At 38.6% G+C, this 216,149-nt stretch overlaps 3 protein-coding genes across 5 annotated transcripts; 1 reads left to right on the plus strand and 2 right to left on the minus strand.

Annotated features, from left to right (window-relative positions):
• Positions 1 to 1,192: 1,192 nt before the first annotated feature.
• On the minus strand, positions 1,193 to 53,488 carry FRK (fyn related Src family tyrosine kinase). 2 transcript variants are annotated; one of them, XM_086743525.1, is made up of 9 exons: positions 53,416 to 53,488; positions 53,058 to 53,331; positions 30,002 to 30,123; positions 22,462 to 22,625; positions 21,687 to 21,855; positions 11,354 to 11,512; positions 6,157 to 6,338; positions 3,805 to 3,970; positions 1,193 to 1,945 (listed from the first exon to the last, which is right to left on the minus strand). In XM_086743525.1, exons 1-9 carry the CDS (start codon positions 53,486 to 53,488, stop codon positions 1,731 to 1,733), a joined length of 1,524 nt encoding a protein of 507 aa, XP_086599651.1. In that variant the 3' UTR covers positions 1,193 to 1,730. The 2 variants fall into 2 exon arrangements, with proteins under 2 accessions (XP_086599651.1, XP_010125529.1); XM_010127227.2 differs by having other exon boundaries at positions 53,058 to 53,488.
• A 15,362-nt stretch (positions 53,489 to 68,850) lies between these two features.
• On the plus strand, positions 68,851 to 212,067 carry NT5DC1 (5'-nucleotidase domain containing 1). Of its 2 annotated transcripts, XM_086745499.1 has the most exons (13): positions 68,851 to 68,973; positions 71,103 to 71,194; positions 72,718 to 72,789; positions 74,333 to 74,439; positions 75,824 to 75,903; positions 80,704 to 80,785; positions 163,663 to 163,837; positions 168,402 to 168,499; positions 191,294 to 191,412; positions 192,255 to 192,413; positions 198,671 to 198,839; positions 205,857 to 205,893; positions 211,834 to 212,067. In XM_086745499.1, exons 1-13 carry the CDS (start codon positions 68,881 to 68,883, stop codon positions 211,850 to 211,852), a joined length of 1,302 nt encoding a protein of 433 aa, XP_086601625.1. In that variant the 5' UTR covers positions 68,851 to 68,880; the 3' UTR covers positions 211,853 to 212,067. The 2 variants fall into 2 exon arrangements, with proteins under 2 accessions (XP_086601625.1, XP_086601624.1); XM_086745498.1 differs by lacking the exon at positions 205,857 to 205,893.
• On the minus strand, positions 86,942 to 93,688 carry COL10A1 (collagen type X alpha 1 chain). The gene is made up of 2 exons (XM_010120487.2): positions 93,550 to 93,688; positions 86,942 to 88,833 (listed from the first exon to the last, which is right to left on the minus strand). Exons 1-2 carry the CDS (start codon positions 93,686 to 93,688, stop codon positions 86,942 to 86,944), a joined length of 2,031 nt encoding a protein of 676 aa, XP_010118789.1.
• Positions 212,068 to 216,149: the final 4,082 nt, after the last annotated feature.

Consider the following 216,149-nt stretch of genomic DNA (forward strand, 5'->3'; position numbering starts at 1 on the left):
CGGCAAAGCTGTTTAACCTCTTTTTCTTTCAGAGTGGATGTTTACTTTCCAAAATCACATGGATGCTATGACAGCTAATTAATTATTGCTGCAATGTGCTTTACAAGTGTAATTAGTATAAAGAGGGTTAGTAGGGAGCAACACTGCACAGAAAATGAAGGTGAACAGAGACAGAACACTAGAAAGGCTCTAAGTGTAGTAACATAGAAAGAGGAGAAAAACAATAAATAAGGAAATGAGTTTTGAATAGTGAGCACATAAGAGATATGTATGAAAGAAAGAAAAGGTGTACCGCCTTCCAAAAGTAGAGGAGGTGAAGAGGAAATTAAAAATTAGAAGTAAGGCACTGAGATGAATGGATCTGAATTACAAAGAGAATAAAAGAAAATGCAAAAGATGTAATAAAAGCCACGCAGCCTTTATAGTAATGAATCTTTTCATTTATTTATACCTTTTTTTTTTATATTAGAGGAAAATGGTAGTACACTTACACTGAGCTCACAGTATGTTAACACAGCCCTTAATTCCTGATTACGTTGTTAAATAATTAACTGATGAATCATAAGTAAATAATTGAAACTTGGTTCTCTAAGCCTCACAATTGAGAACATAAAACTGTCACAGTAATATCAAGTTTTAGCAGAATCGATATTGTAGTTAATTAGAAAAACTGGGAAAAAAATTCTAAAATCTGTTGCTGCAAAGACTGCTAGCAGAAGCTCCTGGGCCCCATTTCCCCATAGAACAAAATAAAATGGATTATCTATTATTGAAATCTCCTATATTAAAATTACATCTGGAGAAGATGGAAACACAGATTACCAGTTCCTCTGCAAAATATCTGGGCCTGCCCCCGTCCTTGTCCTGTTGCAGAGGGTCCGTGATCTGGGCAGCATGACAGGAGGAGGCGTCACTCTAAAAGGCTAAAGTAGTCTTGAGTTCATGTTAAGATATCTTTTCCTCCAATATTCCTAAAATGAAGAACTATAAAACAAATCCTTACACTTCAATGGACAGTAACTCGTCAATTCTATCGCACTATTTAGCAGCACTAAGAACAAACAGCTTCAAGAATCTAATAATCATTGTGTTTATTCTTGTAAAAATGGAACAGTAAACACACTAAAAAAGATCGCTCTTTGTATCCTAAAAAACCAAAATAATTCCTTTTCTCCCATTAACATCTATTTTATTTTCCGATACAGCAAAAGCACATATACTTCAAGTCTCAGCAAGGCAATTGATCTGGATTCTGCCATCATCACAGTCATAGGATTACTTTTTATTTTTTTTTTACAATGAGAGGACTCTGGAAGCACAGATCCTGCTGTGCAGAGCAATCACATTCCTTCATGAGTACAAACTGGTAGGAATCAAAAGTCTAAGGAACAGCAAAAATTATTCCAATAAAGAAATTACAAAATGCTACAATGTTTTAATAACACTTATTTCATTTGTTCATTCTTGTGATCTGTTATTTAAAAAATAAATAGAAGACATTTTATTTTTTAGAAGCCCCCACTCCTGCAGTTTCCTGATGCTTAGTCTTGCAAAACACTTGCCATCAGTAAAAACTGTAGGTGTCCTTGAGTATCAGTGCGGGCATGAAAACATACCAGAATTCCTCAGCACCCTGTAATAACCTCCACATCTGAGGTTAGGCTGATTTCACAGCCCCCCATTTCAGCCATGTTGGCGGGCGTCTGTCCCTTAGCCCCGGCTGGGGGGGTTCATTTCACCACGGCCTGGGCGTCGGCATAGGAAGAGGAGTCAGTCTCAAAGTAGCACTCCAGCTGGCCACAGAGGGCCTCAAAGGTGGGCCGCTTGCTCGCCTCTGCATTCCAGCACTGCAGCATCAGCTGGTAGAGCGGCGTCGGGCAGGTCTCCGGCTGAGGTAGTCTGTACCCCTTGTCCAGCATCTGGATCACCTGGTGTCCTGGCATACCTGCAAGCCAGAAGGAGTTTGTTAGATGACTCGGGGTCTACTTAGTGATGTCCTTATCTCTTAGCATGTCTCTATCTCTTACCAAGACATGACAACGGGATTCCCTTCTATGAGGCACATGCGCATGCTGAAGGCAGAGCTGGCCTCAGCAAGACACCTTAAATGGCAACAGCCCACAAAAGTCATTGGGAAATTCCAAACCAGCAGTAAAAAACCACCTCCAGCACTCCCCAGCCTCCTCACCTTGACCATGCCACCTGAGAGGCACAGCAAATGGGTTTGTCTGGGTGCGAGGCTTTTCTTTCACCACCCAGGAGAAGGAAAATTATTGCCGAAATTATTCTGACACCTATTTTGCTTCAATTGTTCCTAAATCCCTCTAGTCTCAGTGACTTCAAAATCTCCCAAGAAAATCTGCCCCACTGCTGCATTTTTCCCACATTTAGAAAGTTTTCCCTAACGTCAGCCCTGAATTTCCTCTGGTGCAGCTCTCCAACAGCATCCTGCCTGCTCTGCCACTGCAGGTCATGGAGAAGACACCATTCCCCTACCTTTGCTATACCTTTATATATTATGACTATTGTCCCTTTCCCTTTCAATTTTCTACTCTTTAAATTAAATCCTGAATTGCATAATCTTTACTTCTTTTCCCTGGATCTCTGAATGGTGTTTCCTCTCTGCCACCATGGATCAATACAACCTCTTCTCCTAACTGATCACTGAGGACAAGCTCCTGAAAGTAATACCAAGTAAGCAAATAGCCATGGCAAAAGGACATTTTCTACTGTAAAGTTACAGGTAAACTATGCCTTTGTCAAGTGATAATGCTGAACATATTTTCAGAAAATATTGAGAATCATGGTTTTACATATCATTTATACGTGAATAGTTTATTTACATCTATGTCTGCATATGCACACACCTATGGTTTATTCAAAAAAGAGCTGAGGATTTTTGTCTTTGTCTTTTCTTTTCTTTTCTTTTCTTTTCTTTTCTTTTTTTTTCCTTTTCTTTTCTTTTCAGAATAGTCTTACAGGAGGTGAGGGTGGGAATCAAAAAGCGAAATAATTTTTTCCTTTTACAGGAAATACCAGTTTGGGACCCTGTGAAATGTAGTTTATGGCAAACGTACCAACCCTCAGGCCTGTACGGATGCAGCATAACTTTTTTTTTTGCTTTAGTCCTTCCTTTGTGTACTCCTACCAGCACAAAATGAGTCAGTCAATCATTTTACTGATATCTTGTGTTATTGGAGCCATGGTTCCTCAAGCATTCTCACAGTGCTGGGAATAATAGCTGCTCTCATACAATTTAAAGCACTTTTGAGGTTGGTGACATTTTATTCCTAATTCTTGTGATACTTCTCTTTATGAAGACTCTCCACTGCAATAGCCAAATACAAGGGAAGAGGGCAAAACCACCCTGATTCTCTTTTCAGACACCTCCTTCCTAAAGTGTCTGTACAACACTTCACACATAATAATCTGTTCTTCCATGAGATATCCTAAGAAAAGGGTGGAATAGGGAACGGAAAAGCCTTCCCTTTTTCCATATTCCAAGAACTGGCACCTTTGATCTGATGCTGGAGGGAAATAGCCAGTTGGCTTAGGTGCCTGTGCAAAGCAGTTGACTCCAGTGAGAGGAAGCTTGAACGGCTGCTAATCACAGCCTTTGGAAAGCTTCCAGGGAGCCTGGGGCAGCCAGAAGGTCTGACCCACTAAATGAGCCTCATCTGAACAACCTTCTTTCTGTATTTACCGTTTTAACCCTTTAACATGTACAGGTATTCAATTTTTTGTTTTGTTTTGTTCTTAAAGCAAGAAAACATTAGACATCATTCTTTAGGTAAACGCACTTACCAGCATAAGGCATCTTCCCGTAGGTGATTATTTCAAACATAAGTATTCCAAATGACCAGACATCCGACTTAACGCTGAATTTGCTGTAGCGAATTGCCTCCGGGGCTGTCCATTTCACTGGGAGTTTAGTTTCAGCCCTAGCTTCATATACATTTTCATTTTCTACCTGTCATGGGTAAAACAAAGCAAGTCTGATTTCAGATCTGCTTCAGCAAAGCACTTAAGCACCTGACTAAGCTAAGCATGCGCTTAATCTTATCCTCTTCTAGCTGAGCACTTGCTTTTCATGGTATTAAAGCACACACTTACTGAAGTCTATTGTTGAATTGGGTTTCACAGTTGAAAAATGCTACCGCTCATCGGAGGCTTTTCTAAAGCATTTATCATTTCAAGCAAGCATGCAGCGTTGGAGTGGCTTGTGATTAATTATGACCTGCTACTGTGAATTCTGGACCTGGCACACAACATTTTAAAAGTCTGTCAGGAGTGGCAGTGTAAGCATCCTGCTGACACTAGAAACCAAATGGCTGCACGTCTGGTCTTCAGCAAACAGAGAAGGCAAGAGCGAGAGCTAATGAATTTCGGAACCTTTCTTCTGTGATTTATTGCAACGTTGAAGGGCCATTGACTTTGATAACAATCACTTAAGCAGGTTTCAGGGACCAAAGAACAAACTCCAAGTAATTCAAATTAACATATTACCTTACAGTGGGTCCAATTAATGTGTGTGAAGATGAAAGATACATAGAAAAAGGAAAATTGGCTGCTTGCAAATTTGTAGAATCATGTCCTTGAAGTTCTATAGCACAGAAATCTAAATTTTGTGAACATTTATTCTCTCTTTCACTCCTAAACATAATTTAGTGTACATCAGTTACATCCAAGACTTGGTCAGGTTTTTTGCATGCAAATCCAGGCAAACGTGTACAAGATTTGGTTTGTTTGATTGTTTTTAATACAGAATGTATGTTTCCCAGCTGTAATGTCCTATAGTTCTGAAAAGACTGGTTGTTAGTGTTGTATCAGTATCTACATATTGGTAGAGTTGGCATCTTGACTGTAACACTCATCTCTAGAAACAAGAAATTATTTAATTCTGCTAATTAATGCATACAGAAATACAGATTTCATTTCTCACACCTGCTTCTTTGGGATCTTTGCATGTGACCATGTTAGTGCTTTGGCTTAGGAGGCAGAATATTCCTAAGAAAGTCTGCCAAGATGGCTTTATGACAGATTATTTTAGTAAAGTTCAATCTTAACCAGAAATGTCAACAGTTGTAAATTATTACCCCCTCTAGTGAGGACAGAGGAGAAATATCCATTGTAAGCATAGTTCATTTAAAAATATATATTTTTCATGTTAAAAAATGTGCAATCTAAACTTATGCATAACTAGAAGAATCAAAATTAAGCAAAAAGCACTTTCAAAGTCCCTTGATGCCATTGTCAAGCCATTATTCTATTCTATACTTCTATAGTACGTAATAAATCCAACTATGTTATAAACTTCAATTTCTGCTGCTTGAATGAAAAAAAACCAAATGAGAAGCAAAGGGCTTTTTTCTGTTTTTCCTTCTCAGTGCAAGAACATAAATCAATAAAAACAATAACAGAGCTCAGAAATTATGGATTACATATTGAAATCCATAAAATATGGCAAATCACATCTTTTGAACTCTGATCAAATTATTTTCAGAGGTAGGAAATCTCATTTCTAAACCACAGCTCTTTCCTAGGGTGATCTTGGTCAGCATTACTTGGCACTCCACATCCTCAAGGGCTAGAGAAATAAAACAGTGCAATGGCAAAGAACTTGAAGCTGCATCAGATTTAAATCTCTGAGAGCTCACTTTATGAACTCCGCTGTTAGCTGTGGAGAGGAATAAGAGCCTTTTATGATTACTACCTGCACTCGCAAGCATCATGGAGCCAGCGGGGACGCGAACAAGGAGAGAACAGCTGTCAATACATTTTCATATGCCTTCCCTTACAGGCTCAGGAATATAATTTTGCCATCATTCCTGTGATGTCTCACCATGTGGCAGACACTAGTGTTGTGGATAAAGGTGGTGCAGCAAAGAGTGTTGCTTGCCAGGCTCCTTCCTTAGTGGCTGAGGAGGAAGCAGGCACTGGGATTCCATCTTCAGACTGACACAAGGGCACAGGCCAGCTTCTAAGCTTGCATAGGATATGGCAGCTAAAGGATACAGCTGAGTACGTTCTTTTCTCCCTGGGCATGCCTCTTCCCTGAACCCAGCAATTCAGAGGCTACAGTTCATCCTTTAGTTAACCTCTTTCACCTTGTTCCCCAGAGTTAAATTAGAGCCAGCTCGCCTTCTCACAACCCACCTTAAAAACTCTTGCAAGTCCAAAGTCTGCCACTTTGTAAACACGGTGTTCACCAACAAGAACATTCCTGGCTGCCAGATCCCGATGGATATAGTTCTGAGATTCAAGGTAAGCCATCCCGGAAGCCACCTGAGCAGCCATGTCTACTTGATCTGGTAGGAAGATTTGGGAGCCTGCATCTTCTGTTTAAAAAGAAGATGACAAAGATAACATAATATTTATGATATTCAGATATAAATAATGTAACAGGTGAGTGGTTCAAATAGCCAGCACAAATCAATAAAACCATGCAATACAATAAAGTAACAGCTTGGCCAAATGACTGAGGTTAGTGAATGATACTTCTTAAAGTCATGCTGCTAATGTCACTATAACTGAGTAACAATGCCTGTCCCATCTTCTTTAAAAGATTAGATACTAAATGCAGCAGTTGACCTAGGCCTGGAAGGAGCTGCTGACAGAATAAAAAAAAAAAAAGATGTTTATTTACCAGTAATGCAGATGTTTGGTTTTCTGACAACTGCATAACCCATTACAAACTGTAAGAGTTAATGTCAGTACTCACTGAATGTAGACAAAGCTGACTAAAATTGGAAAAGCACAATATTATCCTTGTTCCCTGTGCTCCAATGACTCTTACTACAAAATATACCATCTGCTGTTAAGTGTAACTCTCATTTTCACTTTTCAGTCCACTTGACTGCTTCACACTGTTATTCCTGTCGCTGTTACTCAACAGCAGGACTCCTTGAGCTGCTTTCAAGCTGCCTGCTTCTCTTGTAGAACTTTCTGAAGCAATGTGCATGCCATTCCCACCACTGTAAGATCAGCAAGTCCCAGAAATAGAGATTTGGCAATAAAAGGTGAGCTGTTCAAACACAGTAGAAGAATTTTGAAGAGAGTAACTTGCTTCCCCAAATGAAGGAAAGAGCCCCAGGCCATGAAAAACTGCAGCCCAAATTAGTTAGAAATGTACCCCCCCCCCCAAAAAAAAAAAAAAAGCCATTGGGATATAACACATGAGAACTCAAATTCAGGGCCTTTGTGAGATTTTAGGGACAGCTGACTTCCTCATAGCAAAGAATTTATATCCCAAGGTAATCTAGGTAAGCCAAATCAGTGTTAATGCTCAAGCATCAGTCACCCAAACGCAAACACTGCAGCACTGAAGCATGAGTGCCTACCTCTGTAGCCTCTAATATTCAAAACAGTTTCAACTTTCTGTTTCAGAACTTTAACAGTATCAAAAAGCTGAGTGTTTGCTGCTATGTTTGTTGGAAGTTCTCCTTTCTCACTGAGGATGGTGGCTTTTCCTTACTGCCCCTGTGTTAAAGACATAAAACTGTCGTAGCTGGCAGTTTTCTGTTGCTTATTTTGCATTGATTCATAGTGAAAGTGTGTCTTAGCATTGTTTCACATAGCCTGCTCCAGCTCTGGCATTTTAGCTGACCTAATTTTGCAATCACTCCTTATGAAGAGTGTAAAATTCCATTGTTTACTAATCCATTTTGCAATCTCCAGGCCTTGAATTTAGTGCTCATCTGGATGTTATGAGACAAATAGGTAAAATAAATGAATTTTTAATTATTAAATTTGCCCTGTTTGTATATTGTCCTACTTCATTTTTGAGGCTAAACTCATTGTCATGATAATCCAGCACTAAGATTATTTACTTCTGTTGCTGACTCAGAAAGTCTTTTCCTCTCCCATACACATGTTTAGTAGCTGCCTTGACCTTTAAAAGACAGAGGGAGAAAAATCAAGCTATGTGAAAAATCTGTGGCTGATCCATCAAGAAAATCCATCATCAGGCTAGAGAATAATATAATACTCTGAAGTTTTGCAGATCTGATAGATGGCAGAATAATATTTAATAAATAATAATATTTATTATTCAGCTTGCTGGACAAAGATATAAATCCACAAATTATGCTTATGTTGTATTTAACCAGAAAATAACTAAATATATACAAGTACATTGCATGAGTACCTGGGTTTTGGAGACTAGCTTATGTGACTCAGTCTAAAATCTCTCCCTCCATGTTCCTTGTCACACTGCTCCTTCATCTGCACAGGCAGTGAACTACCTCCTGGTGAAAGCAGACAAGGATGCAGACAGACTCGAGCACAGGTTTGTCACTCCTCTGCTGATGCTCCAGGCTGGCCTGAAACAAGCTTGCTCCAAGAGGCAGAACATGGCAATGTCACAGCAAAACAGAATGACTCATAAGCCTCATGTTTAATAAGCTGCTTCAGTGCAGAATAGTAGTTAGAGCTGCTAAACCCTCCTTGTCTTGTTCCCTGCAGGACACACTGGTGCACCATGTTAACAAACAAGGGCGAGATCCACTTCTAATAGTGGAATTGTGGCTGAAAGACTATTTATTCCATTGGGATCCCAGACCAGGCTGAGCTACTGCCTTTAGCATGTGGGCTGAGGTAGGGAAGAGGTCGCCGTTGCCCTGGCTGCTGCAATATTTGTTGGGGGGTTTCTCTGAGAGCTCGTTCTGTGCTGCTTCTGTTCTGGAGCTAAAGAAGGGAAAGCTGTAAGGAGGAGCCTCAGCTGATCAGGAGCTGCAAACTGTGCACAAATATAGAGGATGAAAGTACAGGTCTCTCTGGGATCTGAAGTGCACATCATGTATATTTGTTTCATAAAGATTTCTGACTATACCTCCAAAATCCCAGGTTGGGCCAGACAAAGTACACAAGTTCAAGTACAGCACTGCATTAGTATAACCACAGAGGTCTCCAGACCCCATCTGGCTGGTTCAGAGCAGGCTGGAAGAGTTTACAGCTGTATTCCTATGGGTATACATGTGCTTTAGTTTGTTTTAAAGGAGAAACAACTATAACAAAAAACTAAAGTTAATATAACTTCCACACTCAAAACCAGGCATTACTGGTGAATTTATAAAACCTTTCCATGGCTTATTCTTTATCTTATAAAGAAAATGTAGTGCCTCCATGTCCTTTTTTACAAATATTTTTTTGACAAAACTATTGCCCTTATATGAAAAATTTATTAGAGAAAATATTAAAGAAGGCTTAGGGTCTGCACCCTGTTCTAGTCAATCAATCACAGTATCTCATATAGGAAAGACAGGAAAATATTCTCATTGACATATACCTGACAATAAATAAATAAATAAGCAGCACTTTCCCCAGTTGAGAGCATTTCCTCTGTAATAATTCACTGAACTTCAAGACTGGGTCCCCCTACATCTATCAGAATTGATAAAAAAACTCACACATTTATGACAATTTCATTCACATCCAATAACAAAGAAAAGTTTTCAGTTGCATCTTTCTCATACTGGTGGCAGCTCAATAACTCTGCATAGCCATGTCCATCAAGAAGTATCCCAAAGTACACTCACAAGGTGCACAGGGAATTCACATGGCCGTCATTATTAAGTAGCTGTCGTTATGGTGGAATACGATAGTCACTATGCATGAAATATTAGATTTCAAAGCTGGAAAAACATACCATGCATTTCTAGGAGGGGAATTTTAACCAAAGAATGATCTCTGGACTTTCCCTCTGTTCCAGTTTGCCATATTGACCCACAGTGCACACAGAGACAGCAGCCTTTCGGAAATGTTTTCCTGCTTCCTGAAGTGGCTGAGCCTCAAGAATGCTTATCAGGAGCTGTGCACTGACTGCCAGCCAATACATATCACTTCCAGTCAGAAAGCTTTACGCAAGCTTCAAATCTCTTTCCTTATTACTCTCGCTGATGGCAATGACTTTTCTCTGACCAGCACCTATCAAAGCACCTGGATCTCTGCCTCCACCTCTTAATTCTGTCTATCCCGCTGTCCCTAGGCCATCAGACAAGGAGAGATATCACTAGGCTGGGTTTCAACTGGCCATTTTTACAGTTATCTTGACGGCTGCCTGGAAACCAACTGATTTTCCACGGTCTCTCTGATGCAGGGCTACAGGAACGAGCGCTTAGGCAAAGCTCCGGCTGCGTACATGCGCTGCCTACAGCAAGGGCAGCTGCTGTGTGTATTCTGGCAACTGATCTACACGCAGGCTGCAGCACTGATGTGTCCTGGACATGTTGTACCCCGTGCACAAACAGGCCCATTTTCACCTCTGCAATACCTGTGACTCATCCTGGCTTTCTCTGAGCTATTTCTCCAGTGCAATGTATGTTTTCATGCACAGCAATCATTTCCTGACAGGCCCTTTCAATCAGATAAGCAGCAATCTGCACACAAAGGCACTAAAGATGAGAATTTAAAAGAAATCTGTGCCTTGCTGCCTCTGCCCACTAAATGCTACAAACCTTTAGATGATCTGGCCCACGCTTCTTGCAGGGCCTCTCTGCGCAGCTCCTGCTGGGGCTGTCCCTTTACCAGAGATTTCTTTGGCTGTAATCGTCCCTGGACTGAGCATCACTTTAAAAATGGTTCCACAGAGAAGATAGGGGAAGGCGAGTGTTAGGGTGAATACTGCCTGTGGTATTTCACAGGGCTTTGCCTTATGGGCTAGAGACAGAAAAGAAATTTAGCAAGACAACCTCAGCGAACATTTTGTCTTCAAGAGATCATTACAGCCTTAGAGATATTTAGCATCTCAGAGACATCCGCTAAACTGAAAATGGATAAGAACACTAGAATGAAGCATTTCTCAATAGCAGGGGTGAACTTAAAGTGCGATCATTATGCTAGTCTGTTCCAGGCTGTACAACTTTATTTTTAATTATTATTTGCCTTCAAAAGAGCACTTTGAAGTGCTGCTGAGATAAAAGCCCCGATGTGACAGGCAAGGGACAAATTCACAGTGAAAGGCTATCCCTGCCTAGTAATAGATTTCAAAGCCGTTAAGTACATTTTGCGGAAGTGCCTCTATTTCATGTCAAATATGATGACCTAACCTTCTGTATGCTTACATTTTTATTCTGTCAGTGTATATTCCCATCGACTCATAGAACTGGGTGGAAAAATATGAGTCATTATAAGGCAAGAATCAAACTGTGAATGTGATTCTCTCCTACTTCTCAAGTACTTTTGGCATCTCAAAAATTCATAAACCTCTTTCTCTCCTCTTTTCTCATCCCCACAAGCGACAAATAACGTAGCTTTTATATTAAATCATAGTGTTGTACTTCTATCTTTTACGTTAGTTATTACTAAACTGACAGCTGTGGCACCCCTTGAAATGAGTTTACAGTTATTTGCTTACTTTGAAGGTATTCTAGAAGACTTCCGTATCTCATCAGCTCAGTAATAATATAAATTGGGTCCTCCAAAGTACAAACAGCATAAAGCTGTATAAGCTTTGGATGTCTTAAGTTCTTCATTATTTGTGCTTCCCTCAGAAAGTCCTGTGGATCCATTGAACCTGAAACGATAGCATATAATAAAACATACACTGAGGTTATTAAAGGCCTTCCTACCAGCCTGGCAGTCTTAAGGGAATAACTTAGATATTGTTTTCTGTCTTTCAAAGTACATTAGCATCCCAAATCTTCACAGTTCCCACAGAAAACAGACAGTGCAGCTGAAATAAACAGTTAATGAGTGAAACATGCCAGTTGCACAGGGACAGAGAACATATGTGTTCCAGCCACTAGAAATACAAAAGCTAAAATTAACCTCCCCCACGCATAAAAAGAGTAAGTCTAGAATGTTAACTGATATTATTTAAGCAAACACTTATGTTACAACTTGTTAATAAAACATTCAGAAACTGAGGTAAGAGTGTATAGGTAATGAATATAAAATTTCTGACAGAATTATAGTGCTGCAATAAGAATTTGTTGCACTATTTTTTCTGCTTCAGCAACCAAAGCCTGAAAGCATTGAAATCACTTTAGCAGATAAGGCGTGGATGTGTGCATTTTATATACATAAATACAAATAACTATCTATAATGTTCACATAAGATACATACATACAAATATTCTCATAGTGATTTCGAACAGCCTTATTAGAAATACCAATGTATGCACATATATAACAGTAATTTTACACTCCCTTAAATGTGGAAATATCTTAACAGCTAATGGTCCCAACTTTTTAAGTGTTACATTAAGGTCATAATATCCCTAATTCTATTCACATACACAGCAAGTCAATGCATAAGCTATGCCAAAGAAACAATACGGAAATGAGTCTGGGAGCTAAAGCCAGTGGCAAATCTAGCATTAGAGCTCATATGTCCTGAATAAGGGACCAATTAGAAAAAAATATGAAAAAATAAGGAAGAAGAGCTTTCTGTATCGATGATTCAGTAGTGATCAGATATTCTCACGTTTGAGAAAGATGGTAAATAACATCTACTTCACAATACCTGTTACAAACAAACAGGAAATTATCCAGCTACTCAAATGTTTCCTTTCTCCCAAATCAAAATAGTTTCATTAAGAAAAGATTACAGTGAAGGTTTAGGAAAAAAAATCTACCTGAGTCTAGTCTGCTCAATGCCATGTTTAAAAACAAGCTCTTTTGTTAGTGTAAGCAGACAGAGTCATTTGAGAAGCCAAGGCTGCAAGAGTAAGAGTCTTTATTTTATGGTTTTTTAACATTAGATAAGTGACAAAGTTCATTTGGGAGTTTGGCTCTGTTCCAAACATGGATGTTTAAATTAAGTGAAATGCTGGGAGGATGCTAAATGGCTCAACAATAAAACTCCACCAGAAAATCTGTTCCGCAGAAGGAACTGGCAAATCAGCTTGGGCCACCTTCACCCAACATCTGCCTTGACTGCTGACTCCTGAAAAGTGCTCCAACCTATTTCCCAAAACACAGCAATGATGTACATCAGTGCAAGAGGAATGACTCAGAAATGCTTCTGACATAGACTTTATGAAAAAACAGCCACTTGACATTGCAAGTTGTGAGAGCAAACGTTATTGAAAGGGACAGGTGCTCCTTCCCCTGTCTCCTCATACTTTCCTTGGCAATCCCACGGGGTCCAATTTGACAATACTTTATAGGATGTCATTAGAAGTGATGGTGAAAGGCAGTGGATTTCCATGCTATCAATAAATGGATAGCAGCCAGTAACACATCTCCTCAACAGGTACAGGCTATACCCATTTCCTCTTGTCACTGTCAGAGGAAAGTGGGGGCCTGCATGAAAAGTAAATGACTCATACTTGGTCAGGATAAAGCAGTGAGGCGGAAAAAAAACCCCAAATATCTGTAATACTAATGCTTTGTCCTTTTCCTATGTAAAGCAGCACAATCTTTGGAGCTTTATTTGAACTTTCCACCAATCCTAGATTTTTTTTTTTAAAAAAAAAAGCCTAGGATTGCCTTTAAAGGGTTTGGACTCACTTTGATACTGATTTAATATTGTGATCCATTTACTTACTCTTTTCTAGATATATGCATTTGTCATTGAAATCATCCTAAAGTCTAGAGAGAAGCTGCATGGTGTGAGGTATTGTGCCTCTGAAGGTAAATGCATAAGCATGACTAGTGATTTAGCATCAGTGCCAAAATATGACACATTGATCCTAAAAAGGATAAAGTATTTGCTAACTTGGGGTCTTACCAAATCACCTGCTCTCTGTGGATCATTATACAGGATTTCTTCACACCATAGAAAATGACAGTCTGATTTGTTCCCATCATCAAAGTTTGCCTACAAGGAATCTCTCAGTTTAATCATGCTGTAAACTTCTTCCAATAAACTGAAAGCACACAACATGTTTTTCACATATGACAACTTCCAATAAGTTGATCAGGAGGGAAATGCTCTTTTAGCTGAATAGCAGCAAATCCTTCTTTACACTGTCAAAGTAATTAATAATGGTAAAAAAAAAAAAGTTACAAAGATCAATAAGAATTTCCTTCATATTTTACAGAGCATACGTGACCTTCAGCTTTACTTAGTTTATCTCTTTAAATGGCACAAGTAGCAGGTAGTAACCAAAACCCTCTGGAGTCTTGTAGCTCTTATACTGTAGTTTATAAGTAGATTGGATGCAAGTTAAAAAAAATGAAAAATGTCTTTATCAGTGTTTTGTCCAAGATTAGGTTTTAGCAACTAGAAAGGCAAAGTAAAAATTGCCTCTAAAAACAAGCAAACATGCTTGTTACAAATTAGTTAGATAAAGCCTGTCACAACACTGGCAAAAAAAGTTACAATATATTTATTTGAGGAAGTTTATATAAATGAATAATATAAAATATATGCCACATGATGTTTCAAATAACTGGGATTTTTTAGTTTGTAGTTGAATTACGTGTGTTCTTAATGAAGTATACATTTTCAGATGTAAGTGGTAAACACAGTATGAAGAGGAGATTACTGTAAGTAGAAACCACTCAATCAAAAACCAACTAGTTAACAGAAGCCTTTGCTGAAACAAGTATCCCTCATGTAAGACACCAGTTTTGGAATATGTTGATCAGTATATGAAGAAAATATGGGTTTGATAATTTATTTTCTGAATGAAAAATGTTTTTGTAAATGTCAAAGTCCTTCTTAAGAACAAAGTGTTGGAATGTGTTTCTTTGATGTGTTCTATGATGTGCTGCTTTGCCAGAAATAATCTCTAATTTAAGCCTACGTAAAGCAGGCATATCAGTTCTGATTACTTTCTTTCTGAAAATATTTTATTCTAGAATTGAGGAAGCTTCATACTATAAGATGAACACTGATAATTTGGAAACAAGTTAGAGAGAAAGGTCGGTTATTTTTATGTAGCTTCCACTGGCCTAAATGTAAGTGGCACTTAAATATTTGATAAGTCCCTCCAAAGACTCTTTGTTTGCAACTTTCAATAAACCTTCCCAAATGACTTCAAAGTAACCTTGTACTTCAGAGCAACCTTGTCTTCTGAATAATTTTATACAAAATGAACTTACGTACAGAGCACATTGAGCATATACTGTAATAGTCTGAATAAGCTTACGCATAATAAAGAAATAACATTAAGAAGTACAAGTTCTTGGTAACACAAAAGACTGATTGTAATCTACTCCTGTTAACAGGAGAATGAGATAGACATTTGACAATTCTCATGCAGCTTTCTCACCATACAGAAGTGAACTTACAAGTTAGTGTAAGGTTATATACTGAACTAAATGGAATAAAATAATTTCTTTGTTTAGGGAAATTGCCAGACTTTCCTGAGTGCAAAGCTTTTTACACTCCATATGCACTAAAGACACAACATATTGAAGAACTGAAAATGTTATTAAAACCTCTACTGACAGTCCAACCCAGAAACTATTTTGAGAAAGCTTCCTAAAAAAAAAATATGCTTGAGCAGCTTCCATACAAAGAGAGAAGCTTGGGAGATGTTTTACAATATGATAATGACAAATGCATCTGTCAACTTGAACAGGAATAAGGAACTTTCTCAGATACAATTAATTGGTGATGATAGATGTCTGCTTTACACATTGACAGTTGGAGAAGCATGCTAGCCGAGACAATAGGTTCTAGAGAATCCATCACACTCAGCACAGGAAAAAAAGTGCAAATCCCTACTGCAATGACTTCCACTTAAATAGAAAAAATAATGTCTCAGTGAGGAAATAAAAAAAGAAATGTGAAATGACACGTTCGGCAAGACAGTGCTGTACAAAGCCAAGAAGAGAAATAGCAATTGCTGCCTTCCAGACCATTTTCCTATCTGCTGATGCCTACACCTTTTTGATGACTGTGGGTCAACAACTCAAAAGTCAGAGAAGTTCCTTAAAGCAAAGATGTTCTTGTGTTCTGGGTTTTTTTATTCACATATCCATCACTATTTTTTTGGCTGATAAAATCTCACAGATGTCTCCAAAGCAGAGTCAAATACCAGTGAACAGATAAGAGAACCATCTGAATGAAGGCATCACATTACTGCTGCTTTTAGTTTATAGTCACAGTGATCAACAGATTGTTTCAATAATATCTATAGGTCTGTGATACTCCATAATCATAAAGGCAGAGGGTGAAATGACACCCCACCAGATTCATCAGAAGATGGACAGTTCCCATGGCCTCCTTAGGAACCTCAATCTGTCTGCAGTTCTTGGTCAGAGGGCTCCCAGGCCTCTGACCAGTTCAAGGTCTCAGAGGCTCCACCAGCTTGACATTATCCTCAGTTTTCCTACTGTTTTAAATTCTGTGGAATTACAGAACACTATTGGTAGCTGGATTCACTTCCTCCAACTGTAGGTGATTATTCAGACACCTAGATCTGAGTTAATTGTCCAGACTTTACAATCAACGGAAAGAAACATGCTTTAACATTGTAACATACATTTCTAATCTATAGTGTGATTTATCTGATATCTAAGTGCCTATTTCTTACCACTGATTATTAAAAAAGCCTGATACATCACAGATGTTAGATGCCTAAAAATAGGAAAAATGTAGGTAGTATGATACATATCAATGTTTCTGAAAGAAACACTTGTGAGATTTCTAGTTTGTGTACAATATCTGAAAAATTGGCTCTTGCTTCAAATTGGAATGGAAACAAATTTCTCAATACCCTAATTACTCACAAGCCAGGAATCACATATTTCTACCACGTGAGAAATGGCTCCTTTAAAAGTCCATCACTGGCATTTCACCAGAACTCGGAGAGTTTAATTGTTCCTACAGGTTGGAAGGTCATCTACCTAACCACAGTCATTTTAAGCCTTTTAGCAGCAATAGCTAGAAATTAGTGTAAGTCCAGAAAAACTGTTTGAGAAATTAGGTGAGTATCACATAACAAAAAAAAGAAAAAAACATATTTAGCCTTTTTAGAGATCATTGAAAATTTATTTAACTCACTCTGTATGTACCCCCAGAATAGGAAGAAAAAATAATGCATACGAGGAGGCTTTTATTTTATTACAAGAAGATATAACAAGAGTTAAAGAGAAGATATCAGGTAAATCCAGATGATAAATTAGGCCCACATTCTTACAGGCATAGTGATATACCATAGATAAAAACTGTCAAAGACATAGAGGCAATCTCTCTGTGCCTCCATCTCAGGACTAGAAGACTTCTAGTTATTATCTAGTCAAGAACAAGCTGTGTTTTGATTAAATATAAATACTCTATCTCAACAGAGAAGTGAAATGTAACAGCATATAACAGCAAAGTATTCAGACTACATGTAATCTAGGACAGATATACTCTGCAAAATAACACTCAACAGAAAAACTCAACCTAGCAGAAATCCCTTCTGGCCTTCAGGCCTATAACTCTATAATGTACTGATTGCAGGATGTTCTTCTCTACTGTTTGCTATGTGATTACCTTACTTGCTTAACTTGCTCCTGCTTGGAAATGAGAGCATGGTTCTATGTCACAATTTTTCTGGTCACAAAACCATTTTAATAGAACCCTCTCTATCTCAATTCCTTATATTTGCCAGATCACTTACAGTTGATCACACTCCTTTGTTGTTCTGATGCCTTTCTTTTCCAGTGGGTCTACACTGTAAAGCAGCTTAGCAAAAATACTTTGATTTAAAACAGATGCCCTCCTCCCGCAATGTAAAGACAATTAATTTAGATCTTTGAGCCAAGCAATGGAAGAGGATCATTTTACAGTACGATACACTTAAAGCCTGAAATATTGCCTATGTGAATATTGGAAGTTTCAATCATCGAGATATAACATGATGCATTTCTTGATTACTCATGAACTATTATGTTTTCCATTCACTTATCATCTATATATTATTATTAATTAAATCACCAGACTTAGCCTTTGCTGTAATTTTATTAGTACCAAGCTAAGCATTTATTACTCAGATTAGGGTGAGGGTATTGGGGTTTTTCTTTAATCATTGAAATGTTATTCCTCATGAGTAACGATGAGAACAAGCTATGGAAAACCAATGTGCTAATTTATTACAGTGAAGCACTCCAAATGGTGAAAAACATTGTGTAGAAGAGCATAATTCCCTAGAGAAGGATACCGTAAGGTTAAAAGCTTCCATTTGAGACTGTTCGAACTGTTTTTGTAGAATGATACAGTTCACAAAGTACAGTGATAAGAGATTCAGTATTACTTATGTAATGTATCAAGATGGCTTTGAGAATCAAAGTCTTCATCCTGAGCATCACTAAGTGCAATGCACGACTTCCCTATCACTGTATTAGATCACAAATTCTCTGCTATGCAAGCATCACATCCAGGTGGGGCTTGTGTCAGCCCTAACTCAATATAACCCACTGTGAAATGAGTGAGATAGCTACTGTTGATGAGGCAGACTAGAGTGAAAAAAAATGAGATGGAAAAAGTGCTTTTTCCCAGCTGAACTATTATACTACAAAAAGTATCAGTGTTGAAAGGGCTTCATCCTCTGTACTGTGCTAGTCTGTACATAATAACAAATTTGCAGTGAACATTATGTTTATTCCAGTGTAAAATTTAATTTTTAGCTAACAAACCTATTCAAGAAGTTTATGTAACCATTATTTATTGTTTTATAGTCTTCTGTAAGTGCATTCTTAGGACATTCTATTATTATTTGAAGATGTCCCTGCTTCTTGCAGGAGGCTTGGACTAGATCACCTTCAAAGGTCCCTTCCAACCCTAACTATTCTACGATTCTATGATTCTATTATAGAAACAAAAAAAAAGAAACCCTTCTTCTTTTCATGCTCATGTCGCTCTAGAAGTACTGTGTTCTTTGTCAGCAAGACATTAAAAGGATAATGAATTGAACAACAGTCAAAGAACATATCTCCACAAATCATCTGGGCCTTAAACACATTAAAATCTGTTTCAGATATAAAATTAACTAACTCTTCCTTTTCTTCAGGTAGAGTATTAGTAGCAGTCATTCAGCTGATCAGCACCAAAAAGAAAAATAAAGAAAGGGAAAAAAAAGAAGGTAAATTGCAGCTGGAACTTGCCACTAGTATTTCATATGTTTCTCAGTAGTCTTGTCAGTTTTAACTGAATCCATTATTAAAGTAGAAGTCTGTTTTACAGAGAACTGATAATATGTACTATCCTCATTATACAGAAGGAAAAGCTGAATTCGTTTTGAAATGAGATATTAAGAGAAGAAGATGAAATATTATTAAGATAGCTTCCCATTTTTGCATATATAATACGAGAAAAATGTCAGCTTCACTTTCCTGGTGAAGAAAATAAGTAGAAATGCATGCACTGCAATTTGTTCAAAATCTAATTATTTTGTTTGATGAGAAACAAATCTTTTCCTAGAGTGCTAATTGCCACATATTTTCTTAAAGAGGAACAAAAGACAATTTCTAAAAAGAAAATTTAATGCCACAGAAATTTAAGATAGTTTAGTCGTCATCTTCATTTCAGCTTCATTACTTTCCTTCTTTAAATATTGTTCAAGAGATTTCACAGTTTAGGAAGAACCCTTCAGTCTTCTGCAATAAAACATATTTGTCCAGATGTTGCATTAAATCACAAAAGGAAAGTAAACTTAGATGGAAATACAAGGTTCTTGTTGTATGCAGAAGAGAGGCAAGCATCATACTAGACTGTTTAAACAAAGGTTTAGCATGACAGAAACGTGAAGGAAATCCCTCTCTTTATGCATCTAGACTTGTTCTTCCTTGTAGCATCATACTTGGAAAAAGATATGGTTACCACCTCAAATAAGCCTAGTAAAGATCTGAAAACAATGACATTTAAAACATCTGAGATACACAAAGAATCTGGTTGAGCTGTTTAACCTAAAGAAGACAAGACCAAAGAGGAATTTGATAACAGTTTTCTAGTATGTACAAGACTGCTGTAAAGAGGAAGAGAATAATAGGCACCCTTTAGTCATGGTGTACAAGTGTCCTGATTTCAGCTGGGATGGAGTTAATTTTCCTCTCAGTAGCCAACCTGTTTTGGATTTCATATGTGAAGAATGTTGATAAACACACTGATCTTATGAGCTGTTGCTAATGAGACCAAGGACACTGCCCAGCTTTCCAGGTTTCACTAACGGGCAGGGGCAAGAAGCTTGGAGGGACAGAGCCAGAACAGTTGACCCAAACTGGCCAAAGAGAGTATTCCATGCCGTAAACATCATGCTCAGTATATAAGTGGGGTTGGCCAGGGAGGCATTTGTCTCTCTCACTCCTTTGCTTGCTGCTTGGTTTCGTTTCCGTGATAACTATTCAGGATGGGCTGTCTCAGACATTGGGAAGCCAGGTGGTGAGAAATCATGCATTGTTCATTTTGTGTATTTTAGTATCCCTATATTTTGTTATTACTGTCATTTTCCTTTGCTATTCTAGTAAATTGTCTTTATCTCAACCCATGAGTTTTCCTTTCTTCCCAATTCTCTTCCCAGTCCTGCTGGGGAAGGGGAGGAAGAGCAAGCAACTGTGTCATGATAGAGCCAAACCACAACAATAAGGCAAGAGATAATAGGCTTGTCCTTAGAACGAAATATTCAGGTCAGACACAAGGAGAAAAAGACTGGTTTCAGACTTGTAGTTTCGGAAGTCAATAAAAATAAGCATATGGATCCCCGTCACAAAAGGTATAGGCTTAGTGGATACTGTCTTAGGAAAGAGAAATGAACAAAGATTTCAAGATGGATTCTGCATTTACTACGTCACTAGGGAGATGCATCGGTTCACTGAAAAAAGCATGCTGTCTTGCATATGAATTATAGAAGGCCTTTAATCTGAGCAGTTTTGCTCATTTCAGTTAAGTAGAGAAAAAAAAAGGTTCTTATTTGCTTTCAGTTTGCAAGTCCCAAAACAGAAACGATATCCTGATACAAGATAGCCCTTAAAACACATGGTTAAAATCCTTCCTGTTCAGGAGACCATTCAAGCAGGGCTCAAGCATATTTAGTCATTCTTCTGAATCAAAGATCCGAATCTGTTCTGCTTTCTGAAACATGATCATTAATGTTCAACACATACTGTTTAAATTAACAACAACTCATTATATTGTTGTCTCTTTCTAAAAACATTTACATCATCCAGGCTACCTTTCTTATCTATGTGGCTCTTGCTATCTGCTGGCAGCTATTTTATCTTGTCAATTTAAAATGCACAAATTACTTGACGTTAATGAAAAAAAATTAAGAAAAACAATAAAAGCTGTATTGGCAACATATATAATATGTAAACATTGAGTATTAATTTTATGTACCAAAAACTTTGAAAAATTTTATTCAATTAAGATTGAAGCACTTCTTCAATACAAATTCAACATAGTATATATTTTGTATTACCAAAGGAATCGTTATAACATAGCATCTAATCACTAGAAGAAATTATACAGATGATAAATCCATAGTAAATAAATTATTTCACCTACAGATGAAATGTAGTCATTCAATTCCATACAAGCAATATTGTACAAACAAGATGGCCCTGCTGGAGTTGCCTTTTTATGTAACATAGATGAGTTCAGCTCATATGGAAACAGAAAATTGTATAAAATTGTAATTCAAAATACCAAAGAATATCTGGACCTTAAGCTTTACTAACCATCATGTTTAAGTGCATGGATTTTAGGAATGGTTGCATATGTGTATAGGCTCTCTTTTCAGTAGCACTGAAAAACTAAAGGAGCACCCTCGCTAACATTTCACATTAGTAGCATTCAAGAGTAATTCACATACCTGGTTTTAATGTTTTGATTGCCACGGGGGTGGTATTATTCCACAGTCCTTCCCATACTTCACCAAACTGACCAGATCCTAATTTTTTCAACAATTTCAGAGATTTTCGGTCAATCTCCCACTGATCAACAGTTTTATAAGACAAATCAAAAGTAGGAGGAATTTGTACCTGGTAAAAGAAAATAAATAATACAACAGTTGAGACTTCTAATATATTTTCAACAGCATACACAAGTCATTGTTAATTATATCATTTAAAGTCGCAACTGATACAAATAATGTTTCCTCAAAGTACACACACGTGATGAAGTAAGCTGAGAACATAAAATACAGCTCATATCCTGGGTGCTTCTTGTTAGAAATAAGAAATATTCTAAAGAAAATATCATGCCATTAAAAGTAAAAATTAGAAATCATCCCTCTAGCAAGCTTTTTGAACAGTGACGAATTGCTTGCCTGAACCTTGTGGTTTTGTCTCAGTAATTATTTACGGATAGCTAGAGTAATGAAGTTAGATATTTCCTCTCCATATACATTTATTAAAAGGTATTAATAAATCATTATTCGACATATTTTCTCCTGTCAACAATGAGTCATTCAAAATGGCATAGTATTTTATTAGTAACATGTCAGCTTCAAGAACAAAACTGTAGCACTACCTAGAACTTCCTGAAAATATGAAGATCATCACCATTTTGAAATGCTAGAAGCAGATACAGGATTAACACCTTATGACTAATATCTAATGAGTTAGCTTACAAAAAAATACTCTTACCTTTAGGCATGGCTTTCCGAGCGCCACGCAGAGGCCATCACTGTTCTTACTGTAGTAGTCAACAAACTCACTCAGAGTTTTAAAAGTTTTCCGTCTGCTTAGGAAAAAGCCTCCTTCATCCAGCTTTCTGATCCTGTAGTGCTTCACAGATACACCATCAAAAACTAGGAAGATTTAAATATATTAAGTTTCCAGGAATTATAGCAGTAGTACAATATAGCTTATGGCCAAACCATCATAATGTTCCTAAATGTATCTGTGAGGAACTTAAAATAAATAGTGTTCATTTCAAAGATAACAACAACAAAAAAAAGTCTTTCAAATCAAAGCCCACTGTTTAGATAGCTTAACATATCTAGTCTATTGGTCTTCAACCATTCAGGTTCAGAGATTCTTGCTCGCACCATAAGAACGGACACAAAAATATATAAATACATCTTCTGTGAGGCAGCTCATATTTTCTATCTTTTAGGACATCAAAACCAGCCAGGAACATCTAATTCACAGTAATCATTTGATCAGTTTTTAATGTTTCATTTATCAGTGTTAACATTCCAAACAGCAGCTGTGAGGTTGGCAGGCATTTTAGAGAAAACAGAAATACCCTCCACACAGCCATGATTCTCTGAAAAGCGCTCACATCTTCCATGGGTTTTATTGAGTTTTGTATGTGTTTGCAATATGTAAAAACCAGACCAGTTATGCTCCAGTAGCTGATGACTCCTTTTCCATTAAAATATGTTTTATTCTAACCTGTTCTTTCCTAATCAACAAGACTTTTCTCTCCTTATCTCCTGTAGGCTATTTACTTGCATTTTAGCAGGGCTTGTTGTGATAGGACAACGAGTAATGGTTTTAAAACAGAGGGAGGTAGATTTAGACTAGATATAAGGAAGAAATTTTTTACAATGAGGGTGGTGGAACACTGGCACATATTGCCCAGAGAGGTGGTTGATGACCCATCCCTGGAAACATTTAAGGCCAGGTTGGATGGAGCTCTGAGCAACCTGAACTGGTTGGAGATGTCCCTGCTCCTTGCAGGGGAATTGGGCTAGATGACCTTTAAGGGTCCCTTCCAACTCAAACTACTCTATGATTCTATGATTCGATGTCATGACACCCAAAGTGTCCTTCCCTGTGACCATCAGAGCACTTGTTAGAGGTATCAGAAAGAAGGCTGAGCTACTGCATGCTGGAGCTAGACCTGGACAAGCAGCAGGCCAGAGATGGACAAAAAAAAATACACTGTCACTCACCTCATAGGTTATTTAAGGAATATTAAGCTTGTAATTGCTACTTGTGATGGCACTGTCATATATGACTTAGAGTAGTGGTCTCCAAAGCAGAGTGCATGGAACCCAGGGAGTGTGCAACACAAGTCGTCGGGGTGTGGGAAAAAATAATTTTTTGTACCATCAATGAATAAAATAAAATAAATATTTTTAAAATACAGATTGTTTCATCTTTATCTCATGTTTTTTGATTTCTTTTTTTTTGTATGTTCTATAATGTACAGTAGTACATGTACATAATCTACAAATATATAAATAAGCAAACATATATTGGGGTGAACGCTCAAAAATCTTTTACTGATAGGGGTGTACAATCAAAAAAGTTTGGAGACCACTGCTTTAGAGATCTCCTTTATAAAGAAATATCAGTAGTAGCAATGGCAGGCTAGACATCAGCAGAAAAAGCAGTTCTGAAGAGCTGGAAAGGGACTTAGTGTCTCATGTGGGATGTTATCTAGCATGACATTGCATAACTGAGACATCATTGACCATTTCCAATGGGCAACGGAGAGCCTATGTTACATACTGAAGGGTAACTTCATCTTCTATCAGAGGGGTATCCCACTCTGCATTTAATGAAACAACATGGAGCTTTTCCATGATGAGTGAGGAGACAGCTCTCAAGGGCAAGTGGATGCTCCAGTTGCTATCCTGGTCCTCATCACCCAACATTACACCTTTCCGATAGACCAAGTGGCTCCTTCCACAGCCATTGATTTTGGATATTACCACTACTGTCCCCTTCTCAGGGCCCTCACACAAGGGCTTTTCAAGTCTGAAAAGCAAAAGAAAGGCATGGAGGGAAGGCCTTCTGCTGTTTACCTCTAGTATATCTTTTAGTAGCCTAACAGCTACTAACAGCTACTCTTAGTTAAATATTTTGATGGGAAATATTTTTCAATTCCAGAAGCAGCCTCAGTGTGTTACATTTGAAAATCTAATTATCTAAAAAATTATTATTGCTCTCCCCTGGAGATACTATAGCTGATATTGTAACACTGCGTGAATTTTGGCTATCACTTTGGTTATACTAACAGAAGAATACACAGCTGCATATTGTATGTAGAAACAATTACCAAAAATATGGGTTGCATGCAATTAAAAAGGTGATACAAAGTATAATTTCTCTCACTATTTAAGTTATTAAGTTCAAAACAAAAATTGCTCCTTCCTTAAGTACTCTCATGTATGACCAAGCAATTTTCTACTTTATTGTGCGATTGTCATCCTAGACCACGAGAGGGCATAGAGGAGCTATTGAAAATATTAGGAGATTTTCTGCCACAGGTAATATTCTGAGAGTTGATTTACCAACTTACAATTCTGCATGAGGACCAGAATTAAGAACATTTGTAACTATAAGTCCACAGTATAGAGACAATTGCATCACACTTTTCAAATGCCATTTTTTTTTAATTTAACACCTCATAATTATTATTTTTTAATTCTAAAATGTATGTATGTTTTTGTGATGTATCATTTGGAAATGAGGTTGAAGCAAAATGAAGGAAAAAGTAATTCAGTAACAACAGACTGGAAATGTAATGAATTTTCCAAAGCTTACAGTCAAGTGCATCTGCCCAAATGAATTGCTATTTATGATTAATAAAAGGCCAACAGGATGACTGTACAGTTGTATATCGCAAGTGATAGTACTTTGATTACGTACTTTATTTATGAGCAGCATTAGAATTATTACTTGTGAAGCAGCTAATGTTAATGCAAGAGTTGTTTTGAAGGATGTGCTATAATTTCTTAAATGAGCCTTGTATGAAGCCTTGTATTGGCGGTATACAGGTCAGGCAGTGATGTGTGTGGAGAATGTGGAGAAAATTTACGTGCTGATACCATCTTTGCTTGTAACAAGCAGCTGAGAATTGCACAGTATTTGGCAGGGAGCTGTTTACTTGCATCCCAGGGCTGAGTCCGGCTGTACGAGTCCTCTCGCAGAGCTGCAGCATGGTGTGGTTCCTCTGCCCAACATGACAGGGAGCTTGTGTCACTCAGGGAAGAGCTAGCCGTAACCCCCTCGGTGCTTCCAGTCATCCCAACATCCACACTAGACTGTACAACAGGACAGGATCACAACTTCAGCTTCACACAGTTTGACAGCAACTGGGTTTGAAGACTGCAGTGGTTTTCTCCTCGACTTGCCCTTGCCAAAAGAATCACCACTCCTCACTAGATTTCTTCATGCATTTGCTTTAACAGAAGCATTCCCCTTTCTCTTCTTCTCATCTTCCTAAGGCTGGGCTATGCAGAAGTATATTTTGCTACCCCAAGGATGAGAATAAAAGAATTTACTACTGCTTTCCCAGGGTGGCAAAATTCAGTTTTATGGTGGCATCAACAGGCACCATTACCACCAGTGTCCCCAACATCTCTCCTGTCAGCAGTCCAGCCTGGCAGTGGCAGAAGCTGTGCTCTGTCTCTATGCCCAGGGTGGATGTCAGAGGAGGGTGGCTTTGAAATCACCCTCACCAGTACAGAGTGGGTGCAGGGGCTGCTCCAAAATCGTTCTCCTGCTATAGCCATGATATTACCACGCCTTTCAGTCTGCTGCCTTAAACTATTACTTATTTTTTCCTATGCTGAAAGCCAATCTGGCCTAGAGGAAAACACACTATCTTTTTTAGAAGCCGGGAAAAAAAAAAGGAAAGAAAATACAAACCATTTACATTGTCATTTAACGCAATCAGTCTTTCATATACCATTATTCAGTGAGGGGGGAAGTAGAGAGCCTCCTGCTAACATTGGCAATGACACTCAATTAAGCTGAGCACATCTAAATTATGGCTTTTAATTAAAAAGAGGCAATGTCTAAGATGGCACCAACATGTTTAAAATTTAATACATTTCACACCAGATGCTGGAGTCATCAACATAAAAATCTGTCTACAACATGTGCATTTTTAAAATGGGAAAACCTATTTTTAAAACGTCAAACACTTCAAAATTATAGCAACATATCTCAGTGGCCTATCTGGTTTGATGTGCTTTCCATTTAACTATTCATAGCTGAGAAAAACCTTTCCGAACATGACTTTTTGTTTTTAATTTAAATAGTCATTTATAATCTAAATCTCACAAAGCAAGCTAGAAGTGAAAAGTGTCATTTTAATAAAAAGTAGGGTTTATTTCTTTTTCTTTTTTTTTTCCTAAGGAGATCCATTTGTCTCCCTCATTAACATTAAGTCTCTTATACATTGCCCATATGAGCATGAAATAAAGTATAAAAGTCATAAAATCAGTTTATTGATACTTGGCTAAAATTCTCTCTTCCTTTTCTATTTCTTTTCCTTTTTAGCTTTGTTACACTTAAACATTAGGCTGGACAGAGAGTTACAATATTTTGTTAAAGCTCTTAATTCTGAAAGCCAGGTTGTCACTCTTCTAGTCATTATAATCTACTCTGGAGTGAAACCAAACCAGCAATAGCAGGTAGCACAAACTCAACCAGTCCTACAGAAGATGGGAGTTTGGGGGTCTGTTCTTTCTGCACGGGAAAAAAAACTGGAAACAGAAATTAGAGATATATTCCGAAATACCAGGTTGTGACTTCTCCTGTCAGTATACCAGCTATCACAGAGAAAGAAGCCATCCAAGATCTCTTAAAAGAAATACTCCTGGACCACTGTCCCTCAAAAAAAACACTGCTTTTTTTTTTGCTTCAGCTTTGAGTGTCTCATAACTCCTCCTGATGTAACAAAGAGGAGAGAAAAACTGCCTTTTCCATAGCATCTGGTGGACTAAACAACCTTCCTTCCAATTAATTCTTCCCACAATACAATCCACTTCATCATTTGCTTTAGAACGCACTAGCTCTCCCAAAAGTAGACATAAGTAATGAGATTATGGACATGCAATGTCTGGACCATTATGTATACTATTAGGTTGGAAGCAAAAAAGCTTGCACAACACAAACACACACCATTCAGTCAAGCCTATTCAGTAAGCAGCAAATGATATTTAGCTCTTCAGGATGAAGTAGCATGTCGAGGCTGAATTATGTTCAAGTCTGGGAAGCTGCTTAAAGATCTAGCAGCACTGGTAAAACATGTCCTACTGTCTACAGACTGCTTCAGAGTTTATTCTCTTTCTTTGCCTAAAAGAGCACAGATGTTTAATAAATCTGGGATGAAACATATATACATGCATACATGCTGAGAGGACAACCTATGTTTGTGCATGAAAGAGGGCTGTCTCCTGAAGTCTTGCCTCCACATACATTATGTTCTTCAGCGCCGCTCTTCCTTTCCTTCATCACACAAACCAGCACGGAAGAAATCCACACTGATGGTTTCATATCTTGCTGTTATCATCCATTATCAAAACCCCCGTTCCCAAAAAACCTTGCACAGAAACCTGAAAAACATCTGCCACAAGCTTTTATAATTGAATTACATATACTAAATAAGATAGAATATAGTTTCTATCTATGATTTGTAAGGAAAGAACCTAAATAATAGCATCAAATAATGATCTTATCCTACCACAAGTGCTGGCCTAATACTTATTTTCATTCTCTTGGATATTTCTCTGTGATACTCCCAGTGAGGTACCGCTGCCTTCCTGTTAGAAAAGGAGTCAGGATGCAGAGTAATGAATTAAGATTTTGAATCTTTCCTAGAAGGCTACAGTTGGAGAATAACAAAAAGAAATTGCATCTCCATCCCTAGGTGCCCAAGCACAAGATTTTTCATTGATTTTTAGTAAAGTGTCATGTATTCAAGTGTCAGCATTAAGCAGATAATCCAGGTCTATCTATCCCTCCCTGCATAACAGCACGCTGTTATCAGTCTAGCCCAGTCCTTGGGTGAAAACAGTTCACTGATGGGAAGCTTTTCATTTCACTTGAAGGAAGCTGAAAAAGTGTAAGACAGAGATAAGTTGGCATATTGACGGAAAGCATTTTGAAACGTCTGTGGCTATAGTACAATCTCGGGCTAAAAGGGTGCACACACAGGGGTCAGTTCAGTCAGTTTGGGAGCAGCCTGATTCCTTGCTGATGCTAGTTTTCATATCAGTGCTTCTTGACAAGAACAACTTCCTTGAGAGGAAACTGAAGACTACGGAATGAACTCTCCCAGAACTGTAAATATCATATTTATTTCATAATCTTCCCCGTATTTCACTCCACAGGCAATATATATTTCTTTGTCTTGGCAACAAAAAACAACCCTCCCATTACCGCAAGACGTTGTAGGTATATATCCTTTCCTTATGATTCAGAAAGATAAACCAAGAACGTGTCAAAAATCCATTAAGCTGCTTAAGGTGTTTCTGTGTAATGCTTAGACACATAAACATTCAGGCAGAAGAGGAGTCAATATGGAAGAATCTGGTTATGCGCAAGGTGCCTCTCATTTTACCGACAGCTCTGCACGTGACAATTTAAGGTTTATTTACAAACACCAAGAGTCTTTACTGGTGTATGGAACTACATAGGCAGAGCACATTAGGAAGTTTGGGTGTAGAGTCCTGCTGTCTCAGGGTCAATATTATATTCTTGACTCACATTTGTATGACAAGTTTGATAGAAAATGTTCACGGAAAACCACCAGTGAACAATCGTGTTCACTATGTAATATGGCAAATATCTACAGCATGAAAAAGATGACATGTACCTATATGTAAGTAAAATTATTAACAAATAAGTGTTCCTATTTGATAGTCTTTTGGATTCAAATAAAGGACTTCAAATACATTTCAAAAATCAAGATAATAAATCTAACTTTTTACTCATGTTTACAACTAACTTTTCAATGAAATATGACTGATTCTAAAAGATAGCTTTGAGGATCTTCCTATGATTTTGCCCCTGAAAACAAACAAGTATCAGCCTAAAGCTGCGCCCTAGCAGAAATATCATTTTCTTAAACTGAAGATATCTGCCAACATGGTTTAATTTTTATTTTGTGTACTAATCAGAACACTAGAGTAAAATGCTAGTGTATATTTGGCATTTTAATCATGAAAATAGCTTTGATTTTAAGGCATCTGGAAGTACTAAGTATAAGAAAGTTAATTTATGTTCTGAGCATATCAATAAACAAAGACTATAAAATAAATGTTAGTAAAAACCCAAATAACTCTTGCCAAGTTTTCTTTTTATATCTTCTGGAAAAGAAATACTATTATGAACTTAATTTCATTTTCATGCCCACATGAAATTCTCAAAAATGAAAAAGTCCAGATCACCTGAGAAATTTTTAAAACATTGCTTAAGATGAAAAACTAGAATATACCTGAAAGTGAATATTCGCCTTTTAGACTTTCGCTTTCTCGGATAAGGAAGGCTCCCGCCTGGTTTCCAGGGTATGACAGTTGTCTCTCGGCATCTGCTCGCTTGATTGGGCCAAAAAACCATCTGAACAAATAAAAAACATTAATTTTACCAGTCAGTAAAACATACCAGGAAGACAATTTAGCTTTTATAAACATGCTGCATATTTACTAAAAGATAATCTGTGCTATGCTAATAAAATTCCAACAGCATGGGGAAAAAGAGCCAACAAGAACTACACAACAAATTTATTGCTAGAAAATATTGCTTACACATTTGAGTGAAATCTGGATTTTACTGCTGATGGAAAGTCCTACTGATTTCAAGGGAACAAGAATTCAAAAGTGACAGACTGGCCTCGTCCCAGGAAAAACTCACCAAGAAATTTTGCCAAGGCTACTGTGGCAGAAATTGATCAAAGTCCATTGATGCCACTTGAACAACGTAGAGGTGCAGTTACGTGCTAACATCCCAGCATCTAAAAAGTCAAAGATCCCCGAAACTGCAGAAGGGCTCTCATGTTCCAAGAGGTAAAGCACCCTGCAGGCTTCCCCATTCCACTGCCACATCGATATCTCATATGAGTTACTGGCAATTTTTCAGCTCTGCTGCCATTAGGCAAACAAAACCAGTATGTTCCTCATGTAACAATCTACTCCTATCTTTGCCTTTTAAAACATATTTTTCCTCTCTCGATAAACTCTCTACTTTACAAGGACTTGTTCAAGCAATAATTATAGTTTGCTCCTCTGAAGTCACTATTTCGCGCTTTTGCTGCTTTGTGCTGAGTGTAAATTAAATGGAAATAAGACCAAGATGAGTCAGCATTTTCAACTAGGGCGTCATTCAGCTTCCGTCCAACAAACACACAAAGATCTTTCCAAGATCAGCTCCACCTCTTATTTGAAGTAAATGGTGATAAATAGCTATCAGAAATGTGCCATATACTCATAGCAGAACTCCTTTTAAATTAATCCTAGCTAAACCTATTATGAAAACTTGTAAGATAAATCACTGTATCGCACCACAAGTAAGTTGCCTATTCAGCTAACCACTTGATTTGTCAATTACTAGTGAAAAGTACAGAAGGAGTCATCAACAACGTACTTTAGTATCTGTAAGGCTTGTAATCACCACAAGGAATTGAGGAAATAAATGAGAACATTGGGTGACACCTTGGCTGAGCAAGCACGAGGAATGAAAAATGGGTTTGCATGAATAAAGAGGAAATTAAAAAAGGCAAATACAAACGCTGCTAACCTACACTGACTATGCTTTGTTAACAAAAAAAAGAAAATGAAATCCAGATATTCCAGACTGCATTCCTGTCCTCTGACTTGAAGATTATTTAGATACATATTTGATACATATTTGGCAAGAAAAGGAATCTCATTAGAAAGCTGAAATGTGTTAGTAATAATTTTAATTAGTTAAACATGTTAATTAATTCAACTAATTCATTAAATTAATTCATTAATTAGACTGTAGAATACCAAGTAATCAATAAATGTTCAAATCCTTGACTGAAGTTCTCATCAAAGGAATGAGAGGGGACAGTACAAGTTCAACTCTATTCAAGTCCCAAAGAATATTTATCTACCCTAAAAACTGAATTAGAACCTTTCTGAAATTTCTAAATACAACTGCTCTGAGAATAACATCTGAAAAATAATAAACTATATGATCTGAAAAAAAAATAATTTATATTTTTCTCAGTGAATTATAGGATATAATTTAGTAATGTCCAAAGTGACTGATTCTCATAACAGTGCATAAGAAAAGGTGTTTAATTTTGTGTCTCCTTTCTTCATGGGTTAAGAAGATAGCACCCTCTCAAAATGATTCCATTTTGTACCAAAGCCAAAAGAGCTTCCAATTAGCAAGGTTGGATTTTATGTTCTGGATAGTCAAAAGTATAGTCTTTACATTACCCAGTATTTGTACATACACTGCTAGTAGCTTATATTGCTAAAGCTGAAAACATGAGCAGTAATACAGTGAACAGAACAAGGTGATATTGTTGGTTTATTTGGGAAATCCAATTTAAAACAGTATTACACTTGTATATGTAAGATCAATACAGAATATGATTTTGGAAAAAAAAAACAACATAGAGTGCATCTTGTATTTAGGCATATGTATCTGTTCCTTTGACTTCAAAATATTTCAAATTATATGTTTATTTTTCTTAGATTGGAAAAACTTCATTTAAATCAATGTGACTTTGTCATTAAAGATTATATGAAGGACATGTCATATATAGATTCTGACTCCAGATAAACTTAACAGTTAAAAAGATCCTGACTTGCAAAATAAGAAGCAATTATTACGGAGAGTGAAAAGTGGACACATATTTTACATTACCTCATTTGCCTGACTTTATATGATCTGACTAAAATGTTTCAGAAAAATATAATGAAAATTACTTTTAATAGCATTTTAATACAGGATTCTTAGTTCAAAGTCATTTGATTTGCAGCAATAATCATACAGTACCAAAAGCAATACTGGTTGTGAAAAAATAACCCCTTAACCTCAAAGCAAATAACTTAATTTGTTTTTCACTTTTTTTTTAACAACAGCACATCCAAATATAAAGTACTATCTCAATTATAAATGGAAGTTTAAATTCCTTTTATAAAGCGTGAAGTGCTTATTTCAATTTCTAGCTATTGAATTTATGCTTCAGAACGTTTAATATTTTACTTCATCCAAAAGCATGTATTTTAGAGGAAAAAGTACTTTAAAGAGTAATAATGAATCAAAATAATTGCTCACCGTGAGATATTTTTTCTGTGGGATGGAAAGGCCAGACCAAAACAACACCAATCCTCAGTAAATCTATTTGGTTTTTATAGCTCAAAGTTAGATGGAGGTTTTGAAATAGAACACTTGGGGAAAAAAAAAGACTAAAACATCAAGCACCATTCATTGCACAAGTTACTTAACTAGCACTTTCTCTGACGTCAGTCTGCTATACTGGCACTAGACAGCTCAGAAGAAGGTTGAAATGGCAGTTCATACACAGTTTCACTCTGAACTTCAGCTCGCAGCCCGATTACTTTGGTTCATGGTACCAAGGCAGGATCAGCAGATTAGCAGGTACGGCACAAATGAGTGCATTCAGACTCAGGCATAAGTTTCCATCTTCAGCAGGAGGTGTCTGGTTAGCACAGCAGTAGTGCCCTTCTTTCAGAGAGACCCAGGAACATGGCTTTTTCAGCCAGCATTGTGTCCAGCACCCCATTCCTTCTCCCTTTTCAGTGCAGGATGCCCGATCTGCTTTTTGGGGACTGTTTCTAGCAGCTTCCCCAAAATCTCTTGTTTTCACCATCATTCATAGCTCTCAGCTACCTCTTCATTAAAAATTTCAGGCTACTTCCAGGTCACTTCTGGCCACCATTGCAATGGTTTAGCCCGAATTACCACACAGTTTCTCGCTCACTCTCCCCCTCCCCAGGGGGATGGGGGAGAGAATTGGGAAGGAAGGAGAACTCGTGAGTTGAGATGAAGACAATTTACTAAAATAACAAGGGAAAACTACAATAATAACAGAATATAAGGATATTAAAACATACAAAGTGAACAATATGTGTTTTCTCACCACCCGATGTCCCAATGACCGATACAGCCCGTCCCGAGCAGCGATCACGGAAACAAAACCAAGCAGCAAGCAAAGGAGCAAAAGGGAGCCAGCAAGGTAGGGGGAACGATGCCAGCAAAACAAGGAAGAAAGATGGGTGCCAGGAAGGCAGATACCCACCCTGGCCAGTGCCACTTATATACTGAGCATGACGTTTATGGCATGGACTACTCTCTTTGGCCAGTTTGGGTCAATTATTCTGTCTTTCTCCCAGCTTCCTGCATCTGCAAATTAGTGAGACTTGGAAAGCAGGACGGTGTCCTTGGTCTCATTCATAACAACTCCTATCATCAGGGTGTTTATCAACATTCTTCACACACGAAATCCAAAACACACCAGCTACTGAGAGGAAAATTAATTCCATCCCTGCCAAAACCAGGACAACCATATACAGAAGCACTTTGGGGACAGAAAAGATGACCATCATGTAGGTCTATAACACAGTTCTTACTTGGTGCAGATGACACCCAATACTAGAGTACCAGTGAGGCTTGTTGTGGTCACTCAAAGTGTAGTGATCCCACCTCTATTCCTCATCAATTCCACTGGCAGGTTTTTGACTACAGGATCAACAGCTGATGGACAGGCTTTGTCATGAGATGTTCCCTAACTGTGACAATATCATTGTGGAGACCCACACTCCTATCCTATCACCCTTTTTTTTACAGCAAAGGAACGCGTATGTCTCCATCAAGGTGAATGCTGGTGGTTATTCTTGAATTTTTTAAAGAAACAGAGATGATGTCACCTATGCTCACCTCTGCCTCCCCATTCAGCCCAGCTTGAATAAAAATGGAGTCGTGAGTCCAACAGAAGTTGATGATGTTACTTGGCTCTATCACTGTCTTTGCTCAGAAGCCCTCTGTCCTCCAGGTTGCAATGCACTGCTGACCTCTGTCTAAATGTTAACGCTCCGTTCACTTGGCTCTGCTTTGTGTCTCCCTGTGCCTTGCTATGTAAAAATCAGCTAAAATAAAGATACTTTGTTTTACTTCTGCACTTTTTTTTCCCTTACAGCAGGAATATACAGCAGGAACTTTTAATGTGTAAGGTGGAAGAGAGGAAGAGTAACATGGGCCAAGCCGTACTGGATGCCGCATAGCCACTGATAGAATCACTAAAGCAAAGAAAGACAGAGAGGCAAAGTTCTGCAATGCTATACCACTGGCAAAGTTTCCAGTGCCTGGCAACATGCCTAAAAGAAGATAAAACCCCAGTGGAGAAACAAAAAATCCCAAATATCTCCATTCAAAACAGAGTATGCAAAACGAGTTTTCTTCCCTTCCATTCTGTTCCTTTCCACTAATGTAATTATTATACATTTCCCTTCTAGTCATGTCACTGTTATGAGTGCAATGCACTCATTAGAGGTAGAGATTGAAGATTTAACAGACGATCTCAACTAATCTGGGAGCTACAGGATCCTTTCCTCTCCTGAAATTAACTCTACCAAACACCCAGAGTTAAACTCTAACAAAAGGATTCCCAGTCATGGTCCAGATGAAAAAGTTCATAAGGGAAACATTTTTTTTTGTCAGCCTGCCATTTCTTGGGCAGCCCTTTTACAGCCCCTGCTTGCCTCTTACACTGGAGCTTTATGCTTGGTCTCTCCTAAATCTCAAAAACATTAACTCCTAGCTCTAATGAAAGGTGTGTGCTGAGCCTTAACCAAAGCCCCCCAGTCATGGGTCAGACAAAACACTTCTTGGGAGACACATCTGTCTTAGATTCAACTTTTCCTGGGCAGACCCTTGCAGCTTTATTGAAACTGGAGCTCTAGGGTTTGTCACCTGCTTAACTCTAAAACTAATCCAAGCCTTAATGTAACCGTAGACCTGGTTTAAGCCTTAGCCAAAGACCCCTCAGCCATAGGCCATGTGAAAAACTTCTCAAAGGACAAGTCTTTCTGCAGTTTTGATCTTCCTTGGGCAGTCCCTCAGCAGCCGTAGTCACATTGAAGCTTTAGGATTCATCCCTCTCTTAATCCTAATCCTAGGCATGGGCTGACCTCTGCCAAAGATTCTCAGTTGTGTCAAACGAACAAGCAACAAGGCATGGGCTAAGTCCCATGGAGGGAGACCCTTTCGCATGGGCTAGACACAAAAGTGGACAAATGTCTCTGCAGCCTCAACCTTCCTTGTGTGGCAACTGTGCCACCCTCCTCCAGCAGGAGTTCTAGTATATGCCTTTCTCCTAACCCAGCCTCTTGCTTTTGCGTTGGAGGAACCACAGCCAAAGACCCTCAAACATGGTCCAAGTGAAAAATCTCTTGCTGGATAAATTTTCTGGCAGTATATCCTTTCCTTGGGCAGCCCCTTTGAAGCTCTACTCCAACAGAAACTCTAAACTCATGATTAAGGACCCTATGTGTATCCCCTTTTGAAATGTAGGTAAAATTTTCATCACTAAGCCAAACACCAGCTCCAAATTAACAGCTACAATCTTTGGCTTTCTTGGAATTTACAGCAGATCCCTCACTGCTCTTTTGTTATCCACACTGAAGACTAGCACAGAAAATGATGTGTAAGTTCTGACTGTGTCACCCATTTCCATTAGGGCTCACCAGAGCACAGCTTCCCACCTTTATCCTCTGCCTTTACTTAGATTTAATATATACAGGAACAAAGTCAGAAATAGCTTCACAATGCCATATCTGAAGTGACTGAATTTGCTTTAATAACTAGCTGTAGCTGGGATGAGGGGGCATTATTTCAGTTTCTCATTCAAGTTGCAGGACAGTGGAGGTAAGATAAGGCTAAAGGCAGAGGTCTGTGACATACTCTGAAATTTATGAACGCCCAACTGAAAGGGAAAAGCCTGAGGGTTGAGTCAGCAGTAAGGTAAACCACATATAGAAACTGTGATCATAACAACAGGAATGAGGAGGGAAGAAAAGGGAGAAAAAATGCTGAGAAGGACTACATGAGAGTGTGGAAGCATAACAGAAGAAATAGCAGGAAATCAGTCACATGAAATTTATTTTCAAAAACACTGAAGATGTTAAAATGGACATCATGATCCTATCCTGGATTGGCACTTCATGGCATGAGGGCGTCTCACTGTCTCACTTCTCATTTTTCATAAGTGCTTGCAACTGGGATTTACCCTCTCATGTTAGGGTAAATCTCACAAGACCACTAAATCTCAGCAGCTGGGAGGGTTTGTTGCAATTCCTGTGGTTCCCAACCAGAACTTTCCATTACAGAAGAAATGATGCTGCCAAACAGGTTAGCTGGCCCTCCAGTAGATTAACTGGATTGTGTTAACTGCATCATGGGGCTATGGGGAGAATAAAAGATTTCCTGGACTAAGAAGAGCAAAGAATTACTGCAATTAGGGCAAAAGTCTTTGGTGAGGACAAAGAAAAATAGATACTGTCTATATTGAAACCAAATTCCCAGTTTCTTCTGGAATGCAGAAAGCTTGTGCAATAACTGAAGCAAATAAAGAAAAGCTTCAATAGTATATAAATTTTACATTTTAAATGCCTCAAAATCTACAGTCCTAGAAAGCTGTAACTGCAAAGTCAAGAAGCCTGAAGTTAGGAGATGGCAACATTAATATTGCTTTCATGGTATCCACGCAGCCATTTTCAGGAAAATCCAGTGTGATACCATCTTTAATTACATGGCCACATCTACTGCCTCCTACAGTGTTAATACAAATGCTGCTTGCTGAATAGTTACCCTCTACTTTGTTTTGTCATTGTGTAGATAGTTTATTCACAGAACATTGTTCAGTCTCTGCTCTGAATATAAGTTATAAAAATACATGAATGGCTAATTTCCTAGCAGCCCCTATTGGAGTGTTCACGACTATAATATTCAAATGCTTTACAAGCATCCATTAATTTCTTTTTGTGGCACTTCTTCTTGTAAAATATTTTTTACAGTGGGGAAACATCACAGAAAGGGACTAAGGCAACAATACATTATTATAAGCATTTTCTACTAATTTTAGATGTCCAATTTGAAATGCCTAGGGCCTACCTTCCAGAGCATATAGCATCATACAGTATGTAGCAGTTTATTCAAAAAGCAATAGGTGCTAACTTCTGTGTCACAGAAGACAAAGAGAGATGCATGGAAAGCTAAAGAGACAGAGAAAGAGAGAGGAGAGCTCCTCCAGAGTCTTATTCAACTACTTTCATCATATGACCATCCTGTGATCACTGCCCTTACTCAGCACATGGAAACCTGAACAGGCTTGCGTGTGCCACTCTTCACTGCCGTCATCCACGCAGGACAAAGAGGGCTGCTGAGCCAGCTTTTAATCCATGCCAGGTTTGCAGTCTGCTGCTGGTAAACATTAGTGCAGAGGCAGGGACAGAAGTTTACCAAGGGCGCCACCAACGTGGCCTCTCTGCTCTGAGAGGAAAGCTCCAAGCACTTGCTGGGTTTCCCCAAAATAGCGAAAATATAGAATGCAGCTGTAAAATTCTAATGAATCTGTTTGGTTACCACATATAAAGTGCAATTTTATTGTCAAAGGCTTGGTTCGTTTGAAGCAAAGTTTTCTTAGATATCAAAAAAGCACACATTTAATATCACAATCTCCCCTACCAAAGAGCAAGCCTTTCCTCCAAAAGGATTTCTTGTATTGCTCTGAACCACATTTTTTGCTTTCAGGGAGAGAAAGAGGCAGCCTGTCACTGATATCAACCCTAGAAAATTCACATCCAATCAGATTAAGTCTGGAAAAATTAGAAGCAACCAAACAAGCTCTTCTGACAGAAAATATTAAGCTCTCTTAATTATAAGACTAATGAAGTAATATCATTTCTCCAAGAGCTGACATTTCAAGAAATTAGGAAATATCACTGCAAAGATAAAAGCCTTCCAGATATAACAGAGTTAAGAAACAGATGTGCTTTAAAAATGATGAACTGCATGCGTGAAGGAGAGTGTGGGAGATGTGCACTGGCTGCTTCAATTTTCCCTTTATAGTCTACAGTCAGCCCGATGACAGCGCTGGAGAAAAATAGAAAAATCTGTAGTCAGGCTAAACCATGAAAATGAAAACTTGCAAAAGATTCCTTTCTTGTGCATGTTTAAAAACATGAGCCTTCCCAGCTATTGCATACATACTATGCCATATCTACGTACTGAAAGGTCCAGGATTACTCTAGGGCTTGCAGACTTTCACTGTGTAGAGGCTGGAAAACCTAAGACTGGGTGTCAGCTCAGAGCGCATCCTCCTTGCTTCCTTCTTACAAGCTTGCCTGGGATTGTTTTTAACGCTGCCTATCCCTCATAGTCATTTATTATCAGATACTGAAGGATGCATGGGACAAGGACAAAATTTAAGAGGAAGGAATTTAAAGCTAATAATAAAGGAATGCATAGGACATTGCAGGAGGGAGGGAGGAAACAGGATAGTAAAAATTCAAAGCAGAAGTGATGGTAGAATATTATCAAGGGGATAGAGGAAGAGAAGGAGAAAGTTTGAGATAACAGGGAAGGATGAAGAGAAAATAAAGACAAGACAAAAACCAGGACTGCATTTATTGCCCGAAGGCTATAACCTGCTGCTGCCTGCGCTGCTGCACCTGCTCAACAAATGCTGGTTTGCATCTGATCCTGCTCTCGCAGGGCGTGTGTCTTTGCCAGCAATGCCAGCCCTACTTGGGGAACCAATTTCACAGACTAACTCTCGCCGTAAGGATTGCTTGCTACAGACCTTTTCCCTTTCCCTTTCTTACTTCATCACATCGCTCATGTTAGTACTGGCCAAGAGAACACTTTAACATTAATTCTCATCGTGTATTTATTGACTAGAGGTCACCGCTAATTGTACTGGTTTAAACCTTACTCACCAAAACACTATCAGCAACAACTGAGTCAGACAGTGTCTTTTAAAAATGTTTGGGTAACAAGAGCCTTCTCTATCTACGTAAGCAGATCAGTTAAAATCTTAACACACCGCAGAAAGTACCTGACTTGGAAAATACTTGAAATAAAAAATAATTTAAAATGTATGTATACAGTGACACAGCTCAGTTCTGATTACTTATTTACAACAATCAGAAACTAGTTTCCTCTAAGTGAAACTAGAAATTCAGGTTTTCAGGGATGGCTACGTAGGGCAGCACGCTTAACCTTTCACAACCACGATGAATTTGCTTCATACGTAAAGATCTGAGTCACATATATTGCTCAGATCCTTGTTGTTGAATAACTTATCACAAACTAAAAGGAAGACTACCCGTACGCATTGTGTGTGGGGCCTGGAGCTTCTGAGTCTTTTCACAATGACAATGGGTGGAATACGTCTGTTTTTCTTTCCATGGGGGAAAACATAGAACACACGAATAGTTGTGAAAAAGTGAAGGCTTATTTCTACACTGTCAGCAGCAGAAATCTACCAAAACAACAGAGTCGCATTAGTTTATGTTATGTAGGTACGTAGAAGCCTGTATATTCGAAAATGACAGTCTGTCTGTAGCAAAACACTGGAGGTTCCACTGTATTTTCCATATTTCAAGTTCAACATTTTTCTTTAAATAACAATTACAATGAGAAATAAACAGTTTTGGAAAATAACTGGTCCTGTTTTGATCCTGGCTTTTGGAAAACATTTTGCCAATGTTCTTGTGAACATATAGCTGACTGGTTGGCATTTTTCCATAAATACTAAATTTATGTTAAAGTTGAGAGAGATTTATTGGTGAGATGGCAGAATATAAGAGATGATAACTGAAGAGACATAGAAGAAAAAAAAAGGGGGAGAGAAAATTATCCTTCTCTATACACTTTCTAAACAAAATATTAGAGCTTAACTTGTGAAGGTACTCAATTTGAAAAATTTTCAAATGTAAAGGTTTTTTTATTTCTGTTTTCAAATGTATTTTCCACCAAAATATAAGCATTTTTTCTACTTCTAAACTCAAGGACCAGATTTGCCACACTTATATTGTGTAGCACCTTTAAAAAAAATTGTTTTAATTTTACTACCTGCCGAAAATTTGACTCTAATGCTGAATAGAATCTTACTCCACACAATCTAATGACTGCAATGCAACAAGAGGAAACATGAAACACTCACCTACCCTGGCAGACTGACCTTGTGTTTACCTGAGACCCAAAAGGAGCCCAGGTTGCACTAGCAAATCAGTGAGGGAACTCAGGTGACAAAACTGCAGGAGATTATTAGCTCATGAGAAGAGGGCAGTAGATGTGACAAAAAGGACACTGAGCCTCTAAAGCCTGTTTTGGTCTAAGAAAGACCTTTGTTGTGTGTTACTCCATTGTTTTTGTTAGAAATAATAAGCTGTGACCTAAAGAAAGGGCCTGCCAGGGCTATAGGGACTTTTACAGTAACTCGGTGGGATTGTCTGGATAAGGTAACGCTCGACAGCAAGCGTTGCAAAACCTACCACAGAGGTAAGCACGTCCCCTTACAATCTAGAACAACTTTACTGTCTTGTAAATACAAACACAAAGATTACTTGGGCATTAGTCTAAAAAATCCATGACATGTTGTGTATAAGAGTTTTCAGTAAGTACTTCAGTAGGCCATAACTGTACTGTCGTGTGATTTTGTTCTAAGGGATTGTGCATAATACTGCATTAATTTTTCAATAGCTGATAATAGTAGTTGACTGTGCTGCAAACATGGAAAGGAATTTGCTCTGAGTCTGCTTCAGCATGACAAACCATTGCACCTTTGGCTACTCTTGCACTCTGTAATGACTGGGAAGTGACTATTTCTCCTGTAGGGATGGTGTTACAAGGTCAAGTGCATGAGTCCTGTAAATCAGCATAGCTCATCCAATACTAGTTTCACTGCACATTAGGAACAAAAGTTAATAAACAAGCAACCAAATCACAGTCTGATAGAGTTAATTTACAGAAATCTCCACAAATAAATCTCATCCTCTAAGCACCCACTTCACTATTGCATAATTAGTTTCAACATTTCCACTCATTCTCCACAATACTGGTCATCTACATGCTGTATTATTCAATCTGCTCTGAAGTTCTTCTATATGAGAAAATAAATGGTAGATGAAAACTATATCATATTACTTTTTCTGCAGTGTTTTAATTATATAAGTCCCTGGTATTTCTCCAGTTTAAGAGACTAAAGTCATCAAAGTTTGTTTCCAGTAGTGGTTTTGTGTCCAGATAAGGGCTTCATTGCACTTAAAACTTGTTCTAAAACAACTTGTCTTTGGAGTCAGTTAAAGGCTACCATTAACTTTAATGGACATTGATTTGGGACATTGGGTGTGAAATATAGCCATCATCTCATATAATCATCACTTCTAAAAAAAACTTAAAATGTGTTCCTCAGATTACTTTCTGCTACAGAGTCCTCCAAACAGCGTTGTAAAATCTTGCATCAATGTTAGTAGTACGTGTCTGCATTTGTTAACACATACATGAACAAAAGTATTGATATACCACCATAATATACTGTAGAAGTAGCAATAACTCTCCTATTCATAACAACTGAGGAACAAAGTTGAAACCTTGAGGTAGCCTTAATGTTAACACGGTACAGGGAACACTAATAACATCAATTGATTTAACATTAAGAGAAACTCAAAAGGACAAGAAATTGTTCAATCATACATTCACTTAAACCATTACAGCTTCCAAAAGCACTTGATTGATTTCTTGAGAAAATCATTCCTGAAAAATTATTTTCTTTTCTCACAGGGAAACTCACCTCAGTACAGAAGTAATACAAGGGTTGAGGGTTTCCTCAAAAACAAAAAGCCCCCCTTGCCTGCACAGGACACAGGTGGCAGAGCAGATCTCCCCATCTGTTTTTGGCAGAGCTCTCTCCCAGACATTCACTTAGACACACACTTCATCAGCCTATTGCCAGCAGTGTGAGCAGACTCATACCCTCTCTCAGGCCAACTTTCAGTGGAGAACAACCAAGTCACTCTGTCCCCAGCGGGACTCGGAAAGGAACTGTCTAGTCTGTCACCCCCAGGTTACCCCGAGTCAAAGGATGGAACGGTTCTTTCACATGGGGACAATTTTCTTGAAGTTTTCAGAGTAACCTTTTTTCAGGGTGACAGATGGGAAGGGTGGACACACTGAAGATACCTTTGACTTCCAGAAGTAAAGCTGGAGCACATCAAACTCCATGTCAGTGTGTATGTTATCACCCCAAGACCCACACACATGGTTTCTTTTGTTGGAGATCACAACACCGTGTCAGAAAGGTATGTCAGCATCAAAGGAAGTTTCTGGGTGATTCAAAATGTTTTCAAACATTTTAGCTCTGTAATAAGAACAAGATCTCATTTTCTCTTTTCTTTCCTTGCAGGTATTCCAAATACTAATAATTATCTTGCCAATGTAATCAAGTTGTCATTCTGGATCAGCAAAAAACATCAGGTGACTTTCTATGGATAAAAATGATATTGATCCATCCATGTCAGTGGCTGAGAATATATACACACTTCTAAACATTCATAAATTTGTAGGAGTTTAGGAAAAGTAAACAATAAAAGGAACAGAAAGCCAAGACTCTCTTTTTTGAAGTAGAGGTAAAGGACACCACTAAGGAGATTTAGGAGCAGCCGCCTCCTCCAGCCACTGTTGCCCAGGGGTCTCCCGCCGGGCTGCTGGAGCCTGGCCCAGGGGCACAGGCCCTCTGCCCACGCTGGGAGATGTGGCTGCCACTTTCCTGTTTGCAGGTTCAACCAGCGGTGAAGCTGAGCCCGTGTGTCAGAGACAGACAGACGCAGAGAGGACATTGACACGGCCGGTCACACAGACTGCCACAGACAAGGCGCTGCCTTCAACAGCATCCACGTACAGGACTCACATAAAACGCAAGTACAATCCCCTCCCCTGCTCATCGGTTGGCAGAGCCAGAAGGTCACTAGTGATGGTGCACGCATCCACACTCTTTAAATTCACAAGCACATGTACATTTGTGGAACCCCCCCTCAAATACCAGCACAGCCCATCTCTCCATCCACCAACCCTGCCCTGATCCCAGACCATCTCACTCACACTTGCCTCACACACACTGGTCCCCTCAGCAGCTGGTTTCGAGACAGACCCCAGTGGCTGGTGGCCAGGACGCCCACCCACTCCAGCATCTGGCACTGAAGACCCCACTCACTCCAGCAACTGAACCACAGCCCAGGGGTTCCTACACACCACCTCTGACTCCAGTTGCTGGTCCAGTCACACCAGTCCCTCCAGTAGCTGGCACTTAGCCCTTGCAGGACTTGCACATAGGACAGAGGATAAGGTTACACAGAGAGATAGCCAAGAAAGGATTTAATGAGAAGACAAGACAGCATGGGGTGACCAGGCACAAGGCTCAGCCAAACATGAAAGGGGTGTAAAAACGTCAACAAAGGTGCAAAAATGTCAACAAATGTGTAAAAACATTTTACAGCCCCTTTTATACCCCTTTCTGTCTACCCCCTCTTTGTTCCTCTTTGATCCCTTTTCCCTAAACCTTACTTCATCATGATATAACCCCACAGACCCCCTCCACCATCCTGGACCCCCAAACTCTGGGTTTGCTTGCTGTTTCTTGATAGCCCATCAATTAGTGCAACTGACCGGGTTTGTTTCCAGTTGTTGTCTTTGTTGACATCAGTCAGTCAGGTTTGGTGTTTCTGTGTGTTTGTCTCCCTCCCTTTCCTTATTGGCAAGGTTCTTGGTCAGATAATCTTACTGGAAACTAAACATTCTCGCACTTTACATACCCTTATCAGTGAGTGTAACTGACTAGGTTTGTCCTCATCACCACCTTCCTTCTGACGTTTCCCTCACATACGTCTTTGCATTTTCTTGTGTATGGCTCCTTCAACCAGATGCTCTTAGAGGAGCAGAGACTCCTTCCATATGCCCTTACAGAGACTTTCACTAACTGAAAATATCAATAGCTTCAAAAGGAAGACTGAGTTTCATGAGTTCTCATCTTTCCTTAAATTCATGGTATATATTCATTCCCACATGTGAGTCTCAGATATTTTTTCTCTTCTTTTGCACAGAGGTTTGAAAAGGCATGCTACAAAATTGTGTTATAAATACAGAAAAATGTTATTAATTTTTCAGGGAACTAGCAATGCATCTGCATTAGTGAGAGAAAGCTAAGGGAAAATGTTTACCAAAATTACTGCAGATAAATGTATAATGTAAAATGTTATAGATTATACAGTAGTCTGCCCAGAAGTAATGAAAACGTCCATTAGTGAAAATCCTTTCTGGAACCATCACTTATTATTTAATTCATTGCTTTGTTTTTCCAGTTTTCATTGCTTAAGATTAGTGTACCAGCATGGAAAAACTGTATGTATTTCTATCTGGTGTAAGGGATAAAGAAATTGAATGCATTTGTGATCAGTGTTTTGTTTGATCTTCTGAAAAGTTATTTCCAGATGAATTCTAGGCATGTCTGGAGAATGAAAAACTGCAAAGATATAGATTTCAATTCTAATTTCTTGTAACTCTTAAGGTTTTCTCAGGCAGTTAGGAGGTGCAAACCTAAATGTCACATTTAAGAAAACTCCTATGAAGAATAAGCTTCTTAGCTATGAAGTTTAGTCTCTTACTTCTAAAGTTCTAACTCAAGAAGGATCTTCAAATATGTCTCATATATTACTACTAAAAAAAATTTAAAATTGTTTTTCCTCTTATATGTAGCAGTAACTATGAAATAATACTTTGTTTTTAAATATAATCTAATAAATTATAATTTTTTTGCTATGCATACTTTGCTTGCATAACTTGAAAAGGAACAAAATGCTTTACTACAGAAAAACATCTGAATCCTGATTAACCATATTTTCTCTACTCATCCATTTTAAAATTAAAGGAGTTAAATTCTGTGTTGTCTAAACTAGACTACAAGAAGGGTACACCATTATTAGAATGTTTGCACAAGGCATCTCTGCTACAGCCCCCTGTTAGAAGATAATGCCTGTCAGATAACAACAGGACACATCCCAGGTTTAGTTCTGCATGTTTAGTAGGAAGCAAAATGAATTGACAGGTAGATCTGTGAGGGTAAAGTCGCTGAGGTTTGTCACCCAGCCTGACTCGGGCGCTTTAGGTTAGGTGAGGAAGACAGGTGTGGTCTGTACAGGACTGGGTGGGTGAATGTCACAGGGACCTGTGCAGTGCTACCATTTCCTTTTGTGCCTGTTTGTTCTGAGCGTGGGTGTTTTTGAGCCACTCATGACTAAGCAATCACCAATCCGGAAAAAAAAAAAAAAAAAAAAGCCAAATACTTGTTTAGGAATGGAAAACTTTCTGCAGAGATAAAAGGGGTTTTTGTGGCTTTGGGGTTTTTTTCCCAATAGCTTGGTCTTTGCCTACAGACAGGAATAAAGAATTGTGCAGTGTCAACACCTACGCTTTTGCTAAACAGACTTGACAATAGGTCTGTAATTAGACATGGCAGTGATGTACCCTCTGACATTGCTTATACAACAGTTCCAGCCTCTGGTGAAGTACAAAGGGAAGAGATCAAAGAAAGTGGACGGGCCTGTGCACTTTTCATAAAATCCTTTCTGAAACAGAATAGCAGGGCTAGAGGGGCCATTGGTTTGACCTCGTAGGATATCTCTTATGTTTTTATGACTTAATCTCTTCAGTACAGATACGATCCTACACAAAGAAAGCCCCAAAGTCTTCTATAACCAACAGTGCTTTTCACATGTTACAAAATAATTCTTCACAGATATACTTGACCTAGTTTGTTTAAAATCAGCCCAGTTTTAGGATTTCTTAGCCTGGCTGAACTGTTAGTTACTATTTTTTAGTTCTAAACCTGCTCAGAGATCACTCAGCTCTGCATTGTGCTGCACGGAGAGCCATCAAAGACAACTATTGAGGAAACAGTAACCATTGTACAATACTTGAATGTTTTTGCCAACAACACTGCTCAAATCCAATTAATCTAGGCTAGCATGCTTATTCTTACAAAGTCTGAAGGAAAAACATCAAACACGACTATTGAGTTATTCTGACCAGTATATGGTCTTTGTTTTTCTAAGAGGCACTGTAAAGGCCACCTGGCTTTCACAGTGCTGTAAGAAAAGCTAACCAGCTATGTTTGCAGGTTTGAAGGATATTGTTTCTGGCCTTCACATGGTTCATTGTCAAATCTTTCACAAGAGGGTAATGGAAACTAGTATATAATGATTATAATGTATAACGTACACACTAATTTCAAATAAAGACAAGGTAAGAAGAAACGTCTTTATTTCTCAAAGTTTGAATAGACAATGTTGTATATTTAGAAAACTACATTGCCAGAAAATATGTGACCTAAACTAGACAAGTTTGCATGAACTTGCATTGCTCATCTACAATGCCATAATCCTTCTATCTTTCTGAACAGAGACATACATTTTCTCGACATGGCTATACACATGGATGTGTACTGGCACTTGACAAAATCTGACACTTTATAGTCCTGTAAACCATCTCCTTTTGTGTTCAGTGTATCTTTGAACATTTAAGAAATGAGCAGAAATGAAGACAAAGTTTGAGATGGGCTTGAAAGCTCAGCCATGACTAAATAAGTTCAGTGATTAAATTCATGGTCTTTTTCTAGTATTCAATCATCTAAATTCAAGAGAGGCACTCCAGATCACACATAGCATTCCAAACTTGGGGTACTTCAGATGCTATGAACACAAGGTCTAAAAACATCAGAAGCACGATCTTCTGACTTTGCAAGACACATCCTGTCTCACAGAGCTGTTTAACATGGTCTTAAATGTATCAGCCTTCTAAACTTTCTCTATGCATGTGTATGAACATGTGCAGGCACACACAAAAGCACATACATAGAGTATATTAATGTACATACATAAAGTATATTCATTGAAAGAAAAGATGGATTTTTGTATGAGTTAATATACAGATATTTTACTGATTTATAGTAAACACAGATTTTTGTGATAAAGAAACCTTTTCTACAAAAAACTATGAGAATAGCTTTCGTATTTAACATAACAGGTTCCGAGAATGTGAGAACAACCCACTACTACTTTGTGTAGCCGTGTTAGCAATGAACAGTTCTCTCAAGTTCATTTTGGTACAGGCTTACTGCTGATTCTGGTGGTCTCCTCAGGAGTTTGTACTATAATAGAGAGAGGAATTATGAGAGGGAAAGAGAGAGCGCACAGAAACCACAGTGGATTACATTCAGTTTTCTGAGGCGTTCAGCAGAATCTAAGGTTTCACTTTAAAAAGCGCCTCTAGACATTTTGGCTCTAAATACCACTTTGAAAAATGACCCACATGAACCAAAGAAACCCCACAAGCCTGACTTTGCAGAAAGTCTGAAACAGGTCAGCCCAGGGAACACTTTATTTTTCATGTATTGTAACTCAGATTCAGTCAATGTATGAACTAGTTAAAGCTGAGTCAGGTCACAGAAGGTGAAGGAATTATGGAGATTGACAAAAATAACCTACAAGTCACTTCTGCTTTCAAAGGGTTGTTCAAAATGCTCATTGTGGAATTGACTGGTGAAGTTTCATTGATTAGGTCTGGGGCTCAGTTTCCACCAGCTGGGAAATAGCTACATAAGAAATCTTTCTGAAATAAGGAATGTTTCTGAAACTGGCAAAAGTTAAAAGTAATTGCTGTGAACTTCTTTGACCTAGTCTACTAGGAATTTGCATGGATTTACTTCCCTCAGCACATCAGTCTTGTGTCAATAAAGTCGGGATGAACATATGGAATTAAGTTGACTTTCAATAAACAGCCAACGGGTCCATCAGGATGGCAGGCGAGAGCCCCCTCTAAGTACACTCCACCTTTCCTCCAGAAAAAAAGAATTCATGTTACTCCAACAGTGGCTTTTTTTTAAATTTTTGCTTCATTAAAATTAACTGTACAGCTGGGCTGTATTTGTTGTCCATAACAATTTGCACTATGTCGCTTTCTTGTTTAGTTAAAACAACTGGTAGTAATAAAATAAGGGCAGGTGGATGTGTTACTATGGTTCCTGTTTATAGTGCAGAATAACAAGCACAGAAAGAGCACAGAGACAGGAAGGTCACACTCCTTGCCAAGGAAATTTATATATTTTAATCCACATTTTGGTGTTAGTCAGCTTTCTCTTTCTGATCATCCTTTGCTGGACATGCAAGGTAAATTATGAGACTGTCTCCACGTGACGGTGTCTCTCTTTTTCTAAATGTTAAATGACTAAACTCAGAAAGAAGAGCATTCCAAAGTCATGGGATGCGGCAGACACAACCTCACTCAAACTTGCTTAGAAACGAAAAATCTGTTTGGCTTGTGATTTTCATGGCTACCTGTGATGCAGAGAGAAGAAAAGAACCAAGTGTTCTTCCACTTGCTAATTTATCATTACTGTTGTCTGCTTTTGGTCAGATATTAAGCAACATAACGTTTTTGTAGTTACAGATTTCATTCCTCGTGCAGTGAAAGTTCATTGCACGAGTACAGTTTGCTAGACAAATGCTTCCACCCCCCAGCTGCCTTGTCCCACCAATCCTAGATAGGGCCAGAAGACAGCTGTCTCCAGAGACACTAGGCACAATCTCTTCACAATCCCTCCACCCTGACAGGTTGTTGTTAATATAAGGAGTACTGCAGGTGCTAGAAAAGCTCAGCAGTGAGAAGATGCTTTACTGGTAAATATAAAAATGAAGGGCCTTGTTTCCTCAGTCTGTCCAAAACAGCCTTCATGGTAACAGGTGTGCATTTCTTGGACATACGTAATCTTTTCCAGTACACATTTAGACTACAGTGCTGCAGCAGGCAGAACCCAAGCCATGGATTTACCTTTTTTTCCCTTTCTGCTATTGACACAGAATGTTACTGATTTCATCCAAGTCATTCACATTGGAAGAGATCACTCAAGCCAAAAGAAGGAAGCAAGAGAAACTTTTTTTGAGATATTATGTACAAATATGAAGTGTTTTATTTTTAGTATAAGTTAGTTACATTATATAATATAAATATATTAGCAAAATATAATATAAACAAAGTCTCCCTTCAATTTTAGCATACAAGTTCTACCAATAAACTTAGGTCTGAGGAAAGCAATACAGTAAAGAAAACTCATTCTTTCTCAGTTCTGCTTGAACATTCTGATAGCCAAGGATACATGAAAATTCCCTTTGCTATAAATAGTATTTAATTTTTGTTTTTCCTAGACTGGAGATACTGCAAATCCTTCCTGCCCTTTCATCCAGTTATTGATCCACCTTATCAGTGCTACCTCAGTCATACTGGACAGAATCAAAGAGACTTCCAGAAAGAAAAACTGTTATCTACACAAGCACAAAGAAGAAAAGTTTCTTGCTTTCCTTCTTACTTTACTTCATTCTCTTACCAAGGAAAAGTTCAAAAACGCCTTTCTCCATGAAAACATTCACAGACACTTCAGCGAGGAGACAAAATGGTCTGCTGCATCACTTGCAGAGAACAAGCAATTACCTAGCATTAATCTGCCACAATGGACAACACAGATCCAGATGGACTTACCAATCTCTAACTGGCTCTGCAATATAGATCATGTCAAATTGTTGATTAAAAAAGGCCCAGATACATTTTGCTTCTTATAATCTTGAAGGCTACAAGAAAAACTGAAATGATTAGCAAAAGAAATCTGACCACTCTGCATGCAGCTTTCAAGCACATACTGGCTAAACTTACACAGTGGCCCTGTCATCTCTAAGTCATTTCATGTATGGAGTATCCATGCACATATACGAATGTCAATTTCTTAAAAAAGTTTATATACAATCACATTGAAATCAGATGCCAGAGAAAATGGCCACATTCATACCACAAATCAAGTCTGTTTCCCAGAACAGTTTAGACAGTTTTTCTTGATCTAATAAGATAGAGACACAGTCCAGAAATAAGCTAAAATTTCCATTGTCTCTACAGACATACAGAAGCTATCTGGTGCTATGGAATGTGCCTTCAACTAGCTCAAAGACTGTTGATCAGCTTTGCCTGGCAAAGCATAAACAACACACTGCAAATATCACGGTATATATACATGTTGGCAGGTGAACATGTGATACAGATTATAAGTCTTCCATTCTTTGTCAGTTCTGTGCTAGGACCATAAAGGACTGGTATAAAGGATAGAAGGACACAATTAAAACTTCTCCTATTTCCACAAATCTCTATATCATGGCCATGAGCAATTGGCCAACACCAAAGGAGAAAGCTAATTAAAATCAAAATGGAAAGACAAAAGAAGTTAAATTTAAAGTTCAGGCAGATAATATGATTAAAGCATTGAATTTTAAGTAAAGAGACTTCTTTTTTTTTCAACCTCACTCTTTTACTTTAGGGAAAAAAAGGGTTAGTTCTTTAAAATACCACCCCTACTGTTGCTCTTATTGTTTTACTTTGATAACAGAGGTGTCAAATGTAGAGGATGGCTGAAAGTGAAGTCTTGGAAGAAATTGTAGCCAGGTATATTCCAATTGGACACAAGGGAAAAAAATCCTCACCATGCAGGTGAAAAGTTTAATGGGAAATGGCTCTAAGCAAATGGGTACAACTTTATTTTGGCCATGTTTGGGTTGCAATGACTTGTTCAAATGTCCTTCAGAGGTCATTTCCAACCCGAGTTAGTCTATGATTATACGAAAGGATATCTATGTGGCCTGACAGAAGGCAGTCTTGAATACTTGAATATTTTTGTTGAAGGTCAGTAAAGCCAACTGTCTTAAGAGGAAATGTGAGGAAAGACAAAATGCTTAGTCAGATTAGTTTTGGTACGAAACCAAACACTTGTCAAAAATTTTGGAGAAATGACTTCGTTTGATCTGTAAAAGCTCTCCATCTCCTCCTTTGTTAACAATCTATAAAGAAAAATCTTTTGTCAAAACTTAGTCTTTATTAATAAAGGGAGAAAGGTATATAAAAAGAGTAAAATAAAATAAAATTTAGTCTGTAACAAGAAAAAAAAACAGAGGTTACGCAACAATGCACTCTGGCAAAGTTAAGTCCATATTTGATGCTGTAAGTATAGAAAGATAAGAGGGACTGTAAAAGCTGAGACTTTGTTGTATAACTGAGCAAAATTACTTTCAAAGCATTAACAGCAAGTAGAAATCTTAGATGACTTGTAATAAAACTAGTTATTGAAAGAGGGCAAAGGCCAAGGTGAGTTGAATTAAAGCCTACCACCATTTCTCTAGTGGTTCAGAAAATGCCTTCCCTGTAGATTAATTTCAGTAATTGGAAGAATTCTTTTGAACATGACCATTGAAAGGGTTGTTTGCCGGAATGCAGAAATAGAAACAGCTGGTGAGACTCCGGAAATTAAGGTCTTCAGGTTAGAGAGGAATCTTATAGTTGCCGTAAAATGCCTCTAGCACAAATCCTACAGCTGATAAAAGACTGGAGTAATCATATCTGAGCCAATTTTCCTAGCACTAGGCAGTACAGTAGGCAGATCATCGGAGAGGATGTTTCAGGTCCAAATGAGATTAAACTGAAAAGCTGGAACATCATCCCTCTAAAGTCAAAATTAATTCTGAGACTAATAATGAATGCCATTCCTGCTGTCTCTTTCCACACTGATCATTTTTGCCAAAACATACCTCTAGCATTGCAGTCAGACCTATTTCAGGAAATGCTGTCTCTGATTGCAACACACATAAGTAACTCTGCATCCCAGGCTGACTCAGACCTTACTCATCCTCACCAGGGAGCCAAGTAACTGATTTTGTGCAATCTCTGCTCTAGTTCTGAGTATTAAATAAGATTGGACATGTTTTGAATGGGCAGGAAATCATGGGCTGCATAACTAAACTCTGTGAAAGTTTAACAAATTCCATTTGTACTCTGTTGATATATCCACTCTTTTGCCCTTTGCAGTACTTACTCCAACTATATTTGTCCTGAGAGCAGAGATTTGCCTCCAGAGAAGAAACAAATAATTTAGAAGAAACCATTAAAATCTATCTGTTAGAGACTCACCCATCATTTATAAGATGTAAAGGTAGCTTCCTGAAACTCTGTGTAATTGGTAACTCTGCAGTTGGTTAGGCTGAATGCTGTTTGGGGCAAGGGTCATATCTTTTCAGTCTCTGGGAAGCATCTGACACACACTTACTGTTATACAAATAAAAATCATGAACCGTCACAGTGGTAACCAACCTGATATTCCCAGATGCTTCTTAAACAGGTATATCAGAGAGGGAAATTATTTAAAACAAAACAAACCTCTCAACGTTGCCTTTGATTATTGATTTTCCTGTGACCACAGTGTCTTTTCCTTGCACACACCAACTAGTGCTGTCATCAGTAGGACCACTGGAGGTTGAGCGCGGCAGAGTACACAGCAAAAGAAAGGCTGTAACTTCCTGCCCCAAACCCATTTAACTAACAGGAAAGAGACCGTGGTGTGCGTTACGTGGGTTACTCACGGCTCAGCTTCGATGCTCTGGACAGCAGCTATGTAGTTGGCAGGGACGTAGCCCTGGAGCTTGCGGCCAGGACAGACTGACCCTGCTGGCAGGAGGAGTCTAGCGTACCACCAGCCCTCGTAGGACGCATCCAGCACTTCAAGCTTATCCCCAGCTCGGAAGCTCAAGTCCTCCTCAGTGCGAGCCTCGTAGTCGAAGAGTGCCACAAATCTACAAATATTCACCAGATGCTGGCCAGGCAGTGGAGGTAAAGGTTTCTCTTTTATCTTATTGTCTCTGTCTTTCTGTTGTGCTTGTAAATCATGCCTTACCACAGCAAGGTTGGCGAAGACTTGGCCGCCTTTCTCATCCTGCTCACCGTCTCTCCCCAAGAATAAGCAAGGGATGTAGGGCTCCAAACAGGTGCAGTGCTTCTGACAAAAGTTTCCCATCCTGTTTCCTCGTGCCTTCCTCTGCTTCTGCTCTTCTTTCACCTTTCCCAGTTGCGATACCCTTAGACCAATTTATGCACCATCAACATTTCAGCTTTTTGCAGGATTTCTTCTTCCCTTCCTCCTTTGGCACAAAATGAAACAACTCTTGGCACAGCTGGAAGCTCCTCTCTGAGCCCCACTGAGAGCTCATTACAGGCAGCTCCTGGATCAGTGAAACCCGAGTATCCAAGTGCCGGAGCACATGTGGAGGGAATTCCTCACTTCCTCTTCAGAACAGGAAAGCAACACAACAGCTGTGCTGGGCTGAGCTCCGGGAACAATGGGGGAGCATGGAGCCTCTTCTCCTACAGCAAAACAGGGAAGCCAGAACACCTAAGCAGAGCAGGCTTCTCAACTCTTACGGCTCGGGATGGGTGTTTTCTTATCTCAGATGGGGTCCTGTCATATGATCAGCAGTGAACGTCTGTAGACTCTGTCTTGGTAATGATTAACCAAGCTGACCTGCCTATTTCCTTAGCAGTCTCCGACGTGGACAGCTTGAATATTTCTTTTTGTTTCCTGGTTGGCACTGGTTTCAGTTCCTAGTGGGAAGCCTTTGCTCGCCTGAGGCCGGCAGACGCCCTCACCTGCAGCACACCTGTGGTTTCTGCTCTCCCTCACACCCGGGCACTTTTCCACGCTAAGCACCCGCCCTTCAAACCAGTCATCTGGTTTTTTTGGTTTTGTTTTGGTTTGGTTTTTTTTCAGCTGGGTTTGGCACTTCTTATAAGGAAAAAGAAATATATGGAGTGTAGAGTAATACAGCAATAGATTTTAATTCATTCCCTATTCTGCATTTTAAGGAAACAAAGGCACTAGCCAAAAAAACTGCTATAGGTGGTCAGCTAAGTATACCAATCACATATAAAAATAACAGTTGTCTTCCAGTCCCCAAGTAAGCCAATGAAACTAAGTTGACCAGTATATGCTCATTTCCAAAGCACCTATAAGCTGACATACAGACTGAGCATGGGTGTCTGGATACCACTGTGGCAAAGCAGCCTGGAGAGGCACCTGCCACAACCCAGCAGTGCAGCCCGAGCTTGGTAACAGCTGGAAATCACCGCAGCCTGGGGGACACACAATGCTCGGAGCGGGAACAGGATGCACGAGGGACAGCCTTCCTGCACCGTGCGGTGGCATTTCAGTAAGAGGCAAACTCTTACAGTTTTGGTCAACCAAAATCCACAGATGGATCTATAGATTTCTGCTCATAAAGAAAACTAGCTCCCTTTTTTTTTTTTTTTTTTGGTCAGGAATGACTGATGTTTTCCTAAACCATTCACACATGCCTTTCGGCTCCTTTTGGAGTTGCTGACTTCTGTTGCTTTACTTTACTACCAAAAAAAAAAACAATTAAACAACTTACTTAGAAAGAAAGTCACTTATTTTCATCATATCTCTCAGTCAGTCCTCTGAATGAGGAGAACAGTGGCACAGGCAGAAGCCTACTGATAGAATAGTGACTGTGGGATGACCAAAAGAAGTCTCTACTGAAAGTTTATCACTGTCAGGTGCATCTCCACTGAAGAGGCATGGGGAACTGCTTACTCACTCCTCTTCTGCAATGCTGCAAAAGAAACTGAATAAAGGACAATGTACCATACGCATTAAGTGACCACTAAACCTTATAATCTATAGTGAACCCTTTGGGTCTGATAAAAAAAAATGGCATGCTGATTTTGCAGATTATGAAAACTGCATTTAGTTTCTGGAGCACCACTGGAGATTATTCTTCCCCACAGCAGTTATTAATCACTACCCAGATCAATGAGAATACAGATATCCAAGAGATATTTATTTTTCTTAGGTCTGACTGACAATATCAAAAGTTGGGAAAGGCCTGCACTGAAAAAGAAACTATCTTCATTAGTCTTGTCTAAAGAATCTACATTTAGTGAAACCAGAGAATATTAGAAAAGATATATTAAACAATCTGGATTTTTTCAGTTTGTATATCTGATTTACTTTTCCTATAATATTGCATGGTTCTGGCAACTTGAGCATTAATCCCACAAAGATTTGCATCCACACTTACTGCATAGGATAGTTTCATCATGACAATGGAGCCACTTAAATCATACAGAATCAATCTCATGCCCAGCTTTTTTCAGGCTCAAGACCCATTGTTGCACTCAGGTACCAATATATATACACATTAGAAATCACACTGACACCACTCACATAAGTGGTAACTCATCTAGTTGGGGATGTCCCTGCTCCTTGCAGGGGGGTTGGACTAGATGACCTTTGAAGGTCCCTTCCAACCCTAACCATCCTATGGTTCTATGATTCTATGATAAATATTTATAACTTTAGCTAGAATGGGGCTTAAGCCTACAAACATTTGTGTATATGGATATCTTATCTCAAACTAACCCAGGCATTAAATTAATCTTCTCTCCCAATTTATGCCCCTGCTTGGCTTTACAAAATCAGAGAGACTTTTGCTGGAAGTGATCAATAACTATTATAAATTAGATTCCTTTTCTCCCAACCAACTCTTCAGGGTCAGTTCTGCTTCTGAAACAAGTAGACCTCAACAAACAGCCACGAATTAATTAGTCAGATTCAAAACTGTCCTCAAAAAGAGAGATGAGTGGGGCTGCTGAGAACTGCTGAGCAGATTCCCGAGGCCATGTTGGGCAGGACTGTGGCTGAGCTCTGGTGGCCACAGCAAGGGTCTTTGTTCCCATCCTGGTGACTTTAGTGAGGATTCTCTGCGTTTCTGAAAATAAAGCAGTACTCTTTATGTTTTAGAGACTGTGTAATTTTGTCAGAGGTAAGAAAAAAAAAGAACATGTAATAAAAATGTTCTCACTGGTTTTACTGAAAAAAAAAATAAAATCTGATAAATCCCATAATCCTAATTTTCATGCTCACAGTTTGGAACAAATGAAGATAATAATGTATATTCAGGGGCTTTTCAATATAAACTATTGTCTGAGTCCTCTGCACTGGTATTGCATAGAATCCAACAGGATAATCTTTGCAGCATCTATTCCTGGGTTTAGTTCTTTTGTCTTGCATCCCACTATATTTGCTTTTTGCAAAAGGAGGCCAAATAGATCTGCATTGCTTAATGGCCTTCTATATCTTTGCTTAATTTGTTTTGGAGGCTGAGCGTCAAACCAGAAATTGTCCAAATAAATAAGCTACTGGATGTAAAGTGACTGTGAAAGACTTAATCAGATACATTGATGAATTTTATTAGCAAAAATGCTTTGAAAAGGACACAAGAGTCTCACCTCATTCTTACAGTCAGCAACAGCTAGTGAGAAAGATTAATTTATTACGGCCAGAACGGCACATTTACGGTATGGATACTGAAATTTAGTATTCTGGTCCCTTTATTATTTAAAAAAAAAACCCCAACATTAATATTGTAAGTAGTTTCTTGAAATGTGCAACATCTTAAAATAAAAATGGATCATTTACAGTCTGCATCTGACAGGATCATATGAATTTAGGTTTTAAAAAAAGGAAACAAATCTATTCAATCCAGTAGTACCTTCCCCCTTCAAACTGTATAATTCCTCACTGTTTCTAAAGTAGATCCCCTTGTTCCATAAAGAAAAATTCCATGCTGATGCTACAGGCTTGAAGATGATAGATGTCCGAAGTTATTTTTTATATTACATATGTTGCTTACAAAGTCCTGTATAAGTAAGACTCTTGCAAGGAGCCTTACCCCTGCTTAAAGGATTAATTTGCAGTCCTCTAAATCCATTAAATCAAATTCTAATTAACTTAAAGTCAATATTCTTTAGGCCTTGCTTATTCTACAAAACAATCATTTTTAAACATGGTGGTGAAACATATTTCTCTTAGTCACCTGAATGGACAGAAAAATAATGTGTTAATATGATACATTTTAGTAAGCCTAGTGCAAACCTAATCTGCAACACTGATATTAATTGAAGTGCTGTTGGAATGAGGTACTGCTCTGCATGAATTAAGGTATCAGACTGAGTTATATTAAATAAGTACAGATAAGATTTGAATCCATAATATTTCAAAAGTCTTGTTTTGATTGAATTTTTATTTGTATTCTACACTTTCAAAAACAAATTTGTAGGAGTTTTTCATTACAGATATTTCCTATGTTTATTGATTTGTACGGGCTCTGTATGTAATTATCAATATAATTATATAAAAACTTAGAGTTTTTGAAAATATGAACACTCCTTCACCTCACAAATATGCAGTGCTATATTTCAGGGACAGGGAATGAACATCACTGAGCATCAGGCTTTTGTACTGATGATACATGATGTCTGAAACAATTCCCCTACACCATGCAGAGAAGAATTACATTCACAGTGGTACTCTGCTGGGGAAAAAAAAAAAAAAAAAGAATATTCCAAGGCAATATCCACCAACAGTTTTTTTCTTAATAATAAGATGAGATCACAACAGAAACAAACGTTTTCCATTGCAATTGTTTCAAATTTTGTAAACAGGAAAAAGCTCCATGTGAGAAAATGAGAAATTAAGATAAAAAAGACAAGAATCATAATTAAATAATGTATGAAACTTCTGCCTGTAGCACCACTTTCTATATTGTATAATCTTTTTCAAGTCAGTAGTTATACTGCTGCATTAATAAATGCTAATTTAAATATCTGACATAGTATACCTCACTTAGAAAAACTTCTTAATGCATTATGATAAAGCAAGTCAAATATCACAGCAAAGCAAAATATTTAGAAAATATGATCTTTAAAGAAATTATAATAAAAGCAAATGCATACTGCTCTGAATCTGTGTTTGGAAAATAATTTAAATTATTAAACATTTTAAAGTTGTGGGTTTTTTTAAGGTAAAAATCTGAAATAAAGCACAGTGATTTTTTTTATTACAGCTGTCTTTGCAGCTATATTTCTTTCCATTTGCATGGAACACATTACCATCACTTTGTAGCTTTTTTTATAATCCTTTAATCAGCACTTCATTTTTTTCTTTAATTTGCAAATTGCCATTCTTTTCAATGAAAATAAATCATGTGTGTAATTTTACTTGACAAAATTGTTTACTCCTATTGATTAATCATGTCCCTGGTTTTGTATATTATCTTAAACCATAAATCCACAAAGACATAGAGTTATATTTGATTCGGCATTTTCCAACCTTAAATCTTTTGCATTTGTGATGAGAAATCTCTGGCTATTTATTTTCATAAGGCTGATCCAGTAATTCATCTCTACTCTAGAAAGCATTAAAAGTACATTTTCAAGTGCTTTGCAGATGAGGGTTGCTTATTTATTAGCTGAATTTGGGCCTAAAACAGGCTACATCTGACAACAAATGAACACAGAGGAATAAGGCTCTGTCAAGGAGTGATAGAACGGAGACTTTCTCTATTTGTTCAAACAATCAGATCTCACTCTGCTTAAATTTAATGTGAGTTTTGCCATTATCTGCAATGGGACCAGACCTCAGCCATTATTTTTCATTTTATTGTACATTATTCTAAATGATATACAGCACACACTGTTAAAAATTGTAAGTTAATTTGCTTTCTGTGAAGCAGCCTTCCTGAATAAAACCACACTGCAGCTCTCTAAGGCATGAAAAATACTTCTAATCGAATCTGTCTCTGGGTGGGAAAAAATATGGTAAGTGGATGATAAAGAATTATCAGCAAACATGACTTTGCCATTCTTTTAAGAAAATGTATTCCAAAATTGACCCTGTTATGGATAGTTTTTAAATTTAGAAAGTGTATATGTTTAAGAAGATTTTATGATGCGTCAAGATCATTTCTCTCAGAATTCTATCAAAGTCTGCATGCTATGCCATAGATGACTTGTGAACATGATTTACCATCTTTATCTTCAGAAGTTGGAATTGTACCAAGAGAAGCACAGAAGTCCAAAGATGGATGGACGGAAAAGCATAGTGTATCAAAGTACTGTACTCATTGGTTCACCATGAATGAAAGTGGGGTTTTTCCCCCCAAAAAAATAAAATCAGCACTCTCTCCTCCCTTGTGCATGTAGGAAAAGCAGCATCTTACAAGGAGCTAAAGAAATTAGAATACATTGATATAGAATCATAGACTAGTTTGGGTTGGAAGGGACCTTTAAAGGTCATCCAGTCCAACTCCCCTGCAATGAGGAGAAGCATCTCCAACTAGATCAGGTTGCTCAGAGCCCCGACCAACCTGGCCTTAAATTTTTCCAGGGCTGGGGCATCCACCACCTCTCTGGGAAACCTGTCCAGTGTTTCACCACCCTTGTTATACCATATAAAGGAACACATCTTCTTAATTACTTTAAATTACTGAAATAAAACACGTAAAAATAATAGAAAAACACTGGCTATTAATTTTAAAATAGAATAAGAATAGAATAGAATAGGAATATAATAGAGTACAGTAGAGAAGAGTAGAGTAGAACTGAGTATTTCAGTTGGAACAGACCTACAATAATCATCTAGTCCAACTGCCTGACCACTTTGGGACTGACCAAAAGTTAAAGCATGTTATTAAGGGCATTGTCCAAATGTCTCTTGAACACTGACAGGCGTGGGGCATCAACCAGCTCTCTAGGAAGCATGTTTCAGTGTTTGGCCACCCTCTCGGTAAAGAAATGCCTCCTACTCTCAAGTCTAAACCTCCTCTGGTGCAGTTTTGAACCATTCCTTCATGTCCTATAACTGGATACCAGGGAGAAGTTATCAGCACCTCCCTCTCCACTTCATTTTACTTTTATTCTTCCTGATAGATAAACTGTATTTATACAAATTGCTCCAAAATACTGTGAATTTTGCACACATCAGGATTTTATACAGCTAAAATCTCTCTGTAGATAAAGGTCTGGGTCTGTGATCAATTCCTGTGATTACGTGAACCCTGTGCACTCTCCGTCCACCTTCCAGACCAGGTCTCCCTCTCTCCTTGTATATTTTCTATACAGTTTCCTACCTCCTGTTTTTCTTCTGCTCTATCTGTCTTTCATGCTGTTCTGGTTTTGTTAGTGAGGGGGGGGCCTAAGGCGGTATCTTCTGTAGGAAACTGGTAGAAGTCGCTCCCCTTTGTTCAGTGGACTCGGCCAGGCCTAGGGCGGACCCACTGCTGGCCAAGGCAGAGCCAATTGGTAGCAGAATGTCCCATGATAACACCTCTGTGATAACGTATTTAAGTAGGGGAAAACAGAAAAAAAAAAAAAGAGAGAAGATGTGAAGCAGCTGAGCGGGGGGCAGAGAGGGGGAGGCGCGAACCTCATGGGCCTTGCAGGCCTCACCCTCTGGCCTCCCGCGAGGCAGCCGACTGGGCCCAACTTGGCCCGGCCTGGCTGCAAGAAGTGGAGAGGAGATGAGAAGTGAATAAGATGTAAAAAGGATCCTGAGAGACGTCTGCCAGCCTGTTGTGAGGAACGGCTGCAGACACCAAGGTCAGTGAAGAAGGAGGGGGAGGAGTAACATGGCTCCTGGCCAAGATTCCTCTGCAACTCGTGGTGAAGACCACCAGGTTGTCCCCCTGCAGCCCATGGAGGTCCACGGAGGGGCAGAGATCCACCTGCAGCCCGTGGAGGACCCCATGCCGGAGCCGTGGAGGCCTGAAGGAGGCTGTGGCCCGTGGAGGGCCCGCTGGGACAGCTGTTCTAGAGGGACTGCACCCCGTGGAAGAGATGACTCACGCCGGAGCAGTTTCACGAAGGACTGTGGCCCGTGGGAGGGACCCCACGCTGGAGCAGAGGAGGAATGCGAGGAGTTCTTCCCCCGACGATGATACAGCAGCGTAAAACAATGCGTGATGAACTGACCGCGACCCCCATTCCCTTTTCCCCCCCGTGCCGCTCGGGAGGGGAAGGTAGTAGAGATAATGTTAAGTCCGGGAAGAGGGAGGGTGGGGGAAGCGAGAGAGAGACTGCGTAGTCTGGTCCCGATCGGGGCTGAACTACGACACATGCACATGCCGTGAGGTGCTGTACAAAGAATGTTACTCAACATGCAAGGTATAGTCTTTATAAATGTAAGGAAAAGGAATAGGACGTAAGCACCTTTAGTGACACTTTCAGCAAGTACATGTGATACAGATTTCTGTTGTTGTAGACAAAATATTTTACTCTCCTTTTCTGACAAAATTTTCCAAAATTCATATTCCTGTGTCTTTCTTTCCACAGGTTTAAACCTTTTCAGATTTCCCCCCTCCCTGAGAACAGCATGAGGCTCAACACAACGACATAGGTAAACACGAACATACTGTTTTCCTAAAAATAGAAGAGGTGGCTCTGACCTTCTTCACAGACCTAAGTAGAAAGAGAGTGCAGATCTTTAAAAAGTTACATCAGCATGATGGAATCTTCTTGAGGCTTAGTATATACTTAAGAGTTTTAGAATATTCTTCTAGATCACTTCCTTTTTATCAAAATCCAGCATACTTTATTTATCCTTTCATCAGCTCATTACTAGACACCCTCTAGAGGCAGAAGCAGAACAGTAAACATCAAATGCAATTTATATTCAAAATAAGGTCTTATAGTAGAGATTTATAAGCATTACTATTAGCATTTTAATATTCCAGCTCTAAGGAGCATCACTTTCAGTGTCCAGTACACTCAGGAATGAACACATACAGAAGAAAACATTTTTTAAATAGAAAATCAATCACTCCTTAAGAAAGATAACTGATTGTAAAAAGAAGAAAAAAAATTGATCTCTCTACTCATCAGAGTAATAGAATAGAATTTGATCTTGAAAACCCTAAATGATGGTGATAGTAATTAATTCAGTAACTTGCATGTTACTTTGAAAGCAGATTGCTGTGTTATACTACTGTGGGTTCATTATTTCTGTGCTCAGTCCTAGTAAGACCAAAATTGAAGCAATTTGTCCCATTTTTGGTCCTGTATTCCAGGGAAAAAAAAAATTGACAAATTTGATAATGAAGAAGTAATGAATGAATATCATACAGCTTGAGAATGAAAGCTAAGCAGGCTCAAAATCCCTCAGTCCTTTACCTTAAGAACTAGACAAAAAGAGAGTGTGGGAAAACATACAGTAACAGCGTTCAAATAGATAGAAGGCTGGTGTACAATGATGTGGTTCTGGTATGTGCTAGGAATAGGACAAGATGTAAGGAAAAAGGATGCATTAGAGTAACAGAGACTTTGTTTTGACATGGTGGGGGCAGAGAAAACTCAGAGTATTCTGCACGTAAAGACATTAAATACTGGAAGAAATTGCCACAGTGGCTCTTCAGTCCTTTTTAAGAAGTTAGATAATTGACTATTTGGGATGCTTGTAGTTGGACTGATCCTGCCTCAGGGCAAGAAGATGACTGTCTTTAGGTCTTTCCTAGTTCTGTTATCCTAAAGTCTGTAGTTCTATAGTTGTGGCATTTCCCACTGTCTGTTCAATAGCTCTGTTCTTTTGTGCAGACTGTGAATTGAAATACATCAGATTTGTCTTTCATGCAATCATTAGCAAGTCTCAAGCTTGAAATGCAGGCCTGTAATCTACTTGAAAAACTCCAAAATCCTCAGAATGTCTGAATTAGACATATTCCAATTTTAGTCATGAAGAAATTGAAGCCATAAGTGATTAAATTGTCTGCAATAAATACACCGTCAATGAATGGGAAATAAGGAGAACTCAGGAGTTCTACTCTGGATTTTATGCTTAAAGTTGCAAAAATAAAATAATGGTATGTTAAAAAAACCCAGAAGAAATAAGGCAGTGTCCCATAGATCATAGAAACTGCACGGTTCTTCTGACATAAAATACATACGGGTCTACTTTGGAAGCATAGCTTCCTAAAAAGTTCTATTTCCAGTACAATTTCTTTTGACATTTAGTCATGACATTTAGACATTTACTAGCATGAATCTAGTTCAGACAGAAAAATCTTTCAAAGTACCTTTAGACAACTATTCAGAGTTTTAAAATATATACTCACTAAGGGTCCAGTAATCAGTCTTGGCTATTAATCACTCTGACAAAATCATTGATTTTAATTTCCTTCTTCAATGTTGCATGGGAATAGTCTGAGGTAGATTACAAGATCTGAGAGAGGTGATAAGGACAATAAGCAGGCTTTTGAGAGATTCTGAGCACTTGGTAGATTACTGTCTGTTTAGCCTTTTAATGAACTGTTGGGTTTAATTTTGGGAATCTTGCCTTGTTAGCAGCATGAATGTCATTTCCATGCTGGTGAGATGGAGAATATAACTAGTATAGTACTGAGGTGCCAGATGTAATCGGATGTCCCACCCCCAGTAGGATGCTATAAATGGTATGTGCATGATTCTACTGAAAAAGTTAATGTGTCCATATTTTGTGCCATATAAAAAGGCTACTAAACAACCCAATAAACAGTAAAACTTCTGAAATTGCTAGAATTTAGTCAAATCTTAAATCCTGATCAATAGTCAAGTATGTTCACTGACTTTCTCTACCTACTAACAAGGCACTCCATGTGTCACAGAGCGATGCCTTGAAAATTACATAGTATTTTCCTAAACTTTTAAAGGTCTACTAAAGAAATAGTAAGTGCTAGTGACTGTTTTTCAAAGTAAATATATTCTTGACAGCTTTCATTCTCTCCTAGAGAACAAGGATATCCTTGAAATGAATTAGTGTTGTCAGATCTATAAAGCATCATCTACTAAAGCATCACTCTGTAGTAAGTCAGAGGCCTTCTTCTGTATATTCTTAGCTTATTCCTCTGACGGTTCCTAAACAAAAGTGCTTCCTTCTAAGTGTCCTGAACTTAAAAACATAGAACCAAATCCTGCAATCCTGTTATACTTTAAATGTGATGAATCCCATTGAAAGTACAATTTAATGCAAAATCCCTGAAACCTGTGTTGTACCTGTGTGACTACCACTGACTACTTTTTCTTTCAAGCTGTGATTGCAGGGTTGGGGATGAAGCTAGCTTTACGCACCCTAGGCCCTTTAAGTTAAATAGGTACAGCATCCTTATGCCAAAACAACCACATGGTGTTTGAATCGGATTATTGATCCATTCTTAAGAGAGGATGCAGAAGGGTAGTGGTCCATTGTCAGGAACCGCCTGTAGGATGGGAGCTGTGTGGTGGCTTTCTGGGAGTTGCTAACAGTGGTTGTGCACTGTGGCAGCACCAAAAGGGCTAATACATGGGTCTACCTGAGATGAGAGTGACATTAGAGCAGCAGCAGTGTGTGTCTGGGGGCTACCCCAGACTGTGGGGAGGATAAGGGGAGCTCTCAGGAGATGTGTATGCAGGACTCCCTGAGCTGGGCCAGTCAGGGTGGGTTCTGTTCTCCTGTCAGTCGCAGATTGAAGGAACAGTTTCCAGATGGGGAGTTTGTGCTGTGAAAAGTAGGGAGTTATCCCAGTGGGGAGACCGGGCACCATTCTTCCATGGGGATGGAGGTACAGTGTCAGTGCCGGATGCAGATGCTGGGCTGTGAGGCACACCTCTACCTGTGCATTGAATAACTTAATGGGTTAAAAGCTAAAACCATTGCAAATCTGAAGTTCTAGCTCTTACCAGTGTGCTAAAATAAAATATATTTTAAAAACCTCAACACTTGACTTGTTCTTTGACTTATTCTACTCCAAAAGAATTTTAACTTGTTTTTAAGAACAAACAGGGAAACATCTGGAGTGTTCTGAGCTTGCTTTTGTGTAAGAAGGTGTTACTTGTCCAAAATGAAAATGCTTCCTGTTTGTTCAAATTCTTCTTTTATTTTCTTATATCACTATCATATACTGTTCCATAGCAATATGAGGGGTCCTTTCCTTTTTTAAATTAAATTCTTACAGCCTTTGCCTAAATAGGCAAATGGCTGCAACTGCACAGTCAGGAAAAAATAAAACGGACAAAGTCAACTCACACAGCCTTAGGAAAATAAAACCGAAATTTGAGGAAAGTAGAATAGATCAAGGTGACGATGATTCAAAGTTAACTCGGAGGGATGCTCCATTGTATCGTAATGCTGCCCTCTTAAGGGCAAAGAAAGCGAGAAGCTGGAGTACCTGTCTTGCTCAGAGGCCTAAAACTCCTGTGTGACAGCTTACATTTACTTGAGGTATTTTGACATGGTTCTCATGCCTTTATATACATTACCAGACTCTTGTTACACTCCTTTTACACTCTGGGGCATGTCAGTACACTCCTGCGCTCTGAAACTACATGGTGATAGCAGCCCCTTCTGCACAGAAAGCAGGCGTGAGGCGGGATGAAAAACAGAATGCCCCTTTGCGTGGCTACAAAAGGCTTTGACACACCAGATCTTGCACTGCAGACGTGTTCCCTGCAGGTCACTAAACGCGAGGGCACCGAGCGCGGGCAGCAGCCACTGCCCTGCCCACTCCCATGGGACCTGATAGCCCAAAGGTCAGCCTCAGTTATGTGGACATCCCTGGGTAGCTCACGGTACCATTAGACTTCAAGAACAAAGCTGAAAAAGTAATCTGCAAGGTTGCTGTTAACACATTACGGTAGTTCAGCTGCTGTGGGGGATTTCGATTAAAGGCAGCTCTTCTCTGAGAAAGGCCCTAGAGCAGGATGCCAGTATGTTCAAAGGATTCTTCGGAAAAGAAGAAACTGAGAGACAGAGTAACATTTTTAAGACAAAAGAAAATAAAGAAATTTGGGGGTTGTATGCTGAGAGTAAACTGCCAAGACTTTCCTGTTACCAGGATTGTGCTGTGAATACTGAATATGGAGGTGTTAGTCTCTCATTTATCTTCTCTTTTCCCAGAACTGAAACCCAATTATTTTTGTCAACATTTTCTGTATTTCTTGTTATCATTGTTCTAATTTAATCTTCAGCTTCACGCACCTGAAATTTAACTTGCTGAATCTCTCCACTGGTAAGTATTGTTCCTCATACAAAGTGGTTTAAGATTAAATATGATTAATACTTTTGTATTGTAATTCTAAGATAGCTTGTCACTACTGCCAATGTAATTGTGCAGCACTCTCAAAATCTGGATGTTCAAGATTACATTCAGTTGACAGTGAATACAGTGACCAGGGAGTTGGATTAGATGATCTTTAAAGGTCACTTCCAACACAACCCATCCTATTATTCTATCAATTAATATATAACTTCCAATATCTGTCTAGATGTTTCAATATTGCAGTGTGTTATTTTTGTGGTGAATTTTTATATAAAATATATTACAGGTATAGCAAGCAAAGTTATAAATTTAAAATACCATAATCTAAACACAATGTTGGAAGCTTCATGAGTCCTTGTGGGGGGGGCGGGGAGGGGAAAGTAATTCTGGAATAAGAGAGTTGTACTGATATAATCTGCAAGTCAGACATACTTTAAGTTAATGTAAGGATAGCGTAAAACAGTAGCTGTGGGTGAACTCTCGGAGATACTGAAGTCAATCAAAATTGTGGTCATTGACTTCAGTGGGGCAGGAATTTGCTCTGCATTTCTGAAATTGAGGAGCTTTAGGAAGATAAAATGTCATGTGCTCAGAGTTCCCAGGCTGCTGCCTCATCTTTGGAGTTGTGATCCCCATTGCGTGCAAGACTTTGCATGAATCTCTTTCTGTATGCTCAGATTTCACAGTGGTTAATTTGGAAAATATATACATACATACGTGTGTATCTATTCAAGTATATATGCACGTAGACATATATATTTAATGTATACCTAAAACATAGGTATGTATCGTTATGTATTATCTAATTTATGGTGTATATATAGTGTATGGTGTATATGATACATACGGTGTGCACATACATACATACACAGCAGCATTAGAAAGTATATTAGTGCCTGTGGGAGATACTGAGAGCCTTTGAAAGAAGCTACTATACAATGCTCTGAGGTAAAATTATGCGATCTATTTTTTCTTGCTGTGACACCTTAAGTGCTCATCTTGTAGTACTACTAGCATTAGTGAATTTTATTCCTAATTTCCATGTATTTTCCTGTCTAGTCCATTTTCTAGTCTGATACCGATCTTCTCTGTAGAATTTTTAAACATATGTGATAGGTCATGTTATTTAAATTTCTCTACTCTGTGTCTACCTGAGCATAGCAAACCGAATTTAATATATAAGTACATTGTATCTCATTCAACCATTTGAGTGTATTTCCAAAAGCATTTCACTCTGGAATACTAAATCATCATTGAGCCATCCCGCAAAAATCAAATCATAATTTGATATAATCAAAACATAATTATTTTCACATCATCAAAACTGCTGCTGAGCACTGCTGCTATGGTTATGCACCCCAGCTTTCCCACCTGCAAAGCACATCACTTACAGCTGTGTGCAGGAAGGCAATGCTGGAAAACATGACTTGCATGTAATAGAATCAAAGAATGATTTGGGTTGGAAGGGACCTTTAAAGGTCATCTAGTCCAACCCCTCTACAAGAAGCAGGGACATCTCCAACCAGATCAGGTTGCCCAGAGCCCTGTCCAACCTGGCCTTGAATGTTTCCAGGGATGGGGCATCCACCACCTCTCTGGGCAACCTGTTCCAGTGTTCTACCACCCTCATTGTAAAAAAATTGTTTCCTAATATCCAGTCTGAATCTACCTCCTTCTATTTTAAAACCACTATCCCTTGTTTTATTACAACAAGCCCTACTGAAGAGTTTTTCCCCATCTTTCCTGTAGTCCCAATTTATGTAATGCTTCATAACAGTTGCTCTCAATTCAAATACTTTTTGTATTATTCTATTTATAGCCATACAATAATTTAAAAAAAAACGTAGTTATTTGCGGAGTAAATGAACTAGACTTTTTCATCTTTCGTGAATCAAAACAAAGCTTTGATGGTGACATTGGTCTACAGAGAGAAAAGGATCACAGAGTGGAATGAGGAGGTCCCGCCAACAAAGCCTTCCAGCCCGGCTACTTAAGCATCCCGACTCTGGCCTTAACTAGACGCACTTCTCAAGTTTGGCCACAGAGAACAGAGTTTAGTCAACACAACTCTCACCTGTTTACTTTTCTCCCAAACCAGCACTTCCTCTCAGCTGCACTTTCTTTCTAACTGCACTAGGGTGATACTCGTTGGGCAGGTACCTATCGAAATACCCATTGGGTTACGTTACCCGGCGGCCGACCGTTCTGTTTGCAGAGTTACTCTTTTTTTCGCTTACCAATGCTGTGATGAAATTAAAAACCCCTCTGGGGTTTCGGGTTTTTAGCAGCTGTGTGCGTACAGTGCTGCTTACGCTCTCCGGGGACCTCGCTATCGAGGCAGCGGCAGGCTCTGCCCGCCCGCATAACAACGTTCTCTCCAGGGGGGCCCTCAGGTGAGGGCGGGGCCAGGGCGGGGGCGGAGCTCAGCCCCGCGCGGCAGGAAGCTCCGCCCCCGCCCCTTCCTCCTCCTCCTCCTCCGCCTCCCCGCGGCGGCGGCGGCGGTTTGGCGATGCAGCGGGATTTCTCCCTGGCCGACTGCGAGGTGGTGGGCTTCGACCTGGACCACACGCTCTGCCGGTATCACCTCCCGCAGAGCTCACGGGTGAGTGCGGGCCGGCGCGGCGCGGCCTGCGAGCCGCGGGCCCCCCCGCCTCGCCTCGTCCCGCCCCGCCCCGCTCCGCTCCGCTCCGCTCGCCGCCTGCCCGAGTGAAAGGGAAAGTGCCGGGGAGCGTAGCCGAGGGGGTGCAGGGGTCGGGATCCCCGCTTCGGGGGACAGCGAGCCCCGAGCCCGCCGGCTCGGGTACCCCGGGGTAAACCGAGAAGGAGCAGGGACAGAGCAGCGCGTGTCTCGGGGGGCAGGTTCCTCAGCAGGCCTCTGCCCGAGGCGAGGGGACAGCCATGGCTTCCTCCTTGGGAGCGGGGCCGCTGGAGGAGAGCTTTCGAAATGCAGCGGCGCTGGGAGAGGGCTAGAGGCCTCCCCCTTTTCCCCCGCCAGATCTGGAGGTGCTGCAGGCGGAGTGAGGAGCCCGCAGCAGTTTCGGCAGGCGGCCTTGGCGAGCTTTCTGGTGCTTAAAATAAAACGCGGAGCTTAAGGGCACTCAGCATCTCTGACAGCCCGCGTCCCTTACTGCTGTCATGTGCTGTGCCTTCCTGCCCTTGGTGCTTCCCGTCCACCCCACTGGCACATTTTAATCTCCCTGATAGCCTTTCATTGACTCGTTCTTCTTTGTGGATGTCAGGACGCTGCCACGGAGCTATCTTGTGTCATGGATGTTTGTGGTGTCCCCCTCTCCCCTTTTACTTGCCGCCTCCATCACCTACAGTACGTTTTCCACTGCATGAGACTCCTCCGCTAGTTGCAAGATACTTCAGATTTTGCTATAGAAACAAATGTTTATGAGGTGTCCTATCTAGAAATAGATTTGGTTCAGTGCGTCATGTGTTGGAAAATTACCTTGCTGCCTTTAGCTGTGAGTGACTTTCTGTAGAGAGGCACCCTTCTTACAAAAGAGGGATCAGTAACAGCAAGTTACAAAATGTATGTGCTCTTAAGTTCCTGCTGGGAACTGTACAAGTCTAGGCTTACCTTCCATGCTCTTTCTGTTATGCCACACACATCGTATCTTGCATAGGCACATTCTTTCTGGCAAGAATTTTGTCTGATGGGGGCAGACATTAGACAATTGATAACTAGAAGAGTTTAAAAAAAAAACCTAACCAATGAACAAAAGAAAAAAAAATTAAAGCCAGCATTTGCTAACATTAGTTCTCTCTTCATCTTTTCACAGAACAAAAGACAAAAAATAAAACCAATATTTACTAACCTGAGCTTACTCTTCATCTTTTCACAGCATGCAGAGACGAACTGACACATGCCCATTGCATGCCTCGTTATCTATAGAAAATAAAAAGTACTTAAAAATCCTGATAGACAGAGCTGAAGATGCAGTTAGGTATTACTCTTTCAGTATTGGCCTTCATATTAGTCTTTCTAGGACGTTAGTCATATTTATTCCAAGAGCAGCTTTTGTAATTAAGAAAAAAAGGCCAAGGAACAACTTTAATGAAAGAATCATGAGAAAAAGGGAGCAATTACTATGCTTGTATGGTCATTAAGGACCAGGCAGCATCTACATAGAGGATCTTGTACAACTTCGCCGGCACATTACATTCAGAAATCACTGACTGTTGTACTAGGCTTTAACAAAGTTCTTTCTGAGCTTATAAGTAGTAACAGTTTACTTAGCAGTTGCCTGTTTCCTTCAAAATATGTTCCTTTGGTTAATTTTAAAATGTCTCCTAAGGGTAGTTGTGTATTGGTTTGGAAGCTGCTTGTTGAGTCTTGGTAACTGTGACATCTAAAATTTAAAAAGAAAGCAAAAAAAAAAAAAAAGATTGGGGAGGGGTAAGTAGTGACTAGTCTTAAGTACTTATGTCTTGGTTTCCCAACAGTCTTGAGGCAGAGGGGCAATAAGGTAGAATGCTGTAAGCTTGGTTATGCTGGAGACATTGCACCAGAACTATTGTGTGAGCATCTTGAGCTGTTTTCCAGCCATGACAGAAATAACCTTAGGTACTATTTCCCAGTAGTGGAGGCACTGGGGCAGGGCTCCTGGCTCCCTGGTTTCATTTTGCTTAGGAGGCACTAAAACTCACATCTCACCGCTTTCCAGGGAAGCAGTATCTTTGGTCTCACATAATATAATTAATGCATTTTTTTTTTCTTTGTAGCTAATATATGATAGTTTTGCCCAATATATGGTAGCAGAGAAGGGTTATGACAAAGACTTGCTGACTCTAGCTCCAGACAGCTTAGACTTCTGGTGAGTACGTTGAAAATACCATAAACTTTCTTTATAACGTCCTTTATACTGTAACTTTGACAAAGCTTGGAAAACAGCTGCTCTTCTTAGGCAGTTGTTGTTGTGATTGTCAAGCCCAATAGATAAATCCAAAATTACAGTTTAAATACTTGTTTGAATAAGTATTTATCATGAGATAATACTTCTAATGTCATATTTTGAAGAGAGAACTGAGTATCCAAGCTTGCTCTGTGCTTCTTGCTGTCTAGACACAAGGTTTTTAATCTGACTTGTTTTATATATCTCCTTTGTCTTCTGCCTTCAATTCAACTGATAAAACCAGTAACATCAGAATTTAGTCATTTTGCTTTCCACAGATGTATGTTTGTATGAGGCATAATAATCCCAACAGCCTTCTGAGGAACTGAGGAAAGGTGATGTGCTAGGAGGTAGCCCTTGGGTGGCACGTCAGTCACACAGCTGTGATGCAAAAGGCTAAAATGCAAGTTGCTGCTCTGAGCGTAGTGGTCTCGGAACAGGAGCTTGAACGTGAATCTCTGGATCTTCTAACTTCATAGGTTATTATGTAGGCCTGAAAGCTAGTTTAGTACTAATTTTTTAGGAGCTACACGGATGGCTCATATTTTGAGGCCTCTGAAGGATGAAATCCTTTGTTAAGATCTAGGTACCTTGGTTGTGGTCCCTTATTGAAGCTGGGGGTTCAGTAACGGAGACCTGCAAGCCCGCAGTGCTGGTAGCCACGTGTCAGCGTTACCCAGGTGTCATTTGTGAGGGCTGGGGTCTGCTTGCTGTGTTTGTGGCATATCTTCTTTCCTTTGGATACCTTATTGCAGAAGATCAAGGTAGCATTACTTTTTCAGTCTTGTTTATTCACTATTATTCTAGCTACTGAACTCTGAATTAATTTTTCAAACAACCTAAGCGAAAGTAGATTCAATTATCTTAAGGTACAGATTTACTAGGAGAGTTAGGAACTCTTGTTGTATGTCTGTCCTGTGCTGTCAACTCTTCTCCTTGTTAGGACTGGCTAGCATGGCAATGCTTCTGCTTCATACACTCCTTGGATATTCAGTTGCCTAATTTAGAATGATGTTCTGCCCCTCTCTCCCTTAATAATTGGTGTTATCAGTCTAGTGATAATAAGTAGGGGAGTTGCTGCCAAGAAAAAATGTATTTCTTTCTCAGAATTGGTTTTAAATATCACATTTCTTAGTTGTATATGTTTGGACCTTAATCCTCCAACCTTATATATATGAATAGTCACTGAACTTACTGAACAATGGAATTGGATTTATTTAGTAGGAATTTGCTATGTAAGTGAAATCCAGTTTTCATTGTAGTAATATGTATTTGCGTATATAGAGCATTGTTCAAACATGGAAGTGTTTGAAGGGTTGTGATTTTGCTGCTTTTGTGTGGCATAATTGTATGCTTCTGTAACTGCATTTCGCTGTTCTGATATATAACAAGGCATTCCTCTGAAAGCATTAATTATTTGTTTCTTCCTTAAAATTTATTCTTAGTTGTAAAGGCTTGGTGTTGGACATTGAAGAAGGAAACTTCCTGAAACTTGCAGAAGATGGGACAGTTTTAAGGTAATATAGACAATAAGTTTATATATATTAAACAAACACAAAAATTGTATCCTTTTTCTGAAAGCCATCTCTTAGTCTTATTAAATATTTAAAGTACTAATTTCAGCATACATTCATTTATTAAATGTAAAAGTTTAATTACTCTTTGGTAACGTGGTGTTCAGTTTCTCTTAATGTTACATGTGCAATTTTTTTCATTATATTTCCATGATAGTTGCTAGTAAAGAATATGTTATTTTTAATAAACATCTTGGGCTCTGAGGGCATAGTGATCTTAAAAGTAAGTTCATTTTCTCAGTGGCTACCAATGTACTCTTATCCAGTTCTATTAAGATCCAGTGTAAAGTTTTTCTTTGCGTTGTGACTAACCTGATTCAGGGTCAGTGCTAATGACTAATGCTAATGAGGAGAGCACTGTTATTTTTGTACTATACAGATTCAAAATTCTACAGGCTTACAACATATAATTTAAATAACCTGAAGTAAATTAAATGCAAAAACTGACACTTTCGCTTTCAAGATTCTTGGGGTTTTCCTCTAAAAGCTATGCTTTGCCTTCAGTCATCATTTCAGTACATTTTTAGTTCCTCTTTACCTCTTTCTTTTTCTCTTTTTAAACATAGAAGAGTTCTATTTTGAATCACAAATCTGAAAAGTAAATACATCTAAAGTATGTCAATCCCAGTCCCATATCCTCATTATTTTTTTCCAAAAAGAAAATCTATGTAATTTAGTACTCAAGATGGACTCTACTTTTTTTTCTGATAGCATGTGGGAGAAGGAGCTTTAAGATGTTAAGGAAAATCAGATCTCATTGAAAGAAAGGAAGAAATACCTGTGAATCTCTGCTGTATATCCCAAAATTAATTTCGTACCGTGAATTTCGAAGTCCTAAATGCAGAATTCAAGACTGGAGGATATACCACAGTAAAGGGAAGAGTGGTTCAGGATTGCTTCTCCTAGCATTGCCTGCCTTTGCTTCAAAACTGGAAGCTGTGCATTCTTTTGGAGTCTAATTTGATGGTCAAACTAGTTGATTTTTAATTCCTAAAAAGGCTTATGTGTACTTCTGTATTACACAGCTGCTTGCAGGGGTCAAGCTAGCACTTTTCCGTAGTTCTGCCCTGCACTCTGTGAAAGTTCCCAGGCTTCAGAATGATGTATAGGCTTTCTGCACTGTGTTTTATTGTGCAGTGTATATTGATAGTTCAAGTATAGAGAGTGTCCTCACACAATTGAGAACATTCGAGCAATATAGAATGATTGTGTTAGCAAGTGAGGCACAGCAGCCGTGCCCCCAGCCAACCAAACCTCTGCGTAGTAGGGCTTTTATCGAGGACTGTAATGTATATGATAAAAGCTTAGGTCCCGGGAAGCTTCTAAGTTGTAAAGAGAGTTAATTCTGATCAACTTGCATGCACCTCAGTATTCAGTTGCAGTGCATTACTTCGCACAAAGAGTAGTTTGGCTGTTTTCAACCTCTTTCTTTTTTTTTTTTTCTTTCTTTTTTTTTTTTTTGTAAACAACTTAATGCATCAAATAGGGCAAGCCATGGCACAAAAAGTATGACATCCGAAGAGATCCTGGAGACATATGGAAGGAAGGAGTGGAAGCATTTTAATACAGTCAGTGGAATGGTTTCCCGCTCAGGTAGCTGTACTTTAGCATGTCATCTTCTTTGAAATTGCTTTCGCCCCTTCAGTGCCTCATATTGTTAGTTCTTACCACACAGATTTTAAAATACCTCATCTGAGAATTACTGTAATAGGTAAAAGTTTTGGGAGAGTTGATTTTTTGTATTTTCAACTTCTAATACTAGAGTTCAACTTAAATTTAGGTCACTAGGGAGAAATGAATGAACTGACATTACAGGCATGTTTTGGTTATAGAGATGGGCACATTGTTCCTTGATGAAGTGGACTGAGATTACCAGCCTATCTCATTTAGGACATATTTGGCAGATCTTAAATTTTTCTTCATTGTTGACTCATTACCATCAGTGCTGTTACTGGAGCCCTAGGTGCAGGTGCAAAGAACAGAGCAGATCTGTAAACAAAACTTCTGCAATTGAAGTTTCTTGGTTTTAAGATGAGCATCACTTTGAAGGCACTGTGGCTAGGTTTGTGTTCTTGCTCTGTGCTTCCTCTCTGTTTTACTTTGATCTTGGCAACTGTAAGTAGTACACATAAAGTGCTTGGTTAAGTTGCATTGTCCTATGCAATGGAGAGATCTTTCTGATGTAAACTTATATGTGATGCTTATTCTAAATTGCAGGTAATCATTTGCAACAGGGTGGAACAGAAAGGTTTCCTTTGGTCATATAGCAGACGTGCCTTTCTTATTCATTGAAAAGTACTTTTGGTCTCTCTTGCGAATGTTAATCCTTGTTCTGCTGACTTGTCTCTTAGGTATATTAAAGAACAGCACAGACAAGATCATGAATACAAAAAAAGCCCAACTGGTTAAATCATTTCATTCGTAAGAAAGAGTTGCTGAACATGACCTTGACCTAGGGGAACATTTGGACACTTCTGATTTTTGCTCTGTTTTGCGGGGCTCATGTAATAATGTGGGTATGCTTCCCCTGGGACTAAGGTGCTCTCTGCAGCATGTTGTGTGCAAAGGACAGGACTATGTGTAAGACCTGTCCAAATGTTTCTGAAAAAAGTTCTTAAACCCTTTCTTTTTGTTTCCACTGCCAGGGAAACAGGTATTTTAGAACAGTTGAGTAATACTGTCTTGACTCTTAAATATCATGGTTCTTCTCCATCTCTTCCACCTTAACTTTTAGAACCTTAAAATGTATTTTTAAAATCTCACTGCCGTGATATAGGTAAACAACTTTCAGTTGCTAGTTACGAGAATCGGAGTGGGAAAAAGGATAACAAGGATTGGGAAGCAAATAATGCTTATTATCAGTAAAAGCCAAATAGGAGCTTATACTAATATTTAAATCGGGTTTTTTTTTGTTTGTGATTAAAGCATACTATAAATATTTTAAATAGTAGAAATTTTTTTTTATTATTTTTTCCAGCTAAATACTATTTGTATGATAATTATTTTGACCTGCCAGGAGCTCTCTTGTGTGCAAGGGTTGTGGACAGCTTAGATCAGGTAAGAACTGGATTGTTTGAAACTAAGTATTGCATTATTTTTCTCTTCCCCTGCAACACTTTTTCCATGCATTATTAAATGCATACAAATAGTGTATTAAGCAATATCAAGGGCTTTAGATTTAATTTTTTTTTTTAGAATTTTTCATGTCAGACTTACTGCATTAAAGTTGTCTCCAAAGCTAATTGTGAGCTACACGGCATGTTCAAAATAAATGTACTTCCACAAGAGGGCACAAATAACTAGGATAGGAATAGAAACACACTGTTTTCTCAAGTTTACTCTGTGATGTGCAGCATATAGTTCTTAAAATCTCCTTTAATTATACTTGATGATACTTGAATTAAATCTAACGTAAGACTTATGAACAAGGTTTGCTAATTTTCAAGGTGTTAATGAGTTGAAAGCTTAATTTCATCATTTTTTACACTTGTTTTTGTCTTAAATATATTGATCTGTGTACAGAGATGTAAATAAATCTCGAAAATAGTATCCTTTTTTTTTTTCTCTGCTAAATAAAGAGTTAAATTCTAAAGGTGGCATATACAATTGCTTGAACCTTTTTCAGTGCTTTTTAGATAGACAGAAAGTCCTAAATCCTACCGTTGAAGTTTGATGCAAATTGATTTGGTTGTTTTAAAGAAGCCTTGAATCTTTAACTTGTGTGCAGCTGGGGGTAGGAGAGGGTGGTTCTCCTACAGTAAGTATACTGGTGTCAAAAGAGTACTGATTTAGTTTTCTGGCTAAAGGTACCTGTCGTAGTTTAGCCCTGATCAGGACCAGACTACGCAGTCTCTCTCTCACTGCCCCCACCCTCTGAGAGAATAGGGAGAGACAATATAAGAAAAAAGGCTCAAGGACAGGGAGAGATCCGTAAAATTACCATTCCAGGCAAAACAGACTCAACTTGGAGAAAATTATTGGTTTATTACTAAAACCACAGCAGGATAATGAGAGAACAAAGTAACTTCCTCTCCCCTCCCTCTTCCAGGACTTAACATTATCTCTACCACCTTTCCACCCCCAAGCGGCACAGGTGGGAAGAGGGAATGGGGGTTATGGTCAGTTCCTCACTTGCCACTTTAAGTTGCTTCTTCCTTCTCGGGGGGAAGAACTCCTCACATTCCTCCCCTGTTCCAGTGTGGGGTCCCTCCCATGGGCTGCAGTCCTTTGTGAAACTGCTCTGGCATGGGTTGTTTTTCCATGGGGTGCAGGCCCTCCAGAATGGCTGCCGCAGCAGGCCCTCCATGGGCCACAGCCTACTTCAGGCATCCACCTCCCCTGGTGTGGGGTCCTCCACGGGCTGCAGGTGGATCTCTGCCCCTCCGTGGGCCTCCATGGGCTGCAGGGGGACAACCTGCCTCACCATGGGCTGCACCACAGGCTGCAGGGGAATCTCAGCCAGGAGCCGCATTACTCCTCCCCCTCCTTCCCTGACCTTGGCGTCTGCAGCCGTTCCTCTCACAAGAAATTCTTCACAACTGGCAGGCAGACACCTCTCAGGATCTCTTCACATCTCCTCTCCACTCCACTTCTTGCAGCCAGGCTGGGCCAAGTTGGGCCCAGTCGGCTGCATGGCGGGAGGCCAGAGGGTGAGGCCTGCAAGGCCCACAAGGCTCGCGCCTCCCCCTCTCTGCCCCTGCTCAGCTTCTTCACATCTTCTTTTTTTTCTGTTTTCCCATTCTTAAATATGTTATCCCAGAGGCATTATCAGGGCACATTCTGCTACCAGTTGGCTTGGCCCTGGCCAGCGGTGGGTCCGCCTAGGCCCAGCCGAGTCCACTGGACAAAAGGGGAAACTACTTCTAGAAGCTTCTTACAGAAGCTACCAGCATAGGCCCCCCTCCACTAAATAAAACCAGGACAGTACCAAAGTGCTGCAGCACTGAAAATTGTGAATACTAAACTTTGTCTGCAGAGTGAAATTCAGAGCTGTGAGATGGGTATCTGGGATCCTTTTGGTATCAGCTGACTTGATACTTTAGCCTCCACTCCAAAATAGCATACTGAGTAGATTGCTGCCTAAGTCCAAGTGCTGAATGAAGAGTTAGCTAAAGCTAGCTTATCAGGAAGCACTGGGGACAGGTGCACCGTAAGACTCTTAATTTTGTGCCTGATTAATCTCCTTCCTCTACTGTTTGCCACTTAGAAACCTCTCTCAGATGTGATATCTGTATTGTATTACTTCATTTTGTGTTTAATTTAAACTCGGCACAAGTCACCTACTTACTGAGAGAGAAAGAGTGTTAAAGCATGTAATAAGCTTGCACATTCCGTTACTAGTTTGCAAGCTGGAACACTGGCGCTGAATCAGTGCTGTCTTCAGCCAGCGAGAATCAAACCCATGTTGTTTCTGCAGAGAGCTACCAGAAGTGGGTCATGCTAGCAACTCTTGAATATTTCACTGGATGCTGGTCCAGTTTCAACAGGAGAGCCACAGTAATTCCCTGGGATCTTACCATCAACCAGATGAGAAAGATGTAAAACAGGAGGTGGTAGGACTTTCCAGCACTCAGGCCTGCAAGATGCTGCATCCTGAGGGTTAGAAACCATTACATTGTCTTCTTCCACGTTTCTGAAAAGAGGCTTCTGTTTCCCATTCTGGGAACCTGTTTAGTAAGGGCTGTTTTCTTAAAATTTTCAGAAAACATTCTAGGATCAAGAACACTTCCTACTGGAAACAAATGGGAGACCTGCTAGGTTTGGATTCAAAATGGGCTTAGACATGACGGGCTGCTCTACACTGTTAAGAATGACTCTAGTTTTGCTGTGTCCAGAGCCAGAACTCTTATGCATTTTCAGACAAAGGAGAGGAGCTTCTTAGTGTTTTGGATCTTTGTGTTGAAGCTCTACGCAGAATACTTCTTTGTCTGATACTTCAGCTAATGGAATCTCATTTGATAATTGGCTGCCAGAATCTTGGTGGACTGCGTGGGCGTGCACAGAGTTTTCTCTCTGCTTTCTGGGAATTGTTTTGTTTTCTTTTACATCTCATATGCAATAGCTGTAGATTTGCAAGGAATTAGTTTGACAGTTATTTTAGTCTTCTCTGAGGTAAAACGTTTTGAAGGAAGTGTCCCCACTTTTAAACTAGTATTCATCTATCCTCAAAACAGCTTTCTGAGGAACTGTTAGCTCATTGCACTGATTTTTATTTTTTTTCTAAAGAAACAAAAAAAAACCGGAACCCCAAACTCAGGAGCAAGTAAGCCATGCAGAGTATGAGGGGAGGGAGCAGGCAGTTGAATCCGTCTGTCCCAAGGTTACTGCTAGCGTAGGTTAGTGCTGTCGCTGCTAGACAGATGGGTGCCCCCCAGAATCTCCTGACCATGGCTTTGAATAATGACCTTTGTTAGCAGCTAACTGAAGTCTGGTATTTATGAAAGCTTTTCTCTCTGTCAGACCTTTTATGTATTTCTGCAGCAGTTTGCTATAGGAATGGATTAAAAAAAAAAAAAAAAAAAAAGTAAAAAGCCACAGCACTGTATCTTTCCTGCTCTTAACCTGTGGAGCCAGTGGATGGTAAGCAGACTGCCGTAGTGCTTGTCAGCTGTGCACAAAAAATCTTGTTCGGGTCACTTGCTGGTTGTGAAATTAAGGGCAGACTGTTCTTCTGGAAGCGTTGGCAGATTAGGTCTGGAAGATTACTTCAGTACATATAAACAACATGTTTTTGGTTGGTGATGTTAAGGGAGTTTTCAGTTTCTGAACGTTTCCCTCTCTAGAAAATGCTTTATGCTTACAAAATGGGTCATTATGCAGGTGTCAGTGCAGTGGTCAGGACACGGAGGGCAATGCCATGAAATCTTTTAACAGTTGCATTGAAATTTATCCTAGTGCAGGCGTGGAATGCCTGGAACAACACTACATTATACTTTCCACAGTGTACAAACTCAAAGAGACTATTCCACCTGCCTCGCTGCTGCCCGGTACCTTGTAACTGGGCACCTCTCACAGGCTCCGTAGCTAATCCCCTGCTCTGTAATGTTGGCTGGCTACATAACTGCATGTGTGTTTAGTTCAGCACTCCTAAAATTTGTGGAGTTTGAGAGTGCTGTGAGGCTCAGCTGGTTAAGAAGCTTTTCCTCTTCCTTGGTGAGATGCTGAAAGGGGAGTTGAGGTCGAGTGGAGCTCTTCCGTGCCTGGGCGACTTTCTAGGAACAGGGAGAGACTGTTCTTAAGTGCAGATCACCTTCCCCTGTCCTTCTGCCAGAGCTGAGGTTTGGCACTCTTCAGAGTACAATGTAATGCAGTGCTGCTCAGCCTGGCTTCTGGATGAGTATTTCATATGATGTTTGGGGTGGAGTTGTTGGCAGAAGGACATTACCTCTAAATTCTAGTGAAGGTTTTGCCAGTTCTGAGGGTGAAAGATGATACAAGTACCAGGCATAGATAATGTCAACCTGCTAATTAAGTATGGTATTTGCAGTTCTAGGCACTACTTTTTCCCAAATCTAAGTGGGATGGCTCATTCAGTAAGTTGCTGTTCTGTCTAATGCCCCCTTTTGCTGCAATGTTTTAGAGTTCCTCACAAATATGAATCCTTTCTCCTTTCCCCTTCTTCCCCCCCACCCCACCATATCCTTCTGAAGTAGAGAGATGACTTGTCTGTGGTTGCTCAAAGTTCACAGTCAAGCTGGATAACAAGTCCCAGTCTCCTGAATCCTACTGTCTAAGACTGTTTTACTCCATTTTCAAAATACTTTTGTTTATTAATGGCATTCCTGTCGCTGTTTCAATATGAAATCTTAAAACAGTTGATACTTGATGTAATGACTAGGTTCCTTTTGACACTTACAGCATAATCGTCAGAAAAAATATGACTTCTGGAAGGACATGGTCGCTGCTGTCCAGCACAATTATAAAATAACGGCTTTTAAAGGTAAGTGAGTTCACTGAAAACTTGTTATACTAGCTGAAAATATTACATGTGCTTGCCAGAACAAATACATTTGCAAGTAGACTAGATTACTCAACACAGCTTTTACTTTTCAAGCTTACAAATAGTTATATAGTAGACGTGCTTCTCCTGAAATAGAACATCTTTATCATTACAATTTCTGTTTAGTTAAGCTGTAACTGTTTTGCCATTTTTAACAACACTTGTGATGTGCTACTTCACTGAATATAGAGGAAAAATGGTTTCTTCCCATGATTGATAGGGTAATGTGGACATCCTTGAACTGTATTTTGATTCTATTCCTTGTGGTGTTGTACTCCTAAACAAAATGAGAAATGCATTGGGAAAAAAAAAATAGTGGTAACTAATATTTGACAATTTTCTTTATTGGTCTGTTTTTTATTAGAATTCTTCATATAGTGTTGACATAGTGGTAATGGGATTGTTTTCCTGGTTTTCTATACCTTTAAAAAATTCTGTTGTTTTTTTATAAATTTACTAGAAATTGCAGAGACTTTTTTTTTTTAATTAAATAATAGTAGCCTTCCTCCACCCAAAGCCAATCTTATAATACTCTAATATAAATTAGAGTTGGGAAACATCTTGGATAGCCTTCTGCTAGAAATGCTTTTCCTCCTTCACAGACTTAACTTCCAAGTTTCCATTAGGCGTATAAAATAATAAGTTGAGAACAAAGGTTAATCATCTTGCATGTGTGCACAATTAATTGAAATTATTTTAAACTGTGGCTTGGTTTGGGTTGTTTTGGTAAAAAGATGATACGCAGATCAGTTCAGAGTTCAGTATAATTTTGCTGATAGTATTTTCTGATAGAATTACCTCTGTCAATGCAACATTCATTGGGCACAGGTGTAGTTTGGACCTTTTTAAAACTTACCTTTTGTTCACTAGAGCCTTTCTGTATTCCTTTCAAACAAAATTGTCTCCGAGAGATTCCAAACAGAAGTAGAAGTTGATGTCAGGATGCATGTTGTAAAAGACAAGAAGATATTCCTAACATGTTTCTGTTTCTTGTTGCTACTGCGTTTCCGTTGGAGCTTAGAGTGTGACTGGTAGTTAAGAATTTCATACATTAAATTAATCCTTTGTTTTCTGCTGATATTAAAACAATCCTTACCAACTGTAACTATTCTTATTTAGGGTTTTTGTTAATTCTTTTTCAAATCATGAAAACTGTTTGTTTCAAAAGGTGTAGACCATGCAGTGTTTGGCACAAAGAGTAATTTTTAAAAGTGTTCTCTGGAAATTAATTTGGATCATATGGAAGTTAAAAGTCTGATCTTTGAAATCAGATATAATAGCTTTGTTCTATTTCTATGAGTGTCTGCTTGTGTGTACATGTGTACGTTTCTGAATCTACCTACCTATCTGGTACCTATTAGCGTATGTAAGCATGGAATCTGCATACCAGCAGATGTGTGATGTGAGTTAATTCTCTCTAACTGCTGTGAGAATTGGTATTTAATTAATACACCTGACTCTCTAGTTAGAAAAGTCATAAGGCACATGCACAACAGTGTGAAAAGTATAAGAAAACACAGTAAATGATAGGCACGAGTTATTTTGGATAAAGCTCTGTAAAATCAGAAGTAAAACAATGCAGACTCTATACGCTGCTTAAATATTTTAATAGATTAAAGTACTATGCTCTGTCATGTATCACTTTGAAAGGCTTGATAGTGGTCTTATTTTCCTTTTAATAATGTGGTCCAATGGATAAAGCACTGAACAGGGAGTCAGAAGAACCAGATGATATTCCTGTATCACTTACCTGTGATATTCCCATGGAATATCTCTTTTTGCTTCTGGTCCCTCTGTGAAATGAGACTAACAGTACTAATCTTCTATCACAAGTTTGTGCCAAAGAGGTTTTTTTTCTCCTCAGCTGCATGCTTAACATAACTTCCTGAGGAAACTCTTAAACCTGGCTCCAGCCCAACATCTACATACCAGGAAGCCCCGTCGTCTTTCTTAGCCCAGAGCCTGGCCTGAAAACCACAGCCTCTTGACTAAACTCTGTGCCCTGGATGTCTTGTAGGGGGTTTAACCCTTCAGAGAAAAGCAGTGCTCAATAAATTTTTAAAGCAAACTTACTAAGTGGTCGGTTGAGGAAACGCAAAGTTCCCAAGTTGAAATGCTGTCTTAGTAGTGCCATTGTCAGTGATGGAGCAGAACGACTGACTGTTTTATTTTTTGAAATCCATAAGTGTTTATAAGTCACTTTGGTTTGCTGTCAGTATGCCCTTGTTTCTCTATGTCCCTTCTCTTTTTCACATGCTTTCTTTGATCATAATCAGGTGTCTAGTGGATTTTGTTTTTCATTGTCTTAGCTATGGTAATTGCCTTAGATAATTGCCCCATGATATTTTCTTTGGATGGCTATTTCAAGTAGCTGTGATTGTCCTGGCTCACCTTAATGAAGGGTATTAACCTACTCTTCTACTTGTAAAGAACTGAAGAACTGAGGCTTGCAGAGAGAAAGAGGATTCCCGAATACTCTTGTGTTCTTCAGATCTTCCTTTCTGAAGAATAAGCCCCCAAAAATTGTGGGAATCTATTAAACAATACTATGAGAAAAGCACAATGTCAGAGAGCAATGAACATAGGTATTCGTATTTTGCAAATGGTCATTTCTTACCTAATAGTACCTGCAAGAATGCCCTCTGCAATTGATACCTAAGTTGAGCATTAAATGACCTGAATAATCCTTTTTGTAAATCTTTAACTTATTACTTGAATATTTTGCAGCCTTAAGGTGATTAACATTAGTCTGTATGTGTTTCACTTGGTTTATATTCTGTATAAATCAGTAAACAGCAATTTTAAAAGAAATGGCATGTGGCAATGCGTTTTACACTGTATAAATATGTGGGCAAAGGTCCGCAATACGTTCTGGAAACCAAGTTTGTTCTTTAGAGGAGTAATGAGGGCTTGAAGTACTTTATAATTATTTCCACATGAAAATTTTCAGATTTGGTGATTTTGGGACAGAAAAATCAATAGTTTTTGTCAGAGGAAGTTGACTGATATATCTTCTTAAAGCAGAATTTTGTAAAATGTCTTCTCTTAAGGCCTGCTTTCTTTCTATAATTTCCTTGACACTTCTGAAAACCATAGTATATGTGGTTATGTAGTTAAAATGAGATATTTGTAATATTTTCAGTCAGTTCATAAGATTATATTTCATTGTGGAAGTAAAAAGATCATGGTTAATATGGCAGCAGAGACTTCATAAATTGCCCTTAAAAAGGCTTGATAGGATCTGCTCTCAGGTTTCAAGGACGCATCTGAGAAATTTGTCACTGACAATCTTTTACAGAAAGGAAAATTATCAGAGAAAGTGCTAGACTTAAAACCTGTTTTTTGGTAACTTGCATTTTGTCTTCTATGTGATTGATCAGTATTCTGAAGTGGCATGGTGATGTATAGGAAGTGTTACCTTGGGGAGGAAATCTTTGCATCATTCTAAACTACTCCATTCTCTCCCGGTAAGTGTGCGTACACACACACAGACACAGAGGTTTTTGATTGCAAGTTTATGTTATTACCCTGTTGTCTTGGCAGAAGATAGTGGATCTAGATGTCTGTGATGTGATTATGTCCTTTATATACAACTTTAACAACTTCAAGTATGACAAACTTGAGAGATACTTGAGAGGAGCAGAGATGCTTTTCTGACCAAAAGGAAAGAATAATCCAAAAATTCTGCAAAGCATTAGAAATTCTAAACCTCAAGATTCCCTCTAAATTGATAATCCAAAGCTAAAATCAAGCTAGAAGTTGTGCTTGTGCCACAATTCAGTGTGTGATCTTTAGCTTTTCAGTGTTAAGAGATGCTTTCTTAATGATTTAATGTCTGAACAATTATGAAAAACTTTCAAAAAGATGGGCCAGAGGTACTAAGCTGTAGTCTTATTTCAAGTCTTCTGTGTTCATTTGAGGAACAAAAATGTTAAAGGACAAAACTTGATTTAAAGTGGATGGGCAATAAGAATTGGTGAACCGTTCTTTCAAGAATACTGTCTAGGCCCAGTTTCTTGTGCAGAGACTAGTTGTTGGAATCACAGGACAGTAATGTACTGCTGAGCACCAGGCATCTCCAACAATTTAAACGTGTGCTTTGGCACACATTTCAGATGTAAAGCAATTAACCAGAAACTTTACAACTACTGAGCAGTATTTTCCAGCTTCAGTACCCAGTCCTCCTATTTGTTTCTGAAACAAAAGTGCCAGATTGGTTGAATGTATTGGCAGCAGCACGTACTGTGTTTAAATACTGGAAAGTGCTGTTGAGGTAATGCAAGTGACTGCATAGGAAAACGTTTTTAGTGCAAAAGAGAGATAATTCTTAGGAGATCTGTAATTAATATTTGGCCTAAACCAGGAAGGTAGAAAAGCAGGGACAGGCAATTCAGACTCAGCGTATTGAGTTTTATTTTGGCTTGAGAGTAAAATTATCACAGGATTGCTACTTATTAATTGGGTTACTACCCACTGTATTACATCCATACAAACATTTGAATGCAATGTTTGTAATAGTAGTACCAATTTGCTTGCATAGGTCTACTTGTCTGGTAAAATAAGCAGATCTCACATTACACTCTCTGCTTAAGCACTTACGATTTTATCAAAGTACAGCCTAAGCCACAGGCTTCCTTACCCAGCAGCACTTAATAAGAGGAGAAAAAAACAGTTCTGCAAAGTACTACCAATTCTTGGTAGTTTCCAAAACGTTATCTAGTTTTGCTAACGATTAATCAACTTGAAGGTGTCCTCACTTTTTTTATGAATCCCAGTGTATTATCAAGTACTTGGGAAATTGCTGATTTCAAGTGTACACTATATAACAAGTCTCAGTTTCTGCTTTCATGAAGAAGTTGTGATATCACAAAACTTTTTTAAAAATTAAGCTAAAAATAATAGTTTATGTGTTGATCAGGTTTTGATGTATATGGTACTTTTAAAGCACATGAATGGTAACTGTAATTGCAAGAAATGTGTGGTCAAACTATTATGATTTGATAATTTGTAAGCACTAATTTTACTAAGCTAGCTTACTTTATACCATTAGCTTTTTGCAGTACTGTAACAGGTTAATGTAATGACTAATGTTTGAGAGACTTGAATATATATAGGTATGGTAAATATGATTATGTTTACTGACTGATTACTGTCATCATCTGATACATTTACCATTAAAATAAAATACAGTTGCAAGAATGGTGAGTTTTAAAGGCGTGAACTGTCTCCAATTGTGGGGTGGTAAAGCTGTCGTGATTTTGTGAGTGTCTGCATGCTTGTGAAGATAGGGTCTTCTGGATTTGGTGATAGGCGTTTTACTGTACACTGAATATTGTAGTTTTACAGAATGTTAGGAGCTTAAAAATACTGAACTAATTTGTTGCATATTACAAAATGTACATCAAAGAAAGGTGAGTGGATTTCTAGGCTTCAAATCTGGTTGGTTTTTTTATATTGTGAAAGTTTTAGATCTTCAGTAATAGGTAATAATTTGTAAATCTACCTTTCTGCAAGACAGTTATTCATTAGTAAGAAAGGTGGAGCTAAATTAAAACTGTGACATCGTATGCACTGTATTAGGGTTGTGTTTTCTTGACTCCTGTTTGATAGTTTAAAGATGAAGCTGACAGCAGAATAATGTTACTGAAGTATATCACCCAGCTGTTGTGGTGACCTTGCTGTATTTGAGACTCTTTACTTTGAATAATACCTTCAGTTAATTCAGGTATAGTGAAGTTTGATTAATGGTCCTAAAATGGCTCCTTTGTGTTATAAGAAGTGATAGAAATTCCGATTTTCCTTTTTTTTTTTTTTTTTAAAAAAAAAAAGAGAGAGAGACTAGTGCATTGTATTAATTCATAAAATTTTAATGTTTCATTCACTTGGACAATTGATCAGTATTTGAAACAAATTTCACATTTCTCTAAAAACATACAATATTATTCTACTAGGTTTGAACAAATCTCTTCCACTTTCCCATTCCCTCCTCCATTTCTGCTGCAAAATTGAAGCTGCATGACCTGCTAGTGATGAATCAGACCAGTGCCCCTTTAAAATGGTCTGAAGAAGAGTCAGGACAGTGTAAGTGGGATGTTGTTACATATGAGCAAATAGGAAACCTGAGAAAGAAGAGTGAACGTAGTCAGAGGAATAGAGACCATTAGATTCTGAATTGGGCAGTTGAAGCCATACTTGATCATTCTCCATGAGATCGACAACAGCACTGCCAGAAGCCTGGTCAAGGTATCCTTTCTTGTACTCATCGTAAGTGTACATGATTGGGGAACCATTTTTGTAGAGTGCAACCCAAACATTTGTTCCTTTTGCATGTACATGGTAGGAGAAATAGTACAGTCCAGGGGTCCTACAGGTGAAGATTCCTGTTCTGGGGTCATAGTGTTGCTGCCTATTGTACAATATTTTGTCAAATTTGATGGGGACTGTTGCCGCAGGGTAGGCTTTTGAGAGGATGACACTAAAAGCAGACACTGGCATCCCTGTAAGAGCTTGGTTTACTCCTTTCATGAAGGACATTCCTGATAGCTCCCGAGACTCTCCTGCTTTAACATAGCTTTCGGGCATTTGTGGGATTACGGCTTGGCCGGGGGGACCAGGAGGACCTGGGGGGCCTGGCAAGCCAGGCTCTCCATTGTTACCTTTAGGCCCAGGGGGTCCAGGTGGTCCCATGGGTCCACTTAAGCCTTTTGTAGAAATACCTGCTGGGCCTGGCAGTCCTGGTGCTCCTGGCTCACCTTTTGCACCAGGGGCTCCTGGCAGGCCAGGAGGGCCGATGGGGCCTCTGATCCCAGGTATTCCTGAAGGTCCTCTGGGGCCCGGCTCACCATTGATCCCTGGCACTCCCTTAACTCCCTGTGGACCCATTGGACCGGGCAAGCCAGGTAGCCCAGCATGGCCAGTGTCGCCTTTTGGACCTGGGAAACCTGGGTGTCCCTTAGGACCAGCAAGACCCTGCTCACCTGGGTATCCTGGTTTTCCCTCTAATCCTGGTAGACCTCGTTCGCCCTTGGCCCCTGGGAATCCTGGGGCGCCTGCAGGGCCCATGTCGCCTTTGGGCCCAGGTAGGCCATTCTCACCGGGCAAGCCTTTGAGTCCTTGAGGGCCCATGTTCCCTGGTGGGCCAGCAGGCCCTGGTTCTCCTCGCACGCCAGCTGGACCTTGGTCTCCTTTAGGTCCTGGAAGGCCAGGAGGACCTTCAGGCCCTCTGTGTCCCTTCATCCCTGGCAATCCTGGCTTTCCAAATCCTGGAAGACCTGGGGATCCAGGCAAGCCAGCAGGTCCGGGATGTCCTTTAGCTCCAGGGATGCCTGCTACTCCTGGTGGCCCCATTGGCCCGGGCTTGCCGATGCCGGCTTCTCCAGGTTCTCCTGGGGGACCCTGGGGACCTGGGATACCAGCTACTCCAGGTGCGCCTGGTAAACCTCTGTCACCTTTCATGCCTGGCTGACCTGGAAGACCGTTTTCACCAGGCTTCCCTACCCCAGCAGGACCAGGGAGGCCCTGGGGTCCCTGCGGGCCTGGAAGACCCCTGATACCTGGGCGACCTGGAACGCCGAATCCATTTTCTCCCTTTTGTCCGTTTATACCAGGGATACCTGGTTCTCCCTTCTCACCAGGAAGGCCCCTAGGGCCTTGAGCTCCTGGAGGGCCTTGTGGTCCTGGCTTGCCAGGAACAGACAGTCCCGCGGGGCCGGGAGTACCGGGTGGTCCTTGTGGCCCTCTTGCTCCCGGGAGCCCAACAGGTCCAGGTTCTCCTTTCTCACCATTTAGTCCTCTGTCTCCTGGCTTTCCTGGTAGACCTGGCATGCCTGGCTTTCCAACTGCAGAGAATCCAGGTGGTCCTGGGGGACCAGGAGGGCCTTGGGGACCAGGACTTCCAAACCCTGGCTTTCCTGCAGGACCTGGTTGTCCTCTTGGTCCAATAGGGCCCGGGGGACCAGGGGGTCCTTGTTCACCCCTTATCTGCACACCTGTGAGAGAGAGGAAATCAGGTCAGCCAGGGCAGCTACAACAGATTTGCAGACTTCTAGAGTGGTGGTGAAATGTGTGAAGGGTTAACTTTATTTGAACCTCATAGAACCTTCTGAAACTGCCTTTGGTCACCAAGAACCTGACGTTCAGAGCAGAAGTGTCTCAGAGCTCTTAATTGAGTAAGTAACAAGTGCAAATGTGTTGGAGTTGTGTGGTGAGCTACAAGGCTTCTAGAAATTTTTTCAATTTCATTATGGTTAGGGTCATCAGAGAGTTTAAAAGATGCTGTGCAAGTAGATGTAAACTATTAAGAAAAAGAAAAAAAAACCAGCTGATTGCAAGTCATCAGACTTGCATCTTGATATGATGAACAAAACTAGAGAAAGCTTCCTGTGCAGGTGTAGCTCCTTCTCTGAAACTATTTGGTGCTTCATTTAAGCAGCAAGATTCTTGGCCTTTCCCTCCCCCTGCTTCCAGAAGTGGGCCATGGCTCTGTTTTTTTGGTAAACCTATGAATGTTATGTTTTCAAATACTATCTTAAAGATTTTTTTTATCATAAAAATTTCACACAGTGGCAAGGTCGCAACTGATAATTCACCCTACTGCAGTCAGAATTTGGCATTGTTTTGTTTTTTTTTAATAATACTTCATTTTCTTAGTTATTAAAACACCAGGTGGAGCCACTTAACCAAATGTCACAAATAAAGGAGTAAACAAACAAGCTCACTGCTTAGTTTTCTCTCCACTTTAGGGGAGCTTGCAGCTTTCTGTTGGAATTAGGATGCTGATTTGTAGGACACTTCAGACAAGATTAACATGGATGTTGTGAGACTGCTTCAGTAGTTTGCAGCAAGTGACAGCAGCGTAGAATGAAGTACCGTAGCTATGATGAATGTTAATTTAAGAAGTCATATTAAAAATAAAATAAAAAAAAAAACCTGAGGGATGTAGAAAGAGCCTGGATTGTTTTTTTTTGTAATGGCAATATATTTTGTTTGATGCTTATTTAGAAAAGCTTGATAATCGATCAACAATTGGTTAAGCTAAAGTTTGGATTTCAGTCTTTTACAAAGAGAGCAGTATGTGTGTATATACATATATATATATAAAAGAAAGTTTATGACATGACTGTTTTGCTGTCTGTTAGATAATAAATTGCTTTTTCCAATCTATGGCTGGTCTTGAAGAACCAAATATGAGATGAAGGAGGAAGGAAACTATCCTTGCACATACTGTATTTTAAAAAATAAGAGATGTATATATGAAATATATTTTATTTTGGTTTGATATTGGATCCGCAAAGTTGCACTATTCCTTTATTGCCAGGGAAATTGTTCTTCTCTACCAAGTGTAGAGAGTGCATTTTCTTTTTTGCTGATGCATAAAATCAGCACAAATGCATATCACCTTAGTTCGCGCACCTTCCTTTCTCATCCTTCTTAAGGCAGTGAAAAGGAAGATAGTTGTTAAAAACCTACCCATAGACAGAAAGGAATGTCTGTCATTTACTGACAAATTGAAAATGCAAATACACATCCTTCTCAGCTGTAAAGGAGTTTGTGGAATCTGTGAATGCCAGTCATAAGTTTGGTACAGTCTTTGGTATCTTACTGATATTGTTGAATTTCTTACTACTGAACTCCCATGTTCAGTAGGGTGCAATTGCAAGCTGGTTTTCTTGTTATATAGGTGACATAAGATACAGCAAATTTTAAGAACTACATTGTATGAAAAAATATTTAGGAAAAGGCTTAAGCCTGTCAGAATTAACATGTACACTGCAGTAGAATTGGTGTGTAAATATTCTTTACACGTTACACATTTTCTCTTCGCCACAGATAGGACAGCTGCCATCAGAGAAAACAGCTTACTCAACTGGAGGACTCAGAATTTGTTCTGTAGGTTCTATCTATAGCTAGAACTTCAAAAACTGTCTGTTTACATCAGAGAACACAGATGAGTCAGATCAAAGCCTCAAGACAAATACCTGAACCAGTTCCTGATCTAATGCTGTTTCAGTTGTAAAGCATTAAGGGAAAAATACAAATAGGTTTTTACATCAACTGCATTGAATCAAAAAACAGGCATTTATGTGGGTACTTTGGCAGACGACAACAGTGACCCCAGCCAGATCTGCTCTTTCGTAACCATAACTCAAGGAACTGTGTCCAGGCCTACCAAATGCATTTTGTTCTTCAGCAGTCAGAGTGAATTTAATTTGTGCAGGTGAGCAACATTCATTTTATTCAGCTGCATTTAAGTAACATGCAGTTATTGCACTTGATCTCATTTTTTTTGTTGTTTTTGGTGGCAAATTGCATCAGACTTTAGCTTCAGACTGCTTCTCTTTCTTTGTTTATTATGTTTTTGATGCACCTTCATATCAGTCCTAGGTTCAAAGTGGTGGATGCTGCCTTTTTGCATAAGATGCTAATGGCTTTGTCAGCGTTCATGTTATTTAGAGATTTTCTTGAGAGCTATGTTGCTTCAAAGTTGTGCTGCTTTTAGATTAAAATGTGTAGTAACTGTGCTGTCCAGAGACAATGGTAAGTCCTCTGAGGAAAGGGCAGCTGAACACGTTAATGAAGTAGGATTTTTACCAGGAAAATTGATGTAGTGGTTGGCTACTTTTTTTTTTATATATCTTGATGCAAAATTGGTTTATGTTCTCTGAGTGCAGTCAAACCTTATTTATGTATTAAGTATGAAAAAACTTTAGCATAACCTGCAATGATGGCTTATTTAAGCATTACTGAACAATCAGATGTAATTCAGTGACTGTTCTTAACTAGAACCTTTCAAAGATTTCAAGCCAAAGAGCTACTAGTTTAGAAATTGTGTCCTAATATATTTTAAAAATGGTAACACTAAATGCATAAAAAAAAAGTCTATTCTGACTGGAGAGCTGTCAGGAACAAGATTTTTAAAACTGTTACAACTTTGCCAAATTAAGTGTAGATTTAATAGGGTTTAATTGCCAGCAGAAATTGTATGATCTATTACATGTTTTCCCAAGGCACCAGTTTGGGCCTAGATTGAAGTTTTAGTTCCAGGCTGCTTTTTGACAAAGCTATACAAAACAAAAAGATAATTTATTGGTAACAATATCTAGAAGCCAATGTTGGGTGAGCAAATAAGAAAAGTAAGCTATGATGAAAAGCTTGCCATACGCTACTTGAGCTACGTGCATATGTAAGAGCTCACTAGACAATACAGTCAGATGAATTTGGTTCTATAGTATCCTATTTTATTCTTTCATGATCATCTCAGACTAGAAATTATGATCTCTAACAGCCTGCCCTCTTTAAACTCTTCTAAAAATCCTCCTGTATGTTTTCCTGAGTGAAGAATAGCAGTGGTTTTCCAGTCCTCCAGTATTTTGGTACAGCCCAGAACAACATTTTGGGGAGTTAGTTTCCCAGCCATGCTGCTTACTGATTCTTACTGCAGAGCATTCTTTAAGTATGTGGGCTGGAGCTGGTTGGGGTGAGACCAGGGCTGCATCTTTGGACTCAATACGTTCTGCTCATGAGCAGCCATAAGATCATAGTCTGTAGGATCAGACTAGAGCTATTCAGAAACCTCCTTAATTAAGGTAATATGGATGCAATGTCCTGAGCAGCAACTATTCAGCTCTCCAGATCTGCTTCTGTTGTGCTACACTATTTTCTAATGCAGATACAGCCTAAAATGTCTTTTCTTTTTTTTTTTCCTGGTGAAGAGAAGTTTATTTGCAAATGCTGTTTTTTGAGTCCCTCATTCAATTTCCTCATTTCTGCCCAAGTATGATTGTTACAACTAAAAGCAGATGAGATACAGTAAAAGTGAAAGCTATTCTGGATAGCCTGTTGATATCTGAAAGAAAATAATGTTGTTCTTGAAGGAGAGAGCAGGTTGTTTACAAGGAAGATTCAGTTTTCTAAATTATAATGATGATAATTTTGAACAGAGACTACTGATCATACTTGGAGGGACAATTCATGAGATAAAACCAGGCTATCTAGGAAGTCAGGAGTGGTTTTTTTTAAGATTTTCGAAAAAGCTTTGGCCTAAGCATGGAAAAATAAAATGGAACTCAAATACTTTCAAACGCTAAGTATAGCCAGCCATTTGACTTAAAAGGACAGAGAGGATACCCAGAAATAAGATGTCACAATGTATAGCATTGCAATTATATATTGCCTATACAGTCTGCCATAAGACTGATATATGAAATTAAGATAAGTTTTTGTGATAAAGACAGAATTGTTATATTACTGTGAGATTAGTCTGATAATTAAAGTGTAACCGTGAATCACTAATGAAAAAAATCTATGTAGAGGTTTATGTCACATTTTTATGACTATATATCAATTTAGTCTGTTAGAAACCCCAGTGTTGAATCAATGAATTTGAGGATAATTAGCATGTACACAATCATGTTGTATTATTCCCACTACTGGAGATCAGATCTGTAGCTGTGATTTTGTTTCTGCATTATATGCCTTTAGTGATTATCATGTAAAATATTTGTCTGTGACAAGCGTGCATCTTTGTCAACAGGAGGCAACTGCCAGAGCCACTGTCAGTTCTTTCTCATGATGACATTATTTTAATAAACCTAAACTCTTAGTGAAAGTTTAATACCAATAGTATAAACAAAGAGCTTTTGTTTATGTGTTGACCCGCTAGGAATAATTGTGTTAGTTTATTATGAAAAAAATAGTAAACTTACCTTGACTCTTTACATTGAATGGTAGAAAATGTGGCCCCTTGACACTGGATTGTTTCTGATATCTCTCAGAAAAATATCCATCGCTACCATGGACAATGTTCAGACAAATGAGCAGCAGTAAGGATATTTGTAAATGCATATTTCCAAATCCGTTCTGTGTTAGAAAGGGGAGAAAAAGTTTGTTATAAAGAAAAGATATTCACTGCTTTCTTGTGCACAAATAAATTAAGGGTTTTTTTTTAATACCAATATTAAAAGTAACATTATTTTGTGCTTACTTCCTCCAGCTTTCACTAGTTGTGGAAAATCCTCTAAGAAAAGGATAATCAGTGTTGCTATCACTTTGAATGATAGAGCTCTTGTATAGATAGGTTAGAGGAAATAATGTCACTCTTAGGAGAAGAATAGTTTTAAATGGAAGCCAGCCTATTTAAAACCATTGTCTTCAGAAACAGTGATTACTTTCCTAGTTACACTAAGGGTCCAAAAGTAGATTCAGGAGTTGCATGTGTCAAAACTCTTCAAATGAAGGAAAGTTTTCAGTGGAAATACATAGACAGTCTACCGTGATCTTATTGCCTCTGTCTAATGCTGTAGCAAATGAAGCACGAAGTCCTGGCTCCTTCAGCATCAGTGGCAAAAATCTCATTGCCTTGCTTGAAACCAGGCTTTTATCTGTAGCCTTTCAAATAGCCCCAGTGACAGTAAGGAAGCTGTCAGAAGCCCTTAAATATCAACCCCCCTTCCCTCCCCAGCCAGAAAACATGTATCCTGCAGAAGTTACCATCAAAACCAAATAGAATGAAATCAAATCATAACATACCAAAATGTTGTGGAGCTCCAATGCAGAGTGGTACAGCAGTGAATCCTCCTCTGTTGAGGAGTTCTTCTGCCACTGGTGAGTGAGCAGAAGCTGATGATTTCCAGTGTCACCCTTGAGTATTTATACGATTTTCCCCCTAGTTGGGTGACTGCTGGGCATAAGCTCCTCCCCAAAAATCAGTAAGCAGTAATTATCTGTGTGTATATGTGTGTTTTTTAGGGGTGGGGGAAGCTATTTTGGGCAGCCATCCTAGATCCTGTTTTTTGGGGTTTTTTTTCTTCTTCTTCCCTTGGTTTTCTTATTGTTGATGAAATAATGTTGCTCATAGCTTGTATTTTCTAAAATTTTACAGCCTCTCTGTTTTTAGAACTGAGGAAGGTAACATTGGAAAAAATCATGAACTTGTAAGTAAGGCTGGTAATTCTAAGTGCTTCATTTGGATTTCTCTAAATGTTTTAAGGAAAGAACTATGCATTTTGAACTTTGGTGAGCTGTTACTTGCAGGAGTAACCCAAAGTCTAAAGTCTATAGAGGCTACTTATGTGAGTAATTGTTCATTGGGATACGAGTGGAGAATTTACAGTCAGTTATGATGTTAATAAGGGAATTATGTGAGAACCTGAAGATTACCTTTAAGCAGTTATTATTTTAGGAGGTTATCTTCACACTGTATTTCTAGACTTGTGTTTTGACGCTGGAGGCACAGTACTGCATATGTGATGTATTCTGCAAGTAATGTTTCTGTACTATGAATTCTTGAAACTTACCTTACACAATGAGAACTTTGTTGTGTTTAGTTGTAACAAATGTATTAAAATCCACACTGCTTCTATTTGAAAGTGTTCTATAGGCTGATGTTTGGGGCTGATGGAGCTTTTTTGAGCTTTTCTGCAGCCAGCAATTAACTTTTTTTTTAAGGTTTATTCAATCAAATGCAGTTATTGCTGTACTTTTACTAGATGCATTTTTTTCCTATTAAGTGATTTCAGTTTAGAAAAGTTAAACTGCTGCTGTTTTACTGTTAGTGGATCAAACTTGATTACAGCTTATATCTTTTTTTCTTATTTTTCTTCAGATTATAAACTGGTTTTAGCCATTAAGAAAGTTTGTAAAACCAGGCTTGCTTAATAGACTGTATCCACACATTGTGACTTCTTTTTTTAATGAATAATGGAATCTTTTAGTGTTTCAGCATCACTTGATTGGTGTTCAGTATTAAATAGGCAGTAACTTTCAGTCCTTGAATTGTTTGGGACTCAGAAACATTATTTAAGATTGAAGGGCAAAATAAGAGAGAAGAAACAAACCTTTCTCATTTAGGATGAAACTATAGAGATAAATATGTAGTGTACTTCACTTTTATCAAACATTCCAGCAAAAATACCTACATAAAAATTATCTATGTATTAAAACTCCTTTGCCAATTGCAGACTTCTTTGACATTGTTATATGGTATTCAGTCTTGCAGGAGTTAGATTTTTGGATGTGTTTTAAATTCTTTGTTTCCCTTGCACCAAAGATTAGTGGAAAAACAAAGATAAATTATATATGTTGTTACTAAAGGAAGCTGAGCATGTGCTACAAGTTACTGTCTTGATGAAGGGAGCATGTATTTATTTTCCAAGTTAGTTTATGCCATTTGTGGAAGCTGTCTGAGGAGCCTCAAAAAGTGAGGTACAAGCAATATCTATGCAGAAGAAAATGTATGCACCCATATCTTATTACCAATTGTAGAAATGTTATAATCAGGCAAGGGTACTAGCATGTTATGTTGTAGGAATACGAATAAATAACATGCGTTACTGTGAGTTCTCATGCATGGTAGGTACAGAAGAGATGCCACCTGTTACTGTTCCAACCAAAAGACTGAGCTGATGGCCCTGAACTGTTCTATCCTGTGGAATGACAGGTTAACGTGGGCTGAATTTTACCTGCTTTGTGTCTTTGTTTAATTCCACACTCTTCAAGTGACAGCTTTTTTGGCTTTTATGTATTATGGCAAATATCCTAGAACACAAGTTACTGTACTGAAAGAGACCAATGGACCATCAAGTCTATTCTGCTTACAATTGTGCTTTGCTTACTAGAGGACTATATTAATGTTGTGACTTAAAAGCTGCTGCAATAATTTATTTAATGTATTGTGAACAGCTCTTTTCTATTCTCCTTCCTAGCCATCCTCTAAACAACACTATGTTCCATTTTTGTAAATAAACCCTTTCTGCTGCAGGGGTCTTCAGACTGAAGCCTGCTTTGTTTGTTAAGCTTGCATGTCCAATCTGGTCAGTGGTTTTCAGAAAATGTTTCCATGTCTGAGATGGCATTTAGACTCCCCATATGTACATTGAGTTCCTTTTTAGTCTTTTGGAGAAGGAAACTTTGTCCTCAGGTTGCTTGTGTAAGTTCTCAAGGTGCTTAATTTAAAAATTAGTCTCTATAAATTCAAATGAGAATCCAGTCAGCCACTTTTGACAGAGGCAGCGAATGGATGGGCATAGAGTTTATTTCCTCCTTGAAGAAATGCAACTCCAGACCCTTTTTTTGGTTCACATAAATCCAAAAATAGCTTTTGACTTTAAAACATTTAAATATACAGCCCTCAGTGGGAAGTGTGGTTGTTGCTAATTTGACAATATTTGGTTAAGAAAGTTAAGAACAGCAGGTGACAGTTTTATGCGCACACAGTTTCATGCTAATTTCCAGCCCAATTCATAAATACCCCCAAAGCAGGCACCCTTACGTTACAAAGCACCAATAATGTACACTGATATTTGCCCAGCAGCCTCACTTCCTGCCTTGGCTCCTTCTGGCCGGGAAGGTGAATAATCTCTGTGTGTCTTTGCGTAAATAGCGATGATTGTGGGGTCAAAAGGTACATGTAAGGCAAACCTGTTGTCCTTGTGTTTAACCTGAGCTCCACCCTATTGTGCTATCTTATGCTACTTCTTTGGTTTGAGGTTTTGTTTTTTGTGGGCATGGGAAATTGAGGTAGAATTGGAGTTCACTGCTTTTGTGTGTTTTCCCTGTTGCTGTGGATATTTCCTATTGGCAGAGCACGGACACATTTAGCCCTAAGCATGCATATGAAACATAGGCTTTGGTATATATTTGCACGTGCAAAAATACATGCAGTTGACATACTTGTGTATACCTATTTACAGTTACAGCACTTTTTAAACAAGAAAGGTTATTTGCATACCTATTTTCAAAGTATAAACATTCAGATGCTTCTGTTCTATAGTGATGCATTTAGAAAGTTGTCTTTGCTTACAAATGAAGATGTCTCTGCTCTCTCCTACTCCCCCTGTCCCACTACTGTAATGGGAATAACGTTTCATCCGTTGCACCACCCAGAACTTGCTTTTTGGTTACATATTGGCTGCTGCTTGCCATGTAAAGGTAGCCATGGTAGATGAAGTGGCGATATAATAACTTAAGTCCTCAGTTTAACTGCAATAAAAAGACTCAAAATAGAGTTTCTCTGGACTGAGAAACTACTTCATGAAGTAGATACAGGAATGACAGTGTCTTTAATGCCAGTTGCAGCAGTCTGCAGTGTTTCATCTGTTTGGTGACTGAATGTTCAGTTTGTTGTTGAATGTTGTTAGAAAGCATGCACTCACACATGCTTTCCAAACCCCCCTGTTTCTTCAGTGTCTTACTCCCGCAGAGTCTGTGAAAACACGTGCATAGGTAACATGAAAGTGACAGCATGATACGGGACGTGGGAACTGACTTGCACCACAATCCTGCAAGTTACTCACAAGGTGACTTGAATGAGTCCCACAATAAACAGCTGCTTATGAGGAAGAAGTGTGGAGCAACTTAATTAAGCATAAATAATAATAAATTAAAAAATAATAAACCGAGCAACCACTCCCTGTCACACATCCCGTCCCCACCCTCACCCGCAAAATAAGAGTAAAGAAGAGAAGCAAAACTTGGAGGAAAGTTAGGCTAGGTCCTTGCAGGAGCTGGGAACTAGCTAAATATGTTCCTGAGGCTGAGGATTTTCAGTGTGAATATGTTTAGACTTATTGTCTTGACTTAGAGTATGTGATTTGTTTTTTTTCCACCATCTAAGCACATATCATGTGCTTAGTTTCAAGAACTGTGAGTTCTTTGAAAGTTGTAATTCACAGCTTTAACTTGGAATTTGTCTTATTTTTAGTAATCTTCATCCTGATTTTATTTTGTAGCTTATAATTACTATTTATATTAAAATATGGTACCCAAGGAACCCGAGAGGGGGTTGTTTACTCCTGTTGTTTGGCTAGGTGATCTCAGCTGTGAAGAAAAAGGCAAGAATGTGTTGGTGTGAGATTTTTCCTGTAATTTAAAAAGTAGTCTGAAAAATTTGGAGTAACTTTTTATTGATGACATAAAATCTCAACACTGTTAAGAGGACACAATTATTTTGCTGCTTCTTGCTCAGTATCTATGACTAGTGCTTTCTGATGTTGTTGGTTCCAGTTTTCTTATCTGCCTGAAGACTGTACCTTAGTCTGGGACAAGTTTTCCTCTATTTAAGTGCTTATACCCAAAAACTCGTGGTAGCTACTGTTTTGCAAAGGACTCTTAATAGCTTGTAGCACTATCTCTGGTGAAGAAATTCTCCACTCCTCAATTCTAAGTTCTCCAAGAAAGGTGCTTAGGAATTTCTAGCATGAAATTAAAGGAGAAATTGGGTTTCCTAGTTTGTGGTGCACTTTTTGACACTCTGGAAACTCCTAAATCATCTTAACTCCATGGTTTAAAACCGTCCTCTCTCCCTCTCTGCCACACAATGGTGAAGAGTGTTTGCACTCTCCTATGACAGCGGCCAGGTAAGCCCTCAGTGAGAGTGCAGAGGAACACAGTGTTCCACTGTACCTTGACGGGGAAAACTAATACTGAGGTTTTTCAGCTTCTTATTGCTCACAGTCAAATGAGCCCACAGAAATAGGAAGTGGGAAAATTTGTGAAGCTGTGGGAAACCTCAAGGTGTTTTGTTTTGTTTTTGTTGTTGTTTCTTTTGTTTTGCAATTATTGTTATTTTGCATTTATATAGAGGGTATTTTCTGTTCCAACACTAGCCACTTGGACTGCACAGAACTGGAGAACATATTGGTGAAGAAAATATTTACCTTGCTAATTGCAAACTAAATAAGATTTCTTCTGAGTTTCAGAACATTGGCCATCTTTTGTAATTAATAGAGGCTTGTTGAGGTAATCTGCAGGGCTGTGCAGTCCTACCTATATTCATATTTTGAGATACAATAAAGAATTCTCTCTCTAAACAAATAAAACTGTGTTACTCCTACTAGTCCTGTACTAGTTTTTTTTATAGATTTAAAGTCCTTATACTTTTTAACACTTGTAATTGTGGTTGAATAAATGACCTACTTTCAAGCAGTAATGGAAAGATGGTCTGTATTTATTCTGGCACTGCAATACTGACTGCGAACCAGTTTATTCTGTTCAGCTCAGGTAACTGTGGATCACAAGAGCTCTATTTACTATAGCAGTATATTTAAATAGATGACAACCAATTAAATATTTATAGTTCTGTTCTGACTGAATTAACTTCAATTAACACTGAATGACCATGCCAAAACCTCAGGAAAAGACGTGTTCCACATAGGCTGTAGAGAAAGCTTGGAGACTGACATGAGTTTCTGATTATACGTTCCTCAGGGTCAGACAGTATTATTGACGAATGCTTTCTAACAACACTGCATTGTTTGTGGGCCCGTTTCATTATGCTTATCTAAAGATAAGATACTCCTCCTGTCTTAGAGAATTTATTAAACTAGAGTAAAAGATACCAAACAGAAGCACTGGTGTCAGGAAAGATGTTTTCTAGTACCTTCAGTATGCTGCTGGCCTGACCGTATTCCTCCCTCATTTTTATTCCTCCTTCTCTTGCCTCTGAAAGTAAAAACAACAAAATTGTTCAAATTAATGCATTAATTTGAAACTCATATCAGATGTCTGGCTTTAAATGAAAGCTGATCAGTTCTCAAGACACTGGGAACACAAAGCTGGTTTTATGTGTTGACATCCATCCTTTCTCCCACAAATGCTTTTCTGATTAAGTATTGTAAATGTTTATATATTTAAAGTTTGGGATTTTCACTAGATCTGTTTAAAAGTGTAAACATGAAGGTGATGGCAGGACTTGCATCTTCCTGATGGAGAAGAGCAGAAGCGTCCACTTAATTTTGTGCACAGTTTAGGAAAAACAATTTTCCAAGGCCCGACTGCTAAATAGCCTAAGCAAATATGAAAATTTGACTTTGGATTTTGATGAGGAGGTTCCACAAAACTGTTTCTGGAGCTGCTTAAACATAACCAGGTAAAGAGGTTTCCAGCCTTCTGCCTGATGCTGACTGTGGTCTCGGTTGTGTAAATATAATGATTTATGAAGCTTTTCTGAAAGCTGAATTATAAGAATTTGATTTGAACTAAAATGCAGTCAGACTTTCCTGGGAGTGATGAAGGAGGGAGGCTTGTTTTCCATAGGTCCAGATCATTTCACAGGATGTATTAAATGAATTTTAAACATCTGAAATAAATAGTCTTTAAAGATTGCCGCAAGTATTCTTTCTTTTTTTCAGTAAGTTCCTGATGTTCTTGTTTAAAAACCTGATATATATATAACAGTAAAAAGAGCATTCACATAAAAAAAAATGCTAAATAGTCATATTTTCCTGGGGAGAAGTGGTTTTTTTTTTTTATGTTTTCTTTAATTCATGCTCTGTTTTGCTCTGATTTTTATTAGATTATTTAATATCTTGTTCTACCTCTGTGCCTGCTGGACTTGAGGTTTCTGTCAAACTCCCTGGGACCACAGTGAATAAAGTAGAAGCCATGGTGAAGAGCGTGAACCACTCCTACTCCTACTTTTCCAAAGGTGAAAAAGATCAAGCAGCTTCCTCAGATATCCCATAATTAGAAGAATCTTACAAATAGTTGGTGAAAAATAGGTAACAGCTGCTTTTTCAAGTGTACCCACTGGAGCAGTTAGTCCACCTGCTGAATAGTCTCATTCATTGACCTTACCACCTGCTGTGGTTTGTACAATTGGCACAAAGTTGTTTTTAAACTTTAATGTTTAAAAACAGGTGCCAAAGGTGGAGGGAAAAAAAAAGAAAAAAAAACAACCCAGACTTTTACAACCAGAACAAATAAAAGTTGTCTGAGTTCACTTCAAAAATAAGGGATTTGTTTGGGTTTTTTAAGTCTTGCATTTTAGATATTGTTGTTTCCTTTTCATTTATTTAAATTGAAACTTAGGAAAGTTCTGTTGGTGGGTGCATATAAGCTTTCTATACTCTCTCCTTTATGCAAAATAAGCTTGAGTCCATGGAGTCCAATTGTTCCTGATGATTGTTAATAGGACTGGGTTTAGTTTCACTTAGCTGAGATTGGAGTTTTACAAGCATTATAGTGTCATAAAGGAAAGCTATAATTACCTGCTTGTAATTAAGTGCCAATGAAGTGACTGCTTTTATAATTACAGAAAATGTGTCAGGGCTGCAAAGTTTTATAGGTGACGCTGTATTACCTGACTCAAATCTACAAGCTTCAGTGTCTCCTGCATTTCATAGGAGAAAAATCACATGAATGTAAGAGTGATTTTTTTTTTTTTTTTTTTTTTAGTACTTTAACTGGTAGGCTCTCACATTCAAAGATTCGAGGATTGAAAGATAGTTATATAAAAATGATTCATATGTGGAGCAGGTAAATAATTCCCAAACTACTGATACAAAAAATTATCCAGATACCAGGGAGGGATTGGGACTCCTAAACTTGTGACAGACAACCTGACCGAAGTGCAGGCTTGTTCCTAATGGTAATACTTCCCAACCCTGCTGTTACTGTGGAAAATAAAACAAATTTGACTCCTGCTGGAGGTGATGTTTGAGGACTTCTGCACCCATTGATGGTGACATGTAAGAAAGGATTTCCACAGAGGGAATGGATGAGAGCCTGATGTATTTCTGCTGCATACAGAAGTGAAAGTGGATAACTTTGCAAGCGGAAATTAAGTGCTTTAAGATTCTGAGTGTGTTACTCTGGGATTCAGATGTGCAGGTTCCACTGAAGCCACTGGACATTTACAGCAAATTGACTTTGTAATTGTCACAGCTTAAGAATATAGCCATGGAAAAGTAATGGCTGCTTCAATTAGATGTGGTTAAAGTGGTATAATGTGAATGTGTTTAAGCCTTAACAGATTTACTAAAGGTCAGAGAAGTTGAGAAGCAGGGAACTGAATCCACAAATGCCAGGTCCCTCTCTGGTTCGTTAGCAAATGAGCAGTTTTCTTCTGTGTGATGTGTAACCAATAGCCAGTTTTTGTTCTTGAAACTGTTTCTTTGGCAGTAGCTTAGCTAGGAATGTAGATAAAGGTGAAGTTTCTGGGGCTTCTTTTGTCGAACAGCTCATGATTCATAAGCAAGGAGGAGGCTGCTCTGATGTTGGCAGCTGCTGCTAATGACATGTGCTGCAGCAGAAGATTGATACCAGATTTCAAGGAAAATTTTCTGACTTGCTGGTATTTCTGCAGGTCTGGAGTGGAAGAAGTCTTCCACCAATCTGCAGTAACCAGGATAAACTGTTGAAACACTGAAATGGGGGTGAGAGAGAGAGTTATATAGGATAGAAAGTGGGATATGGTAGGAAGCAGTCATTTATGTGTGTCACATAGTCCTGATTGTGATGTGGAGCCTGAATTTTACAGTTATCTCATGCAACATCTTTACTGAGGAATTCTAGTAGAACCTGTGGGTTTCTTAAGTGACAAAAGATAAGAGAGGAGGAGGGAGGACACTGCAATTCCTGGTGCTCAGCTCATCTGTTTTCTGATCACCTTCCTGAAATGGGAAAACCTCTGAGTAATCCACCATACTAGGTGAGTGTAAGCCTATGTAATACACAAATTCAAGAGAAATACATGGTGTTTAGGCACAGCTGAGTTGGAAATTAAACCACCTTAAATGTAGGTTCCTTAACCTAGGCCTGAACCCAGCCTTTCTGGCTGTATGCAGGCTGTTGGACCTCAGTGCTGAAAAGCTGAAGCTGTTTTATTCTACTTAGCAGTCTGGCTGCAACTTGTGTTGAGCTGATACAAAACCAGAGGGAAAGGCAGCGTAAATGCCTTGTGGTTAGCTCGCACTGTGCTCTCAGCTGTTGCAGGAATGAGCAGTCTCCATCTGTGACTAGTTTGAGATGTGTACTGTACATTTACATCCTAGGCATACTCATTAATATACTCCTTTTGTTATATGTTACACTGTCGTGACTGGCCTATGAAGCTCACTATGGTTTGAGTGTGAAACTGCTATAGTTTTATTTTATTTTATTGTTGCTACTGAATGGATTTAATAGATCTTTATGGTGCTTAAAAATCAACTTCAGAAAATCTTCTGCAAAGGAAGTCTGTTGTTCAAATTGCATCCATTCTATATTTCTGATTAGAGCTTTAAAGTGGTATTTTTCTAAGTGTATTTTGCCTAGCTGGGAAATATATTTAATTATTGCAGTATAGCATTGATCAAGGTCTGTAATGAACATCAACTCCAAGTATCTTGTAGTTCTTTACAGATTCACCTCGGACGGAAATGAAGAGGGGTGTAACTTAAACAAGTGGCTGTCTTCCCTAGCACATATTCCAGACTATTCAGATGGTGCAAAGATTTGGCCTCCCACAAGCTGCGGATTCCCATTTGAGAGCTAATGTAACTACTTGTCTGCAGAAGGGAATAAATACTATATGATGATTAGGAGGGCTTTTTAATGTGTAAAAAAATAAGGGAGGATGTATGTAAACACTGAAGTTTCTGAGACAGCTTGCCATGTTACTCTAAATTATTTTTCAACCCAAAAAAAAGTGTGTAATCTGGAAAGCTAAGGATAAAATGAATGTTGATATGGTATCTATATTTTGCTTGATATATTTTATTCATGCTAGTTTTATCACATCATTTGTCATTAAATCTGGTAGAGTGAATTCAACGTTGCCTTACTGCCATTGCATGGCTTATCCAGTTGGTATCTGGTTATCCGATTCTGCACTAGAAACAAGGCAAAATTATGTCTTTATATTTGCATGCATCTCATTCTGCATGCTAGCTATTTTTTTTTTAAAGGTACTTCACTTTTTTTGGTTAAGTGAGAAATAGACGTCAATATTAGATTTAGATGCAGTAAAATAAAAATTATCTGTACGTACAGAAGATCCATCTGCAAATTGAGTAAAAGTTACAAGAATGAGACTCGGAATTTGGTTTTTTAATTGAAACCCTTTCATTTACCAGCTCAAAATATTTTTATATAAAGCTAAGCATCTTTAAAAGTTCTCCTTTTTTCATGACCTAAACATAACACTGTTTGTCCATTGAATGCATGTTAGGTCATTCAGAGAGAGCTTATTGTTTCAGAAAATAGACCCTCTGTGTCTATAGACATATGGTGGGATGTATTTGCTTACCTACCTATTAGTAAGTAAAAGTAAAATTAACCTTACTAACATATTTTCCTCCTGATTCCTTTTTATACCTGTCTAAATCCAGATCTCTTCTGGTATGTCCTGTGTACATAAATTGTATTGGGTTTCAGAGTTGGATTCTACCTTGGGCTGTGCTGATGACCGCAAGATGTTTATGTGAACTATGCTAAGTTTCTGGCAGACTTCTCCCTCTGAGGCCTTTGTGCAGTACTCTATCCCCAAGACACTCCTGTCATTTAGAACAGGTTTTTTGGTTTGTTTGTGCACCAATAGTTTTCAGGTACCTTAAGGGAAGATATATCTAGGCTGGTCATGTAGGGAGTGTCGACACTGCTGGAAAACTAAAAGCTGGCGGAAGCATGAGCAGAATTTATTGGATATATGAAATAATCTGTGGACAACCTTAAAATATTTAATAATAGTATAGGATAATTTTAAGGCCTTTTCCAGTTTTTAGGGATCAAAAATGCCAAATAAAGATAAGACAAACTTTTGCATTGACGAAGGAAGATCTATTTTACAAACTTTGTAGGGGTACTGGACATTGTTTTGTCATGTTCTTTCTAAAACTGCTTTGGAATATTTAAACTTCTACTGCATCGTCTTTGAGAAGCAGAGAGAGACCTCACTGTAAAGCTTCATATTCTCTAAGAAAACTAGTTTCTACAGAATTTTATTAGAAGCTGTCACGGTGGTATTACCTGTGAATCTCCCAGTTAGGGCTTAAATGGTCTTATGGGAACTCAGAATCTTGGTCTTTTGAGACTAAAAAGTAAAAAAACAATCATAGAAATAAAGGATCAGAATATCTATTTTGATTGAGAGTTGACTTCTGCAACTTCAAGAGTAGAGAGCAAGTGAACATCTGAATATTTTTAAACTGTCCTTCTCCTGAAAGATAGTGTGGGCTACACAACAATCTGACTGTTCTGATGGAGCAATTGCCTCAAGCTATTTGTTGAAAGCCCTGGGAGAAGTCTTTCTAGGTTACCTGGAGGACCAGTATGACACCTCAGATGCATAGATACACATAGTTTGTGTCTAATAGCTGTGGGCAGTTTTTTTAATACTTACATGCATACAACTGCAAAAAAAAAAGTTAACAAGCCTACATTTTGTGTTAGGAGCTATTTATGGCCTACATCTAAAATGTCTACTGAAACAAAACATTTTCTGTCCTGAATTATACTTACGTTCAGGAAAGGACTGTAGCACTGTCCAAATCGCAACAAAAAACTTATCACCAAGGACTGATGGTGTCTAGTTACGTTTAAGATGACTGCACAGTGGCCTGTGAAGCGAAATACTTTTTTTTTTTTTTTTTTTTTTTTCTTTTTTTTGGCAGTGGGATCTACAGTGGTTTATGCAAGTGTGGATCAGGCATCTGATGTTTTTTAAAGCATGTGTATGGCCTAAATCTGTGTTTAACTGAAAATTAATTTATAAACAGTCTAAGAACCTAGTTCTGAGTTTCTGCAGTCAAGCTTATGGCCCATCAGAACTTTACGAATTCCCTGTACCCATACAGTGCAGCACTTTCCTCTGCTTCTGCATGTAGGCCACATGCATGGAAGGCACATAAGAAGCATCTCAAGTTTCTGTTCTTGTGCTTGGAGGACAAAGCAAACAAAGTTATATTCTGCTACTGCCTCTTCCAAAAGAAACACAGGCTGTTTCTTTCAGAGACTGGTCTATTAAGTGGCTTAAGTAGGTGTGAGGTCTTAGGGGTTGAACATATAGATAGGCTTTTTGGAGCATTTAGCTGCCAAACTCTAATAAGCTTTTATTGTGCAAATGCAATCTGAAATTCGTAATAATTGTATAGAATTTCTTGGCAGTGTCAGAATGGATATTTTGCACATTACGTCCATATGTGACAAATTCCAAACCTAAGGAAAGAATGAAGGACTTGAAGCTGCTTTGCAAGATGGGTGTGCAGAACTATGATTGAGAATTTTTTTCCTAATATTTTTATTAAAAAATGGACAAGTTTTAAATGAATCTTTCTTAAGAAAAGCAAAAGCTTGGAGTGTAAGAAATTGGAGTTGGAATGGTGACAATTTGGCAATATGTTAATTGTCTGAAAACGTAATCTTGAGGAAACTTCACACTTCTTATTAGACATGAGGCAAACGGTGTTATAACATCAGATAATTATTTTAATGGTTAAGCTCTTTTCTCATGCTTTTACAGTTCAGGGCACAATTTTTTGTTTTGAGGAAAACTACTTTACTTTTACTATTATTACTATTAAAGACGTAATATTTAGTATTATTATTAAAAACTCTTTAATCTACAAAAACTGTTGTTGAAAATGCTGTGTTAAGACTAAAATACTATGAATTAAAATGAAATCTTCATAAGGAAAAAAGCCAAGAGCACAAGTGTTTCATGTGTGTCCTTTATAATTCTGTAACTTAGAGCGTGATCACTTGTTATCTCTGCATTCTCTCTCCTTCCTGATATTTGCCTTCCTCTGAGAACTTCTTGCCAAACAGTTCTTAAGAGTAAGACACTTTGGAAAAGTTTAAATTCACAAGTACACCAGCTTCAGGCTTGCTATCTCTTCCCAGTGGGATTTCTTCTCTTCCTCATTCCAATCATTTATGAAGTTTACATCTGGAGAACCTTTTAAAGATGAGTATTGCAGTGTTCCTGGCTCTTTTTGAAGAACAGTGTTTTTTACTTTTGAAGTATAAAAAACAACAGCAAAGATAGTAAGAACTGGTTTTTTTAATCCTGTTTTCCTGAGCTCTGGCATTTGTTTTCTTTAGTCTTGTATAGAATGTTTGCTCTGAGTTTTGTTTTTTGTCCTTAATTATGAGGACTTAGAAATGCTTCCTGTATTCTCTATGTTTTGGAGCTGATTGGACTATTAATCTTGAATCCTCCTATATATTTATATGTATATCAGAATAATCTGTAAAGGACTATAAATATGGTTAGGAATATCAGTTTATCTTTTGGGGTGCATCCCTTTGGGGGGGGTGGGATTGTAAGATGCTTTCAGAAACTGGTTGGTCATTACAGTGTGTAAGTACAGAGAAAGGATTGGAGTTTGAAAGCTCTGCACATGTACGTAGGTGATCACTCTCTGGCTTCACCTCTCAGTAATTAGAATATAATCATTAGATAGCCTTTTTTCTGTGGTTATTTTTTTGGTTTTGTTTTGGGTTTTTTTTCCCTTGTCCTTTGCTTCCCCTGGATATTGTGGTTAGGTGAGTATTAAGGATTTTCATGACTATACACACCTCCAGCTTTTCTTCCTCATGCCAGGGATCTTGGATGCCAGTGGCATATATATATGACCACTACTGTTTCAATGACAGTAGCTCAAACGGTAAATAAAAGTGCAGATGATCATATATCAGTGTGCTCAGTTCATACTGCTATCTTCCAGTTTACTTAGACATAGCCCACAGGTCCAATGCTGTCCAAGGAGCTTTGCTGCTTGCGTACTGTGCACTGCAAAGTCATGGTGCTCATGTACCCACAATGCTTTCCATGAAGTTTGGTTTCATAGGTAAGCTGAAATGTAGATCCTCTCTTGGAGGACTCGCGATTATCTTGTGCTGTGGTTGTCTGGGAAGCCTGACTTGTTGAACAGGATCTATAATTCAGAAAATTAGGGATATGTTTTACCTCCCCTTCCAGGCAGGAGTGTCAGAGGGGCAAAGTACAGGAGGATGGGAGTCGCTCCAAGGGCAGGAGTCATGGCTACTCAGCAATAAATAGTAGAGACAAAAGAGAAATGAGGGAGAAAATCAACTCTAGTTCCATCAGGTTATGAGAAGGTAAGAAAAGAGGGAAAGCTGACAGAATTTTTAGCCCCATACTCATAAAAATAAACTCACTATGTAGGCCTTTAATAAATGTCTCTAAGCACTGAAGTTCTTAACTCTGAAAACTGTGGATTAATTTCTGCTGGAAAATATAACACTGAAAGGGATTTGAGTAGGTGTGACTATTGCAAAGAGTGCCGTCTCAGATCAATAAAACTGATCCCTTTAAAAACTACTGCCTTGTTAGGCACTGCACATTTTCACTTCGGTTTTGTAGGTGCTTGAAGTGCTCACAAAATTACCTCTATTTAGGCAGTAAGACATTGAAGCCCATGCACCAGATTGTCTGCATCACTCAGCATTGTCTTACTTTGAATACCACTTTTGTAGAGGCAACTAATCGCTGTCCTCAAATGAGACTGGAGATGAGATTTCAGATGCGTGCCTTTCTCCAGGTGACTGGCTGAGGCATTCTGTCTCTCAAAATACTTACAGTTATAAATCCATCCTTAAGTGTCTCACTCTGTCCATTAGTTAGTGAGCTGTAATACTAAATACTCTGTAGTGCCTGCATCTCTCTGCATCTGGCCCTTGGTGGCCACTGATGATGAATGGCATCTACTCTTTGTAGGCAGAACTGCCCAAAAGGACTAAATCATGGCAGATGTTGTCTACATTTTAGTCAAAACTTCCTAAAGTGCAGTTTTAAGTATCTTCATTGATGAAGGAGAATGAGATTATACAGCTGACTACACTTATATTGTAGTTCATATTTAGAACAGTTAGGGAGTGGAAGATGGGGGCTTTAATTTTATTTCTTTGGACTTAAGTACTATATTCTTTCCCTGTCCAACCCTTCTATCAACATCTGCTTATGGCAGCTGTTTGAAACAAGATAGTAGAATAGGCACATGTATTGATTTGGCCCATTTTGGTCACTTCTAAATTCTTAAAGCTTGTGTCTCATTCCCTGGGATGTTTGCCGAATTGCCATGCTATTGATTGGACCAGATTGGAGCCAACTATTCTGTTCTGTTTCTGCTGAAAACGTTTGCGTGACATCATCTTTGTCCTGCAAACTTTAGTCTTGCTGCAAAGTGTAAGACCTTATTTTAGAAGTGTTTTGTTATGCAAAGTAATTTAAATGGCATTTAACAAGTATATAAACTCATGTGCTGTCATATCTGTGATCCATGCTTATTCTTCAACTGTTTGTTTTGGAAGCGTAGAGGGACACATTGCAGCAGAACATTCTGATATGGAATCATAGAATTCAGTAGAATCATACAACCATAGAACAGCCCAGCTTGGAAGGGATCTCAAAAGATCATCTGGTCCAACCTTTCATGGGTAAGGAAGCCCAGATGAGATTATCTAGCACGCTGTCCAGTTGCATCTTGAAAACCTCCAGTGATGGTGACACTACCATGTCCCTGGGGAGGTTGTTCCAGTGAATGATTGTTCTCACTGTAAAAAATGTCTTTCTGTGTTAATATGAATATAATTTACAGCAGCTAGGGATTTTGTTGATTTATTTTGCTTTGTAGTTAGTTTTTTTTTAGTAAAATACAATTAATATTAAAATAATATGTTTTAAGAATACTCCCTCTTTCCCTTACCTCTACTGTAGTGCTCATTTTTTTTCTCAGCCTGTCAGTTCTTGAAAGTTGCTTTCTGAAGTTTGAAAAAGGCAAAATGGCGAACTGTAAGGAAACAACAAAGGAAATGTATTTTGCTTTCAGGCTGTCCCCTTTCCAACAGCACATTGGAATGTGTGTTCAGTCCCTTTAGAGCTGCAGGATTTCTTCTCCTGAAGATTCTGGGCTGGCAGAAGTGGTTGCAAATGAAGATGACAGTTGGCTTTTAACTAGAAATGTAAACACTGCACATTCCATACATAAAACACACAAGCAATAAATTTTAGAAATTAAGACTTCTCTATCTTTCATTGATTCTTTCTATGCATTTCTTTCCATCTTCTGTACCTCTAGCTTTGCTGTCTGCTTCTCCACATATTTGATGTTTCATCATACTATTTATTGTGTTCTTTCTGTGCCATTCAGCATGGCATGGGTGAAAGAATTTGTTGCTGCTTCTTCTGTCAGCTCTTGATACTCATGCATTATCAACCAGAGATCTCTTGGAGCCAAGCAGCATGAGTAGGGTGAGAGGCCTTGGTTGAAAAATGAGGCTCAGACAGAGAAGGAAATCTGGTTTTGAAGCTGGTTAGAATAGAGGCTTTAGATAGCAAGAAGCTGCTGCACTGTACACTGTATTCTTGCTGCAGATTGTCTGACCATATTGACATAGAATCACTGCTTTTAGATGTAATAATTTAACTGGCACATAGTTTAGATCATATTGTACATTTCTTCAAAAATATTATATCCAAAATTCAGTATTTAACGTCAGACCACCAACGATGCTGGTCTGTCCATTGACTCACTTTAAAATATGTTCCTATAGAAATGCACCCTGAGACAAAAGCCAGCAATCCTGAAACTTCAGAAGGAATCACCATCTAGTCTATATGAAAGCTTTGGATATTCTGATGTCAGTATTATAATTTTCTGTCATGCTGTCTGAGAGCAGAATTTTCAGTTTGTCTCATCTTAAATAGCATCTTTCCCTTTCAGCAGGACTGAAGATCATCTGAGTTTGAGTGCCAGCCTGGATGTACTGGATAAAAATTTCTCATTTGTTTTGCTTGTATGTACATAAAAAAAGAAAAAACCTGTTTCTTGGCTCTTAGCTCCAAGAAGCTGCAGAGTGACTCAGGCTTGTGATTAAATGTTTCTGCTGTGATGACAGCCCAAGAACACTGTCTGCTCAATCGAGTCAGCTTTGGAATTCAGGGCATTTTGCTTTTGTTTATGTCTGTGGATTTGACAGGAGATTCTTCCAGCAGGAAACAAATACAAATATTTTTATGATATACCACTTGTTTCAGGTTTCTTCCTGCAATTACTCAGTCACTTGTTTTCTTCAATTTTATTTGAAGTCGGTGAGACGGAAGAGCCTTCTTGCTATCTGAGAAATCACTACCAGGTTTGCCAGTAATTCTCTGGAGTCTTGACATGTGTCTCCAGCTTATTCACGCTTGAGCAAAACATCATTTTAAATATTTTCAATGGCTAAAGCCAGACTGGGTCATTACAATAATTCATTCCGACTGTCATAACACAAGCCAAAGAAGCTTGCTCAGTAGCTTCTGTTTCTGCCCAAACCATGTCTTTAAGGACATAATATCCTGGTCTTTATTTAGCTGGGGGGTTGGTCTGGTTGCTTCACACACTGCTCCCAGTTCTTAGGAGAATTCCTACTTCACACCACATAGGGGAGCTCCCTGTAGATTATTTGTTATCACTTCTATCAAATGTTTAGCAGGAGTATTTTGTGGGTTTTTGGTTTTGTGGTGGTTTGGGGTTTTTTTTACACTTTTAGTTGTGAATTCTGCATTAGAGTGTTGTACAATACCGTTTTCGTATGCAAGGAGAACTGAACTTGGTAAAACTGTATGGCCTTTTTTTGATTTGGGAGAATCTAAGCATCAGGAACTATCATAAACAGCTACTTCAGACACATAATCTGCCCTTTATCTACAAAGGCACTTGATTTTCCTTAGTTTAGTTTCTAATCTGTGAATTCAACTAGTTCCACAACTTAAAAAATAAATTTCATAGTAATTGACATTCAAGAGATATCTGTCAGTGCTAGGTATGGTATAGCAAAAGTGTAAAAATTCTATTCAATATGTTTATCTGCAAATTCAAGAGATAAACATTTTTTCCTTATCAAAGGAATAACATTCCTTGCACTATTTTTGAGACTTTACCCTTAGGTACATCAAAATCCTTGCTTTTTCCAGTATCTTATTTTTTCTTTCCTCTTTTCTGAAACAGTTTTAAACATAATCGTCTTTTGAGAATTATTAATTAAAACTTTTTTATCTGTAGAGCTTAGTTAACTCATTTGTTACCCTTCAGAACAGGATTGTTCCTAAAAGCTAAATGAGAAGTAGTTTCAACATTATTTCAGGCTCTATACACTAAAACTCATCTCCTTTGCAAATGATGTGGAGCAGAATAACAGACTGTACTCTTCGCCAGAGCAAATGTCCGGACTGGCCCCCTGTGTCTCTAAGTGGACTCTGTTGGATCCTGACTTTGTCTATATTGACAAAAGTCCTGCCCTTGTCAAAGGTTTTCTATTAATATAGTCTGCTAAATTAATCTGAAGTACGTCTTTCAAGCTGGAAAATGAGTTTAAACAGGAAAAGCTAAGGTAGAAATAAGGCTGTGGCAGCAAATACAAGTCAACAAAGGAATGCTGTCAACCCTGGCAGGCCCAAAGCCTACATGACCTACATGAAGCATTTCACAGTGTTTGTATTGACAGATGCATGACTGAACTTGCATCTGGCGAGTTCTGCTGAGAGACACCGAAACAGCTCCCTTTTTTTTTTTTTTTTTTTTTTTTTTTTTTGGTAAGAAGAGTTGGATATAAAACCCTTTCTGAGACTTGCCAAATGCACACAAATAAACTTGGAACGCAAATTTCTATTTGAGACCATGGTAGCTGGTTGTGCTTTTCCTCTGACTGTCATTGTTAATCCTTCAGAAGTGCTGCATCACATCTGCCATTGCTAATGTCTAGCTGACCCCGTTAGATACTTTTTTTTTTTGTACTGCCATTTGAGTTATTGGGAGGTTGCCTGTTCTCTAGCAGCTGCAGCTTTATGAGAGGATGCTCCTCAGCATATTTTGTGCCTCTGGCCAGCTGCACAAAGCAAATTCTGCTTTTTGATATTTGGGCATCTGAGCACGTTGGACTTGTCTATATAGCTGGCACTGGACTCTTCTGCAGAAGCTGGCTGGATGTGAAGCAGGCCTCAACTGGAAGCTCTGTGATTGTCCTAGAATCATAGAATGATTTGGGTTGGAAGGCACCTTCAAAGGTCATCTAGTCCAACCCCCCTGCAAGGAGCAGGGACATCCGCCCCGTAGATCAGGTTGCTCAGAGCCTCATCCAACCTGGCCTTGAACATTTCCAGAGTTGTGCAGCATCTGAGCACTGATACATGTGAGGGGACATCCGTGCTAATGCAGCTTCTTCCAGGCCACCACTGCCACCACACCACTGGCTGTATGCAGCCAGCCCAGGGCGTAAGCAGAGTGTGGTTGTACCTGCCTGTGTCCAACAGATTGTGTAGAACTGCCAGTTCTGACCACCTAAAAATAAATTATCAAGTTACAACAAAAAGAAATAGTTGTATCATTACAGGATACTAGAAGAGTGGAAAAAGAGTGCTGCTGGAAAGGGAAAAGAACTTTTTCTTTTACACCAAACTATTTCCATCAAAATGCCAGAGCATACAAAACTGGGAATTGGCAGGACCCTCCTCCACACAGCAGTTCTCTGTTGGACACTTAGAGGAAAGTGGCTTTGGAGCTGGATGAGGGGAGAGACTGGAAATCCTATTGTGTGTGCTTATGATTTTGAACAGAGGAGCTACTTCTTTCTGAACTGCAAGATATAGTAGCTGGTATGTGGTAAATGGTAGGGTTTGTAACAAATATGCAAAACCGATTATGAAGTATGCTATGAAGTATTGGTGTCTGTTACACTGTGTTCCTAGAACTTCACTTGGTGATTGAGTGATCTTAAAGAAAGTGAAAGATAAATGCTTCCACATCCGTTGGAAAAGCAGATATTTTCCTTTTAGCAGAGAACATCTGTTGTAGTTAAAACTTACATATGAAATACTTTTTTTCTGAGAAATCAGAGCTACTGCAGTTTTTACAAGCAGTAGAGACTGAAAAGAGGACAAGAGTCCTTATGAATGAAAGATCCCCTTCTCTATAGGAAATAAATGCTTCTTTTGTATCAACAGAGATTTTACCATAAGCTCCATGGCTCACAAAGATTAAAAAAACAAAACAAAAAAAAAACCCCAACTTAACAAAAAACTCAAAACAAAGAAAAAAACCAACAAAAAAAGCCCCAGCCTCATCCCCAAGAACTCTAGAGCTGTTGTCTTTCCTCATTTTAAATAGATGTGGTTAGTGTTAGTATTCTCGAAATTGAGGTACATCAAAAGCTCTGCTTTACACACTAGACAATGTGAACAGCTAAATATTTGTGTAGGTGACAGTAGGTAGCATTAGTCTTTGTCTTCTAAAAAGGCTAGTCCAGATAATAGTATAAGAGCCACCTTCTTTAGTTCAAAAGTTGACTCATGCTTTTAGTTACTGATTCAGCTGAACAAGTTCTGCTTACAGCACATGAACAGCCCCATGCAATCACACAAAGTGCTCACATGATTCAGAGAACAATTATCTTTTTGGTTAGTATGATGGTACTTTTTTTGCATCCATAAAGAAAGTCAAGAGTCACGGAAGACAGTTTAATTTGTCTTTAAAAGATATGTTTAGTGCTGCACTGATAGAAGCAATATTTTGAGGCTGATTTGCAGCAGGAGGGGCCTCCAAACGTGGGTTGGGAGAAATAGTATCTACTGTTATATCAGCCAACGCTGTTCTAGAAGACAAATTTTATGAGAATTTAAATAAAAATAAAAAATCCAAGCTAATCAGTCCTGAAGGCTTTTTTACTTTTTCAATCTATTGCAGTTAGATGAGTAGGTATAGTTATACATCAAAAAATGTAGAGGAACAGAAAACACTATAAATATGCCTTGTTTGAGGACCAGCCACAGCTTTGATGCTTGCAACATCAGCTACAACTAGATGTTTTCTACTAGGCTGACTTAATTCAGTGGAGTATGGATTTGCCCAAAGTAGATATTGATTTTAAAAAAAAAAAAAAAAAAAAAAAGGAAGTGTCCAAATTGTTTAGTGCTGATACCTAGTTCAATCTGTGAATTTCCAGTTCATCTGTGTATAATTTTCACCCTGTCATGGATTAGTTAAAGCTTAAAAAAATAGCCCGAGAGAAATGTAGAACGCTGATTTTACAGTACTACTAATGCAATGTTAGAAAGGAGCTGTTATGCCTTGAAAGAACAGCAGAAGCTGTTATATGCAAGATATGATTGGTTTTATGTCAGTGCAGGTAGAAGTGACATGGTTGATGAAGTGAGCTGTTAGAAAATGGCATTATGTTCCTCAGTAAGTAAATTCCCTCTGTCCCCCACAAGTGGAAAAAAATCTCAATAATGTTTTAAAATCCGGGTTTCTTTTTAAAAAACACTTTTTATTCAAAAAATGTTTTATTGGGAAAACTTTTAAATATGTTTTTCCCTTAAACCCTTTTTCTTCTAAATAGGCTGGGAAGTGAAAGGCTGGGAAGTTTGTGACTCAGTTTCATTATTTCATATGGTCTTCATTTTCTCTTACTAAAAGCAAATTAAATTTTATATGTATATATGTGTGTGTATGTATATTTATAGTGCGAGAAAGGTGGGCAGCCTTCAACCTGGAAAAGGTGGCAGAAGACTTTAGAAATATTTTCCCATCACTAATTTAGCCATTCCAACTTAGTTATATATGGTCAACTAGTCAAACTGGCCTTTGCTCACGAACCACTACATGTTTACTTTGGCTGCAGAAGCTTTAAGCAGAAGTGGTATGAGAGGCGAAGAGTGCCAAGTTAGGTGAAAGGTCTATTAAAATGTTTTAAAGGGGGCAAGGAGGAGCAGTGCTGCTTAGTTATTTGAACTGAAAGTATTAAAATAAGGAACTGCTGTCTGTAGTAGTAGAGAAAGCAGGTTTTTTCCTAGTTGAGAATGTAAGATACCATTGGCAGATGGCTGTTGATTGTAGACTTACAGTAAATCATTATCTTCTAGTTGTAGAATAGTAGAACTATTTGAACTTGTCGTCTTCTATAGACCTATTTTATTTATTTAGCAGTTCGTGAAAGAAAAAGAGTAAAATTCATATTAACACTGAGGATGGAGAAAATATTTAAATTATTAACAGTGGTTTGAGTTTAACCTGGGAGAATACTGGTTTTTCTGAAGCTGGAATGCTGTTATTTTTCTTTTGTTTGCCTGAGGACTGACATCTACAAATTATGCCAGGTTAGCTGGCTACAAATGACTTTTAATTTGTAATGCTTAATGCATAAGTTGGTATTTTTTTATTCCATTTTGAGTTTCAACTTAGATTTTTTTAAATGATGTGATGAAATACAGAAATACAATATTTCCACAAAACACCTTATAAAAATGAGCAAGGCATATGTCTTGTCTAAAGCTGAGCAACGCAGTTTGCCTCTTCTACCTCTCCTTCCTTTGCACATCTTTGTCAGTGTTACGTACCTTCCACCTTTGTTAGTCTTTTTTTTCTTTTGCTTTTCTTAATTTTTTTCAGATTGTAATTTTTTATTGTCAGCAACATATTTTATTATAGATTTTTTTTTAAAATCTACATTCATTTTTATCTTTTCCTGTAAGTAATAATATTTCTATATGGTATCACACAATATACATATATAATTATTGCATTGTCTGTTCGTGTGTGCTTAAGGATAAAATGGAAACAAGCCTTATCTCTTGTAATCCATTTGGCTACATAGAACTAAATGAAAATAGCATCTTGTTAGAATTGTTTGTTGAGCACTTTTATGTCATTGTTATAAATATGAGAAGTCTACTACTATCTTCCATTGGTTTTAATTGTCAAAGGTTTATGTGTAATGGACAAGAGACATTAAATTTTCATGAAAGCAGAAGGATTAACCCTTTTCCAGAATTGGAAGAGGAATGTGGTTGTGAGAGATAGTAACTGATGAGATTTTGCTTTAATCTTGTTTATCATAACAATAACGTTTCTCTGCATGACTTTTTGAAACACCTTATGACTAACTCCTTATTTCCGTAGGACAGGGGAACTGCACAAAGGCATGTAGTAGACTGGGAAGTCCATGGTCACAGTGAATTTTTTGCTTATCGCAGCACATCCCAGCTGTCCTATCAAAGCACCTTCAGCACCCTACAGTAGCATTTGTACATTCATTTCAACATACTAATTATTCCTATGTTCCTTTGCATTATACTTTCTCATTATAGTAAGAGAAGTGAACAGAGAAGACCTGTTCATACACAAGTCACCACAGGTGACAAACACGTCAGGGTTTATCTTCCTGCCTTCAGACTACAAATCTTTCTTAAAGGAAAAAGTGTTTGTAGGGAACAAAAAGAATACATCCCTGGGTGCTGAAAGTATTCTTATTTTTCTGTTTAAAACTAAAAGTGTCTCTCAGTAATTCCCACAGATAAAACATTATGGCTGCCTTTAATAACTCAGTCTGCAATTGCATATGTGTTTTACCACAGGAAGTGTTCTGTCTAGCACAGAAAATGTCATCTGCATGGGACAGGAGAGGCTGTGTTTAGAGAATTTACCCCTTGACTATTGGAGTAGCAGATTATTTCCCTTTTGTTTCCCAATGGTGCCTGTTTCTATGAGTTGTGCTAGTTGGATTTGGGTATAAGGATGGCAAAAGGGAGCTCTCAGCTTACATTGTAGTAGTGTAATTTGTTTTGCAAAAAGAAAAAAATATTTAATAAGAAGAAAACAGAAGCCAAAGGAAGTAGTATCTTCAACATTTGTGGCATTTTCAAGTTACTTTCTATATTTTAAAAGTCTTCCACCTCTTTTTTCTTTGTAATATAATGCTACTTTCTAATTTAATAACTTTCAAGATAATCTTTGGCCTAAGAAATGATTCAATAAACCTAGGAAAACTCTAACAGTAAGAGATACTTTTGCAAAAGTTAACCTTGACATATAAAATGCCAAGAGGAGAAGAACATTATTCCGAATTTGGCATCTGACTTTTATTTTTAAGCAGTGACTTTAAATAATTTCATGTGTTACACAACATCTTTGTCAAGTGTGTGTTTTTATACCTCCTAAATTGTATCCCTTACATTTCTGCAAGATATGTGCTTCTTTCTTACTTACAAACCCTTTTTTTTTGTTCCCCCACCTCAAAGTGTCATAATCATTGGAATGATTTATGTGTGTTTCCAGGGGTAGGTAGTTGGAGCTTCACGTTTTCTGAGTAATGTGTGCTACTGTGGTCTGTGAATTGAAAGTAATTTGGAGGCAGAAGGATAAGCCACCAGCATGTGGATAGAGTCCAAAGCACAATGCAAACTGTCATCTCTCTATTGCCGTGCTTTAGCTCTGGGACGCGCCGTGTAATGAATTACCTTGCATCAAAACAGCAATGTGGGAATATGTGCTTCGTACCCTGTGATAAGTGTGAAATTATGAGAGTAAGTAATTATAGCCTTTATGAGGTAAGCGAAAGTTTCACAGCTGAGTCCATCCTCGTGGGCAGCTGCCACCAAAAGGTCATCTTCTCCGCCTTAGCTCTGTCCTCTTCTCCCTGTCCTGTGCTTGCCTCATTCCCTTACACTATGTGTGGTGATTGTCAGGTTCTTCTGGGACCTGCTTTAGCTCAGATAGCTAAAACTAATCAACCTTATTTGCTGGTTTAGTCTTCTCTCATTTTAGAAAATTTAAGAGCATTACAGAGATGTTTCATCAGCATTGAATTGAAGGAGTGAGCCCAGGAGAAACAGATCCATAAATCACTTAGCATGTTTCATAGCCCATATTTATAATTCAGGTCTTTGGCTCTGGCCATGAGCACAATAGATAGTTACTATGGTTTAGCAGAGTGGTGTGATTTTTTTTTTTCAGTACTGCATCTTGCATACGAAACAAAGTCATTTGTTCCCTTATATGGTTAGAGGTAAACTGAAGTCTTGAAAATGAGCTATGTTGCAATTTATCTTTTATAACTTTAACAGGTTGATTATATCAGTACACTTGAGATATTTGAAATCCTTTTGGATTACTTAGTAGTTTGGGGCATCTTGAATTAAAACATGTTGTTCTGATGGAAATCAAACCAGTCTGGTTTCAGATCTGTGATGGCCAGTAATTTCAAACTGCTTCATACTGGAAAACAAGACTGGAGAGAAGTGTATGTTGGAGGAAGGGGTCCAGTGCTTGGCCGGTCCAGCTCCTCTTTTCCCCTGTACATCCATGACTGCATACAGCCACCACAGCAGCATCTGAACAAATCAGACAGCCAGTCCTCCAGTGCAGATGTTCAGGAGTCCAGGATGTGGCCACCCTCCTGTCCGTGCCCACAGGTTGGTCAGAGATAGTTGCAGGCAGCTGCAGGTGGACCACACTGGTGGGCTCCACTGGATGCATCAGCGCAGTGGCCGAGCGCCGAAGCTGGACTCCTCTTGTGTATGGCTCATGCCACGGCAGTGGAGTGGGACAAGCTGTGACCTTATCCTGCCCTAGAGACTGCAGAAGTTGCAAACTTTGTAAATATTAAGGAGAACTGTTTCTTAGTTAAATCACTTTTCTAAACCTATAACGAGAACCTATTAATCTAAATATAGAGTGTGAATGAAACCAGAACACTTCCATTAGTACAAAAGCAACTGTACAGACTTCTGTATAAAGCTTGGATGCAAAAGAAAACGCATGTACTATTTCACATCGTTCTGTGAGCTCTAGGTTAAGTGTTGAAAGAGTTCTGAAAAGTATAGCAAAATATTAGAATGTAAAAGACATTTGATTTAGTAAATAACAAATACAGTTTACCTCTTGCTACTTTTTGATATATTCTGCATGGTTTTTAAGATCTGTGTCTTATATAATTCAAATATAACAGTAGACTCCCTGAAGATAAATTAAGTATTCTGAATCCCTCAACTTTTCCATGTTTTAATTAATTTTTAGTTCCTGCCTTTAAACTCATAACATTTGCTTTACTGCAAAATTGTTACCATTTTCCATGCCTGTCCTCGTCAAAGATGGACTGTGCTGTTCCAAAGAAAGTGCAATAAAGTCACCTTATGGAAGTGTTTGTCATATAATAAACATCATAGGAAAAGAGAGTAAAAATGAAGCATAATGTGAGAGAAAGAAAATTGTCAGCTACTGGCAGCAACTGAGAGGACTAGAAGGAAGCACGTGGCAGCAGGAAAGTATGCTGCAAGAGGAAAAGGAGAGAGGAATGCAAAAGGAGGTGAAGTGGAAAGCTGGAAATGAGTTCCCATTGTTTAAAAGGGTAGCATGGCAGCTTTGCATACCCCAGCAAAAGGGGAAGGTCAACATCTGTATTTTCACTGAAACACAGACAACATGTTTAAGTCTGTATTTAAAACTGAATGTTGGTTGTAGATGATCCTACAAAAAAAACTGTCAGAATGTAATGACGTACTTTGTCAAGCAAATGTCCCTGCAGCTCAGAGTGCTGACTTACAATAGTCCTAAGCAGGTGTTTGGGGAAGAGGAGGAACAGGGTAAGCATCCTGAAATATTAAAAGGTCAAAAAGCTATTTAATTTGGTTTTAATTTCATGTTTCTTGGGATTTCAGTCACAGTTCTTGAGTTCTTGGTGGTGACAGTGTTTCTTTGTCTTAAATACACCTATCACGCTGTCTCCTTTTTTTTTCCTGATAAAAATTCAGTTTCTTGTTATGTCTTGGTTTTGTTTGGAAAAAAAAATATTAGTAAGATAATTTTTAGATAATAAATGCTGTCTTTTCTGAATATTTTTTGTGTCTTAGAGGACGCTTTTACTTTTTCCTACCAGAAAAAAAATAAGGTAACGAGCTTAACTTCAGCAAAGTATTGTGTCTTTTCCTTCACAGTTTTTTGAAAGGAACTTGATACTTGGGTAACAGTAGTCCTAATAAGGATTTAATTGTCTTGTTTCTGTTACATAGATTATACTTGGGCAACCTTGACCCAATGGGTTGTTGTTTTTCTCTGTTTCATAAAACGGGGTATGATTCTTATGAACTGCTCATTTTGAGAACAGAGTAAGCTATTGATCACTGTATTCATCCAGACCCGGCACCTGCCCATTGCTGCGTATGATATTTGCGCATACACTGCCATTTGCACAGTGGCCTCACGGAGGATTATGGTGTTCCTTAACACCACCCATCTGGGTGGCTGTCCTAAAAATAACGGGATAATGCTACTCAAGGTAATGCCTCAAGCAGATTGCCTACAACTACTGCCTACTGCGCTTCCTTATAAACACCAAGCGATCATCTAAATACAGATGAGTGATGTTATGTAAGTTTTGGTTCTGTCTTTAGAGTTGATCACAGCATGCAGTTTTGCTCTCCATGGCCTATTCTGTCATTTAAAGAACCCAACGTGTAGAGTCTTTTCCCTTTCACCTGTTTACAACATTGTTGGGGAAGACAACCTCTATTACTCAAAGGATCCATGTATTGTTTGATGCTGGGGTAGGCAGCTGTGAGCAGTGGCACTTGTGAAAAATTACCCCCCCAAATTACTACCTAGTTGTATCCTGAAACTTAAATATATTCTGTCCTAAGGGATCATTTAGTAAAAACCCAAACCTTGTATTTGCAAAAGGCAGATATCCTTATTTAAAGATCTAGATGTTTTCCCCAACATTATCATTATACTATTTTTTTCATTTGTCTGAGCTGCTGAGTAGAGTTCTCTGGGTTTGATTTTTTTGCTGCTACTTTCTTTTGAATCAATAATCAGTGGTGGTTTTTTCTATGCTTCATATAAGTATGAAATGTTAGAGAAAGATAAATACTGAGCTGAAGGATTGCCTTAGTATGATTTAGCTAAATTCTTGTTCCTCTGTTTCATATTCAGGAGATATTTTCAATAGATTTAATTTTATCCAAATTGTGCGCTAATTGTCTTTTCCCATGTGTCATAAAAAATATTTGGTGAGTGTAACCTGGAATCGTTGTTAGGGTTGTCTCCCAGACACCACTGCCACGATCTACATGGCTGATTTTCCATGAAAGACTTCGAGTGTGTTTTCATATTTGTTAGTGCCTGCCCTGATTTCAGCTGTGATGGAGCTAATTTTCTCCTCAGTAACTACTGTATTTTGGATTTAGTATGAGATTTGGTATATGAAGAATGTTGATAATACACTGGTGTTATTGGTTGCTGCTAAGGAGACCAAGGACTTTTTCAGCTTCCCAGATTTAGCTAACGTGCAGGTGCATGAAGCTGGGAGGGGTATAGCCAGGTACACTTGACCCAGACTGGCCAAAGGAAGTGTTCCATGCCGTAATGTCATGCTCAGTATATAAGTGGGAGTTGGCCGATGGGCAACTCTCTCGCTCTTTTCCTTGCTGCTTGGGATCGCTTTTCAGTTTCCTTGCCCTGATCACTGCTCAGGATGGGCTGTATTGGTTATCAGGTCATCAAGTGGTGAGAGATTGTACATCATTTGTTTTGTATATTTTAGTATCCCTATTTTGTTATTATTATCATCTTTCTTTGCTATCCTAGTAAACTGTGGTACTCAACTGCTGACTGGGGTTAAACCATGACATTGACCGAATTCTGATCACTGATTTATTTTTCTTTAGTGTAAATTGAAAGTTGATATTATGAGCGTTGCTGGGCCATTGAGTGTGTGTGGTACCCATGATCATTCTGTCCAGAGATAGAAGTCACCTCTGACAGTGCTTCCTTTCTCTGGTGGGATTGTGGAAGACCGTATCACAACTGATGTGTGCCAGCCATGCCACCCAGATTGCAGGGGAGCAGATAATACTGGAAGTTGTAAACATAAGGTACTACTGCAGTATTTGCAAGTTGAGTTATATTTACTGTCTGTAAAAATTTTCCAGGCTATGATCAGTTTTTCAGTAATGTCACTTACCCTACCCCTACAGTCAAAGCACTGAAAAAGTACTCTGGTGAAATAAATGTTTAAAATAACATTTTGTCATTCAAGAGCAATAGTGTATATAAAAATAACCTTCCAGTTGCAAGCTGTGGGGAGGGTAAGGGAGTGAGTGCTTTCAGAGTATTAAAAGTTGAAGAAAAGTCACTGATAAGTCAGTGACGAATGCAATCATAGAACCATAGAATCATTTAGATTATCTGAATTAGTTTAGTAAGCAGCAAGCCCTTCTTTCATCCCCCAAATAATTAACAATCAATTCAATCTTCAATTTAATTTAAATTTGGCAAAGTAAGACAAATTTATCAAACCTTTAATAATCTTGCGACAGAATTATGAAATACATGTGTACTTTGAACTTGACCCAGAAAATGACTTAATGCAAAAATAAATAGCTCTAATGCTGTTTCTTGGAAAGTATTAAAAATGAAAATTCAGTACTTGGAACTACTGATGTGATTGGTAATAAATAATACACCGTCCTGTAAGAAATTGCACGTGGGGCATTGCTAAGTGATTTATGACTGAAAGATCAGGCTGAGTCCACTGGAAAACGGTCATAATGAGGAAAAGGCTGGTGATCTGCAATCTCACATATGCTTGCAGAAAGTCACTGAGCTTGGAGAGAAGCTGAAAAGCAATTCTGGTAGTGGAGGAGCCACAAATAAGATTTTTTGCTGTCAGAGTTACTTAGACTTCTTATATTCTGTTTAAGTTCATGTTGCCCCTGAGGCAAGATATGGTTATCACGTTCGACAATCCAGACCAGAGTATTTATGAGATTCATTGCTTTCAATTAAGCAGCTATGTTAGTTTGATCTTGCGGATTCCTTTATGCTATTAAGCAATCTGCAAATCTGTTGGCAGCCTTTTGAAATGTTATTGATTTGGTAATCTTGGATTATGACTGTATTAGTAAATTGAACGGTGCCAGGGCCAAGGCCCAGACCCCAACAGGTAAATTGTTAAACTTTCCTTGCCGTCGCTGTGGCCCAAAGCAGCCTCATGCTCCCAGACAATTCTCAGGCACACTTCAGGAGTTAGGGACTTGGTCAGCCCAGCAAATGATCCCACTAGGTGTTTTTTAATATATGTTTTATGTATGACCAAACTGTGCCGATTGTGCTCAGGGCCAGAGGGCAGCAGGCAGTGGCCCTCTTCAGCTTCCTGGCCTGACAGGTAGAGAGGGAACTACCAAAACACATCAAAATGTTCTACGACCTGTAAAAATGTGTTGACACCAAACAGCAAGTACTCTATTGAGAAATTTTGTCATTTAAAAAAGATGTCCAAAGCCAAACAATATTTCATAAAATTATATTTGGTGATTCCTAAATGCAGTTCCGTATAAGGTAAATTTTATTAAGTCAATCCATTCCATAAATATATTAGAAAACATTATTCATTAGATAATAGCTTGACTTAAGTTGAGATAATAGCTCGAAGTTGTAGTGCACAGCAAATAAGTCAAGTCCTGGCAGAACAGAAAGAGAAATTAAAATCTTAAGTTTTAGCCAATGTGTGCACTCATGCACTTTGGAGAGAATTTAGGCTGCCAATGGAAGATATGCTGAATCTTTAAAAATTTCAGTCAGTAACTGACTATTAGCAGAAAATAAAGCTCAGTCAGCAGCAACTGTGTTTAGGAGAAACAATATTGTCTGGTACCTTTCTCTCTCACTCCGTCTTATATTATTACGGATATTCTTCTGTGATTTCTACTACAAAGTAATTTAGGCCACAGTTATTAAAATGCATTACTTTTCTTTCTCCAAGCTGCTTTTAAAAGACAGAATTATCAATTTTCATGACAAGCCATGCTAAACTTTTTTACCAACCACAAAGTCTTAAGTCTTTAATTTTAGGAAGACTGCATGCTGTATCATAGAGGAATTTCTGGCACATTCATTTTAGAATGAAGGAAGAGCATTCTGCTCTGTAACAGGCTGCTTAGATCTTCTACACAAATTGAAATGACGGTGTTACATTTAAAAATATGTTTACTTTATGTGCAAAAATGTGTTAAAAAGTAAGTGCTTTTGAATTCTTAATGCTATTGGAAGACTAACAGTTTAGGCATAAAGGAAGGGCATTTTATTTGTGGTGCTCTCGAGCTTTCTCTGATTCTAGTACTGCTCCTCTTGGTAAGGTGTGTGAGGATGAGCATGGGAGTAGGTCTCTGCAGGTGATGACTACCTGCAGCGGACCTCCCAAGTCCTCCACCTCACACTTGAGGAGTCCTGAAGAACATGCTGGGATGCAGGATGACCCAGTTGAACAGACGTCCTTAATGATCCATTACAAACCTTGTATTGTCGATATAACTGCAAATGCCTGGAGTGAAAGACTGTTAATTAGCTTTTCTGGAGCTCAAATGTTAATATTCAGTCTTGAGCCCTGAATCAGCCCAACTATGGTTAGGGACTTGCCTAACTTTAGAAGTACGGGCCACTTTCTAAAAGTGTCTTCAGTGTTTTTATTTTGTCATGCAGAAGTGCAAACACAAAAAGCATTGAGTACATAGAGCATATAGAGCAATCTTGAGTAATTCTAGTGTCAGGAGCTACAGGGCTACACTGGGGAAAGGTTTGTTTTTATATGAGCAGATTTCAGGTGCAGTGTGGAGTTGGAAGGAGTGGATCAGGAAAATAATAATTTTGGGAGGGTACTTGGATGACACAAGCTTCAGTGGGAGAGAATTTGACAGTAAAACCTCAGGGGAGGTGCAGACTTGACAGTAGGAAACGTTTCTTTATTGAGAGGGTGGCCAAACACTGGAACAGGCTTCCTAGAGAGGTGGTTGATGCCCCAAGCCTGACAGTGTTTAAGAGACACTTGGACAATGTCCTTAATAACATGCGTTAACTTTTGGTCAGCTCTGAAGTGATCAAGCAGTTGGACTAGATGATCATTGTAAGTCCTTCCAAGTGAACTATTCTATTCTATTCTATTCCATTCCAAAAGGATTGGAAAGTAATTGGAAGTAGAGGGGGAAAAGCAAGAGGTTTTTGGGGAACATTATGATAAAAGGAGATGGATTTTGCTTGGAAGTGGCAGTGGGAGGCATGACCAGAGTTTAGGAGAGTCGAAATTTGGGAGGCGAAGCATTGGCACTCTGGGATAGGAAAGATTACATTTGGGAGGAACTGGGACAAAAGAAGTGAAGCCAGGGGCTTTAGGGGTGAAGAACTTAGTGGAGGAAGGCTGGAGAGATGGGAGGTTCTACAGCAAAATGGAGCCTGAGACCAGATCAGCTTCAGCTGCCAGAGGCCATTTCCATCTCCCAGACATATGCATGGTTTTGAAATATCTTTGCTCTGATATTTTGGCCTTCGTAAAACCCTGTTTCAAATTTCAGGGACCTGTTTTCTTAAAACAAGCACCAAGCAGCTTTACAGTTCTGATTTTCCTTAAATTCCAAAATTAACAAACAAACCCAGCATTCGTATTCTGTCCTTGATTCTCTGCTTCCCCATTCCTCCTATATAAAAAGGCTGTGGAGCATAATTGAAAGCTGTAACTGTGACAGCTTTTATGCTTTCCTTTTACAGACTCGTTTTGGCACACGTTGATTTATATGTGTCCTGGTGTGTAAGTTCCCACACCAGGCTAAGACACATCTGAGGACCTCTTATTACAAAAGCTCTAGTAGAACTGGGTCAAATGTGTTTTAGTAAATACGCTAGAGACATAACACAATAAAAAAAGATAATAGTTTAAAATAATGTAATGCTAAAAATCTAATCGTCTATAAGACGATTAGATGTGAAATACTCGTGTTAATATTGAGCAAACTAATGAATTCTTTTGAGTTATCACTATGCATTATTTAATTTCAGGTATGGAGGAAGTGTGTGCGCAAAGATAAACCCATACTTGCACTTTACAATATAAGCGGTAAGATAAGGCATGGAAGAACTTGTATTGGTGGCTTCCTACGCCAAATTTGGGCGCTCCTGTATTAATGTATAATACTCTCTGATAAGATGATTTTTCACTTTATTGAGATGGGTATCTTGAAAATGTTGCAGCTTAGTCTGTGTCCGTAGAGTGGAGCTGTAACAGTTGGCATGGTGAGGGTCATCTGGAGTCTGCATTGAAAGTTAGTTTTTTTGTCTTCAAAAGCCAGTTTTCAAATCTTAAGCTTTTAAATAAAATAAGGCCAACACTACAATTGGTTGGTGAGGAGCCTAAAATTCAAAGTAGCAATATGGTGTAAATTTATTCACTAAATGTTACTGGGTAGACTGTGAAAAATAACTCAAGCATTTACCCCCTTTTGGCCTAAAATAGCCAAATCGATTCAGAGGAAATCCGTTCAAATCTTATTTAAAGTGAAAAAAAATTAGAGGCAGTTTTCAATGCAGCCTGATTTTTATAGCTGTGATAAACTGGTTTACAAAAGAAGATGGTAATTTTTGTAACCTTATTTGTATATTTTTTTCATGTAGATACATTTCCAATGTATTTAAACCATAAGAGCAGACATGAAAACAGATGAAAGAAAATAAAGTATTTGTTTTCAACCTACTTTTTCAGCATTTTTGTGCAACTCGCACTTTCCTCAAGCAGTTTTGCCTACTGCTATTTTAAGTGTTAGAAGGCTACTCTGGAATATTTTAAACAGAAGTCTTTTGAATGCACAGGAAATAGTTATTGTTAGTAATTTGTTAAATGATCAAGCTAGTAAAAAATCTAACATATGATTAATCTGGGAGAGAAGTAGTATTTCTTTCAATTGGCTTAACGAGTAGGACAAAACCCCCGTTCAAAATGCAGCTGCTTGGAAATGTGAGTGAATTACAGCAGAAATATTTTTCTGATTGTGTACATTGAGTGGAGGAATATTAAAAGCATTTGAAGGCACAGCTAAATCATTCTGCTGTTCAAGCACTGAATTTAACATGAGTGGAGTACTTAGTGCTATTTTAACATTTTGTATCATTTCCTGAGACTTGAATGGAATGTCTTTTTCCAACTTGCAGCAGTGTTTATTACTCGATTATTCAATGCTTGCTAGTATAATCGTGGAATATAAGCAAAAATTAGCATGTTTTATGAAGCATCTTGTTTTATATAGTAAACATATTTTTCTTTTTAGAAATCACCATATTGGATTTTTTTTTTCTTTAAAAATACTATGGTTGGGGGAGAGTTAAAATTGCTATGTATTTTAATCATTGATCAAGTTCCTTTTCAGTGTCCAGCTAGAGGAATTCGTGTTTGTCCTACCTTTTAGTTGAATGAAAGCTGTCCCTCGATAGAGGGAGCGTCTGCTTGCCGGCTGTCACCGCAAGTCCCTGCTTCCTTAACTCAGGGGTGCTCCTCTTGCAGCAGGCATGATTCACAGGAGTGCTCGGAAGGCATTTCAGAAGAATTAGAAGGAGGCAGCCTTCTCATTCAAAAACCCTTTTTTGGTAGCTTTTGGACTTTTTAACTTATTGAAAAGCTGAGCTGAATCATATGCTGGCTACTGACTGACGGATCTGCCTTTTGATACAGTTCCAGGAGAGGATAGTTTTTTGTTTCCCAGCAGAAAATGGCTCTATATGAGAGGTGGAAGGGGACTGGGGATTCTCACTTGTTTAACCCTCGTATTCTTATTTATCTGTGTTAAAGAGGAGCATGAAATTTTTTTGCTGTGTCTCTCTAATGAGGTGGGCTTTTTTGGAGAACAGAAAACAAATTCCTTTATGTTCTGTAACCAAGAAAAATTGCTTCTTTGGATAAAAAGTTACAGTATTTTCCCATGTTTCTTACTCTATTCATATTCTTGTAGCAGAACTCAGATTTCAGAAAGGGGAGACAAGATTCCTAGATCTTACAAATGCCTTCATGTCTGTTAGCCGTTTTTCTACTTCTGTGAAAGTACACGTCAGATACAATATCTGTCATTTTTTTCCATATTGGTAATGATAGGTAAGTCCAAAGTATTAGCATTTCCTGGAATCCAAGAGAATAATCTCAAATCAAGATTTTTTTTTCCTTTTCGCTGCTGCTTCAGATTCTATTAATTCAAGTGTTGGATTTGGATGATTTGAAAATTCCATCTTTTAAACACTAGTTTCATGCGCATAATAGTGCCACACCAGACTTTCAAAGATGACTATGCTGTGCTTTATTGAATCCATATTTTATCTTTTGTTTTCTTGTTTTTATCTTGTTGAGATATCACTTGTGCTGATACTTATATTCAGCATAAATAGTTCTTTGTTATCAAAGGAAGAAAAGCTTGCTTTTAGCATGTATGCAGTCACTGGCATAGCTCTTGGAAAGAGAAAGGATATTAGAAAACTAAGCATAAATGTTGAAGATGATAGTGCAGAGTGTGAATTATTATCATATCCCTTGGTTGAGGGAGATAGGTCTTTTTTTTACAGTCACTGTTTCACTTTGACATTTCTCTGATGTAAGACTTGTAACTACATCTTAAGAGAACTTCTTAAACACCATTGGAGTTACATTATTGTGCTATTTCAAAATGCAATATCAGAAAAGTTACATACTTGTGTTAATTTATATAGGCAGCTGTAATTGTCATGTTCCCTGCACCTTAGTTTCAGAGATATTTCAAACTATTTTTCAAAATTTAGTGCAAAATACTTCAGAATTTAGATATCAAAATTATAATTGACTCCATGCCCTGGAATTTTATCTGCAACAATATGGGAAACACTTCTTTTACTTCTGTTTCTTTTCTGCATGTAGCCAAAATGTTGTGAGACTAGTTTGTCTCCAGCTTTTGGTCCTGCTACATGGAATGTATTATTTGAGAGCTGCTTATCTGCCTGATTTATTTCAGTTTAATATGAGTGTGTCTACTCTAAGGGTGAGCAAGTTTCTGAGATAATATTAACTTCATTCAAATTGCAAGTCAGTTACAGCTCTAAATCTGAAATGAAAATAATTTAGCTGAAAATTTTAGTTTAGTGCCATAGAAGAACACATGCCAGTGTTAGGGCATTGCTGCTCTGGAGGCAACGATCCCATTAATTTCTGTGACATTTTTGACAACAACTTCAAAAGAGAGAAGCTTTTCACTGAACTGCAGAACTTCTCTACATTTGGAGGCACAAGGCTGTCACAAGGCACATCTCTTTCCAGGTGGTCATTCATTTTTTGCTGTACTTTTTATTGTCCTTCAGGGACTGAGGGCTTGACAAGCAGAAGGGCATAGTACAAGTGAATGGGATTTCTATTCAGAGATAAGTTTAGAAGAAAGGAAAAAGTATACTAAGGAAAGGGGCACCCAGAATTAGTGGATATGAGTACCACAGAATCTCTCTGCTTCAGGGAACTGGGGATCCTTGTAGGATGGGGATAACAAAATACCAGTATCTCATAGGAATCTGATGGATGTTCATAAATGATGGGTAGTAATGCTGACAGTCGTAAGAAAGCCAATATTAAGAGATTTGTGTGCAAAGTATGTATGGAAGCATGTGAAAAGCATATAGAAATAGGGCAGTGAGCCTGACACATTAAGAGAGAAAAATAAAACTGCATGGTTATAAAGTACAAGGAATATAACATTATTTGTCTGGACCTTCAGTCTCAGCTGTTCTCTTCACATAATGGATGCATGACTTGATTTTTGTGATCGATCTTGTAATGAAAGTGACGTTTCTTGTCCTCTTTTATTGGGCTGGCCCTTTAACATGAATCTCAGCTTCCTTAATGCATCCCTTTAAATTCACGTTTTGGGACTGCAGTATCTATAGTCCAGAGTGGCAAGTGCTGCAGGAGTGTTGAGAAAGACAGGAATTGACAGCAGGTCAGCTATTGATCTCCTTAAAGTAGTTTCTGTATATGTGGGCCTGAATTCAGTCTTTGTCAGTTCTGAATTTTTTTGAGGTCAATACAATCGATTTCCTCCCTAATTCTCTTCAAGATTTGTCATTTCTTTTGTTCCTCTCCAGAGTACCAAAGTAGCTGAGAACTGAGAAGCTCATTGCTCTCAGCCGTGACTGCTTCTCCACTGGAGGAGGGAGTTGCAGGCGAGGTCCTCTTTGTGCTGAGGAGACTTGGAACAGGGTGTGTTGAGTTTGTAGGCAGGAATAATGAATTATGTAATCCTGCTGGCACAGCAGCACTACATGGGAATAGAAAATGCATAGGAAAGATGGAATCTTTGGAGAATTTTACTGCCTAAATCCATAATGCAAATTTCAGAAGTGTGTATTTTAGATTGTTGCTGAAATGTAAAAACAGAGCGCTTTAACACCAGAAGACAGCCTGTGCCGTTACGTAAATTTCTAGAATGTATATTATGAAAAGTAAAAGTTTCTTATTAATATGATTTTTAGGTGGTTGTTGTTATTTTGTGTGAGTAAAACAACTTTTTCTTGTTCTTTGCATTCATGGCAGTGGGCAAATCATATTCCTGAAACTCTTTGCAAATTTTTTCAAAAGGTAAAGAAATTGATCGTGATACAGCCATCTAGTGTGGAAAATCCTGACTGACTGCTAGAAGTTTAGCAGTCACTTAGTTTAGGAATGGAAAGGCCAACCCACCCTAGCTGTACTTTATCTATAGATTCATTCTTTTCAGGCCTTTTTCACAACAAAGGAGTTCTTGTCTTAAATGACTTGCCATTGCGTACCTGTAAGACTAGAAAAGACTTCCAAAAATCAAACCATTGATACCAGCTGACTTCGTTGCAGTAAATCCTGCATACAGCAAAGTGTATTTTAGTAATCACAGCCGTAAATCATGTTTTTGTAAACACTGTAGTCGCATCTTTCTTTTCTCAATTCATACTCTACTTCAGTATGAATTCCACATTTGTGGAATTTTATGAATAAATTTTGAGCCTATGTACAATGCATTGCAATAAGAATTCTTCCTGTAACCAGAGTGAGTGGAAAACCTTTCTGTAATTCATAAATCCACTTTAAAAGTATTTATTGCTTTCTTAGTTGATTATTATTGTAGTTTTCATGCTGATTAACCCTTTGCCTGTAGATTCTCCCTCGTATCTCATCTTACAGGCTCGTATTTAATGTAAAATATTTATGAGTTTTCTATAATGTCTGTCATTTAGAGTGTCTAAGTGATTCTCAAGGAGACTAGAATAAAGCAAAGACAGACATTCATAGTCATGTCTTTTGCAGATACCACAATTTTTTATTCTTCTCCTTTCTTTGTTGCATTGCTCTTGCTTAAGAATTCATTTTTATTTTTTTCTTTTCTTTCAAGTTTGCATCATTAATTAGACTTTGCATCATGCCTATCTACACCATCATATGGTAGATCAGCCAGGCTACCTCTAGAAGTTTTTTCTCAACTGAATGTTCTTGAAGTATGTGGATTTGTCTTTCACCCATGCCATCAGCTGTATGTATTTTAACTTGGTATGCTACCCTTAGGTAGTATTCACTGATGACTTATTCCTTCATTATAGTTTATTTCCTTTATACCATTCAGAAAGGCAATGGAAGGCATGATGAACACATATGGGGTACAAATGCCACATAATATCAATTATGTCATGTGAGTTTCATGAGTATCTGTTGTATTCTGCTCAGCACAAGTAGGGACACTGGTGTTGATCCTGTGGAATATCAGTCTTGATTAGTAACCTCAAATACTATTGACATATAAACTTATATTCTTTTATGTGTACATCTGTATGACCTTCTCTGTGTTACCTCTGCTACTACTTACCCATATCCTGTCAGTTGTGAATTCCGTGTTCCAAGTCAGAATGCACCAAGACAAGCCTTCCACTGTAGCAGAAGCCTGGTAGATTGGGTTATATCTTCAGCTGGGCTCATATCCTTTTTGTACAGGCTAGATCCTCTAAGCAACTTCCAAACACCTCAGATTATTTGCTGCGGATTCCCACTTCCTTGCTTTCCTTTCCTTAGTTTCTGTTCACCTAAGCAGAACATAAATTTGGTGCCATTGTACCAAATCTTACTAGATTTTCACACGTGGTCCATATGGTAGTTCTACTGTTGAAGAAAGTAATTCACTATTATCATTTTATTCATTCAATTTCAGTTACAATACTGGTATAACTAAAACGTGAGCCAAAAATCTGCTTTTAATCAAAAAAAAAACTGGTCATTTTTCTGTTGCCAGACTTTTTATTGGAATAAAATCTGATGTCCACAATCTTAACTCAACTTTAGGTAATTATTGCAAGTATATAGTATTTCACTCAAATATTTACATATTTTTCAGTAGACTAACTTCAACAGAGGTTTGGTCTTCCTTAGAAATTACATGATGTATAATTTCAAGAATATGTGTCTTCTGGATCTCCTTTTAGAAAACATAGAGCCCTTGGCGTGTTTGCAAAATAAATGCATTAACTTTCACAAGAAACCTAGAAATTTCAGTGAGATGGTTCAAAGAAATACATAAACAGATAAGCAGGAAGAAACAAAAGCACTTGAAGCTTAAACTGAATTTGTCAATAGTAAGGAGATTTAAAGCTAAGGCTTCTTTCTTGTTCCCTTAATTGAATTACCACATGATATTAAAGTATTAAAAAAACTAATTAGAAAATATCAATAGATAGATTGACAGATGGACAGAAGATAGTAAAGGCACATGTAGTTCAGTCAGTTCCTTGTTTTTCTATTTATTTCTGTTAAAATATGGAAACTATATTTGGTTCTGGATGTATATGAAATATGAAGACATCAACACTTGCAGTGATTTTCTGTTCTAGAGACTTTATAGCTTTGCTTCAAAAATTAACCATAAAACCTTATTCATTTAGCATGTTACAGCTAGGCTTCAACATACACTATTAGTTCTGGCAGTTTCACATGGGCTGTATTTTAAAATAATTTATCTATGCAAAATATAATTATTCAATAGCTAATATATCTAGTTACAATTAGAGAGCCAACAGTGAAGGCTGACTGTCTATATAGGTTTGTTTGTCTGTTTTGGATAAGATTGCCTCTAACGTAATAATCCTTATGTCTTCAACAAGAAAGAATAACACTGAAGCTTCATTTAAAGGAACAGAGCAAGTTCACACTAAAATCAGTCATTACCTCCTAAATCATTGCCATACTCACATGATATTTTTTTTTATTTTTATATAGCTGGTAAGATGATGTATAGTGTGGAAAGACAATCAAGTTACTAAACATAAAATTAGAGTTTATTGATCTCTGAAAGTGCACTCTTCCTGCACACTGATTTTTCAGGAAAACTCTGCCTGCTATTCATAGAATCATAGAGTCTTAAGGTTGGAAGAGATCTCTGAAATAATCAAGTCCAGCCGTCAACCTAACACCACCATGCCTACTAAACCACATGCCACATCTACACGTTCTTTGAACACCTCCAGGGATGGTAGCTCCACCACTTCCTCGGGCAGCCTGCTGCAGTGCCTGACTACTCTTTCAGTAAAGAAGTGTTTCCTAATATCCAACCTAAGCCTCCCGTGGCGCAACTTGAGGCCAACTGTTCTGCCCTGCTTTGCAGTGTCTACTCTTCTTTATAATTTTCCCATAAAATCAATATATTGTATTTTTGCTTCAAAGGACATCCTTTCAAAGATGTGTGAAGAAAAGGCAATGTATCAAGTGTAACATATTCTCTATATCTTTTTAATTAAATACCTCCTTTTTCTTGGGTGAAGAAATGTAAGGTTGGGAATTGAAAACTAGCAGTTTTCTTTTTAATCATACATTTATTTTACAATTCCAGTATATTTGTCATTAAATGCTTGTTTCAGCATGTACTGCCCGAGATCTATACGATAAGAAGATGCTTTTGTAAGAGAAATGTAGATTCAATCCATAGTTATTTGGTACTGCAACAGTTGTGACTGGCATACAGCAAAATGACAAAGTGGGATTTGAAGTCCTAGGGAAAGAAATAAAATCTGATTGCTGACAGTTGTTGACTCTTTGCTTAAACTGAGCCTCTTTAAACTGGATATGCTACAAAACCATCTGGTGACTTTGTTGTAGACTTTCTAAATTTAGTTTTTGATTAAACTCTTCAAGCTCTCTTTCAAATTTAGGTAAGGACATCAGAAATTAAGTAGATTTATCTCATAATGAATTTAAACCCTATGAAGCCATACAAAATTGGAAAAAGATAGTTATTGAAACAAATTCAAGTTAAAATATTTATTTTAATTATTATATATATTATTTCAATAATTATTTAACTTGTTTAACAATGTATATAAACCAGAAAAGCTTAAGGAGAAAAAAGAAGTGAAAAAAAAAGCTCTTTAATAGAAAGTTCATGTGCTTGATCTGTCCAAATGAAAAAAAAAAAATTGTAAAGAAATAGTGCATCTATATTGTTCAAATCACTCTTACTTTGTTTCTTTCTAAAAGGAAAAAAAAAACAAAACCATAAAACCAACAACCGAATGTTTAATATGATTGGATTAACATGCCCCCATAAAGAAAAACACTAGCTTTGGATTCAGCATTTGATTCTGTTGCTGTCATCGGAATTGGCAGATCTGTTATTTCCCTCTGAAAACTTCTATAAATATACTAAGGTGCACTGGAAAATATTTTAAGAGCTTGGGACATGGCTTTTGGGGTTTTTTTCAGAGTTTAAAATAAAGATTTTCCAGGGCATTTCAGCCCATTTCCAAATTAGTTAGGAATTTATCTTCTTGAGTCTTCTTTCAAGCAAACATAAAGCTAGCAAGATCCTCCTGGTGCACCAAGTACAACCTCTTCTTTTCAGGCCCTGCATCACATAATCCAGTTCAGAAAATGGTTCAGCTCACTTGTAAAACTCTTCAGGTTTCTAGCCTGCAGTAGCTCTTCTGGAAGGCTTTCCCACAACCTCACTCTTCTGGCGGTTGAGAGAGTTTCCAGCCTAAATCTGTTCATGGCAAGTTTATAGCCTCTTGCTCATGTGCTTTCTTTGCAGGACAATTGTCCTCCCTTACAGGGAACATCTAATGATAAGATGTATTTAACTATGCACATAATTATTGTTCTTGCAGTGTTTTTTTGCAAGACAGGGTCTCTGCATTTTGAAAGATTGTTGCAGAATACGGACAGCCAGATATTTACTCAGATGAGATCTCACTACTGTTTTGTACATTTGTATTAACTCTTTGCTGTTTCAATTTAATTTCTCTCATGTAGTATGTCTGAAGAAGTTATTTGTGTTTTACAGAGTCCTGGGTCGTATAAAAAAAAATGTGCGTTTTCCTCCTCTTTGATTTCTGACTGATCAGCTACTATAATGAAAATCTGTAATAGTCCTTGGGGAGATTTTTCTCATCAGATATAGAAGTTCAAGTGTTAGACACCTAAGTAAGTCTTTCAAATGTCCTTTATAAATTACTGTAGAAAGAGGGAAGAATGTCCAAAGAATCTCCATTCATCCCATTTAGACACGTGTCTAAACTAAACAGGATAAAATTACCAGTGGACTTGTTCACATCTTTCTAGTAGTTATCTAAGGAGACTGAACAACTGTGAAGATAAGAAATGTTTAGATGGATTGGATGAGATGAATCCCATCGTGAGTGCAGGAAACTGTACTTTGTAATATTACATTTCATCCCACATTTACTATTCAGTCCATTTCTCCCTTCACATGGTGTTCTTCCCTCTTCACACTGGCAATGCTTCTCATTTTTTTTCCAGACTTCTTGCATTCATTCCTATTTTAGGGATGAAATCCCGAAGTAAAGTAGTAAACAAAACTAATGGCAAGACTAATCCAGGAGGAGCACTGTTGGTGGAGTAATCTGTTTTCAGCCCAGAGCTTCCCCTTCCAGCACAGTTCATTGGTATTTCCTCCGCAACAGTCATTTTAGTCAGCACCTTTGTAGGCTTTTTTTCTGATCTTCCTTTTTTCCAGTTTACCTAGTAATCTCCATTATGACACCTTATCAAATGTTCTGTTGAAGTTCAGATAAAATCTAATCTCTCTGTGCAGTTCTTTTGTCAGGAAAATCAGGTATCCTATCAAAGAAAAAAAAATCAGGCTAGTCTGACCTGACCTACCTTTACTAAAGCTGTGTTACATTTTATTCCATTGTTTGTTTACCTTCAAGACATTAATTATTCTTTCCTTCAAATTTTATCCTAAGATTAACATAGAGCCTGAGGTGTGAAAGGATAAGTTGTGAGTCACTTTTTATTCTCTCATGTTGGCACAAATCCTGTTACAAGTTGAGCATATGTTGTAGCTCTACTTAAGAAACATCTTTATTAAAAATCCTATCTATTGGATTTGGTGTTATATGGCCATTTTTCAGAGTTCTGAGGTGAAAGTGGGCTTCTCAGTAGGCTGAAGTGCATTAAGCTGTTTAAGCTTTGTGCCTTGACTATGATTGTGGGTATATACTTATCTCACCACATTTTCTTCACTGAAGACTTGCATTTAATTTGGGGATCACATGTTGATTTCTGCTACCGTATTTCTACTTCTTCCCTAGAGCTACTTTTTTTTTTTTTTTTTTCCCCACTAGATAAAGTAGATGTTGGCATTTCCTTGAGCATCTTTTTTTTTCAAGGAGTACTTAATTTTGCCATTTTGACAGTTCTTTCTTTTCTCAGTCATTTTAGGCTTTATGCTTTTTCAAATATTGTTACTTGTCCATTTGGATATGGAGAAATTATATAAAAGGATTTCCCTTTCCTTGTGTTCCAATTAATACATTAATATTTGATCTAAATAAATTCAGGTGTCCTTCATCAATTTTTGGTCATCTTATTGGTCTGAGAGGACTAATATTTTCAAATACATCTCAAGGGAGTTCTTGAAAAGGTGTTTAAAAGTACGTCCTCTCTGCTAAGTAGTTTATTTTACAGGTAAAATAAATAGCTATGCATGTTTAATAGTAGAATAAAGCTTATATTACTTGCACACTTTCAAGAGAGTTTTTGGTTAATTAAAGCTTATTTTCAATGATTGTGTCATTGTTTAATGGTTTTTCAGTCAGCTTAGCCTAACCTAAAATGAAATACAGAAAATTAATTGGAGAATTTGCAATAAAGAGCATGGTTGCAAAGTTTTATGTGAAAAGTGAATGCAAGTAAAAGGTGTAAACCCACATAACTTTGCTTAGCATAAATGTTAGTTGAAAAGTTTATTTCGTCTCTGTGCCCTCTGACACTGGCTGTATTCAAGCTAAGACATCTCATTTTCCACAAATTATAGATACTTGCAGAAAACAGTAGTGATTTGGGGGGTGTCCTGTTTACTTGTGTAATCAAAATTCATCTTTCATGAAAGAGTGCAGAAAGAAGGTGGAAAATGACATAATTCTTATTCAGACAGTCTTATGCCTCTAGTCATTTGGTATTCATTAATTCAATTCATTCCTGTCTAACCATTGTTTGCTATCTCCTGTTTTAGAGATGCTCATGTTTAATTGGCCCAGCTGAACAAATCTCATCCTTCCAGCCAGACTGGGTTTCATGTGGCTGAGCATTGGATGTCGACAATTAGGCATCTGTTGTCTCGATTCTTTTTTTAAGCAAAGGAAAGAAATGGGCATTTGTAGCGTGTGACTCACATGATCTATTTTAGACGTCTGTGTACACTGGGATGGGAGGAGCAGTGTGCTAGAGACACCCGCTTGTCTCCACCAACTATAAAAGAAGCCTTGCCATCCTCTGCGGATGTAGAGATTGTAACCTTAGGTGGGGTGATTCCCATCCTTAAGGACTGTTCTTGTACTGGGCAGTGATTCATTACGAAGTCCTTTGCCCTTCTTGCAGAGCTCAGGAATTTCCATGTCCCAGAGAGAAACTTCTCATTCTCCCTCTTTGCTCACCCCACAATTATAGTGTCACGTCATATGTGCATCTCAGGAGAGAGGTCGTGTTTAGGACCAGTCCCAGAAGTGTCCCATCGGTGCTAACATTAACTGCTTTGGGAGCTTCTGAATTTTTCATGACAGTGTGATGAAGGCAATGAAAATCTGCCTTGGAAAACCTGGAGGCAGACAGGAGTTCCCAGCACTGCTCTTTGTCATCTTACGTAGTTTCAGGACTTTGCCAGCATTCTGCTCACACCTGCAAATGTTCCTGCAGCAAAGGGAAACAGGCTTTGGTAATCAATATGGAAACCCAAAGTAATGCTTTCACAGAAACAGTGTTTGCAGAAACTAGAAAACATTGTAGATGTTCTAAAACTGATATAATTGTGGACAACTGTAAAAGAGCGCATTTAGAAACATCCTTAGTGTTGGAGTATGAGCATCTTCACATGCTTTCTTCTGAGTTGAACCGGAATGCGTGTGCTCTTAGGTTCCATGATGAAATGAAGCTGACTTAATGCTTCTAATGCCTGGTTCAGAACACCACATGACATAAAGCTCTGGTGTAGGGTAAAATCACTTTGCTGATAAGGTTTGTCTCCAGAAATATCATCAGGTTAACTTTGTCCTCACCTCTCAAGCTTTATAAAGGATCAGGTATTTGGTCTGCATATAACATAAAACGAGCACAAAGTCGCAATTCAGTATAAGGAGTTTATTATAGTGTGCTTTAGGAAACTTGAACGTTACTTGATTATGTCCACACCTGACCTGGTGCAAAACTGGGTGATCTGCTAGAGCACACACCTGATATAAATGTCTGTGCAGCTTAGGTTTTATCCTGTTATGCTTCTGTAAACTTACCTGCCCATTCTAAGGAGAGTAAAGAGAGAGTGATAAAACAAAAGAGAAACTAAATGGTGAGAGTATTAAAATGACAATGGTGCTCCAGTAGTATTCCCTTCCCTAGGGAAAAGTGAATATTGTTCAGGTTGCTGGGAGAAATGACAACAAGGGGAAATTTTTTTTTTTTTTTTAATTGTGATAAGAAAGAAAAAAACACATTTTAATAAGACAGCACTTGGTACTTGATTTATTAATTTTCAGTTCTAGATTTCCTACTGGAAAAGAAGACAAAAAGAATAAAGAAGTAGAGATGCCGATCCTTTAGTACCCCTTTGTGGTTCAAACAATATTCCATATTTTGGCTGGTGTAGATTTCATTAATTAAAAAAACAGTAATATTTTCAATATCCTAGTTGTTCCTCTGCATTACAAAGCGCACTAGGGCTTTGGTTTTGTGAGCTAAAATATAGCAAGCTGTTAATGGAATTTTATATTTATGCTCCCAAGAGATTTAAGTGAAGTCCTGAGGGTAACCACAATCCCTGGCAAGAATCTTCTTTCTTATTAAAGCTGACCTGGACAGGACTTGCTTTCATGCCGCATTTAAATTGTCCAGAGAAAAAAAATCTCTGTTGGAGACATCACACATTCTTCTTGCCTCCCTGCCTCTGACCAGCCTAGCAGAGCCACTGTGTCTTAGTCATTAACAGGGCAGAGAAGGAAACCAATACTTCCCAATTCTGGAAAAGAAAACCATTCAAGAAAAAAATACTTGCTAGGTCCCACAAACTAATAATGAAAGGTCTGTTTGATCGCCAACAACTTACTCCTGACCTCATGAACTGGAAAATATTTTCTGTTCTCCTTGGGTAAGTCTTGTCAGTTAATTGTTTCAGTGTTTCTTGGGATGGATGAAGTAACGTAAAAGGTGACTGGTTTAGGTTTTTAAACTATTTTTTATTCACTTATTCAGTACGCTTCAGTTTGCTAATTATTTAGCCTGAACAGAAGCAATTAGCTGCCAGTAGAACATTAACAGTGAACTTTCTGTGATGTTCCCTCTGCAGAGTTAGCACCTGTGTTAAACTCTTGTTCTAAATCACCACCTGGACCTGCCTCAGTCTCTGCATTAATAAACTAAGAAAACTGATTTGGAAAAGTTAGACCATATAAACAACCCCCCTCCTTAAAAATAAATAAATAAATAAATACATTTTTTGCATATGGTTTTATATCAAATAGATACTTTAAAGTACATTTGTTTTTGCTTTTATATAGTTTGAAGTTATTGAAAATGCTTTATAAGTCCAAAGCAGAGATTTACTAAATATGAACTTGGTTGCTAAGTCTAAACTTGGAGTGAATTCTTATGGTCAAATGTATAAAGTTCTTTGAAATTGGATATGTAGTGTTGTTACTATACTACCTTTTAACAAGGTTAAAAACAAAAGAATACTGATGAGATACGAGATCTAACTCTATATGAAATCTGACTCTGTGTGCAGTGCCAGCTGCTTTGTAACTGGTATCAAACTCTAGGAAAAGCAGATCAGCTTCTTTTTAAAAAGAAAAAAAAAATCACAAGACTTAGAAGAGGATAGGAGAGGAAAATGAACCAAAAGTTATGTGTGCAGTTTAAGTAGACTGAAAAAAAAAATTAAATAATTTTCCATTAGAAGGAGATAAGTGTCTGCTAAATATTGATACTGGTAGTAACTGATTTTCTGACAAAACTAAAAACCAAAATTTATACATGATCATTGCTGGTTTTGGAGAATTATAAGTGTGAAAGAAATCTATCAGGAAGCCAGCTAACTATAACACAGAATTATCACTCTGGTAACTTAACATCAATCTTAGAAGGTGACTTGAAATGTTTTGCTGGTAAATTTGAAAACAGTGTGAAGTATGTCCAATCACTGGGGATATGACATGCATCCACCTTCCAGCACGCAAGCCAATATGTGGCATTAATGTGTATTTCAGAAGGAGACTAACATCCAAATGGCTGGAGGACACCGGCCAGCTGCCTGCACAGAGAGCAAGAGAAACCAAAATCCAGGGGGAGAATGCCACTGCTGAAATCCTTAAAGTCTCCTGTGCCTTTGCACCAAGTATTTGCCTTATAAAGCGCTGAGCAAAACCAAACAGGAAAGATCTTAGACCTGTTGCACTGCCAAGTATTTTGTGGTCTCTGAGAGCTTGAGAGTTGAACTACGAGACCTGTGTTGTATGTGAGAGGGCTGGAAACTATTGTTTCAAGCAGTGATCGTGCTGCTGGATCTCGGTAGCCTGCATAGGTGCCAGGTGGCCTCTTGGAGTTTCAAAAGGGCAAGTGAAGTGATCCAACAGCTAGTAAATTTATCAATTAAAGTCAGGGAAAGTACAAGCTCCCTAATTACTGTGACATCTCTACTTACAAAAGGAGGGAAAAACACTCTGTGGAGTTTGTTAAATCAGAGTTACATTTCTTTCATTCAAATACTCCCTCCAGTCTTTAAAAGCTCACTGTTCTTGCAGTATACCAGATTTGGTATAACAATTTTGTGATGGAGTTGTACTAATTGCAAGCTGTAGTCACGATGTCATTTCTCTGAGAAAAAGACGCATTAGAAGAAGCTGTATTGTAAGGCTCTCCTACCCAGACATGGCTGTCATGGTATGAACGGCCTTTCTTTCCCAATGCTGGCCTGGAGCCTCCTCACTGCAAGCTGCCACTGTGTCAGATCCATGAGCAAATGTAAGAGCTCCAGTTCGACAAGGTAAATATCAGTGATCCAAAGAAAAAGAGAACTCTATTAACTTCTCATAGAAACTTTAAACTCACATTGGGAACGTGTGAGCTTGGTACTTCGGGTGAAAAAGTACATCCAGAATGAAGGGCTACCATGCCATTTGTGGGAGCTGAAACATTGTGGTCATAGGGCAGCAAGAGCCATATCCTCGTTTTACATACTGTAAAGTAAAAGTCAGCACATCAAACTAGTTATAAAGTCAACTCTGTAAGAAGAAGTTCAACACAGTGTTTCAGAGCATAATATTACCTCAACAACAGGCCTCCAAGTCACAAAGTAACGTGGAGGAGATTGAATGATGTAGTTTGTGGACAGAGTCCAAGAAGCCATGACTTATGTTCACTTTGGGTTCCTTAAAATCTCATTTCAGGACCTCCTGAATTTCTAAACAACCGTATGGGCAGTGTAGTGATGTAGCCTGAGCAGACAAATGATGCAGCTGTGAGGTGTGCGTGCATGGTTTTGGAGAAGAGATTGTAAATCACCCCACGTGCACCTGGGGTGAGCCTCTGAAGAGCTCTGTCACAGAGGACAGGCCTGTAAGGCTGTGACCTTCTCCATGTATGTGTCTTGTCTCCTGTACAGCCCCAGACCTGAGGCTGTGCTTGCACTCCAGCAATCCCTGCATTGCCTGATACCATGATGGTTTTCCTTTTCTTAGCCTGTACTTTGGAAGCAGGAAAGTACTAAGGCTGCCTAAAGGTGGCTAGAAGCAATAAAGAATTCTCTGATAGTTTTTTTTTTGTTTGGCAGATTTTTAACTGACTTAAATAAAGCTACAGGGCATGTCACGAATTACTGTCATCCTTGCTTCCTCCTTGCACCCAGATCTTTGGCAGGTCTTTGGTTCTTGCCATAAATACACTGATCAAATACCTGTGATGATTAGTGCCTTTCTCCCATGTGATCATAAAGTGTTTGTAGTGAACGTAATATGAGCCAGTTTTCTACCAATTGGATCAGCTCCAAAAATAAAATGTCATAAATTCTGCTCTCTGCTGCTGTTGCTACTCCCTGACCAGAAACCCTGCTCACTCAAAAGGCAGCGCTTTTTCTCCCCTCCCTCCCCTTCCCAGACTTGCCCTATGACTTCCTCCACTCCTCCTCCCTCTTTTCTGAAACTCATTGTTCTTAGATTGAAAACAGATTCCAAAAACACTGCAAACTGTTTTCTTCTGTTTGAAATAGCCCTTCTTGTGCATACTGCGTATATGGAGTTACTTGCTAGAAGTTTGGATCAGACGCCATTCGCCAGAGAGAGCAGGAAGGAGTAAGGTGATGTCCCCGCTCAGTCCCACCAGCGTGTAAAAGCATCAGAGGAAATTTTCTTCAGATTTTTTTGGCTCACTTAAAAATGACAAACCAGATAAAAGTTTTCCTTCTAATTTATCAAAACTCAGATGGATAATCTTTCTTTAAAAACTTAGACATAACTGTGGTCAACAGTGGAATGCTTAGTTTAACAAAACTACCTTTTTTTTCCCTTAAAGTCACTAAGCTACTAACTCCATAATGGTTGGTTTTGACACTTAGTCACTAAATAAATTGCTCACATAAAGTTTTATCTGCTGAGCATCAAACATTAGAATTATTTATCGTTTTCTTTCTAATTCTTCTGTAGTTTTTTTGCTCAGGCTAACAGCTGGATGTAAAGCTCATACAGGTATGAGGATTGTAACAAATTTGTGACCATCAAAGATGTCCCAGTCTGCTGCACTTTGTGAAACATTTGGCTTCTTGTAATATATTATTTAGCTTCTGAATCAGTTCTCCACATTATTAGATGCCATTTGATTGCTTGAAAGAATATATTACTTCAAGCTTGGTTTTAGGTGAAAATTCACCGTCTGTTGGACTTGATCATCAAGCTTTAGTTATCAAACATCTATATGGCATAGTCAATTAAGCAGATGAATAATCTGTATAGCAACAATTACACGTCCCCTCTGTGAATATGCCCCAAACTTGAGCAAAGAGCTCTTGGCCACCCAGTCCCAGAAAGTAGAGATTGTTTTCTGCATTACATGTAAACCTGTTACTCAGAGCCTAAAAATTAGTTTTGTTAGAAATTGAACATACCTTGACACACTGTTTTTTTTTAAATGTGGATCGGGATTAAATTATTATGGTTTGGCAAGGAGAGCTTGCAGGTTAGGATCTGTATTAAATTTCAGGAGGGAAAAGGAATAAAAATGAAAAAGCTATATTTTAAAATAAAATAAATTACTGTCAGTAGTCTGAACAGTTAAGAAAGTTGAAAAAATCTGCATGAGGAGAAATTGCACTAGTGGAAAGAGTATTTCTGACTTTAGAGGTCCCTCTGTAGCAGGGCAGCACCAGCAACAGGACAGCAGTTGCAATGAGAATCCCTTGGGACCTCACCATGTAGTGGATGGCAATGTCTTCTGACTGAATCTGGGCCCAGTATAATGATACAGAAGGATTTTTATCATTCCTACATTTTAAAGTGTTAAACATGCAGGCATAAATTTTCACTTGGTCAGTCCTTGTAAGCAGCTGAACAGTTTCAGTTCCCAGTTAGGACTCAGCAGCAAGGTCTCTTCTGATTCAGGTCTAGATTTTTCAGATGTGAATCATGAGAGAGACAGCTGATTTGGGGGGATTTTTCTTTTGAGCTTTGCCTGGGTTTAGTCCCTAATGAAGCACAAGAGAATGTTTTTTTTTTTCAAGTAATTCAGTTCATTGCATAGGTGGGTTTGCCTTCGATCATTTCTATGGCTTTTTAAAAATCTTCTTTTAGAGGAGGTGTGACTCACAACTGAATCTGTGACTTTGTGCTGTGAAGAAGTGTGAGTCGATTTAAAATAATCTTTATTAAAGACAGCAAGGCTGATAGTTTTTCATCCCATAGTCAGTAACAGAAGATTTTTAAACTTTGTTTGTGAAAACCTGCAACCATCCAAATGAAGCATGTCCTTCCTTTTTCTGGTGTTTTGTGGCTCCTTGTTACATATTTCCTCACAAATTGAAAGGCTTTGCTTCACGGGCCTACCCTCAGCCCTTCCAGGTAATCTGACTAAATTCTTTTGCATCCTACTAAATGATGAAACACTGTTGGTAGCTGAGTCTCAATAAAAGCATCCACTCCTCTGTGAAACATGCTCCCTCTGGTGTTTCAGCAGAGCCAGTGCTTGGTGACATGTGAATCCAGGCTTATAATTTAATTACATCTTAGTAATGAGGACATTTTTTCTTTACAATATTTGTAAAATTATTTTTAAAACTTATTGTATTAAAAACTTACTGTGAAATAAGATTTTGTTTGGTGTTTTCCTAAGGTTGCTCAGGTGTCATTGCAGTGAATATAAAGAGTGATATACATACCTTCCTATATGTCTCTGAATGCCATCTTCCTTATAAATAATCCTCCCATTTTATTGTATTATTTCATTGTATTCCCAAGTTTTATGCTTACAGAATTAAAGAAAAAAAAATATGTCAGTCTCATTTTGGATTCTATGATTCTGTGTAGAAATATAGCTGCTTGTTTGGCTTTTGGTTTTTGTTTATAGTGTAAAAATATTTGTATATGTCAAGCTACAAAAAAAGATGGCATGTAAGCATGCTTCTAATTTAAATTTCTCCCAGAATGTTTCTAGAAAACTTATTTTGGGAACATAAATTATCGCTGATCCTGAACTGGAATTATATTTAAGAATACCAGATCGTGGAGAGAAGGCGACTTTCTGTGTCCATCTGACATCAGGTATTTTAAGGGTTTAATCCTACTCCCAGTGAAACTGATATTGCAAATCCCTTTTACTCCTTGAAGTATCAGGACTAGGCCATCATGAACAGGCCATGTGGATAGCAATGGGGGTGACAGAAAATACCTGAAAAAGCAGGAGGTTGGCTGATGCCTGGGAAAGGCAGATTAAAGATAGTGACAGAGATATTACAAGCTCCTTTGCAATTATCAGAAATATTTCTCTTGTATCAATTTTAGTGGATTATTATGTACTTTAATTGCTCTCCCACTGAGATCAGAAAGGTGTCTTTACTAAAAGCATTACTGATGAACAACCAAGTTGAAATTTCGCTTGAACAAACAGTTTCTGTAAAAATGAACTCCTGCTTCAGTTCATCAGTATAAGACATGTATAAGACGGAGAGGTGATGGATGCCCCATCCCTGGAGACGTTTAAGGCCAGGTTGCTCTGAGCAACCTGATCTGGTTGAAGATGTCACTACTCCCTGCAGGGGGGTTGGACTAGATGACCTTTGAAGGTCCTTTCCAACCCTAACCATTCTATGATTCGATGTTATGGTCCTTCCATTCTCACCTACTACACATGAACTTTATATTTCATATTATGTCTTTATTTGGGAAAAAAAAAATCTCTACCTTAACAAAGTAGAAAACTTTGAATAAGCCAGTTTATTTTTCTAATTTTTTTTATTTGCAGTTATATAGTTCTGCTACATTAGAATTTGGATAAATGCTTATAACTCAAATAAGGTTGACAGAGTAACATATGAGACACATATTGTGTAGATAAACTTTGTATGCAACAACTGAAGCATTTCTTGCATGCCTAAGATTGAAGTCACTCCGACAAGCTTCTTACCACACGGTGGGGAAATGCTGTCACCTCTTTGGTTTAGTTCTCTGCGCTTAATAACCCAGAATACTTTTCCCCGTCTTGGACTCCTGCAATCATCTCTGTATCCGTGTTGTCTGGCTTATGTAAAGGGCATTTTAAAGAAGCTGGAAAGGAAGAGTTTAAACTTCCCAGATGAGCACTCTGAAAGGTGTTTTTAGATTGGCATTTTACATGGGGCATGTTCGTTGGCTTGCAAATGGCATAAAAAGTTACTGCCTGCCAGGTGAGATGGAGTGACTGGTTGTGTATGCCCACATTAAACCTGTCCCCACAGTGAAATAAAACGTTTACCTAAACAAGGGAGAAAAGGAAGCAGATGTGCAGGTACAAGTTCTCAGCTGCCAGATGGCAACTGCTTAGATTTGCTTATTTGATGGCTTGCAATCATCTGCAACACAGCAATTAAAATGAGAGCAGAAGTAGGAGCAAAATCGGCTTCTGTCTTTTGAGTGTATGAAATTTTGGTAACATGCTCAGTCTATCTCTTGTCATATTTAGGAGGATAAAATCCTTGAAGAGCCTTATCCCATTGAAGTCAGTGAGAATTTTTTCATGGGAATATTGTCCTGGGAATATGAAAAAATCCTGAAGAGGCATGCTTCTATCAATCTATAAAATATCTCTTAGTAGTAGACTGTCAGCTATGGTTAAGTACCAACAGATACACCCATATCAAAGTGTATATAGCTGAAAAGAATCAGATAAAGTTACTTAGACAGCCTATGGCACTCCCATTCTTTGGGCAAAAGTATTTATGCAAGAATGCAACTATAGATCCAGGATAAACCAAGAAAGACTTTTATTAACACAGTGATTGTGGTGAGCTGATCATGAAAGAGCGTGAGGTAAAATAAAAATTCCAAGAAAATTTGTATTATAGCCTTTCTATATGTTCCTGTTCGTAACAGCGTGTGCTACTGTCCTTATATTTTCTAACAATGCATTTCTGTAAATGAGTGATTACATTCTCTAAATGTAGCCATGTTACTGATTTCATGAACAGCAGCCAGTAATACTATAATCACCCACTGGTCATTCACCTTTGGCATCTGAGTAGCTACCACATCATGGCACCTCACAGTTGACTCATTTTCCCAGTCGTATCGCGGCTAACCTAAATACTGACCGTTCTTCCAGTCTTGCCTGTACCAAGTCTGTCCACAGCAGACTCTTCATGGGTGCATTTCCCTTGTTCTTACTTATGAGGATATATTTCATTCTTCTGTAGACTATTGCATATTTTTCCACTTGACTATCTTGTAATTCCTAGCTGTCTTATATGCTCCTCTGTTTACTTTCCAGTATAGTTTTTATTGTACAGTTAGTCGGTCTAGCCAGCAGTAAAATTGTATGACCACAGTTGGAATGTCTGCAATAGGCAGATTTAAGTTGTAACAGCTGAATGCAGGCATTTTGTGTCCATCCTCGCTTTGACACCTTATATTTGATTATGTTAATACGGAAAACATACTACTGGCAAAACCTCCTACATTTTTGATTTATCAGAGACCTTTTTTCTTGTATGCAATGAATGAAGAGAATAAACACTGACAGCATTACACTGGATTCCCTGGCTTATCGCAGGATACTGACATAAGCCATAGGCGAAATGTTCTGAATTTTCAAAGAAAACCAGCATCACCTTTTACTATCACAGAGACTTTGGCTGTCTAACCATGGGAAGAATATGAAGGCAAAAAGACAATTTTATATATTTTTTAATACTTTTTCATTAGAAGAAAATGTGCAAGTGTATGCATGAAAAGTACATTTCTATAAGCAATAATATCAAGTGGTAGATATTATCATGTAAGTACTGTAATTGCAACTTATACATGGAGCTTTGACAATTGGGAAATCTATACTACTGAAGCACCACATAATTTCATAGAATCATGGAATCATAGAATGGTTTGGGTTGGAAGGGACCTTTAAAGGTCATCTAGTTACTCTTTTTTTGTTTTCTCATGTTTTCCAAAATGCTTTTCTTATCTGCTAGTCTTACTCTGTTCATACTAAGGTGCCTGTCTCATGGCAGGATGTTCTTGAATGGAACAGTTACTGATTTATTCTGTCCACTAGGCCGTAAATTTGTAATTGTAATGGTATAATGGCATGTTCCATAGAAGTTTATTTATCTGTACAAACACATCTTACACTCACATCTGTGTACACATATAGATTTTGTTTTATAGCAGCCTTTACCAATGAATACAGATATGGGCAAATTGCTGAAAGATTGGCATATGAGTATAAATGGTATAGTGTTATGAGACAGAGTTATGTCTTTGATACTCAAATGGTTTCTGATGCCAGACAATTTCCATTTAAAAAGGAAAAAGAAAACATTATTTCTACTTCTGTTTCTTTTTGCTTATCTTGAGTCCTTATGCATCAGGGAAATTCGTTTTAAAAAACAATTGTGACATAGCTAGTATTGCTAATATAAATTGCTAATATAGATTGGTCCTGATAGGAGCATTTTAATGATGAAAATAGAGCGTTCTGCTTTCTGTCCTATGTCACTATAAGCAGTCTGAGACCAGCAATAATTATAGATATATTTTCCATACTCAGATCATATCTTCTAGTAGAAAGGAGGTAATAAAAGAAAGCCCATGTAATGCATGATATCAACACAAGAATCTGACATTAATGTTCAGATGTCAATCTAAAAAATAAGTGAATGAGGCTTGGAATGTTAAGTCTCATTACTGTAGAATGCATAGAGCTACATGCAGATGTGCTGTATGTGTCACTGCCTTTGGCATGAATGGTGATTGAAAGCCTAAAGCTGGAACGGAACTCCTTACATGTCTGTTTTCCTGGGACTTAATAACCAGTCCTGCAGTCTGGAAAACAAAAGAGCTGTTTGTGTGGCATCTGGTTTCTTCATAAATATTCAGGGAAGAGTTTTGTTGCTCTGTGGAAGCTGCCTGTACCATTTACAAGTATGTACCATACTTACAAATATGAATTGTTCCTGCAGTCTTTACTTTCATAAATGCTCCATCCTGTTTGGCTTAGCCCCATGTAAGCGGGAATTGAGCGGAAGGACTTGCTTCCTTACAGCCTGGTGAGGGTTCGAGTGGTAACCAGGCTCTCCCTTCTGTTTTCTCTCATCACAGTGTTTAATGGAGGGTGTAGTAGGAGGGGAAGAGAATTGGAGGAGGGCTGTTGGTGATGGAGTGAAGGTCCACAGAAACACTCCTGCTCCAGAGCCCACCCACCGAGGAGAATAGTGGGAGGATGCCCGGGAGTGCCCACTGCTGTAATGAGCGGTGTGGGTTCCCAGCCACCCCTTGCCAAACTGCCAGCCACTCCACAGTGGGGCAGGGGCTCAGCTTCATCCCCTGGCCTCTGCTGTTATTCCTGCAGTTTGTGGCACTGTAATATCGGCATTGTTCCTGGCTTCTGCCCGAGGATATGAGTAAGCAGAGGCTCCTTCTCATCAGCACAAGCCAAGGCAGAAAAGAGCCCTGAGCTTTACAGCATTGAGATCAGCCAGCTGTTGTTTGCTGATCAGGGGAGACCATACATTTCTTAGCACTTTTACAGCTCTACAATTAATATAGATATTTTCAAAATATGCATCCCTTGTCCACATCCTTTGTAATTGGTGTTTTTGACATAAGCAGGTTTGGATTGTTGGCTAGCAAGAGTGAGAATCATTTCCAACAGTAAAAATGTATGTGTTGTATACTATTGTAGGTGAGGAACCACAAGCAGATTAATTACAGAGGAATAAAGGCATGTCATTTCAGATGTTTATTCTTGATAAAAAGGTATTATATGACTTTAATAGACCTAAGATGTTGAGCCCTGTAAAGTTTGCATCGACTGAAACAACAGCATTTCAACAGTGCTGTAAGAGATACTCTGTTGTCATGTAAATATTTTTATCAAATATATGTTTCCTTATATTTCCTGCTAGTAACTACAGACATTCATACAAAAATGGCCTCAGAAATCCAAGAGGTCCCACTTGATAGAGCTTATAGACGACCTGAAATGGCAAAGTGGTCTGTCCAAGTACATCTGATCTAGCCAGAGTATGTTACCATCCACTTGCTGCAAGAGATCTTTTTTAAAGCCAGAGTACACCAGGACATGTATCCAAGTGTATCTTCAAAAAAGTTTGGACTTCACTGTCCTAATTGTACATGTAGCTGCTTTAACATGCAAGTTTCTTCAAGCTTGTATGCTAGATTGCTATCAACTTGAATTGCCCATGCTTAGCATCTCTGCAGCTCCTTCATAGAAAAAAAATCCGACAAAAAGTTGAGATATTTCTTACAAGAAAATGGCAGTGAAACTGGCCATGAGAGTCCTTGATCTTGCATTAACAGTTAATTGCTTTCTGATCAGAATGAGAAAAAAAAAGAGATAGGCATAGCAGGTCTCCTTAGTCAGACATTTATGTGGCGTGTAAGAGGGCATCATTCCTTTTTTTGCCAAATTTAGATTGTAATGTTGGACTGACTAACTGAGATTTCCAAAGAATGAGCTTGAAATACAGAGCCATTGATTGATGATTAGGACACTCACATGCAGAGTGAAAAGTTTGAGTCTCTGTTGCCATATGAAGTGAAGAGGGTCAGAAAAGTGAGATTAAAGCACAAAAACAAAGTCACGTCAGCACCAGGCTTCAGTCGACTGGAACCATGTTCCAGCAAGGCAGAGAGAGTACTTCTGCCTGGCTTGCAGAATGGACTTGTGCGCAGTAAGCGAGTGCCAGTCCATGTGCACGTGTGTGTTTCTCCCTTATTTCTTTTTCTTTTTTTAAGGGCTTCTGTTTAATCCTGATGCAGGATGGGGGAAAATCTGGAATCCTGGGGAAATTAATTAGCTAAAAATAATTGTTTCCTGCAGAATTCGTCTTACAGAAAACCTTTTTCCTCCTGATGCTCACTCCTGGAATTAATCTGGGCTAGTCACCATTCGTGTGGGATCTATTTTACATTAAGTTATATTTACGAGTGTACTTTTCATCTGTTTGGCCTTGTTTGGAAAGTGTTAGAACAGATGAAGATTCAAACCAGGAGATAAAAGAACGCAGAATGACAAATAGAGCACTTGGAAGATATCTTTTCATAACTTTTAAGTACACATTTCCCTGGGCTCTAAACTTCTTGTAGATAAACTGACTAGCAAGGACCTTAAGTATAATTTGAAATAATTTCGTATTTTCCATTCCCCCAAGAGAGTGATGGACTCAACACACAGACTTTGCACAAAATTAGTTAATTCAGTTTTGCAGTTTTAAAAAGATTTTGAAAGGAGACTTTACATCTTATTAAATTTCTAGAAAGTGCTTTGTTTTCTTTGTTGTCAAGCTGATAGCGCTGTAATAAGAATAAAGAGGTCTTTGTCCTCAAAAGAACAGCATTAGAAATTGAATGTTCCTCTCTCAGCATTCCTATGGCAAGTTCACTGGTACAGGTGGGAGAGGGATGGTCTGCAAAGAAAGTAGAAGTCAGCAGTCTGTGTTTCTTTTTTGTTCTGATGAAGTTTTCAGTGCAGACCTCTAGTTTGTGTATTGTTCAGATTGGCGAAAACTGTGTTATTAATAGCAAGAAGTCAAAAGCTGTGCTGCTGCTCCTTGCTGAATCCACTCCTTCTACTGCCTACAGGCAAATTTTGCTTCTGACATGATCATAGGCATCGTTATCCATAGGTGGGGATGGAGATGGGGACGCAATTCATCTATAATATGTAATAATAGTGCTTTAAGGAACTATAGAAGATACCTTGCACTTACCTCACCTCTACCAAATCTCTCTCTCTGATTTATCTTTAAGCTCTCAAATCACTCAGTCTTTTTGATTAAGCCTTCCCCCACACCCACACCGTGACCTCTGATGGTTGCTGTTTGCGGATCATTGCCATTTGGGGTCGTTTCTGTGGAACTGGTTGTTTCAGTTCCGTTCTTTTAAAAGTTTTGTCTAAAAATTGCAGAGGATTTCCCAAGGCTCTTCTGCCTTCACAGAGGCCAATAAATGGAGAAAGAGGGAAAAAATTAACAGGAAAAAAAAATTATCAGCCCAGGAAATAGTAGGGATTTGTCCTCTCGACACCCGTGTTTTGATGGTTCGTGGTAACAGAGAGACCGCAGTGCTTCGGTGTGACGGTGCAGCTCCCCACCCGAGGGCATCCTCCTCCACGCCACGTGCTGTGTTTCCCGGGGAGCGAGGGTCCCAGGGAGTGGGGTCCCAGGAGAGGGAGTCCCCTGCTCGCTAGATGGCACCACCCGCACGCCGCACCGGAGAGATGCCGCCGGAAAGGATGAGTTTCCCAGCAGGGAGGTTGCTTGCTCTCTTTCCCGTATGGCCGAACTATTTGCATGGCAAACAAATGTGCCCACATGGAGGTTTTGTTTCCTACAACTGGGCTGGCCTCTCAGAGATAAATGAGTGCCTTTCTGCCACGTCTCACCACGGTGCCTAAATGTAACCTGACGTGCTCCTCATTTAAGCTCTTTGGGTCTTATCCTGATGGCCCTTCTTGGTACATCTTCCGGTTAGTGTTTCTGTAATGCGTGGATACTGGAAATATGCTTCTGCAGTCTCATCCAGGAACTGGTTGATGAAGCTCTGTTGGCCAGAACCATGAAAAGTACTTGGTATGTATGTGATTTGAGAGGTGTATCAACAGGATAGCTCGTGTGAGATCTCAGGCAAGAAGAGTAAGACTTTCATTATATGTAATAAAATATAACAATAAGCTTAATTGAAGGTAGCACATCACGTGCAGTAGAAGTAGTTGTTATTGAACACTGCTTGTAAATTAGAAAAATCTTGAGATCACAGAAAGCACACATGACTCGAGACTTTCTGGATATATAGGTTAATCATAAAGATGAAAGTTGAATAGTTGTTACAAATCTCCCTTATTGCCACACTCTTCTGTATTGCCTTTTATTTTCAGGTATATTTTTTTGATACAGTTTAAAATGCCTCATTTTACACATAGTGCTTCCCCCTACCCCATTCTTGTGCTGCTTGTTGCTTGCAGTTTCCCATTGCTCATCAAGTTGCTGAAGTGCAGGTGTGGCATCTGTACAGGAATGTTAAGTAGCAAGCAAAACTGGAATCTACACAGAGTTCTTGGTCCATCTGTGGCCATTTCTGTAGACCCAGAAGTTGGAATTAACACCACGTTTTATTATCAGTGTGCAGTTCCTTGGGAGACAGATTATTTCTTGTTTTAAGAAAAAAAAATACAGTTTTTCTTATATATATCTTTGTATGTGTAGGGGGGTTAGTGTGTACGTGTGCATATGTAAGAGGTACATGATGCTACTGCTTCCAGTAAAAATATTTCTGAGAACTTCAGCTTCATTCTTACTGCAACAAGTGCCTCAGAGTAGCTGGTGCATTCAGAGTCTCAGAAAGATTTTCAGTTCCTCCCTAGAGCTATTTTTAATTTGAGATCTACAGAAAAGGGAGATGTCTTCTTGGTGGAGCAGTAGAGCTGAGTAGGACTTACAGTTTGTTTAAGTTTATCAGCAACCTGTAGTCTGGGTGTCATTATAAAATATCTATGGACTGTATTTTATTTCTTCATTATGGGTTTCATTTCCACACCAAACATAACAGCGTGTTTCATACAAGCCAATAGACTGAAGTAAGCCTCATCAGATGTATAAATAAAAATGTACTCTAATATTTGACTTCCTGTCAAATTAAGTGCCAGCATTTATTTTAGACTACAGCAGCGTCTTGACTAGATCCCATTTCCTACCTTCTTAGCTGTGTTCAGTTGAACAAAATGGTTTCCTCCTTCTGTCCTAAACCGTTTTGCCATTTTTTCATTATGTGTTTACTGGGGGATGTATTTTAAAGATGTGTGAGTTCACCTCAGCTAGAGTTTAACATGCATTTAAGTATGCAAAGTTTGTTGGGAAAAGATGATGTTCAGTGCAAATAGTTATAACGTATATAGAAGAATAATCTTAAATATACTTATATGGCAAAGAGCAAGCTTATGTGACAAATTAATGTATACGAATCAGTAGTTTCAGTAATCTGAATATAGGTGAAGGTGGAGATTTCCAGAATATTTATGATAATTTTCCACGGATAGGTTGTCTCCCTATGAATATTAACACCATGGCAATACTTAGATATCAAGTCATCCATGTAAATCTTTAACAGGAAGAAAAAATATGGATTTTGTTGCTTCGAGTAATCACACTTATCACCCTTCTGTCTTTTACGTCCAAGCATAGGTAAGCATGCTGCATGAATCCTATAAGCAGATATTCTTAAGGGATCAAACCAGATTTTTCCACCTGCAGAATGTTCACTTTAGATGCTTACACACTGCAGTAGGGATTATGAAGTTCTGTAGCATCAAACTGACATAACTGAGTATGTTTGTCCAACAAATGGTAGTTACCTCTGCATGAGTTCAGTGCTTGGCCCATGGGTTGCAAGATTGTAATCACAAATTAATTGATCGTATACAGTTTGATAAATCTGGTCCGTTACACTGCAAACTAGCATGGCAACGTAAAGCAAGGAAGTGAATTATTTTGAGAAATAATTTCCTCTGAAGTATAGCAACAGATCCTGTCCTACCTCCAAAGTACATCCTTCCTGCTTTGTAGTGTACTGGGGAAACCTTGCTATGTTGATGTAAATATTCACATAAAACCAGAAGGAAAAGGGAAAATAAGGAAAGAAAGAAATGCTATTTCCAAGTTCTGTGTATACAGAACCATGCGAGGTTATTCAAACTACCCACATCTAGACACATTTCTAACAAATGTCATGTATTAGTAGTCCTCATGAAGTCAGGCTGCAAACTTTGCTATGTACCCTGTGTTTCTCATGACTTTTTAAAATTTATGTTATGTTGTTTACTAAAGGAGGGGATCTGCAGGCATGTGGTGAGAAAGAGCAAGGATTGTAGGGTGGGGCTAACTCTGGCAGTGGGAGCAGTTGTAGACCAGCAAGGTAGAAGAGGTCTGGGCTGGTCTGAACGGTTTTGGAACGTTAATAAGAACAGATCACATAGGAAAATAGCCTGGCTTTCTCTTCCAGTGTCCATGGACCTCAACAGGAAGCAAGAATAACTCTGCATGTAAAAAAAACCATCCAAGCATCAGGCTGTGGCATGGCGCTCCTAGGAGCTTTGACTGTTCTGCAGCCAGAACACTGCTGATGCGATGGGAGATGAGGCAGGACTAGGAAGCAAGAGAGTGAAAATTAGGGGCAGACTGAATGGGGCTGTTCTTTCAGATGGGGGGGGGGGGGGGAGGTCAGGAGATGGTAGTTTTTAAGCTTGCTTGAAAGGCTTTTGGGAAGTAAATAGTTCACAAGTTAGGTTTTCAAGAAAAGGTACGGCCTTACCTTCAAGGTGACTTTGGTTAGGGCCAGCCCAGAAACCTGCAGCCTTGACGTTCTGGGCTGGCCATTGCACATCTTGCAGTCCACTGTGAAATGCAGATAGTGGGGTCAGGGGGTGATGTTCAGCTAAGAGAGAGCAGAGCAGCAATAGCCTATAATTTTGACATTATGACTTAAATGTAAATATGGCTAAAAGGCCTGTGCTGTTCCTGACAGCTTTTGGCATGGGAATCTCACCTCGGAAATGCAAGGGTAGGAGGGAGCATGGTGGTTCCTGCCTCATTATATCAGACCAGAAGAAGTAACAGCTGCTCTTGACTTCCTTAGAAGAATTTCTACTTGTTCAACCTGCTTTTAGTTGAGACCTATCTTTAGTTATCAAAGTATTTTAATTTTTACAGTAAACTTCTCATAGGCCACAGGAGTAGAAAATGAGTGGAAAAGGAAGTGACCCATGAAATATTTGCAGAGGTGATGTTTTGTGTGTGTTCTGCTGAAGTGTTTCGTTCAGTATATTAAATATTTATATAGCCCTGCAGTCCCTGTTAATCCAAGTGGTCATGTTTTCCCTAGCCCACTACAGATCCTTACCTTAAAGTCAGTTGCTTGAAATTCATCAAGGTGAACACAGAGTTGTCACCACTGAAAAATAGTTTATTGTTTTTGAAAATAAGATCTATTTCTGCCTGACCAGAGCTGGATGTTGCTAAAAATATTGTGAAGGTTAATGTTACATGAGCTGTAAACATTTTCTTTAACAGATACACAGGCAAGAGAGACAAATGGAGGATCAGATGATCCCGCATGTCCATTAGTAATACGTGATCTGCTGAAAACTGCAGTGCCACATGCAAAGCATTTACTTTGTAATCATGAAAATCTTTACTTTTCTGAGAACATAGGAGGAAAAATTTTCTCTTTAATTTGATTTGACGTGCTAGTACTTGTTTGTTACCTATAGGTATGAATTATTAATAGAATACAATTTATTCGTAGGACTGGTCTGTTTTTCATTCGTCTTTGTATTACCTGGCTCCTCTCTTCTGTCTGATTTCTGTCTTTTTTCCCCTTTTCTTTCCCATTCTGTTCTACTTCCACATCCAAGAGTAGTTTGAAAGATACTCTGCTTTGGAGGCAGCCACTTGTGTGTCCAGGCACACAACCTAATTATTAGCTTCGACAAGCAGAGCTTCATCGTACTGCCAAGTTCATCCTCATGACGGGCAACTCACTGAGGTGCCATTCAGAATTCCTAGTCTCCGTGGACCAACCGATCCATACACATTTTTTTCCTTTCTCTCCTCCTAGAAATGTTGCTTCTTCTCAGATGAGAATGAGAGATCTGGTACCATAATAATAGCATCTCAGTTGTCCCCAAACTCAGTATCCTTTTTTCATATCCGTTTCTAGTTAACTAAAAGGTGTAAATAGCTAGTATTCTTCCTGCCTGAGCTGGACCAGAATCCTTAACCGTTTGATCTGTTAAGAGACTGCACAGTCTTAGGTAAGGAATTGAGACAATCACAGAGAACATAAAAATACAGAATATTTTACATCTGTCACACTTCTTTTTTGCTCTTAAGACATTTGCCTCTTCCTGGACTCTCATCCTTTTATTCTGTTTTTAAACATATTTATATCCTGGGGGAAGGAGAGGGATGATTTATCTCTTCCTGCTGCTCCCTCTTCCTGATATCTGCCTGAACCCATATTTTGCCCAGTCATCCCTGCTTCATGCTTCACTCCACTTTCTTATCTTACTTTGTGTTAACATTTCCTTCCCTCTGTCTCTCAGTTTGCTTCTGCTGCTCTTATTAGAGTACACACTTGAGCTTAATTGAAAGGAAATAAAAGATGACTTGTCTAATGTAATTTTAACCGTCACCCCCTTTCTGCTCTGCTTGCTTGAAATGTAAATTCTTTCGCAAAATCTTCTGTAATTAAGGTATTTTTCTTGTGTTTCTGTTGAATGCTCATGTTCGTTGTTGGATATGTTTATTTAGACGAGAGAAGAAGCCAGCAACAATGGTCAAAGAAGTGTCTCGGTTCACTCTAAAAATCTGAAATGCTGTAAGACCACAATGGAAAGCAACGTACAATGAATCCAGTTGTCTGCATCGTCATTGATAGAAACACTTTATTTCAACTCTGCTTTCTTTATCAGATTAATAACTATTACCTACAAGCCTGCATTCAGACAAAAATTAGGGAGGAGGTATACCTTCGTACTCGAGTCAGAGCTGCAGAGAATCTGGCTGTGGGTATTGATAGCTAAGCTATCAAATTACCTTTGAATTTCAAAGAGAGAAAAGTCACATTCCCAAATACTACTTTCATTGTAAGAGATGGTTGGTTGTTAAAGCCACTGAATGCAAGCTACAAATTGGCAGCTGAAAGTTTATTTTTATTGGCTGAATTCTAGGGATTTTTTCAGCCTCATACCTCTCTGCTTAGCTAAATCATATAAATAGTGGATAAATTCTTTTTAATTCAATCAAGTAGGTGCCCCTTAGAAGCAGTGACAATACTGAAAAATACACTGTGTTCCTGTGTTTTAGTTCTGGACTGAAACCTTGCCAGAAGCATGCCTTTTGGACATTTGCCTTTTTTGTAATCCAAATAACGTTTAAGGGATAAAAACCGCAGTGTCCTGGCAGTGCGGATTTACAGACAGTGAGTCCAAAGGAGTCCGGAGCCAGTGGGGTGTAAACTGACCCTGCCAAAGAGAAGCGGTGTAATAAAGAGCGCAAGAGAAATCCACTGTTATTTTTTCCCCAAATAGAGGTATTATATTAGAACATCAAACTGCATACTTCAATAAAGGAATTTTGCAACTGTAGTAGAGGAGGGCGGTTGGATTAAAGACTGGATTATTGCCCATGCTGGAGGACTTCTGCCAGTCACGGCAGGCATTGTACAGGCCCTTTGAGTTTGGTCTGGGGGTTCTGCATTTTCCAGCTAGGCGTAATTCCCATCACACTTGCTATCACAGCTGTATTACAAGCAATTAAACTGTAAGGCAAAATGATGCAATGAACATCTTGATCAAATTACAATGTCAGATGAGACAAGAAAAAACAAATCCCGAACTGGACACTAAAGGAACCTCTGATAGTGTACATAGAGGAAATCATATTGCTTTGAAAATACAACAGGATGTAGATCTGATAAGAGGCTCTGGCAGGATTTTAATATGTTCTAGACAACTCATTTGAGTTGCTTATATTTCTCTCTTCTACTTAAAAAGGAAATACACTTTTCTGAAAGGATACTTAATGGAGTGCAAAGGCAATTACTATTTTTGAAAGTGTATTTGGAAGATGATTATAAATCCCTACAGAGGCTAGTTGCTAATTTGCTATCCCAGGCTGTATTTCAGAGATTTCAGATAAAATCCAAGTTGTTTAGTAACAAGAATGGAGATTTTAAAACTGCATTTGCCTCATGGCAATATACATGTAATAAATTACAAAGCTGGGCATCAAATGCTTAGGTGTTTGCTTTCCTGCTCCACATCGTTGGATTAAGTTTTCTCATACAGTCACAGGGGGTAAATATGTTGATTGTCACAGTTTTCTTATTTCTGTATTTTTTATGAAATGCTTTCTTATATTTTGAGAAAGTGTTCACACTGCCAAAGAGCCAGAGGTTACTAGTATAGGCTTTGGCATGCAGGCAGATAACTGAAAACAATAGAGGCATTTGAGGTGAAAGCTGGGACGTTTGTTTTGTTACTGTTGTTTTGCGTTCACTGAGTTGTGGGTACGCATTACTACATGTCAATATCTGTATAACCCTATATTAAGTGTTATTCATAAGACAGAGAGATAAAAACAGAGAGATTTTATTTTAGGCAGTGTACCGATAGGAAAATGTCAGTTGTAGATCTGGTGCTGACTACAAGTCCCCCATTTTGATCCAGTGAATTTGTGGTCCAATGAAGTTTCTCTAAAGCATGCTTATAGTTCCATTTTTAAGACTATTTTGAAACTTGGATGGTCCATAAGCATTATCAGGAAGGTACTACAGGCTAGAAACATTTCTTCTTTCTCAAGAATGGCATTTGTCTGAAGAATTACTTTTTTTTGTTTTTCAAGAACAGAGCTGTATGATGGTTGCATAAAATCACTCTTATTTCCATTAACTCACTTTGTCCTTGCCTCTGTTGGCTCTGGTAGAATTAATTCTCTTCTGCATTCTCACTGACTTTTTGCTCAGTAGAGTTTTCTTATTATTTTTATGGTTTTCCTGCTTTAGAAAAAAAAAATGCAGCATATGGCATAGCGGTAATAGATATCCTTGGGAAAAATGCTTCATTTCTTACTGTCAAATCATTCAATTTGATTGTGAAGGCTTGACATGATGCTATTTCTCCATCACATGTTAAAACTTCCATAACTCTTTCTGCCAACAAGGTGCCTGTGGCCCTGCTGTCCTTCTCAAAACTGGCTCTTGACCTGAGTTAACGAGCAAGGTTTTCAGCTTTTATTTTATTTGTCTTTCAATAAAATCTTGAAAGCTTTGGTGGTTAAGCTCATTGCAGGTATGAGTAATATATTCAACAAAACTGTCTTCATCAGATGCAATAGTATGTTAGGAATTAAGTTAAACTCTACTTTCCTGGGCCATGTTGGCCTAATTACAGTAGAGTATGCTTTAATGAGGGTTCTTCTAAAGTACCTCTGCCTGATATGGCAAACAGCCCAAAGGCAAACTTCAGATCCCGGTGTCAAGAACTGATTCATTGCTTGTCTGCAATTAATAGTTGGGCTTCATAGTCTGCATAGAAAACTCTCTTTCAGCTCGTATGTTGAACCCAGAGTTGTTGACCTTTTCCACTGCAGATGTAACACAAAGGACAAATATCATAGATTTATCACATAGCAAATAGTGCACAGAGGATGGACAAAGAAGATAGTGTTGATTAAATTTAAAAGTCTTTAAATTAGTGACACATCAAAGAATGGTCAATGGAGAGTAGAAGGCATTTGATAAGGAAAGAAAAACAAAGAGTGTCCAACAGTAAAGTTCGTATAAAACAGATCTTTTTACCTTAGGATAAAGAGAGTGATAGATCAGTGTATGTATAAATGAACTTTGCCATCTTTCTTATAATTGTTTGAACCTTTGAGAGCTAGTGCCAAACCTGCTTTGATTGTGTCCCCCTTCATTCTCATGTAATGTTATGCGTTTTCCAAAACAACAAAGAAGAAAATTCGTCATAGCATAACATATGAAATATAATTATTAATGATAATACTGAAAAAATAATGCAGCTTCTGCTCCTAAAAGCTATATCACTCATCCCAAACAATATTGATGTCCCAGGAAAAAAGGGGGGAAAACACTACAGGAAACCTTTCATAAATCTGCTTCATTTAATCAAAAAAATCATTGGCCTTCGCTAGCTCTCCAGGCTAGCTCTCAAGGCAAACGTCACGACATCCCATAATGCTGGCTGCAGGAGCAGGCTCATATTCCCCTGGTACAGGCTGTTACACAGCCTGACCTAAATACAGTGACGAACTGGAATAGTGACCTGGTTATGAGTTGGGAGATTTTGTTTGAGAGACTTTCCTCAGATGCAGTAGTCAACTCCGTAGCTTTTGGGAAGAAAGCTGTCAAGTCACGGTACATTTTTGCCTCCTCTCTAGTTGCAGTGGTAACAGCCAATTCGAAACTTCTTTTGGGAGATTTTTTTTCCTGCCATCTGTAGATGTTTGAATGTGTAATTTATGAAATAGTGTTGTGTTTAGCACCCAGCATCTTGCAGTCTTTCTTTGATACTACTGTTTCAAACATACATGTTCTCTTTCATTGAATAGAAGTTCAAGTGGTTTAAGTCTTATTTTTTTCGAACTAGAGAATAGCATTACTCACATACCAGAAGGCTAAGTAATGTCTGGGATTTATTAAATCATTCGGCAAAGTTGACCACAGACAGTTGCATATAGAACAAATGCTGGAAGAAAAATAATCTTCTATAATGATGTTCATTATACTATAACACACACAGCCTGAGCGCCAAATACTTGGTATCATTTCTGTCTCTACAATTATTATATTTCTTTTTAGATCTTTAACTAGCTTGACATTTTTGGTTATAGAGGGTTTGAGCACAGAGGAAATGCATAGTCTTAGATCACAGGAATTAATAAAAAGGGTAAGTTTAATGTTAATTTGTCATCTTAGTAAAGCAGCTGTGGGTTATAACAAAGTAAATGTTTATTGATTACTTTAATGAATAGGTAACTTTTATTGCCAACTTTGTATTATTGTACACTTTTAAAAATCTTACATTCCAAGTGTATTTGTAAAATTCTATTGCTGTTATATCTGACAAAAAGAACATTATTGAAGCTGGAATTGGAATTGGGGAGTTTTTTAACATCTGTTCCTAGTATTCCACATACCTTTGAGTCTTTGCCAGTTTGTTTTATCAACCTTTCCTAGATAAAGTGCTAGTTGTGAAAAATCCAAAATTTTTAAATGGATTTTACTGATCAAACAGTGCTAACCTATTGTGTCAGAAGTAACTGAACAGATGTTCTTGGGAATTTTAGGTCCTTACCATTTTCTAATCATTACGCTCATTTTAAAATCACAACTTGAGTATCCAAAAATTGAGCAGAGGCAACAGAAAGTAATGATTTGCTGTGTAAGACTATAATCTGTAATGTATGTATTATTTACTCTTATGAGCAAAAGAGTATCAAAATAACTATGAAAATTCCATGGTAAAAGGGAAAAGTAATGCAAACTTATTTCTGCTACAATATATTCTCTTGGTTTGATTGGATTTTTTGGTTTATACTGAGTTACAAACCAGAGTAAATATTAAACTTTGCTTTGCTTTTTTAAAATTATGTTATTTGCACATAAAAGGATATTTGTTGTGTGGATTAAGTGGTTTGTGAGCAGGATTGGATAACACATAATTATGTTTTAATTTTTTAGAAGACTGTGGGACATATTTCCCAGAAGTGAAAAATAATCCAGACAAATATTTACAAAGATGTCCCGAGTCTGTAAAAAAGTGGCTGAAACAACTGAAGAGTGCTGGGAAGATTCTGCTATTAATTACCAGTTCTCACAGTGACTACTGCAGGCTCCTGTGTGAACATATTATTGGGTAAGTACAATGTCCGTTTGAAATTATATCTGCCAGACAGCAACTGGAGATAAGCCTGAGCTATGGGGAAGTTAATTTGAGTTTCTTTTTGTCTTGTGAGTTATTTGGATCTGAGGTTTCTGGTGAGCCTCTCTCTAGTACAGTGTTACAGGGTACTTGAAGCAAAATAGCCCATCTATGAGCCTGTGAGCTCTATCTGACCCAGAGCACACTTATATCCTGCATCTTTTCTGGGCATAATGAGAGGATTGAACATAACAGAAAGTATCTTCCAGGCCAACACCCAGTACGTTATCTGAATCCCAACTTTGTCACGAGGTTTTGCTCAATTGTCTTATTCAATCCATTTCCTTTCTGTGCTTCTCCAGTGGTGAGTGCAAGTAGTAGTAATATTTCATTTCCTTGCAGTAAATCTGCATGGAAAAACTTACAAATACTTCTTCCCAATAGTGGTTTCCAAGAGACGGTTGTGCGTGAGAAATACGCATTTAGAAATCACAGCAGAAAAGATAAACCAGGTAGTTCATTGCATTTGGCACTTGACTGAGATTGTAGTTGCTGATCACAACAGCTGTTTTTAGTTGTAATTTTAAAAACATGACTGGTCAAGTCAAATTCAGTGAAATTCAGCAGAACCGTCACTTGTGCCCCTAGAAACAAATTAATCAGTGATCCCAGTAGTTAGGTGGGTGATATGGTGAGACTGTTCAATAAATTAATCAAATAAACAAAGTAGTGCAATGTGAGCCAGCCGTGGCTATCTGGATATGCAAGGGAACAGCAGAGTGAATACAGAAACACTGTAAGAAAACCACAGGTAAGGTGAAAAACAGAGCTACCTTCCAAAACCAGTCCTGCCAGTATCACTTTTCTTTTGTACTCTCTGGGCTAAATGCTAAATTGAGCATCAGCTGTCTCAGTTCTCAGTGCCTTGCATGAACATTATACTTGTTCATTTGAGGGGAAAATATACCTCCTCACAAAAAACCCAATTCTTATGAGTAAGATGCTTGTGAATTAACTCTTTTGTGTAGATCTGTCTAGTAGTTTTCTGAATGAAAATTTTATATAAAATAAATTCTTAGCCACATATAATTATTTGGGGTTTCTTTTCCTTGGTGAATGTTTCAGCTGTTTAAGGCAGCTGTAGACATCCTGCGGGAAGACAGTAAGCAACCCCCGCCCCGAGAGGGCTGGTTGCCTTTCCAAAGACAGAAAAGAGATGTTCTGCTAGAAGGATACTGGATCACTCTCTCTTTCCACATAAGTGTAGGATGTTCCACAGTGTTTATAACAATCATATTTTCCAGAGACTCATGTAATGTGGCTTTCAAGACATCTTCTGGAGAACTGAGTACTCCCCTATCCATTAGACCTTCCTGAAGTATTTTTTCCTGAAAATAATTCTAAACTTTGTATTGCTTTTGTTTGTTCTATGCCTCTTATATCAGACAATAAGACTCTACACACCCGTGCTGCTTTTTGCAATACTGGAATGTAGTCTAGATTCACACCTATCTCTACTCTTATCTTTGATTTGACCAGGCTAACTGTTTTATTCTTGGCATCTAGCTTTATGAGTTACGTCTATGTAGTCCTTTATTAATTTCTTTCTCTACTTTCAATTAACCAGTATCATTCTGAGAAGCTCAGAACTGCATAGTATTACATAAAAAAAAAACCTAAGGATAAAGATGAAAAGTGGAAATGTGTGTGAAATTTTAGCCTCTTACTGCTAACGTCCTTACTTTGTAACTGTTAACATTTTTGCACTTTATTTAAGAAGTTCATTTTTGCCTAACAAATTATTGCCCACATAAAATCAGCACTGGGAAAAGCATGCTCAAGTGTATCATTCGCCTTTTCAACAGCAAACTATCCCAGTTGTGTCTCATCTGACCAAGTTGTCCTTAACTGAAAGGCATTTTGGTAAGGAGAGAGGAAGTCTAAGAGAGACTCTCATTTTTAAATAAAATGAGAAGTGTTTCCCAGCCAGCGCACATGCATATCGCTGGGATCAGTGTATAAGGCATGTGAACCTGTAGAAGCAAGTGCAAGTTCATTCACACAAGTAGCAACATCATGGTGTGACTTTTCAGCTTTACCTACCATGAGAATGCGCGTCAAGTTAACGGAATGTTTAAGCTTTGGCAGGAGCACACCTAAAGACGAATTAATCATCACATAGTCACTGAAGCGGAGTGTCATTTCACTTTTTCATTAATGTTAGCCATCTAAAAGCTAGGAAGTTTTTGAGGCTGAATGCTTTGATTCCTTTTGTGGTTAGTGGAGAGAAAACATTGGGCATTATCCTCGGCAATTCATTCTGTACCATAGAATTATGTCTGAAATAAGTGGGATGAATTGCCTTCTAAGAATGTGGATGTTTCTCCATTGGCCTTGTCTGTGGTGTAGACCACTAGCTGTGAATTCAGTGTGCAATTTTTAGATGGTTAAAACTATGTGAGATACGTCCTACCCTTTGTCCTAGTCATTTATTGTAACCACAGGCCACAATACCAAGCACAAGCAGTGACTGGAACGGATTTTATCATGTGTAATGTTATGTAGTAATGTAACACAAGGTACAGGCTCTCATAAAAGTAGCTTTGTACACGAGATTTAGTATGGTTCAAAAAAGGCCATAGATAACACCTCTCCACACAAAAGAGTTTTTTTCTTCAACAAATCAATAAGAAGTTAACTGAATCTTGTGAAAACTCTGTTCATTGTTTCAAGTTTTTTACACAAAGCACTCACCACTGTTCCCACAAGTCTCCGTTATGCTCCTGAAGTATTGGCTTAATTTTGAAAGTTCAAGCTTAACTTACCCATGGAAGCATTATTTGCACCGTATGCTAATTTGAAAAGTTTAACTCTATGGATAGTTTTCACCTAAGGACAGAAGAGCCATGCCTGTTTGCTCAACTTCTGGAATCTTCCACACAGAAGCTAATTTTAAAAACATGCCATTGTCATGTTGGATACTAGTTCTTTTAAAAAGTAATGGTTTATATATGGTCACAAGTGGAGAAAAAAAAAGACAAAGCTAAGATGTCCTTAGAGGAGCGAAATGTAAAGACATTCTATTTTAAGGCTGAAATGTAATTTAGAGCACAAAATAAAAGCTTGAAGATAAGCTCATTGGGAGAGCATTCAGTTTTTCAGTTAAAATATCTCAGTCTCATGGGAAATTGTAGATTATTTGAAAATGACACAGTTAGCTAGTCTTCTTCCAGTAAACTTCTCCTGTTGATAATATTCTAGTGCCTGTACCCATCCTGGACTTGCCATCTGGGACTTCTTTTTTCCATGCAAGACTATCCATCATTTTTTGATGTTATAGGTAATACGGTCACCTAAGCAATGAAACATTCCTACTAAGATAAAATGTCACAGGTGGAAAATGTTTACATTTTCCAAGAGTAAAGAAAATAACCACTCTTTAAGCAGTATTTGTCTAATTTTATATGTTAGTAACTTCAAAACTTTTAGGTAGGAATTGTTATTATTTCTTGTTGTAGTTCCCAGCTTGATGATGTATTAAATGATTAATACATTAATAGACTAAATGTCTACTAGATTCCTTAAAATAAAGACCTTTGCTAGAGTAGGAATAACTGGCACCTCCAGAAATAGCCCATCTCGCAGTAGGACAGGTGACATCAATGTTCCCCAAGGTTGCCTGTTTTTCCTATTGGCTTTGTAATCTTATCAACTTGCATACAGGTCTCTAAAAAATACGTAAATATAAATAATCCCATATATATGCTATGCTCAAACACGCAATCCCATTTATACTGATGGGATTTCCACAGTTCAGATATTGATCTCTATTTTCATGGACGTAATGATCTTTGAAAAATCTGTATTTAGTGGTGTGATTCAGCTGGCAGATTAAGACTCGTACTTGGTAGATGTTTATTCCTGAGCCACGTGTCTAACCTCCCTGTGACCAGCAGGGACTTAGTCAGAGCAGCCAGGGGAGTCTGAAGAACGAGTTCAGCTAACACAATGGCATGTGAATATTTGAAATCATCTTTTAAGACTTAACTGACTGTATTAATTAGATCTCTGTTGACTACAGTGGCATCGTAGACACTCATTAGGCTTGTGCATATGTAAGCATGGACACCAACAATGCACACACCTGCCTTTAAGTGCCTTTAGTCTTCAGTTGCGTCCTACCCCATCACTTGACTTCATGTATTCTGCTGTATAAAGAAAATCCCTCATTTACACCTTTTTATACTTTTCTATGCATATGTTGTCACCAGCGATTGAAATATGTCATCTATCACATGTTCTCCTGAGATTTAAAAACTCCCTGGGCCAAGGAACGTCTTTTTACAAATAATGGGTGGTCCTGAAGGTACAGCACTGTGGTTTCTCAACCAGATGTCTCCTAGCTTTTGACAACCTCAGGTAAAGAAGGGTAGTAGTGACACTGAACAAGCATTGGAAAAAAAGAAGTGGTTTGCTACTTTCTTAAGCATTAAAGAGTATTTAGTGGCATCTTAGATAATTTATTAGTTTAGCTAATTCCATTTCCTTTGCTTTCTAGGAATGATTTTGAAGGGTATTTTGACGTTGTGATTACAAATGCTTTGAAACCTGGTTTCTTCTCCCATACCCCAAACCAAAGACCTTTTCGAACTCTTGGTAAGTTGCAGTTGTGACTGCCTTCTCATCTGGTTATCTCTATTCCAAAAAGTGAGAGGATTGGACAATATATTTTTAAAATCTAGCACTGGGGGACAATAGAGATAGTAGTGAAATATTCTCTTAAGACTGAGGAGCATTGAGAAATGAAGAATTACAATGCTAAGGACAATGAAAAGGCAGAGCTGCAACAGTAATTAAAAATGGTTTTGAGGCTTAGATATTTCATCATTAATGAAAAAGTAAGAATCTTTTTCTTTATTGAAATATACAGAAAATGAAATTTCCTTCTGAGAAAAAAACAGCAGAAATATTTCAAGAATTTAAAGAAAATTCAAATAAAAGTACAAATGAAATCACAAGGTTGAAGGAAATTATTTATGATGGAAACCTGACAGTATTAAATGTGTGTACTTTGGCTAAAAAATGACAGAGTAGGCGAAAAGGAAGTGCCCCTGTACTCAATTTAATTAAAACAATCTGAAATGTTTGGCAACGTTGTCCGTTAGGTAATTAAGGTTGTAACAAAAGAGGTTTATAAGAACAGTGTTTGTTGAACTACAAATAAGAGTACTAACATGGCTGAATACAGTTAATTTTTCCATATTTTTGTAAATACTCTTATGATTAAGTGGTACCTGAAAATTTATCTTATATCGAAAATACATAAGTCAGCATATATTTAGCTGTATTTTAGCATTTTATGACAGGAAAGTCAGTTGTTCCAGCCCAAAAGAAATTTTGTCTGTGGAAATTTCACAGTAAAACTAAATGAGCAGCAGAAATATATATTGAAACTGCATTTTAATGTTTCACCAATTTATATAGGAAAATAAGTAAAAAGTATCTTAAATGTGATTTTTAAAGGATTGGCTCAAATAGGAAACTGCCAAGTTGACAATCTGAGAAAAAATAAGCTCAGAAGGGAAATTGAAACTATTTATATAAAAGGATAGGGGGGAGGGCAGGGAGCAAAAGCATAAAGGATGAAAAAGGCTCAGTTGTGCAAGCATTTTATTTGTTTTCATATATTGCAAATTGAAAATAAAATATAATTCACTTTGGATATTTTTTTAAAGAATCAGATTAGCCTTACTTCCTAAGGAAATCCTGCTGCGTCTCTCTGTCAGTAATCTAGCCAGCAACTTTTGAACTTGTTGGCCAGTTTCAGTAAATTGAATAGACAGCCAGAAAGCTTCAAGATATTTCAACAAGTTGGGGTTTTTTTATGCAAACCAGGGCAGAACAGAGGGAAAAGACTTGAAATTACTGTCTCTGTTGAGAAATATTATGTAGCATCGTCTTAATCACATTAAGCACAGTTTGTAATTTTCATGAAGCTGTTTCTTTCTCATGCATTCAAACAGGAACACCATTCGCTGGAGTCCTCTTACTGACTTACTGGTTTTCATTCACTTTATATTCTGGCATTGCAAAGAGGCTCAAGTGACAGTTGATCACTCATTATATGAATACCTTATTAATACAGAATAAAATGTAGTTTATGTTCTGGAGACCTCCCTGTCTAAACAGATAAGGGACACAAATGTAGCTAAAGCAATCATCAGATAAATAATTTGCTGAAAACCACTTACCTGTAAGTGGATTTTTTACATGTATTTGTATTCCATTGACAGTAACTGGTTTCTTCTGAAAGACCAACCAGGACATTCAAAGCAAAGAATTGTACATATGGGACAGGTTTTTAGAGGCATGTTTTGAAGTAGCGAAGAGCTTGTTTAAGAGTATGTGAGATTTAAACCATCAAAATAGGAGCAATTATATGAGGAAATGTCCAAAATAATAATATGTTTTTGTAATGTATCTTTTACTGCCCTCCCTCTGTGTTCGTCGCAACAAACATATAGCTTCAGGGTAGGCACTGATAGTTCCACCGAGTCACCACAGATACCAAGGAACACAGTTCATTTCTGAAACAGCATATGGTAGAGGTTCTAATACATTTGGCGGGGGGTGGGGGGGGTCGGTTATCCAGTTTCCAGAGTTGTTTTAAGGCTTCCTTTCCTATCAAAACACTAAAAATTCAAAATCTCAGTTTTTAGTTTCTATCTTCCTTTTGCCAGTATAGATTTTGGGCAGAAGAAGAGTTTAGCCACTGTGCTTCAGACCCTCTCTTCTCTGAGAGCACTGGACATAATATATCAGGGACATTAAATTTCCTTATTTTTGCTTTGAAACACAAAAAAAAGACTAGAGATGGACATCACAGTAAATATTTTCTTAAAACATAAAGTGTAAACTTTTGTTAGTGTAATTTAGAGAAAAAAAGCTCCAGTAAGTGAAACAAACCTTGTTCCCTGAATAATTTGTTGCAGAAAATGAACTGAAGTACCTGCTTATGCATTTCTCCAGGGCTGAGTTTCAGCCATGTTCTTCCAATTACAATAAAGTCCGAATGATACCATATTCTCTTCTATTCCAAGGGAATTGTGTTATAAATTGACTTAAGGCACAAAATATGGAATGTGCTCTTAATTTCAAACATCCCAAGTGTTGCATTGTGTACTGGAATTAATTTTTATTTATATATAACAAATTGCTGCTGTAGATTTAGTAAGGGAAAGGTTTTGCAGTTTACTGAAGAGAAGTATAAATTCTTTTCAGTGAATAATTTCACAAAGGTGACTGTGGTCAGTAAACATTTGAAGGAAGACAAGAAACAGGACAAGATGACAAAGAAGGCTTTGTCTAGAAATGTGATATCGGATAACTGCTCTGCAGAAATGTTTTTCAGTAGACAAGTAATTTTAGAACTAATCTATTTAAAAACCTTGAAAAATTATTTTAATTGTGCAATTAAAAATGCATCACTGCTTCGTTTGAATTTCAAGACGTGCATCATTTAAAGCAAACAAAACACTGTTTGAAATCTTAAAAGATTTGTGTGACTACTTTTTATTGAACTGGGGCACTGAAAAACACAATAATTAATTATTTGATCTACATTATTTTCTTTCTAAGTACCATTCTGTTAAACAGAGGAACAGTTTATATATATCTTTCCAGGTTTTAGAACAACTATATTTATTTTTATCTGGCAAAACAAGTTTTATGGTTATGGGTAGCTTAGGTAGCAAAGCACATAGTTTGTGAGAACAAGTGCTATACAAAAAAAACTTCACTCCTATAATACAAATACTCCGTAATTTACTTGTTATTCACAAGGCTACATTTTCATTTACACAGGGAAAATCTTCAAATGGTTCTTCAAAGTACTAATAATATCTTGAGCTATTGGATCTAAGGATCAGATTAAAGTGTTTGTGTAAATCTTATGTTGAGAATGTAGGATTTTCTTTGTTTTCAACAGCTACATCCAGTTTAAAATACATAATTCCATGAAGGACTTGAAGGAATATGAATAGCAAATACAGTTGTGACTCACTCGTCTGATAATCTACAATGCACCGAGATTTCTGTGACATTTGGCATCAGAGCTTTCCCTTTATCACATCACTCATTAATGTCTGGCAAATTACTAACCTGACTACCAATTCTGATCATTGTGGAATATATTTTTTAGAATGTGAAATTAAAATAGAAATGCTAAAGATAACCCTGAATTCCCTGAAAGCCTTCTATAAGTCTGTATGCACAGGGAATTCTCATTTGGTCCTAAATAAGACTTTTATATCTTTTCATTTCCAGCTCAGGAACAGTTACTTTCTTTTTTTACTGCAGAAGGTTTTTTTGATCTGTATTTTTGATAAACTGAAAATATGTTGCTGATTGTTCGGTGTCTGAAAGTACAATGCATATTTATGTATATCTTCATATCTATGTATACATATACGTACAGGCCAAAAACAATCCTATATACGGCGTGGCAGCCGATGCCATATTTCTGTGAGATCGTGTGCCCTTATCCAATGCTGAGAGAAACAAACCTGCTCTCCTTCTGCAGAGAGTCTCAGGTTTTCAAAGCCCACTTTCAATTGCACTTCCAGACTGCCTGCCTTATTGCTGCACTTGAATTTCAGTCCAGTTTATGGTGCCTCTGCTACATGATCTGCCCCCCGATTTAGGAAACTTTCAGTCCTCCAATTTTTTACAATTCTCTGGTAACTGCCATTTTAACAACTCACTGCAGAAGCTTTTTTCCTCCCTCAGTCATTCTTTTGTAGCCTTCTGAAAATACAGGAAAACGCTGTAAACTGAAAAGACCAATTAGAAAAAAAAGTAAGGAGACAGGATATAAAATTGCGTACTTGTAGGCTGAAGACTGTCTTTGATTATTAAGGGCTACAGAAGAAGGAGGTGGTCACATGTCTGCTATTTAAGTTTTCTTCTGCCATCTTCTGCAACATCTGAGCTTTACTGTTGCCAGAGGTGGGATACAGAACTGACTGGAGAATAAGAGCTAATCCTATATAAGTATTTTTATGCATCTATATTCTAAGGCCTTTTAGGCATGGGGAGTGGGGTCAGGAAGGGAGTGTCTCCATTTTCCTGGAAGTTAAATGAGTAAGCCATATAACTTCTTTTTAGGTCATTCTTTTTATTTGAGATTTCTGTCCTTACCGACAGAAAAATATCAAAATACTGCCCAGCAATTTTTTAAGACCTTTACCGAAACTGTAGAATATCTATTTAAAATGTGGAAATTTTGAAACAGATTATATAGCACCATTAAAGGGAATATAATTTAAATAGTCTTGCATTAGTCACTCATTTGAAGAACGTAAATGCCATCTCTAAAAAATTCTGATCAAATTTTCCACCAAAACACATTGAATTGAGTCTGCAATACAGCTCAGTTGCTATAATTGCTATGTAATAGGTATCTCAGTTGCTACCTCTATAGTGCAGGCTACCTTGATAAGAAAACATTTTTTTTTCTTTTATATCAGCCTGTGAGGTTAAAACTCAAGAGAGTTTTGGCTATGCTAGTTGTTCCGATCATCTCTTCTTACCAATCTTGTCTTGCTTTAGATCATCAGATCTTCATATTCAAATGTAGATTCAACTATGAATTTTAAAATAGTTTTACATTTAGACTTCAACTCATCACAGATATGACAGCACAATTGTTGGTGTTTTCATGCAGAGACTTGATATTTGGTGGAGACCTCACTTTCCCAATAGGAACCTGGTCTTTTGCTGCACCTGTGAATGCTTACCCAAATGTATGGGTTGTGGTCCTCAGTCTGCAAAGACTGTCGTATTTTCCACAGATTTGGAGATCTGGAGATTGAACTCCTCCAAGTCATTGTTAGGATTAAATAAGACTTTTTCTACATCCTTATCACTGAACACTGAATCTTGGGTGCCTACTGCTCGCTCCATGAGCAGCAGGGGAGATGAAGGGAAGGAAAATCTCCTGACCTAAATGCAGAGGTGTGTGTGAGACAAGGCATGTGTGTGAGACAAAGATGAATCAGAGAAGGGCTGGGGGTTCCAAGTGATGGGAAGGGAGAGTAAGAGCAGAACAGCACATGTAAACACAAAGAGGAGAGGGATTTCACTCTGATGGAATTTTCTGAATTTCAAGTATTTGCTATTTTACTTCTACCATTGTCTCAAGGAGGGCTTTTGAAATAAGTCTAATGTGTCAAACAGATAGCTTAAGCTGATTTACCCATATACTAAGTGGATTCGCGTTTCCAGCTTGCCCTCCGGCCACAGCAGGGGATGCAGCGCTGCCCTCATGGAGGCTCACTGAGCTCAGGAAACATTTTGGGGGGGAAACCACAAAGGGCCTTTTCTCCTGCTTGTCAGAAGTCACAAGCAGAATAACACCACCATCAGCAAAGGACATGTGTGTAATGTACTGTTACAGTGACTCAGGCTGTTCCTTTATTTAATGCAGCTGTGCGTGCTGCCATTCTTCTGGAAGGGTGCCTCTTCGTATCAGCCTGTCTAGAAATATTCTGTAACACGAGGCCGTGTAATAACGCATATTTGCTGAGAGCTTGTGTCAGAGTGGCATATAAAGGTTGCACTGGCTGAGGACTGCATTATTCAGGAGATATAAAGTTCATAAATGTGTCCCATATGTCTTCTGAAGTTACTGCCTTTATATTGTTATACATCCCACCGTGCCATATAGTCTGTGAAAGCAATGCAATTCTTTTCAAGGAAATCTTGTTTAGTAATTCTGTATAGTGTATTGGCACTATTTTTCGTGCATTTTCTAGCTATTTAGGAAAGGAAAAGGAAGGTTATAACTATCAAATAATCATATTTTGTATTCTGATTTTGAAAACTAGATCTTTTTGTAGCTCATGAGATCATGATGTTAAGATCAAGGGTCTCCTAACTCTCTAATATCAGAAACAGGTTCTGTATCTAGCTTGCCGTAGAAGGCCTACTGCTTTAAGGGATAAAGTATGAGAAATAATTCCCTGCTCTTATCTCAGCTAGGGATTTTCGGTTTATCCATCATTTCTGGACACCCTCTTCACCAACATGGTCAATGCCTGATTCCACTTTCTGAAAAGCAGCCAAGGATAGGCCAGTAGTGCTGACAGTGGGACATACATAAAACCAAACTTAATCTCATGTAACAGGGTTTGTTTTCGTACAGATATTAATCATCTGAAGCTTAAAGGGTATTTCCAAAAATCTACTATGTCATGCTCCTTGGCTGAATGTTTCACCTCCATCCTTTATTTAAATGATCTTAGTCTGAAACTGTTCCACTCTCTGTACTGCATTTGGACAGGTTTCAGCCGCTCAACAGATTTTTTTCAGACAGTGTAAACAGCTGTCTCGGGGACTTCTGTTTTCCCAATATTATTTATGTTCTGTAGACAAACATTTAAAAAATCAGTGTCTGTTACCTAGTAATGAAAGGGATTTTCCGATTAGTCTTTTTCAATTTTGCTAGATAGTACCTGTGTGTATTTTGAAATCAACAGTTTGCTCTGATGGTATATGTATCCACTCGTACAACGGCATGGTTAAGCTGGTGTAATTTCTGTAAATTGCCACTGAGTAGTAGTCAGGCTGTGTGGTAGCCAAAGAAAAAGCAAGCCAAACTTTCCCTTACAGTACATCCATTTAGACAATCTGAGCAGAGAGGCCGTTCCTTTCTCCTTGGGAGAGGAATGGAGCATTCTTATTTTGTTCTGTTTTTCTTGGAATGGACTTTGCCGGTATTTGCTTCAGAAGTGCTGGGAGGCCAGATTCTCATTGCATCGTTTAGACATGCTCTCGCCAATGACTGGTCTCACTCACAGCACATCAGAAGCTAGAGCTACCAGGGCACAGGCTAATTCTGTAACATTCAGTCTGTTTTCCTAAACATTGAGGCTTATGCAATCACATGGCCTGTGTGAGTAGGAATTTCTGCCCATGCCCTACTGCAAACCTCTACCAGTAATGCAATTTCAACCACATTTAAGTGTGGCCTAGTATTCTCAGAGATATTACAGCCTCTACAGGCTGGAGAGGAAAAAATGAGTCTGTCGCTGCCAACTCGGAGAAAGGCCGCAGTGTAAACATACCCCTGACTGGATCCTGGAGTATCCATCCAGGCGAGCCTGGCCACAAATGGCCTGGCTACTGGAAAAGTGTCTGTGAGACTTTGCACCCTATTAGACATTCAGTGAATCCAACTGCAAGACACAAGTTCACAGAAAGATAGGCCCCATTATTTCCACTGTTATTCATAAACTCCTTGTTTATTAAAAAAAAAAAAGAAAAAAGAAAAAAATTAAATAATCTTTGAAGTATGGCACCTCTTTGTTTCTGAGTATCAAGATGAATGTTGAACTATGGATGCATTCTCCAATGTCTATCCTTCTTTAAAAGAAAAAACTAAAGTAAATGTGTCAAGCCAAGTTCTTTATATGTTTGCGTAGTGTTCAAAGTACCTCAGAGGATAAAAGGAATAAGAAGTTATTCATCCAAAACTCCAAACAGTGAAAAACTGCAAAGTGCTTCTGCATAAAGACAGCATGGATTGCTTCAGCTGATTACCTTTGATATTAAATACCATGTTTGGTACAAAGCTGATAAAAATATTACAGAAAGCTAGTTCAAAGAAAGCTAAAGCTGCTGCTTTCAAAAGCACCATATCAACAATATTCCTTTTGTTAAAACTGGAAAACATGTTTAGCATAATTGCCAAGTACTCCAAAACCAGAATTCTTTGTGTATTTTCCTTTTCAAAAGGAGTTACAGTAACAAAACTAACACTACTGCAAAATCCTAGTTATTTATTATATTGTGTTATATTCAAGGCCTGGATAAAACTAACCCCCCAATTCTTATTGTGCAAGCACGTGATAAGAGTCACTCTGTCTTCAAGGAGCCCACAGACAAACCAGATGAACAAATGGTGGAAAACCTAAAGCACTGGCTTTTCTGTTAGAGCCAAGGAACCGAGAGATTGAATGACTTACTCATAATCATATATTTGGCAGATCTGCATATTTAACTAAGGTTTCTAATGTCCTAATCCAGAAGCAGTGAAGAACTCTAAACTGAGTTTGCATACGTGAGCAAGACTTGCAAAACTCTCACTGCAGCATTGGTAGGATCCGTTCTGAAATAATACCTTCAGTTCTCATATTTATACTTCCATAGAAATGCTGAAAGTTTGAAAGGGTTGGCTAAGCAATTGCGTCTGAGGGACATGTAAGCTCACTTAATTTAATTTATCAAAGAGGCCATTAAGATGTAGTCTTAATGATCAAGTAGTTTGTGGCTCCTTTACATTGGATTCATGGGAGCTCAGATTAGTATAATACCTGAAGAATGTATAGAAATTATTTAAACAGATAATTCAATATCCAGAATTCTAGACTAGAAAGTTCTTTTTAATATTGCTTCTTGTTATATGAAATATTTCTTTTCACCTTTATTGTATTTCCCAGCATACATAGGACTGTCCACCCGTGACTGAGCCGGAAGAGCTAAATTGGAAATATAGAATCATAGAAACATAGAATGGTTAGGGTTGGAAGGGACCTTCAAAGGTCATCTAGTCCAACCCCCCTGCAAGAAGCAGGGACATCCCTGACTAGGTCAGGTTGCTCAGAGGCTCATCCAGCCTGGCCTTGAATGCTTCCAGAGATGGGGCCTCCACCACCTTTCTGGGCAACCTGTTCCAGTGTTCTATAACCCGCATCATAAAAAATTTTTTCATAATTTCTAATCTAAATCTACCCCCTTCTATTTTAAAACCATTACCTCTCGTCCTATTGCAACAGGCCCTACTAAACAGCCTATCCCCATCTTTCTTGTAGGCCCCCTTGAGGTACTGGAAGACCGCTATCAGGTCTCTCCGGAGCTTCCTCTTCTGCAGGCTGAACAGCCCCAACTCTCTCAGCCTGTCCTCATAAGAGAGGTGCTCCAGCCCTTTTAGCATCTTTGTGGCCCTCCTCTGGACCTTCTCCAACTGGTCCATGTCCTTCTTGTCCTGGGGGCTCCAGAACTGGACACAGTACTCCAGGTGGGGTCTCACCAGGGCAGAGTAGAGGGGGAGAATCACCTCCCTCGACCTGCTGGCCACGCTTCTCTTGATGCAGCCCAGGATGCGGTTGGCCTTCTGGGCCGCAAGGGCGCATTGCCTGCTCATGTTAAGCTTCTCATCCACCAGCACTCCCAAGTCCTTCTCCTCAGGGCTGCTCTCAATCCATTCCCCGCCCAGCCTGTATTTGTGCCTGGGATTGCCATGAGCCAGGTGCAGGACCTTGCACTTGGCCTGGTTGAACTTCATGAGGTTGGCACGGGCCCACCTCTCCAGCCTGTCAAGGTCCCTCTGGATGGCATCCCTCCCTTCCAGCATGTCGACGGCACCACACAACTTGGTGTCGTCGGCGAACTTGCTGAGGGTGCACTCTATCCCACTGTCCATGTCGCTGACAAAGATGTTGAACAGGGCCGGGCCCAGCACGGACCCCTGAGGGATGCCACTCGTGATCAGTCTCCACCTGGACATTGAGCCGTTGACCACCACTCTCTGAGTGTGGCCATCCAGCCAACTCCTTATCCACCAAGTGGTCCGTCCATCAAACCCATGTCTCTCTAGTTTAGAGAGAAGGATGTCGTGCGGGACAGTGTCAAAAGCTTTGCACAAGTCAAGGTAGATGATGTCAGTTGCTCGTCCCTTGTCCACCGATGCTGTCACCCCGTCATATCAAAAGACTGAAAGGAAAACAAACCATGCGCAAGTCAGCAGCTGTTCTGGCATTAAGAGAACTCGTATTTCCTTTTGATCTGTTTTGTGCATTTTTAGTATAAGATGGTTATACAGATACATTTTATTTTGTCCACAGAATAATAAAAGGTCCCACTGGGAAGCTTATTAACTGATGCAGACCATTACCAGACTCTTCTGCTGCTTATAAGTAGGATGTTACACTCTTGGTAGCTTAGTTCAAAACGTGGCTTCTTTCCTTGCCAAACCTGTGTCAGATAAATGAGTAGTTTTTAGAAGCTTATTTTTTACATTGAGTTGCAAGCCTCTCCCTTAAACAAAAATTGACTCACAACTACATTGTAAGGGTGATGCCATATGTCAAAAATCATAGAGGTCTCTTTTGAAATAAATTACTACCAGGAACAGATACAGAAACCACAGTGTATAGAAACTACTCTGGCTGTCTGTCATTTGGTATTACTCAGATGACTCCTGTTACAGGCAATGAAGAGCTAGCCCACATGGTCAGTGGAGGGCTGTGCAGCTGCCCAAACGTCAGTGTACGCTGTGCGTACACTGTACTGTACAGAATGCATTGGTGCCACTGACCCAATGCTGCAATCTGCAGTGGCTCTGCTTCCTGTTGTAGAGATTTTACACCATGTTTCTGTGTCTGGGGCAGAATCCCAGCCATGGTGCTCTCATTGCCTAATTATAGGCCTCCAGTGCTAATAGAGAGCTGCAGGGAACCCAAACACAGGTCTTACTGAAGTAGCACAGGGCTTATGGAAGACCCTTGCCTTTCCCGCTTACAACTGGACTAAGGTGTTGGAGGACCTTGGGGCACCTCAAATGTCTCTAGGCACCAGTATAGTAGCAACTGAACAGAACCAGGCTACCTGCTAAGAAGAACGCTGTGATCTGTGCTGGTCTGCTCCTGTGCCTACAGCAGCCAAGGTGTGGCTGCCTGCGGGATGGATCAATACAAGTTTGTAAACTTTACCACTCCACTAAGATTCAGTGTGAACCTGTGTGAATTAGGTTGGTGGACATTTAGTTTAAACTTCACATTATAGTTCTTAAACAGCTGTCGAAATCCACAAGGGATTTATGGAAGAAAGAAAGATTGCCTGCATCATGGGGGGCTTATCAGTATGACTTTGCAGGGGAAATCATTCTTTGTATAAATCACATGTGTAAGCAATATGTGATAGAAATTTAGGGTTTTATTCATCTTTCTTCTCTGTTTAATTGGTTTATTCTATAGGATTCAAAAGTAAGAAGATAATTAGATATGGAACTTCATAAAGATTTACCTTGTGATTTGATTTTTAGTTAATTTGGAAATTGGGTTTGAGGCAGCTTGTAGTAGAGCAAAAACAGAGTTGTGTATGGTACATTCCTGGCAGAATGAGGGCTGGCAACCACTGCAGAAAGCTTCCCTTCAGCATAGTTTCCATGAATCTGTATGTGCTGGTTTTCATTAAGGAGCTTTAGAGTTCTCTTGTGTATTCTTCCAAAATGTTAAGCTTTTATTAAGGTTAGTCGGTAGAATTGTTTTTTGCAGAAAGCACATGTTGATTTTTGTACTGCAGGCATCAGATCTGCTATTGGAAGCAAGTAGCAAAAGGAGTTGGTTAGGAAGCCCTGGAAATGAGCTGAGAATGCGAGGAGGAATCATGACCAAAGCCTGGGCTGAGATCTGTTTCACTTTGATGTGACAGTGGATCTCTGCCTCAGTTTCCCAGTTTCTAAATACCAAGGCTTACCTAATATTTATGAAGTACCCGGGAGAACTGCAAAGCCGTAAGTGGCAGAGGAGAGCTACAACAAATCATAGAATCATAGAATAGTTAGGGTTGGAAGGGACCTTTAAAGGTCATCTAGTCCAACCCCCCTGCAAGGAGCAGGGACATCTCCAACTAAATAGCAGGTGTGGATTTATTGCGCATGGGGGAAATCTCAGGTGGGTAGGGAGTTACCTGGTTCGAGAGCAGCTCTGCCTCTCCCACCCAGTGCAGGCAAATAGAAGCTCAGAGAACACAAAACTGGGCATTTCTTGGCTGGCAAGCAATTATGGAATGCTGTGTTGTTTAGATGACTAGCAAATCCTCTGCAGTTGATGTTCAGAAGGGAATTTGCTTTTTGCAAGCTGAAAGCTCGGGAAAAGGTAGAAGTGATGTAGCATCTTCTTCCTCACTCTCTTTGTTCTTCGGTCTTTCTGTATTATTGACATAGGACTCCAGATGTCTTAAACTTCAGTATGTATGTTACATATTTTTCTAGTTAGAGTTAGTGACTCCAGGACTTTTTCTCTTCGTTAGTAAACATGTTCATTCTAACCTGATTCTTATCTGATGTGAAACCACTTTATATATTATTACTGTCCACAGATCCCAGGTGTCTCTGTGATACTGCCAGAGTAAGGCTGAGCCTTCCAAGATTATTATTTTTTCTGGAATAATAGTAGCAAGAGATTTTATCTGTGAAATTCCTGCATATGGAGACCTGGCACAATGCTCTTGTTTCTGAGAAACAAAGTAAAGTGCATTTTCTGTAGACACTAAATGGTTTTGCAAACCACATGAAACGCACAGATAAGGAATTGGAAAAGTATTATAGGAAGTGTCACAGAATCATTTCTCTTTTACTTCTTAAAAAAACTCTTTACTACAAATTTTTCATGTTACTCTTCCCATCAAAGAGTAACTAAACGTACTTTGCCAGAAAGGAATAGTTTCCATTTTTTCTTGCCATCCCCAGCCCAGTTACATTGTTCTGAGGTTTACAGTGACTGTTTCACACCTAAAAACTTTTCCTCTTTGTTAGAACATTGATTTCTTAATGTTTTTCATTTTGTTTATTAAATATAAAGTTCTACTATTTCTCAACAGATCTAATAGGGTTTCTTGTTCTTTTTCATTCTGGTATTCCCTGAAATGCCGGGCCCCATAGCAGACGTTAAAAAGCATCTGAAATCTCTGCCATTTCTTCTAACCCTGTCTTTGTGCCTTCTTTGAATTCATCCATGGCTGTGGTCCACAGGGACATGAAATTGTCCCCAGACCTGAAGACTGAACTTGCCATCACCTCTCTGTCTTCTGTCACATGCACATGCTTTGTCCTTCCCTTCTCCTCTCCACCCACCGCAAGTCATAAGTCTCAACAGAGAGCTGCGTGTGGACACCCTACATAGACAGGAGCTGCAAAGGGGCCAAAGAGGCACAGAGCAATGGAAAGAATATTGAACATTTATTGGTTTCTCTGGCCCCCATGAGAAGTTTTCCCGCTGTCCTTCATCTCCACATTAATGGCCTCAGCAACATCACAGAGCACTTACTTGTTCTTTTATCCAGAGTCTACATAACTCTAGTTCTACCTCATAGAATCATAGAATGGTTAGGGTTGGAAGGGACCTTTAAAAGTCATCTAGTCCAACCCCTCTGCAATGAGCAGGGACATCTCCAACCTGATCAGGTTGCTCAGAGCCCCGTCAAACCTGGCCTTGAATGTTTCCAGGGATGGGGCATCCACCTTGTAATTTATTGATCTGCCCATCTACCTCCTGCATATTCATCTCACTTTGCCCTCCTGAGCCACTTAAATGGCTATTGACACTGTACTGAAGTACTTCATGAACCTTAATGTATTTACACTCATGAGACTTCTGACATCTGTGAGCTTTAACACTTACCTTTACATCGGAAGAGTCTGAGGTCAAGTTGGAAGTCTGTGGCAGAACTGGTGACCCCTTGTCCCAAAAGCGGGACTAATCCAAGACCAAACCATGAGTGCAACATCCCCACCCCGTGCAGCTGACCACAATCTCCCAAATACGAGCTGTATTATGATGCTTTTCCCCTGCTGTGCCCTGATGACGAGCACCCTTCCCAAGGACATCCTTGGTCACACCTCTCAGGGAAGGCACGCGCTCGAGGAGCCGGTTGCAGCTTGGCCATCCTGCGCCCCATCTGGCCCACACTCCAGCACATCCATGCTCTAGTTTACGTTCTTTTCATTCTCCTGTTTAGCTGTTACTTGTACTGCCACCCAATTACTCTCCAGCACAACTCCAAACCATTTGCTTTCCTTAGCACTTTCTGTTCAGGTCTTTCTGTGATGGACCCTAATGTGCACATTGCTCATGGCAAGAGTGCACTGCACAACCCCAAAATTTTTAAGGGTTGGAGTTTTTTTTTTTTTCTGGAAGGGATAGTAATAATGTAAAATGCAGTAGAGAATATAGTAATTGCAATAAATTGCAAAATCCCCATTAGGATTTATTAATGATGCATGAACAGAGCTGGGTCTCTGAGGGGAGATTCTCTGAAGCTAAAATCAGTATTGGGTCCCAAACTGTCTTTTGATGCTTCTTGAACATTTTCTTAAGCAAAAGAAAACAAAATTGAAGGCAGAAAATGTATCAGGAAGAAAAAAGTCTATTTGTTAACAAACAAGACCACCAACTGTGATTGTTTTGATATTGTATTCTTTTCAGGTATGTTTGATATTCTGTCGTATTTATGATTTTAAACTATTAGTGGCAGTTTCTGTATTTTCTAATTGAAAATGGTCATTAACTATTTAATGTCATCATATTCTATTATTACTTGAAGTACTAAGTATTACCAATGACATAAAAATACTCACAATTTAGTACATATATGAAGCAATGCCAAGGTAGTCTCTAGCTTGACAGTCATATTCAAATGGTTTTAATATTGGTAGGATTTTTAAGTGTGTAATGTAATGCTTCTCTTCTACCATGTAATAAAAAGAAGTCTTAGGTCAACAGGAGCCAGAACTCCTCTCTCTGCAGTCTCAGATGTTAGCTTTTATTTCCAGGGGGAAAAAAAAAAAAAAATTCTAAGGCATCCAGTTTTGCTTGAAAATATTGGGAATGAGCATACTTCACAACTTCTAAATAGCAGCGTACCTGTGAAGCACTGAGATAATAAGCTGTTTTCAAGTTTTCTTTTTTTTTTTCTTTTTTGAGAATTTTCCCCTTTTCAGACAGGAAAAAAAATATGTTTGATTTTTTTAACCTCCACACAGCAGTGAGGAGATGCCCGGGCTCCAGTGGTCAGGCCCCTGTACTCTCCAGGAACACTGTTGCTGCTGGTTGCTGAGCTTGCCCGGCTCCGCAGCACCGCTGTGCTAGAGAAACTGCTGTGGGTTGGGGTGGGGTTCTTCTTTTTTGATGACCGAGTAAGAGGGACAGTCTGAGCAAGGTTTTAATAACTGCTGTCTGCAGCTACCGAATGCTTCTACAATTATTAACAAGCAGAAGGCTGAGTGGATTTATTTAATTTTTTTTTAATTCCCAAATTTCATTTTTTACCTGTGGTATATTGAATCTTAAGTTAGTCTTTAAAGATTGATGTAAAATTGCCCCCTTCAGAGGCAAACAGTGTTTGGAGAGCTAGAACTTAAGACAGAATTAATCAATAAAATTAAAGTAGGGATTTGTGGTAGTGTAATAAGTTAGGAAAAAAGAATTGAGCTTTCTTATAAATCATAACTCAACTTGGCTGTATAAATAGTTTTCGTATAAAAGTTAATGAAAATGTCTGTTGTGTATTCCAGGCAAATGAGTATATGCAGTAACTATGCATGCTCATGTCTACTTCACAATTATTATGTCCTTTGAAATAACATATTTTAGGGAACTGAAGAAATAAAAGCCAAAGACCTCTTGCAGCAGGGTCCATATATTGCTTTACGGCGTACATTTGTTCAGAATCAAATTGTCTATTCTAGTTTACAAATATATTTTATAACTGAAGTATTAAGATGTGGGGGGGAAATAGTCTTTCTGTAGCTGAGGATTAAAGAACTTTTGTTCCTTTTTTTGTTCTTTTTTTAAATGTCTGAGGCCAAAGTAAATGATGGCAGGAAGTTTTTCCCCACTACACTGCTGTGTCAGTTTTCAGTGGGGAAGAGTATGCTCCAAGAGCAAATTGCAGTATGCCTTATTTTAGTAGGTGTTACTAGAGAGACTTAGAGGGTTAGGATAAATTGGAAGATTACAATCTGCACAGTGCAAAGAGGATGCTTTGTGTGTCTCAATTTTATTTTAATTATGAAAATTGAGACTTTTTCTGAAGCGACAGTTTAGGTCAAAACAGACTGGTGACTCTTATCTTGTCTTCTGTGCTTCCCTCCATCTTCTGCTTTGATCTACTCTTCAGATTTTTGTACAGCAGGAAAGCACACCCTAGTAAGAAAGGTTATTGACAGTTGCTTGAACTGAATTGCGTATTCCTGAAATAATTATGTCATTTTTTTCCTCAATTACCATGCCTCTCCTAACTCACTTGAATTCAAAATGCTTTCTGGAAAAGCTTCTCTCTCTCCATAATTATATAAGGATCTCTAGGATGACTATGATATTAATATTGATAGAGTTATTTGGTCACTTCTGTCTGAATATTGCGAGTTCTTCACTTACAAGGCTCTGGAGCTTCTTAGAAAACTAATGAGGTCCAGAATAAAACTGTCCTAGGGAGAGAATTTATTTATTTTCTTGCCGTTTTGTACCTCTCCAATATCCCAATTAAATAAATAAAAAAAAAAAAAGAAAAAAAAAAAAAACTTACAAAATATCTGCAAGAGAGAAATGAAATTATCTATTTATGTTCCTCTAACCCTTCCAAAATAGAAGTTCTCTGAGTTATAAATACAATTAAGTAGTTATGGAAAAAGCTTCACCGAATCTGTGCATGAACTACATTTAAAAATGAACTTGTAGATGAATCATTTTCCAAAAAGTTATTTTCCTTTTCCAAGGAAGAAAGGCCTTGCTTGTTGCCATCATATCAATGTTCTAAATAGAAACACTTTGTTCTTTAGCCAGACTGTTTCTGGGAAGGTATAAAGTTAATGACTTGACAGATTTGAAAACAAATTACTAAATCTATAGTAAGCTGTTATGTTCGGTTCCTGTAAGACAGTAATCAAAACTTCCTAAAGAAACTTACTTGCTGACTTCTCTAAAGGAAATACTGATTTTTCTTACAAACAATTATACTTCAGCCTTGTCTATACATAGCCTCTTGCTTGGCACAATTAAGCAGTAAGGCAGATTTTAAGGAAAACCAAAAATGTTTTAGTAAAATTTAAAATGTAAAACTTTTTTCTTTTTTCTAAATTTATTTCTCTTCTCTAAGGAGTCTGTGTTCTTATACGCCCAGGGCAATTTGAAAATACACTGTCTTGTACTTTGGTCTTACCAGGCCTTATAAATGAGCGAAAAACCAGAAGTCCATCATGAGAAAAGAAAATGTTAGTAATTGGATAAGTGGCACTTACAAATTACTATGAAATAGTTTAATTTTTTTCACATGATGGTGTCTGTATTTTTTCTCAGCTTTACATATGGTGTTCTTTCAGAATATTGCCAGCTTTTAGTAGTACTGTTATTTAGTTCTCCATACAAATGAGCACATATATATTGGAGTTACCAGCATAAGAAAGATGTATCACTGGCTATGTAAAATTAAAAATCATGTTCCAGTTTTCAAAAATGAATTTTAATTTTGATTAGTTCAGCCTTTGTCTCACCAACCCTAAGCCACCCTAAAGACAGCAAAATGATGAAGGGCAGGAAAGGGAGCTGGTCTTCAGGCTTTTCTGAAAAAAAATCAGATTGGACAGCCAAAATCACTAGTCACTTTAGGAAGCCTTAACCTTTCATTTCAGCACATCATGCTAAGGGAATAATTTGTTCCTTATCACTTCCCTGCAGTCATCCAGTCAGACAGGAGCCTGGCAAGCGCTGGTGCACATGTCGGGCAGATGGATTTCACAGCTGCTTCCAGGGCGCAGAAGTAATTCAGGGAGGGCAAACCACACAGTAATACCTGCGTGAACCCTGGAAACCACACGGGAAGGGTGGTTGGTCTATACATAGGAATTTCTGGTACCATGCTACAGAAGGGTGTCCACAGGGTATGAGGTTTTACCCCCAGCAAGCTTGTGAGTACTTACTTTCTTCATGGAGAGCATGCCCACAGGGGAACTCTACAGCTTATGTCATCCCATCTCATTACCTTTACAACTGGAAGAAGCCACCAGAAATATTTTACTTATGCAGGTCCCTTTGTCTCAACTGTAAAATGATGTGGTTTCCTGCCCTGAGTCCTATTCCGTGAAAGAGAGTATGTGCTTCTTAATTGAACTCAAAATGCTATCTAGAATCCGACTGTGCTTGCAAACCGGGCTGGAACATAACCTGGCTTTTATATTAATGCACTCAGAGCCTGAAATGTCATTATTTTAAATTGCAGAGAGGCATATCAGTGTGATAGTTGTGGATCATAAGTATACTTGTTTTACAATAGCCCTCTGAGGTGGTAACCAGGGCTTCAGCGTGCTAAATGCATACGTCCATCTGCGCTACACGCCTGCACCTGGCAAGAGCCTGCAAGAGCTGCCCGTGGGTCAGAAGAGGCAGGAGCAGGTACAGGCATGAGCAGCGACGGAGCCACCACGTGTTTTTATTCTATTGTGCAGTTTAAATGAAGAAAAAATAGCAGTAACCCTAGTAGCCTATCTAATTAGATTTATATGGAAATGAGTAAAAGGCTGTCAGGAGAAAGCTAAGAAGACAGAAGAAGGGGCTGCTGGGGACCTGTACACACACTGCAGTCTAACCTAGCACATCTTTGACTAGAATGGCCTCCAGGCACTTGGAGTTGCTTTCTTACCCCATCTCTGCCCAGTCAAGTGGATGCGAGGTGTCCTCAGGCCCCTGGCTGAGTCACTCACATCTTCGCCCCAGAGTGTAACCAACACTCACTGTAGGGCACCCAACGGGAGGAGCAGTGCAGAGTGGTGGCCTCAGGGATGGTGAGCTGATGAAAATTAACCACAGTGAAGGTGTGGCCGAGTATAGATGAATAACTGTTGAAGCATAAATTCATCCTCGCCTCTTAGCTTCTCTCTTAACTTTGGGCTTCCCAAACGGGAGCCCAGTCCCATGGGCTGAAGTTTAACAGCATAAACAGCAGCCAGGTTAAGGATAGAGCTCCAGGTTCAGACTCTGGGCTGAACATTTAGTGCAGACACAACCTCAGCACCACACGTGTTCAGGTTTCCATCTCGGTGGGTATAACCCATAAATGGATAGCAAAGCAGAGGGCAGTGAGCAAGCACGTGCAGAGTCTTTCCCAAGGAGTGACTCTGTGCCAAAGTAAATTACCATCAGTTGTCATTTAAATGGGAATAAGCTTCACTGATTACTTTTTACATATTCATTCAGGATGAAACAAGATGTTCCTTAGCGCATTATAAACCTGCAACTCAAATTTAAAAGCAGGCAAGAAAATTGCCACAAAAAAGAAGGATATTGAGTCTTGTTAGTAAATTGGTTTATCTGAAAAAAACATATCTGCTACCAGTGATGGGCGTACATTTCTGAATCAGAAAACATTTCCTAAGCTGTTAGACACAGCAACATGCAAATTGTCATTCCAGCAATATTAATATTGCCCCAGCATGAGTCAAGCTTTTGTTGTTGTTTTTAAAAAGGAACAGTAACTTCCCCTCAGGAAAATTGCTCTGCATCACTGTTGAGGTTTGGGTGAGTGTTTTAATAGAATGATTTTCTGGCTTTAATTATTTTAATTTTACTTGCCTGCTACCTTTATGTTTCTTGTCGTGGCATGTTCTCAGTCTACATCCAGGAATCCAGGTAGCAGTGATATATTAGACTTCAGAAGGAAGCAAATCGCTCTATCTAAATCATCTGAGAAATTCTTTTTGGTTATCCAGTCCGTCTGAAATTGTCAGGACATCTCATTTTCCTCCCAGCTTATAAGACCTGAAGTCTTAGCATCCCCGCCTATACATGTGTTGCTTCCTGCTGAAAAAATATTTATAGCATTTCTGACCTTTGAATGAACTTTTACGAATCAAAAACAGCAAAGTAGAAGGAAGGTCAGCAGCAGTTTTCCTCTTCTCTGAGTGTAGCTAATGTTAGGCTTGGAATATCTGAAATATATGAGGAACTATCATCATCATATTTATGCAGCATTTTTGCAGGAAATTTGCAGATTTCTTTAGTGCTGTCATGCAGCTGCTATCTGAAGGGTACATTGCAGTGCCAGAGCCGATGGTGTCATTAATGGGTTTTTAAGTTGTGTATCAATTTTTACATGGCAGAACTACTAACAAGAGGTCTTAACAGCCAGAGCTGAAGAATTATTTTCTTGACTATATTTTGCCACAGAGAAAGTGTAAGTGGATTAGAAACCCTTCTCATTAATTACTTACTGCAACTGAAACACGGTTAATTTCCTCCCACTTCAGATTACAGAACTAAAATTGACACAGTCACCCCTAGATGTGTGAGCACAAGCAGCCGTAGGAGTTTGAGGCAAGATTCGCCAACTGAAATATTATAAAGAACCATTCCTAATTCTTCAGATTTCTGAAGCTCCTTCCAAAATCAAGGTGTTCCCATAATGAATTAGACATCTCAATGATGTTTGCTGCCTCCAAGCACAGAGGAGGAAACCAGGCTTTGAAATTTCCCTTCATTTCGTTCCCTAGAAGTGAAGTTGCTAACTTAAATCCTTTCCTTCTGCAGAGCTGGCACCTCTAGAAAGTGCTTCTTGCACTCTCTTTTGCCTACCGAGGGAGCCTGGCCAACTAGTTCACATTGTGACTGTAAATTAGAAGCCTCAATTCCGGATGCATCGAGTTAAGTGAGTTGAATCCCATTGCTAGGGGTGACAGCAGTAGATCTCACAGAGTGAGAGGTCGTCTACCTTGTAATTAGCATGAATTTTTTCAGCCAGGACTGCCCCTCATGCCTCTCCATTGAGGCAGCAAAACAGGGTCTTGCTTTTTGCTGGAGCCTTCTGCTGCTGCTGCAATACACAGGGCTCTTGTTCGCAAATGCAGTGGTGGTGTTCTGAAAATCCCTCTCATCATAGCTCCATTTTTCTCTAGTATTTTCCTGATTGACTGAATGGAGAGACAACAATAGCTATAGAAACCTTCACACATTTCAAGAAACTTTTGGTAGCAACTCAAAACAGGTGTTTTCATAAGTTTCTTTTTCTATGTACATATCATTTGAAGATTGTGTCTAGTCATTCAGCCAGCCTTACAAATATGTCTAAAAATGCAAGGGAAATAAAACAAATTTGGTGAAATTTGACAACTTCTGTTTGACCAAAAGTTGTCTTGTCAAAAGTATTTTAAAAGCCAGGAAATTAAGGAGATTTTTTTTATGGATGCTATTATACGTAATATTATTATTATAGTTAGGTTTTTGAAGATCAAAGGAAAAGACATTTCCACACACATTCTTCATGAATTGTTAGTGTCAACTTTGAATTTCCTTAGTTTTTTCCTTGTTTATAAAACACTCTTAATATAGAATTGTTTTGTCTGACAATAAATCCTGAATAAATATTTATTCGAATTCTTAGATTCATAGTATTAAAGAACAATTTACTGCCTCTGCCTACATAGCTATTTCCCTTTTTTCCTTCTTTTTTTTCTTCCTTCAAGGACCAATGTACTGCACCATGTACATCTTCAGTACTCTTAAAAATAAAGCTGTCTTGTTATTTCACTGTTCTTCCAAAGTTTGCACTTCAGCTTTTAGCAGTCTCTAACAAAGGGAAGTTTGCTCTCTTTGTCTCACTCTTCTTCATAACACATTTTAAGTACTTCAAAAAAATTCTACAGAGCGGGAAACTGAAGTCCTGATGTTCCACGTAAGTCAGATCAAAGTACTGTATTGGCTTCTAATCCTCTAGCGTAAAAAAATAAGATGTATTTGATAGAGACTGAACAACAAAATTGCCCTTTTGTTTAACCACTTCAATAGACAGAAGACATTAATATTAATACTTCTGATGAAATTCTAGTTTATTGTTTCACTAAAGCTAGTATTTTGGTTCCAGCAAGAAGCTAAAAGGAGTTCATCTGGCAGTAGCACATGGATCTGGATGGGCAATAAGGTTACGGGGACACCAGGACAGATCCAGCTGCTTTGGACCAGCTAGAAATTAAGCCTATGGCACAGTTAGGGGATAACTGGTCAGCTTCTGTTGGTATTTCCAATTCACTGATGGCTGCCAGTGTGGATATACACCAGTGCGGATTGCATCACCAGCAGCAATACTGTCTGCTCTTCATTTCTTCAAAACTGGATGATAACTGGACCTGCTCTTTGCTCGTGCTGATCTAAGGCTGGCGAATGCCCATGAGAGCTGCCGCAGTCTGATTCATTGTATTTATGTCAGTGTTTAAAAGCAGCCAGTAATCTGTCTGTGGGGAGAGGTACATGCTGTCTCTTATAGTCTGTCGTATCTCATGGTTTCACCTTAGATTGCAGCTTCTCCAGCAGTCTGGTCCATGTGGTTTCCTGCCTTCACTGCTGCAATGTTTGGGAGGTGAAGTCTATGACTTTGATTCCTCAGCTCTTCTGTAGCCCTTGCAGACGAGGCTTGGCCCCTTCTTTTCTCACAAAAGTCTGCCTGCCCTCAGCTACCAAACTCCTTGACTGAACTGCAGTCAGTACCAGGACTCGAGCCAGACATTGGAGCTGGTTTCATGTCAAAATAGAGCGTGGTGTCCAAGCTGTGCACAAGCAACTTCTCACGCAGATACAGGAGCATGAGCTGCTCTCGCTAACAGCGGGCAATTTTGCTTGGTGATTTCAGAGAATGACGAGGAGCAGGAGGCTCTGCTATCACTGGACAAGCCCGGCTGGTATTCCCAAGGTAATGCTACCCAGCTTTATGAACTACTGAAGAAGATGACTGGCAAGTTAGATCCCAAGGTATGTTGTAAGTGAGAGTAAGCCCTTCTGAAAATACCCTGTTTCCATCTAAAATTCACCAGACAAGATTAAAGTTGTGCTTGGTCACAAATTTTTGTCTTGGTTATGCTCGCTGTTGTCTAACAGACTGCAATGCAGAAGTGGAAGCAGCATATCAGTCTTCTTCAGTAGAATATGTAAGCTTTCTAGAGGTTTTATTCTGTGTGCATGCTCACGCATTTTGGCAGCTTTGGGAAGAATCAGATTGTCATCAGTAAATAAAGAATGTCCCTGAGGAAATAGATCAAATAGGTTAAAAGGTGGCATCAGTGAAAACTAGGATCATGTTATTTTAATTACAGGCTGGAATGGGTGAAAATGCCACTGAAGACGGTGGGACCACATTTTCCCTAGTGGGTAAACCACTCCCTGGGCAGAAAAGAGTTCTGAGTCACCGAGAGATGCTGCATGTTGTCCTTTGTTTTCAAAGCTGTCCAAAATTAATTCCCATCATTTAGTGTATTTTCTTGGTAGTCTTTTCCCCTGCTTTCTGGCAGGCTATTTCTGTCAGTCAAACATCTCAGCGACGTCCCCTGTGCCAGTCCCAGCCGGGCATCCCTGTGAAATGCCCATGGAGGGCGAGAGCAAGGAGGGTGTGCAGGGCCAGCCTTTTCCTCACAGAGCTGGTTGAAGATAAAACCCCAGACTGTGACATTAATAAGATCTCTGTGTGTCATGGCCAACTGTAAACACGGAGGAATTTTTATTAGGTTGTTTTAAAGCTTTTTCTCTCTCTGTGAAATACAGTTTGCTTGTCTTTTCCTCATATACAACAAACTTTTAATATGCTGCTTCCCTTGTAGGTTGTTTATTTTGGTGACAGCATGCACTCAGATATTTTCCCAGCACGTCACTATAGCAACTGGGAAACCGTCCTCATCTTAGAAGAGCTTCTAGGGGACAAAGTTGAGGTGCCTGCGGAGACTGAATCTGAGCCCTTGGAGAAGAAAGGAAAATATGAGGTAAGGATTCCTTGCAGATGTTTCCTGGAACAGAAGAAAGTAAGTTACAAAAAAGCCTCGTACCACCTGCGCTGAGAATGAGCCTGCTTATCTTACCAGGCTGCTGGCAGCATCAGCATCCCTCGCAGAGGTACCCTCCTTGCTGCAACGGGAGTTGCCTTCCTATCCCGGGTCAGCATTGCTTGGGTGACACAGAGCCTCTGCCCAGCGCTCATGAACCTCAGACAAAGAGCTGTATGTGCAGTCCCTTAACCAAAAAATGTAGTCATCTTTTCAGTAACAAGAACCTGCCCTGTGTCCTAACAAGGAGAAATTTCATGGCTGCTTGTCACAAGTCCAGCACCTGAACTCTGCAGAGTTCATGACATTTCCCTGCGTGTTGTGGCCAACAGTAAACATGGAGAAATTTTTATTAGATTGTTTTAAAGCTCTCTTTCTCTCTCTGTGAAATATAGTTTGCTTGTGCTTTCCTTATATACAAAGAACTTTTAATTTGCTACTTTCCCCGTAGGTTGTTTGTTTTGGTGACAGCTGTGCTCAGATAAGAGGGACTGTTTCAAAATCTGGTCCAATGCAGACTACTGATAGTTACCTCAGATAAATAATGCAATTTTCAGGTTGATTGCAGCTGGGAAACAGGGCCTTAATATACTGCCACACTAATTTCCCCACGAAAGGTAGAAGGTTACTATGGTTCATCCTTCTCTCCATTGCTGAAGAACAAAGGAGACAGGGAATGGCACTCGGGTGGCTGAGGCAGCAGTGTTATGCCTCCAGCATGTCCTGTGTAGGAACTACAGAGCAGCTTTCTTCTCCATTTGGAGTGTTTCTTCTTCTTTTTGTGTTCCTAAATAAATAAGTAATTTTCTTTTAATTGCATATATATATATGCTTTTTGCACTTTGCTTTGAAAAGCACATAACTTTTTTTCTTTTTAGGTACTTACTCTTTGTGATTAAAAAGGTAACTTACTGATAAGAAGATATTTGTGGGGTGCCTTTACACTACAAATATTTTTAATCTGTCTAAGAAGTGTTTTAAAAGCCCCTGTTTTTTATGGAGAAAAGGATGACTTCAGTGTGACTGAAACAATATTAATGTGACATCTATTTCTCTACTTTTTAAATAAACATATCTAATATTTTCCCCCACTATCTTGATTTCTAAACTAAGGTCAGACAAAGACATTTCAGTCAGTGAAATAAGGAACATAGACTTTTAGGCTTTTTCTTGGGCTGTAGAGAGACAAAAATGAAGAGAAACTATCTCAAGTTTCCCATCAAGAAAAATGGCTTTCTCAGCAATAAAGGTAGGAGAAAAGGAAAAGTGAGCAGTAGTGCTACATAGGCTAATATAATTTGATTTAATTAGTTAATATACTATAAAAATAACTCATTCTTCTCCACAAGTTTGTTCATTCTCTGACTGGAGACTCTGCTGCATTGCTGCATAGAACTTACATCTCTGTAAGGTTTGGGAGTTTTTGCTGAACTATGGTTTCTTAAGCATGTTCAATATATGCTTCTGAAGCACAGATATGTAAACAGACAGCCAGAACATGTTTCTTTTCCTGGAAGCACAAAGAAGGAGTTATTGAGTTATGTGTTTCTAAGTCCTTAATGATGATTTGGGTTTCTCTTATTGCAGTACCTCTGGTCGACTGCTCACAAAATCCATCTTCGCTGTCGCTGCAGTTATCAGGCAGGAAATTGAGACTTTTAGAGAGGTGCTTGACATGTCACTAACACTGTAGTGTTCCTGATAAGAGACTGCAGTATCACGGGGAGACACCACCCCTGCCACACACAACCCCTGTTCAGTTTACATCCGCTACCCGTGACAGCAAGTAAGCAAGGGAGAAATGAATTGCGTTGATTAAAGGAACCTGAACCAGGGGGGCCGTGGCAGGTCAGTGGTGTTATTTCATTACCACGCTGCTCACTGGAGTCTGAACAACAGGTCACATCCATATCTCTGCAGTTGACTGGACAGCACTAACGTAACAGGACTAGTTCAAAGGGACTCCCTTTACAGGCCTATGAGAGTTTTATTTTCATTCCCCTAATCAACTTCTCCCATTAATCCTTTGGTTAAGAGGAGAGAAAAGCCATCTCAAAGGATTGTACAAAGTCAGGTGTTCTTGGAAAATTAGGCACTAACAAATTAGATTTAGTCTTATTCATCAACCTTCTCATTCATTGGCAATAAAAAAAAATACCCAACTATTTTTCCATGCCATGCTGTGTGTGCATAGAGGGACTGAAAATTTAATACAAGATGCAATCCTCTTTTCTATTAGTCTTTACAAAGTATTATTAAAGAAATAAAGTATTGCTTCTAAGTTGCAGTTTCATATTTCAGAAAGAAAACCAAAACCTGTTTTCAGTTGTTTGACTGGTATTTCATCACTAATGGAGAGAGGGGAAGAAAACAACCTCCTCACACACAAACTGAGAGGCTAGTAATTTCCATTTTCATTAGCAGTTTTTGTCTTTTCCCTTCATTAAAATGCATTATATAAGCCAGATACACATAACTGTGAAATTATGGTAATAACTGCAGTTCTTTCAAGTATATGAGTCATAACCAAATGAGCAAGAGAACAGCAAACTAAAAACGATTCATGCAATTACTCGGCTCCTAAGTGAATTGCAGCATCCAGGGGGGAAAAAAAATACCAAGTGTTGAAACAAGATTCTCCCCAGATTTGGGAGTTGGTTTACTTGGCTGGAGGCTTTGTTTTTGCCTTCTGTTCTTCAAATGCGTGATCAATTCCATCAATGAAAACTCTAAGAAAAGCTGGAATTTGTCCCAGGATTTCAAGGGAAACGATTACAGAGGAGCTAGTCAGTGTGTAAAAACCTTGGGCTATAGGAATGAATGGAGCAGAAATTTAAGAATTTATTGGCGGATATAAATATTTTTGCAGTTAGAAGGAAAAACTAATTTTTACAGTATTGTTTAGTGACTGGTTGGTTGCAGGGGGGATTAGGGCCTTTAACCCCCTAGAATTTCTGGGACTCCCTTGCCCTGACCATAGATAAGGCTAATTACTCTGTGCCTTTGGGCTCTGTCTCTTTATTCCCGTTTATCTTTAGCCCAAATCTAACAGTACTCTCAGGAACAACCTGATGGGCTGTTGTGAAGCCTGGTGAGTTAAAGCTTTTCCCTTGAAGCAATATCCTGAAGTGAAATGCATTTTATTTTAAGATTTGCTTGTAGTGATCCATGTTGTAGTTTAGGTACAATGATCATGGGTGAAATGTTTTCTATTTGCACATGACTTGTGGGGGACAGGTTCTGTGCAAAAGTTAGACCAGCAGCAGATTTGCACACCCAGCATGGCTGTGTTATTCGGGGACATCTGGTTGTTGTGACCAGCACAGCTGTGCTGGTGGAAATACCTCCAATACTTCGCATTATGCCAGCAAAACTGTATTTTGAGCATTTTTTTTTCTGGCACTGAGTTGGTGATGGCGTTACTACCTTGGCACAAAGCACACAGCCATCAGTACCATCGATCGTACTGGATGCAGGATACAAGATACAGTACACAATAAAATAATCCTAGTGTCCCGTGCTTGGTATAAAGGTGGTGGCAAATATGGCAAATCTGTATCTAAAAATACTAATATACTGCATGTACGATGTTTTTCAGCTGGATTTTTCACTCCTATCTCCTGTACGTCCTTTCTTTCATCTCTTTACCAAATGTAGAAAAACTTCAGAACTCAGCTTCCTGCCTATTCAATTTTAAATAGGTCACTTTGTAAGCTGACAAATCAGTGTCACCCAAGGGTCCTATTAACAGATTCTGTCTACTCTGTTAACAGGCCCTATTTGTCTGCAGTTAATAAAGCAAAGGTGATAGTAAGTATTCCAAGTGATTTAACTCAGTGGAAAGCCTTGGGACTTGGGGAACGCTGGTACTTATTTCTCTGAAGTCTAGACATAGCCTTTGAGGCTTTGTACCCTCAACTGACACAATCAACATCTGACCTGCTACTGTCTGACCAAGGTGCCTGAGAGCAAAACCACACACTTGGGGGTTTCACATACGAAAGGGGGATTGCTCAGCACTTCTCAGAACCTACTGTCCTGCTAGGAGAGCAAACCCCATGTCTGGGGACTGCAGGAGTGGCTGGTGCACCTTCCAAAGCTCCTAGGCCCCACTGCTGAACATGTGTCTCCAGGCATGTGAGGAGTAGCAGTGCCACCAGGGGACTTTTGCCTCATTTCACAGATGTGTAGACTTCATGGTGTATCATAGAATCATAGAATCGTTAGGGTTGGAAGGGACTTTTAAAGGTCATCTATATGATCTCTCCTTCATTGCAGGCTAAGTATGCTGCAGGTGAGACATGGACATCTTGTAGGCAGCAGTTAGGGATGGCAAAGGAAGTGATATCAGATGCTTCCAAAGGATGTGGGCAAAATTTTGACAGCTCTTTTCAGATTTGAGGTCAAGATTTGGCATCACTACCAAAGCACCCTTGTCATGTGGAGATAAGCCAGTGGCAAAATGATGGGAGTTCTCTACCAGGTGACTTGAAGACGACTCTCATATATAACAAGGTTAGGTTTTATTAAGAGCTTGGGCTGTAAATCCAAAATGTGACTCCCTCCTCCTTAAAAGGAAGAATTTCCCACTCTAAGAATCAGACTTCTGAAAAAAATGAATTCATTTCCTCAGATTGCAATTTTAGTTGCCTATTGAACCACTCATAAATTTCAAAAAGCAGAAGCCTCAGATTTTTTCTCTCATCAATAAACAAGGCCTTGACTTGTGCATATGCTTGTGTGGGCCAGTACTGGGGTAGTTGTTTTCATTAATCACCTGAACAGCTGGAACAGCCTTAAGAGTTTTCTGCATGTGTCATCCAGCTGGCAAACAGATTTTAATGCAGCATAGCATCTACATTTAATTATAATTGATGCAAAGTCCTCGGATTTGCATGGAAAAATAAGATTTAGCAAAAAAAAAAAAAAAAAGGTAAGATGCTGTCCCTGTGTGTGAAGAAAAAAAAAAAAAAAAAAACCACAAAAGAGGCCAGCTTTTAAGTTAACTGCTGGTTTTTTAACAAAAAAAAAATATATGGAGGTTTCTTCCAATCTACTTACATCAGAAGACAGAAAGAAATAAATATCTCTATTTGTCCAAACCAGTACTTCTTCCCCAGTCCCAGCTATACTCAGAGGAAAAACTGTTAGGCAGAATCACAAAAAGAATGGCTCTGTGTTTACTGACATGGTCTGTTCAGCTGGATCAACAGCTTTCTTGTGATCAAAAGCCACAGACCTGACACAAACGCAAATTATTCCAGCAGATTCTATTGAGACTATTCATTGAGACCGTTACTTCTCAAAACCATTGAGAAAGGGGTTAAATGGAAAATAAAGTACAAAAGTTCACTAATCTGGAGGCACAGGCTAGGATATCTGTTCTTCTATGCTTCGCTGCTCTGAAAAGATACTTTGCACAAAAATGACTTGAACAGATTTTCTATAGTGTAGTTCATAGTTTTGTTTTCCGTTTTTTCATCTTTTTGTAGAGGCCTCCTGGAGCGTTTTCTGGCTGCTCATGGCAATATATAGCAGATTTCAAGATGAACCGCGAAAAAAATCAGTTTTCCCAATGCTGCTTTAATGGCTTCTTTGAAACATAATGAGTCTAGATGTTGTTGTCTCAAAACATACATTAAAAAAAATCAATTTTTCATAATTTGCTAGGTGACTGAATGGCTCTCTATGGATGCTGCAGCTCTGTTCTCACTCATTCCTCAGCTCAGAATCAGATAGCACAACACAGGTGGCGTGACACCTTCTTCGCAGTTACTCCGTCCAGCACCAGGAGACTCCTTTCTTCCGGGAGGAGTCCAGGCTGGGTTATGGTCTGTGCCGCAGCTACCCAGCTTCTCCAGCAAAGAAAGGCAGCAGGCTATTCATGCTATCAAAAACACAAAAAAAAAACAGGGAAAAGATTTTTTGACGGAAACATATTTAAAGCCAACTTTTTATGTCCTAAGGAATCCATAAATTGCATAAACAGGAGGCTGGGACTTACGGGAGGAAGATTGTTATTCTTTATCATTTTTCTTTATAATATTTAAAGTCACGTTGCTCCTGAGATACAATACATTTTTTTCCCAGAAAATCAGAGAAACACTAGAGTTCTTTGAACTAATGCTTATGCTTGGGTAGAAAAATAAGATTTCATTTTTTTTTTAAGATTACATATTTATTTCTTTTTCTTTCAGGGAGATCAGTTCAAACCTCCTTACTTTGTATCTAAGCAGTGGGGCTCTTTCTTCGTGGACAGGTTGCCAGGCCTGGAAAATGCAGAGGAAACCTTAGTTCACACATGGTCCTGTAAATGTATTGGCACTTACAGCACTATTGCAATCCCTAGTCTTGAAGCAATAGCAGGTAAGGAAGATGGCTTTTTTTTCTTTTTTTTTCCTAATGAACATGTAGTATTCATAGTAACTTTGCAATACTGTAGGTCTATTTTTGAGATTATATGTATGCAAAATACATTCAAAAATATTCTATTCATACTAGGCAAGAGTTAATGCTAGTGGCTATTAATTACTTTGATGCTTGTGCTTTTAATAGTTGTCTGATACACCAGTTTTTTGTTTGTCTCTGTAAATATTAGGTGTTTAATTTATCTAGAGATAGGATACAGCATCTAAGAGAATGTAGATTAGTTCCTGAACTTGGTCAGGACTTCCCCACAGTATTTTGATGTTTCTACTTTCATTGGTGAGTTACACATACAAGGTTACTTGGGATTTTTACACTTCCAAATATGTTTCTCCCTGATCTGGCTTGTTAGCCTTCCTCAGTCAGCTCACTTATCCCTTTACAGTTGAAACGGAAATGAACAAACACAACAATGTAATGAAGCCAAGAATGCCTAGGACTGTGCTTCTTTCTCTTTTTTTTTTTTAAATGTGTGTATTGCTTTTGAAACTGCATCATTATGGATAGAGCTGGAGCCTAAAACATTCTACTTACCTAGAAAAAAAGGCCATCACAAGCGATGTCTCGTTCTCCAAAAATTTACCTAATTGAGAAACCAGCTCAGCCTTTCTGCCTTCTTACATCAAGGCTGCATCAAAGGTACAATTATAGAACCATATAGAATCATATTCCATGATTCTGTCTTCTGATTTCCAGTAATGTTTATCCCCAGAGGGACCATGCATTACTTGGGACAGTTTGTAGCAATAGTTGTAGCAGTAATGCTGCAATAACTTTGCAACTGCAGTACGTATCGTTTGATTACAAAGTGGTGGTGAAGTCCATCTATCTCTCTATCCTCAGTCTATATCATTTTGCCTTGCTGAACTTTATCAATACACCATATCTAAAGGAATAAACAAATTATTAAAGGAATGAGATGCTTAGCTGTATGAAGAACACAGCAACATTTAGCTTATTAACCCCTCTGATCAGCATCTGTTCAGCCTAATTCATGCATAAGACCAAGGAAAAAAGAGTTGTTCTACTAGAGCATTTCAGATTTGCCCAGCAGTTATTTCTACACCAGAACATGTTGTAGACCTGTTCTTTGCAACCGTATTCTACACATGTATGTCCATTGTAAGGATATCTCAAAACAGAAAACTCATACAGTGCCACCGTTTATTTGTTTCTGATATTTGTCATGTTGCAGTCTCTATTTCAACCTAAAAGTACAAAGCCCAAATATACCAAGGGAAATTGCCAAGAGAGAGGTAACTTCTGTAGAAATCCCTTCTAGCACTTTTTCCAGAGTCATTATGTGGCTTGCTTTGGAAGTGTTGGCCTAGAGGGAACACGTCGGTTAGCCACACTCTGCCTCCAGCCAGCTCCCCACAACCACAGCTCAGTTTGCAGAGCTAGCAAAGGCTTCAGACCGCAAATGTACCACCAAGTTTCCAGCTACAGATGAAGGGGTGAGAACCAGAAAGGCATATCTGTGTACATTAGTGAGTAGTAGAGCTGCCTGTCATCGGCGGTGGAGCCCCTGCAAAGTCTATTCCTTCATGAGGAGGGACACTGTGTGCCGACCCTCACTGCATCAGACCGGTGCTGGGGCAGGGGCCTGGTGCCTGCAGAACTTACACCTCAGAGCTAAAGAACTTACACCTCAGAAATAATGTTTTTAACTTGCAGCTGTGTGCTTCAAGTGAAAGCAGACTCAAAGCTGAAGGTACAAGAACATCCTTGGTTTCTTACAGAGAGGTATTTCTTGTTTGTTTATGCAGAAGAGCAGATGTTCATTATTATGGATGTTGAGGAATTCCTAACTCTTCTCAAATACCTTATCTGACTCCTGTCACAGCAAGCTGTGAGAGCCCCTGCTTTGCCAAGCCCTGAAGTTTTTGGCTGCAGTTGTAAGTCACAGCTTAGCTGCAGCTATTTGGGAATAACTAGGTAGAAAATATTCAAACGGGTTACGTGAGTTTGATGCGCTCCGGCTTTTCCTTTTCTGTTCATCTGTGTTAATTACCAGCAAAGGACTTTCCACTGCCAAGCTGCAAAAATGCAGGCCTTTCCTCAACATCCCTCCAGCCCAAGCGCACCGCAGGGCTGCCAGCTTGCTGACCGTACAACCCCAGCTCCTGACCACCATCTGGCACGGCCTTGGCAGCACCCAGCCCAACCCGACCGGGCCAAACAAGCTGCCACCTCCCTGGAGTTGTGCTGCACCTCTTTGAGTTGTGGGCTCACCAGGGCTTGGCTGTTGGTGAGGTCTGACCTGGCCTTTGCACGTCTATGTGAGCAATAGTAAGTGCCACATATCAGTAAATACCCCAACAGCTTGCAATCTGCAAAAATACATGGTGAAAGGCAGACAAGTGCTGCGATGCTATGCTAACTATAAAATTGATTCTTGTTGTTTGGATGCAACATATATCTGTGCATAAAGAACAGCTTGGTTTACTTCTCAAGACACATTTTTCATTGAAGAAGATTATTCCAAAAATTATTCAACATTATTCAATACTGGTGGTCTTTTACAAAAATAGCTCAGTTTTCATCAAAATTCTTATAAGTTTTTTTTGAGAGAGTTATCAGAAATTCATTTTGGGTAGTAAAAGCCTTCAAGACTGTTTCCATTTTGTTAAATAGAGGGAATATGTAAAAAAATACTAAACATAAGTTGTAGATCTGGATTGAGAAGCTGGAATAGAAACAACTTTGACTGTTCTCTTTTTTCACCAACGTGTTTTAAGTTTGGTGCAGATGCCTTCTGATAGTTTCACCTGAAGAATTTATACATATAACTAAAGGGAACGATCTGATTCTTACCAAAGAGCATTGCAGGAAAAGGGTTTCCCAGGGAATGCTGCTCTTGCAGGCTTGGCCATTCAAAGTATAAAATAACAGAGCATATAGGCAAACTGTATGTGTAATTAGTAAATGGATGGCTTGGTGAAAAAATAATCCAGTCCATTCTTCATTAGTTTTCTGTGCTAATACACTTGTGTCTTCATCTTTTGCTGAAAATTCAGTATCTGACTCAAAAGGAGTTTGCATTCAAAGATGCATCAGAAATTCTAAACTCTAATCTTGCCTCTGGCAAGGAAAGTATTAGTGAGATTGCAGATTACTGCATCACAGCTTGTCATCTAAACTCCCCTGACAGTCCATAAAGACACATTTTGCCTATGCATGAAAAAGGAGATTTTGTTTACCATTAAAATTGCCCAAGGGACAGAAAGGATCTTTTCTAATACCTTCTGTGTACTTTCCTCAATTTGGAGAGGAAATAGGTAAAGGTCAATTAGCACTCTTCATTTAGGATATTATCACCATGAAATTAAGATTACATTAAAAAAAAATAACTGAAGAGCAGAGTTATGGTTATATTAGGAAAAGGTAAGTTGAAAGTTTTCTAAACATTTCATAGGTCTTTTATGAGCTAATTCTTGTTAGTTTCAGTAAATAGAGAAGTTTTTCTCAAGTAATTAAGAAGCTCATTATTATATTGACAGTACATGGTTAATGAAATAGTAGAAGCCAATGCCCCTACTCCTATTCTAAATGCCTCATTCACAAATCCATCTGTTTCTTCACTTTTCTGCTATTGAATCTCTCCTCTCTTACAGCTCCCTTACAGTTTTTGACCATTTTCAAGCACAGTGATATCGGAAGCCAAATTTTTCAAACCAGGACCCATTACCATGGGAATGTTACATTCGAGCTCACACATGGAAATTAAAACGTGTAGGGGTCTGTCTGAAAAATGGCGTTTTGCATAAACCACAGTTTCTAATACATCCTCCTCCACTTCAGAAAGTTTGATATGAGCCAAGTAGAGGCGAGTACTCTGATCTATCATACCTACGTAATCTGAACTTTACCTTCAAGGAGTAGGTGAACTTTTGATCAAATTTCTGTGGCCTTTTGATCAAATTTCCAGATACCCATGTAAATAGTGGTATGTCCTGCATCACATAGGTAGTCCAAGAATAACTGTAGAAGATCTCTCTGATTTACAAAGAATATCAAATATAAATAACATTTTATTTACTAAGCAAGTTTTTTTAGAAAAAAAAAAATCACTAAACTAACTAGCCAGTCCTAACATTTTAGGTTGATATTTGAGTAACAAATCTTTGATCCTAAAATGATACGCGTATTTCAAGCTAATGCTTTTCCTTTGATTCTGATCATGGTTGGTATTTTTATAAAAGTCCCACTTCAGAAAATTACACAATGAGTAACTGGAGTTTTAGAGTTTTAGAGGGGGAATTTTGCTAAGTTTGTTTTGTTCACTGTTGGAAATAAAAGATTTTAAAAGAGGACTCTAAATCCTAAAAAGGAGAACCCAAGAAAAACTTTTAAAATGTCATGATTGTTAACCTAATCTCCTGAACATGTCTCGTAACATCTGAATGGTGAGGTTTGTCATAGGATTAAGAATTATTGCAAGTAAGAACAGGAGGCTGAGCGATATTGCGGCTCAAGAGAGTTGCATTTCAGAGAAGAATTAGTGCAGATGTAAATGTTTCATGGAGACAGAGTTCATTTCACGATTTGGAGATTTGATAACCAAGCTTGTGTCATGCATGAGGATAATGCATTTTTTTAAATCTTGCGTGCTGTATGAAATCTTATTGTGCTTTGCCCATATGAGTGCATAAGTTTTTCTCTGTGCCTTATTGTTATTTCACTTAGCTAGTACAAGAGAAAAATCTTGCCAAAGCTGTCTCTTCAAAGACCCTGTAGATCTGTACCCTGCCACTTTCTGTGGCAGTTTGAGTCGTCAGCCTGCTGGCTGTATAAATATAATTATTAAATTGCCAGTGAACCATGGCAAAGGAGTTCATGTTTCTGCTCAGAGTTGCAAATTATCTGCACAATGGAAAGCCCAAGGCAGCTGTGACTAGGGTACCAGCACTGGCAGCGCGTGGGTCGCAGATATACGGGTCTGCCCGTATCTCTCTCTCTGAGAGAGAGACTGCGTAGTCTGGTCCCGATCGGGGCTGAACTACGACAGCCCGTCACAGATCAACTAGAAATTGCAAACCTCGCGCGTTTTCTTCAACATGTATTTTAAAGACGAATGCCCTTGAAGAATCCACTATTGCCACAGAAGTAATGAGTTTCACTAAGCATGTAGACCACTTATATATCCTGAAACATATCATTCCTAATTATTGCTGAAGTGAAACCAAAAATCCCCCGTATTTCAATACATTAATTCTATGGTTTTTAATTTACATTACATCATTTAAAGTCAAATACAGCTCCTATTAAAATTAAATTAGTCTTTCCTGTAACTAGAGTGATAATTATGTACTCTTACTTACTCAAATAATACAATAATAACATATAATTTCCTTAAAGATATAGAAATGTCTGTATTATATATTACTTGTTAATTTGCAGTCACCTTTTATATTTAATGTCTTACCTTACAACCATGCTGTTACTCACCAGCTTCAGTGTGAAACTGTATCTATATAATATCAGCTAAGACTGTTCTGAGGATTAAACTGCTTTGGGGCTTAGCTGCTATAAATATTAGTTGCTACTAAAAGGCCAAAGAGGTCATGTTTATCATGAAACTTTTTATACAAGAAATGTATTTTTAAAAAATTGGTATACATCTACCATGGCAACATCTTTGAGGTTTTCTGATTCTGAGGTTTTGATGCAAGTAAAAAAAGAGGTAGTGAAGATAATTGACTGGAGAGTAGATATGTGTTCTGAATGTATTAGCAGCATCTTATGCTATGTGTAAATTGAAAAGCATCAGATAATGTAAATCTGATTCTTCTGTTCCAGGAAACTTGTTTCAGTGTTCTTAATTTAAGAGAAAAGAAAACATGCTCAACAGGACAGATAGATATATTGAATTTATTTTTTCAGCTGCAAATCATAACTGAAATTGACAATAAACTGCATTTCAACCATAACAAATTCTTATTCAGTAAATCATAACTGGCTTGTAAAAAGTGTTCAGGACCCAGTTATTTCCCAAAAGGTCTGAGATCCCAACTTTCCCAAAGGATTTGACTACTTGGTAGTAATTTTCAACATAGAAAGGACAGCTTTCAGTGTATTATAATTTGTTCAGCCTTTCCTTCCTCCTTCAGAAAGGTGTATTGACTTATGCCCCCGAAGGCCGTGTCAAATCATGCAGAACCCAAAAGATTACTTCCTAGCCAATAACTGACAGAAATGTTCCTGCCATCGTTATTCTGCTCTGTGAGATGTCAAAGTACAGCCACCTCTAAAAGATTAAAGGGAGAACTCATGAGCAACTCATTAAGAAAAGGGGAACCACTCAGTCATTTCTGCTTTAAAGTTATCCTTCAACTCAGGCAGCATAATTTCATTTGCAGGATGTCATTAAAGCTATAATTGGATTTTGACTAGATCGCAGACTTATGGGGTGAGTTTAGATTGCTTCTTTAAAAACACTGGTGGTAGTACAAAGTGTTGATAAATTTTGAGTGTGAAAAACAGTGAAAATAGGTAAGTCACCAAGTATTGAAAATAGTTCTTTGACCAGGTTGGAATTTTACATAACCTGCAACCTCACATGTAGAAGAAAAAGTTGCTGGAAGCATTTGTGTACTCTGGATTGGTGCCTAACACATTCCCTCTGGATTAAGATGGTAACACACACAAAAAACAATATAGGCTTTGTCTTCACTGCTTAAAAAGCTTAATGTGTGTCCGTGTGTGGCGTTTTACCTTAAATAAGCAATGTTTGTCACCCATCAAGGAGGAAAAAAAAATAGGGAAAGGGAAGGAAAACATGTGTTTTACAGGAGAGGGGAACATGACAACGTTAACCCAATTTTGGAGGGTAAGGCTGATCTTGGTGAGTTTACCTCAAAATGAAAGTAAAGGGGCATATCATCACTGCATTTATTTTAATATAGCTCCTTCATAGTCTCAAAATGCAACTTATTTCTTTTTCTTAATCAATAGGAAATGCCTGTCATCTCAAACAATTGCTTGTTCTCAGGTGAGCTACTTCAACTTGCCCCAGAAACCCTTCCCACCGCCTGTAGATGCAGGATGAGTCATTCAGACAGAAATTAATTAACAGATTCCTGAAAGACTAACACCTGCTAGTAGGATCTTGGCATTCTCTTAGGATTTTTTTTAAATGAAGTCTTCATCTAAATATTTTAAAATATTATACTCTAATATTTTTGTTTTATTGGTTCCAAAACAAGCAAAGAACCACATAGGGCTATTTTCTCAAAAGATCTCCAAAAATCACCATTTAAACTAAAACAAAAAAGTATAAATTTTCCTTGCATACAAATAATTTGTTTTCTTATAGAAACACTAAACAGCAAAGGGATTTCTAAGGCTTTCCTTCGCTGCAGACTCTGTCGAGCTCGGATGCAAGTTTAGCACATGCCCTGTGCACAGCTGTTTTGTTCAAGCCAGGGCAGTAGAGTAGACCCAAAATAACATGAATTGTTACTCCCAAGGTAATAGTGGTGAAACTGCATGTCACAGGCAATCACAACAGCCACAATGGGGTGGTGTTTCCATCCCCCAGGCACTCATCCCTCTTGAAAACTCTGACTGCAAGGCTGCTGCTCCACATCTCCCCACAGTTTGCTGCTCGGGTCTTCTCCAGTGTCACCCTCTTCCATGTTAGATACAGCAGAGAAGTGACCAGTAAAAAACCCAGTGGCAGGGAAGCTCTTCCTCAGGCCAAGCTCGTGCTGCAGATGTCTGCTGGCAGAGCTGCAGGCGTCACCTCCGACCAGTACGCCTGTGTTGGCAGAAGCTCTTACCCAGGAGCAGTTAAAGCAGCAAACCTGCACTTGCCCTGTGGCTAGTTTCAGTCTTTATTCCCGGGTGCCCAGGAATAAACTGCCCTGGCTCATATCCCACATTGTGAGTGCCGGCTAACATCCAAACTCAGAAGTTTTAGCAACTTCCTTCTACAGAGCACACCTGTACTGAAGAGTCGCCGCTTTCCCATAGAACACCGTACAGATACCCTCCCTCCTCTTCCTCCTCCTCCTCCTCCTCCTCTTCCTTGTCTCTCACTTTTGAGTCACAGCGTACGCAGACAGCAACAGTGACTTTTATGTAACTAATAAAAGGAACGCTTCCCTCGTGCCGACCGCTATTTTGGGAGCTTTGTTTTAGTACAGCAAACATCTGATCTCCTGTTGAGGAAAATCAGCCTGAGAAGTTTTGCTAAAAATAACTGCTATTGGATATATCCACTTGTGACCTTGGAGTTTTTTCTTTTTGCCACTAGTATGTCCTTCACATTCTGAGCTCTTCCTGCAAGTGCTGCTTTGACAGTTACAAAATAGAAAAGGGTCAGGAGATAAAAACATTTTGTATTTTTAAAACTAGAACCTGTTCTAGTTTACCTGCAGATTGCCAAGTCGGGTCACTCAACAGCGCAGCCAAACTGGTGAGCTCCCCTGCAGCAGTTGTGCTTACTCCACTGTTAAGAAATTATTATTAGAAATTGTTACCATTAAGAAATTAGTATCTTCCTTTTTCTTCAAGTGCAGCTTTAAAATACAAGGAAAGATTTATGGCAAAGCTTCTAAGACAATGTAAATTACTAGAATTCCTGTAAAAGCAAAAGAATAAATACTGGCTGACGATCTGCCCCTGAAGTCACACCACCTGGACGCTGAGCTGTAAGATAGAGCTCTGTGTTTTCTGAGATTTGCCTCAATTAAGCAGTGCAAAGATTTTTCACGTTAAAACTTGGGTATCACTAATGAGGTTTTAGTTTTCCTGCCTGTGCCCTTTCCTTGGTGATCATCAGAGGATATATTTGGATTCGCTTAAGAACACAACCCCGCTGTTTACTGCAGCATCTGGCTCCAGCCCTGCTGATGGCAGGGAGCAGACCTCAGAGAGGGGAGGGGAGTTCTGCTTTCTGCAGGGCTTCTCACTCGTCACCAGGAGGCCGCTGTGGTGTCATGATTAAAAAATGTTGGTTTTGCTTTTGTTGGTCAATACTGCAAAATGATTCCTGACATTTCTGCTGTGTATTTTGGGAGAAATCTCTTTCAGTCTTGGATTATGCTTTTAACTGAAAAAAAATACCTTCCATCTAAAGAGCTTAGTTAAGATTATATTTCTTTAATGTATTAGTTTGTTCAAGGAAATCTCAAAAAAGGATTAGACGTGAGTATTGAATTTATCAAGCAGGCCTGTGTCTGGATTAGATTATAATTGTCTTCCATTCAGTTACTCAAATATTTTCCTGATCACTCATCAAGAATATTACGTTTTCCCTTCTTCTTGTGGTTTCCTTTTCCTTCATTGTGGCTGGAGCTCTAATTTTTCTTCTGATAAAAGCTTGTGGCTTTCGTTTAGTTTGCTTACACTAACTGAACAGCACACAGGCACTGAGATGTTGTCAGCTTAATAACTATGAAATCAATCCATCCATAACACCTAAATACATGCATGGATGCGGGTATACATAAGCATCAGAGCACAATGTGGTAATTAATGTAACTTAATACTTGGATCTGGATTACTGGAACACAGCAACCGACAGTGGTTACTGTTCAAACACCATCATTGCCGTTTTATTTACACCAGGGCTGCTGGAGTCCTGCAAGCGGGGTAGGGCAGGGCAGGGCAGGAGTCCTGCTTCTGAGCTCAGGCCAGGGTGTATCAGCCGTGAGGGCTGACCAAGCTATTGGGACGAGCTAGTAGCACCGAATGGTCGCTGCGAAGGAAACTGGTTTTCGTCACTCACACTCAGGCTCTGGTATGGGAGCAAAGAAAGGAATGGGACAGAAATGTAGGGCGACACATCTAGTAACTGGCATTGTTGTAGATCTAGAAAGGGACATAGACCTTGAGACCCCCCCCCATGTCTGACTTCTAGGAGTCTTTGGCTCTAAAAGTTAATATCCTATTTGTCTTGGGAACAACGTGAGTCTGGGTGGAATTTTACCAAAGTATGGCAGAAAAATTCTGGGGTTGTGGTCCTCAAGCAATTGGGTAGAGCCAGCTAGTTCATTCTTCCAGCCTCAAGCTGTTTAGTTTGTTCAGGGTTTGGTTTTTTTTTTAGGAGAGTGGCAATACTGGATGAGTTTTGTGCTGAATTCATTATCAGTGAGGGTAGGACTGATGAGAGCCTTGCTGTGAAATTTTATCTCAGAGAGCACTGGGTATCTACCCCCTGCCTAATTTATGACTTTCCATCCGGGTTAGGGGAGAAGCGGGTGCCAAGATGCGAATGTGTGACACAACAGCAGCAGCTGTGAGCATGCACAGTAGCAGAACCTGGAGAAGTTTACTGGCAAAAACACTAAGAATACAATAAGCTATAAGCAACTATTTTTTTTCCTGAGACTTGCTTTATTATCAAATACTTTATCTTATTTTTTGCATACTTTTGCATAAAGCTGTGGCCTGCACAAGCATTTCAGTTCAGTGAAACTTAATGTAAAGTTAGAGGAGCTTATATTTCCTCTGTGTCATCAGTGCTAATACAGAATAAGCCCAGATATGAAGTGAATTGCTGCTGTGTCCAGGAGGCAGACTGCAGACCAGTATCATTGTTCTTTGTTGATGAGCCAGTATTGCTGGACCTAGTGATACCGTTGCCACTTAAACATCAAAAGAAGTTGGATCGAGCTTTGCTGTACAATTCACATGATACCTTTGCAGTCCAGGGCAACTGTGATTTATTTTAAGCTGCAGAGTTTTAGCAGAACTTAATTTAAATTAACTTACAGCAGTCTTCATCTATGACGTTTTCTGGATCTCCATTTTTTCATAAATTTTACATTGCACCAATAAAACATCTTCATTTCTCTTTGCCTGTATACTTGCCCTTCTTCCTCCCTGTTTATTAACAGCCACTAAGACTCCAAGTATACCTTTCTGGATCAGCCCAGAGCTTTCTCATAAATATATCACATAAATAAAGTGATATAAAATGTTGTCTATTCCAGGAAAAGCAGATGCAGGAAATGAAATCACTGATTTTTAAAACCTCTGGAAACAGAGGAAGATTTTTACTATGTTTGTGACACATAAAATCTGCTTAATGGAGGTGAAGAATAGTATCTACTGCATGCAACTTTCAGTGATGCCTTAGGCAACATTTTTACATATGGATACCTTCTGATCATCTCCCAAAGTCACCTTGCTCAGATAAAAACAATATTTAAATGGATAGATCAGGGTTTGAATAGTAAAAAGGCCATTATTCTTTTTTGGAGTCTTGTGCATTGTATATAGAATGGGTTTGGTGTTTAAGCTGATTGTGTGAAGCTGGTTTACCAGGAAATATCAACAAAATCAAAATTTTGATCCAACTGGTTCTTTTCTTCAGCATACGCAACTCTGCAGCAAGTCTGCCCCATTTGCACTGCTCTTTGGTTAAACTACTCTTGGGAAGTTCCAGACTGCTAGATTAAAAAGCTAGTGAAAGCTTTTATATAAAAGTAACTGCATGACATTTAATTTTTATAGCTCACAACGATATTCAGAAATATTTGCTTTCTTTATTTGTTATTTTGCAAACCTTTGTTTTAAATAGAGCTGTCATAAATACACTCAGCAGCCAGTAAATCCATTGGGCCCTCCACAGACTAGAAAAACATCTGCTGCTTCTGCCGTGCTCAGACTGGGCTCCAGAGATTCCCCTGCCTCAGACAAAATGAGAAAATGTACTTCTTTGACAAGCTCAAGTAACCCACTTCATAAAGCGTAATTCACTCCCAATCAAGAATCTTCTCATTCCTACTTTATTCCAGCCTCTGTCTGATTTTTCAGCTGGATCTAAATACGAATTTGCTCGCTTTAGTTATCTTTAATATGGTTTCAAATCTGCTGACCTGGATGCTGTCCTGGTGCCTGCCTGGGAATCACTTGTGAGACAGACCTGAGCTTCCTGTTGTTTGCTCCGAAACTGCTCATGTTGTACTTTTCTGTTTCACAAAAGCTGCTGAGTGCCAAAAAAAAAAAAAGTAGCATATAGTGACAGGATATCATTGCCCTAAATTTACTCCAGAATTTTTTTTAAAAAAGCTTGTCATTAATAACTTACTGTTCAGATCAGCTGAGTAGTAGTTTTTATGTTTTGCTTTGGTTCTAAACAGGCAACTTGGGAAGGAGCTAACCCTTTTTTGTTGTTTTGTTTTGGTTTTTTTTTTCATTTATTGGAAGGGTAATTGTTTCTTGAAGTTTTATTTGAGTGGGTTTTTTTATTTGGTTTCTTGAACTTTGAATAGGAGGTGAGCATGGGAAGTATCAGTTTTCTGGCTGTGAGGGTAGGTGGGTCACTGCTGGCAGTAAAGACTTTTTTTAAAAAGCTCCAGAAAATAAAGCTTTGACTGTTCAGAACTATTTTAATGCATTCAGTGTTCTTTACAGACTGGAAGTGATGAGTACACCAAGTTACAAGTGCAGATTTTTAAGAACGATTGGTACAAAATGATGTTGTTAAGACTGGACTGCAAGAAGGTCTAAGAGCCGATGCCTTTTGGGAATCTTACTGTAATTGCCGTGAAAAAAAAAAAAGAAACTAACTTTTTTGTTTTAAACGTAGCCCTTTTATGAGCAGATTGCTGAAGTAAAAGAGGAAGATGACAAATTGAAGAATGAACCTGAAAATGTTCTAGTGGGAAAACTCCATCTGGGTTCAATGAAGATTTTTGTTTAATTTTTAAGCATTAGTTTAATATTTTCCTATGGCTAGCATTATTTTAGCAATCAAGGAACTGAATATCCTTTACAGCAGTTGGGTAAACTCAGAAAGCTGATCCCTTGGACAGTTGCAAATGTCAAGTAAATATGTAATCATGCAATCTGATTGAGTTCTAATGCTGGTGAGCAAACAGCTCAAGGGCTTAAGCAGTCCTGCTATTCACCACAGCCTTATTTTTTATGTGATATGGGCTGCGTTGCTGATCAGATCTGGTATGTTTCTGTCTTTCAGGTTTACCACTGGATTATAGATTTACAAGATTTTCTTTAAATAACTCAGCAACTGCTGGGTACTACCCAAGCCCTCCAGGAGCACTGCTACCAAATGAGGAGTCAGTGACTATGAAATAGGTTGTTGGCTTTTTCCTTAAATAACCCTGTGGTCCTTACTTAAACTGCTGTCAAATGCTAAGTGGTGAAAATGTTGTGTGATGCTTCATAAAATAGAATGATGGATTAAAGCAGACTCCTGTGTAGACTTGTGTTTCACTTGTTGCTCTAGTCCAGCGGGAACAGGTGAGCAATGCATCCTTCTCTATAAGTCTTCTGACCACCACTATCTTTCACAAAGTACTATTGGCTTTCTCCATGCACTGCCCAAAGCCTTCAAGAGAAATGTATTAGTAATAACTCATCCCAAGTTACTGTCTACATTTTCAAGGACATTTTCAGTACTATCCCTATATAAGGTGATGCTGTTGCTACCGTAAGCCCCAGGAAAGACATGAACCAGACCCTCAGCCATATTCTATTAAGAGTTGGCTTGGACAGACCAGATCATCACCGTAGATCAGTGTTTTGCAGGCTCTGAGGAATTTATTCTCTCACTGTAACTGTTCTTGGAGATACAGAAAGACTGAGGCCCAAAAAGAAAGATGCATCTTACCCAAAAAGAGACTTGAATGGGATTTAGGCAGCTAAATGCAGATTGACAGTCCTGAAAACCTTTTGTCACATGCTTCATATTCCTGAAAGTGCCTCACCACTATTCACCAGTAAGGTTCCCTACATGCCTTTTCTTCCTTTAGTGTTCAATACCTTAAGAGTCAGAGCTTTTCTGCAGGAGGGAAACCTGTGTACGGTTCCCTTCTCAGCTTGCGTGGATTCAAACACGCATTCTTCACCTCCCTGGGAAATCCTTCTGAGAGTAGGAAGGGTATAGCACCCCACTACACAGAGCCATCTTTGCTAAGTACAGCCTTAGCCCAGGAGAGAAGCCACACTGAAACCATGAACTGATTTCTTATCAGCTGATTGAAGCAAACGAGCATCCTGTTCTCTGTGAATTCAATTCCAAAGACCCAAATCTCCAGTGCTCTGGACAGGGAGCCTTCAGTAACTAACACAGGGTAGCGGATGCAAAAACATGTCAAAAGTATTTTTTTAGTCAGCAGTTTTGTCTAGGCATGCTAGAGTGGCAGAATTTTGGATAAATTTCCCTCAAAGTTTAAAGAATTTTTTTTTTGCTTTCAAGAAAAGCCCACTGTAAGAATTTCTTTTCTGAGGCCTAGACAATTATCAGAAAGGATTTAGCTTGTGTTAGCATTTAACTTGTGTCACCACAGCACACTCGATTTTTTCAGCTTCACTAGTTAAAATATTTAGTGTCAGAATCAGGCGCAGGCACCATTCCACCTCATCTCAGAGATATCTGTCTTTGGTTCTATACTTTTTTCCTAACTTTGTTTCGTTTACATGGGGATGTTGTTTCTACATTCTTGTCGTCCAGCCTACTCACAAGTAATATGCAACATTTCCAATTTAACATAAGGCATTGTTTTTTTGAAAGGGAAACATAAAACAAATGAGGAAAAAATTGAGAAAAACTTTCCTTAAAACAAGGTGGGTGAGGAAGGAAAACAAAAGTGCCATTCTCCTCCTTATAAAGCATAAGCTGAAAATATTTGACTTAAGAAGGTAACAATAAGTAATACTTGAGGTTTTTTTAAAATTTTTAAATTAGCATCAATGTCTTGGGCAGCAAATCTGGCCTACGATAAGGGTATGATTTGTACTAGGCAGAAAGATACCCAGATTAACATCTCAGATCCCTGATTACAGTACCATTTGCAATTCTAATCTGAATCAAGTAATCCTTTGAAAATAATTTCTAACTAGGTTGTGGTCCAAACCAATGTTATATACCCTCACGCTTTTGATGTTCTGAATTTGGAATGGATTTTTGAAGGTTGGGAAATTTTTTTTGTTGCTTTTTAAAGAAAATTAATTTAAATTGAATTGTTAATAAAAATTAAAGTGAAAATCATCCAAGTCAGTCCTTGGTTCCTGATGTCTCAATGGAGAAGCAGTATTTTTTTAAATGAAAGTTGACAGATTCCAAGGAGAGCCTGAACACAATGCTGAACAGAAGAAATGCATATATGGACTTGCTCAACTGGGAGGTGATGGTACCCATCCCTGATGAAGGCTGTCACCAGCCGTTTGCACTTGCTGCTGGAAGGACCACAGAAGGATAACAGAAGGCTACTGTAAGCATGACTCCATGTGCCACCATGTGTTGCAGGAAGACTTATGAAAAATAATTGAAGCGTTTGCCCAAAAAAAACAGTGTTCCTGTGAAATCAAGACTTACTAAAGACTCTTCTTATTTAAGAATATCTGAAAATTATACAGGTCTTATTACAAAGCAGAAGTTGGCAGTGGAGGAACTTTAGGAGGGCAATTGGTGCTGTGGCAACAGGAGAGCTGCTGGAAATGGAGGTGGCCTGGAGACCAGGGAGAAGAAATGCACATGTCAGAAAATTGGTAGAGAGCTGGCCATATTTAACATCACACTGGCTTCTTCTTTCTTTCTCTTTTTTTTTGGCTTCTTCTTCTTTCTCTTTTTTTTTTTTTTTTTAGCCTGGAAAGTCTCTGAAATTTCTTGGGTTCTGTTGTGAGAGGCCATTGACAGATCGCTGAAGAGCCTGCAAAACTATCTTCAGTACTGGCAGGGAGACGTAAAGTTGTAAAGACTCATTAAAGTCACTGTGTCTGGTTATATAGCCCTGAAAGCCACAATTTTGCTTAAAACCGGAGACGAACACCAAGTCTCTTTGCGTCTGTTTTGGTATAAAGCACATGTGTCTGAATTTTAAAATAAAGACAATATATTTCTGAAAAAAAGATATATTCTCTGAATTTACTTATAGCTGAACAGCAAAAAGAAAAAAAAAAAGGAGACAAGGTCATTACAAAGGAGAGGTTTGTGCTACAGCCTCAAACAAAGCAAAATTTGACCCACTTAGAATAAAAGATATATAAATCAACCAAAAATAGTATAAATTAATACCTTTAATAGTCATAGGGAAGTCAGCTTTGATGCAAAGCAGAGCTCACTGCAAGTGTTTCCTGAATAGAGCTTGTTCCTGGAAACTAAAGGCTTCTTAATCCCCAGTGAGTAAAAGTTAAATAAACAAACACAGATAGCTTATCCGTGGTAGATACGGGGCACTGCTGGACACAGCCCTGTCTGAGGCTGCGGCTTCCCCAGGCTGCTGGGCCTCTCCAGCTCATCTGAGTCCCAGGTGTGTGACCGTGCAGCAGCGCTGGAGCAATTCCTAAGGAAATTCCCAGGAAAATTTGTCTGGTGATAGGCACCAGGAACCAGCACTCCCAAAACTGGTTTAAATCTGCGTTAAGTAGCAACAAGCCATTGTCCAGCCTGGCATGAGAGCCTATCTAGGGAAAAAACATCTATAAAACAGGGACACGGGAACACGAAAAGCGGGGTTCATACACAGATGTGCTATGGGCAGATCTTTGGGGATGCAGAAGGGCTCCAGGGCTCCAGGCGAGGTGGCTGGATTGGCCCTCCAGTGTCCTAGGACGTGAGACGCTGCATAACCACTGATTTCCCCCATCCTCTGCAATGACCCAGAATGTTCAGAACATTATCTGTGTTCAAATATATTACCTTCAGCCCCGCTCGCATTGCCTAGCATGATGTTTTATAGCAGCAGTTGGTTCTAACAGCTGAAAACAATATGACCATTTCACTACGACAAGTGAAAATCATGCCTGCTATGTCCCCCTAGGTCAGGTTTTTGCCAGCAGTTGTACAGGCTTTAGGGTTTCTAGCAATCTTTTTGATTGACGCTTCAGAAATTGAGGAGATATACCTCACTGGCAAGTTGGAGATTACTTACCAGTTGCTGTATTGTAAAATAGGATGCAGAAAATCATCTACTGCAGGCAATACACGACACTGATCTTTGTTTGAGGGAAAATAAATATAAACTATAAATATATATAGGCCCAAGTCATTGGCCCTAGCACACTCTGGATGAGATCTGGCTACAACGAGGTTGCAAACCATGTAACCCTCAGTAAATGCTGGCTTATTGTGAGATTGCTCTAGTTCAAAACTGTTCACTTGTGTTTTCCTGAGAAACGGTCATTCTCCTGTAGAAGCCTCATTTTTTCCCTTCCAAGAATCCTAATCTAACCTGAGAGAGGAGTGGGACATCGCCAACACCTACTGCGGTAGCAAAATGAATGGTTTACAACATGGCTTTGGAAAACCTCTCTTTCCTATAGATGCATAGT

The sequence above is a fragment of the Chlamydotis macqueenii genome, chromosome 3 (assembly GCF_036417535.1).
Source record: "Chlamydotis macqueenii isolate bChlMac1 chromosome 3, bChlMac1.mat, whole genome shotgun sequence".
NCBI lineage: Eukaryota > Metazoa > Chordata > Aves > Otidiformes > Otididae > Chlamydotis > Chlamydotis macqueenii.

Coding starts and splice junctions, on each gene's coding strand:
- FRK (XM_010127227.2), bottom strand. CDS start 53,488: ATGGGAAACTTTTGTCAGAAGCACTGCACCTGTTTGGAGCCCTACATC. Junction 21,856..22,461: donor TCGGAAAGCCATGCCTAAAG/GTAAGAGTATTT, acceptor TTCTTTTACCAG/GTACAAATTCCTCCTACTTT. Junction 11,513..21,686: donor AATCAAAACATTAAAACCAG/GTATGTGAATTA, acceptor CTATCGTTTCAG/GTTCAATGGATCCACAGGAC.
- NT5DC1 (XM_086745498.1), top strand. CDS start 68,881: ATGCAGCGGGATTTCTCCCTGGCCGACTGCGAGGTGGTGGGCTTCGAC. Junction 74,440..75,823: donor TGGAATGGTTTCCCGCTCAG/GTAGCTGTACTT, acceptor TATTTTTTCCAG/CTAAATACTATTTGTATGAT. Junction 192,414..198,670: donor AGAAGAAAGGAAAATATGAG/GTAAGGATTCCT, acceptor TTTTTCTTTCAG/GGAGATCAGTTCAAACCTCC.
- COL10A1 (XM_010120487.2), bottom strand. CDS start 93,688: ATGCATTTACAAATATCCTTACTGCTGCTCATTTGTCTGAACATTGTC. Junction 88,834..93,549: donor ATTCAATGTAAAGAGTCAAG/GTAAGTTTACTA, acceptor TCTCTCTCACAG/GTGTGCAGATAAGGGGTGAA.